Source organism: Lepisma saccharinum, chromosome 10, assembly GCF_977018435.1.
Source record: "Lepisma saccharinum chromosome 10, izLepSacc3.1, whole genome shotgun sequence".
NCBI classification, from domain to species: Eukaryota; Metazoa; Arthropoda; class Insecta; order Zygentoma; family Lepismatidae; genus Lepisma; species Lepisma saccharinum.
Window position 1 is genome coordinate 69,756,120 of NC_139238.1, and position 228,205 is coordinate 69,984,324.

Consider the following 228,205-nt stretch of genomic DNA (forward strand, 5'->3'; position numbering starts at 1 on the left):
ATTCACAAATTGTGCGTAGAAGTCAGGTTGGTGATAGGTGGAGGCAAACCAAGCGTAATGCCCCAGTAACCACTGTACAGTGTTCGGTTTCATTGTTTGGTAATAATTTAAGTTGGGAAGCAGAAGATGATCAACTGTTATATTCCTCTCTTTTGTGCGATAGCGAGTTATGAGACATATTTCCAGGACGTAGTAGTTAGTTGGCATTCACTGAGCTTATGCACCAAGGTTTCAGGAACGTGATATATTGAACATAGCTAGGTGTCTGCTATGTGTATGACATGGAGTTTCACTCTGGTCAGCAGTATTTGATGCACTATAACGTACCACGCCGATCGTATCCGTGATGGGAGATGTCTCGTGTGAATATTTTTCACACCGCAGGCCAACGAACTTCCGGGTGTCTTGCAACTATTTTACATGCATGTTGAGACGCTCTGCTCTATGCATTCCTCTGTACATTTGCAACTCCACTGGAACAGGCAGGGTAGAAGTTTGTATCAAGCCGTAGCAGATCTCCACTAAAGTATCTCGGAGGTACCTAAGGTTGTGGGGGAGGGTAGTAAAGTTTATGGGGGAATCCAAATATATGTGAGCCAAGCAGTCTCGAAGGATGTGACTAGTAAGGCTATCAGGGTGCTGAATCATCGTCCCTATGTCCACTTGAATGCGGAGAGCCTGGCTCTTGTGTTGCACGTAAACGAGGTTCAAGCCTCCACCTGCAGTAGGCAAACACAAGGTCTCGTGATTAACACGTAGAAGCTGTCGATTCCACTTCACTACACTTTTCATCTTTGCTACATCAAGTATTTTTGCTACAAACCACACTTTCGAAAGAGCATACAAGTTAACAAACGTGACTCGTGATTGCAAACTGAGGGTTTGAAACATATGAATTTGCAGCATTGCTTTTACACCTCCAATAGCTCGATTATAATTTATTTGTATCATTCTTTACAGAGAATGCGTAAATATTAATCTAAATATTTTTAAGGTGGTAACAACAGGGAAGTATCATACGGGTGTGTGTGTGGTGGGTCGGTACTTAATTGTACCAGACAAGATTTCAACACATTAATGTGGATGCCTGAATGCAGACCAAATTCCGTCATTAATTTATGAACCGTGTCAACATCTGCATGGGACTTAAGTAGAATGCTGAAGTCATTGGCGTAGGCTAACACGTTTAGAGACTTCGACAGAATAGTGATGCCTTTTAACCGAGCTTCAAGTGAGGCAAGCAAGGAACATAGCGAAATACAAAATGCTAACATTGATAATAATTGATAGCCCTGTCGTACACCTGTAGTAATACGAAGCGATTTTGTCAGGAAACCATTAATCTGTATTTTCGATTCGGTGTTGTCATAAAGCCCTTGCAGAGCTGAGAGAAATGTCCCTGTATTCCAAATTTTTGGAAAACGTGAAACATGTAGTTATGGTTCAGAGAGTCAAACACACGTTCGAAATCCAGAGCTAGAATCGCTTGATCACGTGAACTTCTCTTATTTTGATTTTTGATTACTGGTAACCACCTCACGCAGCGTTAGGATGGCATTTTTCCGCAATATACATATTGTGTGTCACCCACCAAGTTGACAAGAGTGCGGCATTCGTCGTGCAAGCATACAGTGTGAGAAAATGTTATAGTCTACGCACAGTAGTGTAATGGGACGATAATGAGTGATGTCTGTCCAGTGGCCCAGGAACGTTTTTCATTTGGGGGGAGGGGTACAAAATTCAGCCTCCCATAAGTATGAATGTATGTATATACGTGTGTGTGTGTGCATGTATATACAGTGCGTTTCCGGGCTGATGATACAAATTTTCAGGGATGATGGAGAAGGGCACATGTATCAATTTGAGATAAGGAACTCTTGCCCGGAAATGAGTTAGTCGAAAGTTATAAGCGAAAATCGGTGTATCAAGATGTAATACTGTTATTACCTGCACAAGTTTTGTAAGCTGCTACATTCACAAAAGTTGTTCAAAGTGGCGTCCCCGCTTGATTTCTTCTTGTGGAGTCGTGTGAAAAGTCTTGTGTACGAGACACCTGTCGAGACTGAAGAGGATCTCCTGGCAAGAATTCTCACTGCCTGTGACATTGTTCGAACGGCCACGGGATTGTTCCAATGGGTACACCAGGACTTTGTGGGACGATGATGTCATGCCTACAGCGAAGCTGGGGGATGCCACTTTGAACAACTGTTGTGAGTGTAGCAGCTTGTGAAACTTGTGCAGGTAATTAAAGTATTACATCTTTTACACCGATTTTCGCTTATAACTTTCGACTAAGTTGTTTCCGGACCAGGGTTCCTTTATTTATTTATTTTATTTTATTTATTCCTTGTTTTGGATGGCGAAGTTAAGGCCCAAGCCTTTTCTTCCACTCAACCATCTCTACATTACATTTTATAAATTGATTTTTATAGCTAACTGTATGATAAATATATAAAAAACTAAATATTTAAGATACCAAGAAATGAAATCTATAAAAAACTAAGAACATTGAGATACCAAAAAAAAGAAAAACACAAGAAAAAATAAAAGAGAAAGACGCAAAAAACATAAAAAATAAAGACAAAAATACATACACACTAAGTAAAAAAAAATACACGTAAAACATAAACACACACGCAACAAACATAGTCAAATTACAGAAAAAGTCGGTGGGTGTTGGTCCTACCAGTTTACACGAAGGTTTAATTTTATTTCCCTGTTTTCAGTTCTGGTAAGTTGACTCCAGAAGATGATTTGTTAATTTTGATTTGAATTGGAGAAGAGAAGAAGAGTTTCTTATGTCGTTGGGGAGGTCGTTCCACGCTCTGGTAGCAGTGACTGTTAAGGAATTTCCATAAAACGTTGTCTTGTGGGAGGGAATGGCCAGCAGAGAGTTGTCTCTCGAACGGGTGGCAAAGGTGTGTGCTGAACTTAGGGGTTGAAATCGAGAAAGTAGGTAGGACGGCTCTCGTGAGTTTACTATTTTGTAGAGCGCTGTAAGAGCGTGAAAGCGGCGGCGAGTGGATACATTTGCCCTTTCACCATCATCCCTGAAAGATTGTATCATCAGCCCGGAAACACCCTGTATTATATATATATATATATATATATATATATATATATATATATATATATATATATATATACACACACACATACATACATACATACATACATACATACATACATACATACTACTTCACAGGTACCTATACCTAGGTATAATGTGAAGGCATGGGAAATATTCTATTTTAGAACAGTGCACACGAATTTCATGTTTTTTAATGCAAAAATTTGCATGGCTATTTTAAAAACAGATTTTAAGGCCAGACAACAATTCCCAAACATACCAAGCTCCGGACCTTGCTCTGGGCTCATTTTGAATTTAACGGAACGGAAATCAGGAGTTCGAAATGTGAAAATTGTGAATAAAGATACATCTATTCATTTTAATGCAGGGTGAGATTAAAGGGGGTGAGTAGAATTCCTCACTCCTCAATCTTGAGCCATCCAAACCAGGAATAATCATCTCCCACCCACTCGATATAGATTGATTGAATTGGTGTTTTAAGTCCACTTTATGCATAGTAAGGCTAATCGGAACTGGACCTACAGTTTAAAGTGGGATCCGAACCACTATGTGCCTCCACCGGGAATCGAACCCGGGACCCCTTGATTACAAGGCCACAACCCTACCACTGCACCATCGGAGAGTCCCATTCGATATAGAAACGTCATTATTGAATATTTATCATACTTGCAGAGTTCTACTTCAGTTCAGTTCATTCTAATTTTAAAGTCCCATAGCTATGTATAAAAATATCTTTAAACAATTTATGGCAGATGTGTACCACATACAATACCTTTTGGAAGTCATGTATTCGTTATTTCCTGAGACATCTACAGGCCGATGTGTTAAAGAAAAAAAATACATAAATAAATAACGCTGAGTTGAGATGCTTCCCAATCAACTCTTAAGAGGTCTAACTTTGAAATACTTGGAAAAAGATTTGAGAAAAGCATTTATTTGCAATATAATTATCTGTACTTAATGACACTCTTCAAGCACTGAAGGTACTATCTTTACATGTAAAAAACCGAAACCCTTCAGATCTCAGAGCAAACAAGAAAAGCCAAACGCTTGAAAGTTTTTTTCTCCTTTTCCATCTTTGGTGGACAATATGAAGATCCGGCCAATGTTTCTTTTCGTATGTAGTGGTATTAAATGTAAGTACATGCGTGTGTTTTAGGGTGACTTGTCAATTCCTCGTTTAAGTGAAAAGGTGAACTTTAATGTAAGCAAAAGCATGTGCGCGTCACAGTTAAAGATTTTCGCATACAAACAAAATTCGTAACGCATTCCAACCTCGCCGGCGGAGTGGTTAGCATAGCGCTCAATGATGCCAGAGGTCTCGGGTTCAAATCCCGGCCTGGGCATAGGTGTTATTTGTGAGTGAGTATCCATCAATTTCATCACATGATCACTCATCATAATCTTAGCGATTAACCAAAAGTGGCAGAAATGCGAAGTAAAATAAACCAAATCAATCAATCAAACATTCCTACCTCACTCCCAAAGACCTTGTGAATCCAATCCAAAATCTACCAATCTCTACAGCTCAATGCGAAATATATTGGGTTGGTGCGAATGAAATGTCCGGCCCAGGTGCGTCATTGCCAAAGTTCAAAAAAATCAAAACTACAATACCTGGTTAATCAAAATAGCCGCCGTCTGCAGCCACACACTTTTGTCATCGCTCAGCCAACAATTGGATTCCATGGCGAAAGAAGTCTGGAGTCTGCGACGCAAAAAACTCCTGAACGGCATGTTGCACCTCCCGATCATCAGCGAAGGTCTTCCCTGTCAGGAAGTGATCAAGATGCCGGAAGTGATGGTAGTCAGTGCGAGAGAGGTCGGGAGAATATGCTGGATGAGGAAGGGTTTCATATTGCAACTCATGGAGAGCCTGCACCGTCTTTTGCGCGACATGTGGGCGAGCATTGTCGTGCAACATGAGGACACCATGTCTGTGGACCATTGCTGGATGCTTGCGGAGAAGTTTGCGGTGCATTTCATGGAGTTCAGCACTGTAGCGATCTGCATTGATGGTTTCACCGCGCCTGAGAAAGACATGATGGATCACACCCACCATAGACCACCATACCAGCAACAACACCTTCCGTGGGTGGAGAGGTGGTTTCGTAAACCGCCCTGGACGTTGATCACGATCCAACCATTCTCCTGATCGTTTACGATTGTCATGGCAGATCCATTTTTCATCTGAAATGACAATCCGATGCAGGAAACCATCCCGGTTATTCCTTACACTCAAAGAACTGCACACCTCCAGACGGCGAGTCTTGTTGACCGGTGTCAAATCATGTGGTGCCCATGAGTCCAACTTTTTCACTTTACCGATCACACGGAGCCGCCGAACGACAGTGGTATGGTGTATGCCTAACTCGTCTGCAATGGCACGAACACTTTTCCGAGGGTCCGCTTCAACGGCGTTCCTGAGGAGCTCATCCGAACATGATGTTGGTCGATGGCCAAGGGGGTCATTTTGCAATGCTGTGTCACCGGAACGAAATTTGACAAACCAGCGGCGAATGGTGCGTTCATTTACCATTCCTGGCCCAAATGCACTGTTATAGTTTTTGGTGGCTTGCTGATCAGAATGTCCCAGTTTGAATTCGTAAAGACAAATCACTCGCAATTGTGTGTTCTCCATGGTGCACTTTCAGATGACCCTGTTCAGCAACACACTGCCTCCTGATTGTCTGCGTGCTCCAGCCTGTTTGCTGGACATATACAGAGTTTATGACGTTAGGCCTGTGACCTCAGTCAATCCCTGTGTTGTGTTGTTGAGGTAAGTTTCCCACCAGACGCCAAAGCGGACATTTCATTCGCACCAACCCAATACCTAATCTTAAACGATTAGAGAAATCATTTCGAAGTTCCTACTTCTCCTTTCCTTAGAAATTGTATCAAGTCACAGTGCCCTCGAGTCATCTGGAAAGCCATAGAACCTGCAGTAAGCCTCATTTATCTCGTACATTCATCTGACTAATGTAATTTTCTTACAGTTTGACTTTAGGGTTTAACTTAAAATGGCGCTGTGTTTATGTTGGATTCGATATCAAAATTAGATTTAAGCAATTAATGTCCAATTCTAAGTATACCTAAGACATATGTTAAAATAAATCCACCCTCTGATAAAATCACGAACTGCACTGTTTTAATATCTAGGAAACATTTCATTTCACCTAGGAATGATATCACGATGAGAGGAGCCGAGAATTGTCACAGCCTCATATAGTCTCCTGTGTGGTGAGAGTCCTCGCATTCTTGTTTGTCCTTATTTTTGTTTCGGTTTCCAATCACAAGTTATAAAAACGTATTCTAGATTCACTTCATGCTCAGGTAGGCTAAACGGGACTGGATCTACAGTTTCTAATGGAATCCAAAGCACTATGCATGTGAAACCCCTTAATTACAAGGCGAGGTATCTCATCCTGACCCATGTTTAGTATAAGCAACACGTACATTGTGTCACAACTCCATGTTTCATAACGTACAATGTGTCACTAACGCAAAACTTTTCATAATAACCATTTTTTGCTTTACATCTTGTTTCGACGCTGCGAACCGTCGAAATACGGAATTTTACAAAATATACAATTTATTTGAAATATCAAATATGATATCCGAGTTTCAAACGAGATCGTCTCGGGCATCAAGTATCGTCTCGCTTTGATTTTGAAGAGATTTATTTCAGTCTCGTTTCAAGATATGAGAGGAAACACAGACTTTTCTTGTCTTAGTACCGTCTTTGTTTTAAAAAATATCTCAATATATAGGTTGAAGTATAGTTTTCCGAACACCCTATACCAAAGTTATGAAAATTATGGGTGAGGTACAGAAGTACAATGTAATCCCCCCCCCCCCAAAAAAAAAGTTGTTCTGTTGTGTCTCGTCTCGTTTGTGTATTTCGTTTCGGAAAATTCCATTTGAAATATTCAAAAGAAAGGACGCCAGTCATATACTCTTCTGATGAAGAAGAACGAGATTTGTATCTTAACTTCGACTCGATGCGACACTTCTTTAGAAAAGTGTACCCTCCTTACGCAAAGGAGCATTCTCTGCAGTGTGATTTTCTGATTCCATCGTCCACACACATTTTAAACCTCCTTAAAAAGGTTTCCAAGAACACAGTCAATGAAACTAACTAGTAGCAAGCACAATGCTGTAGAATAAGTTTGCAATGGTTTGAATTTACTATATGTTTCACGTTTTTCAAAAAATTGGAATACGGGGACATTTCTCTCAGCCCTGCAAGGGCTTTATGACAACACCGAATCAAAAATACAATTTATTGATTTCCTGACAAAACCGCTTCGTATTACTACAGGTGTACGACAGGGCTATCAATTATTATCAATGTTAGCATTTTGTATTTCGCTATGTTCCTTGCTTGCCTCACTGGAAGCTCGGTTAAAAGGCATCACTATTCTGTCGAAGTCTCTAAACGTGTTAGCCTACGCCGATGACTTCAGCATTCTACTTAAGTCCCATGCAGATGTTGACACGGTTCATAAATTAATGACGGAATTTGGTCTGCATTCAGGCATCCACATTAATGTGTTGAAATCTTGTCTGATGCAATTAAGTACCGACCCACCACACGGGGGGGGGGGGGGGGGGAGGCCACACACTTAAAAATTTTCAGAAACTTCCAAGCAGTCAGTTGCAACAATACAGTGCTACACTTTAGTGTGAATATTCACATTAATGTGACACTTATTAAGTCGATAAGTGATCATCTGAAATGGGCTCATTTCATTGACAATTTTATATCTAGCGATTCGAGAATAAAAGAACTATTGAAGCATTTTCCCGTAAAGTGCCAAAATCTAGTAACAGTTTCAGTTCGGATCCAGGTCTGAGAACAGCAGAGAAACTCTCGGAGCCACAGTGCAGTGTTTGTTTGGATCCAGGGCTGAAGACAGCAGAGTAACTCCCGGAGCCACAGTGCAGTGTTAGTTTGGATCCAGGGCTAAAGACAGCAGAGAAACTACCGGAGCCACAGTGCAGTGTTAGCTTGGATCCAAGGCTGAAGACAGCAGAGAAACTCGCGGAGCCACAGTGCAGTGTTAGTTTGGATCCAAGGCTTAAGATAGCAGAGAAACTCTTGGAGCCACAGTGCAATGTTAGTTTGGATCCGGGGCTTAAGACAGCAGAGAAACTCCCAGAGCCACAGTGCAGTGTTCGTTAAGATCCAGGGCTGAAAACAGCAGAGAAGCTCGCAGAGCCACAGTGCAGTGTTTAGTTTGGATCCAGAGCTGAAGACAGGATCCAGAGCTGAAGACAGCAAAACTCTCGGAGCCACAGTGCAATGTTAGTTTGGATCCAGGGCTGAAGACAACAGAGATACTCCGGGGAACACAGTGCAGTGTTAGTTTGGATCCAGCGCTGAAGAGAGCAGAGAAACTCCCGGAGCCACAGTGCAGTGTTTGTTTGGATCCAGGGCTGAAGACAGCAGAAGTACTCCGGGGACCACAATGCAGTGTTAGTTTGGATCCAGCGCTGAAGACAGCAGAGAAACTACCGGAGCCACAGTGCATTGTTCGTTTGGACCCAGGGTTGAAGATAGCAGAGAAACTACCGGAGCCACACTGCAGTGTTCGTTTGGATCCAGGACTGAAGACAGCAGAGAAACTCCCGTAGCCACAGTGCAGTGTTAGTTCAGATCCAAGGCTGAAGACAGCAGAGAAAATACCGGAACCACAGTGTGGTGTTAGTTTGAATCCAGGGCTGAAGACAGCAGAGAAACTCTTGGAGCCGCAGTGCAGTGTTAGTTTGGATCCAGAGCTGAAGACAGCAGAGAAACTCCGGGGAACACAGTGCAGTGTTAGTTTGGATCCAGGGCTAAAGACAGCAGAGAAACTCCCAGAGCCACAGTGCAGTCTTAGTTTAGATACTCCGGGGAACACAGTGCAGTGTTAGTTTGGATCCAGCGCTGAAGAGAGCAGAGAAACTCCCAGAGCCACAGTGCAGTGTTAGTTTGGATCCAGGGCTGAACACAGCAGAGAAACTCTCGGAGCCACAGTGCAGTGTTAGTTTGGATCCAGGGCTGAAGACAGCAGAAGTACTCCGGGGACCACAATGCGGAGTTAGTTTGGATCCAGCGCTGAAGACAGCAGAGAAACTACCGGAGCCACAGTGCAGTGTTCGTTTGGATCCAGGACTGAAGACAGCAGAGAAAATACCGGAGCCACAGTGCAGTGTTAGTTTGGATCCAGGACTGAAGACAGCAGAGAAACTCCCGTAGCCACAGTGCAGTGTTAGTTCATATCCAAGGCTCAGCAGAGAAAATACCGGAGCCACAGTGTGGTGTTAGTTTGGATCCAGGGCAGAAGACAGCAGAGAAACTCTTGGAGCCGCAGTGCAATGTTAGTTTGGATCCAGGGCTGAAGACAGCAGAGAAACTATCGGAGCCACAGTGCAGTGTTAGTTTGGATCCAGGGCTGAAGACAACAGAGATACTCCGGGGAACACAGTGCAGTGTTAGTTTGGATCCAGGGTTAAACACTGCAGAGAATCTCCCGTAGCCACAGTGCAGTGTTAGTTTGGATTCAGGGCTGAAGACAGCAGAAGTACTCCGGGGACCACAGTGCAGTGTTAGTTTGGATCCAACGCTGAAGACAGCAGAGAAACTACCGGAGCCACAGTGCAGTGTTCGTTTGGATCCGGGACTGAAGACAGCAGAGAAACTCCCGTAGCCACAGTGCAATGTTAGTTCAGATCAAAGGCTGAAGACAGCAGAGAAAATACCGGAGCCACAGTGTGGTGTTAGTTTGGATCCAGGGCTGAAGACAGCAGAGAAACTCTTGGAGCCGCAGTGCAGTGTTAGTTTGGATCCAGAGCTGAAGACAGCAGAGAAACTCCCAGAGCCACAGTGCAGTGTTAGTTTTAATCCAGGGCTGAACACAGCAGAGAAACTCCCGTAGCCACAGTGCAGTGTTACTTTGGATGCAGGACTGAAGACAGCAGAGAAACTGCCGGAGCTACAGTGCAGTGTTAGTTTGGATCCAGGGCTGAAGACAGTAGAGGCATTCCCGGAACCACAGTGCAGTGTTAGTTTGGATCCAGGGCTGAAGACAGCAGAGAAACTCCCGGAGCCACAGTGCAGTGTTAGTTTGGATCCAGGGCTGAGGAGAGCAGAGAAACTCTTGGAGCCACAGCGCAGTGTTAGTTTGGATCCAAGGCTGAACACAGCAGAGAAACTCCCGTAGTCACAGTGCAGTCTTAGTTTGGATCCAGGGTTAAACACTGCAGAGAATCTCCCGTAGCCACAGTGCAGTGTTATTTTGGATCCAGGGCTGAAGACAGCAGAGATACTCCGGGGACCACACTGCAGTGTTAGTTTGGATCCAGGGCTGAAGCAGCAGATAAACTACCGGAGCCACAGTGCAGTGTGAGTTTGGATCCAGGACTGAAGACAGCAGAGAAACTCCAAGAACTACAGTGCAGTGTTAGTTTTGGATCCAGGGCTGAAGACAGTAGAGACACTCCCGGAGCCACAGTGCAGTGTTTGTTTGGATCCAAGGCTGAAGACGGCAGAAAAACTCCCGGAGCCACAGTGCAGTGTTAGTTTGGATCCAGTTCTGAGGACAGCAGAGAATCTCCTGGAGCCACAGTTCAGTGTTAGTTTGGATCCAGGGCTGAAGACAGCAGAGAAATTCTTGGAGCCACAGTTCAGTGTTAGTTTGGATCCAGGGCTGAAGACATCAGAGAAACTACCGGAGTCACAATGCAGTGTTAGTTTGGATCCAGGGCTGAAGTCAGCAGAGAAACTCCCAAAGCCACAGTGCAGTGTTAATTTGGATCCAGGGCTGAAGACAGCAGAGAAACTCCCAGAGTCACAGTGTAGTGTTTGTTTGGATCCAGGGCTGAAGATAGCAGACAAACTCCCAGAGCCACAGTGCAGTGTTAGTTTGGATCCTTGGCTGAACACAGCAGAGAAATTCTTGGAGCCACAGTTCAGTGTTAGTTTGGATCCAGGGCTGAAGACAGCAGAGAAACTACCGGAGTCACAATGCAGTGTTAGTTTGGATCCAGTGCTGAAGTCAGCAGAGAAACTTCCAAAGCCACAGTGCAGTGTTAGTTTGGATCCTTGGCTGAACACAGCAGAGAAATTCTTGGAGCCACAGTTCAGTGTTAGTTTGGATCCAGGGCTGAAGACAGCAGAGAAACTACCGGAGCCACAGTGCAGTGTTAGTTTGGATCCAGGGCTGAAGACAGTAGAGAAACTCTCTGATCCACAGTGCAGTGTTAGTTTGGATCCAGGGCTGAAGACAGCAGAGAAACTCCCGGAGCCAGAGTGCAGTGTTAGTTTGGATCCAGGGCTGAGGAGAGCAGAGAAACTCTTGGAGCCACAGCGCAGTGTTAGTTTGGATCCAGGGCTGAACACAGCAGAGAAACTCCCGTAGTCACAGTGCAGTCTTAGTTTGGATCCAGGGTTAAACACTGCAGAGAATCTCCCGTAGCCACAGTGCAGTGTTAGTTTGGATCCAGGGCTGAAGACAGCAGAGATACTCCGGGGACCACACTGCAGTGTTAGTTTGGATCCAGGGCTGAAGCAGCAGAGAAACTACCGGAGCCACAGTGCAGTGTGAGTTTGGATCCAGGACTGAAGACAGCAGAGAAACTCCAAGAACTACAGTGCAGTGTTAGTTTTGGATCCAGGGCTGAAGACAGTAGAGACACTCCCGGAGCCACAGTGCAGTGTTTGTTTGGATCCAAGGCTGAAGACGGCAGAAAAACTCCCGGAGCCACAGTGCAGTGTTAGTTTGGATCCAGTTCTGAGGACAGCAGAGAATCTCCTGGAGCCCCAGTTCAGTGTTAGTTTGGATCCAGGGCTGAAGACAGCAGAGAAATTCTCGAAGCCACAGTGCCGTGTTAGTTTGGTTCCAGAGCTAATGATAGCAGAGAAAATACTGGAGCGACAGTGCAGTGTTACTTTTGGATTCAGGGCTGAAGGTAGTAGAGAAACTTCCGTATCCACAGTGCAGTGTTAGTTTGGATCCAGGGCTGAACACAGCAGAGAAACTTCCGTTGCCACAGTGCAGTCTTAGTTTGGATCCAGGGTTAAACACTGCAGAGAATATCCCGTAGCCACAGTGCAGTGTTAGTTTGGATCCAGGGCTGAGGACAGCAGAGAAACTACCGGAGCCACAGTGCCGTGTTATTTTGGATCCAGGGCTGAAGACAGCAGAGAAACTCTCGGAGCCACAGTGCAGTGTTAGTTTGGATCCAGGGCTGAACACAGCAGAGAAATTCTTGGAGCCACAGTTCAGTGTTAGTTTGGATCCAGGGCTGAAGACATCAGAGAAACTACCGGAGTCACAATGCAGTGTTAGTTTGGATCCAGGGCTGAAGTCAGCAGAGAAACTCCCAAGGCCACAGTGCAGTGTTAGTTTGGATCCAGGGCTGAAGACAGCAGAGAAACTCCCAGAGCCACAGTGTAGTGTTTGTTTGGATCCAGGGCTGAAGATAGCAGACAAACTCCCACAGGCACAGTGCAGTGTTAGTTTGGATCCTTGGCTGAACACAGCAGAGAAATTCTCGGAGCCACAGTTCAGTGTTAGTTTGGATACAGGGCTGAAGACAGCAGAGAAACTCTTGGAGCCGCAGTGCAGTGTTAGTTTGGATCCAGGGCTGAAGACAGCAGAGAAACTCTCGGAGCCACAGTGCAGTGTTAGTTTGGATCCAGGGCTGAACACAGCAGAGAAATTCTTGGAGCCACAGTTCAGTGTTAGTTTGGATCCAGGGCTGAAGACATCAGAGAAACTACCGGAGTCACAATGCAGTGTTAGTTTGGATCCAGGGCTGAAGTCAGCAGAGAAACTCCCAAGGCCACAGTGCAGTGTTAGTTTGGATCCTGGGCTGAAGACAGCAGAGAAACTCCCAGAGCCACAGTGTAGTGTTTGGATCCAGGGCTGAAGATAGCAGACAAACTCCCAGAGCCACAGTGCAGTGTTAGTTTGGATCCTTGGCTGAACACAGCAGAGAAATTCTCGGAGCCACAGTTCAGTGTTAGTTTGGATACAGGGCTGAAGACAGCAGAGAAACTACCGGAGTCAAAATGCAGTGTTAGTTTGGATCCAGTGCTGAAGTCAGCAGAGAAACTTCAAAAGCCACAGTGCAGTGATAGTTTGGATCCTTGGCTGAACACTGCAGAGAAATTCTTGGAGTCACAGTTCAGTGTTAGTTTGGATCCAGGACTGAAGACAGCAGAGAAACTACCGGAGTCAAAATGCAGTGTTAGTTTGGATCCAGGGCTGAAGTCAGCGGAGAAACCCCCAAAGCCACAGTGCAGTGGTAGTTTGGATCCAGGGCTGAAGACAGCAGAGAAACTCCCAGAGCCACAGTGTAGTGTTTGTTTGGATCCAGGGCTGAAGACAGCAGAGAAACTACCGGAGCCACAGTGCAGTGTTAGTTTGGATCCAGGGCTGAACACAGCAGATAAACTCCCGTAGTCACAGTGCAGTCTTAGTTTGGATCCAGGGTTAAACACTGCAGAGAAACTCTCGGAGCCACAGTGCAGTGTTAGTTTGGATCCAGGGCTGAACACAGCAGAGAAATTCTTGGAGCCACAGTTCAGTGTTAGTTTGGATCCAGGGCTGAAGACATCAGAGAAACTACCGGAGTCACAATGCAGTGTTAGTTTGGATCCAGGGCTGAAGTCAGCAGAGAAACTCCCAAGGCCACAGTGCAGTGTTAGTTTGGATCCAGGGCTGAAGACAGCAGAGAAACTCCCAGAGCCACAGTGTAGTGTTTGTTTGGATCCAGGGCTGAAGATAGCAGACAAACTCCCACAGGCACAGTGCAGTGTTAGTTTGGATCCTTGGCTGAACACAGCAGAGAAATTCTCGGAGCCACAGTTCAGTGTTAGTTTGGATACAGGGCTGAAGACAGCAGAGAAACTCTTGGAGCCGCAGTGCAGTGTTAGTTTGGATCCAGGGCTGAAGACAGCAGAGAAACTCTCGGAGCCACAGTGCAGTGTTAGTTTGGATCCAGGGCTGAACACAGCAGAGAAATTCTTGGAGCCACAGTTCAGTGTTAGTTTGGATCCAGGGCTGAAGACATCAGAGAAACTACCGGAGTCACAATGCAGTGTTAGTTTGGATCCAGGGCTGAAGTCAGCAGAGAAACTCCCAAGGCCACAGTGCAGTGTTAGTTTGGATCCAGGGCTGAAGACAGCAGAGAAACTCCCGGAGCCAGAGTGCAGTGTTAGTTTGGATCCAGGGCTGAGGAGAGCAGAGAAACTCTTGGAGCCACAGCGCAGTGTTAGTTTGGATCCTTGGCTGAACACAGCAGAGAAATTCTCGGAGCCACAGTTCAGTGTTAGTTTGGATACAGGGCTGAAGACAGCAGAGAAACTACCGAAGTCAAAATGCAGTGTTAGTTTTGATCCAGTGCTGAAGTCAGCAGAGAAACTTCCAAAGCCACAGTGCAGTGATAGTTTGGATCCTTGGCTGAACACTGCAGAGAAATTCTTGGAGTCACAGTTCAGTGTTAGTTTTGATCCAGGACTGAAGACAGCAGAGAAACTACCAGAGTCAAAATGCAGTGTTAGTTTGGATCCAGGGCTGAAGTCAGCGGAGAAACCCCCAAAGCCACAGTGCAGTGGTAGTTTGGATCCAGGGCTGAAGACAGCAGAGAAACTCCCAGAGCCACAGTGTAGTGTTTGTTTGGATCCAGGGCTGAAGACAGCAGAGAAACTACCGGAGCCACAGTGCAGTGTTAGTTTGGATCCAGGGCTGAAGACAGTAGAGAAACTCTCGGAGCCACAGTGCAGTGTTAGTTTGGATCCAGGGCTGAACACAGCAGATAAACTCCCGTAGTCACAGTGCAGTCTTAGTTTGGATCCAGGGTTAAACACTGCAGAGAAACTCTCGGAGCCACAGTGCAGTGTTAGTTTGGATCCAGGGCTGAAGACAGCAGAGATACTCCGGGGACCACAGTGCAGTGCTAGTTTTGATCCAGCGCTGAAGACAGCAGAGAAACTCCCTGAGCCACATTGCAGTATTAGTTTGGATCCAGCGCTGAAGAGAGCAGAGAAACTCCCGGAGCCACATTGCATTGCTAGTTCGGGTCCATGGCCAGAGAGATTGAAGATCTGCGAAGTGGATGTTCTAGCAGTGGCGGATATAGGAGCGTTTGCACAAGGTTTGTTAATAAATGAAATAACCTGCACAGTTGAACTGAAAGCCAAAGTGTTGAGTGATGTTTTATTTGTGCCCGGACAAAGCTTCTTGTATCCAGTACGTGTCATTCACGGGATGAAAAGATCTTTTCAAGTTAATCGGCTGAGGAATTGGAACTGGCTTGCATATTCAATGATGTAGCTTACTGTATGTTTTGTGTTCTGTTTGCTGCTGAACTATCCGGCAAGGGCAATCACCAGAGACTGGGACAGTTGGTAACCTTTCCTTTTATTAAATGAAAAGATGGCGTGGAGAAATTCGATACACACTGAAAGACTAATTACCACACAGGCATCAATTAAGGCCGAAAATGTTATGAATATTGAGAAGAAACAGCAAGAAGATATTGCTGGTTTAATCGACAAGCATAGAATAAAGTAGAAAGAAGAAAATCGAGCGGCACTCCGACCGGTTGTCGAGACAATCATCTTCTGTGGTCAACACGAGCTGCCGCTTCGAGGTGACATGACAGTGGTCCATTAAGTCTGGAAGATCCGAATAACAAGGATGGGAAATTTAGGGCCTTGTTAAGGTTTTGTGCGAAGGCAGGGGACAACGTTCTAAAGAATCACATCCAAACTTGCACATCTTACTTCAGTACAGTCATCCAAGACGAAGTGTTAGAAACTTGTGATGAGCTGATTCAAAGAAAAATGGTTTCCGAGATAAATCAGTCTCAGTATTTTATCATATTGGGGGACGAAACTTTAGATGTATCGGGAATGGAACAGTTTTCACTGTGCATTAGATTTGTTTCATCATCTAACTGCGTTCGAGAAGACTTCCTTTGTTTCGTGCCAATATATGATATGACTGGTGAAGTCGTGACAGAGACAATTTTAAACACTTGTGAGTGCTTGGGACTCAATGTGAACAATTTGGTGGGTCTTGGCTTTGATGGAGCTGCAAATATGGGAGGACACATCAGTGGTGTCAGGCTAGAATCAGACACAAGTATCCGAGAGCTGTCTACGTCCACTGTGCCTCTCACCGTTTGAATCTTGCGTTGTCGAGTGGATTGTCCATTCCGTGCGTGCGTAACAGCTTCGAAATAATGAGAGACACTTGTTCATTGTTTCAAAATAACTCCCTAGCTGTAAAAATGCTCAGGGACACCATAGATGCTTTGATGCCTGAAGAGAAGAAACGACGCCTAGTGAGTTTGTGTGATACGAGATTTATCGAGAGACACGACGCAGTCATTGTGTTCCTTCAGCTCCTGGAACCTATTGTAGCCTGTTTGCATGATCTTTCTGATAGAAACAGGGCTGTTTCTTCAACAGCGGCGCAATTATTGTCTGCAATTGAAAAAAGCCAATTCATCGTGTCCCTGCTAGTGTGCGAAGAAATTTCCAGTCACACGCTGCCTTTGTCAATGTACTTGCAGAACCCATCCCATGACCTTGCAGCAGCAGTAGAATATGCAGAAAATGTGATTCAAGTCCTGAAAGAGCTGAGAGAAATTCGGAAAATTCGGAGAATTGTTCACCGCTGCTAATAACTCCATGAAAAACTTGTTTGGCACTTTGGTCGAAGTGCCTCGGATTTGCAGCAAACAGACCAAAAGGAGTAATTATTTCCATGAGTCGGCCGAGGTATATTTTAGGCACTCTGTCTGGATCCCCTGTTTGGATGGTATGATATGAGCTTTGGATGAAAAATTTTCCAACAACAAGGAAGTTCTGTCTAACATTTCTGTCATCCTTCCCAAAAATGCTAGTCTGCAGAAGATGGACCAGTTAAAGAACATAGTGCAGTACGTGGGCGAAGGAACGACTTTTTCTGAACTGAAAGGCGAATATGCTTTGTGGTGTCAGAAGTGGTCTGGAAAGGAGCAGCCATTGGACTTAATAAGCATACTGGACGCCTGTGACCCCGCTTTCTTCTGAGGTATTCATCCTCTTCTCTGAGTGCTGGCGACAATCCCTATCTCGACAGCTTCTGTGGAGAGCTCATTTTCCACAATGAAAAGAATAAAAACATTCTTGAAACCGAATGGGAAGTAACAGACTGACAGGTCTGGCATTGGATGTCAGTTCCTACTACTGACGAAGTGCTCGACGCTATGGCTAGGCAAGGACCTAGAAAGATGTTACTTTAAGTGAACCTGACAGGTCCAATTGTTTGCGTTTGTTTATAGGAATTGTATGTTCAGATATTTTACATGTAAGTGAATGTTGCATAGGAGGGTGCATAAATTTAATATTCATTCATTTATTCTTTTTATTTATTCCTTGTCAAAAATGATTGTATCCAGAGGTCGGTACTCCAAGAGTAACTACACTTTTCTCTCATCCAACAAACTAAGGCCACCCTTAGCAGCACAGTGGACAGCCGTTTGTTTTTTTCAATTCATGTACCGAACGACTTATTTCTGACTGCAGTGTGAACGTGAAATGTTGATATTTTTTGTTTAAGGCTTTATCTTTTTCGTTCTAGTGTATATGCATAACGGACGCGCGCACACACATATATTATTTTCTAAATATTATTTATTGTGCTCCTGAAAATTGAACGTCAACACTATAAGCTCCAACTTTTACTCTATGCTGCTGCCTTTGTTGGTGACCGACTGTGACGTTAATTGTTGCCTGCTTGAAAAAAATAAGACTCAATGGTCTGTAAACAATAACCAACACTAACATATTCAACCATCTTGTGTTGGGTATATTGTAGTTTCTATTCTTTCAATCATGTGAGTGATATTTTGCATGTCATCAGTTAATAATAACAGTAATAACTTTAGTTTATTTTGGATACAGGAGGCTGAAGCCAATCTCGTTCTTTCTTATCTTTCTGTTTTTGATTTGCATGGCATGTATGTGTGTGTGTGTGTGTGTGTGTATGTGTGTATGTGTGTGTGTATGTGTGTGTGTATATATATATAGGGGAAGAGGGACAAATATGAAATAGGGGTACAAATATGGAATACCATTATATCTCGCCTGGTAAGTGCTGCACTCTAGCAAGAACTACGTGAAAAGCTGAGCAGTGTCCCTCACCACCACAGGAAGCAGTTAGTTTGCATCTCGAAGTTGAACATTGCGCGTTAGAACGATTGTTGTGGTTCCCGCCCAAAGTGAAAAGTTTGGAGGTAAGTACCTTTTTGCCTTGTGCTTCTTATTAGTACACAGAATGAAAATACATGGTATACAGTTTTGTAGCATATCAATCAGGCTTTATTCTGGTATTTTGCAAATATTGTTGAGGTGAGTTTGAATACACTTTTGCCCCTCGATACTCGAAGGTAACAGTGGCTCAAATATGGAATAGTAGTATTCCATATTTATACCCCATTCCACCAGACAGAAACTTCGATGTTGATGAGACTGGCCTGAGTGTAGTGCAGAGTAAGGTAGCTCATGGCCTTGCTTTGAAAAGGAAATGACAAGTAGGAGCGATCAGTTCTGCAGAGCGGGGATCACTTGTTACAATTGTAACATGCATGAGTGCAAGTGGGATCTTTGTACACCCAACGGCGAAAGAAACAGTAGGCGAATTGTCCACCACCATTTTCATTCGGTCTATATTACACAATGTGATAACAATGAATTGAAATAATGATGTCAATAAGCACAGAACAATGCTTGCTTCGAACCAACTTAGTTTCACTCCTTAAAACAACACAGGATGTAGAATAAAGAAGTAATGAAAATAGTGGTGGATAATTTGCCTACCATTATTTTTGCCGTTGACTGTACCTCCAATGATAATTTTCCCTCGAAAAAAACATGAACAGCCAGCTAATGAGGGGAGCTCTACCAGGATCCGTTGCTGCTTGCCATACCTTAGGGTGGATATAGAGTAATCTGTTTAGTATGTGGTTCCATAGGCGTAGCTAGAACTTTATATTTGGGTGTGCACAAAGAGAAAAAAATGAGATCTTGTACCTTTTTAATAGCATATTTTGCAACACAATCTCTTGGCTCTTTAACTGCACTGATGTTTGTAAAGGAATATAAATTCACTAAATGACAGTGTTGAAAATTTCTGAATATATGTAGTAGAAAAAAATTAAATTGCATAGAAATTACACACACACAAAATGTTCATAAATGTTACAAACAAATACATCAAAATACACGCCATCTATAACAAGAGACGTCTGTCAAAAGGTACAATGTTCTTAAACTCATCAATAACTTAATTTACATCAATAGACTATGATTTTTCCTGTTCCACAAATAGCAAGAGCAGGGTTTCCAATCTATCCTGCTTCTGAGTTGCTCTTAATTTAGTTTTAACTTGGGTAAGCTTGGAGAAAGCTCTCTCACACGTGCAGCTTGTGACAGGTATAGAAGAAAGCTGCTGCCAGGGACGTCGTTAAGGGGGGGGCCTGGGGGGCTCTGGCCCCGGCAGTTGTAGCTCTGGCCCCCGCAAACAAAATTTTGATCTCTTAAAAATTATCCTATATTAATACTACGTATTATTTTCTGGTAAATTTGTAGCAGAGTTGGAAACACTGAGCGGGAACAAACCTGCTATTCTGAAGAAAATCTTCGGAAGCAAATGTAGGACAGCAAAATTCCACCCTTTCGTTGCTTACCAGTTTATAACCAAAGGCATAAAATCTGCCTGCTTTGAGGTTATTACCCTTGCCCTACCCTATTTATAAGTTTGTGAAAACCTTTTGCCTTTTGTTGCAAATGACCCTTCCGTTACAGATGGAATCAAAGACTCCGCCGAGGCCGAGCAGTCAACAGTAGGGGGTCGAGCGACATATGGAGAGAGTTCTCCAGTACTGACATTGTTCTGAGATTTAAAATTTCTCCTTGCTTCAGCTTCAGAGCCACAGATTAGCTTTGTGTTCTTGCTTGCGAGCAAGGTCTGCTATCGGGTTGCTACGGTCACTGTGTTTTTATTCGTGTGTGGGAAGAGTTCTAGCTTTGTTGTGCATTTCCATTTTGAATGGATAAATTTATCAAAACTGGATATTTTAAAACTATCTCAAAACATGTGGAACGTGACGACAATGAAGATGATGTTGATCCAAGTTCTGACGTTCCAAAGTTAGGCAAAACAAGGGAATGTACTAATGTGAAAATAATTACTGATCTTGGGGTAGATAATCCTAGGCAACCACTTTTGCAAAACTATCCAAATACTACGTTCGGAAAGCGAAAGCGATTATTTCAAAAATACTGGTTTGCATCTGCGCCGTAGCTAGAATATAGTGTGGAACTTGACGCATGCTTTTGTTTTCAATGCCGTAAATTTGGCACAGATTCAGGATATGCAGAATCAAGTTTCAGGAAAATATGGATTCGCAACTGGAAGAAACCATGTGAAAAAATTAAGGAAAACGGAGGAACGTCCTATCATCTAAAATGCATGGAACTGTGGGCGAATTACAAAGTGAGTACCAATCAGTTTTGTAAAACAATTATATGTGTGTGTGTGTGTGTGTGTGTTCGTATTTTAACTTAAATAATGAAATATGTATATGTCTGTATATCGAGTGTTCAAATTGAAAAAAATGCTGAGGAGAAAAGTCATATCAGCTTCCCTTTTCAAATTTTGAGATTTGTACCTAAAACATACGGACTGATGGTTCAAAGTAAATAACACAAATTTTCCAATTAATGTACAAGAGTTCAGTAATCACTGATTTCGTCTCAGTGGACTTTTATTTCATATCAGAATTATTTTTCTTAGAGGAAGGCAAATTAATCAGGAAATATTTTCTCATCAAATACATATTGTAATTTGCAAACCAACAACAGTATTAATTTTAATGTAAAATTCAGTACAGAAACTGACAATTTATATGCTGATATTAATGTAATATTTACTTGAAGTTGAAAGAAATGATTGCGTCAAATTCTTAGCAATAGCAAAATATGATCGAGAATATTTAAGAGGAAAATTCTTTACCTGGTCAGGAGTTAAATAAAAAATGTCAATTTGAACACTGGATGTACTTTGATTTTCGTTTCCTGATTTTACATTACTTTACTGACACTTCTGGCTAATGTCAAAGATATGCAACGGTGATACAATAAATTAATGCATGGACAGTAACAAAAAAAGCGCCTGCCTCTCCAGGCGAGGACATCGCGTAGCGGTAATGTCGTCACCATATAATTAAGAGGTCTTGGCCTGGGTTCGATATCTAGTGGACGCACATAGTGGTTTGGATCCAACTTTAAACTGTACGTCCAGTCCCGATTGGCCTATCTGTGCATGAAGAGGACTTAATACAAAAACTCACGGACTCGAACTTAGATCAATTTGGGACAAAATCGTAATTCGGTAGCTAACGTGCTCAGCCACTGAGGTGGCTAGAATTCAATAGGTTTTCATTTTGGCTATTTTACCTTTTTTCCTACATCGTAGGTTAATTTTTACAAGTCGATGTGGATGGATGAATGATGGACGGATGGAAAGGTGATGGGAGCATAGACAAGCAGAATGAGTCACCAATGGCTGGTGGAGGTTTGAACATGGGATCTCTGATTCCGTAGCCCTTTACGCTTACCACTCCGCCACGAACACTGGAATAAATGAAATAAGTAATGCCATTGTTTAGAATGGATGTCGGGGAGAGTGGAAGCCTAGCTAATAACAATGTACACTAATGCATTGTTGGCATTGCTAGCAGATGTTAACGGTCTACCGATACCTCACACAACGGAAAAATAATCTTTACCTATATTTGCATTGTTTTAAAAAATATATATAGCACTGACGAACGAAGGAACAAAGCTAATCTCTATGGTCTAGAGCAGGAATTTCCAAACTTTTTCGTTTCGCCGCGCCATTAGTGTTTCAAGATTTTTCCACGGCGTCCAAATCAGAATGTAGGCCTATCTAATACTTGCTTTGATTGATTGATTGATTGAATTGATGTTTTAGGTCCATTTCATGCACAATATGGCTAATCGGAACTGGACCTACAGTTTAAAATGAGATCCGAACCACTATGTGCCTGCACCGGGTAACGAACCCGTGACCCCTTTATTACAAGGTGGCGACTCTAACACTACGCCACTGGGGAGGCCCTATCTAACACTTGTTACGCTCTGTTAGTGTGCATAGGTTGCTTTCCTTAAGTTAAAAAATAAACATATATTTCAAATTCAGAAACATTTTTTTAAGTAAAATGTTCTAAATAAGAACATGTATTTGGAACAATCATATCAATGACTGAATTTCAGTGAAAATATTGGAACATCTCGCGGCGACCCCGTACGCCTACCAGGGCGCCGCGACGCACACTTTGGGAACCACTGGTCTAGAGATTACAATTTCTGTAAAACTGAGTCCGAGGTTTGAATCCTGAAGGAGATATTATTTTCTTTCACTATTACAATAACTGATCCCATTGTCGTCGTAATCAAAAATAGTTTAAAGTCCATTTTATGCTCAAATAGATTAATTGGAACTGGATTTATAATTTAAATTTGACTCCGACCCATTGTGCAATGTGTCTCCATCGGGACTTGAACTTGGCACTCTTTGGTTACAAGGCAACGTGGTAAACCACACCGAGGAGGTCCGCCGTGGTAAACATGACGTTATAATAAATATGCAATATAAAGCAAAAACACGAATTTATTCTTGAGAATATTAAAAAACAACAACAAGAAACAGAACATTTGAGTCGCCAAAAATATTCTGCATATTACATATCATAATTGTGATGGTGATTTGTGAGTTTTCCTTCATTAATTGCCATTCATGATCGTCAACATTGCGATTAACTAAAAGTAACAGAAAAGCGGCACAACATTTAAAAAAATATAATATACGTAGAATAAAAAAAATAGGTGTGAAACTGAAAAAGAAAGGTAATAACAAGTTGATATTTGCTACCTATTTTTTGTGCTTTTTGAAGTTGTCAAATTTTGTCATTTTTGGCGCCATTTTACCTGTCTATTTAGCATGCTTTGTGGCTATTATAAACCCGCTCCCTACTGATAACACGAACTCAAGACAGAAATAAACAAAGTGTGAAAACACCTACTTCAGTGTCTTTGTGCATGATACTTGCACAAACCATCAACGTCGTTTTGCGAGAATGCAGGGTGCAAGTTAAGAGGTGCACAATTTTCGAAATTGCCGCAAAAAAAAGTGGCACGCATCTATTTTTCCTACTACATCTCGAGGCACTGGTGTACACATGGGGGAGCTGATGAGGCTATAACGCTCCCGAAATTTCTGTCTTTGAACAACTTCCAAAAGGAAGCTTAAAAGTAGTTAATTATGAAATATGTTATACTGTCTCTCCCCCTCCCCTCTGAAAAAAAACCTGCACACGTTAGTGTCTAGAGGAGAGTTACAAATCACTCGTATAATTTAAAGTGCTGTTTGCGCTGGAATACTACTAAATGTGCTAGAATTTAAATTTGACAATAATTTCAATGTTAAAAGCGTCATTATTATTATTATTATTATTATTATTGTTGTTGTTTTTATAACGTCCTATTATTGGTTATAATTACGTCCCTGCCTAAATTCACAGCCAGAAATAAGATTGATTGAGTTGTTTTAAGTCCACTTTGTGCACAGTAAGGTTAATCGGGACTGGACCTACAGTTTCAAGTGGGATCCGAACCACTATGTGCCTCCACCGGGTATCGAACCCGGGACCCCTTAATTACAAGGGAACGACGGAACCACTGCGCCATCGGGAAGGCCCAGAAATTAGAATAAAACGCGATCTTCTTTCTTCAGGAAAGCAACATCTTGACAGGCGGCCCTAAGACCAGCACAAAGCTTGAATGGAGACAATACAACAAGCTTGTTCAACAAATGTTGGCGAGATGGTTGCGGACAACCAAAGGCGGCACTGCGTCCCAAATACTCTGAACTGCCCGTCATAAAATGTTCCTGCGAGACCTATTTCTAATCTGTGGTCGTCACTGTACGACTAGACCCCTTTGTGTCGAACCTGACAATGCAGGGAGCGGTCTTTCTTGCTTTAAGGGATTAAGGGAAGGAAATGGCATTCAAATGGCAGGGAAGACTTATCTCTGGGTTGAGTTATTGTACCCCTGCTGTTTCAGTGCACCGTTTCTGTAAGGCAATACGCAAATACGGTTAAATTTTCCCTTCCCCAGTAAACATTTCTTTTCGATTAATTTTGTTCATTCTGCTAGATTTTGCTTCTATCCAGGGTGCCAAGTACCAGAACAGTCCAATGACCTCGCTGCCTTCGAGCAAGCAATAACTTTAGTGAGGAGGTAGGAGGGCTTGGGGAGGGAGAAGGGGCAGATGCAAGAGGACGAAGAAAATGTAGCAATTTACTTACATGATGACTCGTGAAAGTATTTGTTATTGCCTGTTTGAAAGAATGAAAGGTATGAAATTAGTAATATTTTTCTTGTTCGCTTCGCTTTCAATATAAGCGTTTCTAATAAGTAACAAGTTATAATGGTTACCCCAAAAAACTGTGTATATGTGTGCGTGTATGTAATATGATTTGTTAATGATGACGTACTGGATACCAAATAATGAAAAAGTAAAGTAATGTGCTTCCCTGTGCTTTTCGCTATGCCATGAAAGCGTATAGGGGTGTATAGTTAGGGCTCCACACTTTCTTGATCACGGCCGAAGGTGGAGGTGATGTGATCAATCAGCACCACGTCCCTGGCCTCGTTTACCTGCCAGAGTTTCCTCCATGTACCCACTTTATACGTACGACGCTGGGTGGGCACCGGAGCCGCTCGAACAGGTGAAAAAAATCCCGGTATCCTCCAGAATGAATAGGAAAGATCCTACACAGAATAATTTATCAGTTTAGCACTTCCACAGAGGATATAGTTTCGATAAAAAAGAAGAGGTTGTCATTGAGACAAGCAGAAAGTAAAATACATTAAGGAAAACTGTAAAGTAATAGTTTAATAGTAATTACATAAATTGATTTGCTTCCTGAAAATTGTTGAACTCTATTTTTTATTTGACCTCCAGTATTCACATATACGTATATTATATACACTTCTTAGTAGTTTAATATACCAATGCACTATATATGTAGCAATATTATAATATAATATTATACAGGGTGGCTCAATAAGTCACTTAACACCCCCAGTACAAGGCCACTGCAGCGCGCAACATGGAAATGGTGATGACCAATCGTTATCAGGCCAAGGGGGAACCACATTGACGCCACCCACACGGTCGGCGGCCATCTTGATGTCCGCCATCTTGAATTCAACTTCAGAATTTTAAATGGGAAGGGGGTCGTGTGACATATCAAAATGGGCTAGAATTTCACGAGAAATGAAATGGTGAAGGTGTTTTCGACGTATCTTTAACCGGTAAAAAGTTATGACTGAATTCTTGTACCAATTAGCTCCTTTTCGAGGTGTTAGAAAAATGCCTTAAAATTTGTTTAGCGCATCGGTAATGCATCGAGATCAAAGTGACGTCTAGGGAGAGACGTTCACATGCCATTACACACGGTTTTAATCGGATACATCCATGAATAGCTGTGCATTATGAATGGTTGTCGCGAACAATTTACAGTGTGACGCTTCCATTGAATTAAAAGTCCTTCACAGTGACAAGGCTAATGTTTATGTTCATGTGTGTATATATATATATATATATATATATATATATATATATGTGTGTGTGTGTGTGTGTGTGTGTGTGTGTGTGTGTGTGTGTGTGTGTGTGTGTGTATGTGTGTGTACATTACACACACAGAGTTATTCACCTTTACTGTCTGGAAATATTTACATAGAAACAAATTTCAGATTTGGCCCACCCGAACTGATAAACCTAGCTACGTCCCTGGCTGCTGCAGTGCAGAATAGAATGCAGTAAATATCTTCTTTCTCCAATGACATCGAAAATCTATAGACATCCATTTCATCAGCGATAATGCACACGTTTGTACCAAGTAATGACATTTTCAACTTCTTACAAACTGTTGCTTATTTTCTCTCTTATTGAAATATCTGTCTTTACTTCTCTTTGATAAAGCAGCCCATGGCTACGCCTATGTGTGGTTCCATCATTTCATAGAGAAGGTACAACCATCAGCCGAGTCGCCAGTCCTCCACATTTTAGATGGACATTACACCCATTCGATAAATTTGGATGTCATAAATTTGGCTCATGACAACAACATGTGCATGTTATGTTTACCTCCGCACTCCACTCACAAGATGCAGCCCTTGGACAGGACATTCATGAGTCCTTTGAAAGCGTACTACAGCGAGGAAGTGCGTATTTGGATGAGGCTGAATGCTCGGCCACTGACAAACATGGACATCACCGAACTCTTTGGTAAGGCATACCTCAAATGCCAGACCGGTGAGATTGCTATGAATTGGTTTCGTGTGACAGGACTGTACCCAATGAATCCCAATGTTTTAACAGATGCAGATTTCCTTGCATGTAGTCAAGGAGACCACAACAAGAACACAACTGATTCCACGCCACATGACGTCACCCTAGAGACAGTAGCTGTCAATGGACTTGCATCTGGATCCAAACCCGAAGATGGAGCAGGACCTTCTCCTAGAAGTGAAGTGGCCATCCCATGAGACATCTCACCTGTTCCTGCAATTAAGAAGGGGAAGGAAAGCAGGAACCTCTCATATCCTGACTTCATCACCATATAAGACTTCCATTGAAATGTCCACTGCTGTTAAGAAAAAGCCTGTTAAAAAGAATGGAAAAAAGGGGAAATCGCCATTACCAAAGGACTGTGAATCATCAGACTCGGACAGCGACGGCGTATTCAGCGTGCGAGATGACTCTTCTGATCTCAGTATGTCAGATGCCAAAACACCAAGTAGAGATGATGCTGAATGTCTCTTCTGTTCTGGACAATTTTCTGATGATGAGAGTGGAGAAGAATGGGTTAAGTGCGAAATGTGTGATATGTGAGCTCATACTGAATGTGCAGGATATGATAATGGACTTTACATTTGCGATTTTTGTAAATAGGTAAATAGTAACCTCATAATCATAGTGATACAAACATGTACAGTTCAGAAACTTTCTCATATTTGTGACTTTACAGTGTTTATTTATTTCATGTTTTCACTACAATTTTGTTTATTGCATTTATATGTTCATTTTCTGCACAATGTTGCCAGTATTCCATATTTGTACCCCATTTTCTTTTGGAGCAATCATGTCAACTTTTAGGAAAATGTTATTTGCAAATACTTACTATCATGTTACGTAGTCTAAACCTTACATTCTATTAAATAACTAATTAAGGAAGAAGAGAGTAGTTTCTCACATACATTCTTCAAAAAATGTGCCATTGAATGGTCAAAAACAAAATGGTATTCCATATTTGTCCCCCTTCCTCTCTCTCTCTCTCTATATATATATATGGGCCTCCCCCATGGCGCAGTGGTAGCGTCATTGCCTTGTAATCAAGGGGTCCCGGGTTCGATACCCGGTGGAGGTACAAGTGGTTCGGATCCCACTTTAAACTGTAGGTCCAGTCCCGATTAGCCTTACTGTGCACAAAGTGGACTTAAACACCAACTCAACCCAACTCTCTCTCTCTCTATATATATATGGTATAATCATATACACTAGTGAAGTACTATCGACACCTATAAAGATGTTCTTTAATTGTAATTGTCTTTTAATTTTAGTCCTTTGTTAGTTTCTTTTACCTTCCTAACAGCATATTCTAAGGCAAAATTAAAGAGCAATGGAGATAATGCATCTCCTTGTTTTAACCCATCATGAATTGTGAATTTGTCAGACACATTAATACCCACATGAATTTGAATTTCTGTTTCACTGGTGCATACTTTTATCATACTAACAAGCTTCTTAGGTATTCCAAACTCTACTAATATATTATATAATTTATCTCTTTTGACCGAATCATATGCTTTTTTGAGATCAATGAATAGCTGATGGACATTTTGATTATATTCCCACTTTTTTTCAAGTGTCTGTCCAATGTGAAAAATTTGATCTGTAGTTGATCTGTTACGTTTTAATTCCACATTGATAATCACCTATAATTTCATTAGCATATGGGGTTAGTGTTGTTAAAAGAATGTTAGATAATATTTTATATGTTGTTGAGAGTAGAGAAATTCCACGGTAATTATTGCAGTTCATTTTATCACCTTTTTTAAACACAGGAACAATTATGGATTATTTCCACTGTTGAGGGATTTCTTCTTTATTCCATATGAAACAAATTAATTTATGAATTTGACACATTAACGAATTTCCACCATATGTATTTAACTCAGCTGGTATTAAATCAATGCCAGGTGCTTTGTTATTCTTTAGCCTTTTAATAGCATCTTTAACTTCAGTCAAGTTAGGTTCTGGAACTAAAGGTTCTGCTGTGTGGACTTCATTTACTTCTGATTTATCTCCTACATGGACATTTAAAAGGTCATTAAAAAAAAGCTAAACCCTAGTAAAAATCAAATTACTTCGTGTTACATTTTACAACTGCCAGTTTAGTTCAGTAGCAGTAAAGATATATTGCATGCATTTGAGGCATTTTGTTTCATTTTGCTCTACTGAAACTCTGCCAGCTTTGTATAGGGTTTTCCAATACGAGCGATATGATTTTACAATGAAATAAAATAAAAACTATTTCAGATAGAGCCAAACTTTTTATATTATTTTGAAGCATAGTTTATTACATTATGTTTTGAATAACACATCATTTAAGTGTCCACCTTGACTTCTTGCACACCAGTGAAATCGATGAACCCAATTTTTGGTGACATTGTGCAATAACTCGGGCCTAATGTCACGAATGCACCGTTCGATGTTCAGTCTTAATGCATCAAGAGTCCGTGGTCTGTTTGCATAGACTGTAGAGTTAAATCACAACTTCATGGAGGCCAACTAACAGTTGCATTTCTTGAAATTATCCTTTCACCAAACTGTTTTTGCAATACGTCGATTGTGGCTTTAGCAGTGTGACATGTGGCACTGTCTTGTTGGAACCACGTGTCCTCCAAATCAATTTCATCTAAATTTTGGCTACAAAAACATCTGTTAAACATCAATCGGTACCGCTCACCAGTCACTGTAACTACATCTCCTACCTCGTTTTGGAAAAAAAATTGTCTGATGATGCGACCATGCCATAAACCACACCATACAGTGACCTTTTGCGGATGCAAGGGCTTCTCGTGAATCTCTTGTGGATTGTTTTCACACCAAAAACCAAGGTTATTAGAAGCCAAAAACGACAATTTTGTTTGTTAACATATCCATTTATCTAGAAATGAGCTTTATCTGAGAAGATAATTTTTTGCCCAACATTATGATCCCTTTCAAGTTTCAAAAGAACGTCTATTTTCATAAAATTATTGAATAAGAACCAACCCTTCTTGAAGCATGATGAATTGTCACAGTATACTAAACACAAATAACAACTAGTGACAGTTATAAAACATTTGAAGCATAGTTGCCAATTCATTTCAAAAGCATATCATTCTTATTGGAAAACCCTTTACTTCTAACATCTTTTATTCACCCACATCTGGTAGTCATTCTTCACATGTACTAATTAATTAATTAAAATAAATGTTTTCTTTCCTCGTTTTTTTAAATCTCTCAAAACTGTAGATATGTGTTGCTTGTTCTCGAGTGAAGGTCAGAGTGAAGTGATGAGTAGCAGTATTATTAGCTAAGCAAAGGAATCATCTAGATTGAAAGATTTAGAGTAAGGTGATTAAAAAACCCACTTTTTTCGAAATTAGCTTACGGCTAGTGCTAATTTTTGGCCAAATTGGCTCAATAATACGTGTGCAAAATTTCAGCTCGATCGGTGCATGTCTTCAGGTGCCGCATCGTACCTAAATTTGAAAATAAATTAAAGAAAAGTAAGTTTTGGCGAAAAATTTTAAAGATATTTTTTCCCCTAGTGATGGTATTTTTTGCATGTAGATCAACTCTAAATGATGTAAACAACGCTAGAAATAATAATAATAATGGGCATTGTCGGGCCTCTTTAGACGTACTTAAGGCCTAATCTTAACCAAAATTTGCGAAAAACCGACTTAATAGACTTTCATTTTACGTGATTTGAATTGGATACAAGAGCTTTTTTGTAAGGATATAGTAGGTTTTTATAATTTTTTACTAAACAAATATTTTTTAAAGATATATTTTGGGTTTGAAATGTGCGAAACAATTTTTTTTTTTACATTGATCACGCCCGAGTTTAGCTCACTACACACCGGCTAAATAAATTATCTGAACACCTTTTCTTTTCACGCCTAGCACAATATTCCTTAATAACTACGTCACCATGTTATTGCTAAGAAAGTGCTATCAGAAAGAAAAACAAAAGGCTAGTCTACTTTGCTGCGAAATCTGAGCTACGGGCGAAGTGGGTGAATAAATCCAACTCCCTCGCTATAATGCATAATGGACTTGCCCAAGTTGCAAACGTCAACAACTGATTAATATCGGTCTCAGTGCTGCCAGAGTGATTGCGTGGTCTGGTTGTGTTTTTTTTCCTTTTATTCGGAAGCGCATTGTTTGTTTTCAGTGTTAACATCAATCGTTCTTATACTCTAGTGAAACTAATTTAAATGGAAGTATTAGTTATTGGTATTGTGTTTCATTTACTACTAAACGTGACTTGATTTCGTTAAGTGATATTGACTGTAGTGTTTGGACGTGAAACGTGTGTCAGTGGCTCATTATCGTGGAGCATAGGCCAAGAAGACAATTCTGAGATCCACTGATTTTTTTCACGACATAATTGGAGTACCACAGGAACTTTATGAAGCACAGTTGTCGACTGTGGCTTATGTCCTTAAACATTTTTTGTGGGAGAGAGAGAAGATTAAAAGAGAGCTTTATTCTAAGGAGGATCCATCTGTCAAAGAAGGCCCGTAAAGTAATCCAGATTTGGAATAAAGCTTCGATTAGCGGAGAAGCTGTCTTAAGTGAACAGAGAATCATAGTCCGAATATTGGAGTATCATTCACAAATCCGTCAGCTTCAGAAGTCGTTAAAGAGTCCATGTTGAGTTTTTTTATATACATGTTAGTTTCATGGTTAGTTTTAGTTATCTCATCATCATCCTTTGCCGTTTCCTGCCTCTGGCTGAGTCGTCATAGAAGTGAAGCCTGTCCATGTTTTCCTGGTCTTCCACCACTCCTCTCTTTCCACTGTGTTCCAATCTTGTCCTCTTCTCCTAAAACTCTCCAGTATCTGCTCTCTCCACCGACAAATTGGTCTCCCCCTTGGCCTCATTCCTACTCCTTGTGCATTGTAAGCTCTTACTGGTAGTCTTACTGCATCCATCCTCTTCATGTGTGTGAACCATCTCATCTGTGCCTAATCTATCCTGTCCTCAAGCTTCACCACTCCCACTGTTTGTCGGATCTACTCCTTCGTTATTCTATCCCTTCTAGTTTTCCCCAATATACTCCTTATAAATTTCATCTCCACTACCTGCATATTTCTTTTGTCTCTCTCTGTCATTGTCCAAGTCTCTGCTCCATACGTAATTATTGGCACATAGTATGTGTTATATATCACCTTCTTGCATTTCATAGGTACATCCCTGTTCCATATTAATCTTCGAACACTTTGATATAGTCCACCACACATTTGACATCTTCTGTTTACCTCCTCATCTATTCTTCCTTTCTCTCAATTATGCTTCCTGGATATTTGAAGCTCTCCACTACCCTCACCTCTTCTGTGTCCATTTCTGGCTCTGTTTGTTGTTGTTATTAGCACGTGGCTCTTTTCTGCACTGAATTTCATTCCTGTTCTTCTGATTTCCTCATTCGAACTATCAAGCTGTCTCTGTACTTCTTCTTCCCTGTTCCCCCATATTACTAACTCATCAGCGAACAACAGGCCCTTCATCTCTTCCTCTCCTATCTTCTTCCCCACCTCTTTGCATCCATAGTTATCTAACTGTTGTTATTTTGAAAATGTTATAAATAGGTATGACAACCATTCTGAAATGCAGAACAGTTAATGGTTTGAGTGGTTAAAAGTTAAAAATGAAAGGGTCCTGTACCCGGTGGAGACACACAGTGGTTCGGATCCAACTTTAATAGTGTTACTAATGATTCCAGGTTCGGAATCTGGGTACATCATAAATTTTGTCTGTACCATCATCTATACCTCGTCCATCCATCCGTTATCGTTGCAGTTAATAAAAGCGACAGAGAAACTTTGTAAATACAATCTCATGATACTTAGCTGCTCCAGCTTGAGCACTCCTGTGAGGATGCCGCCATCTTGTGTAACTGTTACCCAGTGTCCCGTGCGCGAGGCAGGCGTGCCAGCCCCAGCTATGAATAGCTTACAGATGCCTTCACAAAATAACAAACATATAACAGTCACGGTCGTATTTTAGATTTTATATACTACTTTTCCAGTTATTTATTGAATGTACCTTGTATATCCACGCAGAAAGTGAGAAGAAAGGAAAGTAAGATAAATTTTTAAATGTAAATACTTGCATATAATTATCTGAAGGGCATACAAGGTAAACTATAATTCGTATTATTTCATATTATAGCCCGACGCTGTGGCCGAGTTGTTAGCACATCGCGCTGCGACGCCAAGGGTCCCGGGTTCGAATCCCGGTAGTGTTGCCCACGAGACGAGACTTGGCCTGTCTCGTCTCGTGGAAATGCTGTGAAATGCTGTCTCGTCTCGAAAATATTCGTTTGTCAAAGGGACACATGATCAATCTCGTCTCGAATTTTTAAAAGCCTGTCCCGTCTCGTCCCGTGGGCAACACTAAATCCCGGTCGGGCTTGGTTGTTTGTGAATTCCCATTCATCAATTTCATCATTTCGTCACTCATCCCCATCTTCGCAAATTAGCCAAGAGGCACAAAACTAAATCAAATCAAAAAATCAAATTTCATATTATGACCAGATAGACTTACTCCCGCTTTAGACAGAAGCATTCCCTTCAACATAATGCTTCCAAAAATCTTTATAGCAGACAGTACTTCACACGGAAGCATTTCAGTAACGTTACGGTTAGTATTTGCGATTGGAATGCGAAGCATGTAGAGCACTGTAGGTAATACAGGGTGGCGCGCGGGAGTGGGAGATTTTGATAATGCCGTAATGCACAGTAATAATATATATATTGTTACATAATTCAGGACATAAAAAGGTACATGTATGCCATTTGCAAAAATGTGTCCACCATTATGGTTCACAACCTCTTGCAAGCGAACCTTTACATTTGTCACAACCCTCCGCCACAAGTCCTCCGAAAATTCACGGCACAACTGCACAATAAAGGCCTTGAGATGCACTACATCTGCAGGCTTCCTTGCGAAAACTTTATCTTTCAAGAAACCCCACAAAAAAAAGTCACAAGGATTAATATCCGGGCTATGCGGGGGCCACAATCTCCCACCTTCGTGACGTTCAGGAAACCGATTAGACATTACACGCACATTAAACATCTCATACAGGAAATCCAGAACAATGTTTGCAGTATGTGGGCGGGCTCCATCTTGCATGAACCACTGAGTGTGTAAATGGAGACCTGTTGCCAAGAGCTGCGGAATAAATGAGTTCTCCAACATTTCCTTGTATCGTTCTTTGTTTACTGTGTCGTCAAAGAAAAACGGTCCAATGATTCCATGAGTTGAACTTGCTGCCCACACACTCACTTTTTCTCCATAATTCTCACGTTCATGCAGTTTGTGAGGCTGTTCACTTGCCCAGAATCGAACATTTTGCTTATTTACCACACCATTTAAATGAAAGTACGCCTCATCTGTAAACCAAGTGTTGTGCAGAACATGATCTTCTTCCACTAACCACGAAGCAAATTGATGCCTTCGTTCATTGTCCACTGCCGTTAGTTTCTGGACAACCAGTGGCGCAGGAACGTTTTTCATTTGGAGGGGGTACAAAAATTCAGGCTTCCATATATATAAACACACATACTACTGAACCTCGAAACCATTTTTCATTTTCATTTCAAACTTCTTGGTCACTTTGTATTGATCCTGGATTGATTACTTTGTATTTATGTTCTTTTGGATACTTGATCGACCAATTTGTACTGTTCCTTGAGTAATAAAGTTGTATGACTCATTTCCGTGTTTCATTTTCTTCTTCTGTATACACCAATGTCACAGCTTGAATATCGGACAATTATTATGGGACAACAAACAAAGGTGTACCGGACAATAATTATGGGACAGAGGGAGTATCAAACAAGGAGTTAGATCCAAAGGAAAAGATTGCGTTGAGATGGTTTCCGATCAAGTCGTAAGAAGTCTAACTTTGAAATATTTGTGAAAGATTTGGCGCGGTGGCTCAGTGGGTAGTCTCGCGCGAACCGCGAAAGGAGGAAGTTGGATCGGTGCTCTCTCCCGTAGCGTGTAGTTGAGACAGCGTGCGTGTATTACGTAATCGTCTAGTCGAACAAAACTGAAGTCTTGAAAATGGCCATTAAGCGAGTGAACACGTTGAAATTGAACTTTAGAGAAGTGAGATATAAGCCAACGTCAAATGAACTACATCGCTGGATAAGTACGAAATTGAAACTGAAACCAGAACAGGTTGTAAGTATAGAAGTAGACTATTATAGAAAATGTGTTTTTGTGAAATTATTGTCTAAAGTAACGGGTGAACAGTTATTACGCGAGTCGAAAGGAGTGTATATGTATAATGACGATGACGGCGAACATGAAGTGATAATGACGTGGGCAGATGAAAATCATGTGATAGTGCGGCTGCACGTCGTGCCGAGTGAAATGTCAGATGAAGCAATTTATTCTGTACTAACTAACTATGGACAGGTGATATTCCTTGATGACGAAACGTATTCGAAAGACCACATATACCCAGTGAGAACCGGAAGAAAATTAGTAAAGATGAACTTGTCCCGTGCGATACCTTCATATGTTACGATCAGTGGCGGCCGATATTGGGTCACGTACAATGGTCAAGAGCGTACGTGTTCCTACTGTGACGCGGTCGATCATTTCTTTAACCAATGCCCTAGTCGCCAGAGGCCAACAGCACGCACAAGTGATAACTCGTACGCAGGGAGAGTGCGACCCGCCCCATTCAACCTCAACAGCGCTGAAGAAGTGATACACAATGATCGGACAGTACTTCCAGCTCCAACAACCAAGACGCAAACTGAATCAACTGTAGATGCCAGTTCCGATATAATACAGGATGTCCCTTTAACGCCGACCGAAGAAAACAGCACCCTGCCTAGTGTCGATTCCATGGAGGTTCCAGTATCTGCCAATGACGAGACTACAATCATGCCGCTAAGTATCCATACTACGCAGATGACTCCTGAGGAAACCATCGAGAACTCAAGAACCAGTAGATGCAGATTCTTCGCAGACGACAAACATGGACCTGACTCTAGAACCCCCATCATTGCCGACCCCAGCTTCACCCATACTGGGAAAGAAGAAGAGGAAGAAGCAACGTAGCACAGACCAGAATCACACCCACCCGGCGAAGAAAACGAACGAACAGCGTTCACCATCGCCAGTGAAGTATACCCTGACCCCAATTGTGCCCAACCCTTTGGAAACACCCCCCAACCCCACGATGACGACCACTCTAAATACCGATTCTTCAGGAAACCTGTAAGTACATGCAATGTTTTGGTTGTTTATATCATTAGTGTGTTATATGACGGCTCCCGTGTATCATTTTGCCACACTAAATCTGAACAAACTATCCTCTACAGTCAAACACCATGCCTTGACCGATTATATAAAGCAAAGTGCTCTCGATCTTCTTTTCCTTCAAGAGGTCGGTACAGACGATTTTACATGTGGCCACGACTACACTATATATAATAATTTCACATACAACGCCACAGGTACTGCCATTTTGGTACGACAAGGTATACCTGTTAACAAAACTTTCCTGCATCCCTCTGGGCGAATTACGTGCGTCGAAATAGGTAAAATCTGGTTTTGTAATATCTATGCGCCTTCAGGATCAGTGGCCCGCGAGGCACGAAACACTTTCTATGCAACAGAAGTGGCGACAGCTTTAGGGGGCAACCACCAACATATTGTCCTTGCTGGGGATTTTAACTGTGTGTTACGACGACAAGATCAATATCCAGGGTTTAACTCATCCCTTAGTCTCTCTACCCTGGTCGAGGCCTTTCACCTAAAAGATGTCTGGGAAACCAAGCACTCACAACTGGAAGGATTCACCTTCATACGTCCAGACTCGGCCAGTCGATTAGACCGTTTCTATGTAAGTGCGAACTTATTACCCAAAGTGTCATCTATAAAGATTTTTCCCACTTGCTTCACCGACCACCTCAGTGTGCAACTAGACATGGCAATCGACGCCAAAACTGCAGTTCGGGGACGGGGATACTGGAAACTTAATAGTCGGGTTCTCCAAGATGAACAATTTCGAACAGCCTTCAAACAAAAGTGGAAGGAATGGGAAAATATGAGCAGGCGCCAAACTGATATCATCACATGGTGGGACACATTCCTGAAGCCGTCAATCAAGCATTTTTGTATAGCATACACACGTATGATGCATACGGATTTCCATAAGAAATACAACTTCTATTATCGCGTACTCCACGAGTTGACGAAACAACTAATACGGGGCGACCCAGTCCTGCAGGAACTGAAACGTATACAATCGGTCCTACTGAGGATGCACCACGAGCGAATGGCAGGTTTCGTGGTGAGAAGTCGTCTCCCAACAATTGACCCTCAAGAACAAGCCAGTATTGCCCATGTAAGCGCAGAACAGCGAAGTGGGAAAAGGAAACTCATAACGAGATTGCAACAAGGGAACGAATGCCTCACACAACCCTCAGACATTCGTGCATGCCTATATGAACACTATGCAGCACAATTTAAGGCACCCCAGGCGGAAGAAGAACACGTGACATACCCCGATATCCCCACGCTATCAGGGGAAGATGAAGCCATCTTAAACCAACCGTTCACTAAGGAAGAAGTGGAAGCGGCCATCCAACAAGCCCAAAAAGGAAAAACCCCGGGCATAGACGGACTACCGATTGAATTATTTCAAACATTTTGGCCTACCATGGCAGACCTGCTTATGCGGTGGCTCAATGCCTGTTTTGAGCAGAAGAAGTTAGGTCGTACAAGCTCGACAGGGGTCATGGTCTTAATCCCGAAAGTGATACATCCCTTAACACCTGAACATTATCGCCCCATCACTTTGTTATGTGCCGATTATAAAATATTGGCACGAATATTAACGCGCCGACTACAACACTATGCAGCTACCCTACTAGGCCCTCATCAATTTGTGCACGGAACTAATGGGAATATAACAACCGTTCTCACTAGCATACGAGACATCGTTACTGTAATGAATGAAGCCCCTGACTCGGAAGCAGCTCTAGTAGCCCTGGACTTCAAAGGAGCATTTGACTCATTGTATCATCATTATCTATTTCGGCATTTAACCCAGGTTGGATGCGGAGAATCCTTCGTAGAAGCGATAAAGAGCCTATACACCCAGGTTCGGGTACATTTGTGTGTAAATGGAACATTATCCTCGCCGTTTGTTCTTCAGCGCTCTGTTAGGCAAGGTTGCCCCTTTTCACTCCTCGCCTTCTGTACAGCTCTTAGTCCCTTCCTACACCAAATAAATCAACGACTACAAGGAATACAAGCGTATGGCATGACCTACCGAGTTTTTGCATACGCCGACGATGTCACAGTGGTGGTGCGTGATCATCAGGATTATGTTAACCTAATGGAAATCTTGGAACAATTACGAGTAAATACAGGCTTGTGTCTCAACCTGAGAAAATCAAAAATACTACCCTTGGGGACAATGGCAAGGAACTGGACAGAATCTGTCCCAATGAACGTGACGGACGTATTGAAAGTACTCGGGATCTATTTCTCGAGAAACCTGGTCGAGACTTCCAACCACACATTTCAAACCATAGTGCCCAAAATACAAGCAGTATTACATTTCAACCGACTCCGCCAACTGTCACTAAGCGCTAGAATCAAATATGTCAACACTTATGCACTCTCGAAACTATGGTATGTGGCGCAAATACTACCCGTGCCTACCCAAACGGCTGCGAGAATCCGGAGAATGATCACACGCTTTCTCTGGCACGGTCACCTGTTCCATGTAGCTCATAACACACTATGCCTACCAACTCGCCTTGGAGGACTAAACCTGCTGAGTATCGACCGACAAGCGCAAGCCTTATTTTTGCACCGCCATATCACCATGATAGTCCAGAATCAAGATAGCATTACGGCTCGTGTGCTACGCTCCATGCTGGATGAAGTGGAACTATGTGCCCCAATTTACCCAGGTGTTATACCCACTAATTTTCTCTATTTACGAACAACCAAAGTGGAAATTTGTTACATGTTGATGCCCCTTCCAAGTGTGGATCCTTCTGATATAACAGTTAAATCTCTATCAAAAATGCTGCAAAACCGGATGGAACATATTCCGCGTATTGTCCCATTATTCCCCAGTGTGCGCTGGAACATCGTGTGGAGAAACATATCGGCGACCCACCTCCCCACTCGAGTGCGCTCCATATGGTACTTAACTGTACACGATGCTATCGTCACTAGAGTACGATTGCAGAGATACCTTATGGCAGACAACTCCCATTGTACCAAATGTGCACAGGACGACACCTTAGTGCATCGACTGACGACATGTGTGACAGTCGTGGAACATTGGAAACACCTTAAGAAGTTACTTGGAATCATATGCCGCCGCTCTCCGAATGACTTCACGGTGAACCATATATTAACTCCAGAGTTTCAGTATTTTCCTCTCACAAGAACACGTGCAATGCAATTTCTCATAGGACATTATGTCTATTATGTGCTTGGCAACCAACCTCATGTACAAAAACTGTCATTCAAATTCTATGCCAGTGAACAATATTATCACAATGATCAGATAACCTGTAAAGCCTTGTATGCAAATTTCCTACATGTGATCCTTTGAAATTGACGTCCAAATGTAAAATCTGTGTAATAAGTAGCTAATTTCAATAAAGAAAATTAAAAAAAAAAAAAAAGTCGGTAACGCGTCTGACAACCATGCTAAAGGTCCCGGGTTCGATCCCCAGCCGGTTCAAATCCGGGAACTTTTCTAACGATGGAAGCGGCCCCGGCGCCCACCCAGCGTCGAATAACATGAGTACCTGGGGGAAACCCTGGCGGGTAAAGGCGGTCAGAGGCGTGATGCTGATCACATCACCCTCACTCACGACCGGATCAAAAAAGTGTGGGGCGTTACCCCCACACCCCCTATACGCCTTCATGGCGTTGTGCTAAGCACAGGGGAGCACTTTTTGGCAAAGCATTTATTTGTTATATAATTAACTGTAACTATACGACGTACGCTTTTAGAAGGAACATAAGTTCGGCCAATACCCAGCCAGTGCTACTGCGCTGTTGCCAAACTAACTGCTAGCGCAAGGGAAGGACAGAAGATTCGCGATGTGTCCATTATTTTGATAATGTATGCACAGTATATATGAGTACAGTGAAATAATATAGTGAATATTTCTACACAGGATTATAATATCATATCACTGTAGCATATACGAGAAACCCATACCTGAAAGAAGCTTGAAGGTATTTATTTATTCATCACCGCTCTCGTCGTCTTCCTCGGTCTCCGTGTCACTGACTTCACTCATTTCCGAATCACTCTCCTGGAGGTTAATGATTAGATTTTGCACCCTTCGTGCCTGCACTACTGGTGCTAGGTTTCGAGAGTGATTTTATTTAAAATAAAAAGAACACACGGAACACACACTATTGCACGAAAGGGCTGTATTTAATCTTTTCACAAACCGTTCTTCGTGGCGCACGAGTGAACGATAAGCGAGTAATTTTACACCAGCCTTGATACGAAAACGCTGAACTCAAACTGGCCCAGACTTTCAATGTTCGAGAACGCCCAGAACAATGAAGGGTCATTGTTTATATCGAGACGAATTTAACACCCACAGTTTTCCCTAGACACAACAACTCAGCTGCGTCAACACGGTGGCAACGAAAAAAAACAGGCGGAAGGAAATGAAAGGTGATGTTTCCCTTGTTTCTTCAAGGAACGATAACTCCGGCTGTAGGCGACGGAAATTAATGGGACTTGGACAGTCAGGTTCAAAATGTCTTTCTCCATCTTATGATGAACCTTAAAGTGGCGAGTTTTATGAAAACTTCTTGCGCGCAATACAGAACACGGCTTTTAACTTCCGCGCCGCAGTCTCTTAACTGTACAACGTTGCACTCCTGCCATTGGCTGATTGCCACGCACACCCTCTGCGTGGCCCCGCCCGAAATCGCTTCTAAAAGCGTGCGTCGTATAATGACACTCTTCAAGCCAGTGGCGCAGGAACGTTTTTCATTTGGGGGGTACAAAATTCAGGCTCCCATATATATAAACACGCATACTACTGCACCTAGAAATATATTTCGGAAGGGGGGTCCAACCAAGTGTTGCAATAATAATAATAAATATAAATATATATTTAATTAAATTAAAATATTAATTAAATATGTAAATTAATTAATATTGTATTGTTGTTATTACATGAATAGGTAAAATTGATTGATTTGCTTTATTTTACTTCGCTTTTTGTGCCACTTTTGGCTAATTTGCGAATATGGGGATGAGTGATGGTATGAGGAAATTGATGAATAGACAGTCACAAACATCCTTCCCATGCCGGGATTCGAACCCGGGATTCCTGGCGTCGTAGGGCGATGTGCTAACCACTCCATCTCGAGGCCAGCTGATGAATAGGTAAAATATAGTAAAAGAATAGAGATATAACAGCACCTATTCATTACCTAGCTTACGTGTAGTTAAGATCGCAAAGACTTGCATAAAAGCAACTGCCCTGGCAAGGAATTTAATGCCAAATAGAAAAAGCACTGAATATTTATTGAATATTTATTGAATATCAAACAAGGAGTTAGATCCAAAGGAAAAGATTGCGTTGAGATGGTTTCCGATCAAGTCGTAAGAAGTCTAACTTTGAAATATTTGTGAAAGATTTGGCGCGGTGGCTCAGTCGGTAACGCGTCTGACTACCATGCTAAAGGTCCCGGGTTCGATCCCCAGCCGGTTCAAATCCGGGAACTTTTCTAACGATGGAAGCGGCCCCGGCGCCCACCCAGCGTCGAATAACATGAGTACCTGGGGGAAACCCTGGCGGGTAAAGGCGGTCAGAGGCGTGATGCTGATCACATCACCCTCACTCACGACCGGATCAAAAAAGTGTGGGGCGTTACCCCCACACCCCCTATACGCCTTCATGGCGTTGTGCTAAGCACAGGGGAGCACTTTTTGGCAAAGCATTTATTTGTTATATAATTAACTGTAACTATACGACGTACGCTTTTAGAAGGAACATAAGTTCGGCCAATACCCAGCCAGTGCTACTGCGCTGTTGCCAAACTAACTGCTAGCGCAAGGGAAGGACAGAAGATTCGCGATGTGTCCATTATTTTGATAATGTATGCACAGTATATATGAGTACAGTGAAATAATATAGTGAATATTTCTACACAGGATTATAATATCATATCACTGTAGCATATACGAGAAACCCATACCTGAAAGAAGCTTGAAGGTATTTATTTATTCATCACCGCTCTCGTCGTCTTCCTCGGTCTCCGTGTCACTGACTTCACTCATTTCCGAATCACTCTCCTGGAGGTTAATGATTAGATTTTGCACCCTTCGTGCCTGCACTACTGGTGCTAGGTTTCGAGAGTGATTTTATTTAAAATAAAAAGAACACACGGAACACACACTATTGCACGAAAGGGCTGTATTTAATCTTTTCACAAACCGTTCTTCGTGGCGCACGAGTGAACGATAAGCGAGTAATTTTACACCAGCCTTGATACGAAAACGCTGAACTCAAACTGGCCCAGACTTTCAATGTTCGAGAACGCCCAGAACAATGAAGGGTCATTGTTTATATCGAGACGAATTTAACACCCACAGTTTTCCCTAGACACAACAACTCAGCTGCGTCAACACGGTGGCAACGAAAAAAAACAGGCGGAAGGAAATGAAAGGTGATGTTTCCCTTGTTTCTTCAAGGAACGATAACTCCGGCTGTAGGCGACGGAAATTAATGGGACTTGGACAGTCAGGTTCAAAATGTCTTTCTCCATCTTATGATGAACCTTAAAGTGGCGAGTTTTATGAAAACTTCTTGCGCGCAATACAGAACACGGCTTTTAACTTCCGCGCCGCAGTCTCTTAACTGTACAACGTTGCACTCCTGCCATTGGCTGATTGCCACGCACACCCTCTGCGTGGCCCCGCCCGAAATCGCTTCTAAAAGCGTGCGTCGTATAATGACACTCTTCAAGCCAGTGGCGCAGGAACGTTTTTCATTTGGGGGGTACAAAATTCAGGCTCCCATATATATAAACACGCATACTACTGCACCTAGAAATATATTTCGGAAGGGGGGTCCAACCAAGTGTTGCAATAATAATAATAAATATAAATATATATTTAATTAAATTAAAATATTAATTAAATATGTAAATTAATTAATATTGTATTGTTGTTATTACATGAATAGGTAAAATTGATTGATTTGCTTTATTTTACTTCGCTTTTTGTGCCACTTTTGGCTAATTTGCGAATATGGGGATGAGTGATGGTATGAGGAAATTGATGAATAGACAGTCACAAACATCCTTCCCATGCCGGGATTCGAACCCGGGATTCCTGGCGTCGTAGGGCGATGTGCTAACCACTCCATCTCGAGGCCAGCTGATGAATAGGTAAAATATAGTAAAAGAATAGAGATATAACAGCACCTATTCATTACCTAGCTTACGTGTAGTTAAGATCGCAAAGACTTGCATAAAAGCAACTGCCCTGGCAAGGAATTTAATGCCAAATAGAAAAAGCACTGAATATTTATTGAATATTTATTGAATATCAAACAAGGAGTTAGATCCAAAGGAAAAGATTGCGTTGAGATGGTTTCCGATCAAGTCGTAAGAAGTCTAACTTTGAAATATTTGTGAAAGATTTGGCGCGGTGGCTCAGTCGGTAACGCGTCTGACTACCATGCTAAAGGTCCCGGGTTCGATCCCCAGCCGGTTCAAATCCGGGAACTTTTCTAACGATGGAAGCGGCCCCGGCGCCCACCCAGCGTCGAATAACATGAGTACCTGGGGGAAACCCTGGCGGGTAAAGGCGGTCAGAGGCGTGATGCTGATCACATCACCCTCACTCACGACCGGATCAAAAAAGTGTGGGGCGTTACCCCCACACCCCCTATACGCCTTCATGGCGTTGTGCTAAGCACAGGGGAGCACTTTTTGGCAAAGCATTTATTTGTTATATAATTAACTGTAACTATACGACGTACGCTTTTAGAAGGAACATAAGTTCGGCCAATACCCAGCCAGTGCTACTGCGCTGTTGCCAAACAACTGCTAGCGCAAGGGAAGGACAGAAGATTCGCGATGTGTCCATTATTTTGATAATGTATGCACAGTATATATGAGTACAGTGAAATAATATAGTGAATATTTCTACACAGGATTATAATATCATATCACTGTAGCATATACGAGAAACCCATACCTGAAAGAAGCTTGAAGGTATTTATTTATTCATCACCGCTCTCGTCGTCTTCCTCGGTCTCCGTGTCACTGACTTCACTCATTTCCGAATCACTCTCCTGGAGGTTAATGATTAGATTTTGCACCCTTCGTGCCTGCACTACTGGTGCTAGGTTTCGAGAGTGATTTTATTTAAAATAAAAAGAACACACGGAACACACACTATTGCACGAAAGGGCTGTATTTAATCTTTTCACAAACCGTTCTTCGTGGCGCACGAGTGAACGATAAGCGAGTAATTTTACACCAGCCTTGATACGAAAACGCTGAACTCAAACTGGCCCAGACTTTCAATGTTCGAGAACGCCCAGAACAATGAAGGGTCATTGTTTATATCGAGACGAATTTAACACCCACAGTTTTCCCTAGACACAACAACTCAGCTGCGTCAACACGGTGGCAACGAAAAAAAACAGGCGGAAGGAAATGAAAGGTGATGTTTCCCTTGTTTCTTCAAGGAACGATAACTCCGGCTGTAGGCGACGGAAATTAATGGGACTTGGACAGTCAGGTTCAAAATGTCTTTCTCCATCTTATGATGAACCTTAAAGTGGCGAGTTTTATGAAAACTTCTTGCGCGCAATACAGAACACGGCTTTTAACTTCCGCGCCGCAGTCTCTTAACTGTACAACGTTGCACTCCTGCCATTGGCTGATTGCCACGCACACCCTCTGCGTGGCCCCGCCCGAAATCGCTTCTAAAAGCGTGCGTCGTATAATGACACTCTTCAAGCCAGTGGCGCAGGAACGTTTTTCATTTGGGGGGTACAAAATTCAGGCTCCCATATATATAAACACGCATACTACTGCACCTAGAAATATATTTCGGAAGGGGGGTCCAACCAAGTGTTGCAATAATAATAATAAATATAAATATATATTTAATTAAATTAAAATATTAATTAAATATGTAAATTAATTAATATTGTATTGTTGTTATTACATGAATAGGTAAAATTGATTGATTTGCTTTATTTTACTTCGCTTTTTGTGCCACTTTTGGCTAATTTGCGAATATGGGGATGAGTGATGGTATGAGGAAATTGATGAATAGACAGTCACAAACATCCTTCCCATGCCGGGATTCGAACCCGGGATTCCTGGCGTCGTAGGGCGATGTGCTAACCACTCCATCTCGAGGCCAGCTGATGAATAGGTAAAATATAGTAAAAGAATAGAGATATAACAGCACCTATTCATTACCTAGCTTACGTGTAGTTAAGATCGCAAAGACTTGCATAAAAACAACTGCCCTGGCAAGGAATTTAATGCCAAAAAGAAAAAGAACTGAATATTTATTAAATAGCAAACAAGGAGTTAGATCCAATTAACGAAAAGGCAAGTTCCTGATTAATATTTTATGGATATTATCATTAGTTGTGTGCATAAATCTTTGGAACCCTTCAAAGTCGCATGAGCTAAATTCCTTGCCTTCCAATAAGTTCAGCGGAAATTACCATCGATTGTCACTATAGCAAATGCTAACCAATTATGTTTTGATTATTTACTTTTACTACTTAATAAGTGTTTCGAGGGGTGGGAGTCCGAACCCCCTGGATCCCCCTAAATACGTCCTTGATACCTAGGTATAATGTGAAGCCATGGAAAATAGAGTAAGGTGGGGTAAGACTGCGCGGCGGGTAAGACTGCGCACCGGTTTTTCGAGGTGAAAATCACACACAGTTGGCACCACTGCGCCACCGTTACTTCGTCCAAGATGGTAGCTAGCTGTGGACAGTGGTGAAGATACGTTTGAAATTCGTTGTGCTGAGAGAGGTAAGTGAAAAGATTTTGAGGGTGTTTGCTATTTATTTTGGTACTTCGTGTTTTGAGTACTACGTCACTGTGAATGTATACAATATTACGATTTTCATGGATAGAAGAAGCTGTGTTAATGCCGAGCCCACCTGTGTATTAGTTTCCATTGCTTTGTGCAATGGCTGGGCAGCATCACGTGATTTGTTCAGGAAAGCAGCACGGGGCAAGACTGCGCACGTGCACAATTTTACCCCACAAGTGTGTGGCTTGCAGGTGCAAGTGTGTGGCTTGCAGGTGCAAGTGTGTGGCTTGCAAGGCCCAGCCATTAGATCATTTTTTGGTCCACTGAAGTCGTTTTATTCATCTGAGTGTGATAAGTGGATGAGTAACCATCCGGGTCGCCCAATCACAGTTTTCCAAGTGGCATCCATTTTTACAAAGGAATATGGGAAGGCAGCTACAGTTGGGAATGCCATGAAGGGCTTTGAAGTGACTGAATTATGCCCATTCAATCAATACATCTTCACTGAGGACGAGTTTCTTCCCTCTACTGTGACAAATGTATCAGCTCCAACTCCATTTGAGCAGACTTCAACAAGTGGGGTTAACAATACTGGATCATACGGGCACATTTCCGTTAACCAGATATCACCACTTCCACGTGCAGAGCATATTCAGCACCGCCGACGAAAGAGAAGGCAGTCTCAGGTGTTAACTGGATCTACATTCAAAGTCAACTTGGAAGCCTCCTTGGCTGAGAAGAGTAAGAAGAAAGTTCAGGGGAAACAAAAACGGAACATCATTGTTGAAGCAATGTAGCAAGCAGAAAACACCAGAAGAAAGAGTACAATTGCCCAGGTTGTAATGAGAAGTACAGCGATCCTCCAGTAGAGGAATGGATCCAGCGTTCCACATGTGACGAGTGGTGGCATGGAAATTGCACCTCGTATGAAACAGGAACCTTTATTTGTGATTTGTGTTAGCGATTCCTAACCCAAGTGAAGGACGGAATTCACTGTGCCTACTGTGAGAATGCCACGAGAAATGTATCCCATATGATAGAAGAACTTTTTTAGGTGATTTGTGTTTCTTTTTATACAAATGTGACTCTGTGTAGAAAGTGCGCATTCTTACCCCAACTTGATCGCAGTCTTACCCCGCGGTGCGGGTAAGACTGCGCATTTGCATGGTCACGGTTTTGTAATTGTTTCATGCAGAAATATTGTTCATTCAGCTTTCGGAAATTTACTGTGAGTCAGCAAAGGATAGTGCAATGTGTATTGCATTTTTCATGTGTGTCTGTAGTTTAATAGCTTGAATATAAAATTATGAACTCAAACTGCGAAGTCTTGCCCCACCTTACTCTATTCTATTTTAGAACAGCACACACGAATGTCCTGTTATTTAATGCAAAATTTGCATAAATATTTTACTTTGTTTTTCTTAGAATTTGTTTTTCTTGAAAAGCAGATTTTAAAACCAGATAACAATTCTGAAACATATAAATATAAAGCTCTGGATTTCGTTCTGGGCTTATTTGGATTTAACGGAAATGTGGAGTTCGAAATTTGAAAATTACGAACAAAGATACATCTATTCATTTTAATGCAGGTTGAGATTAAAGGGGGTGAGGAGGATCTTGAGCCACCCAACCAGGAATAATCATCCACCCCCCGAATATAGAGGCCACATTATTGAATATATCATACTTATAGCGTTCCACTTCAGTTCAGTATTCTAATTTTAAAGTCCCATAGCTACGCATAAAAAACCTTTAAACAATTTATGGCAGATGTGTACCACATCCAATGTCTTTTAGAAGCCATGTATTTGGTACTCAGACATCTGTAAGGCGTTGCATTAAGAAAGGAAATACTGCGTTGAGATGGTTTCGTCCAACTTTGAAATATTTGTGAAACATTTGGCAAAGCATTTATTTGTTATATAATTAACTGTAACTAATGACACTTTTCAAGCACTGAAAGTGCTATCATCGCATATAAGTAGTATGATTGACTGTATTATAAGCACCACTTACAAGTGTAGAAAAGAAGAGGCTATTTGATTGAACAATCCGATTTGCCCATACTTAAAACAATGGCAAGAGGGGCTTATACCCCAATTATTCAGGTGTGATATGCTCTGAATTTTTAAGAATTTTGAATTCAAGTATAGAAAAGATGAACCCCCTCAGACAGATTTGCTTACACTTAAAATTATGCCAAGTTCCTATATTATCTTATTGTTTATAGTATGTTTTTCTGTCAAAATCCCAGGAATCTTGATTTCTAGTGTAGAAAAGATGAGCCCCCTCTCAGATTGATTCTAGAGGGGGCCGACTCAAACCTAGAAGCCTCTAGATTACTAAAGCAAAAATACTTATATAAAGCTCATACCTCCTGGGTTCTGAGACCCAGTAGAGTGTGGTGCATAGCTCCATGGTTTTTATTGTCTTGTAAACAAGAGGCTCGGGTTTGAGTCCTCATAAAATGTGAAGTCTCCCCTCATTGCAAAATTTTAATATTGTTGCTTTGTAAGCAAGAGGCTCGGGTTTGAGTCCTCATAAAATGTGTAAGATTGAAATACATGTGGCAAAATAATATCTCCGCACGTGAGATTTTGAGAATAATTACTGCTAGTTGATATACAACTGATAGCTCCCAGATCTGAAACCCCCCCTCCTCTTCTCAGACAGATTCGGCCATGTGTGTAAAAGCTATATCTGTGTGATTGTTGTTCATAAACTTGTCAAAAATATGGCTTTTTTGTTATTGTTTTTGGCCATATTTCTATGCTCTACAACTTACAGATCTAATTCAATACAAAATGCAAGCAAAAATTTGAGCTGTTGCCTGCTTTTTTTCTAATTTCTGATCAATTCCATTGCTCGGGGTAAGCAATTATTTAGCTCGGAAATGCATGAATTGATATTAATCTATCAAAAGACTAATGTTTTGCTTACATGCCTTGCCGGCACGCAAGAGATATAATCTACACAGCTAGAAGGGGCCATTAATAATATTTCTGTGTGATTCACTGAAGGGGCCATTAATCTTTCTGTGCAACAGGGGAAAAAATTCCTAGTCATGCAAGACAACATGTAAAAGTGTAACAAAGATCATTGAGATAAAGATACATTTTCTGACACAGTGGCAATGAACTGTTTTTCATGCTGAAACCAATTCTTATTCTGATAATACGAGCATAGGCAAGGCTTAGAGAATATTATGACAGTTCAAAATCCAATTTTGTCTGTATTAGGGTCTCAGAACCCAGTAAAATATGGATATATTCCATATGGAGAAGTGTTAATATTGTTAGGGGCTCTGGGTTTGAGTCCTGATAAAATATGTAAGATTGAAATACATACAACAAAATAATATGCCCACACATGAGATATTCACTGCTAGCTGATATACAGTTGAGGTTTCAAAGCTGGTAGAGTGTCTGGGCCTCTCTGACAGCAAAGTGTTGGTATTATTGCTTTGTAATCAAGGGGCTTCTGTGTTTGAATCGGCCCTCTAGAATTGCTCCGTGGCTCTCTCATTTCTTACATCATAAACATATGATTTTTCACCTATGAGAATAACACTACATATGGTGTCATCAGGTAATGCCTCATGGAATTCACAGATTATTTTAATGTTTGTCCTGTCATTAACCACAACTTGTTTCCTTTTTGAAGTGTTGATTACAAACATGGGTCTCTGTGCTTTGAATTCATCTGGTGTGTAATACATGTCAGTATTGCCAGTAGTGACCCTTTTGAATGCCGAAAATGCTTCATATAATTTGAGGAAATCATCCTTGGACATGTCTAAATTATAATTTTCTCTAGGAAATACCTCATTTCTGCCATTTTTAAGATAAATGTTTTTGATGTTGCAGGTATCAAATTTACTTGAATTTTTTTCCTGATTATTGTGTCTTCCAGTCTGAAACAGTACCACCACAAAATCTGGCATGTCGTATTGTATACTGGAGAATGAATTTGTAGCATCAAACTCATAATAAGTACCAGTTGCGGGCTTCTGTACACATTGATATGTATAAAATTGTAAAAAAACCTGTGGATTTTTTAGAATATCAGCTTTGTATTTAAGAGCATAACAGGCTTCATATTCAACAACTGGGATTCTTAGCTCCATAGTCTGAATAATGCATTTGCCTGCATCTGGTAGGGTATTAGGCAGAGCTTCCCCTGTAGAGTTTAATGCACTGTACCTCATCAAAGCATTATTATCATTGGCAGCTCTTCTAAATGTGATTCTTAAACCACCCTTCCACATAATATCTTTGTAATCTGAGAAGAATCCTGGCAACAGGCGCATGGGGAACAGCACTGTGTGGTTCTTAGATAATATCTTATCACCAGCCTCAAATCCACCTATTTTGTAGTAAGAAGCCTCGGTTTTGGATAATTTTAGTGTGGCCAAAGCTGTGGAGGTAATGCCGGGATAATCTACTCTGTTTATTACAACACCATGCTTTCTGATCTCAATTTCAGAGAATAGATGAGGCACAAAATTATCTACCAATCTTATATTTGAATTTGCCGGATAATCGGTACCATCGAGCTTTACAACATCAAATTTGATGTATAGATCTGCTCTGTGGGGGTGTATAAAGCCATCCCCTACATCAAGATCAACCTCAATCTCTGTGTTGGGTTGATTTAAATTTGCAAAGGTCCTCCTGTTTGGGGGGAATGATTGTAGCTCATAACTCTCAATATTTTCCATTTTCTTCTTGTATGTATTTTTATTTAAATATTAATCTCTATGATAGGAGTTGTTGTGGCTCCAGCAAAATCAACTAATTCTTCTTTTTCATTAGTGACCATCAATTCAATATTATCTATTCTATTATGGCACACAGGAAAATATAATGTTGGGGATGGATTGTAGATGATGGGCTCCATAAGTTCAGAATTAGGTTTGAATGTTGCAATGATGCCAGTTTGTTTGTGAGTGCCTATGCCATTTGATTTGGTAATCATACCCTCAGCCACATTACAGTGAATATTCAGAGTCTCTATGGCTAAGAATTTGGGTATATTCATAGCAGTGTGTTTGATGGCCGCTTCAAGTTTTGTGTTGTTCTCAAATCCTAACAGCTCTCCTATAGTACCCAGATCCACTGTTTCTGTAGCAGATACAATCTCTACTCTGTGAGTGACAGAATTTTGACTTAACACTATACCTCTGGGTAATTGAGCATTTAGAGTGGATAGATTATATTGCCCTGGAGTGATGACAATTTTTTGATCCCCTACTGCAATTGTGTTGTTGTGGTGTGTAATATTAGGGATTAAGTACATGCCATAAAATGCTCTGAGAGCTATTGTTTTGGGATACACTATGTCATCATGTAATTTGAGTTTCAATATTGAATTTTGGCTGGTGAGATGGAATACCCCCATGATGTTTTAAATACCACAAGGTTTTTTGAAAATCTTCAATTGATGGTTTATTTATTTGAGACATATATCTAAGAACAGATAAACACAAATGTCCGCAATTAATATCTTTGAAGTTTTGAACACGGGCATTATTGTAATAAAGATTAGCTGAATTTAGATATTTTATTAAATTTTCAGGTGGAACACCTCCAAATGAATCAAACACAAATGCCTCATCTTTTAAATATTTAAGATAACAGATCCAGTGAGTGCCTTGATTTTTGTACTTATCCAAATTAACAATACCACACTCTTTGTTGAGTGGTTGTTCTGGTAAGGAATCAGACATGTACACACCTCTAAAATTTTTGATGCCCAGTGGCTTGATTAAAGCTTCAATATCTTGGTTTGTAAGCGGCTCCTGTTTTTTTTAAACTTATTCATGGCTCTCTTAACACCTTTGCCTTGTTTCTCCATGGCCTGGTTATGGCGCTTCAATTCATCTAATTCTGCCCTATTCTTCTTGGCATCTATTACTGTTTTTGCTATGGCGGCTGATGCCCCGGCCAAGCTCCCCACAGCCCCGAGAGCAGCTAAGATGGCAGGGATGGTAAATATAAATCCCCCCACATGTGATTTTTTTCTTGATTGCTGTAATTTTTTTAATTGGGGGGTACTAAGCAACAATTTCATACCATGCCCCTTTGCAAGACAAGAATTTTTTTTCTTGCGCTGCTTTTTGGTCAAAAGGCTATCAATAGTTTTAAGAGATTTGAGACCTGCATAAGGTATTTGATACATAACACCCTTGGCCTTCATTGTAGGTTTATTATATACATATTTACAACCCCCACCCCAATTTTTGTTTGGTGTTCATAGCTATGGTGGTCCCCAATGATGCTATTTTTTCACTCAAAGAAGCATCTTTGCTTACAAATCTACCAAATGCAGCCTCTTCTAATTTCTTGTCTGCAACATGTCTCTTGTCAAGATCAGAATGTGTGTTGTATGCTATGTCATGGTCTCTACAAGCAGCATCTAGGGGATTAACACCAGGATCACCTCTGTTTAATCTATGGTCCAATTTTGTACCGGGACCACAATACTGATAGCCTGGAAGGTGTAGTTCAAATGGCAGCTTGTTTATAATGTCATTAACAAGCCCCCGACCCTCAGAAATATTCTAAAATTTAGGTGGTAGAGTATTAATAATTTTTATAAGATATCCAATCCCCTTAGTGTCATTCACTATAAAATTAGACAATTTTGTGCTTATCATGTCCATAATTCCAACCTTTTCATTGTAAAAATTGTGGTTCCCAGCATTTTCCTCCCCAGCTATCACCAATAACCTATCTACAAGTTTCCTGACATCATCAACCCACACAAATTCTTTAGGCAGGGTGTTGTATTGTTTGATTCCACTGCCAGTCTTGATCTGTGACCATATGGGCTTGATTAAATTATTGTATTTTGCCCCACTGCTAGACTTGACTCTTTTTTGTGTGGGATCATTGTTCTGGTATAGAGCATCTGATTTTATTAATATTTCTTTGTAATATTCATAATCTTGATCTGTATAGCTGCCAGGTCTCTTCCTAGTCATCAGTTCCCACAATCCAGGTGTTCCGGGGTACTTAACAAAAGCACCTTTTTCTCCAAGACGAGATTCTGAATATACAATCAGATCATCTCCCATAAATGTTACTCTGAAATTGCCAATTCTATGTATGATGCTACCATCACGCTCTGTGTCAGCATATAAGCCAAAAACCTCATCTTTGTTGTCTTTAGATGTGCTTAAATATTTTTGAGCAAGAAGACCCAATTCAATAGGATCCTGAGTAGCTTCAATTCTTCTAGGAGCAATAGGACTAGGTGTATGAATACTGGAAAGTGGGGTGAATGGATAATCTAATATGTTTCTTGCAGCTACAGGTACAAGCTCTGTGATCAAATTTTGATTTTGCTCTGTAACAGTTTTGATATTCTTACCTAATTCACCAATAGCATCAATTATAGGCTGTTCTGTTTGTTTGTGTTTTTCATAAATTCCACGGTTCTCTGATTTCCATCCCTTAAATCTTTTTACAAGATAATCTTTTAATTTAAGATCGTCAATAATTGGCCTTTTCATGGTTATTTATTTATGTTTCAATGTCTAGAAAATTGTTGATTTTATTTCTGTATTTGCCACTATTGGGTGTTCTTGTCATATCAATTGTGACAAACCCATAACTGTCCTGGTTCCAGCACCTGCTGCAAATCTTGGAAAAATCATTGTAGCTCAAGTCCCCACCTACATATTCATCATGTATGTGTTTGAGGTTGGTATGATCCTGATGGAACACACATATAAAATTGCTGTTGTCTCGGATCAGTTGCTTCGGTATTTTTGAAAAAGTCTGTGCCAGGTAGAAACAATCTATGTTTTTGTGTCGGCCCTGTGTAAAGAAATTTCTAACCTTGTTTTGATTATCCAGTATAATGTCATCAAACACAACAACAGAATTATCGAGACATTCATGGAGTGGCTTAACATCTGATTCAAAAGTGGCTATATCCAATCCATCATATAGCTTCATCAGCTGCTGATATTTTAATTGTTCCAAGCTCTTAGAGAAGATATACAAGTGCCTGTTTTTCCAGTCTAACCAGTTGGGTGCCAATAAAAAAATATCAACCATTAGTGTAGTTTTACCACAAGCAGATGGCCCAACAATAAGACACCTAATATTATCAGGCAGCAATTTTCCATTTCTCTTATTCTGCTGTTCAGGTTCTGGCAGCCTCTTTATAACATCCCAGGTGCTCATATTATCACTTTGTTTGCATCGATCCAGCTGTGTTCTGGAAGTCCTAGCCATTTGACAAGTAACTTGTTGCCTTTTCTGCGGATGATTTTTTCTATGAGATATGTGTCAGGCTGTTTAGTTTTGCTGAGCTCTTCTTCATAGAACCTGCCTTTGAGAATTTCTCCTCGGTGATCCTTTATTATATATGTGTTAAGGGTCCCAGGTTTAACTTTAACCACTGTAAATAATTCAGTGCTCCAGTTTCTTGTAAAGCCTCTTTTGAATAAGTGCTTATATTTGCTGATTCTTACTTGTTCACCCACCCTGTATTTGGCTTTTCTTGTTGTTGGCTGATATTTAGGATAATAAACAGTGCTGATCAATTTTTGCTCATCAGATTGATATGATCCTCCCGAACCATATCAAGGATTCGGTCATATTTAATATTATTCTTAATTATTTTACTTTTTATATATTCACTATAAAAACGTTATGAAAGATGAGTTATTTAATATTTGAACTAATGACTTAATTCTATCATTCGAGAAGTTTAGAATTTGTTATTTGCAAGCTTCTTGAAAGCAAAAGCTTTCATTGTTGACAATTAGTCAAAAGTATGTGTTCTCAGTTTTAGAATCAAACTACTTGTATTATGAAAGCCATAAGAGCTAAATTTCTGTTGGAGTTATTAGTAATATAAGCCTTATGGACATTGGAAAGAAGTTTTTAAGAATGTGACAACTTTATAGTAGAGAATATTATAGAAACGTTAAGGATCATAACTGTTGTTTTAGACATAGAAAAATGAACCTTATGGAACATACTGTTTAATCTTTAGAATATTTCCATTATACACAAATTAGTTCTGCATATCACAGCTGTAGCTATGTTTATCTTTTGTGTCACGGGAGGCGCTCTGCTTGACATGCGGGGGTATAAATACAGGTTCGGAACCTAATTCGGGGGCATTTTCATCACCGACTCCGATGGATTAACATCTTAAATACTCAGCTCCCTTTATGGGAGGGTTCAAGAACTCAGTCTTCGTTCCCAAATTAGCTTAGAGACATAGTTATTCTGTCGTATGGGTAGGTTCGCCCTGTGGACATGCTAACATGTCACCATACGAAAGAATAAGTTAATTTAAACTTTATTTTGAAGTTTTCTGAAATTTTTAAATAAAATCTTAGCAAAATAATGTTAAATTTCGACTCAGAACTTACTGTTATTCTGATGCATGGTTAGGTTCGCCCTGTGGACATGCTAACATGTCACCATGCGTGAGAATAAGTTAATTTACGATTGCTCACAACTTTGTGATAATTCAGTTTGATTTCTTCGAAACTTATACGTAATATATTTTCAATTTTTGCATAAAGCAACAGGACTTAATGTTATTCTGCCGTATGAGTAGGTTCGCCCTGTGGGCATGCTAACATGCCATCATACGGAAGAATAAGTTAAGATTATTTCGTCTCCATGATTATTATTTATTGATCAGGTTATTCATTATTGATATCTGGCATGGTTAGGTTTCGCCCTGTGAACATGCTAACATGTTGCCATACCCGATATCAAGTCGATGTCTCTAATATTTTACGAATTATAGCCGTTTGTATTTCTGCATATATCTTGAAGCCAGACCATAATGTCCAATTTATATTAAGATCGGAGTCAATACTTAAAACCTTCGCCAGTCACGTCAAAGTTATGCTTCATTATGTCAAGGAGCGTTCATAAAGTTCCAAGCAAGCGCCTGGTCGTCTTTATATAACTGATATGACAGCTTGATCCATATTATGTAAATAAACCGCAAAAGTCGTGTAGATTTAATTATAAGAAGGAAATCTGTTCTGTCCTTTATTTATGGAGATCTGTAACTAAGATGTAAATTTATAAAATTATCTTGAAAATAAACCATCTTCAGGAAAATAATTGCCCATAAAGAAGCCTACTGAAGACGCAGACCTTTCTTCGGAAACAGATGTTATTCATTTATAAAATCTCCCTTTTCCATAGCCTGTCAAATGATTTAGTACATAACAGTCGAAGCTTCATATCCCACGTATTTCTACTACTATACCCTTACCTGAGAGGGGTCAGAGTATCCCATTAGCCCACTGAGTTTTAGCCGAGGTGAAGAAATAGATGACATAGGATATTGAAAGGTGATTGAGGAAACAGGAAGGTAAAGATGAGGATGGACGCTTTGTCTTCGTGATTTTTTTAATGTAATAGCTGCGATTGTATAGTTTTTCGAAGGCGATTTATGCTCGAGGACGCTGACGACAGAGGGTGGCCTAAAGGTTCGAGAGAGGAACCGCCACAAAGCCTAGTTCAGTATGAGAGCAGCCTAAAGTGTCGCGATGGATGTTTCCGCTCACTTTCTTCGTCTCCTTCGAAGTTTAGAGCTGGCGATCGAGCGCAGGTCTCTCCCCAGCCATGCAGCTAAGCAATGATGATTTTAAAAATATATTATTTGTTTTATTTTGATTTTGAGCGTTTCCCCTCATCAGTTGTTATGTTTTCCTTCCCAATTTTGCGTAACGCTATGCGTCGCTCTTCATAGTCATTCACCTGTTGATATGTGCTGATAGGAATTTTGGCAGCCCTGAGAGAAGAACTCCCCTTGGAATTGAAGGATGAAGGAAATGAAGGGAGAGTGATCACGAGGGCACCTTACAAATGGCATCCACAACGTGGGGCTCGATATCAATAGTGGTATCCTAAACGTGTTGGCTCGATTGTGAAGTGTACAAGGGCAAGAAAATTGTTTAAAGTTGAGATTCATTGGGCAAGACCATTGAACTTTCATAGTAGTAGAAAAGCACAGAACTATTTCATTTCGAAATGGAAATGAAGCATTTGAGTAGCACAAGTAAAAATCTTACTTCGAGTTCAGAACTTAATGTTCCCGATTGTTGTCGAGACATTGATATAGAAAGAACTTCATTTGTGTACAAGATCACGAAATTCCAGAGCTTCTACTTTATTTATAAAGATGCTAAACAACAATGTATTAAACTTCAGCGCAAGGCATGGGAGAAGGATCATTTGGAAAAATATGTATAAGGGCAAATTTGGTTTATTTAGTGAGCATATGGAACGAAAAAGAGGAAGATCGGATTCAAAGTATATTTGATAAAAATAAATCTATTAAGCTTCTACTGTATTAAGCCGCGACGCATCCCATTGTTGTCATTCTTTCTTTGAAAGTGGGACAAGTTGGTCACGATCCTCTTTAACTCTTATTAAGTGCTTGTCTAAACGATATGGATCTAGGCAGTTCCCGTGTTTATCATGCTGCACAAGTGTATAACACCGACCCTTTGAATTTAAAGTCGGCTGTCATTGACCAGAAGTATAAAGAACATAACGAGAGACAGGCATTGAGAATGAAGCGAGAATTAGATAACATCAACTCCCAGAAGTATAGAGACTGGCAACAACAATTCGAGCAAGCTGAAAGGGAGCTATATCGAGAGATTAAATTGGAAACATCCATGTCAACTGTGGTTGAAGAGCAAATTCACAAGATGGAAGATAGACTAAAAGGTCACGTCAGCCACGAAATTTCTCGTGCCACCGAGACTTTGTCACAACAGCTAACTTCCCAGTTTGACAACCTTAAATCCTGGATGCAAGATCAGCTGAACGCAGCCAAGGATATGCGAAGATCCAGAGAGTGCGTGGAAAGGTCAACCCAGACTAGAAACCCGGAAATGAAGGAGGCTGGAGTCGATCCATTGGAACTGGAAGGAAATCCTGAACCTCAATTTCCAGACGTTGCTGTAGCTACAGAGAATCCAAGTGCTTGGACTAATGCCCCAAGAATAACATCCGAGGAAATAACCACCTTTGACGTTGCAACTGCAGGAAATGTGTACCCTGTGGATAGTGACGATATGGTCAGTTTGTGTTTGTCGCCTGATCTGGACATAGAATTTGACCAGATATTAAGTACCTTGACGAATGATACTATAGAGGACAAGTTTCTAGAAGAAGAAGATGGAGTGCCGCTCGGATGCGACAATGGTGCAAGTGAGACGATTCAGATTGGTGGTCGTACCGTAAACCAGATGGAACCCAATAAAGACTTTAAGTGTGTTATTGAAAGCATATTGGGGGAAAGGCAGTTAAAATTCGATGACTTAGTGCACGAAGTCATGCAGAAATTTTGCACCGTTTATAGTAAGTCCGCTGCTAAGAGGCGAATTCTACGCTATGTCAATGTAAGAAATGGATTCGCAAGCCTCAGACGCAAAAACATTTGAAAGCACTAACTGTGGGCCATAAACAGCAGGCACTTATGTAAATAGGTATATACGTTTGTGAATAGATGTAAATAAATAGATGTAAGTAAATGGGTGTGCGTGTATGAGTGAATACAGATCTGTATCTTTGTCTATGATTATTCTATGTGTATCTTAATCTAAGTGTATATTAATCTATATGCGTACTGGTTTATATGTGTGTTAGTCTTTGTGTAGGTTAAGTTGAGAGTATTGTAAATATCTGACGTCTATACAAGTGCATCTCTCATTATATATGTATATAAGTACTTATAGTTTGAAAATTGAAAAACTCATTATCTAAATGTTATGTGAAAACTGTTCATATATAGATTTATGAGCTGAAATAATTTCTCCTTCTTCGTTAACTACGCCGAAGAAATTATTTTTTGACCAGGGGGGATATTGATATGATCCTCCCGAACCATATCAAGGATTCGGTCATATTTAATATTATTCTTAATTATTTTACTTTTTATATATTCACTATAAAAACGTTATGAAAGATGAGTTATTTAATATTTGAACTAATGACTTAATTCTATCATTCGAGAAGTTTAGAATTTGTTATTTGCAAGCTTCTTGAAAGCAAAAGCTTTCATTGTTGACAATTAGTCAAAAGTATGTGTTCTCAGTTTTAGAATCAAACTACTTGTATTATGAAAGCCATAAGAGCTAAATTTCTGTTGGAGTTATTAGTAATATAAGCCTTATGGACATTGGAAAGAAGTTTTTAAGAATGTGACAACTTTATAGTAGAGAATATTATAGAAACGTTAAGGATCATAACTGTTGTTTTAGACATAGAAAAATGAACCTTATGGAACATACTGTTTAATCTTTAGAATATTTCCATTATACACAAATTAGTTCTGCATATCACAGCTGTAGCTATGTTTATCTTTTGTGTCACGGGAGGCGCTCTGCTTGACATGCGGGGGTATAAATACAGGTTCGGAACCTAATTCGGGGGCATTTTCATCACCGACTCCGATGGATTAACATCTTAAATACTCAGCTCCCTTTATGGGAGGGTTCAAGAACTCAGTCTTCGTTCCCAAATTAGCTTAGAGACATAGTTATTCTGTCGTATGGGTAGGTTCGCCCTGTGGACATGCTAACATGTCACCATACGAAAGAATAAGTTAATTTAAACTTTATTTTGAAGTTTTCTGAAATTTTTAAATAAAATCTTAGCAAAATAATGTTAAATTTCGACTCAGAACTTACTGTTATTCTGATGCATGGTTAGGTTCGCCCTGTGGACATGCTAACATGTCACCATGCGTGAGAATAAGTTAATTTACGATTGCTCACAACTTTGTGATAATTCAGTTTGATTTCTTCGAAACTTATACGTAATATATTTTCAATTTTTGCATAAAGCAACAGGACTTAATGTTATTCTGCCGTATGAGTAGGTTCGCCCTGTGGGCATGCTAACATGCCATCATACGGAAGAATAAGTTAAGATTATTTCGTCTCCATGATTATTATTTATTGATCAGGTTATTCATTATTGATATCTGGCATGGTTAGGTTTCGCCCTGTGAACATGCTAACATGTTGCCATACCCGATATCAAGTCGATGTCTCTAATATTTTACGAATTATAGCCGTTTGTATTTCTGCATATATCTTGAAGCCAGACCATAATGTCCAATTTATATTAAGATCGGAGTCAATACTTAAAACCTTCGCCAGTCACGTCAAAGTTATGCTTCATTATGTCAAGGAGCGTTCATAAAGTTCCAAGCAAGCGCCTGGTCGTCTTTATATAACTGATATGACAGCTTGATCCATATTATGTAAATAAACCGCAAAAGTCGTGTAGATTTAATTATAAGAAGGAAATCTGTTCTGTCCTTTATTTATGGAGATCTGTAACTAAGATGTAAATTTATAAAATTATCTTGAAAATAAACCATCTTCAGGAAAATAATTGCCCATAAAGAAGCCTACTGAAGACGCAGACCTTTCTTCGGAAACAGATGTTATTCATTTATAAAATCTCCCTTTTCCATAGCCTGTCAAATGATTTAGTACATAACAGTCGAAGCTTCATATCCCACGTATTTCTACTACTATACCCTTACCTGAGAGGGGTCAGAGTATCCCATTAGCCCACTGAGTTTTAGCCGAGGTGAAGAAATAGATGACATAGGATATTGAAAGGTGATTGAGGAAACAGGAAGGTAAAGATGAGGATGGACGCTTTGTCTTCGTGATTTTTTTAATGTAATAGCTGCGATTGTATAGTTTTTCGAAGGCGATTTATGCTCGAGGACGCTGACGACAGAGGGTGGCCTAAAGGTTCGAGAGAGGAACCGCCACAAAGCCTAGTTCAGTATGAGAGCAGCCTAAAGTGTCGCGATGGATGTTTCCGCTCACTTTCTTCGTCTCCTTCGAAGTTTAGAGCTGGCGATCGAGCGCAGGTCTCTCCCCAGCCATGCAGCTAAGCAATGATGATTTTAAAAATATATTATTTGTTTTATTTTGATTTTGAGCGTTTCCCCTCATCAGTTGTTATGTTTTCCTTCCCAATTTTGCGTAACGCTATGCGTCGCTCTTCATAGTCATTCACCTGTTGATATGTGCTGATAGGAATTTTGGCAGCCCTGAGAGAAGAACTCCCCTTGGAATTGAAGGATGAAGGAAATGAAGGGAGAGTGATCACGAGGGCACCTTTCAAGATGAAGTTACTTCAGAGGGTTTCATGTTGATTGTGGAATGGACCGAGTTGTTATATTTATGTAGAAGTTCTGGAAGAATATTAATCCATTTATAATTACCTTGAAGTGTAAATTGTTTATACATAAGATTTTTTAAGGTTCTGTTGAATCTCTCTACAATTGAGGCCTTGAGGTCACTGTAACTCGAATAATGTTGTATTGCCTGGCTTTTAATAAATTGTTGAAACACTGAATTATAAAATTCTTTGCCATTATCTGTTTGCAAATAGCGCGGTGATCTTCCACTCTGATTCATGATTGTTCTGATGGCTTCTGTAACACATTTTCCAGTCTTGGATTTGAGTGGCACAGCCCAGGCAAATTTTGAAAATGTGTCTATTACAGTGAGTAGATACTTGTAGCCCTTGTTGATTTTGTCTAAGTTTTTCAGCTGTCCACTTGCCATTTCAATCAAGTCGCTCTGCCATAAATCATCTATGCCCTTTGTGACTACTGGCAGTCTCTTAAAATTATGTCGGGCTTGTCTGTGTAATTCATCAACAATAATTTGTCTAGACATAATATGTAAACAAGAATATTGCAACTATGGGGTGTTCAGCAGCTGATACTACAGGATTTTCTAAATATAATTTGTCCCCTATTTGTATTTTAAATTCCAGAGAGCCATCATCTTCAACATATGCTGTTTCTAATGTATTGGGGTCTGTAAAATCCTCTAATTCTACACTGGTGATTTTTGCTTTGTTATCAGCATTTGTTATTGATAAGGTAGGGTAGTGGTGTGCCTGTGGTTGAAGCCAATATTTGATCTTGATTGGTCTCAATGTGCCCCCAACAAAAAACTGGTAATAAAATTGTGCAGGGGACAGCATACATATTTTGCCACCTGGTGTAAATGGTGAATCATATTCTTTGTTGGGGATGCTGTACAATTCAAGAATTACTGTATGTTTAGGATTCTCGATTATGCCTGTTATTTCTTTTTCTGCTGTGAGCAATCTGCTTGTTACAGATTCAAGGTGCTCATTGATGGTCCTAACAATCTCATCGTGCCCCGGCTTGATTCTTATGTCCACAGCAAGTTTCTTGTATTGTTGCACAATTTCTTGTAGCTGGGTGGCAAAAACAGACAGAGCATTTGCTTGATTGGATTCCATGGTCCCTAGCTGTTGCTTGATATTGGCTACAATTTGCTGTAAATTTTCAACAACTGCCAATTTTGAATTTTGAGCAGTAAGATCATGGACTTGTCTTCTGATATCCTCAAACGGGGCATGCAATTCATTAATATGTTGATTAGTTGGTAGAGTGGCCACTGTCTGAGTGAGATGTTTGATCTCTGCCTGGATATTCTTGATATCTTCTGATTTCAATATGCGATTCACTGCTCTCTTAATATTTTTAAGTTCCTGTGATGTAGGCAGATTTGATACTGTATTTTGCAAAGATTCAAGTGCCAATTTTACATTGTTTAATTCAGAAGCATCAGCCACATTTTGCATAGCATTTTGGAGCAGGGCTATATCTGCCTGAGAGGGTGTTGATTGTTGTAAAATTTCAAGTTTTGTTTGGATATCATCGATCAAGTGATGAAAATGAGATAGCTCAGATTCAGTGGTGAGGTTTTCAAGCTTTGTGAATTGTTGCTGGACACTGACAAGGGTATCTACAATACCGGGCAGGCGGGATTCTTGTACATTTGCCAAATCACTTTGCACTGCTGCTATTGTACCTTCAAGATGGGTTATGGTACTTTGAATTTTTCCAAAATCTTCATATGTTTCAAGTTGCAGCTTAATATTTGCTACACTCCGAGTTATTGCACTCAAAGCATCAGAAGATGGCAAGTTGTTCATAAAATTTTCAAGTGTCTCAATTTTTTCTTTAACCTCGGCTATGGCATTGTTCAAGGGGTCCAGATTAGGTATCTGTAATGATTGAATCTGTTCTTTTAGAGTGGAAATCACTAGATCAAAATCTTCTTGTGATTTTATGCTTTTGACAATTGTTTGGAGCTGTGCCTGGACATTATTTATTTGCTCTTCCAATTGTTGTTTCAATTGCTCAGAGTTGGTGGCCTGGGTCTTAAATTTGGCTTGAAGAGCTGCTACAGCTTCTTCTAAACTTTGAAAATTATCCAATGTGGCCAAATCAGTATATTTCTGAAGCAATAATTTGAGTTCAGAATCAATTTTAAGAAGAGGGTCCATGCATTGTGATTGCAAATTTGTAATTTCTAATTGAAGACTGACATTGAGTGTAGTTTGTAAAGCTTGTAAATCACTTCTTAATTTCTTGACTCTGACATCAAGCATCAAAATCTCATCACTGTGATCTTCATGCCTTGTATGGCCAAATATATCATTAGGCATTTTTGTTTTAGTGGTTATTTATTATTGAATATCTGATTCTTAATTCTATAAAAAAGGGTATAAGCTTGTCATAGGATCCAGGGACCTCAATATATAAGCAGTCACCAGCAGAAACAGTATATACAGTGCCAGAAACCATGTTTGAGTGCTTAATTCTGTAAATATTTCTCCCTACTGAAATTTTAACATCACCCTAAGGAGTTGTAATAAATTGCAATTGCCCACCTACAGGTAATTGGTAATGATTTAAATTATTGTTAAATATGTACAATATTTTGCCTGTTTTATCATCAATATCTGTAAGTATGCTGTTCAGATGAATAATTAATAAACCACTTAGTTTAGATATTATATCAGAAGAGGGTTGTGGTGTTGGCAGGTCCATAATAGCCTGTTTTTTGAACCCAAATAAGTTCATAGGCATGTATATTTATTTCAAATCATGCTCTGTGTTTGGGCATTGATTGCCATTTTTCAAATCACAATGACCCCATGGTAGAGTATGTATGCCACATGACAAAATACATCTCTTATCATCATGTGGGTCCAGAGCCACTTTTCTTACAATATTGCTAGTCAATAAGTGATCCACACTCTGAATTCTGGATTCTGATGTTTTTATTGTGCTACATGATTTGAGGCAATTTTTGTAATCCTCAAATTCAAGCTCTTTGTCAACAGTCACTCTGCCAATGCCCTTGGCCTTTTTGGCAACAGCACCACTACATGTTTCAAAGCTGTACATCTTGGCCCTTAACCCAGCAAATGCCACAATAACATCACCAAGTGTCTCATCTTTTAACTTGCCAGGCACCTTTTTGTTGTGGGGTTGAATTCTTGTATGTTCACTGGTATCAAAATATTCAAGCAATGCAGGCTGTGACATATCTTTATAAACATCTTCTGTTTTAATATCAAGAACAAAACTATCAGTGTCCATGTACATCAATTTTACACAATCACCATAAAAAGGCTTCAACACATCATAATACAATTTTAACATGTGTAATTTGGCCAATTCCAATATCACAGCCCCTACATAAATAGGTTTATCAAACTTAATCTTTGTTTTTTTCATGTTGAAAAGTGCCATATTTTCATCATAAATTCTTCTATAATTGAAATTAGGCTTTGCAACCAATTTTTTGCTCCGGCTGGGGTCAGTAATTATTTTAACATCGGTATGTTTTCTGACATTTTCAATAGTTTTGCCATACACAGAATTGACCATCAGTTTAAACAAGGCCTTATCAAATTGGCTTTTTGCAGATGTTCGAAGCTCTGTGTTTGTATTAATATATGGCTTCAACCATTTTAAGTGCCTGAACCTCAAAACTTTGCCAATTTTGGTCACTTGAACACCATGATGCATCAGGAACTGGAGGTTTTTGTAATATATGACATAGCCCTGTTTTGGCTCCAGTGTCATCATCAATTTCTTCTGTTTAGAGCCAGGTGAGCACTTAACCTCGGGAATTGGGGGCAGATCAGAAAATATGTTGTGTAAATCATCAGGAATTGTCAGATCAACCTCTAAGAAGAGGCCATAGTTACTGTCATCAAAATCCTTAAGATCTTCAATATTGAAATCTTCAACCCATTCAAGCCCTGCATGTGGCAATTTTTTCATCATGGCATAACCATACAGGCTGTTTGCATCCACATACAATATATAATTTGATTGCAGTGCTGGATTATAATCAGGAATATATTTATTATTTGCTCTGCCATATCTCTGAGAGCATTGCACCATGCCCCCTCTTATACATTGCTCCATAAACAGATACATGTCTTGATCCTGGATCAGATCCAATTGCATTTTAGTGTTCAAAAACATTGCAGACCATGCTAGGCCTGGCGCACTGTAAAAATATAATGGATCCAGCTTATAATTTTGCATGGAAGATTTTCTGAATGCCTGCAATATATCAGCTAAGAGGGTCACATCAAGTTTTAAATATGCCATGTGATAATCACCAAATGTCTGGCATTTTAAATTGTTCCACATCAACTGGGCATGGTGATAATCATCATCACTGATTCCAGATCCTCTGATTTTGCTGTAAAACTCTTGTTGTGGTGGCAGAGCAGACTCATCAAATTTAGAAAAATCTGTAACATAATCATATGGATATACACCCTTCCGCCTAATTAATTTCGGGTCCTGATTTGGAAACAAAGCACATGTGATTTTGAATTGATCATCAGATAATTGAGTGGCCAGTGTAGCCAGGCTAGCCGATAAAGTTCTGTATGAATCAAGAAATCTTATGTGAATAGGAACACCATTAACTTTAATTATTTTGCTAATAGCAATATATTTCTCATCATTTTCAGCTAAAATATTTAAATTCTGCTTGTCAAACCCCTCGTACCTGATCAAATGATGAAAATCATAATTGGATGCTCCATGGCAAAATATAGGGATAAATTTTGGTCTCTGGATCTTAATATTACAGCTATTACACAGGGCCATTTTGAATTTACCATCTGTATGAGAATGGTGTTTCACCTTGATTTTTGTATCTGAAAATTCAGAATCACATACCGGGCATTTTTCTGCATTGTTGAAATCTTCAATCTGTTTCTCTGTTAAAGGCAACATGGGTTTTGATTTTAATAAGACATTAGATGCTATGTCACGGCACTCATTTTCTATTCTATGTGCAAATTTTTTGATGGCATCTGCTCCCATGTATGAATCTTTTTTACTAACTACACCATCCTGTACAATCACATAATAAAAGCTGGAAGGTTCATGTAGCTGGTATGGTGTAATTGAAGATTCTTCAGGATCTGGGCTACAGAATGCAAGAGGTTTGAGGTTTGATTCAAAATCACAGACTATATATGCTGGGTGTTCCAACAAGGCTTCAAACTTATTGAATTTTGCATTTTCACTTGGCATTGGCATCACCATATGAACAGGTTTATAGTTGCCACAGTATTTCAGATGCTCAATTAACTTGTTTTTAGCAATTTCTGCATTCTCTTCACGAATTTTTTTTACCATTTTTTGACCATCAAATACAGTTAAACATCTTCTGCACAACTTGAATATTGTATTGGATTTGTCTAGTTGTGTTCTCACTAAAGCTTCAAGATTATGTATCAGAGTGTAATGATATGTGCCATCCCCTTCAATTAAGAGCAGATCAATCGGAACAGCAGAATCATCATCAAATGTACTGATTCTGAGAGGTGCTATCAAGCAATTGCCACGGCCAGTGGAACAAATAAATACATTAATAGATAATTGTTTACCATTAATATCCCGGGCCTTTTTTTCAAATTTATCAATATTCTGAACAGACATTGGATATTCTAAACCCTCCATTGCTTCATCAAAAATATGTTCATGTTGTTTGTAATAATTTATTCTCTGAGGATTCCTTGAAACTGGAAACAAAGCAGCTAAAATACACCACAAAAAGCATTTATCATCATTATTTTCAATATTAACCACGGCTCTTTTGTTTTTAATATTGGCAGGTAATGGCAAATATGTAGATCCTTGTAATGGGCTGAATTCAGAAATATTAACATATAACTTGTGTGGAGATCCGCATAGGCTCCATCCAGACTCTTTTCCAGCAAATTCAGAGTGTTTAATATTCAATTGATCTATCAAACTGCTTATTATTTTGTCTGAATTTGCATTTGAATATACAGGTACAGTTTCTGTTATGTGGGGCTGTGTAAATTTTGTGCCATTTGGCTTCTTATATTGTGTAAACAATTTGAGGGACAGCTTATAAGAGCCATTTTGTGCATTTAGAATTGCCTGCACATCAGGATTTATACTGTTCAAAAAATTCTTAATGTCACATCTTGGCTCTGATACAAACCGGTAATCTCTTAATTGGCTATTAAAACTGCTATGGATGGGTTCATAGCGTGGCTGCTTTGCAGTTCCAGCATTAACAGGTGCTTCATGCTTCCTTTTCAGACCAGATGTAGATGGTTGTGAGGGCAATATTGATGACTGTACATAAGAATTACACTTATGCCATTTGTAATATGCCTTGCTTAATATTTTATGGCATCTTGGACACAATTTAGTAGCTTTTCTGCATTTCTTACGGTCACAAATACGGCAATGCCTAGCCCAATTAGAACTAGATATATTTTTATTACACTGATTGCAATATTTTTGTTTTGGCATTTTTGTTGTTTATTTATATAAAATTTCTTGGTCCAAAAAAACAGAGCTATGCCAAAACAATTATAACAGCAATAACTATTCTCTGGTGATTCCCAATATAAAATAATTTTGCTTTTTTATGCTGTTGTACAACACTTTTTACCAGGTTTCAGATCTGGGAGCTATCAGTTGTATATCAACTAGCAGTAATTATTCTCAAAATCTCACGTATGGAGATATTATTTTGCCACATGTATTTCAATCTTACATATTTTATCAGGACTCAAACCCGAGCCTCTTGCTTACAAAGCAACAATATTAAAATTTTGCAATGAGGGGAGGCTTCACATTTTATGAGGACTCAAACCCGAGCCTCTTGTTTACAAGACAATAAAAACCATGGAGCTATGCACCACACTCTACTGGGTCTCAGAACCCAGGAGGTATGAGCTTTATATAAGTATTTTTGCTTTAGTAATCTAGAGGCTTCTAGGTTTGAGTCGGCCCCCTCTAGAATCAATCTGAGAGGGGGCTCATCTTTTCTACACTAGAAATCAAGATTCCTGGGATTTTGACAGAAAAACATACTATAAACAATAAGATAATATAGGAACTTGGCATAATTTTAAGTGTAAGCAAATCTGTCTGAGGGGGTTCATCTTTTCTATACTTGAATTCAAAATTCTTAAAAATTCAGAGCATATCACACCTGAATAATTGGGGTATAAGCCCCTCTTGCCATTGTTTTAAGTATGGGCAAATCGGATTGTTCAATCAAATAGCCTCTTCTTTTCTACACTTGTAAGTGGTGCTTATAATACAGTCAATCATACTACTCATATACAAAACCGAAATCCTTCAGATGTCAGAGGAAGCAAGGAAAGGCATACGCTCAAAAGTTGTTTTTTTCTCCTTTTCAATCTTTGGTGGACAATATGAAGAGCAGCTCAACGTTTCTTTTCGCATTTAGTAGTAGTTAATACGTATTAAGGAGTACTTAAGGGTGACGTCAATTTCTCGTTGATGTGAAAAAGTTTAACTTTAATGTAAGCAAAAGCATGTGCGCGTCACAGTTAAAGATTTTCGCATCTACAAAGAAAATCCAAAACACATTCCCACCTCGCCGGCCTCCGTGGCGGAGGGGTTATTAGCATTGCGCGGTATGACACTAGATGTCCCAGGTAGGGCATGTGAGTGTTCATCAATTTCATCATATCATCACCCATCCTCATCTTCACGATTAGCCAAAAGTGGCAGAAATGCGAAGTAAAATAAACCAAATAAATCAAGCATTCCCATCTCACTCCAAAGACCTTGTGAATTCAATCCAAAATCTATACCAATAGAACCTGCAGTAAGTTTCATTTATCTCGTGCATTCTCTGACTAATGTAATTTTCTTACAGATTGACTTTAGGGTATATTTAACTTAAAATGGTGTTGTGCATGTGTTGCATTCGATACCAAAATTAGATTTTAAGTAATTAATGTCCAATTATAAGTATATCTAATATATAGGTAAAAATAATTACCTCCTCCTCTGATATTATCGCAAATGACACCCTGTTCAAATGTCTAGGAAAAATGTAATTTCACCTAGGAATGATATCGCGATGCGATGAGTCGAAAATTGTCACAGCCTCATCTCGTCTCCTGTGTGGCGAGGTCCTTTTCGTTCTTGTTTGTGTTTATTTTTTGTTCGGTTTCCACTCTGAAGTTATGAAAACTTATTCTAGATTCACTTCATGCTCAGATAGGCTAATCGGGACTCTGTTTTCAAAATCTCTTAATATATGTATAGGTTTAAGTATAGCTTTCCGAACAGCCTCTTACAAAGTCATGAAATATATGGGTGAGCTACAGGAGTACATTGTACCCCCCCCCCCCCCAGTTAGTCTGTAGTGTCTCGTCTCGTTCGTGTAAGTATTTCGTTTTGGAAAATTCATTTTTAAATATTCAAAAGAAAATTAAGTCAGTCATATACTCTTGTAATGAAGATTTGTATCTTATCTTAGAATTGACGCGACCACTTCTTTACAAAAGCAGCATTCCTCTGCAGCGTGATTTTCTGATGGCAAATCTGATTCAATCGTTCCACACACATTTTAAACAATTTTCATCTCCTTAGAGAGGTTTCCAAACCTCGAACACAGGTCAATAAACTAATTGGTAGCAACCACAATGTAGTAGAATAAGTTTGGAATGGTTTGACTTTCGGTGGTAAAGAAGATAATGTTTATAAGTTATAAACAATATACACTTTTTTATTGGGCGAACTGAAAATAGGTTCTTTTAACAGTAGCACCTTGAGTCCCTGCTGTCAAATTACCAAGGGGGGTACAAGGGGTACAACTCGATTTACGGATTTAGAGGGGTACAGTACCCCCCTTCAAAAATTTTGGGGGGTACAATGTACCCCTGTACCCCCCGTTCCTGCGCCACTGTGGGACAACTGTCATTTTGTAAGGGAACAAGTGAAGATCAGAGTGGAGAATTCTTTGGATTGACCTACGAGATATTCGTAACTCAGCAGCCGCCCTTCTTGTTGATTTGCTTGGACTTCGTGCCAAAGCCACGCGAACTGCTTCAATGTTCTCAGGTGTTCGGACACTTGACGGGCGCCGTCGATTATTCTCCAACACAGAGCCAGTGGTGTCTAATTGTTGGCACAATCTGCGAATGGTCTGTTTACAGGGAGCCCATCTTGTACCAAAGTGTGCACGAAAATGCCTTTGTGTCGCTACCAAACTCTTTGTTTCTGCAAAAAACATTACAACTTTCACCTTCTGTTCGACACTCAACCGGCCGTTATCCGCCATCTTGCAAACTGCTGTTTCGCAACAAAATAGAGTCCGATACTGACTTCTCCTGACATCTACCTGATTTTCCATGAACCAACTCACCCGCATACGTGTTTTGAACATTCAATATATGATATTAAAAATTTTATGAGGTGATTGAATGGTATGACATTTCGTGCGCCACCCTGTATATGGATACGGCGGAAGAGAAGGAAAATTCTGAAGTACGATTACGAAGCAGAGCAGTGTGAACTTAGTGAGTACTGTTATTTGCTTTAACATTTATTGTTCTCTTGATTTCGCTTGATTTGCTTGTTTTGATCAGTCTGTCATTAGAAATATACAAGAGATAGATAGATTACAACTGATTTTCTCCATGTGGAAGTTGGATCGGCTTATTTGGTGTACGCCAATGTTATTATTCTCCTTGTTCAATGTTACAAGAGGATCGCCAATGCAATGGAAGAGCGGGGAAATACTTAAGAGGCAAGTGTGCTACGGGATTATTCATATGCCTGTTTAGGGGCCCACTTGCCGGTCCTGCCTACCGGATCAGCAAGTTTTGTCACATTCGATTTCAAGAAAAGAGCTAAATCCCGCCTAAAACGGGGATACTATTTCTCTGAAGCAACTAGAGCTACACTGCAAAGCCAAGGCTGGATTTAACTACAACTGAGACCATTGACGTAATAGACGAAAATATAAGTACTTGATGCGATTCGTGATTTGGACAAATCTTGCTCCAAAAAACTAAGTTGGCAAAAGTAGTACGTACATCTGGACTTCCCTTCCACCGCTGGAGAAGGCGAATTCTGTCGTCTGATCAACGCAGAAACGTCAAATGACCCAAATTTGTGGTTCTTCTTTCCCTTTCCACCTCTTTGCAAAGAGGCTCGACTACTATTCACTGGATTTTCGCGGTAACTCTCTTCAAGTAAGTTCTTTCTAGGAGTGATTGAAAAAAGAAAAGAAGGAAATGAACAAAAATCTAGATCAAAGTCATATTTTTTTTTGGGAGGGGGTAACGTCTGATGGCTGGTAACACTTTTGAAAAAGTCACGCCACGCTACTGCGTGTCAGAATGCACCTGTCTTCAATTTACAACATGGAAGGTGTAGAAAAATTGTGTAAATGAAAAGAACACATAATTTAATAAGAAAAAACATTTATTATAAAGTAGGAATGTAACATTAACTTCACTTGCACCATCAGACACCAAGATTCACACACTAATGTACACAAGAGTAGGAACTTGATACGAAAATGAAAAAAAAAACATTGCCACAAAGAGATATCATTAAAATAGCAACTACTCTGAAATTTTAATTCAGACTTTATGTTACTATATGGACACTAAATGTTTTCTTTTGTGTTACATTTCTTTATGTTCAACTTGTTTTGATTGATATCTTAGCATCATGCACTTTCATATGGCACGGTTTATTTTCTTGTACACTTTTATCTCTTAATTTGAAAATTATGTGTATATTAATGCAATGTTATGAATAAATGACCGGAGTGTGTTCATACATCATCAGAACCTCCTCCTCAGAGGACAAACTGTATGTACCTATAAGTTGTGTATAATTAAACATAGAGAACAATGTAATAGGAATATGGTAATGCAACTCATATCACTACTTAGTCTTTTCCCAAGTGAATTATATGGAAATACTATGGTAACAGTTCGTTATATCGGAGACACATTTCTTCATTTTTACAGAAGTGTTTCCAACCCCTTTCTTTTTTAATTATGCTTGCCTAACCTAACCTAACCTATCCTTAACGGAAATGGTTCGTGGGGCTATCTGTGAATGGTTCGTGGGGCTATCCGTCAGCTACCCGTGCATAATGTACAATTTGCACACGTGACGAACACGATAGTAGGTATTTTTCGGTGAGGAAGGTTGGAAACACTGCATACCTACAACGGTAGTCAACCTCTGCCCGCCATATTGTGTGTTACGGAAGCGAAAAAGGAATAACAAAAACTACTCTCTATGTGAAAAATTGTGTTTGTTTTCGTCTAAAAAGCATAATGGCACCTTGAACTATGTTCCGCAATAAACAATTGGTAAGTACGAACCATGCGAAACACAAAATATCCGATTTTAATGTGTCTCCGATATAACGAACTGTTACCAATACTATACTTGTATTTACTTCAAGAAAAATGCACACACTTGTGAAGGATTAATACCAACATTTTGTTAACCAATGATTTTAGATGCTGCTGCCATCTATAGTTGGATTTTTTTACTATTCACTCGAAAATGCATATTACAGTTATTTCTTATATATTTGTTGCCGTGAAACTTGAATGGTATACACACAATGAGAATGAGATTCGTAAACAACTGTCTCTGCAACAATGTCGTGGTTCAACATCGTTAACGATTGTTAGGCGTGTGGATTAGAGAGAGGTTAGCGCGGGGACCCTGACTCTTGAGGTGTTCCTAGCGAATGGGATGCCGTGGCTTCTCGCTATGCTAGAGTCCCTTCTGAGGCTGTCGACACCATTGGCTACAGGTTGGGCACCCGACAGAGGCCGGCTTTGCAGGGGCTCTATTTCGGTCAGCCCCCCCTCTTTGTCCTCGTCTGAATACAGCGTGGACCGTCTTCTGGACTTCTTCAGCACGAAGTAACAGCAGGCCAGAAGCTGCATGAAGAGAAGAGAAAGTAATGTGCTTACAAAACCATTTGAAAAACTTATGAAAGGTAATGCAACCTTCACTCCCTAACAAGAGTATGATTTATTGCACCAAAGTCAAACACCTTTGCTTTATTTCGTCTTCTGACGTAAACGCTGAATGCTTTCGTTGTTGGGCTTGAATTCTTTAGAATAAATCCATTACATTTAGCCTAACAATGAAAGGAATTAGCTTGACGTCAGCGAACGAAAGCGAGTCCTCTGCGCAACTCGAAAGGGATCGACCAATGAACGCGTGAGGGGAGAAACTAGGGAAACGTGGCGACAGCTAGCAGACGTTTGCAGCAGCGCGCACTGCCCGCCTTGGAAAACAAATGGTGAATATTTTTATTTAAGGCCACGTGGAACAGTTTGTGTGAAGCCATCTGGAAAGACCCCACAAAGCGCTCCTTTCCCACCCACCTGGAACAGGAGAAAGAGGGGTCTGTGCGCTGAATGGTTGTAGGAGGGGGATAAGACTTAGCATTACGTTTATGGGAGTATTATTTTTACTTGTTCTCTTGAGAATATCAAACTTCTGATGTGGTAGATAAACTCATCAACGGAAAGAGGATACGCTGAAGATTTTTCTTGTCGTTGGAAAGTTCGAAACTCACACTTGATAGCCGTAACTTGAAGTTGCTGCGTTTTTTCCCTCCACAATGAATTCATGAGATTCTTCATATTTTTCAAACATCGTGTCTAGCGTAATTAACTTGAAAAACCACTTCCCAACATGGGGAGAAATTCATACTCTCCTGTACCTCTGTTATTTTTTAGTGTTTACATTTCGACGATAATGAAATAAATGTTCGCCTGGTGGGAAATTGCCACCCTTCACCTTAATGCAACGATGCTTTTCCGTGGAAAATAAAATAAATCCCTTTGCAAGTAATTCAAGTAACACAAATCGTATGATTATATTCCTTGCTCATAGTGGAGGTGATATGATCAGCACCACGCTCCGCTCGCCTTTAGCAGCACGGTCGCGAGAAGCTGAGTATGCCCCAGAACCGCTTATGCAGGGGCAACTATGGGAAACTTTTACCTACGATCACTCATCCTAGTATTGGAACCCGAGACTAACATGGCACTCAGGCATTTAAAGAAGTAACTGCATTTGCTTGAAGATGAAGGTATGCAAATTAAGTGACTCAACTTGCTGAGACCTATCCCTGTGGCGGAGTGGTCAGCACATCGCGCTACGACGCCAGGGATCCCGGGTTCGAATCCCGGCCTGGGCATGGATGTTTGTGAGTGTCCATTCATCAATTCCATCATTATCTACACCAGTGGCGGCGATTAGGGGGCAGTTGCCCCCACTTTTCGCCACTTTTGCCCCTGCACTATGCTAAACCTTATGTACCAAGGGAAAGTAAACTGAACTTGCCCCACTCCCAATTTTTGCACCTCCTAGATTTGGAACCCAATCGCCACCACTGATCATCACTCATCCCCATCTTCGCAAATTAGCCACAAGTGGCACAAAAAACGAAGTCAAATAGAGCGAATCAATCAATCAAATTGCTGAGAAGTTGAAAGACTTGATTAATTCTACATGAAAAGTTGAGAAAGTATTTTCAATTTCTTTGGGAACATTAATTGGACCTCCACGATGGCGTAGTGGTAACGTCGTCGCCTTGTAAATCAAGGAGTCCTGACAGTTCTGAAGTCCCAAAATTTCCATAGGGTATACGCTAAGTTTCGTGAAATGTTAAATGGAGCCATGTTTCTATTAAATATACGGATGAAATTATTTAACTTCTATAAAAATGCCACTGATGTTACAATACTGATGCTACAATAGTATTTTGTAGGCTAGTCTACAGTATGGTATTGTAATTTTCTTGTAGAGTTTTGTGAGCTATCAGTGCTGTAATATACTAGTTACGGGTAATAAGGATCTGGTACTATTGTGTATTCGATTGTCCTTTGTTTTTGATCGCGTGATGTTCTCTGCTCGGGGAGAGAAGGCTCCGCCTGTTAAGGAGTTCTTCCTTCCTGAGCAACCGCAGAGTACACACATACTAGGTTGGTTCGTCTATTAGTATTAGTTTGTAAGAGACAAGAAATAGTTGCAATGTTCCAGAGTACACACATACTAGGTTGGTTCGTCTATTAGTATTAGTTTGTAAGAGACAAGAAATAGTTGCAATGTTATATCATAATAATTATACTTTGGTTGTCCTTTGTTAAATAAGGACCATGCTATGTATTTGCATTATAATGAATGTTAATGAAATAGATTCAAGAATTCTTTGAACAATTATGTAATAAATTAGCTTATTGTCAGTAGTTCAAAACATGTTTTAATTATTGAAACAACAATGACCTCTGGTCGAATGTATTCATGGGAACTCTGCTATACTCTGCTATATTTAGTGTAGTTACCATTTGTAACTATCTTACACTTCAAAGGTGGTTACAGTGCGTATACTGTTAACAACTTTAATAATATTGTTAATTACAGCAACAATGCAAACCTTGGAACAATCGTTACATAAAAAATCGAAGGAAAAAAATATCTCGCTCTTTCTGTAGTAAACAAAGCAGAAGTATTTGACCAAAATAAGTTCACTAGAGTAATGGCTAAATTACATGAATAAATATAAACGAAATGAAAGCACAAGGTATACGCTAATTAAGTAAGGTTAACCAGCACCGACGTATACCGTATACCCTCGACTACAGCCCTGGGTTCCGGGTTCGATACCCACTGGAGGCACATAATGCACCATTGTGGTTCGGATCGCCCTTTAAACTAAAGGTCCAGTACCAATTAGCCCTTATGCATAAAGTGGATTTAAAAACAAGCTCAGGTAAACAAACATTAAATATACTCACCGCCAGGAACTGCGTGGACATGATCACAAGGGTCCCCATCCTGAATCCTATGGCATCGAAGAGGATTCCTCCGATAGAGGGACCCACGAAGGCCCCCAGAGCGAAGGTGGAGGCCCAGAGACCGGACACCAGGCCATATGTCGACAGATCATCCGGAAAACCTCCTTCACTGGAAAAGCAACAATTTATATGATACTGATCTCATTCATTAGTGCTAGACGCAGAGCTCGAAATTGAAAATTCGGAGTTTCCCCAGTTTGGATTTTTTTTTACAAAGCATCTACCCAGCTAGCACAATTTACATAAGCATACCCCCACCTACTACATTGTCTCCATGTTGATCCACACAAGCATCTCCAACCTATCTCCAAACTCGATAACTTACCCCCCCCCCCAACTTCGAGCACTGGCTAGAGGTACAGTCCAGAATATAAATATTATTTCAAAAAATTGATCTGTATAGATTTATATACTCAGTTAATTTCCACTGTATAGTAGCAGATATATACATTATACAGGGTGTTCGGGCTAGAGGTATACAAAAATACACACATATACAGCGTGTTCCGTTCAAACCTCCCACATTTCAATTCATCATTGCTAAAAGGTTATGAAACATAATGGAATGCGAGTGGTACTAGACGAAAGAGAAACTCAAAGAATTTCATTGCAAGACCTCGAAGTTCACCGTTCTCTCACTATGCAGCGCCACAATCGCATAAAGCACAATGGCGACTCCGTAGCAGCGCGCGCAATTTGTATTCTGGTGTGCAGAGACCAAATCAATCATTACAGTGCAAAGAAATTACCGGAGAGAATATGGAGGTGAAGCACCTGATGGGAAAACCATTAAGGCACGGTGTGCGAAGTTTTTGGCGACTGGAAGTGTTAATAAACAATCCGGAGGTTCTCAGGTTGGATATTATTCGTGCTACAAACGGTGCACACATAGAGGTGTATTAGAGTTCAGTGTAGAGGTGTATTGGTGTTTAGTGCTTCATGCAATAAGATTCTTTGAGTTTGTCTTTAGTCGAGTACCACTTGCATTCCATTATGTTTCATAACCTTTTAGCAATGATGAATTGAAATGTAGGAGGTTTGAACGGAACACCCTGTATTTTAGCAATTGTCAGGTTTATAAACTTCCTTGTCCCGGTTTTGTACAGTGTCTCTCAAAAGTTTTAGGACAACGACATTTTAAACTAGGCAACCCAATTTACACGAGGCGTTGGTGGGTTGCGTGTAGAGTTAGGCTCAATTTCAGGGCTGCCACATGCACAATAGATATTTATAAAATACGCGAAAGGAATAAAAACAAGTAATATTGTATAAAATTATTAAAAATATCACTAATTTATCGTAAGTGACAAAATTCTTTCTGAAAGAAAAAAAAATAGGTTTTCTAGTATTTCATCGCTGATGAGTCTACAGAAAGGAAAAGGGAGAGAAAACGAAAGGTAACAAAGGAGAGGAGAAAGAGAAAGCGAAAGGAGAAGAGGAAAAGTAGAGGAGAGAAGAAAGAGAGGATAGACGAGGAGAGGAGATGTAGTAAGGAGAATGGATAAAGATTCTAGGAGAGATGAGGAAAATGGAGCAAAGAAGAGAGAAGAGGAGACGAGAAGAGGGGAGTGGAAAGTAAAGTAAAGGAGAAAAAAAGAGAAGAACGAAAAGAAGAGGAGAAGAGTGCAGTGGAGTCGGAAATCTAAGACAGGAGAGGAGATACGAGGAGTGGAGATGAGTGGGATGGAGATAAGATGCGAGAAAAGTAGGGAAGGCGATATGAGATAAAAGCAGAGCGAGCAGAAGGAGGGGATAGGAGAAGGAGAAGAGAAGAACAGAAGGGACTGAAGAGAAGAGGTAGTTGCAGAAAACATCGTCTCAGCGTCAAGAATTGATGCATTGGTCAAATTATCGACATGAAACATTCAATAACATTTTGAAATGTATTGGAGAATGTATTAGATCGGTTCGAAATGCATTTTAGTTTAGTTCAGAGCAAGGTAAAATCTTCCATGTAAGATATTTGATTTTACCTGCGATTATACCACTAAAAACATGAATGTAATTTGAATATTTATAAGAATTATCCAATTTTTGTCCACTTCTCGGTTCGTTGAAATGGAGATTTTGGAATTTAATATTCCCCCCCCCCCCATCGTTAATTCCAAACTGAATCATTCCGTTTCACACGGCCTGGACAATGAGCACAATGGGATAGGTCTAAAACTTACGAAAAGTTTCTGCCACCGGAAGGGTTTGAACCTACGACCATCAGATTAACAGCCCTGAACGCTAAACACTACCCTACAAGCTTTAGCTCTTGAAAGTAAGTAGAAGGAGCTGACCAATGTGAAATGTAGATGCAACTCTCCTCCTACATGTAATGTGCAAACAATACTTGTTTGTAACAAAGAAAACGAAGGTAGCACGACTCGGCGAAAACATTTAATGGAGAATTGCACATGATGTAAACTTCTCATTCGATATTTGCGGAGGTATCCTTGCATTGAACTCGAGTGGGAAAAGGGGTAAAATTAGTATGTCCTGAATTGCCACAAATATAAATAGTTATTTCATTAATATTTGTCAATGTCTTTGAAGCAGTACACAATTATCGTTAGAGTATCATAATTCACGATCTTATACATGAAAATATCCCTTTGAATGTGTGTCAATTCATTTATTTTGTTTATTTTTTTATAAATTCCATATGCAGAACAATGTAGCCACTATACACTGCTATTACAGATAATATTACCATGCTCTTGTTTATAATAAAAGGAGAATAAATAAAGAACGCCTAGTATGGAGGATCGAACCTGGGACAGTAATCAATGCTTTCAAGAACTCTAACCAATACACTACGTCCTTTGTTTCTCTTGGAGCAACAGTTCATAATTATTCTGTCGCGTGAATATTGTAAACGTTATCCTACAAAAAGAAGTTCAATACTCTGATATAGCTCTGTACTTCTAGAATTACTCTATACACATGCATTTGAAATTTAACTCTGAATTTATTTCTTCGTTGTTAGTATATCTAAGCTTGAGAATATATTTCATTTGTAATTTTATAACGGTTACATGAACATCTACGAAATAGTTCCTTATAATAAACTCCGGTTGACCAATTTGCCAATATAAACAAATGGAATACAGATTGTCTTCGAGCTTACATTGTTAAAAAGGAGCGGATACACGTATTACTATCCAAATAATTATTCAATAAGATTTCTTGTTTGCATAGGCGCCGACTCCATGGGGCTTGGGGGTGCTCGAGACCCCAAATGTTAACAATGTGGGGGCAGAAACCCCCAAATAATTTTGCTTAAGAGGATCTAATGTATTATTTTGCATCTCTTGTAAAGTTCACTCTGAATTGTGCCACATGAACTAACTTTAAATACACATTTGAAATGTTCTATACCATCAACTTTGGGGGTCTGAGACCGCTAAACTATCAACTTTGGGGGCCTATGACCGGAGACAGCAAAACACATGACTTATTACTATATACTAAGTATATAATTATTATTTAATATTATACATATATTAATCACAGACATAATGAATTTAGCCAACGACTTGTTAAAGACTGTTTGGAATCCCCTAAAAGAATGCAAATATTTAGGAATATTATTGATGTAAATTAGAAGGCTGGCCATACTGGACTGCGACCACTTTGCCCTCGTCGGTGGACGTTGAGAGCCTTCAGTATGCAACAGATCTTAACGAACTATGAAAACCTTCTCAATTTTTTGGAGAAATTTTCTGAAGAAGATTCTACTGACGCAGCATCAAAATGTGCTGGATATAGTACCTGGAGACAATGCTTCACTTCAAGACATTTTTCTTTCTCTCCCTCTACTGCCATGTGATGGGTCCAATAGAAGAGGTAAACTGTAAGATTCAGTCTCCACGCATTGGTGCTACAAAAGTGAAATCAAAACTAAAATACTTGACTGACACATTTCAAGAAAAGCGAATGGATTTTGAGCAGTTTCGGCAGAAATACACAGAGGTCAAACCCAGCCTCGTTGATGAGCCAGAATTGCCCCGGCAACGTCACGCCCCTAAGAGACTTGAAAATCCTGATGCTGCCAAAACTCAAGTTCTACACTCCAAAATAACATTATAAATCAATATACACTGACGTCTGTGACACAGCAAAATCATGTGTTAAACAAGGACATGAATCTACAGGACTACAAAAAGTAACAGCAGAAAGATGCATCTCAGCTGTGAACAGTTGCACAACAAACTTTGAGCAAACGCGAGAATTCTTTCGCCAAGATTTGGATGCCGATAGGCTCTCCTTACACCTGTCCATGCTTGGTGATATCGCCAAACAGAAGAAAGTGGTTCTAACTACCATGCGTGACATAAGGAAGTTTTTTTGGAAGACAGCACCCTCCAGGAGCTTCTGCCTGAAGTTGCCAAATTCATGATGGCCCTCCGCACAGTGCCAGTGACGACAGCCACAGCCGAAAGGTCATTCAGTGCTATTCGCCGACTGAAGACATATTTGAGATCTACTATGGGGCGGAAGAGACTAAGCAGCTTAGCGGTACTCCGCATACATCAAACTGTGCTTGATAATTTGGACCTGAGACCGTTCGTTAATGAGTTCATAAAAAAATTACCCAGTGCGTAGAAAAACTTTAGCTTTATTTTTAAATCATGTTCATATGTTTTTGTTGTGTATGTCACTTTATATCTTAGTGTACATGCTATTTTTTTCTATTATTGCAAAATTAAATTTAAAAAGTAAAATACTGTAGCAAGAACAAAAAAGTAAATCTATTTTCCTGCGATTTGTGTTAGCATTTATGTAAATAATTAAATAAAACTGTTAAATATTCGTTATTTTATGAGTACGTCAACACTAAGGTTATTTTCAACCCGTCACATGTCTGTTGCGGACATTAAAACACACCCATGCCCTCGCCGGGACTCGAACCCGAGACCTCTGGATCAAAGCGAGTTGAGTCGGCCACCCAACACGCTCGGCTACCGAAGCCGGCATGAAACTGTTAGGTTGGCCTCGTAATGTAAATACATACTTTTCAATAAAAATGTTAATTATCTAAAAAACAAATGAGCAGACACAAAAGACATAAAGAGACTTTGAAACATTTTCTAAACTTTTTTCATGTTACATTTCATTTGCATGAGGAATATAATAGCTGCTTAAAAACTCCTATACGAAGACGTAATTTTCATTTTTAAAAAAGAGAGAGAGAGAGAGTCATTCATTCATTTATTTCAGTGATCAGAGCCCCCCCCCAATAATTTTGACAAGTCGGCGCCCCTGCTTGTTTGTCATAAATTATGACTTAAACTATTTCATGTTGAGCTAGTGCCCACCTAGCCGCCTCCGATGAAATCTATCATTCTTCAGATTCTCTTTCAAATTCGACTCTGGTCACTTGTAACTTGCTGGGTGCAGACACTGTGCATCGACGCAGTGTTTTGCGATAAGAAGCGGCCTTGATTAGCTGATTAGCGTGAGTGAGTCACTTTGAACGCGAGCAAGCTACGCTACCAAGCTTGTCTGCCTTTGCAAACCAAGTCATTTTTTTCACCGTTTCCGAACGCGATTGCTATTGTAGAAGTATACATTCTCTCAAAAGAGCACGAAAGGAAATTTGACCAATATTCTCCTGTCGTTTAAAACCAAATATTATCTATTAAACGAAAAGTTCACGATTGTCAATAAACCTATCTGAGCATAAGGTGGATGTAAATAATAAATTTAATAGAAAGATTCTCCAAAATTTCTCTCCCACTGTCTACGTCAGGCCAGCACCCAGGGTGGGGGGGGGCATGGGGGCCATGCCCCCCTCGAACCTTGAAAAAATATTTAAATGTGAACCTATCAATAACTACGAAAACTACCAGACGTCCGATTCAGCGATTTAGTCAGGACAGTGCGTTACTTTCAATCCCAGTACTGACTTTTTCGAACTGCAATCGTGATGCGAGAATATCTCTTTATTATTGCTTTTTATTAAATCACAGTTAGACATGTTCTTTATTGTAATAATAATTCCTAGTACGCAACATTTAATTTATAAATATATTATTTTCTAAACATTGAATTACAACATAGAATTACCATGACTTTTCAATGGCGCTCGCACTATTTGAACTATTTTGTAATATCTGTCTCTCTCTCTTATATAATAATAATAATCCTTTGCGCAATAGCCCCTCTCTCTTATATATATATATATTAAAAGAAATAAGAAAGAGCAGAACGACTGTTACTCTACTTTAAAAATTGTTGTTCTTCGAGGAAGAAAAATAAGAAGTATTTACTCCAGCACCTTAACACAGTATCCCACGAGTCTCTCTTGACTAATACTGTCAAATGTGAAGTGAATATATGAATAAAATTTTCCGCCTGTTTACGTCTAACGTTGCGCAGATTTGGTAATTCGCAAACGGTGTAATTATTTCGTGTTACCTTACGCAACAGCAAATACATTTCATAAGACTGTTCTGAACACGACACTTGTGTCAGTAAACAAGCATTTCGTCCGTTGCAGTATCAGAGGAAAAGAATATCGTCCTGCAATGTTCAAGCCTCTAGATATTTTCCATTAATAAAGTCTAATCACAATAATAAGTTAGAAGAAAAAACTCACATTTTCGCAACTACCAATATTCTCGTTTTTCTTCATCACTTCGAAAATTATTTCTCGAAGATATCTGCTATACTACAAGAAAGCAATTCAAAATTAAAGTAAAAGTTCAACTACATGAACCCAACGACATTTACAATATTGGAGGGACAGAATACTTAAAAATTGTTGTTTCAATCGAAGGTAAGGGCGTGGTGTAGTGGTTAGAGTTCTCCATTGGGCTGCTAGCGGTCCCAGGTTTGATCCTCCATACTAGGTGTGGAGAGCATGGTAACATTATTTGTAATAGCAGTGTATAGTGGCTACATTGTTCTGCATATGGAATTTATAAAAAAATAAACAAATAAATGAATTGACACACATTCAAAGGGATATTTTCATGTATAAGATCGTGAATTATGATACTCTAACGATAATTGTGTACTGCTTCAAAGACATTGACAAATATTAATGAAATAACTATTTATATTTGTGGCAATTCAGGACATACTAATTTTACCCCTTTTCCCACTCGAGTTCAATGCAAGGATGCCTCCGCAAATATCGAATGAGAAGTTTACATCATGTGCAATTCTCCATTAAATGTTTTCGCCGAGTCGTGCTACCTTCGTTTTCTTTGTTACAAACAAGTATTGTTTGCACATTACATGTAGGAGGAGAGTTGCATCTATATTTCACATTGGTCAGCTCCTTCTACTTACTTTCAGGAGCGAAAGCTTGTAGTGTAGTGTTTAGCGTTCAGGACTGTCAATCTGATGGTCGTAGGTCAGGCGCGGTTGGCCCTATAGCGCACAGGATCAGTGAACCCCCAGTAATATACGATAATCACCTCGAGAATGAACAATAAACAATGTCTTTACATTTTCACATTATTTCGCTAAAATTTCTACACAATAAGTCATGTATTTGTGTCCGTAACACAGCGAACTCTTTTGCTGAGAAGAAGAAACCGCGAATCGGCCGCCCTGATACAGACCCTCAGTTGAACCCCCACAGGACAGCTCGTGCCATTGTGAAAGCTTCGTGCGGGAGCAGAAGCGCGAGGAGGGTATAGGACAAAATACATGGAAGATGAGATTGCAGAACCTATGTCTCCACCCAACGGTCATGCGCAGTTCGTTCTCTCGCAGAAGCCGCGGGACAAGGCTGCGTTCTCGCTGCTTCCTCCCTTCCAGTGTTGCTGTGTGCGGTTCAAGTTTGAAGCGCACACGTTACATATTCAATCTTCTCTTGTATCATTTTTGCACCGAAATTCTTGGAATAAATGCAAGATTGTGGCAGAGATGGATGAATGGAAAGAAATAAAATCTGGAATTAGATGCGATGAATTAAAATAAAGGAGATACATTACCAAAATACCTTGTGCATGCATTCAGGGGTTTTCCCTTAAAGGTGGAAACACTTCGGGTTCGCGAAAGAGAAAGAATGGAGCGAAGACGTGACTCGTTGTCGCTCGGTGTCAATCGTCTCAAGTTTGTTAGTTTTTGAAATGCTTGGATACTTGTTGGAAAGTATTAAATGATGCTGCGAGTGAAGCGAGGGATGGACTTTACCTAGGTTATGTCATTTGATGCAGTGTAGGCGTTGCTGTCCGCGCAGGTAAGAAATGACCGATAGAAATGCACATAATTAACGTAAACAAACTTCCTTGTCCACTGAAAAAAAGCGTGTGCTGGTCGACCAGCCCCAAATTTGAACAAAGCTGTCGCGTATCAATGAAAGGGTCTCAGGTTCGGTTTCTAGTATGCACATGCCATTAGTTGCTATTTCCCTCTGATAAGTGTAGGACTAGTTCTGATTAGTCGGCATGGACGTCCGGAAGGGGAAAAGGGGGCCGCCCCCCATGGAAATTGAATGTCAACCAAAAATTATATATTACACGCATATAATTTACTTTCAGTCACAGTAATTTTTGGTAATTATTATAAAAGCGTTGCAGTAACTTCAGACTGAAGGAGTGTTTTTTTGCCCCTCCTGAGAAAAAATATATTCCTTGCCCTTACTTGAGAACGTCCATGATTTTCCAACAAAACCCCACTTTTTTTTTCGTAAAGGCACAATTTATTGTAGTTTCAGCCCTAAATTTATTCGCACAGCCCTACTACAAAACCTTATACTCCCAGATGAAAAAAATTCTGGACAAATCTTTTAAGCCCTCCCCCCATCCTTTTGTTAGGCGAAGGAAGTCTAATTGCGGAAACTGAATATGTGTTACATGACCAGTGAACCCCCGGGTACATAATGCACGAGCCGCGCCTGTCGTAGGTTCAAACCCTTCCGGTGGGAGAAAATTTTCGTAAGTTTTAGACCTATGCCATTGTGCTCATTGTCCACGCCGTGTGAAACGGAATGATTCAGTTTGGAATTAACGATGGGGGGGGGGGGGATATTAAATTCCAAAATCTCCATTTCAACGAACCGAGAAGTGGACAAAAATTGGATAATTCTTATAAATATTCAAATTACATTCATGTTTTTAGTGGTATAATCGCAGGTAAAATCAAATATCTTACATGGAAGTTTTTACCTTGCTCTGAACGAAACTAAAATGCATTTCGAACCGATCTAATACATTCTCCAATACATTTCAAAATATTGTTGAATGTTTCATGTCGATAATTTGACCAATGCATCAATTCTTGACGCTGAGACGATGTTTTCTGCAACTACCTCTTCTCTTCAGTCCCTTCTGTTCTTCTCTTCTCCTTCTCCTATCCCCTCCTTCTGCTCGCTCTGCTTTTATCTCATATCGCCTTCCCTACTTTTCTCGCATCTTATCTCCATCCCACTCATCTCCACTCCTCGTATCTCCTCTCCTGTCTTAGATTTCCGACTCCACTGCACTCTTCTCCTCTTCTTTTCGTTCTTCTCTTTTTCTCTCCTTTACTTTACTCTCCACTCCCCTCTTCTCGTCTCCTCTTCTCTCTTCTTTGCTCCATTTTCCTCATCTCTCCTAGAATCTTTTTCCATTCTCCTCACTTCATCTCCTCTCCTCGTCTATCCTCTCTTTCTTCTCTCCTCTACTTTTCCTCTTCTCCTTTCGCTTTCTCTTTCTCCTCTCCTGTGTTACCTTTCGTTTTCTCTCCCTTCTTTTCCTTTCTGTAGACTCATCAGCGATGAAATACTAGAAAACCTATTTTTTTTTCTTTCAGAAAGAATTTTGTCACTTACGATAAAATAGTGATATTTTTAATAATTTTATACAATATTACTTGTTTTTATTCCTTTCGCCTATTTTATAAATATCTATTGTGCATGTGGCAACCCTGAAATTGAGCCTAACTCTACACGCAATCCACCAACGCCTCGTGTAAATTGGGTTGCCTAGTTTAAAATGTTGTTGTCCTAAAACGTTTGAGAGACACTGTACAAAGTAACTCAGAAAGTTTTTATGTACGGTGGTAAACCTCAAAGAGGCACCACTTGTAGCTCGACAGATATCCAAACGATGCTCAATCTCATGCTAAGTGTTGACCAGCATTTCAGGTGTTATTAGCGCAACGATACGCTGTCTCAAATCACACAAATCGTGAACTTTTCTCTTGTACACACTATCTTAAATGGAGCCCCATACAAAAAGTTCTAATGGTGTCAAATCTGGGGATCTCTGTGGCCAAGCATTTTGTGCGCATGCTTGACTCAGCAGCACTATTAATCGTACAAGTGGACTACTGAAATCTGGGATCGATAATCTATCGACTGAGCTTCACTAAGGAGTTGTTTTCACATTACAAGCAGTTATTTTTGTACACCTCTAGCCCGGACACCCTGTATATGAAAAAAGTAAAGGTTTACAAGGAATCAAAAGCTTAAGGGCACGGGGAACAGTTTCCACGTCCAACCAGACGCGAGGTCTCTAAACTGCTTCTCCCCCATCCACCTTTCCCAGCGGCTAGTTGAAGAAAGAGAGGTCTGTGCGCTGGATGGTTGTAGGAGGAAGGGGGGACTAAGCATTGGACTAATGGGATTATTATTTTACTTGTTATCTTGGAAATATCAAACTTCTGATGGTGTAGAAAAATATATGAACGAGAACAGGACAGGTTGAAGATTTTGTTTGAGTTAGGAAAAGTCGAAACTTGAATTTGATTAGCCGTAACTTGAAGTTGTTTCTACAGGAATATATAGAAGTGTATAAATAATTATTCATCATATTTATTACAGATTACAGATTAGCTTAAAAATCAAATTAAAAAAACAGCTTTCACTTGCAACATGGAGAGAAATTCATACTCTCTTGTGCTGTTTTTTTTTTCAGTAGCATTGCCCATTCCGACGATACTGAAATAAATGCACAGCTGGTGCGAATTGTTACTATTCGCCTTAAACCCCATAATTATTAGGCTTCCTTCCTTTATAGCAAAACAACAAAACATTGCACTGTATGAAATATGAGCAAATGAAGAGTAAAGCAAAGTACTAGTGAAATCTTAAGAAATGAAGAAGATAAGAAGAATGTACGAGGGGAGAGTGAAAAGTCTTGAGTCTCACAGGGAAGGGGTGTTTGAGCTACAGTTCCACATTATGATATCTCTACATAATCACATAATCACTATAATCACCCCCCAGATGAATGCACTTATGCATTCTGTGCTGCAATTTGTTTACAGTCATCTGGTAGAATGATTTGTCCTGAGTCTCACACCACTGAATGACCGCCTTCGTCCGTGTGGAAGTGACGTCCTCGAAGTGAATTCTTTATAACAGGGAAAAGAGGAAAATCTGACGTGGCAGGTCGGGGGAATAAGGTGGATGGGGAAGTGTGGTGAAGCCACACTCCATCAAAGCATGTCTGTGCAGTGAGGCCTTGCAGACAGAGGTACCGAATTACGGCCACTCTCTGACACTTCATTCATTTTCAACCTGACAAAAAATAGAAGAAAACATGTGAATTTCATAAAAGTTCGCACAGTGTGTCCTAAAACTCAAACCTTACATTCTCCAAAATTTTTACTACCTAGCATCCATCACTCCTTCCATGTGAGGCTCAAAACGTTTCTTTAGCTAGCTAAAGGTGGTATCTATTATGGTATTATTACTTGGTAATAACATTTCCTTCCCAAAGTAAATAATCAAAATTTGGCTTAATCTACCCATTATTAAAGCCTTGTACACAGTAGACCGTAGACCAGTGGTTCTCAAACATTTTTCTCATTGTCCCCTTTAGTCGTAAGTAAACGTTTAATGTACCCCAACCATAGGTTTTTTCCGAATGATTTTGGGCATTTTTTTTGGCTGCCTGATTGGTAGGACGTTTTTTATATATTGGAGGCGTGTGTCTGAAATAGAGCATAATGGCATTCGGAAACAAACATTAGAATCGTACGTTTTTTATTTTATTATGTGTTCCTATGATTAGTTACAAAAATAAAAATGTGAAACACATGTATGCTAAGAAGTTTATAAAAAACTTTAATTTTCATTTATTTTTTTCCAGAGTTATTGAAAAACGTGAAGAACAAACTGCCAAGCATAATTTTGGAGTTTTTATTGTAAATCCTCAGAGTTTCTAGTAAGAAGGATGTGCCTGCATAGCCTGACACAGTTTCTTGATGTCTGGTTGTGCACTTGAAACTTTCAAGCGGAGATTCGGCTCCAAATTTAGTTCATTATAGATTTTGAACGAGTATTTTGTTTCAAAACATATGAAACAATCATAAGAGTGTCAGTGACAAAATCAGCTTCATTTTCCGCTTGACTGTTAAAGCTCTGCGCTACACACCTGCAGCATAAATGTTGTCTTGTTGCCATTCTCGACATTTCTCTTCCGAGCTGATCGCGTACCACTTTCAAGTCATTCGTGTACCCCTGGGGGTACACGTATCACAGTTTGAGAACCACTGCCGTTGACTAAGGTGACCAGTCGTTCCATATTAGCGGTGACAGTACATTTTTTTGAGTTCATGTCCCGATTTGACGTAAAACGGGCCGCCAAAATGTCCCTTTCTTGGGACAATAACTTACCAGCATAGAATTACAACAACACCTTTTTTTACTATTACTACGAACTGTGGCATAGTAACATCACAGATATGAATCGCAGGGGGCCGTTTTCCGGGAAATGGGGAGGTGAGAGTCTGGTGACGTCAGTTTTTTACCTCGACATCGGTGAAATTCAGCAGCGCCATCTCTTATTCTGTTTGGCAGAAGAAGCGGAAGCAAGAGTGCGAGTGGTGCCCTCAGCGCCTCTTAGTGGATTATTACAAAACTTCTTGCGAATGGCGATTCCCAGTGGAAGGTCCGTGCACCGGTTTTCCTGCCTCAGTTAGACATCTGCTTATATACCCTTATCGGTGGCAACAATCAGTCATTCACATCTGACTACACCGTGGTTTGTAAGATCTGCACCGGTGCAGTTATGTGCGAGCATAAAAAGCGATTGATGTGCTGATTGATTGAGTTTATTTCACTTCGCCTTTCTGCCACTTTTGGCTAATCGCGAAAATTAGGATGAGCGATGATATGGAAGTGATGACGGGACACTCGCAAAGAACATCCAAGCACAGGCTGAGATTCTATTTGATATTAAAATATGTACGTCTTGCCATTCCGTTTTCTTGTTTTAAAAATGAGGCCACGTTACCGTAGACGCCAAGTATAAGGAACATTTAAATCAATACATGTAAATACAAATATACGAGGATAGTTTTTTTAAAGAAAAAGTGATTTTATGCTCATAACTGTCTAGTTACACTATTGTGCAGGACGAGGTTACTGCATTCCTAAGTAATAGTCTCCGGCCGAGTGTAGCACATGTTGAGAAATTTCTGGCAATTTTCTCACACCGTCCACGGAACCTATTTAACGTATATCAGAAAGGGACCGCCCAAGGGCCTGCATTATATCATCGATGCTCTTGCAGCGACGTACCCGCTGTGTATCTTTTAGCTTCTGAAAGAATTATTCATGTCCGGACTATAGGGATGGTGCTCTAGCACTTCCCAAACCCATCGCTCAAGCAGTTGTCCCACTGAATTTGCAGAAGGGACCTTGCGTTGTCATGCAGCAGAATCGGATGTCTCGCCAGATGTGTTGGCTGTTCCAGAAGTATCACGAAGGTGATTGCACAATAAGTAATACTCACTCCCGGAAACTCCTTTCGGCACTATATGACAAGGATAATATCCTCGTAGTCATAGGCCCTTAATATCTTAATGCCTCTGGGTGATTGTCAGAATTTGCGCAATTTCAACAAAATGAAGGTACACTTTGGGGCATTCCGCTTTACGTTTAAGAAAGTGGCGACAGAGACCTTTATAAAGTGACTGTCCCAGCTAATTCGGGATTCTTGTCACCTCAACCATGTACACTCATGAACATGTAAAGTTGCCAGTTAAGGTTAACTTCCTTACACGGAGCACCCACTCTCTATACTTACACAGCAGACCTCATGGCGTCAATGAATGTTGACACGAGGATGAAGGCCAGGCCTGTTCCATGGATGATTAGTCCAACAATACACAGCCAAAGCTCGCTTAAAAGAAACAGAAAGGAAGCTGTTTTTCACGTATGTTTCAAACACAAAAAAATATTAACGAACATTTTCTTATCCCAATGTACACTCCTGTTCATATAACATGCCCATACTTCAACTGTCCAAACTTATAAAGTGTACCACTTTATGTGAACAGGAGTGTACAGTCAAGGGCAAAGATAATGGTAGGTAAATTGTCTACCACGAGTTTCATTACTTTTTTATTCAACATCCTGTGTTGTTTTAAGAAATGAAACTATGGTTCGAAGCAGACATTGTTGTCTGCTTATTGAAGTCATTATTTCAATTCATTGTCATCAGATTGTGTAACACAGACAGAATGAAAACGGTGGTGGACAATTCGCCTACTATTTCTTTCGCCGTTGGGTGTACACTCATCTGCAATAAATGTGGGATACATATGAGGGTTGCAAAGCACAATTGGCGTAACTCCATTCAATACAGTTTTGACAAAAAGGCACATTTCAATAACTTAGTAGTTAGCTGTTGGAGCAGAAACAAATTTTTTTGCCTCTATGAGCAAGAATTTGAAACTTGAGAAGATACTTGCTTCTAGCAATAAATATTGATACTTCACAGTTCAAAGTTATATACGAAAAGTGTACAATTTTCACGAATAGTGGAGTTACGCCACTAGTGCTCTAAACCCCTCATATATCATGAACAGGGCTCGGAAGCTGATGAAAAATCTCATTTTTTTTTCTGAACCTTGAAAACAATGATATACCTGATATTAGTCCGTTTCCCATAAGTCACAACCAGAAAACAGTTTTTTTTTGTTTCTTGCATTTTTTGATTTTTGTTCATTTTTCAGAATGTTTTGCCGTTTTTATTGCATTTTTCTTCATTTTGAGTTTATTTTTCTTCTCCCGTTTTCCCGACAGGTATTTGTTGAATCTTCTGAACTTGAACACCGCTTTCCGTCTAGTTGGTTGCACGTCATTTCCTTGCACCACTCTGACACCGGGATGCCTATAGCTCTTGTCTACTCTTACGACGAACGGCCTGCATGCTGGCAAGGGAAGACAACAGGCGGTGGCGCCTAGAGTTACGAGTCGCGGGAGGAGGTGCTCCGCGCACCTCGTTCTAAAAGCTGCTGTGCTTCTCATCGCGCTGGATTGGTCGCTTCCCCCACTTCCCTTGTCAGCATGCAGACCGCCCGCCTTAAGACCAGACAGGAGCTGTAGTGTATACGAGTGCAACGAACAAGACGGAGCTACTGCTTATGGTTTAACCAGACCAGAGAATTATATGCAAAATGTACTTTCTAGGTTTATGTATAGGAAAAAGTTGGCATATAGTTGTAATGCATTTGGGATCAGAGGCGTAGCTACTAGATCTTTCTGAGAATCCAGAGTTTGACTACCCAGCAGGGTTGGCATGTTTAAAACAAAAGTGTTTTAAAAAACTTGTTTTAAACGTGTAAAACACATGGCTTTGTTTTTTTCACAAATGTTTAAAACGTATAAAACAAAGTGTTTTAAAAATGTTTTTTTCAGACTTTTTTAAAACACATTTTGATACTTGATATTTGATAGTTTGTGGTTATTTGAGAGTTTTGTAAATTTGCCTTTTTATTCAATCGGTGTCATTATGTTTATTGTACATAGAAATCTGTTCAGTGACTAAAAATGTACATCAATTAACAAAGAAACATATCGTGATGAATATACTTGGGCCACGTTTTAAACACATGTTTTTTTTTTACAAGTGTTTAAAACATTTTTAAAATTGAATACTATGTGGATGAAACAGTTTTGTTTGTCGCTTATCATACTGCACATACTTGTTAATGTCAATATTTAGTTGCATTCATGATAAAATATATTTTTTAGAAAACAGAGTAACTACGAGGGTCACTATTTATATTTTGAGCCTTGGCAACACTGATTGAAGTTAGGCGCGATTTGACGTTTGCACGGAATCGTCTGGCATTATTGACCATAACGTACTTCAAATGTTTTGTCAATAGCTTCATTTGTGTTGTTTATGTTGCCTTGGAGATTGCGCGACAACAATAAAATGGAATTAACTCGTGAACATTTTCGTGCGATGATTTTTTACGATTTTCGACGTGGATTATCAAGACAAGAGTGCATCGATCAACTTACTTCCACATTTGGCGATGAAGCCCCATCCTTTGCCACTGTGAAACGCTGGTATAACGAATTTAATCGTGGCCGCCATTCGCTCACCGACGAGATTCGCGAAGGTCGTCCAAAATCAGTTGTTGTTCAAGAAAACATTGATGCTGCGCAAAACCTAATACTGCAAGATCGTCATGTGACATACTGTGAGATTGAGGCAACCATAGGCATTAGTTCCACCAGCATATATAAAATATTACATGATCATTTAGCTGTGAGAAAGGTATGTTCTCGTTGGATCCCACACAATTTGACAAAAACTCAAAAAGACGCTCACGTCAATTGGTGCAAACAAATGCTCAATAAATACAATCGTGGTGCTTCAAAAGACGTATATAAGATTGTAACAAGTGACGAATCATGGATATATGCATATGAGCCGGAACGTAAACAGCAGTCGACTGTATGGGTGTTTCAAGATGAACCCAATCCAACAAAAGTTGTTCGCGCTCGAAGCACATCGAAACAAATGGTCGCCTGATTTGGTACACAATGACTTCTTCTTGTTCCCGAATGTCAAGAATAAATTGCGTGGACAACGATTTTCGTCGGCGGAAGACGCCGTTGATGCGTTCAAAAACCATATTATGGAGGTGTCTCAAGAAGATTGGAAAAACTGCTTTGACAAATGGTTCGAACGAATGCAAAAGTGTATTGACCATAAAGGAGAATACTTCGAAAAACAATAAAGCAGTTTTCAATGCCAAATTCCTGTTTTTTTTCATTGTTAGGCTCAAATAAAAATTGTGACCCTCGTACCACGTGGACTGAGTGGGGCCTGGCAACTGTGGATTAGTTGACGCTTCTCGAACAGCCAACATGTGAGATTTAAAACTAACATATTATGTATTTTAGGAAGTTAATAAAGCGTTTAATTTATAATATGAACACAATGTATCCTTGGATGATTAAGAGATTCTTTTTAATATCATTCTTAGAAAATAAGACTACTTGGCATTATGTTTTAAACGTTTTATTTGTTTAAAACATGTTTTATCGGTTCCTGTTTGAAACGTTTAAATAAAAAACTGTTTGTTTTGTTTCTTTTATAAAAAACACAAATTTTGCCAACCCTGCTACCCAGGCACCTAATCCACCAGAGAGGTCATTTCTAAACAGTTAACGAAAGAGTACAAATTACACGGTATAAATTACATGAGTCGACTTACTATCGGATTAAACATTATAGATACTGGAGTTTGGACTCCAATTTTAAAAAAATAGCTAGTTATTTAGAAGCAGTGTAAAAACGACTTACATCAATATTTAGCTATTGAATTCTGCGTTAAGCTATGCTAATAAATTTTTTTCCGAATATGCCTTCTATTTTTGATCTTCGTGAGAACATTAAAAGACCTATTTTTGTGGAGTTTTGCAAACGATCGCTCTCATTGAAATTCTATAAATCAAAAACGGATTTTTAAATTTTTGGAGGTTGCAGACAGAAAGGTTTTAAACACAAATGTTAATTTTCAGGTTTTCAAAATTTGTAAAAAACAACAACTTTCTTTTTAATTTTGCGAAACAACCTTTTCTTAGTATTGGTTAGTCCTACAAATACAATATTGGTCTTCTTTCGAAGCTCTTTGCATCTGTTTTTAAAACTAATTATCATTGTCAGTTCACGTTGAGAAACCGATTTTATACATATTTTTATTCAGCGGAGTAAAGCTGAACGCGGAAAGTGGCAACACTGCACACAGCGATGTCCGTTGATCCATTGAAACTGCAGGCTGGCGCTGCGAGTCAATGCTTGCAGTGTTGCCACGTTAATTTCTAATTAGAGTCCAAACTCGAGTATGTATAATTTTTTATCCGACAGTAGTTATCTCTACGTACGTGTCAAATGGGAAGAATGGTGCGGGTCCAACCAGGGTGAAACCAACGAGCACGCAGACATTGCCAATGACCGCCGCCTTCTTTGGCTCCAGGATCTTGTCGCACAGTCGACCCACGACAGGAGACATCACGGCATATGTCCCTCCACTGATGATGAAGATCGAACCCATGGACACTGGAGACAGGTTGAACTGGAAGAGAATGAAGGGTGGTAGAAATTATTTCAACCACTTGGAAAGCTTAACACTTAATATGTGTCTAAGCCCCGCGACAGGTTAAGTTTGCAGCAGGTTATATGTATTAATTCGCGCGAGAAAGGCGCTCAGAATCTCCTGTGCTAGTCTCGTCTCAACCACCGAGCTGTTGATATCGCAGACAATGAAACAATCGGCAGTATTGCAGCGGAACTATATTCTGCGCGTAAGTTTGGGTCTACATATGCGAAACGTTGCTGCAAACTTAACCTGTCGCGGGGCTTAGAGCAATTGTGGCAGTCAGGCCCGTACCCAGGGGAGAGTCCATGGGGGCCATGCCCCCCCGTCGAAGTCTGAAATTTTTGACTGTGAACCTATAAAGAGCTAGGAAAATAACATCTATGATTTTTCAAATTTGAAAAATTTCAATTTTGTCCTTGCATAAATGAAGGTGTTTGGCAGGCTACAGAACTCTGCAGTCTGCAATATTGGGAGTTTTTTTCATAACTATTGATGCGAGGCTATACCAGACGTCCCTATTTAATGAAGACAGTACATTCTTTTTAATGCCTGTCCCGACTTTTTTAAAATTGTAGTCGCGTTGCAAAAATGTTTACAGCGCATTGTTCAAAGGTATCTAAAGGATACATCGACATAAATTGGAGATAGCATAGACGAATTTATTCCAAATTTTAATAGGAATAAGTCCGGCAAATGCGTAGTTAGTTAACTATCTATATTGCATATTTTGATATTGTTATTTTGCGTCGCATTTCTGCAACTTTTGGCTAATCGCGGCGATGAGGATGAGTGATGAAATTGATGAAGGTCCACTCACAAAGGACACCCATCCCCAGCCCGGGATTCAAACCCGCAACCTCTGTCGTTTGTAGGGTGCAGTGACAGCCACTCCGCTGCAGAGGTTTGCTATGTTGTATATCTATGACAATCGCCAAAGATGTTCAAATAGATATCGACAATATCTTCCAAACCGCAAGCTTACTGGATTTGTAGAACTTTTTTTAATGTAATAATTATTACTAACTTAAATACAAACATGTTGTTACCAAATATACTGAAGAAATCCCTTACTACTTAATTAATGGACAAGAAAATTCAAGGTGCCTCCCTGATGACGCAGTGGTGATGTCATCGCTTTGTAATCAAAGAGTCTTTGGTTCAATACCCGGTGGAGCCACATAGTGGTTAGGATCGCGCTTTAAACTGTAGGCACAGTCTCGATTAGCCATTCTGTGCATAAACTGGACTTAACAAACTCAAACAAACAAACAAAAATCAAGATTTTTCACCGAAATTATTTATTGACCTGGGAAGTTTTGTATGTGCATTAATGAGTTTGTTTAAGGTCATTTTGTGTACAGAAAGGCAAATCGGGACTGGACATGCAGCTGGAAAGTAGGATCCAAACCATTACGTGCCTTCATCGGGTATCGAACGCGTGACCTCTTAATTACAAGGCGACGACGTTACCACTACGTCATCAAGGAGGCCAAATTTTATTGGGTTAATTACTAACGAGTTGGAGCTCTGTTTAGTACTTCAAATCTTGGCGCAGTGATGGAGGCAGGGCTAGAAATGGAAATTTTCACGAAACAGAACGTTTTAACTTTGTATTAGGATCCTATTTTAACATGGTGGTTTTCTTTACCTTATTCCCTTGTCCATTTACTAGAGCGACGAGATTGACGACTAGTGGAATGACGCAATGAATTACAATTAATAATAGTTTTAGTTAATAATAAAACATTTATATTAACATAAAATAATATCAAATCTTTGGAATATTATTTTTTTTTTTTAAAAAAAATAACATCTACATCGTGATTGGTAGTCAGCTTGATGAAAACGTAAAAAAAAAAAAAAGAATTAATAATACTTATTAAGAATCAATTTTTCTAAGTGAGAGATTTTCCATGTAGGTGGGTTTCATGTGACGTCAGGATACGCACAGCCGCCATGTATGCGGACAATTGTATTTGTCGTTTGCATCGAAATATCCACTACGTTAGCGTTCGTTACATCTGCACCAACTGCACGTTTGTTTTAAGTCACGAATGTCTGTGTTAGTATCTACCGCCCGCCTGCTTGAATTCCGTATGCTCACAAGAAATTACCTCAAACATGGCTGCTCGATCCCACAATGCAACAGTTTGTGACGGAGGTGAAACACACCTATTGTTATTTTGAGTTTTTCTTCCGAATGTCAACAATATGACTGCTCAGCTTAGTATAAAAAGCGTACCAGAAGAAAGTTTTCAAAGTTGATGCATAAGTTTGTAGCCTTGGTATGGCTCGCAACATTGCGGTGTTAGAAGTTTTCTTATCATTTAACGTTCATCAATTGTTGTGCTTGTGAATACGCATTGAATTATGCAGATTTGAATGAAGACACGTTGTTTCTGGGCTAACGAACACTTCCGACATATTCTGAGTTTAACAGAGTAGCAAAGGCACGGAGCATAGGCGGCTCGAAACATTGTACGGGGAGAATACCAATGGGGAAAGCAGGGCAAGAAAATCGTTATGTCATTTTAAAGAGGGCAATTTTGACTTGATTGTACAGTGTCTCTGAAACGTTTTAGGACAACGACATTTTAAACTAGGCAACCCAATTTACACAAGGCGTTGGTGGGTTGCGTGCAGAGTTTGGCTCAATTTCAGGGTTGCCATATGCACAATAGATATTTATGAAATACGCGAAAGGAATAAAATCAAGTATTGTTGGATCAAACTCTAAATAAATATCAGTATTACATTTGTCGCAAATGAGAAATACTTTCTGAAAGAAAGAAAATTGATTTTCTAGTATTTCATCGCTGATGAGTCTAAACAAAGGAAAAGAGGAGAGAGGAAACGAAAGGGGACAACAAATGAGAAGAGAAAGGAGAGAGCGAAAGGGGTAGAAGGAAAAGTAAAGGAGGGAAGAAAAGATAGAACAGATGTGGATAGGAGAAGTAATGAGGAGAAAGCGAAGAGGTGCGAAGGGAGATGAGGAAAATGGAGCAAAGAGGAGAAGAGAGGAGGGAAACGAAATGAGACGAGAGGAGAAGAGGAGGTTTGAGAGGAGACGAGAAGAGTGGAGTTGAGAGTAGAGTAAATGAGAGAAAATAAGAAGAACGAAAAGAAGAGGAGAAGAGTGCAGTGGAGTCGGAAATATAAGACAGGAGAGGAGATAATAGGAGTGGAGAAGATTGGGATTGAGACAAGAGGCGAGAACACGAGGGAAAGCGATATGACATATAAGCAGAGCAGAATAAGGGGAGGCAAGAAGGAGACGGAGAGGAGAAGGAGAGAAGAGGTATTTGTAGAAAATATCGTCTCGGCGTCAAGAATTGATGCATTAATCAAATTATCGATATTCAATAATATTTTAAAATGTATTGCAGAATGTATTAGTTCGGTGCGAAATGCCTTTTGGCTGAGTTCAGAGCAAGATAAAATCTTTGATTTTACCATTAAAAACATGAATGTTATTTTCATATTTATAAGAATTATCAGATTTGTCTCCACTCCTCAGTTCGTTGAAATGAATATTTTGTTATTTAACATTTCTACTCCCCCCATGGTTAATTCCAAACAGAATTATTCCGATTCAAATTGCGTGGACAATGAACACAATGGGATGTTTCTAAAACTTACGAAAATGTTCTGCCACCGGAGGGGTTTTAACCCACGACCATCAGGTTGACAATCGTTAACGGTAACCACTACTCTACCATCTATCGTTCTTGGGAGTAGCTAGGAGGAGCTAAACAATGTGATGCAACTCTCCTCCTACAAGTAATGTGCAAAGATTACTTGTTTGTAACAAAGAAAACAAAGGTAGTACGAATTGGCGCAAATATTTAATGGAGAATTCCACATGATGAAAACTTTTCATTCGATATTTGCGGAGGTATCCTTGCACTGAACTCGAGTGGGAAATTAGGTAAAATTAGTATGTCCTGAATTACCACAAATATAAATAGTTAATTCATTAATATTTGTCAATGTCTTTGAAGCAGTACACAATTATCGTTAGAGTATCATAATTCAGGATCTTATACGTGAAAATATCCCTTTGAACATGTGTCAATTCATTTATATGTTTAATTTATTTTTAGTAAATTCCAGATGCAGAACAATGTAGCCACTTTACACTGCTATTACAAATAATGTTACAATGCCATTATTTAATAAAAGGAGAATTTAAAGAAAAGAACACCTCGTAAAGAGACTCGAACCTCGGGACCTCTAGATGTTCAGTCGAGAACTCTAACCACCACCCCACGCCTATACCTTCTGTTGAAACAACATTTTTTATATACAGTATTCAGTCACTCCAATATTGTAAATTTCATTGGATATTGATGTAGTTGAACTTTTCTCTTCAAACTTGACTCGACTACCTCTGTAACCCCAAATTAGCTTATTTCTTCAGGGGTGGAATCGAAAAACTGGCCCAGCGTTGGTAGACAGACAGAATATTAAGCAAAATATTCTGATTAATTTCTTTCATTTGTCGATCTCAAATGAGTACCAAATAAAAGAAAGAAAAAACTTTTGCGACGCTGAAAAAACACTACGAATCCAATAAAAGACGAAAGTGTGAAAAGAAAAATGACCATAAGAAGAGAATCCAAATTTGTGTAAAGATCTTGTGAAGGAGCATACTTCTGGCAGAATATTGAATCGACAACACAAGACAAAATTAATAAAAATTAACAAATAAGTTAAAACGAGAACCACAATGAACGAAAAGGTAAAGGCCCCTAGTTCGGACCAGCTTCCATGAATCATGAATGCTATAAAATATATATATATATATATATATATATATATATATATATATATATATATATATATATATATATTAAACGAGCCGGAACGGTTTGTTGCCACTTCTGACAAGACGGAACGGGAAGGTCCCTGATATTTACGAACTGGAACGCTGTTCCGGTCCATTTCAGTCTCTAGATGGAGGCTCACATTACCAGTCTCAAAATCAGGGTACAACTGCATTTATAATATTTATATAACAATGATTGTTCATCAGGTAAAGATAAAGACACTTCAATCAGCACCTTTATATAAATAAATAGACAACCATGAAATTACTGAAATGTCCTAGGATGGAAAACCTTCTAACTGTGAAATTTCATTTAAACACTGCTTAGAGTTGAAATATCTGGTAACACTTACTCTCCTAAGATGTGGTTCCAGCGTAGCTGCATAGTATCCTACACTGATGGAAGTTGCTACAATTGTGAACGAGGCCAGGAATACAGATGGCACTCGTAGCGCTTGCATTATTCCTGTCGAGAAATAACAACAATTTTAGTTATATTAGTACAATACGTTATCACTTTATAATATTTAAATATAATGCTGTCATATTTATAAATTGTTAACCATTTAGTGATTACTAAAACTCTATACTTATCAATCATACACTGAAAGGTGATGAATAAATATATTATTTTAAAAGTAAGGAAACATTGTACTTGGGTATAAATAATTAAGTAGATAGTAAATTTGAGTCGTTTTGATGTTCGTGTAGAATTTATGTCAGAAGAAATACATTAAAACATAACTTGTCTGGAACTTTGCATGTAAGGCACGTGAGAAAAAATGAATTGAAAAGATAAATCATAAATGCTCTTTAAGTATTAATACTATGATTATGGTAACATCTTCTAAATATGCAAACCCAGAAGTTTGAGATAGGGTAATCGGGAGTGGACCTACAGTTTAAAGTGGGATCTGCTGAACCACTATGTGCTTCTACCGGGTATCAAACTCAATCCAACAGGTAAAAAAAGAAAATCTCTAGTGGGGAACATTTTAGTGGACAGATTCCAAGCACCTAACCTATTGATATAAATATGTTGTTAAGTGAATCCACACCAGTGGCGTATTCTCAATATTACAACGTAGGACACCTCCAGTAAACCAACTTTTATCATGTATTTTTATTAGCTTTAATATGTGGGTAATTGCTCATTATACAGGGTGGCTCAATAAGTAACTTAACACCCCCAGTACAAGGCCACTGTAGCGCGCAACATGGAAATGGTGATGACCAATCGTTATCAGGCCAAGGGGGAACCACATTGACGCCACCCACACGGTCGGTAGCCATCTTGATGTCCGCCATCTTGAATTCAACTTCAGAATTTTAAGTTGGAAGGGGGTCGTGCCACATATCAAAATGGGCTAGAATTTCACGAGAAATGCAATGGTGAAGGTTTTTTCGACGTATCTTCAACCAGTAAAACTTTATGACTTTATTCTTGTACCAATTTGCTCCTTTTCGAGGTGTTAGAAAAATGCCTTAAAATTTGTTTAGCGCTTCGGTAATGCATCGAGATCAAAGTGACGTCTATGGAGAGACGTTCGCATGCCATTGCACATTATTTTAATCGGATACATCCATGAAGAGCTGTGCATTATGAATGGTTGTCGCGAACAATTTACAGTGTGGCGCTTCCATTGAATTAAAAGTCCTTCACAGTGACAAGGATAATGTTTATGTTCATAAGGAAGTTCATAAACAGAATATTCGTTGATTTTTATCTGATAACCCATTTTCGACAGATCAAAGCTGAATGGTTAGTGTTGGTAAGTTAATGGTGTGGCGTGCTGTGTGGAACACGATTGGTTAGTCAATTTTCCATCAACGGAACCTTAAATGCTTATGGCTACTTGGATTTGTTAAATAAACAGTTTTTTCATCCTTGCTTATGCAAGAAGGTACTTTTTACAGATATTTTCAATAGGGAAGAACACCAGAACACTTATGGGAACGTTATGAACCAGTTTTTGTCCGAAGTTAGTTATCAGATGACAAGGGTCACATATTCTGTTTATAAACTTCCTTATGAACATAAACATTAGCCTTGTCACTGTGAAGGACTTTTAATTCAATGGAAGCGTCACACTGTAAATTGTTCGCGACAACCATTCATAATGCACAGCTCTTCATGGATGTATCCGATTAAAATAATGTGCAATGTCATGCGAACGTCTCTCCATAGACGTCACTTTGATGTCGATGCATTACCGAAGCGCTAAACAAATGTTAAGGCATTTTTCTAACACCTCGAAAAGGAGCAAATTGGTACAAGAATTCAGTCATAACTTTTTAATGGTTAAAGATACGTCGAAAAAACCTTCACCATTGCATTTCTCGTGAAATTCTAGCCCATTTTGATATGTCGCACGACCCCCTTCCCATTTAAAATTCTGAAGTTGAATTCAAGATGGAGGACATCAAGATGGCCGCCGACCGTGTGGGTGGCGTCAATGTGGTTCCTCCTTGGCCAGATAACGATTGGTCATCGCCAATTTCAAATTCCATGCCGCAGTGGCCTTGTACTGAGGGTGTTGGGTGTTAAGTGACTTATTGAGCCACCCTGTATATTACGCAAACTATTAAAATCAGCTTCCTGCTTTCTGTTCCGCGCTTGTAAGATGCAGTGTTGCTACATGAATGGAAATTTCCCTTTGGGCAGAGAAATCTATTTCTGATTTAAGGTAAAATGGGAGATATAGATATTATCGGAAAATTTGAAGTTGTTAGGCTTCCGTTTCTATTTTTATTTCATGTATGCATTGGTATTTTATTGCCTTCCATGCTCTATATAGGGAATATAATAAATATATGCAATAAATAAGAATTATTCCGGTAAACCAGGTCTAATGTTCAGAATACGCAACTTATCCACACTGATTACGAGGAATTCGTATTTTTTGTTACACGAATTAAAAAAAAAACAAGAAGTTTTTAAAGTTCTTACAATATGCTCGCTTATTGTGCCAAAAAGAATAATTTAATAATGTAATGTTAGGTTGTCTCACTATTACCTAGGTTTACAACTTCCATGTATCATATTCCTACATTTCTCCTTTTTTTAGTCTTCCTTAGCGATAAGACTACTGTGAGACCACCTGTGACGTGGGGCGTAATTTTGGGCTAATTTGGGGGTGTGGGATAGAACTTGGACTTCATGTCCCATAAGGTTAATTTAATAAACCTGAAAATTTTGGGTGGGCGAGTGCCCTCCTTGCCCCTCCCAGGTTACGCATATGGGACAGCCGGTCTCCGTGGTGGAGTGGTTAGCACAGAGCGCTACGGTGTCAGGGGTTCTGGGTTCGAATACCGGTTTGGGCATGGGTGTTCTTTGTGAGTGTGTCGTCACCAATATCATCATATCATCACTCATCCTCATCTTCGCGATTAGCCCAAAGTGCAATAAACCAAATGTATCAATCAATCAATCGGAGATAGGCGCATACACTTACTCCTGCAGACTAACTACTTTAAAGCACCATTAATTCTCATGACAGTTTCCTCTAAAAACAATTGTGTCACACTTTCACATACAGGTATTAAACTGCCGTGTACAGAGTGTTCCAGAAGATGAGGCTGATGTTAGGTCTGGCGGCGATTAGCGGGGCAGGAGGGGCAATTGCCCGCCCCAACGTTTTGCAACTTTTGCTCCCACGCTATGCTAAACCTTATCTACCAAGGGAAAGTAAACTGTCCTTGCGCCCTCAGTTTTGGAACCCAATCGCCGCCACTGCCACAACGACATTCTTATCACGGTCAAGCTGTATATTTATTTATTTATTTATTTATTTATTTATCGAACTCAACAGGTACATACCTAATTACAGAGCCCATGTGAAGGATACATAGTGAATACAATTACATATATTTCTGTAATATGTGTATATATATATATATATATACACACACACACACACCTACATAAAATACATTAAAATTATTTCCTACATATATATATACACACACACACTTGATCACATATTATTTCATTAGGAAATTATGTGTTTAAGCTTAGGTTATTGTGTTAATAGTGGCTTTACTGAGGTCCCTTAGGCTCATAGAAAAGATGTCAATGGTGTTATTCTTGATTAGCAATTTATTGTAACTGGTGCACATTCTCCACAATGGAGATTTCTTTTTAATTTCCGATCTAGCCTTCTTTATAAGAAAAACTTCGTTCTTGAGTCTAGTTTTCGACGACGGGATTCGAACATTTATCTGGCAGAGTAGATGTTCAGCATCTACCTCGTTATTTAACAACTTCCACAAGAATACTATTTCCTGTAACGTTCTTCTATGACACAGCTTTGTAAACCGACTTTCATATATTAGGTTGTCGTAGTGTTCAAATGTGGGGTAAACTTTCTGAAATTTGTATTTTAAAAATCTTAGAAATCGTGATTGGACTCTTTCAATTGCTTCGCTGTACTTTGCTGTGTCTGTATTCCATATAACAGATGCATATTCGAGTTTTGGTCTTACATACGAATAATACAAAACTTTTAGTGTCTCTATATTCTTGAAATCCCTCCCCATTCTAAGAATGAACCCAAGGCTCTTGAACGCTTCACTAATTATTTGTTCTACGTGTTTATTAAAAGTAAGATTTGAATCAAAAATAACCCCTAAATCCTTGACTAAAAAATTTCTTGCTAGAGTATGGTTGTATATTTGATACTGAAATTCAACTGGGTTTTTCTTTCGAGTATATGATACAAAATGGCATTTATTGATATTTAGTGTTAAATCATTGTTTATTGTCCACGTTTCTAAATTTGTAATATCATTTTGAAGTTGAACACTATCATCTTGTTTGCTTATTTTCCTGTAGAATTTCAGGTCATCTGCGAAAAGCAATTTGTGTGAATTTTCAAATGAATCAGGCAAATCGTTAATAAGTAACGTGAAAAGAAGTGGCCCAAGGTTAGACCCCTGGGGTACTCCAGAGGTGACTCTTATCTTTGAAGATGTGTGGCCTTTATACGTCACGTACTGCTTACGGTTCTGCAAATAGGAAGCGAACAATTGGCGCAGTGGTTCAGAAATATTGAAGCATGCTAATTTACTTAATAAGATATCGTGGTTAACCAAGTCGAATGCTTTGCAGAAGTCTGTATATATTGCGTCAACTTGACCTCCTTCTTCCAAGGTTGAACTTATAAAATTGGTAATATCGGAGAGATTGGTCAACACTGATCTACGTGGTACAAAGCCATGCTGAAACGATGATATTACAGGTTTTACGTGAGTAAATATGTAACAGTGCATGATTTTTTCGAATATTTTTGCTGGGGCTGATAGTATACTTATTGGTCGGTAGTCTTGTACGTCATTAGTGTTATTGGTTTTGGGAAGTGGACAAATTGCCGTGGCTTTCCATTTTTCAGGGAATTTGTGCTTTGCAAGAATTAAATTGAAAATTAGATACAATGGGTATTTCAACACATCACTGCAACCTTTGACTACATAGGGAGGTATCTTGTCCGGTCCGGCTGATTTCTTAGGTTTTAAATTTTTAATGGCTTTTTCTATGTCTTCAATTGCTATCTCTGTAATATTAAGATTATCCAAAGTTTCATATTGTTTATGGTTAGGCAATACTTTCATGTCGTATCTAGGGGGATCTTTTTTATACACCGACTGAAAATGCTGTGCAAAAGCTTCGACTACTGAACGTTGGTCTGACAACACTTTATCCTTGAACAGTACAGGATCTTTGTTGCTTTTCTTACGTTTATTTGCAACAAACGACCAAAACTGGGTGCTATCTTTTGCAATATTTATTTCCGAATTGGCAACATAACTATTGTATGCATCAATAATTTCCTTACTAACTATTGTTCGAAATTCGCTAAATTTATTGTAGTGGTATCGAAAGTCTCCCGCCTGTTTTTTCCACTTCTTGTGGTGGTAATGTTTCCTACTTATACTTTTAATAATGCTGCTCGTAAACCAACACGGGTACTGTCTTTTGCGGCTTTTCTTTAAGGGGACACATTCATCGAATATTTTATATATAATTTCATAAAACACGTCTGTAGCCTGATCAACGTCATTATTTGTTTTCAATACATCGCAGTTCGTGTTAAGCAATTTGTGATAGATAGATGGAAAGTCGGCCTTACTGAAATTGTACTGTAGATTACGACAAGTTTTATAGCGGGTTTCTTTGACATGATTAATATCTACTAGCAGCGAGGGATGGTGTGTGTCTTCAGGAACTAGTGGCTGTCTGCTCCGTGTCACTGTTATTCCCTGTCCATTTGTCAAAATCAAATCGAGTGTCTTTCCGTTATTATTCCTTACGTCATTTAGGCTTATTAAGTCAGAGAAGTTTATGAAATTGTGCAATTCTAAATAAGGTCCAGTCGAAGTCGTTAAGTCATAATTGGAATCAGTTATGTCAGGGAGATTAAAGTCGCCGGCCAAGAGGAGTTTAACTTTACCAGGTTGACAGTGCATTTCTATGAACCTAAAGAATTCGCAGTAAGTATTGCAGTTGCTACCTGGTGCTATGTACACTACACAAATATACAACATCCCAATGCCTTGAATTAACACTTTAACGAGGATGCAGTCTATGTTTGGATCCAAACGCGGAGAGTCGACTAACACACTCTTAAATTTACATTTTATCGCTACAGCTACCCCTCCCCCTTTTTCTTTTCCTGTTGTTATTGCGTTTCGATCGGACCTATAAACCACATAACGATCATCAAAAAGTTCACTGTCCATGTGCGATTCGGTTAACCAACTTTCTGTTATCAATATTGCACTATAGTTGTTCGAAAGCAAGCTCTTGTAAAATTCATTTGTTTTAGTTCTAAGTCCGCGAACGTTCTGGTAGCAGATTTGAAATACCGAGAAATCATAACCGGTTACTGTGCTATTTGTCACATCATACCCAAGTACTGCTTATGTTCTAATCTAAGGAGATCACATTGTTGCGTACCTTGCGTGCCGAGTCCTTCTCCTGGCGACTGGCTCTGAGCAGGGAGGATCAAGTAGGTGAGAACTCCAACGAAGATAAGAGATCCGCCCATGACCATGAAGGGAACCATGTAGCCACCTACCTAGAAAGAAAGATGAATCTTTAGATATTCACAATAACAATACCTCTACCGCACAATAATCGCAGAACGTGTTATCAAGTATGTTTGTAATTATTACTATTAACTTTCCTAAACTGTTCATGCATGTACTGCTTGACCAAAGAGTGTCCTGTCATTTGGATTTGATTCTTAAGATAGTTTTCTTTGAAAGCAAGTGTGTTATACTTTGATATACAGGTACTGCCACTTTAAGTAATCGCGACGATGAGTGTGATTGATGATATGATGAATTGATGACGGGACACTCACAAAGAATAACCATGCACAGGTCGGGATTCGAACTCAGGACCTCTGGCGTCGTAGCGCGCTGTGCTAAGCACTCCGCCGTGGAAATCGATTGGAGTCTTCTGTAAACCCATCATTATCTCTGCACACAGTCCTACCAAAAAGAGAAACACTGCAGCCAACTCTCGATCTAAAGTGGGCAGTCATTTCTTCAATCCTCCCCTTCTCTTGTGCCAGTGTTTTGCCAGATATATAACTTTCCTATCTTGCTTCGTCAACAACGTTAAAGATTGCGTCTCTGCTTTCACTATGTACAGATTTTCTTTTCATGATTATACACACACTTGGCAGAGACTCAATTGATTGCACACGGTTATTCAATTTCTTCTCTGTAGGCTTTGGGTTCGAGCTTGGGGACATGCACTACTAGGGGGAAGCCTAACAAATTTCGGCCTGTGTGTAGGACCGGTAGCCACCCACCATCGTGAGGAAATTGGGGAGCTACGAATGTGTAGTAACCCGGTCATGGAATACCTACAACTGCTGGGGGTTCGTCGTGCTGACACACGTCACCCAGTAGCTGGTTGGATGATCATCTACCTCTGCTGAGGCATATGGGGTGAGGCTTGTCCCTTGGTTATCATCATTTTAATTTAATTCACTGTGCGAGGTACTAGTGACTCTTCAACAAGTCGAGTGGGTTTGCAACGCTGAGGATATGTGACGTAAGCGTAGTTTAGATTTTCACCACACTCCTGGGCTGCCATTCCCAGAGTATATAAGCAGCGAGATCACGACAAGGAGCGCAGAAAGACACAACAAACGTACAATCAAGAGAGAAACCTAAGGAAACCTCAACCAATATTCATATACAGAATTACTGAAAGATACAACTTCGTTAAATCAATAGGAAGAACGCTGAAAGATAAACCGCAAGTTTTCCAAACCAAAGAATATTTGAGATTACAAACGAACAGCAATGAAGATCTAGAAAAAATAAGAGCATTTTGTGACCAAACTGGGTACGAATATGCACTTGGATTGCAAAGAAACAACAGACCTTTAAAAGTTGTTATACGATTTCTACCAATCGACGCAATAAAAGACGACATTGTGGAAGCCTTACAGGACAAGGGTTTTACCGTAGAAGCAGTAAATCAAATGTACAGGAAAAACAAACAAACGCAAGAAAAAATATACCATCCATTATTCCAAGTATGGTTAAAAAGAACAGAAAATGTGGCAAAAATATACGAGGTCAGAAACATTTATGAATTCCCATGCAAAATAGAACAATACCGATCAATTGGAGCAATGCAATGTAGGAACTGCCAAAGGATTGGGCACAATCAGGACAACTGCAACGCATCAACTAGATGTGTAAAATGCGGAGACTACCATATTGCCGCAAACTGCCAGCTAAAAGTAGATGAATCTCCAAAATGTGCCAATTGTAATGAAAAACACCCAGCCAACTACAGGGGATGTGTATACTTCCAAAACTATCAAAAGAAAGAAAATCAGAAGAGAGATGCCCGAAACATTACAAATAAAGTACAGGACAGATTATCAAATACCGTCTCCACCACAGGAAGTAGCAGTTGTACTAGTGAAGAAGAAGAGGAATTTGAAGAAAATCTTGCAAACAAAAATAAACCCTTTATAAAAAACAAGCAAACAAAAGAGATAGTGGAAAAACAAAAAGGAACGAGACCTTCATACGCCAACAAAATCAAGATACTAAATCACCTGAAGAGAGGAATGAAAAAACTTAAAGATAAAAAAGACAATATTTCTAAAATAACTGCAGCAATAGAAGTAATTTCTGAAATGATAGATGATGGGTGCTTCTGAAAAAGTAATCAATAGACAACTGAAGATAATTGCATGGAACGCAGACGGAATTAAGGAGCAAAAATGAATTTTCACCAAATTCTTAACAGAAAACAAGATAGACATTGCATTAGTCAACGAATCCCACCTAAAACCCAAAATATCTTTTAGTATAAGGAACTACGTAATTTTCAGAGATGACAGAATAAGTAGTGCAAAAGGAGGCACAATGATATTAATTAAGAAAGAACTAAAGGCTACAAAAATAGACCTCCCTACTTTCCAAACCTTAGAAGCTACAGCAATAATTTTAAAAACAAAAGACAGAGAAATTATCCTTATAGCTGGTTATAGATCGCCAAGCAGAACGATGGAAGAAGGAGACATCAAAAAGATCTTCGATTTGGGGAAAAATATAATTTTAGCAGGAGACATTAATGCAAAACACAAACATTGGAATTCTAAGAACCCCAACGAAGCAGGCAGAAAGCTTTATAATACCATATCTGAATTACCGGTCATAGCAATTGCACCAAAAACCTACTCTATATCCAAAATGTGGCGGAGAACCGGACGTGATAGACATAATAGTATCCAAAAACGAATATCTATGCAACGAACCACGAGTACTGCACGAACTAGATTCTGACCACCTACCAATCATATTTCAAATACCAGCTAGCCTAAAAAAAATTACTACAAATCGCCCAAAAATAATCCATACGGATTGGAAACAATATCAAAAAAGAATCCATGAAAGAACAGATCTAAAGAAAAAGCTAGAAACACAAGAAGATATTGAAAATGCTGTAGAATCTTTAACAAATGAAATGAATACAGCTTTCAAACTTAGTTCCAGAGAAGAAAAAAGTCAAAAATCCACAGAAAACGAGGACAAAGTCCTAAGCATGCTGATTAAAATAAAAAAATGGTACAGGAAGAAATGGAATAACTCCAGAAATAAAAAGTACAAAACCTTATGGAATATTCTCAAGAAGAAAGTGAAAGATAGAATAATCAAAACAAATGAAAAGCAATGGGATGAGAAATTCAAAGGAGTTGCACCACTAGACAGCAATTTCTGGGTAATCCTAAAAGAATACCAGAATACGGATGAACTGAATTCCGCAATTAAAGACAAGAATGGCCAAATCATGGAAGAAGACGAAATTGCTGAAAAATTCGCGAAAAAACTAGAAGAACAATTTAAAATAAATGAAGATTTGGATAATACGGAAACAACTAGGGAAGCAGAAGAAAATTTAAGGACAATAAAAACGGAAAAGTATAAGGAAAAACCATCTCTTACAACCCCACAAGAAGTCGCAAGAATCTTAAAAAAATTAAAAAGTAACAAAGCAGCAGGACAAGACAAAATCAAACCAGACATGCTGAAGAATTTACCAAGAAGAGCAATAGTACTTCTAACAAAAATCTTTAACGCAATCATGCTCTTAAGCTACTTCCCAAAAAAGCTGGAAAAAGGCAAGAGTAACTATGATCCCAAAAGGAAAGAAAAATTCCACAAACCTGGAAAACTATAGACCGATAAGCCTTCTATCCCAGATCAGCAAAACTTTCGAGAGAATTTTAATGAAAAGACTGCAAGACCACTGCAATGAACAGAAGATTATACCTAACACCCAATTTGGATTTAGGGAAAAACACAGTACGGAAGATCTTTTACTGAAAACCACAGATATCATCACGACCAACTTTAATCGAAGACATTATACCCTAGGAATATTCTTGGACATCGAAAAAGCATTCGATAGGGTTTGGCACCAAGGACTCCTCCTTAAGATGAAGTATTTTAAATTTAATGACGCCTACATAAAACTTGTAGCAGACTACCTGGACGAGAGAACTTTTCAAGTTCATTATAAGAAAGTTTTATCATCCACTATGACAATTAAGGCAGGAGTTCCGCAAGTTGCAGTAATCTCACCTCTTTTATACTCCATCTACACCAGCGATATTCCTTCTTCGGAACACTGCACAATCGTATTTTATGCAGATGACACGGCATTATTTGCTTCAAGTAGAAACCAAAAATTCACCTATAAATATATGGAAAGACTGCTCTTAAAATATGATGAATGGACAAACAAGTGGAAAATTAGAGTCAATGCAAATAAAAGCAGTGCAATTCCATTCACCAAAGACTCCCATAGAAAAGAAGAAACCCTAACAATCCAAGGAAAAAAGATCGAAAGGAAAAATGAAGCCAAATATTTAGGTCTTATTTTGGATCACAAACTAACTTTTGGGAGGCAAATAGCTGACGCTGCAATTAGATCAAAGACCAAACTGCATGCAATGTTCAGGCTACTTAAGACGAATGCGATATCGCAAGAAACTAAACTACATTGATACAAAATGATAATCCGACCCACAATGACATATGGATGTACATCCTGGAAACACGCAGCCAAAGACCACATAAATAAACTACAGAAAGTACAAAATAAAGAAACAAGAATTATCACTGGGATGAGCAGGAAAACAAGAATAAAGACCTTGCATACCCAACTAGGTCTCGAAATGTTCGAAGAATATATAGACAGAATTGGGAAAAAGAGATGGGAGAGAAATAAAGAGCATGAGAATGAAATAATAAGAAACATAGGAAAAACAGTGACACATAAGACGATGTATAATAGGACCAGACCTAAAAAAAAAAAAAAAAAAAAAAACCGTAATCTACGCTTTCAAAAAATAATGCAATACAACATTGAAAAAAAAATGGAATTTCATTATATAAAAAGAGACAAAGGCCAGACCCGACACTCACCTATAACCAGAGTTAACGCAACGCAAGGAGCGCACACGAGGCTTCCTTCCTGTCTGGGAAGGACGTGCGATTCCTTGCTGCTAGTTCGGGAAGAACGAAATGTCACGTCTACCGACGGGGCTCCTCGCAAAAAGAGGCCTCCAGCGAATGCAGCCAACAGCAGCAGCAAGAAGCCTAGAGATACGAGACAGCGCTCATTAAATGCTGAAGAATTCTCGGACTCCTCTGCCGATGACATCGGGGAGGAAACTCAACTCATTCGACTCCGGCTAACCTGAGGACGGAAACACACACCACTTCGACCCGCAAGCCACCTTGCATAACTATTTTCGGTGAGACCGGCCAATCCATCGCCATCCAGATTTCGCATTTTCTCAAAGAGAAAGTCAGTTTTAAGTACAGCAGAGGTTGCTGTCGCATTTATACGTCCGACCAGGCAGTCCGGAATTACCTCACGCATCAAAAGATCGACCATGCCTACGGCTCATCGGCCGGAGAGAAGTTGAAGGTGATACTTCGTTATCTGCCAATCGACATTAGACTTGATCAAATACATCAATCGCTGACGTCGCTAGACTTTCAAGTGTACTCCGTCAGCCGCTTAACTACAAGAACACGACGTCAGCAACAAGCTGACAGTATGGAGCAGGACAACTCCACTTCGACTCGCCGATCTTTACCGCTGGTACTGGTCACCTTGAAGAAAAACCAAGACAGCTACCGCATATTTAATCTCAAGATGCTGGGAATACTCCCACACTAGGGTTGAAAAGTACAGGGCCCAGCAGATACTCCAATGGCACGCCTGCCAACGTATCGGGCACGGACAGAGGCACTGCTTCACTCGACCGCGCTGTGTTAAATGCTCGGAAAATCATCGGTTCGAGGATTGCCCTAATAGGGATCAGTCAATTCCACCTACTTGTGCTAATTGCAGAGGGTGCCACTATGCCAGTTATAGGGGTTGTCCCCTATTCCAGGCAGTCATGAAGGAACGACGTGCTCCATTGGACCACAGAAGAGGTGTTCCAGATCGACCCATTCAATTGAAGAAGTCCACAACCCCATCCGACCAGGGAACCCCATCGGAACCCAGATGCCATGAACCTGTTCGACGGATCAATCCACTGCCTGCACCTAGGCCGCAGAGACCTGCCCGTGCTCTGCCAAATCGACGGGACCGACGTCCAAGCCCTACTCCCACGTCATCCACACCGAAACTACTCGACGTGCTACAACAACTGAACGAACCCGACGTATTACCTGCACTAATCACATTATTGGAGGGATTGCAGCAGATTAAGAATACTACTTCATCCAACCAACGGCTGCAAGCTATTGCTCGCCTTGTCGACAGAATATAAGTGTTTTATATTGTTATGTCTTGTATTGTATTGGGAATCTTATAGGGAACATGGTCCAATAACTCTTCTTGCGACAGTTGCAGAAGAGCATTGTAAATTATTCGATGTAATGAAATAATTGAATAATTGTTGTAAAATATTGTAGTTTATGACGCCTGTCAATGCACTAATAAAGTAAAGATGCAGGTCCCAAAATTATGACGTCCTGACCGAATATGGTCAATAAAAAACAAACAAAAAAACAAGAGCGCGGAGGCTCTTCTCTTCAGGCCATTAAGAAGTACAGCAACACGACTCCCCTGAACTCCAAATCAGCCACAGAGGAGTCCGACATGATTGTAGAGGTATCACACAAGACAGATACTACGGAGATATCGGCTACAACCGCATCATCAACAGACACCGAGTTCCACTCCGATATTCAGTCTATCCTCGCTTTCCTCAGAGGCGACTTTTTTCAAAAATACCTACCTGCCATCATAAACGGCCTTCCGCGAATAGCTCCTGCACCGGAGGAGCCAGGGAAGGTCACCATACTCATCGAGGTATTCATGGAAATGCTTCTCCATGGCGGAACTTAGACAAACAAGATTGCAACACCAGATCTCCATAATTGCATGGGATGAAGATGGCAACAAAGATTCTTAACACGACAGTTTATCATAGAGCAAAATCCGGACGTCATATTAATTAACGGAATGCATCTCAACAGTCAGCAGCAATACAAAATCGCCAACTACGCAGTCTACAGACTAGACAGAACTACCGGACCCAGGGACGGACTACTAATAGGCTACTAGTCAAATCCAGTATTCCGGCTAGACAAACACAACTGTCAAATTTCATCCATCTTGAAGCCCTCCCTGTGGAAATTTATGCACAACAGGCGAGATACATCATACTTTCGGCTTACGCACGACCACCAGCAAGAATAGAAGAAGCAGACTTCAGATCAATCTTCAATCTAGGCCAAAAAGTACTTCTGGCGGGAGACCTCAATGCCAAGCACGCACAATGGCACTCCAGACACCAACAACGCAGGACTGGCACTGCATCGTCAACTACGATAGGTTTCGTAGTCCAAGCTCAACGGGACCCTACTCTCTTTCCTAAAAACGGAGGCCAGCCAGACGTCATAGATGTTGTCCAAACGAAAGGAATGCAACTTCAAGCTGAACCATCTGTAATTACAGCTGTAAACTCAGACCACGAGCCAATCTGCTTCACTCTCTTTCACGAACTACTCACGAGAGAGCGACCTCAACGTAACAGTCACAGGCTGAACCTCGCCCTTTAATAAAGAAAATTTGAATTGAATATTGGAATGCATACCGCCAAGAAGTTAACGCTCGTATCAACCTACACGACAACATTCATTCGCCAGAAGATATAGAAATCGCCATACACTGGTTAACGGCAGCAATCTTAGAAGCGAAACGAGCAGAAACTACACTCCAACCTCCGACTATTCAACTCACCCAAGACGACCCACAACTTCATCTACTGATAAAAGTCAAAAGATGGGCCAGGCATAAATAGAAGTCTGCAGAACAAAATGCAAAGAAGACTCCACCGCCATATCATCGTAACAATGGCAACGAAGTGGGACCGAATCTTAGAAGAAACACGAAGCCAACCTGCAGCCCTCTGGCAAATCACTCGCAACCTGCAGGGAAAAAGGAAAAGGCAGACCACACCAGTCTTACACACAACCAGAGGGATGGTCTTTCATCCTAAACAACAGGCAGAGGAACTCGTAGTTCACTATCAGGAACAACTTTAGCCGAATCCATGGCCGTACGATGACCAAGTGATAGACGACATAGAAGAGTGGGCAGACAACTTTCCACAACGAGACCGAAGAGAACCTGCCCCGCAGCTCATTAACCCTAGACAAGTGGCAAGGGTCATATCTCATCTCAGCTTTCATCGTGCTCCGGGAGTAGATCAGATCGTCCCGGATGACTTGCGTAAGGGAACCAGAAAACTACTCGTCTACATGACACGCATTTTCAACGCCATGTTACTACAAGCCTATTTCCCACAGCAGTGGAAGATGGCCATCATAGTTCCAATATTAAAAAGTGGGAAAACATGCACTTTTTCTAGCTCACTATAGACCAATCAGCCTACTCAGCCACGTCTCCAAGGTCTTCGAGCGACTACTGGCAGACAGACTCCGAGACTTTACGCTGCAAGAATATCTACTCCCGGACTACCAACATGGATTCCAGCCAAAACACAGCACGACAACACAGCTGATGCGCGTGGTATACATGACCAACCACCTTGAACTTCAATAGAGAAGCTACCACTCTGGGAGTGTTCCTAGACGTGAAAAATGCGTTCGACAAAGTATGGCATGAGGGCCTGCTTTTCAAGCTGCATCGATCGGGCTTCCCTGTCCACCAGCTGCAACTACTGAGAACATTTCTTACCAACAGAGAATTCAAGAGAAGCATCATTCAAGAAAGCTAGAAGGCAAAGCTAACCAGCTGGAACTTCACAACTAAAATGAAAAACCGCCAAGATCCGATACACGGATCTCAGTCGGGCGTCGATGGACTGGTGGCTCCAAGCGCCGACGCTGGACATGCTCTCTATCAAAATTTGGGAAGAAACCTTTGGCACGGCAAGAGTGAGAGCTTGCCTAGAGAACATGACTGAGTCCAGAATCAGACAGCAGGCAGGATAGGAGCCGGCGGGTGTGAGTCGCCGGCGAGCATCGTGGGACTTCGGCGGCCACTTCGATCCTCACATCGAACTTAGGAGGTGGGGGAGCGCGTGCGTGGATACCTAACGGTGACAACCAAGCGCACAGCTTGACACACGACTAACGTACCAGGACGTACGATCGTCTGTCGTGTCATCCTAGGATGATAATTACCCCGACTCGGAAAAGGACGTAAGGGGTATAGGCAGGCACATGGACATCAAGCATGGTTCCCCCGGGTAGGAGTGCATCGCCGTATCCCTGTTGTGCACAGATCGAGGGTCCTAACCTGGGGACCCCTTAGCGATCCAGGGTCCGGCACGAGTCGGTCTCTGGCGAGAAGTCGCCTTCCCCTAGGCTAAGAGAAGCCAATGCTGCCCAACGCCCGGACCCGAAACTGAAGCGCCGATGCCCGGAGAAGCATACGAGATGTCTCCCAACGGACTTCACCTGACAACGACTTCTCCTTCTTTTACACAGACGTCTTTTTAAATCTTCGATCCGGCTAATTTCGACCTGTTAATCAAAATTAATCTTCGATTCGGCTTTTTGTCCAAAATTACGGTTCTCAGTCGGAATGTTGTAGGTCCTACTAACATTTAAAAATTCCTGATGGCCTTCGGGCTTAACCTGCACCCCTTTTCCTAAAATCCCGATATCATCCTCTCTCCTAGGATTGAACCAATAGGGTGTGCGAATCTCCCCCTTCTAACGTGGGGGTTCCTAGCACACTAGAATCTAGATGAAACTCATGCTAATTCAAGAAGCGGTCGAGGTTTTTCCCAGCTTGTTGGGTTTTTACTCGGGAGTTTCCCTTCACTCTTTTGTAGTTTTTTCAACTCTTTCTAATTTCGACACCTGGTAAAAGTCTTCTTTATCAAGACTATAAACCAGGAAGCATGATACCAGATATCCTGTAAGTGTAGTTCGATACTAGAGTAGTTTTCACGTTCAGAAGACACAATGGGCTCTTATGGGCAATGCTTTTCTTATGGGAAATACGAGCGCGCTGTTGTGAAATTTCTGGATTTACAAATTTAGTTTAAGTAAAATCGGTACCTGCAGTTTTGCAGGAAATTTTGTAGAGAATACGATGGTGAACACAAAAAACTGGTAACTTTCTTACATAATTTTAGATAAATTAAAAACGCAAATTTTCTGTGAAAACACAATTTTTATATTGTTTTCATTCCTAACGTTGAAACATGCCGTAAAATTGAAGCATTCATTATTAAAAAAATTGACACTGTTTTTTAATTGTCATAGGTGATGGTGGTACTCAGAATTTATCAATATTTTAAAGCATATTTGCATTAAAAAATATTCAAATAAAGTATGTGGAGATTTTTTATATTCGTGCAGTAGAAAATGTCGTCGCTGGTCATTTTTTGTTCTGTAATTCCAAGTAAAAACTTCCAGCGACAAAGTTGTGGAGAAAATAATGAAACTATTTTTTTAACCACTCAAAGGTTCCCAGAAATATTACTTCCATGCATTTGGAGTTTCTTTTTAACCCGAACCGCGCGCGAAGTAAGGAGACGTTGTCTGGCCATCTTGAGCTGGCTCACCGCAGCATTCCGGCTAATCACCACCAAGTTTTCGAGTTGTTATTTTATTTCCATTCAGTAAAAATATGAACTTCATGCAGTTTGTTATAATAGAACTCAAATTACTTAAATTTAATAATTGACAATTATTTCCAATGCTGCTGTTGTGAGCAACATTAGTGCTGTCGCAAATACACGTTGTTTTTGTTTACATTACTGTCGACATTAATACTGAAATGAAGACCACCTTTCAGTTTCCAACTTACACATAAATTCATAGACATCATATTAACCTTTGAAAGGCTTTCCAACACGTGACAAAATATGGGGCTTCAAGATAGAAATATGACATACCTTGCTTGAGTCATTCACGTCTTATCAGTTCACGTGGGCCATAACTCTTTGTTTGGGTTGCAACTTGAATGTAACCCAAGTGCCAGGTTCCCCTTACTTGAGTGAGTGAGTGCTTCGGTCTGTTTAGACTTTTTCCCTCTCTCGAAAAAGTGTTTTCAGTTGTGTGAGCGCTCAGTGATTTTTACTTTTTTAAGTGATTTCTGAAGTGTCATATTCGTGCATTACACTCGCGTGTGTAGTGATCGCAATGGATCATTGTAAAAAGGGTAACTGTAACGTTCACAGTATAATAATATTAATAATTACTTATAATTATCATTATATATACAAAATATGTAACACCTTCATTGTGAAGGAAGGTCATCATTTCCCGGCGACATGAGCTAGCGCTGTATTGGCAACACTGTGCGGTTTCTCCATAAGCGCCGTTGTGTCTTCTGAACGTGAAAACGACTTTAGAGCATGCCTGCATGAAATAAAGGCTTCCCCAAGAGAGAAATCCGGCTTGACTGGACCTATTCTGAGGGGAAGATTACGCCTAGGCAAGAGACCGGACATGGGACTATAATGTGCTTGGGGAGTGCATAAGTGTCTCAGGCGAGGTCTGAGCCTTGTGGCGTGGTTGCCGGTTGACTTAGGTCGGGCGCCACTCACCCCCGCGAGCTCCTTTGGGGAGGGTTTTTCTATCTTTCTTTCTTTCTTTTTTTTTCTTTCACGAATCTCAGTCGGCTCTCTGATGTCGACTGGCAAACATCCTGGATAACTAGGCCTGCACCCCAGAGGAGAGAAGAGCCCAACAGGAACCTTGCTGCTGGGTCGCCTGGAGCACAGACTGGTCACCGTGAGCTTCCAGTTAAATTTCGGAAGCTCAACGAGCTCTCACCCTCCACCTTCGAAGAAACACGTGACGTCGATGAAGGAGGGCGATTACCTGAAAAAAATATAAATTAGGTTCATTTACTATCCCTGGCGTCTAACTGCAAGTAATTAATTGGATGGTCCCCACCCCTCACCCCTTTTCGTCAAGACCTAGAGTTCAGTGATATGATGATCACAGGTACACATAGCACGGTGTAAGTAAAAAAGTGCGTGCAAGTGTGGTAACTGTTATTTACATACGGTGTAAATAAACTTACATATACAAAACCCTTTGTATATACCTTATCTAACCCAGCAAGCTTTGAGATATTTAGAGTGCCTACGGCTGGTAAAGTTAGCACACATTTGTAAACTTTGCCACTCACCTAAGGGAAGTGTATAGCGGCAGGACGTTGCAAGGTAATGACAAGTTTTAAAGCAGAAGCAGAACACTTGTAAACACATATTATTAAACATTTCCTTCATTCTACTATTAATGAACAAGGGATTTCCTCGAGTGATCTACGATATGAGTTCGGGATGTGTTAACATCTTTTCTAGGGAAATAATCACTTTCGCCTTCAGTGAACGAAGATGATAGTGATTTTAATCTTTTAAAGCTTAGAAAATTTCTTGAACTCACCTGATAACTTCTTTATCACACATATAGTTACACTTTTATTGCAAACTGTACTCACCTCATATAGAACACCTCCGATAGTTGGTCCAGCAATGTATCCCAAACCATAAAATGTCTCTAAAGATGCCTGTAATTGAAAAATAAATTAATTCAAACAATTGTATAAGATATAAATCAGAGACTTGCTGCAATACGATTCAAATGTCCCCGAAATCTGATTTCAAAATTGTCTTTCATGAAAATAGTGAAGGACAATTTAATTCAAATCCTTTTAGACTGTGACCGATAACTTTATTTAAATTCGTGCTTACCAATAATCATACAATATTTACAGAAGATGCTGGAAATGCACTCCATTTTCTCGAACACACAAATTCACGTGACGACACATGTTCGCGGCCTCCCCGATGGCGCAGTGGTAGCGTCGTCGCCTTGAAATGAAGGGGTCCCGGGTTCAATACCCGGTGGAGGCATTTGGAACTTGGATCCAACTTTAAACTGTAGGTCCAGTCCCGATTAGCCTTACTGTGCATAAAGTGGACTTAAAACACCAAATCAATAACAATAACAATAACACATGTTGGACCCTACATTTTTCAATATGTTGCTTTACTTGCGATGTCCCTCGCGGCTCTGATTATCAATGATAGGGCCTAGAGGAGATGTGTATGAGCCATATTTTTATAAGTAAGGCTTGAGGAGCAACTCGCATTCACTTGTGGAGCGCTCCGTGCACTACGAGTTTCCCACTTGCACGTTGAACCTCAAGGCCATTAAGCAAGAGTGGTGGAGCCACTTGTGTTGAGAGTTTAAAAATAGTACGGGGGAAGGCACGCTCTTTTTACGGAACCACCTCCTGTTTCTTCTGCCATCATTACTATGCTGTTGTTCACGGATCGGGTGACGAGAGGTTTCCTACTACGAGAACGCGACCGACGAAGCCCCATGTCTGGCTCACTCTCTCCTTTCCTCCCCTCTTACAACGCTACAGTACCTCTTGTTCCTCTGTAGACCACACGTGCATAAGAGAAGTTTACTCCTGCATGCACGCGACCGACGAAGCCTCCTGCAATTCTCCCTCCATTCCGCCCCTCTTACAACTCTACAGCACCGCTGCTCGATCTGCAGCCCACACGTGCATACGAGAGCGCTCTTCCACAAGAAGACGAGTTACCAAGGCCTGCCTTAAGGTGTTGCAAATACAGGAATACCAGGCACCATTTTTGTGTCTCAGTTCGGAAATTTTACTTTGCATGGTCGCAATATTGCAATTTGCGATATCGCCATTACGAATCTAAAATTTAGGTATCAACTATAAATGTCAAAATGATCAGTTTGCAATTTCGAATGTTACAACACAAATGATATAAATCAGCAAGTCTGAGTTTGTCGCTGCTTCACGAAAATGCGAGAAATTGTTCATATTTATTCTATTTTTTGGACAATTGTTACAACACCCAGAACAAAGTGTACAAGAATATAGTTGTACAGTATGATATATTACTAAGACAAACATTTCTATGTACTAATAAATAACATAATTTGAAGAAATTATATCGGACAGAAACAAACGTTTTACTACTACTTTAAATGTAGAATAAATAGTAACATACGTAAGGGATCCCTCTAGGAATAAATTGTGGAAACAGTGTTAAGAAAATATTTCTATTTTAAGGGTCATAAACCTATGACCATTTCAAATCAATATTGACATAGTAATGTTACACCACAAGTTTTAAGGATACTTAATTACATAATATCCGGTCACACACTGGTCACGTGTAGAGGAGACAGAACGTGACAAGCAAGTGACTCATAGAGATTGATATAATCTATACATGTAGATTCTGAATGAGAAATGGTTTCGTGTACTTGCATTGGCACAAATACAGGAAACATGCTTATCTGACACTGAGGTTCATGGACCTCATTTGTTAAAGTTCCGTAATGTTCATTTAAATCCTTTTTATGCTCAGAAAAAACTAATCTGAACTGGACCTACAATTTAAAGTGGGCTCCGAACCACTAGTGTCTCTCCACTGGGTATCAAACCAGGGACCCCTTGATTACAAGGCAATTGCGTTGACATTACACCATCTGGGACGCCCTAACTATAATTTGAACACAATTTGAATACAATTCACAACGTATAGTGCGAAAACCCTTGTCTAAAACAAATACGCATGCGTATGTCCAGAATTTTGTATTTCGAGGGTGTAAGCTAGAATTTAGGGGATGTAATGGCTAATTTACAGCTTCTGTGAAAACGTTTTGAGGGTTTGGTTGATTTAGTTGGTTTAATTTACGTCGTTTTTTTGCCTCTTTTGGCTAATGACGAAGATGAGGATGTGTGATGATGTGGTAAAATTGATGAAGGTACAATCGCAAGGAACACCTGTGCCCAGATCGGAATTCAAACCGGGAACCTCTGGCGTATTAGCGCACTGTGCTAACCACTTCGCCATGGAAGTAGGCAATTTTATAGGGATTTGAGGAAATTTTGGTGGTGTTAAGGTATGGATAAATCACTGCGAACACGCATAGGGAAACGCAAATCAAACATACCGACACATGGAATAGGGAAGTGAAACTTGTTAGGATATGTTACCAATATGGCAACCACCTCGAAATCCGCCATCTTGGAGTCAACGTAGATCCGAACAGAAATGTGAGCATGTTGAATGTCAAAATGGGTTGGAATTTTACTGGGAATACTCTACTATGTATAATTTCTACGCAACTTTAACACCTATGTTGCTGTCGAAGCATGGGCGTATATATAGTTCACGTAAGGGGGGGGGGGTCAACTTTTCGTATGATTAGGGTTGCTATATTTCATAACTGAAAATCCGGCACACAGCTGACCTGAAGCTTGTTGGGGAGCTTGCTGGACCCGATAAAGTTGTGTGTTTGTACATATGCATTATTACATTCTTTACACTTCTTGAAAAGAAACAGAAATCTATTTCGAAGTATATCATTGACATAGTCGTGCGCAGACCCTCTGATTAGGGGGGGACAAAAGCCTTGATGAAAGGTCAGTCTGGAAATAGAAATTTCATTTTATCTCACTCTTTTAGTTTTGTTTGCGTTGAGGGTCGGTGCATGCGTGTGTTTGGTTTGGTTTGAGTTGGTGTTTTAAGTCCACTTTATGCACAGTAAGGCTAATCGGGACTGGACCTACAGTTTAAAGTGGGATCCGAACCACTTGTGCCTCCACCGGGTATCGAACCCGGGACCCCTTGATTACAAGGCAATGACGCTACCACTGCGCCATAGGGGAGGCCCTGCATGCGTGCGTGCGTGTGTGTGTGTGTGTGTGTATGTATATATACAGGGTGTAACAAATATATGTCAATACTTGGGGAAAATATTCCTCACATGGAGACGATGAAATAATGTTATATGAACATGGGTCCGGAAATGCGTCATTGACGCGTTAGAGCGCATTTTCGAAAACGCTGCACACTGTGTATGAGACAAAAGTGGTGTAGTGTGGAATCTCGAAAAAGCTGTCAGATGCCACATACCTCACATCTGAACTGGCGGGAAACATGGCGGGAGACATTGGCGTTGACCCCGGTTTGATTGATTGAGTTGTTTTAAGTCCACTTTGTGCACAGTAAGGCTAATCGGGACTGGACCTACAGTTTCAAGTGGGATCCGAACCACTATGTGCCTCCACCGGGTACAAGGGAACGACGGTACCACTGCGACATCGGGAAGGCCCTCGCGTTGACCCCGGGTGACATGGGGGGTTCGAGAAACACACCGTAGTCAGGAAACGCTTGATTGATACATTACAGTTCGTATGCTACTACATGCCCGACCCTGTGGCCAAGTGGTTAGCACATCGCGCTGCGACGCCAAGGGTCCCGGGTTCGAATCCCGGTCGGGCTTGGTTGTTTGTGAATGTCCGTTCATCCATTTCATCACTCATCCCCATCTTCGCAAATTAGCCAAGAGGCACAAAACGCGAAGTAAAATAAACTAAATCAATCAATCAATCAATGTATGCTACTACATCATACAACACCCCATACCAGAACACGCAGCCCGCATGTAATGAAGCAGACGTTCTGTTGAACCACCCCGAATGAACGTACGGAGGAGGGGAAGGTTCAACGCGTCAGTTCGACGGTTTATCACAAGTGGCGTCCCGTGCGTACAGGAAGACGTAGTGAGCTTGCCATGCAAATTACGTCAATGATTTCCGGACCAGGATCGAGGAAGTACTGTCAGTTGTTGTGTGTTCATCACGGACGTGGGTGCAGGTACAGTCAAATGTACAGGTATTCAAATGCAGAATTGGCCGATGCCCATTTCATGTATGGGTTAGCAGACGGCAATAGTAGTCGCGCTCAGCGTTTGTACCGCGTGAGATATCCAGAACGACAGTGCCAAGACAGGAGAATGTTGCAGGCAATACATCGTCGTCTGAGGGAACAAGGAACATTCACGCCTGCCACACGTGGCAGGAGGACGCCGAGAAGGACGAGGACACTACAACTGGAGGAGGTGATTCTGCATGTCGTTGAAGGTGAACCGAGTGTCAGCACAAGACAATTAGCAGCCAGACGTAATGTTGATCACATGACTATCTGGAGAGTGTTGCGTGACAACCGGTTGTGCCCGTACTGTTTACAACGCGTGCAGGCACTGTCAGCATCCGATTTCCCCGCACGAGTAGTGTTCTGTGAATGGTTTCGCCAGCAATGTGCAAACCCTGACTTTAGTGCAACTGTGCTGTTTTCCGATGAGGCCTCCTTCCAACGTGACCAGATTCTGAATTTCCACAATCAGCACGTATGGGCCGAAGATATTGTGCAATCACGTCATCAACACCGGATCGCCGTCAATGTGTGGGCTGGCATTGTGGATGATTGCTTGGTTCGACCCTATGTGCTAGCCCCGGCTTAACAGACAGACATACAAAGCGTTCTTACGGGACACCTTATCTGTGTGAATGTTCGTCGTTTTCTGCATTGACATTTCCGTGGTAAGTGGATCGGTAGAGGTGGATCCATTACGTGGCCTCCACGCGCTCCAGACCTCAACCCACTAGACTTTTATTTGTGGGGACATTTGAAGGCCCTTGTGTATGCAATATCGGTGCACGATACTGAGAGTTTTCGTGTCCGTATCATGGACGGATGCGATACGAAACGGAATTCTCCAGGGATTCACAAGAGCATCCAGGAGTGCATGCAACGGCGGGTTGCTGCATGTCTCTGTGCACATGGCGGACATTTTGAACCTGTTTGTCTGTTACCTATAGGTCTGGTGTGCATTGTTCTGCTATGGGGTGTTGTGTGATGTACTAGCATACGAATTGTAACGTGTCAATAAAGCGTTTCCTGACTACGACGTGTCTCTCGAACTCCCCCCCCCCCAATGTCACCCGGGGTCAACGCCAATATCTCCCACCATGTTTTCCGCCAGTTCAGATGTGGGGTATGTAGCATCTGACAGCTTTTTCGACATTCCACACTACATCGCTTTCGCCTCATACACAGTGTGCAGCGTTTTCGAAAATGCGCATTTAAAATAATTTTTAACAATGATGGAGGGATCATTCCGAAACGTCTCGATTAGGGAAATTATAAGCTGTCTAGAATCGTTAGTTCCATGTATCTGAAGCCTTGGTAATCAATGAAGGTCTATAGTAGAACTAATTAAATGATTGATTTGCTTTCTTTTACTTCGCTTTTTGTGCCACTTTTGGCTCATTTGCGAAGATGGGGATGAGTGATGATATGATGAACTTGATGAATGGACACTCGCAAATATCCATGCCCATTCGGGATTCGAACCCGGGACGGGAACCCTGGCTTCGTAGCGCGATGTGCTAACCACTTCGCCACGGGGACCAGCAAGTAGTAGTAGTAGTAGTAATAATAATAATAACAAAAGTAAAAGCAGTAATAATAAAATAACAATAATATCAAAAGTACTAGCATTAATAATAATAATAACAGTTTCTATGACTCTGCCCCCACTGAGAAAATTCCTGCGGCCGCGCTTGTGGTGTCGTATTTGCACGAACATCAACTTGTTGCAAATGAGTAACTTACGTGTACAGATCTCTCTATAAAGCCAAAACAACATTCTGGTATTAACATCATGCCTTTAAACTTGGAAAAAGATCGATATGACAACCCTGTATTTCATACTATTTAAATTTCCCTGTTCGGCTGTATACAAACACCATTCCGATTTTCGACATTATATTTTCATAAAATTAAACCAAATGTGGCAAACCCTACATTTTTTTGTTTTGCCGATTTTCAACTTTCTAGTTTCAGGATTTTAAAAAGTTAGATATGACAACTCTGTATTTCAAATTAAAACTTTTCTGTTTGGCCGTTTTTACGGTAACATTAATAAGCAGGATTCCGATTTTGAACTTCATACATTCATACATTCGAAAAGTTGAAATTAGCAACCTGAATTTCCAATTACTTTAAACTTTCCCCTTTCGCTACATTCAAAGTATCATACATAACCATCGTAAAAAAAAAAGTTAGATATGGCAATCATGCACCAGCGAGTGTTTTCCCTGAACACCTGTCTATCTTCCTTTGCACACGTTGCTTCGTCTTTCCTCTGCACGGTCCTGGCCTTGGGAAGGTCGAATGAATTCTCTGCAGTAGTTTGACCAATGTTACTCGAACCGATATTCCGGAATAACTCACTTCTCCCACGGTGTGGACTGTAACCTTGGGCCAATATGCCGAAGTACACTGGTTAAAACAATTAGGGGAGCAAGCAAGAAATCCCAAAACCAAAGTTGGAAAGTCAAAAGTAGCAATGTATGTTGATGAAGTGAGTGTGTCCTCAACCAGTACAATTCATCTGTCATGAATCATCAGCATGAAGAGCTCTCTAGTGACACCATAAGACACGTGGCAGAATTTGTGATATGAGGAGCAATCACGAGGTCACTTGGGAACACCGGTTGTTTGGTGCTGGCAGACCGTAAGTGCAGGTGGGATTCAGTTGAGTAGTGTTGAATAGGAACGATGGCAGAACAACACGATTTAGGGGAATCTAGCGCATGGAGAGCCATTGGGAGGATGGAAGCAGGGCAAACACAACGTGAGGTGACTGCAGCCCTTGGTGTGTCACGCAGTGTCATTTCCAGGTTGTGGACACGATTTCAACAGACAGGTACAGTACGAAGGAGGCCTGGGCAAGGTCGCCCACGGTCAACAACAGTTAGGGAAGACCGGTACTTAGCATTGTCGGCTCGCAGGAATAGGCAGCAAACTGCAACTGACTTGCAACGCGGCCTTGTGTTGGCAACAGGACGAAGAGTCTCGGGCCAAACTGTACAAAATCGCCTGCGGGAAAGGGGTCTTTATGCAAGAATACCAATGGTGTGTGTCCCTCTGAATGCCCAACACCGTAGGGCCCGCAGACAGTGGGCTGTGGAACATCGTGTGTGGGGACATGGAGAGTGGAGTTCAGTTCTCTTCTCGGATGAGTCGCGTTTCAGTCTCCAGTCAGATAATCGACGCATTCTCATCTGGAGGGAACGTGGGACTCGCAATTATCCCGCACATGTGCGCGAAGTGTCTCAGTATGGTGGCGGTGGCTTAATGGTATGGGCAGGGATCAGTGTTGGTCGACGTACCCCCTTGCACATTATCCGGAACGGTACTTTGACAGCCTTACGGTACCGGGATGAGATCCTCAGGCCTCATGTTGTCCCAATGGCTGCAGATATCGGTGATCGTTTCATTTTTGTGGACGATAATGCCCGACCTCACAGAGCACGTCTGGTTGACACCATGCTTCGGGATGAGGGTATCGAACGAATGGTATGGCCAGCGTCCTCCCCAGACTTGAATCCCATTGAACATGTGTGGGACACACTCGGAACACGCATTGCTGCTGGGCCAGCGCCGCCTACAACTCCGCAACAGTTGGAAATGGCCCTTCTGGAGGAATGGGTGAATATCCCGCAGGCTGTCGTTGATAACCTTATTGGTTCCATGCAAAACAGATGTGCATCTGTCATAGCAGTTCATGGCGACCACACGCCTTATTAGAGGTATGGATCTGTTGCGTATCTGTCCATTTCTGTTGTCTTATCACCGTGCTGTTCTCCTGATTTTGTGCAGTACCTTGCAGAATTCACCCGCAGAACTCTGTTGTGCTAATGACTCAATAGACATGTATTGTACTGGTTGAGGACACACTCACCTAATCAAAATACATTGCTACTTTTGACTTACCAACTTTGGTTTTGGGATTTCTGGCTTGCTCCCCTAATTTTTTTTGACCAGTGTAGTTATCCCGAACCAGAAGTCGAACCGAAATGAGTTTCAGTCGCGATCCTGGTGGCAGAAAATGAGAGATTGGTTCCATTCTCTCCGCTCATAAAACCACATGCGGGACACTTGCTATTGAAATATATTGTCCCCAGAAGTAGTAGTAGAGTAGTAAAAGTGATAATTTAAAGTAATAATAATATGGATAATATTATCGCTCCCTTCACGAAAACAGTCCAGTGAAGATCGGAGTTTCCCCTTGCCTCCTCCACACCGCTGGCCCTCCAGGTTTGACACACTGCTAAGCTTCACAGTTGACACATTGCTCGTTGTACGTATACGGTTGATTTCGTCTTCCCTAGTGTATTGTGTAAGGATTATTCCTTGCTTATTGGCAACACTGTAGGTGGGTGACGTGATCTTTACTGGACTGTTTTCGCGGCGTTAGCTTTAGTAATAATCAGTTTTATAACAACAATAACGGGCGATGTTCAAATGCCGTACAAATTCCACAAACAAAATTACTAATGCACTCGACACCTTTGATCGTTAGTTTTCTGTACACACTTGTATTATCCGAGCTCGGAGCGCTCCGGAGCGACTCCGGAGCGGAGTGGGCAAGTTCTTAGGCCGCGTCCGAATCGGCAGCAGATGTCACCTAGAGCACCGTTCCATCCGGGGACTCAGCCAACCTCCGTTGTCCGAATTCGCGGCAGACGTGGAGTTGGAGGGCAGAGCAGAGAGGCGTGACAGAGGCCGTGTCCGGATTGGCAAGCGCTCCGTCCCGTTCTCTCCCGTTGCTCTCGCGTGCCGTCGAAGTCACGTCCAAGTCGTCCGAATCTACATGTTCCCTTGTTGTACGGTTGTCACTTTTCCCGCCAGGTGTCAGTCCGAACTTCACCTACCACGCTCTGGGGCGCAGGCTCACGGTACGGAAGCAGAAGGCAGATGCCAAGCAAACATCACAATGATTTCCACCTATTTACTACTCATATTAAAAATGTAACATCATTTACAAATTTTCTACATTCAGTATTAGATTAGACGATGTAAAACTCAGTGATACTTTAACAGTTTATCGATAATACTGAATGTAGAAAAATTGTAAATGATGAAATAGCACGTTAGATTTTTAATATGAGTAGTAAATAGGTGGAAATCATTGTGATGTTTGTTTGGCGTTTGCCTTCTGCTTCCGTGCGGTGCGCCTGCGCCCCAGAGCGCTGTGGGTGAAGTTCGAGCTGACACCTGGCGGGAAAAGTGACAACCGTACTATAGTGGAACCACAAGGAAAGAAACCTGCGCAGACCCCATCGCGCTGGCGGGTGGGGGAAAAAGACAGGAGGAAGGAGCCTTCAGAGCGGCCAACGTCAGTGTTGCCAGCCCTATTGATTTCTCGGTAGGATTCCATAATAAACTATTGCTATGGAACCTCCAACGGCCAGCTTAAAAACACGTTTCCTGCTCATCTTACTTGAACATGGAGGGGAGATGTGGAGTGGAACTTCACTCAGCCGTGAAAAGTGCTGTTTGAACTGTGAAATTATGTCAAACGCTACTCACGGGCCTCCCCGATGGCGCAGTGGTATCGTCGTCGCCTTGTAATCAAGGGGTCCCGGGTTCGATACCCGGTGGAGGCACAAGTGGTTCGGATCCCACTTTAAACTGTAGGTCCAGTCCCGATTAGCCTTACTGTGCATAAAGTGGACTTAAAACACCAAATCAAAATCAAATCAAACGCTACTCAATTGTGCTAGGACATTATTTTATTACTTTTACTACATTACTATTTTTAGATGGCTGTATTTTATCCCACCCCAAAACTCTATTTCTATTTTAGTTATTTTACGTCGCTTTTGTGCCTCTACGGGTAAGTACGACAATATGGATGAAAGAAATACTATGAAATGGATGAAGTGACACAAACACAGTGAAATGTACTTGCCTTACGAGGTAGAAACACTGACTTCGTAGCGTGGGCAAATTATGTTATACATGTATGTGTTTGTGGGTGTGTGTGTGTATTTCTAGCAGATGGGGAGGATGGGTGGCACCCTAGCATAAGCGTTGCTATCTTGAATTATTGAGGAAGACATGCTGTCTAATTCACCAAATATATTTCACATACGTAATGCATTTTCTCATTATGGTGCAGAACGCGTGCCCACCCCTATCGATAGCTGTACACCGAACACCAGCAGAAGACAAATTGATTTGTTATTGTTAGCATTCGACTTGAAAGATTGTGGAAAATCGCCGACAACGAAAGGCGGCACGTTAGCTTCATCTGTGAACACAACTTTCTACCATTTCCTGTCATAAAAATTCTTCGCGATAATAGAGGCATCACAAACCCCTTGTGTCGGTGCTGAGAAAGGGCAAATTTGAGGGTGTTTTCCACGCACACTCTAACCGGAAAATGCAGAAGAGATGAAAGATGTTGGTCGGTTCCCTCGGGCGGTTTACTTTCTTTTGTTTGAAACATGTCCACTCCTGAAATGGAGATCTTCGGTTTATGTTCGCCAAGCACAGAGTTCTGGGTTTAGCACCATTGTTACAAAAGTATCTGTGACGTTTACACCGTAAACAATGCGCGCCACTCCCCTTGCCCCCCCCCCCAGTGCGCACGCCTATGCCGCCCTTTCGCCCCCAAGAACGTCGTTCATCCGCGGATTTTGTAGCAGATCTTCTGGTTTCCCAAGGAACAATCTCCCGAATTTTTCAAATCTGACCTGGCAACACTGCCCCGAACACCGATAACGGCAGGGAAGTTGCGCGAACGCTTTGGACGGAAGGTTTTTTTCCTTGTGGTCGAGCTATACAAGGGGACATGTAGATTCGGACGACTTGGACGAGACTTCGACGGCACGCGAGAGCAGCGGGAGAGAACGGGACGGAGCGCTTGCCAATCCGGACACGGCCTTAGAATATCGCTCCGGAGCGGGAGCGAGAAATTTTTCAACTTCCTCTGCCCCGATCCGGAATGGAACATATCGAGGTATCGCTCCGCTCCGGAGCGGAATGAACCGTTCCCTAAAATTTCGCTCCTCGCTCCGCGGAGCGAGAAGTTTTCCGATTCCCGCTGCTCCGCTCCAGAGCGGAGTGGCCTAAGACATCGCTCCGCTCCGGAGCGGGTCGAACCGTTTCTTAGAATCTCACTCCTCGCTCCGAAGCGTGGGCAGCAGCAGGAGCGTTGATCCGCTCCACTCCAAGTGACACTCCACACTCCAATGAACAAGCGGATACAAGAGGTAATCTGGTAATTTTATTGAACCTTAAAGGGGGGATTTGGATCTGTTGACCCCCCCCACCCTTAAATACGCCCATGTGTCGGAGTCACATACAATATCTTAGCATTTTATTCAGTAATGAAACTTCGTACTTACGAACGTAGTAGCAACGGACTCGGGAAACTCCGCCGCTATGATAGCAAAAGACGCTGTGAGTGACGCCGACGCTCCCAGCGCCTCCACCGCCCGAACTGCGAAGGAAAGGCCAATGAAAGCATTGTGTCCTTCTACTTGATCGAGCAACCTGAAAATATAAATTATTAAGATTATACACAGACACACACACACACACACACAGAGAGAGAAAGTAACAAAGAAAATAAGAATAAGGAATCGTAAAGGAGGCAGGAATATATATTGAGAAGCGAAAAGGAGAGAATGAGAGGGAGAATGAGACAGAAACAAGAGAGGGGAAAAAATAGACAAGCTGGAAACTAAAAGAGATCGCTGATTGATTGAATTTGTGTTTTAAGTCCACTTTATGCACAGTAAGGCTAATTGGGACTGGACCTACAGTTTAAAGTGGGATCTGAACCACTATGTGCCTCCACCGGGTATTGAACCCGGGACCCCTTGATTACAAGGCGACGACGCTACCACTGCGCCATCGGGAAGGTCCCCTTCCAAATAAGATTTCGCCTTCATAGCGTAAAGTGAATTTTGATTGACGATTTTAAGAAGGGTCTGTGGAAATTGGCCAAGAGCTTGCTGTAAAGCACCACTGAAGTTTCAATATGGCGTGGTATTTCAAAATGCGGACAGGTAATTCGGACACAGGGCTACCCTTAGGTGAGGTCTGGACCGCAAAATATACGCGGGGCCTACAACCAAAATATTTCGGAGGTCTGAAAAATTAGAGATTTTTGTTCATTATTATGAAGTAAGGTGTCCTGTACACTCATAATATAAATATCATTACAATTAATAAACAATTAATTTATATATTTCGTATAATTACACAAGAGCTGTACCTTTTTTTAAAAAGTAAAACAGGACGCCAAAATGTCCCTTTTTTGTGACAATGATTATCGGCATAGAATTACTGAAACAATACACCTTCTCTACTATTACTATGAAGTATGACATATACACGTCAGAAATATTAGAAAAATGAAAAAAATCATCACATAGCAATTGTTGGGTATAAATTATTTCGTACTTCAGTGTCAAAAATGTGCCATATTCCAATTTTCTTAAAACATTGAGTTTCTTCTCTGTAATTGCAACTAAGGCCCCCACTGAAAGAGTGTTTTCGTACATGAATGGTGACAAGAATTAATAATTAATAAGGTGAACACACACGTGTGCAAACTTGTTACAAAATATTATTTGAAAAGAAGGATGTACTGATGAAGATTCATTCATTGGCAAAATATCAACTTCCAATTCTAAAGAACTGTTTGGTTAGAGTGTAGTGCAGATCACCACATTATGTAAGTTTTTTTTACACTACTTATTTAAATAGTTTGAATCATAAATATTTTTTGAGAAAAAGTTTCTATACTAAAATTTTACATTTATCCGTCACCTGTCCTGTTTTCTCTACATGAAAAATGTCCCGTTTTGCTGTTTTAAAACCCTGGCCACCTTATGTTGAAGGTTAAAACTAAGATTTCTGGGAAGCTAATAAAAGTTTCTAAACCATTGTTTCTTTTCATTTCCGTTGTGTTCATTATACAGAGTGATCACAAAGTCCCATTACCCCCTATGTATTACATAGATGTTAATGAATTGTTGTTTCTTATTGTTGCAGGATCTAACATCTAAATCATGGCTGATGAGTCCACTTACACCATGGAGGAACGGATCGTCATGAGCACGTGGGCTCACGAACGACCCCATACAGGAAAATCAATAAGAGATATTCAGCATGATTTCACTGTAAGGTTTCAGAAACCTTCCCCACCAAAACCAACAATTTTACGGTGGGAGAAAAAGCTCTTTGCAACTGGTTGCATAAAAGATAAGCCCCGCCCAGGACGACCATCAACACGACTGGAAACGTGTGTGGAGGCTGCAACGTCTGTCGAACGTTCGCCAAAAAAAGTCCATTCGTAAGCGGTCACAGGAATTGGGAGTTCCATACTCGACATTACAAAAACATATGAAGAAGGATTTGAAGTTAAAGGCATTTAAACCTTCGTTTGTAAACGAATTGAGTGATAATGACATGCAAAAACGTCGTCATGCTTGTGGGCGAATTCTCGATGTCTTTACAACTCTTCCTTCAAGGGGTAAAGTGTTTTTCTCGGACGAGTGTGCGATATATCGCAGTGCAAAAGCGAGAAACATTTTTTCTGGAGTAAAGAAAACCCACATTTTTATGAAGAACAATGCGTTCGTTTTGGCTACTGGCCGTGATAGTGCACAACTGCAGAACGGCAAGGCACTTCCCGCTTATTTTCACGCACATATCTTTAGCACAGTTATCTCCCGTTTCGTCGAATACCCAGAGACAAATATCTCACGCAAGCAAAATGTTCGGCGAAATGGGAATTCCCTCTGCCTGGAGATTTCAGAAACTGAAGTGAAAAAAAAAAAAAAACCTCCGTCGATTCGGTCAGTTACCAGCTTCCAACATGATGATCAATCCTTCATTCTCGCTTTGCAGCTCTTTCAAAAGAGTGATGAATTCGTAGGTGTGTCTGCATGGGCGTCCGGAAGGGAATGGGGCAAGGGGGGCCAGTGTCAATTCCCCCCTGGAAAATGAAAGTCAATTAAAAATGATATATTTCACACAAATAATTTCATTTCAGCGACAATTATATGTTAATTATTGCATAAATATGATAAATTCAAATTTATGCAAAGTTTTTTGAGGGAAAAACACTATCATTGGGGGAAATGTGCCTTCTTTGCCCCCCCCTGAAAAAAATACCTTAATTGCCCCTCACTGCAAAAAATCCTGCGGACGTCCATGTGTTATCGAGGGTTATTCATTTCCACCGAACTTGCTGGAAGGCAAGGATTATATTGTGATCATGCGACTTTGAATGCCAGTATCAAAGGAGATTTATGCAAGATTTATTACTACTAATACTTATAACGTAACAATCATAAAATATCAGCAGGAACTTTACTTTTCGTCAACTGGATCTAACAACCTTTTATGATATTCAATTCTTTTTCTATTTGACATTAATTTCCTTGCTATAGATCGACCACAATGAAAAAAACCTTGGGAGAAAAGGCCCCGCGCAGCTTTCCCTTCTTCCCTCCACCTCGGCCCATAAGGAAGCATGGTCCACTCTCCTCCTCCCCTACTCGCGGAGGTACGGTGCACAGGAGTCGCGGGTCTGCGCAGGTTGTTTTGCTCGTGGTTCCACTATAGGGCACAGGTGCTTTTTTTTTTTTTACAAATTTTGCCGACCTAAACTACACTTAAGCTAGATAATGAATACGTGCTATTATATCACTATTCTTCTGCCGTTCCTTTACATATTCATGTAATAAAAATGTGATATTAATTAATTTGAATATTTTTATTAATACTATTTTAATATAATAGCTATAATTATAGTTATTTTAGTTTAAATATTATTATTATTTCGAGACACTTGGTTCATACCGCCGACCCCCCCCCCCCCCCCGAAAAAAATGTCGATAAGTGCCTGCTGTTGAGCTGCAATTCTCGCTACTTCCGGTTCGTGTGAACGTGTTGCAGCTTTAGACAAAAACATCTTCATTATGAAGAACATCTGATGCCTTACAACCACTCCTACACTTCCAATAAGATCTGCCCTCCACTCGTTTACAAATGCGATACACGAATCCTTCGTATACCACAAGTTTGCCGTCATTTTTACAGCTTATGAAGTACCTGAAATTTCCCCTTGGACTGTAGGGTGACCATACGTCCCATTTTGAACGGGACAGTCCCGTTTAGGAGACGTGTCCCGGTCGTCCCGTTCATATTTTTTAAAAAAATCTTTAATGTGTTCAGTTTTATAAAAATCTAGAAGTTAGCTCGAAAATTAAATCTAAATTTGAAACATTTCATGCTAAAAGAAAGTCGATGGAATTTTAAAACTTATGTCGTGCAAACACTGTTTCCAGTTACTCATAGAAAATTGTTATTTTTTTATATCCGTGACAAAAATATTGAACCCTCTGTTTCCGTGCTTGTAAAAATGTACTCCGTTGGTGGAAAAAAGTCAAATATACCTCATTGGAAAGCTTCCAGTATCTATTTATTAATAAGCGTCATCTAAAAATTATTCTTCGTTGCATTCTCGTATTATAATGAAAAATTCACTAAAAAATGTAATTTTTTCTTCCAGTTTGCAAGAACGGGGAACTTAACATCATAACATACAGTTCATAATCCACAATTGATATAATATTGAGATTTTTTGTACGTGAAGACGAATTGTTTTTGCATCTCTGTGGAAGATGTTAAATGCAGATCTTCACTAGATGCTTCAAAAATTGAAATTTTAGGCAAACGTGCAATCTTGAAATGCGTAATTGAAAATTCAATTAAATTGTAAAAAGCCGTTTATATGACACATTTGATCCAAATCCAGAAGTTTAACGTGTGTATCTCAAGTATGACTACAGATATAAATTATTATAGACCACTCCTAATATGGTAAACGCGCGGATGACGTATGGCGAGATGCGGCCAATCTCAGACTCCGCGGGCTGCAGGTGACTTGCACAGTGTTGCCGCTTCGCTGCACCTACACGGTCTACGCTGCTGGAATACTGGAAGTTCGTTCCGTTGGTCCGATCCAAAACATTGTGGCAGTGTAAAACAATGAATAAACAATTTATCATATTATGAATGAAATACATTTTCTTTGTATACTTCAGTTATTGTTATATTTTCTAGCTTTTATCCAATCTTTATACGAACGTCATTTTCTCCGTATCATTTTATGTCGCTCATTTCAAAAGAGTAAGTGCAACAATGAGCTTGATTTGATGAAGGCAATGAAATATCTTACCAAATATTCGAACCTGTGACTGTTGGCTTCGCAGTCTCCTCTGTATAAAAAAAACAACGTGCCTGCGATGTACAGCAACAGCAACTTCATAACTGTGAAAGTCGTCGCCCCCCCTATCCCTCGTTTCTATCCGGCCCTCTGGATTACTTCCTACTTTCATCCCTCAATCTCTCCTTTCACCTCACCCTGGGTGCCAAGCGAGCAGATTATATTTGCGCCGGAATTACAAAAGGGGGGGTTTCACATAACAATTTATATTTGTATGTCCCTGGTTCGTTTACACATATACAGCAAGTGAATATACAACTGGTTAAATGGACAGTACCGTAGTTCTTGAAATTATTACATTCTCGTAGGATATATTGGTTTATTATACGTAGTTATATATATACATATTTTACAGAGCGTTTCCATGAGTGTCTTGCATAGACCAAATTACCAAATCTCTAAATCAATATATTTGCGCACCTATGGCATAACCATCGGCACTTCCCTTACCACCGAGTTAGCAAAACTATCTCGGTGGGCCTATCCTCAGCTTAAATGATATTCCGTTACAAATGCGTTTCCTTACGCCTTCTCTCTTTCTTTTGGGCATCAATTAATCAAATACGGAAATATCCACATAATCAAAGCTTTTTCTAAAAGGGGACTTGGGACAGCAACAGGGGCTGGCATAACCAGATGCTACATTGTTATATCCAGTTTAGCCACCATAAGTGGACTAAACTTGAGGAGACGTTCCTCTTTCGTCGATCAATGGGGAAACACTGTTTTTCTGCTAAAGCCCACTGGCTCTTTTTATAGTCGGGGTAAACGTCCGTGGACGTGGACCCCGTAGCTTTGGAAAATTCCACTGCCAACGGTCTCTTGAAAGACTGCTAGCTCCCCCAACCGGGGAGGTAAGAAACAGGGGAATCTAACATCCAGCAAAGCACAATCCAATAATATACACTTACATGCAATAATAACATAAAAGTACACTTATGGAAACATATTACTAAACCCTACACCTTGTAGCTGGCCAGCAATTAATTATTACAATATACCAAAACCAGTAATGGTCAATCCGACCGTTACATAGTTCCCCCCTTCAAGAGGAACAAGAAAAAAACAATACACTCACATATTTACAAAACATCCAACACAATTACACAATACCCACTAAAGTATTCAACTGTTCTCAGAGTATCTGAAAAATGAAATAGTCACTAGTTCATTCATTTTATCACATTGTCCACAATGTTCACAGATTCACCAAGCTTCCTCTTCCTTGTGAAGTCCGCCACTGAAGTATCCTCTCTAGGATGAAGTCTTCCTGACAGCATCTTTCTTGAAGTTGGTTTTCTCTGGTTCCTGGTTTGACTCCCCAACGAGTTCCTGGTTCGACTCCCAACTGAGTCCCTTGTTTGACTCCCAACTGAGTTCCTGGTTCGACTCCTGACCGAGTCCTTGGCTTCGACTCCTGACCGAGTCCTTGGCTTCGACTCCTGACCGAGTCCTTGGCTTCGACTCCTGACCGAGTCCTTGGTTCGACTCCCAACCAAGTCCTTGTTCGACTCTCAACAGAGTCGTGGTTCGATTCTCAACCGAGTCCTGGTTCGACTCTCGAACCTAAATCTGCAATGTGTCTTTCTGTTTACAACTAGGAGACACGCAAATAAATAAACAGTGTTGTGTGAATGAAGAAAATGGGAGTAAGTTATATACAAATGAAAACTAAATAAAAAAAATTAACAATTAAAAGAAGATCGGCGGTCGGCTATTATGACAACTGGGATTGCTGTCTAGGCGGCCAGACGGTAGTCTTCCTAACCCTCATTAGGAGTTGTCGCGTGGCTCCCCTTGGCTGTTTTCTGTCCCTCCACCTCACAGCAAAAGCTGGTGGTTTATGGTTGGACAACTGGCCTGGTTCACATTCCACAATCGGACAATCCTTCCCATTCTTTGCCCTGAAAGTATCTTCTTCAATCCTTCCAGGCATTAAACATGGACCTGAGTGTTCCGTTTCAAGTTCACCATTAACGCCACGCAATCTGCCAGATATAGTGTGCTCTTTCAGCCACACCTTGTCTCCAATGCGAAATTTACATGGCTTACGTTTGATCTCGTTCTCTTCATCCTGGAACACCTGAAATAAGGCTGGGCTCGTTTTCTTGTATTTCAGTCTCACTTCTTCTGTCTTCCTTTTGCTGGAAACAGTACAGGGAACGCAACTTCTGACGTAGCGAGAGATATCTCGTGTCATTCCAAGCCACGAATATTTCTCCTTGATTTTCGACAAAGTTTTCTGCTTCCCATTGTGTCCTGCAAATTCAGAATCGTGATGTGACGTCAATATTTGAGATTTCAAACTCAACGGGACCCATATCTTGGCTGTTCCCTTAGAATCTTGCTTGCAGTCTATCCTCCTGCACAAAACTCCCTCCTCATCCAAAAACGACTGATTGGCCAACTTAGCAACTTTCTCCTTATACTTCCTACTCCCAGAGAAATGCTTTCCCTTCAGTTGTTTCATTATATGAGATAACAAACTGTCTCTCATTTGCTCTGAAACAATCGATGAAGTTTTTTGTAGCCTCTCAGAAATCAGTAATTCATCCTTTTCATTGTCCTCTAAAGCAAAAGGCAACAATGATAATGAATGGTTCTTCTCGTCCGAAGAAATGGAATTTTTTCGAGGAAATTTGCATTCCCTTTTTATTCCCTTCCTCAGTTTTCTCTTTACCTCTTTCGAGATTTTCAGAGAGCATAATGCACCAGCGTTTGCAGCCTTCTGAACTTCGAGTCCTTGGGAATCCACTAATTGGCCCGTATCCTCATTCGTAGACTTCCCGCTATTGTCATGTGCATGTGTGTTGCATCCATCCAGGCTCGAGGGATCTGACGAGTTATTCCTTTCCTGTACCACGTTATTTCTCTGCATAACTGTAACAGCGAATTCTCGTTTACATGCACGCTTCGAGAACGTGTAAATCACGTCGCTATCCTTGAACGACCATCCGTTCTGCTCAATGTGCAAAATTATCCCACTCTGCCTCAAAAAATCCCTTCCAACGATTATGTCACGGAAACAATTCTCAAGGATGATAAATTTATGCCTAAATTTCATGTTATTAATACAAACAGTAGCATTCATCTCGCCAACTGATGTAACGCTGCCCACAGCTAATGAAATGTTCCATTTTCTCGTCTTCATGAATTTATTCCCATCCCTCTCTAACAACTTGCCTGTTTCCAAACTTAGCGTAGAAGCTGAAGCTCCCGTATCTGCAAATAATACAAAGCGTTTCTTGTTAATCTTACATTGAATGAGAGGTTCGAGGTCTTGCTGAAAACAGCTTTCTCCATTCAAAAAACGGCCTTTGTTTCTGCGTTTTCTCCCGGCGGGTGACAGAATGTTTATTTGGGGGCGCTGCTGACCTCCCTTTCCAGGGGGTTGGTTCCTTTTATTGGTCTGTTGACATTCCTGAAGTTTATGGCCCTCACAACGGCAGCCCCAACAAATTATCTTTGCAGAATTTTTATTGGCCCCCGCTTGCCCAAAAGTTGCATCAAAAGAGGGTCTCTTTTGCCCTACGGTCTTGTCACCGCCAATACCCCTTCTTAGAAACGCGGTTGTTTCACAGCCCTTGATCCTTTTTCCTAAACCTGGATTGAGAGAGCATAAGGGTAGCTGGTCACTCTCGGTTCCCCCCTCGCTTGTCCTCGCGGACAAAGCCAAATGTTTTCCTCCTGTTCTTCGTGAGGTGTCCTCTTCAGTGTTGCAAACTTCAGAAAATGATAATTCCGTCTCACCGGCGAGCGGTGAAAAATAAAGCCTTTCTGAATACAACCTTCTCTGAACAATGGCTGCTTCAGATTCCAATTCCTTCAAAGTCTGAAATTGCATTCCATACAAATGCCTTCGGAAACTAGGGTGTGCATGAGATAGAATATGTTCTATTACTTCACATTCGTCTGTCTCTTTTTGCCTCATAGCAAACAGTTTTCTCATTCGACGAATAAACAATACAAGAGATTCTTCGCTCATTTGGAAGCGATTCAGAATCAAACGGTCAATTTCATTCTTATAATCTACAGAATAATATTCTTCTAAGAAAGCATTTTCAAAGCTCTTGAAATCTTCAAACGGGCGTGAAAATCTAAACCAATCCCCTGCAGCCCTCCTTAGAGAAAACGGAAGAATCTTCTCAAACAATGACCTCTCCGAAATGTCCATGACATCCTTATAATTCCGCAACTCTTGCAAATAATCATGCGGCGAAATCTTGTCATCGCTCCCCGTGAAGACTGGAATCGGTAAATTTGACTTATCGAGAATTTTCTGAACTTTTTTCTCCTCTTCCTTAGCACTCTGCTGTTCAGTGCACGATAAAGCAAGATTATTTAATTCCCTAATAATTTCCTCCTGAGATTTATCGCTTATATCCTGATTACCCAATAGCTGTCCAAGCAAATCTCTATCAATTTGTACTGCCATTTTTTCTACTTTACTTTTTCCACTGCGTAATAACATTCACTTCTGTACGATCTTCGTTGTAAAAATTTAAAAAATCTATCCGTCCGTCAGTCCGTCTATCTTTCAAACCTATAGACCTGACGACAATTTATACAACAAGATATATCCCGGACGAGCCCCCATATGTGAAAGTCGTCGCCCCCCCTATCCCTCGTTTCTATCCGGCCCTCTGGATTACTTCCTACTTTCATCCCTCAATCTCTCCTTTCACCTCACCCTGGGTGCCAAGCGAGCAGATTATATTTGCGCCGGAATTACAAAAGGGGGGGTTTCACATAACAATTTATATTTGTATGTCCCTGGTTCGTTTACACATATACAGCAAGTGAATATACAAATGGTTAAATGGACAGTACCGTAGTTCTTGAAATTATTACATTCTCGTAGGATATATTGGTTTATTATACGTAGTTATATATATACATATTTTACAGAGCGTTTCCATGAGTGTCTTGCATAGACCAAATTACCAAATCTCTAAATCAATATATTTGCGCACCTATGGCATAACCATCGGCACTTCCCTTACCACCGAGTTAGCAAAACTATCTCGGTGGGCCTATCCTCAGCTTAAATGATATTCCGTTACAAATGCGTTTCCTTACGCCTTCTCTCTTTCTTTTGGGCATCAATTAATCAAATACGGAAATATCCACATAATCAAAGCTTTTTCTAAAAGGGGACTTGGGACAGCAACAGGGGCTGGCATAACCAGATGCTACATTGTTATATCCAGTTTAGCCACCATAAGTGGACTAAACTTGAGGAGACGTTCCTCTTTCGTCGATCAATGGGGAAACACTGTTTTTCTGCTAAAGCCCACTGGCTCTTTTTATAGTCGGGGTAAACGTCCGTGGACGTGGACCCCGTAGCTTTGGAAAATTCCACTGCCAACGGTCTCTTGAAAGACTGCTAGCTCCCCCAACCGGGGAGGTAAGAAACAGGGGAATCTAACATCCAGCAAAGCACAATCCAATAATATACACTTACATGCAATAATAACATAAAAGTACACTTATGGAAACATATTACTAAACCCTACACCTTGTAGCTGGCCAGCAATTAATTATTACAATATACCAAAACCAGTAATGGTCAATCCGACCGTTACATAACAAAGGAAAACAGCAAGAAAAAGTGCATGTAAGGGATCTTATGTAAGTGTGTGAGTTCAAGCTATACGGTAGGAACACAAGAGTGATAAAAGAAAATTTGCATTCGTCTATTACAGCATCTGAACAATGCTTCTCTGTGCACAACAATTCGCTTTGTAACCAAAACTTTCGGCTTACTTTCCGTGTCAAAGCTGCTGGCTGAACGCAAAGTTTAAAGGGCTGCCGGCGGCGTGTGGCAACAAAGTGCACTTCGTCGTAGAAACGAGACGAAAAACGCGCGAGCCGGTTGCCAAGAGAAACAATTCTGTCTGTAGTTTTCAATTCGCAGAATATGAAAAGATAAGCCAAGAAAATTTGATTTTCATTCCATGCTCATTATTTAGATATGCTTTGCATCGCCATTGGGCTAACCATTACCGAGATTGCAACACTGTTATTAAACATTAATATTGGCTGTTCCACAAACGATAGGAACATCATATATGGACGAGATATTTACAAATAAACAAGCTTCAATCACAAGATATTTTATATTTTTACGACTGGTTTTCAAGAAGCTACACACGATTGAATTCGACTTACATCAAACACACACGAAAAAACTACACTTTTACGAACATTTTTGTTTGAATAGAGAATAGACATAGCTAAAATCAATTTGTATTGCTTTTTTCTAAAAGTAGACACTTGTAGCTTTCCAATGAGGTATATTTGACTTTTTCCCTTTCTCGGAGTACAATTTTACAAGCACGTAAACAGAGGGCTCAATATTTTTGTCACGGATAGTAGCTTCGCTTTTCTGCCACTTTTAGCTAATGGCGCAGAACAATCCAATTCCTACAATTATATTGTCGATAAGATTCGAGCAGGTAGCAGTTTCCTGTTTAAGTTAGCTCGCATTGCGGTATTTATTGTTTTGCGTTGTTCCATTATTTCTAGAGCAGTGAATATGTATGACCAAGAAGCGTACACGTAGTTTGAATGCGGGCCTGAACGATGAATTTCCGCAAGTTATGAGCTGGGAGCTCCGGCAAACTGCTGTGTCTATATGGCTAAATTTCTGCGTCTCGACACAAACTCAAAAGGACAATTCTTAATGAATTGGTGAATGTTAATACATTTTCTAGTTCTTGTTTCAAAAACTGTTAATCAGTGGCAATTTGCAAGAGGAATCGTAACACAACTTTAAAATGACGGGAAAGCAAATATAAATAAGATTTGTTTGTCCGATAAATGAGTACAGATTTTTTGTTAAGTTAGAAGTGGACCACGTAAACTATGACGTCCTCTTGAAAGCTGTGGAAATTGTCTTACGCTTGCCTCGTACATCCACTCCCGCTGGGCGTGTTTGTTCAATCCTGAACAATATGTGGACACAGTGGTGGCTCGGCAATTAGGAAGGGCGAGGGGGAGGGCAGTTCCACCCCAGTTTTGGCACTTTGCCCCTCCAGTTTTGGAACCCAATCGCCGCCACTGTGTGAACAAGTGAAAAATCTTGCTTACGTGTTTCAACCATGGAATCTATACGAGTTAACTTTACCGAGAGTTGGGGGTGGGGGTTGGGGAGGGAAGAGATTATGAACAGTTCTGGCGTTCTTCAACTTTAGCTTAGACTTAACGTCAAAGATCAAGAGAGAGAAGAAACACCATGTAAGTCATACTGAGCTTACAATTATCCTTTTGAAAATGGGACATCATATTTTATTTGTTGTTTATAATGTATCACCCATACTTTAACTAATAATAATAATAATAGTTTTATGATTTTCGATTTTTCAGAAGGGGATAAACTGACTTTTCTTTAGACGTCCAGTTTTTGGGGTCAAAATATTATGGTCACCCTACTTTGGAGGGAAAATTTAAAATTTCCTTCATTCAGAATATTAGGGGAAAGGGTATTCCGCAAAACGGGAATTCAACTTTCGCCGAAAATTTTACTTAGGTGTAATTCTGAAATAATGTACCTCTGTACCATTCGGCGAAATGGGAAGACACGCTTTAGAATGCAGGAACTTGTATTTAATTGCATAACGAGTACTAACCTGTGTAATAACTAATAATACTTCTTCAAAGTTTTGGCCAACTGCATTCACACATTCCCGGAATATTTTGATGAAATTTTGATTGACATAGATATTTGTTCTGTTTGCAAGGTGTTTTCTTGCCGTTGGGTAAATAGTACCCAGAAGAAAATTGCTTCTTAAGTCCGAATTTTAATTGTTTCAAAGCATGTAAATAATAATATCTTCAATGAATAACCTAATTTTATTAAGTTTGAACACTTTTATTTCATTACGCAAAGATAAAGTTAAGAAACAATTGACATGCAAAAGTTGTATGTTAGGCGCCGGGAGAGCGCACACGCTGTGTCTGAAGTTTACGTTGCAGGCGAAATTGTTGCTCGCTTATCAGTACAGTTCTGATCGTTTTAGCATGGAGGTGTAATTTTTCTGTTTAATTTAAGGGCATGTGTTCATGTTTATCCAGTCTCATAAATCACATCAGCGTTAGTTTCTTTCTGTGTAATCCCAGTTTGTGTTTAATAGGATTGTGAGACCATTGAAATGCCAGCCGAAAAATCCACCTTAAAACAAAGAATTTTATTTCTGACACTTAAGTGAAAACTGAATCATGTCGAGACGTTTGTAGGGAATTTCTTATTTGTGGGGACCCCGTAAAAATAGTCTATAGAAACAATCCCCACACTATAGACGAACTGAAATATAATATAAGAACAGAACTTACAGGAATTACGGAAGAGGAACTTTTGCTTGGCAATCAAAATTTAATCAAAATATGCCGGAAATGTGTGAATGTAGTTGCCTATCAGTTTGAACAACTCTTATATAACACAGGATGCAATAACAGACTCTACAATAATACCCTTTCTCATTTAGTATTGATGCTGCAGAGAACTTACATTGCTTTACATAAAATATTATTTTCATTCAGATGTTCTATAATTAAACAGGAAGTGCACGTTATTTATTTTAATTGAAGTATTTGAACACGATTTTCGTGTAATACTTTGTTTACAATATGGTGTCAGTAATTTTAAGCATTTTAAGTGTGTCAGAACAATCGATGAAGTCAACATAAACGATATTAGTTGCTTAATTGGTAGCAGCAGCTTCCTATTAACTGGTAATAAACCGTACACAATCAATTATTTTTATCTGGTGGGGGAAGGGTCTAAAGCCCGAATTGCTTCTTCCTAGGGCTGACTCTCTCGGACACTTCGTAACAGATACCATTATTAAGAGTAGGCATAGTGTAAGTCTATCTATTCAAAGTTCCATGCTTTCAACATTCGTATAAATATGATCCGTTACCGACTCCGCTTAGTAGTATCCATAGGCGGATCCAGAATTGTTTTTCTGCGAGGGGCAGACCATTTGCTGGGGTGTACCCTTCCACGTAGTACGCCCAATTGTTAACCTCAATTCCACGTAGTACACTAAATTGTAAACATCACTTCCGCGTAGTACATCCAATTGTCAACCTCAATTCCACGTAGTACATCCAATTGTCAACCTCAATTCCACGTAGTACATCCAATTGTCAACCTCACTTCCAAGTAGTACATCCAAATGTCAACCTCACTTTCACGTAGTACACCCAATTGTCAACCTCACTTCCACCTAGTACACCCAATTGTCAAACTCACTTCCATGTAGTACATCCAATTGTCAACCTCACTTCCACCACGTCGTACATCCAATTGTCAACCTCACTTCCACGTAGTACACTGAATTGTCAACCTCACTTCCTGCAAATTTCACTTCCTGTCAACATCACTTCCACGTAGTACATACAATTGTCAACCTCACTTCCACGTAGTACATCCAATTGTCAACCTCATTTCCATGTTGTACATCCAATTGTCAACCTCACTTCCACGTAGTACACCCAATTGTCAACCTCACTTCCACGTAGTACACACAATTGTCAACCTCACTTCCATTTAGTACAACGAATTGTCAACCTCACTTCCACGTAGTACATCCAATTGTAAACCTCACTTCCATGTAGTACATCCAATTGTCAAACTTTCTTCCACGTAGTACATCCAATTGTCAACATCACTTCAACGTAGTACATCCAATTGTCAACCTCACTTCCACGTAGTACATCCAATTGTCAACCTCACTTCCACGTAGTACATCCAATTGACAACCTCACTTCCAAATAGTACATCCAAATGTCAACCTCACTTCAACGTAGTACACCCAATTGTCAACCTCACTTCCACGTAGTACACCCAATTGTCAACTTCACTTCCATGTAGTACAATGATTTGTCAACCTCACTTCCATGTAGTACATACAATTGTCAACCTCACTTGCATGTAGTACATACAATTGTCAACCCCACTTCCATGTAGTACATCCAATTGTCAACCTCACTTCCACGTAGTACATCCAATTGACAACCTCACTTCCAAGAAGTACATCCATATGTCAACCTCACTTCAACGTAGTATACCCAGTTGTAAACCTCACTTCCACGTAGTACACCCAATTGTCAACCTCACTTTCAAGTTGTACAACGAATTGTCAATCTTACTTCCACCACGTAGTACATCCAATTGTCAACCTCACTTCCACGTAGTACATCCAATTGACAACCTCACTTCCAAGTAGTACATCCAAATGTCAACCTCACTTCCACGTAGTACACCCAATTGTGAACCTCACTCCCACGTAGTACACCCAGGTATAAGGGTAGCGCATCCTGCATCTACCAATTTGAGTTGACAACTCTGCCAGAATGCATGTGCGCATGCGCGGCATACCTACATCCGTGGAGAGGGAGTCGGGCAATTAGTATACGGGTCTGCCTTGTTTCACTTCACTTCTGCAAACTTGTGTTCTGACGTCGGACGAGAAATGCCTACGAGGTTAGGTTAGGGCTGTTAGGTTACGTTCCATTAGCATAAATACAATGAAAAATTATTATTTAGGCTAAGAGAACTAAACATAGCTAGCCTAACCTACAATTTAGGTATATATCCTAAAATTAAAATTAAGGAGCTTTCTCCCGTGACGTCAGAACACAAGGTTTCGCAAGTGTTGTGCGATAAGTGAGACCCATTAGTATACCATGGTGCAGACGCGAATTGCGGCGGTGGAAGCTTTCGTTCAAACAGGCACCCAGCACTGCAGCGGAACAATTAAGATCTTGTTGCACCTGTTCCACAGACACACAGCTTTCTGAGATGGGTTAGACAGTGGAGAGCCACGGGTAATGTTGTGAACCGTCAGTAGCCGTGATATACGCGCTATTCCACAGGACATGTTGGGACGCACGTCTTGAAAGCCTTTCCGCATCGCCTCGAACAGAGGATCAAGCAGAAGGAGGACATTTAGAGGACGTTATTTTCAAGGTGCAGTAATGTCTGTATTGTCCATATTGTACACTGTACTAAATGCCGATATGTATATTTTTATTTCATAACCATACAAAGTTACTTCAAGCTCTCACCGTCTTCCCGTTGTCATTTGAAGTTGGTAGTTACAATATGCGCCACCTTGTAGAAATATGTGTGCGCGTGCCTGCGTGTAACTATACGAATGCATGTTCATTCATGAACATGCATATTACAATATATTCAGTAGTTCTTACATGGGGCCCCGCATAAAGTTTCCATTATGTGTATGTTTTAAGGGTGATGGAAAAAATGAAATTATAGAAGCGGTAGAAAATGAGAGAATCAAAGAAGCCACAGAGAGAGAGAGAGAGAGAGAGAGAGAGAGAGAGGGAGAGGGAGAGAGAGACAGATAGAGAAAGTAACAAAGAAAGAATAAGGAATCGTAAAGGAGGGAGGAATATATATTGAGAAGCGAAAAGGAGAGAGAGAGAGAGAGAGAATGAAACAGAAACGAGAGAGGGAAAGAAATAGACAAGCTGGAAACAGAAAGAAAGCGATGAGAGAGACAAGTAAACTAGAAAAGGGGAAGAGGGAGAGAAAGAATAGAAGATATAGGGGGAGAGAGAGACATAGAGGAGGAAGCAGAAGAAGAAAAAATAACACATACGTACATGTGCGTGTTCAGAGAGTAGAGAAATAGTGAAGCGAGAGAGAGAGAGAGAGAGAGAGAGAGAGAGAGAGAGAGAGAGAGAGAGAGAGAGAGAGAGAGAGAGAGAGGGAGAAGGAAAGAAATCGAATAAATCATTCATTACTGAAATACTAAATGTCCTTCTTTATCATCAGCAATTATTTTGAAGCAATAATACAATTCTAACAATGCAAAATGATCTACATAACCGGTACAACGTCCGGAGCCAACGGTCTCCGTACAATGTCTATAGTAGTAGAAGATCATAGAATGTATATATAACTGGAACCCTCGCTGCAACCAGGGTTGTTAAAGGTGCAGGAACCCATAACCCTAATGGGTTCCGCTTCAGGACCGGAACCTTATTTCTCACACAATTTAAATTCGATCCAAGTTGCGTATTGTTACATTGAAAAAAGGTTCCTGGACCGTATTTTAATTGATCCTGAAAAAAGGTTCCTGGACCGTATTTAAATTTATGCGGGGAAAAAGGTTCCTGGACCGAATTGAAATTCTTCCGGAAAAAAGTTCCTGGACCGTATTTAACCTTCATCCGCTCACGCACCCGGCAGATTGAAGTTTTTTTTCGAACGGAAGTTTGAACTTTTCTTCGATCACTTGATATAATATGTAAGTAAATATTTCAGTTTTTCGCATGTATTTTTCACACATTTGCTTACATTTCTCTCTCTCTCTCTCTCTCTCTCTCACAATTTCCCCCTCCCCTCTCTCCATCTCCCCCTCCCCATCACTCTCTCATTCTTTTGAATTATTTTTGTGGTATACCTATGATGTTGTCATTTCATTATAGCTCTCGTATTCTGATACCTACCTATTTCGTACCATTTTTTTATTTTTATGACAAATTGCTTTTTATGACAATCACAATGGATTTCCTATTCTTTTGTTCAGGGAGTGTGGAAAATATGTTTGCAAATATCACTGTTCTATTACGTACGTGCAACACATGTACGGAGTGTTCAGATCCTAATGAAGAGTATACAGATACGGAATAGATCTCAATTATGATCTCAATCCTCTCATGAGATCTCAATTATCTCAAGTACTTTTCCTTCCAAAATGCATTTCTTTAGTAGTGCCAAGTGAAGTGATTTTTCCTAGTCATCTTTTGAAGTTTTTTTCTAATTTTCTTTGTGCCAAAGTGGATTTGTATACTTCATCTACTTTAAACTGTTTTGGAGATTATATAATCAATTTTTTATTAAAAAATGTCCTTTTGAAATTACTTTCGAAATCACCAAATCTAACTGCAGGCATAAAACAATTCCAATGTGCGAGAAACCCATAAAAATAAATACAGTGAGTGTAAAAAGTGTTTGGACACCATTGATGATACGTAAACAGGGGATCCGCTCAGGGTTGTTTGTGCAGGTAGGCGAGTGGAATGAAAACCACATCATTCTACCTCTTATACTTATTTATATGATACAACAGGAAAATACAAAATATAAAAAAGAAACCATCTATAAACAATAATAACGAAAATATCACATATTTTTAACACAAAAAGTCTTTGGACACTTGCCTTTCTTGTCCATATTTTCTGCAAGAAACACAACCATTTAATATTTTGTTGGGTTTCCTTTGGCACGAATCACTGCCCGGAGCCTGTCTGGTACAGATTTAACCAGATCTGCAGTAATCTGAGGTGAAATGGCGTTCCATTCTTCCTGCAATACTAATTTTAGGTCGGATTTGTTGGATATGTTTCTTTTTCTTATCTGTTTCTCTAATACACTACATAAATTTTCTATGGGGTTCAGATCTGGGGATTGAGGGGGGTGTGAAGTTGTTTTGGGGTGTTATATAACAGCCACAATTTTATATTAAGGGCTGTATGCTTAGGATGGTTGTCCTGTTGAAACAAGTAATCACTACCCAAGTCTATTTGATCCGCACTAGCGCTCAAATTATTCTTCAATATGTCAATTTACATGTACTGATCCATCGTCCCCTCTATGAAATGCAACTTGCCGACCCCGGCAGCACTCATACAACCCCATACTAAGAGTGAACCGCCACAGCGTTTGACAGTTGGGATTAAGTTTCGAGACTCCAACTCTGTATTTCTTTGCCGCCATACCATATGCCTACCATCCGACCCAAATAAGTTGAATTTGCTTTCGTCCGAAAAAAATGACCTTGTTCCAGAAGTCTGCATCGTAATTGCGGTGATATAGAGCAAATTCGAGGTGTTTCTTTGTGTTTATTGCACTAACCCAAAATTTCTTCTTTGCCACTCGTCTACGGTAGGCATTTCGTCAGCATACATTAGGAACTGTACTGGAGGAAACTTGCTTACCTCGGTCTTGAAGGCTTGCTGCCAACGTCGGAGCACTAGTTTGGGGTCCTTTTTGATAGTTCGCAAAATAAACCGTTCGTCTTGCGCAGAAAGCACTCTTGGTCGTCAACACCTAGGCTTATTTTCTAGTGTTTTTCTTTCGCCAAAGCGATATATGATCGCGTGCACTGTTGATTTAGGAATTCCGGACAAGCGTGATATTTCCCTTAACGATTTGCACTGGTTCTGTAGCCGGATAACTTGCCGACGTTCACAAACGGTGAACTCTCTCCTTCCGGGACCCATGTTGCACTATCGTGTTCAATAAGGCGAAGCTACTGTCAGTACTGAGACTTCCGAACTGACAGCTGTGAGCCCAGAGGTTGAATGGGTCAGTGGTACGTATATGGCAGTCCAGGTTTATTGATCGTGTTTCACAGAGGTCCTTTTTAATGTTTTTTTACAAAGTGTCCAAAGACTTTCTGTGCCCATAATTTGAGGCATTTTTGTTATAATTGTTCATGGATTGTTTATGTTTTGATATTTTTATTTCGTTGTTGTGCGAAGAAAGAAAGAATTTGAGGTAGAACCATTGCACTTTTATCCCTCTCACCTACCATCATCCACAACGCCAAGAGGATCCATTATTAACGTAACTACAGCAGTGTCCAAACACTTTTTACACTCACTGTAAGTGACGAACGGCAGATAGCCGCAGCGCGATCTCAAGTGAAACGGCAAACAGCGCAAGCGGATGAAGGTTAAATTGACCCGGAAAAAGGTTCCTGGACTGAATTGAAATGCTTTAAATATGAAAAGGTTATTATACACTGTCTAGAACTCATTTACGTTTGCTGATTTTCTCCCTCAGTCCGGGATTGAATTTATTTACAATTCCTGAACCAGGCTTGACCGATCAAAAGTTGCTTTCTAGAAATGTCCGCGTGTACGTTTTACATTGGAATGTCACACTGCGGTTGTAGAAAACGTAGCGCACTGAATAAATCAAAACGCTGTTGTTTTCTCGTGGGCCAGGCTTAAAACTCCCTTGTCGAAGAGTTACTGTGCATAACGCAATGCATTATATTAGTGTGGCGTCACATTGAGTTTAAACAAACCGGTCACGTGTTGCTCTGGCATCCGACCCAGGTACCGCAGCCAATAGGAGCCGTCGATGAGGTAACGTGAGGCTGCTGTGTTCCCGTCACAGACGGGCAATGCTGCTACAACCAAGTGAAGGAAGCGCGCGAGAGAATGGGACTACATGGAGAGAGGCAACGTGACTGCAGCGTTTGCGTTTCGCCCATTTCTACCTTGTACCTTAGATTCTCGAGACAGCCAGCACCTGGATTAGTCTTTCATGCTCACAAGTGGATAATTGTTTATCGTCAGATCCGTATTCGATCCAAGTTGCGTATTGTTTCATTTCAATACGGAACTTGCACCCTATTTAAACTGATTCGGAAAAAAGGTTCCTGGACCGTATTTAAATTCGTTCAGAAAAAAAGGTTCTTGGACAGTATTTGAATAGATCGGGAGAAAATTTCCTGGACCGAATTGAAATATTTTACAGATAAAAAGGTTCTTTACGGTCCAGAACCCATTTACGCTTGCTGATTTTCACTCCTGGACCGGAATTGAATTTATTTAAAATTCCTGGACCTTTAACAACCCTGGCTGCAACGCTAATCGACCACGAAAATTGAAGCCACTTTAGCGCTTAGTTCCTCCAGGGAAGATTGGAAGAAAACCAGGTGATCCCATAAGCTAACCTGTATTTACTCTCCTGTTTCCTTTCGTATAGGACAAAAAGAAACATAATTTAACCATAATTATGCATTCAGCGCTATAAATGAATGTCTTTTTAAGTGTTTCTTCGCTATTAATAGTTGGCATGTGTTGTTTCGACCAATTTATCCAGTCTTGAGTGGGTTGAACATGGTATGGTCGTGTTTGGCATTTGGATGTACAAATCATGTAGATAATTGCCTGGGTATCCACTTATTTCGGTAAGTATCATTCTTAAAGTACGTATATACTATTCCTAAATGTATTTATTTAAAGTTCATGACGGTAATTAAATGTTATAGCGAAAGCTTTCGAACGTGTTTACAGCCACGTTTAATACACTGTCGCAAGTCATTAAACTTTGTAATAATCAATTGGAACTTTTTATAACTTATAAATATATGTTAAACCTAATAAACTTTAATCAATGATGGTATTATTATTGCATGCTATCAAAAATTATAATTCGGATTTGCGACCAGAGCACATACTCACGTCCTAGCAGAAAAACCGTGTCCTGTCAGGTTAATGTGTATATTTCGTTTTGCGTTTTGCTAGATGTAGCTTCCTTCACCTTTTCTCATTTTATGAAATTTAATCAAGTTATTGTGTTAAATTTATATATAGGCTAATTGCCTAACGAGGTCGTACAGTAAAAGGAAGAATTAACGTGTCCAAAATATATGCCTTTATAACGAACCCAAACTTTAGTCTCACTCAATACAGAGTAAAATCAAAGTTTCTCTGCATAAACGTTTACCATTCCATATTTTTAATTATTATTATCTTTTCGTGCATTTGCACAGTTCTCGTTAGTTTGATGGTGTGAGCTGGAAGACACGATGAGCGAACATTTGCATGTAGTGTTGCATTTATTAATAAATAAATGTGGATCCCTTCATTAAAACTACATTTCTTTTCTTCCGAATATCCATCGATGGTTTAAACCCAATCGTGTTCAGAGTGTCGCCTTGATATAAAAAAATAATATTGTTCCAAGTTATAACACGCTGCGGAATTCTCAATATTAATCAACTTTTACCAAGAAAAATACATTGATATCGTTGTTTTAATCTTAAATATAGGTGACGAACTCATTCTAATGTTTTCTCATCAATTATGGCTTTTATTTCGAAGTAATCAGTTGTAAAAATCCATTTTCCGCCGTAGAAAAAATCGTCTCCTTCAGCTTTTCTTCCACACCTCCCTGGCGTAACTAAGCGAGATAATGGCTTCACTTTTACGCCGCAAATAAGTCCTTCCAGTTATATTATAGTATTTAGTTCAATGTACATACAAGGCTGTCCTTTTCTAATAAATAAAGTCGGAGGTAGGCTCTGAGATCCATGTTTTAGCAAAGTACAAAACAATTCGACAGTATCTACTTAAAACGTTTAAATATTTATTTCATTTATTCGATTCTTCTTGAGTATAAAGGCGTTGTTGAATTTTAAACTGGCAGATTAACGGATTGTTTAGGTGTAAAAATTCTTCATTCATTTCTGCAAGGCGAGGGGAAGGGGGTGGGCACGAAAGCGGTGCCACTGACTTTTAAGCTGGTGTGTATTAACATTATTCGTATATTAACATCATCAACCTGCAAACAAGATGCCCCAAATTCGTTTTCATTGGCGAAGATTTCCAATGTAAAATAGGTTCAGTAGCAATTAGCGTTTCTTATATTCTTTGGTAGTTTGGAAGGATATTATTGAAGGGTTTTATTTCATGTTGCTCGAACTTTTTGTGTTCGCTGGGGGATATAAGAATGTTATCCCTTGGAATAATACATAGGCATAGCTTGTTTTTTTGCGAAGGTGCCCCTCTGGCCCCCGCTAAAATTTCCAATGTTTGCCTAACGGATTGTACGTTTGATTACTGTGGATATTCATGTTAAGAAAATGTGGAGCTCAAAATTTGATCTTTTACTGGACTGCATTGAATTACAATTACTGAATCTGAATTATTTTATTTAGCGTCACTCTTTGCCGCTTTTGGATAATCGCATCGATGAGGATGACATTGACGAAAGGGAACTCACAGAAAACAAACACTTACGCCCAGGCCGGAATTCGAACCTAGGAGCCCTGGTGTCGTAGAATTGTGTGATAGCCACTCCGTCACGGAGGTAGGTTTAAAATTATTGAACTGAGCTACACACACAGCTGTAACTCCGTTACTTACTAACTAAATACCACGTTTTGTACCTTATGTTAAAACCTAAAGGATATAGTACTCTTTAAAAGTTATTGAACACATTTTCTGATAAAACGACACAATTTTAAGTAAATGCAATTAATATTTGTATTTTTATTTTTTAGATTTATAAAAAACAATACCTCGGGTTGTATTAAATATAATGGATTTACAGATAAATTTGCTCTTTTAGCTTCACTTCAAATCCAAAACCATTACAATCATTCCATTGGTTCAAGAGATATTGAACTATAAATAGGATCGATGGGAAGAATTAAAAAAATGGCGTCGAATTTCAAGATGGTGACGAATCGGTTGTGGCAGCTGCACTTCGGTAGCGTAGATTTAGTGTGACGATGTGTTAGTATGCTAACAAACCCCACTACGACGAAAGTTTCAGCTTTTCTCCCCATGAATTGCAGTACTTCAGTAATGTTGATATTGGATCGATGCGAGTCCTTATCAAAACAAATATTTCACATCGAAGAAATAAGCAGTCAGAATACAAGGAAATATCATGTAAGACAAGAAAATTCTGCTAAAACTTCAGACGTAATGTAAATAAAATTTTAAAAAACATAATTTTGGAGCACTCACTGCTTACCCGAATAAAATAGAGCAACTTGCATTCAAGAATATTCCAGAGTTGTACATGAATTTCGCACCAATGGCATCTATCTGAAACAAAATATATAACGTTAAAAATAGTACTTTATCCTGGAGAAATACTTCTTTATATACTGTCTGGAAATGAATCAGTATAAACCGCATCAGACAAAAGGTATGTCATTAAGTTGTGAGTAGTAATATTGTGATTGAAAATTGATATTTCTGATACATTTCTTATGCTATTTTTTGCCAGAAAGATACTACTTCATACACTTTTTTGAAAAGATGTTCGTCTCCCGACTCAAATAATAGAAACAGTATCAGATAAAAATTGTCATTGAGTTGAAATGAGTAATATTGTTTTTCATTATTCCATGTACATTCTAAATTCATAGTACCATATTCATAATACTACAAGCATAAGCGCCGTTTTTAGGGGAGCAAGACACTTTCTGCCCCACCCACTCAATAAAATTATAAAGTTTACACTATTGACTACAATGTAAAACGTTGATGGATGAAATTACGGTGTAAGACTATCCTTAAAAATGACCATGCACGTTTTAAAAGTAGTAGTAACGGCCAATGCGGTTATGTAGGCTTATTGTTCTTTTTTTAGTAGTCAGTCCTGATTTTACCATATATTCCTACCATTAACGTTTTTTTTTTTTTAAAGAAAGGCTTGGCCAAAGTGGGGAAACAACCTCTACCAACCCCCTTGGGCACGCCATTGCTTCTAGCAATGTGTAAAATGGACATAAATATCAGTTTGGTACTTACGTATTTTCCAAGTATAGGACTGCTTATGAACGACATCAACTCAAATATTCCGAACACCAATCCATATTCTGTAGCTGTCGATCCCTTCTTTTCGGCCTAGAATCAGATAAAATGAAAATCGTTTGAAGTGCCCCTGTATTAACAAAATATAAATCATTGTATATTAAGCTAGCAGTCTGCTTATATTTTTGCCGACAGGTGGCAGTATTATCTACCTCTAAGAAAACTAGCAGGACCTGCTAGTAATGAATCATTAGGGACCGAATAAACTTGTATGTATATAGATATTTCTAAATCCCAAAACAGGTACTAGAATTATAACATATAATACATCATTTAACAAGCGTTTCTGTATTAATTTCTTGAAACATATTGCTTAAGTTAGACAAACTAACAACATTATTGCTACGCAATTTCAGTAAGAGTACGGCGTAAGAAATATTTCAAATGTTCAAATATTACACTTCTCTTATCATGTAAAAGGCCGTTGTATTGCCTAAAAGATCTTTCCACTTCGAACGAAGTAATTGGTGCATATTTAAACTTTCACAAATTATTTGCTGTGCATGGGCGTAACTTTAGGAAGTAACTTTGGGGGGAGGTGGGGGGTCAGAATCGAACTTCGGGCTTAGCTTTTTCGAGGGAGGAATATAATAATAAAAAAAATATTCCATAAAAAAAATAGCGTCCACATGCGAAATCATAAAAATTACTCCTTACTATGCTCCTCAGGTCCTAACAGGTTCTTTGGGGGCAAGTGCTCCCCTTGACCCCGTCAAGTTACGCCTATGCCTGGGGTTCCCAAACTTTTTTCGTTTCACGGCGCCCTTAGTTGCAACGCTCAGTTAGTGTGGTGTTTGCCTTAAGTTAAAAAAAAATAAACACACATTTCAAATTGAGAAACATTTGACACACAAAAATACTAAATAAGCACATACATTGGAATAAGTGTTATTTCAGTGAAAATATTAGAGCATTTCGCGGCGCCCCCTCTAAGCCATCCACGACGCACACTTTGGAAAGCACTGGCCTATGTTACTGCGTTCTCATTGTTCGGAGTTATTGCCAGGGATGGACGACATCGGGAATTATGTGTCGCTTTTTATCGCCAAGAAAATATCGTTCTCCTATATGGTCAGCGTCTAAAATATTTCTAGAACACTACTTGGCCTTTGTACGTGGTTTGAATGCTAAATGCTAAGAGCGCTACAGGTGTTTCTTCTATAGGTCTTCTCAGTTCTTACGGCGGGCGCTCTACAAGCTGGAGAGGGAAGTGTGGAGCGGGGAATTCGCTGCAGATCAACCAGACAACAGCGGTGGCGCCGAGAGATACGACGTGGCGGAAATAAGTACTACGTGAACCTTGTTCAACAGGTTACTGCGTTTCTTATCGTGCTGGATTGGTCGCTTCCCCGCTCCTCACTTCCTTGCCAGCATGAGGATCGGCCGCCGTAAGAGTAGAAAAACCTATAGACCCAAACGGAACTGTAGGTTAGGAATTGTTAGGTTAGGATGGCTATTTAATTAGTTTTAGTTTTTTGGTGGAAGCTTGGTGGTGCCCCGCAACATACTCGGCTGCAAGCATCTCTTCTGAACGGAAAACTAGGGCAGTCGAGAAGCCTTTGATAATGTTAGTCACCGTCTTCTGATTCACAAATTATGCAATAGATTCAACATTCATGGCAAATTTCTAATCCTTCTCACAGATTATCTTAGCGATCGCCAATAACGTGTCGTTCTTCCAGGAAGCGTACCTAACTTTCTTCCTGTCCTCTCTGGAGTCACACAAGGTCGTGTTCTAGGACCTCTCTTATTCATATTATTCGTCGACGACCTTGCCGACCATCTCACAGCTCCCTCAAGCAATTACCTTCTTTTCGCAGATGACTGTAACATTTTCAGAGACATCTCCATTTCCGAATGCCATAACAACATTTACTTCCTGGTGCCTGACATGGGACCTTACATTACATCCTGAAAAATGTACTACTCTCACCATCTCTCTCAAAAAGAACCTCAATAACATCCAAGCAGTATCCCCTCACAAAGACCTAGGCATTGTTTTTGACCAAAAACTCACATTTGAAGAACATATAACAGGCACAACAAAAAAGGCCATGCGTCTCTTAGGTTTACTGTATCGTTTCACTGAAATTACTGACATCTCAGCCCTCACCATGTACTTCAAATCATTCATTTCCCCAATAATAGAATACTGCTCTCCTGCCTGGTCCATGGCGTGTTTCACTCAACTTTCTAGAATCGATTCAGTTTTTCACTTCTTCCTAGCTATAGTTCGATACAGGATTCCCTCATTACGCAATTTTTCATCTCCGCATTTCTTGTCTTTTCTTAACTTACAAACTGCTTATCAGCGACGTTTGCAGAATGATTTCAGTTATTTATACAAAGTTGTGAATGGCAAAATCCGCCGCAACACACTCCTTGAGGAATTCCACTTTCGAGTACCTATGCGCACAACACGCAACACAAGATTATTTTATACAAAGAAACCTGGACTAGAAATTCAAAAGAGATCCCTCTTTTACAGACTTGGCACACAATACAACGACCTCCCATCAAGAATCGATATATTTTCTTCCGAGTTTGCCTTTCGGTCTTCTATTAGAAGAAATGTTTGTAAATAATATCAAATAGTGCCATTTTTACTTATTTTTTTGTCAATTTGCTATTCTCTTTGTGTTATTTTGTTACTTTCAATTATTATTTTTTAATATCTTTTTGCTTATTATTATTATTATTGTTATGTTTTCATTGTTGACAATTTCAGTGTACAATGGCCACCTGTGCTGTATCTGAAATTTTCTCAATAAATAAATAAGAACGAAGACATTGTTAAGTGAAGGGAAAAAGCTGTTCAAGATTTTGAGAACACTCTATTCCTTCGCACAACATGCAGAAAGCAACAAATACACGAAATAGCCTTTGAAAACTTCTGAAAAATCATGTAACTTATTTATAGTTATATTTCAGTAATACGGCATTGGCTGTAATCACAATGCCAGTGTTTTTGTAAGTGAACATCCGCAGAACGAACCACCTCTTATGGCACATGCTAATACAATCTTCCGTCCAGAGACGAGAAACAGCAGTTTCTTTATTTGTACAACTCGAGGTACGGGGATCGAAATAAACAACTGAACCATTAGCCACTGTACAGAGAAGAACACGATGCACTAATGTTGTTCAAAAAGTAATGCCCCGCATTTTTTTAAAAAAAAATTAGAGCTATTTATTCAACTTAAATAAAATTCACACTCAGCAAAGTTGCATGTTCTAGTTACACATGTTATTTTTCTACAAATTCTGTCCCGGGCTCGAAAGGGTGTTTGTTTGTGTCCATTCATAAATTTCATCATGTCATCACTCATCCCCATCTTCGCAATTAGCCGAAAGTTGCAGAAAGGCGAAGTAAAATGAAGCAAATCAATGAATCGATCTACATATAATATGGCCTTGCGCCACCGTAGAACAAGAGCACGTTTTCGATACCTGTCCGAGGTTTTAACTCGTTTCTATATCGGGGCGGTTGACTAACTGCGATAGGGATTAAGCGCGAAGGACCACAACCGCGAAAAGTAACACAGGATTAAACGTGAAGGAACAGCGAAAATTTCACTTTCCCTTTCGCGGTTGTTCTCGGTACCCCCATATCTTGACAACTCCAACAACGCTTTCGTCGTCTTTAACTTTGTTCCGCGCATTGAATCCTTCATTTGTCCCAAATAGACAGAGAGCTGATGTTGCCAGATCAGGGTTATAAGATGGATGGTTGGGCACAGTCGAAGGAAATTTAGCGATTGCTTCCGTTGCCGTAAGGCTTGTGCGCGGGCAGGCATCTTCACGGAGGAGCAAGATGTCTCCGGGATAGTTAGACCGCACTCGTCAGAGTTGCTTCCTAAGGTTGTGGAGGGTGATGATGTGAGAGTCTTGGGGGAGCGCATATACAAGAAGAACTTCATAATTCCAAAAGATGGTTGCCCGATCATGACAAATTATTCAGCTCCGCTTGTCCCAGCTTTAACACATCCCAATCGCTAGTGAAGTTTTAACACATGCTCGTTTTCCGTCACTAAAAATCAATGAATACTCGGTGTTTGGGACGGATGTCTCTCACGTCATTTTAACTTACTTCTACAATGGTACTATCGGGCAACCATGAAATTACGCATATAAATGAGAAAGATGTCCAACTATCTGGAGACAAATTCCTGCGTTGATATCTTGCTTTTGGAAAAACCTCTGTACCATAGTTTAAGAGTGCTGTACTGCAACTAAGTCAATATGAAGTGCTAAGACACTTACTGCTACACGACTCATTTTACAAGCAAGTTGTGAATGAACCACAGTCATGACTCAACAGTAGAACAATACATATCTTAATTATAAATAAATTACCTCATGCATGTAAGGGGTCCCGAGTTCGATAACCGGTGGAGGCACATAGTGGTTCGGTCCCACTTTAAACTGTAGGTCCCGTCTCAATTACCCTTACTGTACATAAAGTGGACTTAAAACACCAAATCAATAAAAATATTACCTCATGCACTGGAGTTCCATCTAATTTAATTTTGATATTCGTTATTTAGCGTTGCTACATGCCCAGGCAACCAACCAGAGACTCCTGGCTTCATAGCGCACTGGTGCTAAGCACTCCACTCTACATATTTTTTGAGAGATAATATTTATACCATTTTACGTCAATTACTTGGATTTGTAACCTATAGTTAAAATAACTGCATGAGTTTAATTAGAAACAAAATTCCTCCTTTTTACACTGTGCGAATTATTGCTTGTAACTCTTGTAGGGGGTGCCACTCAGTGGCGTATTTGTAATTTCACTTCGAGGGGTAGATCTTTTGGGGGTTTGCAAATTAAAGTTACCAGGCAGTAAATAAACTTAGGGGATAAAATATCCCTGGCAATGATAGAAGTCTTTGTGAGGGAAAATTCCCGGGTATCCACCCCCACCCCGTTAATTCACACACTGCCTTTTTAATAGAGCAATGAGAAAGGATGGCCGGCCCATAACGTCATCCCGTAGAACCATTCCCTCACGAAAATTTTGGACCATTCATGTATTAACATTAAAATTTTCTTCAAGTATTTCTTGATTGTCACAAGCTTGTACCAATTTAATTTATTCCTCATTTCAAGCATAGAGCATTGAAACAGAAAAAAATATTATAATAGGAATTTCAATCTATCTATTTTAAATTTTAATGATGGCTTAGAATGAAGCTTTCGTATATGGCCAACAAAATAGGAAGCAATTTTATTTTTGCTTGTCGTAATTACAACACTCTCAGAATATTTTTAAATGTATTTAACCAACTCAGTATGAAGATACGAACAGTTACCTTTTTGAAAAGAAGTTTGCTTTAATCTATTAAAATCAAATCTTTCCAACACAATAGTTGCGATGTCTTTTGTTTATGCTCCGAATATTAGCCGCTATACACATTTTGTAAATAAATTTCTTGCAAGATCACCCTAAATACACAGCTATATGTCTATTAAGTAAAGAGTATAAAATTCCATGACCTGCCATCTATGAACAAGGGCGCGAACTATTTAAATACATTGAGTGGGTTCAAACAACACTTGAGTTATATACGTTTTTCAGGAGGTCTGGAATTACAAAAGTGAATAACACACAGCTGCGTTCTAGTTACACAATAAGATTATTTCGTATATTTAGAACTTCGCACCCTCAAAAATGATAATAGGAGTTCATTTTAAGATGGGTTGCACCGTTGTTCCCCCCCCCCCCCCGAGTTCCTTTAATGCTTTCATTTTAAAACGTTCATTTTCTCAAAATTTCGGAGGAGCCTGTGGCCTCATCATTCCTCCTTTTGCGTACGTAAGTACTTCCAAGTATCACGATATTAATGCACACCAACAACGCATCCTTAAAGTAAAGTAAAGTGCTCCCCTGTGCTGCGCACCACGCGGCATATAGGGGGTGTGGGGGTAACGCCCCACACTTTCTTGATCCGGTCGTGAGTGGGGGTGATGTGATCAGCCACATTTCCTTTCCAATAGCATATTTATGTATTAAGTGTGTTTGTCTAAAGTAATACATTTTTCTTCTCAAATATTTACAGCAAAATTAATTAATATTTTTGATTTGATAACAAAGATCGGCGAAACAAATGGAGTTTCATCTCTGTGGGTATTCTATGACCCAGATAAAATGCACTACAATTGTGGCATTTTAAAGGTAAATTTTCCAAAATTCAAGGCAAAAATTTATAATTGTTATAATAGTTTAGGAATAGACGTTCAAAAGTAACAATTAAAATAATTCCAAGACCTCTATGATGGTTTAGTTGTAACGTCCTCGCCTTGAAATCAATCGGTCTCGGGTTCGATTCCCGGTGAATGCTCATAACACGATACTTCGGATCACACTTTGAACTGTAGCTATATTGTCGATTAGTGGACTTCGAATAAATTTTGAGAAATAATAATTATGATTTCGAGACGATTTTTTTCCCCTTTGTGACTCAGAGGAGAACCTTAACAAAATTTAAATACCGAGACAAGACCGAGAACGAGACAAAGCGAGACTGTGACAATTCTAGTCTCAATAGTATCCTTAGAAATCTTAAATCTGCATCTCCAAAGTTTCCAAGGACGTATTGAAGTCCACTATATACCCAGGAAAACTAATCTGGGCTGGACTTCATTGTAAAGTAGGATTGGAACCGTTATGCACCTCAACCGGGGATCGAACCGGGAACACCTTTACTACAAGGCGACAGCTATGTCATTACGCTCATGTATACGTGTATCTTAAAATATAGATACAGTAAAACTTCTCAATAACGGACAGGCCTGGGGGAAAAAAATGTTCGTTATTAAGAAGTGTCCGCTATTCAGAGAAAAGGGTAGGATAAGCATACACAGTACGTACATTACGAACATAATGATGATGACTTCAACTTTTTCCTTAAAGTCAGTCGTTTGCGTTTCTGCGACATGGTAGCAGACGTGACACACACTTCAGTAGTGTAATGTAATCAGGAAGGTTCAAAGTAATACTTGGTACGAGGCCTATTATTTTTATTAATTTAAGCACAATGGAAAACCTATTTTGACGATGTCTTTGTCGATTTTATACTATTGCAACTCTGTGAGTTTTCATCTCGTACTTGGTACGAGTGTCATAATTTCTTTCGAGTTAAAGTACGTAACGCACACCCACGCACACCCATGCACACCTACGCACACCTATTACAACTTTGTGATTTTTACCTCATACATGGTACGAGGCCTATTGTTTTTATTAATTTAACCAGTAGTATAATTGGGTTTCTTCAAACCAATACTTGGTACGAGACCTATTATTTTTATTAATTTAAGCACAATGGTAAACCTATTTTGATGATGTTTTTGTTGATTTTATACTATTGCAACTCTCTGATTTTTTCATCTCGTACTTGATACGAGTGTCATAATTTCTTACGAGTTAAATTACGTAACATTACATAATATTGTGATGCTCTCAGATTAAGATTCCTTTTATTGTATTTTAATGAGGGTAAACTATGACATCATGCTTATGCAACATAATATTGCATAACATTACGCAACATTACAATGGTACAGAAGGTAACTTGTTGCATCATGTTTATGCAAACAGGTTATTACGTAATATTATAATGACTTGTATCTGACGTGGTGTTTTATGTTTTTCAACATGGGTTTGCGCTTATCCTATTTAAAGGGTTTTCGCATTACAGATTAGTCAGTATCGTGAGAGTGTTTGAAGAGTACGGAGGTGTTGTTGCAGTGCTCGTCACTTTTTGATAAAAGCTAAGTATTTAATTTATTTTAAAGCTACATACTATTTATTATTTTAAGTTTAAAAAAAGTGTATCAAGTGATTTTTTTTTCATAGTAATTTCGATCAGATTCAGTTTTGATGTGATCAGATGTTACTTGTTGTCTCCGGAAATTCTGTATAAGTAACATAGCTGAAAATTTTATCGTAATAGCTACAATTATTTTATTTTGAAGGTGGTTCAATTCGTTTTTCACACAGATTGAATTTGTATGAATTTGTATTTGTATTGAATTTTGTATTTTTTCCCGAGAAAATTTATATATAAATACCGAGAAACTTCTATTTAAATAACACCTTGTAAAAATGACAACTCGTATAACCGACTTACCACTCGAACTGCTGCACAAGATTTTTGCGTACACATTCGATGGAGGTGTGGATGTTGCGAGACTCGTCGACTTAAGCAAAATAGCGCCTGAATTTCGTCCACCGTGCGAGATGATTTTTATAGACAATCTTCGCAAAATAAGCGGCATGAAAAACTTGCAGAATCCCGATTCTTTTTTTCGGGCTGCAGGCAAGAAATTGGCTGATAGGATGGACGAGCTTCATGAGGCGAGGGAAGGAAGGAGACGATATACGTACGATTGGTATGAGTCAAACGGGGAAACAGACAGCATTATCAAAGAACTCATCGCATTGGTTGAGGCGCGAACTTTCTTCCTAACCTCGCATGATATATAAATAAAATACCATCACTATGAAACCCAAAGGTGTCATTTATCAGGTACCATAGGCGGACCTCAAATCTCTCGGAGATTCGAATCCTGTTAGGTTAAACAGCATAGAAATTTCACAGCAAGAATTCTCATATGGACTGACGATTTTTTTAACAGACTTAATAATGAGTTATAACCTGTGTTGTGATATAACTATAAACTGTATACAAAATATGCAGTCCCTGGAATGAGATGGACGAGGCTTATGAACCTCGACCTATACAGTTGTACAATCTGGCAATGAATGGATGTTTCTTTTTATTAAGCATAGTAGTGTGTTTTTGCTTATCTTAATATCAGCCAACAAAGTTAGAAAGTGTGTGCATGGCCCCCAAGAAGAATACAATTTAAAATCACTAATGTGATATGAACTCCCTTCACTTGTGTGTATTTGAATATGAAAGTGAGGTACTTTGAATAATTGAGGAGAACAATCACAAATAAGCTTGCAACGGTATTGGGAGGGGTCACGAGTTCAAACTTCAGACGATTTCTGTTAATCTGCTAAGGCCGAGGGTGTACGGATATCAGTACGAAAATTTGTAAAAAAGAAGAGGCAATTTTGGCTAATGGCAACGATGAGGGTGAATAATGATAATTATGATGAAATTGATGTGTTGCATTTAGAAAACAAAACTTCAAAGTGTATATTCTTATATAAACGTTTCAACAGTTTATAGTTGTATCACAACACAGGTTATAACTCATTATTAAGTCTGTTAAAAAAATCGTCAGTCCATAAGAGAATTCTTGCTGTGAAATTTCTATGCTGATTAACCTAACAGGATTCGAATCTCCGAGAGATTTGAGGTCCGCCTATGGTACCTGATAAACGACACCTTTGGGTTTCATAGTGATGGTATTTTATTTATATATCATGCGAGGTTAGGAAGAAAGTTCGCGCCTCAACCAATGCGATGAGTTGTGTGATAATGCTGTCTGTTTCCGCGTTTGACTCATACCAATCGTACGTATATCGTCTCCTTCCTTCCCTCGCCTCATGAAGCTCGTCCATCCTATCAGCCAACTTCTTGCCTGCAGCCCGAAAAAGAGAATCAGGATTCTGCAAGTTTTTCATACCGCTTATTTTGCGAAGATTGTCCATAAAAATCATCCCGCACGGTGGACGAAATTCAGGCGCTATTTTGCTTAAGTCGACGAGTCTCGCAACATCCACACCTCAATCGAATGTGTACGCAAAATTCTTGAGCAGCAGTTCTAGTGGTAAGTCGGTTATACGAGTTGTTATTTTTACAAGGTGTTATTTAAATAGAAGTTTATCGGTATTTATATATAAATTTTCTCGGGAAAAAATACAAAATTCAATACAAATACAAATTCATACAAATTCAATCTGTGTGAAAAACGAATTTAAACACCTTCAAAATAAAATAATTGTAGCTATTACGATAAAATTTTCAGCTATGTTACTTATACAGAATTTCGATCGAAATTACTATGAAAAAAAATTCACTTGATACACTTTTTTTAAACTTTAAATAATAAATAGTATGTAGCTTTAAAATAAATTAAATACTTAGCTTTTATCAAAAATGACGAGCACTGCAACAACACCTTCGTACTCTTCAAACACTCTCACGATACTGACTAATCTGTAATGCGAAAACCCTTTAAATAGGATAAGCGCAAACCCATGTTGAAAAACATAAAACACCACGTCAGATACAAGTCATTATAATATTACGTAATAACCTGTTTGCATAAACATGATGCAACAAGTTACCTTCTGTACCATTGTAATGTTGCGTAATGTTATGCAATATTATGTTGCATAAGCATGATGCGATAGTTTACCCTTATTATAATACAATAAAAGGAATCTTAATCTGAGAGCATCACAATATTATGTAATGTTACGTAATTTAACTCGTAAGAAATTATGACACTCGTATCAAGTACGAGATGAAAAAATCAGAGAGTTGCAATAGTATAAAATCAACAAAAACATCATCAAAATAGGTTTACCATTGTGCTTAAATTAATAAAAATAATAGGTCTCGTACCAAGTATTGGTTTGAAGAAACCCAATTATACTACTGGTTAAATTAATAAAAACAATAGGCCTCGTACCATGTATGAGGTAAAAATCACAAAGTTGCAATAGGTGTGCGTGGGTGTGTGTGGTTGGGCTTGGGTGGGCGTGGGTAAGCGCGGGTGTGCGTGGGTGGGTGTGGGTGTAGTTGTGGGTGTGCGTTACGTACTTTAACTCGAAACAAATTATGACTCTCGTACCAAGTACGAGATGAAAAATCACAGAGTTGCAATAGTATAAAATCGACAAAGACATCGTCAAAATAGGTTTTACATTGTGATTAAATTAATAAAAATAATAGGCATCGTACCAAGTATTACTTTGAACCCGCCTGATTACACTACTTACTTCTCAAAATAACCACAAATAATACTGTCTACTGTCTGCACTTTTAAAAAGAAATACGTTCGTTGTAACAGGAAACAATGTGCGCTAGTTCGAAATACTGGCCATTGTTGTGCCGAATTCCAGGAATTACGACCGTTTTCTTTCAGGCTGTCCGTTATTAAGAAGTTTTTTTTGCGTTGGGGAGGTAGTTTTCAGTGTCCGCGTCCGTTATTAAGAATGTCCGTTATTGAGAAGTAATATTGACATTAAACCCCATGTATTTCTGCCGGAGAATTTAAAAATGTAATTTGGAGGTGTCCGCCATTCAGAGGTCTCCGTTAGGAGAAGTTTTACTGTATAACGTTCTGTAGCTATCGTATGTGGTGGAGTGGCTAGCACAACACGCCACGACGACAGGAGTCTCTGGTTCGAATTGCAACCAAGGCATGAGTGTTTTTTGTGAGAGTTCCTTCATGAAATGCATCATATCGTCGCTATTATCCAAGATTTGCACAAAAACGACGCTGAGTAACAAAACTCAAATCAAATGTTAGGTGTGAGTGGTTCAGAGCGTAGGTGGCTTAATTCCATTGAAGACAGTTTTTAGGAAAATGCGCATTTTAACAACTTAATATGGTACTATGTTTAGCTGTTGGAGCAGAAATGAGTCTCTATGAGCAAGAATTTGAAACTTACGAGAGCGCTACATATAACACTGAAATGTTGATACCTCACAGGTCTAAGTTATACATACAACTCCATTTCCACGAAAATTGGAGTTACGCCACTTGTCCTCTGAAGCCCTCATATGTTGGCTGACGGATAGCCAGAGAAGCCGATCAAGGAATTCAATGCCGCATTTAATTATATCCTGTTTTGTTTACCGTGTTGTTTTCCATTACTGGAAATTCTCATGAAGTTAATGTGCTTTTAGATTTAATACAGATCTTTGACCTCCAATTTCTATAGCGATAACTTTAAAATCAGAAACATGCTTTTGACTATTTTAACCTTTGGTGTTAATTTAACTAAGGTTTATTTAATTTTTAATAGCAGTTTCGTACGATAGCATGCGTTGTTTACATACAATATAGAAATAAGAAGGTGCAATAATTTGGACGTCCATAATTAATCTTCACATTAAAATTGGCTCTCTGGGTTCGTACTTATCACAAAGGTCGACTCGGAGAATATGTTAAGAAGCAAATATGGTTTTACAAACATGATCACAAGTCTTCGTAGTGCTGGTATTTCGCTAGTACAGCCTATCCTGGATGTAGTTAACTTAGTTGTAGTAAACAGTCTGTTGTAGTTCTGGCCGTCCAGAACGGGGTTCATCGAAGACATGTACACGCCCTGCGTTGAACTTTGCACACAAGTTACAGACATTTGTGAATGTCATGCATGCGTCACCGTACACTGCACACAACTCACGATAGATTTCAGGAGGTTTCTGTCCCTTTGACCACAGAAACCGAATGACACTCCGCAGCTCAACTGTATCGAACGTCTCAAGCGTAGCTGCCATTTTGAAACAACTGCCTCTCGACGTGCGCGAGGTACACACACCTGCCATCTCGTGGAAAGGTGGCGAAATACATGCACTTCTATTGCCAAGCTCAAACTTTATGCTCATCTAACATACAGGCCATTCGGTTTAGCTTGAGCTCTGGCCTTCAGCTGCGTAGAAGGCTGCCGTCAGCGCGTTAGCAGAGTTGCTAACCACCTTAACAATTACCTATATCCATAATCTGACTTCAGAGCTTATTGGTAGGTGTGTTCGGTACATACTGCATTTATATATGTATATATTTTTAAAAAGCAACAGTTTGAGAAGGTGATAGTTTAAAGAAAAGAATGACAGAGGATTATTTTTGTCAGTGATTAAACCCCTCGGCGAAAAAGGCATCCTCCTTCTCCTCCTCTTCCTCTGGGGGGGGGGAGGCAGATCGTGTTACCACGACCAAGGTGATTGTTGACCTGTGTTGCTTAGGGTGTTTTATTCAACGGAAGCTGAGGTGAAAACTGGAATGAATATTGGAGAAAGGAAAGTGATTCATAGTCAGAGTAGAGTAATTATCTCAACGTGCATAAGTTTATGAAGAAATAAGCTGACAGTAGTCTTGCGTTGAACGTGAAACAAGTGCAAAAGCGTGTTTCCGCAGCTACTGATATGTCAGTGAGTACTTTGAAACGAAAATGATCGCTACAAAGTAACTGGGAAGGGATTAGTAACGCCTAACAAAACACGCAGAAGAAAGAAATTTAAAAGTGATGTGGACGAATTTGACAAGTATGTTATTCGTAGATCAATTGACGAATTTCACGATCGTAAAGGACAGCGTGCTACTTTAGATTCGTAAGTATTTTTTTTTTTTTAATGAGACGACAGCATATATCTTTGCCAGTTTTTTGTCTAGTAGAATTGTAACTTCCGCGTATTGCAACACTGCTCCTATGCGTCACGTGACGTCTTCTGCAGACGACAAACCTTTCCCGCTTTGCGCAAGCCAGAGCTCAGGCTAAACCGAATGCGCTTTGCAAAATATCACCACTATGCCAAGTGGAAAACAGCTTACTTTTGTCTCGGCTCGGTGAGTCGGTCCAGTTGCAAAATGATGTCCTTTGTTAATCCACAAGGCTGCATACTTTTCGGCAGAGAAATCTGTGATGACTGGACCATTAATGGACACGAATGATTTTTCAATTGTGATTGTTGCGTAGTTAACATTTTCTTTGAGGGGGTAAAATATCCCTAGCAGAGATAAAAATAATTTTCTTTTGCGAGGGATTTTTTTTTTATGTGGGGGAAATACCTGAGATCGACCGACCCCTTTAACTCGCACACTGCTTACATGTTATATGCCTGCAAAACAGTCCAAGAAAAAAGTTCTAAACCTGCATACAGTGGCGACGATTAGGAGGGGCGAGAGGGGCAGTTGCCCTCTACTTTTGGCAATTTTAGCCTCGCACTATGCTAAACCTTATGTACCAAGAGAAAGTAAACTGCCCTTGTCCCCCCCCCCCCCTAGTTTTGCACCTTGTCCCCCTAGTATTTTGGAATCCAATCGCCGCCACTGCATGTATATGACAATGGGGGATAGAGTTGTGACGTATGGTCTGATTCAGCCAGGAAAAGAACTGTGAAGTATTAGTACTAAAAACAAAAGAAGCAAATTTCTTGTCCAAGTTACTTTTTACATTCCCTTTGCGTGTCTTGCCAAACTATCATTTTATACCAACAGATGGACTACTTCACAGAAGCAGTTCGTTACATGTACTGTATTCATACGTGCAAGGTATCTACTCCGCTACAATTCAAAAAACAACAGTTTTTTTTAGGAAAAAATAGTTCCTTTTCTGTGTATTACTTCTGGTGTTATTTTGCTCATTGTTCGTAGCTGCACAGCTCATAACAATGTCCCACAACCTCAATACATCATATATAATGAATGGTATGGCACACGCACTATATTCTTACGCGCAAGATTCATACACAGCTGCCATTGGAACAACCAATAAGACTTATCAGAAGCCACGTGTATTTGTATTTCCACTGACTTCACACTTACGGCGGACATAGAGTAGCTCTCAAGTAAAGTAAAAGTTAATTTGATTTGGCACTTGAATGAAAGGGAAAATGTTAGCACGCTTTTCAAGTTACACACTAAGAGAGTGTAGGATCCCGAAATGATAGTACTGGGATCGGGAATTCGATTTCGGGACATCGTTTTTCCGATGAGGAACGGTCGATTTATTGATAGATTTTACGTCACTTTTCTGTCCCTTTGGCTAATCGCGACGACGAGGATGAGTGATATGATGAAATGAAGGGACACTCACGAAGATCCCCCATCCCCAGGCCGGATAGGTTGCTGTGCTAACCACTCTGCCGCGGAGGTCAGCAGTCGCGATATTTCGAATGGTTCTTACCAAAAGTGTTAAATGTATAGGCGACCTACATACAGGGTGATTCTAAAGGTATAGTAGCCCGACCCTGTGGCCGAGTGGTTAGCACATCGCGCTGCGACGCCAAGGGTCCCGGGTTCGAATCCCGGTCGGGTATGGTTGTTTGTGAATGTCCATTTTCATCCATTTCATCATTTCATCACTCATCCCCATCTTCGCAAATTAGCCAAGAGGCACAAAACGCGAAGTAAAATAAACTAAATCAATCAATCAATCTAAAGGTATAGTACAAAAGAAAACCACAGATACCTCCCATGAAATAGAGACGAAAGTTCCCCTTCCACTTTGCCGAGAGATGCCTCCGTGAGGAGCTAGACAACGCCGAAAACGTGTGAAAATGAACTTCACACCTCTGTACAGCCAGTACCAGTGAAGATAGAAAGGCGGAACAAACGAAGTCAAAAGGAACACCAAAGTCGCCCATCCGAAAAACACTAGGCGGCAGCTGCGCAACGCATGCGCATGGGGTTCCACAAAGGAAATAGGAGTGTCCCGCAAGACAAGTGAAGGGAAAGGGTAGCGATCGACAACGGTAGGGACAAAAGAAGCTATAAAGCATGAAGTAACAATTGCACAGCGGGAAACAAACACCATGACTGAAGCAGTGCAGTCGAGAAAAGTAGTGCAGGGTTGCAGAACCACGGGAGGACGACGTATGATGTAAAAACACACCGAGAATGCAAGCAAAGTGGTCCGTGACACTCGACAGGCAACAGACGCGTACATGGTTCGGGGCAGAAATGGCGGCGCTGGCGGTGCAGCGCAAGGGGAGTCCCCAAAACACAGTGGAGAGACACCGCAGCAAGAACAAAGCACGGTGCAACAAAAGAGAAAGAGGACCGGACGGGGAATGGTACCTGCCAAGGAGACAACAAATGCGGGACGAGGGATTCCCCGTAGCAGCACCGAGGGGATGTCACACAGAGGTCGTGCGCCAGCAGGACAAACACAGCAACTACGGGCACAGGAGGTGCTAATGAAAGGTGCACGTACAGATAGGACCACGCGCCCCGTATTGACGTTGTAACAAACGTCGTGATGGGGCCCAATCAGCCTCTTAGAAATGAAGCCGGAGGCACATCGCTGGGTGGGAGCGGGCGAAAGGCTGCTGGAGTGTCGTACGGACCCCACCACTCCGTACGGTGGACGACACTAATGGACGAGGTCGGAATGTTTCCATCCCGATCATCAGGTCCATCGTTCCCAGACCTGACGCGGCTGCTTGCTTCCGAGCGCAACCCCAGCCGAACAACTCGAGTCCCTCCTCGGTCGCAGCCTTCCGCTCCGAAACCAAGCGTGGCCTCACACCACCGCAGCCGCACACTGCCGCCTGGGTGTGAGACCGGGCCGAGCAAGGCTGGACAGATAAACTGCGTGGGACAATCGTGTAATGAAGCTACGTGGGGGTATGCACGTCTGTTCAACTGCTGGGTTACCCCACATTGGTGTACACAAACACCACACGATCGTACGTAGTGCTCCCCGTCGGCTCGAGCAAAACGGACGAAGTACGTGTTGTGGGTGAATGGGGCACGAATGAAGGACGCTACATGTGTTCCACGATGACAAGGCCCCAGAGTACATGGCCCCACCTGACGGCAGTGGTCAGGTAGTGAAGAGCACAGGCACGGGTGGCTCAGGAACGTCAGCTGATTGTACCACAGCGCCGTGCGGACGTGTGGGCTGATTGGAAGTGCAGCGTCAGGGAGCGTGTCAGTGAAAGAGCCGGTGCGGTGGCGGTGTGCTTGACGTACGACAATTGAGTACGTTGTTTCGAAGCCGTTGTGACCAGTGTGTGTGTGTGTGCCACCTGTGCACTGCAGTACAGTATTCCATAATTGGCACTATCCTCACCGTACCATGGAACGCTACACATTTGTAGAACTGAGGGACATGCATTTTGTCTACGGCCTTGCAGATGGCAATGGCCGAGCAGCTGCACGCCTTTATCGCGGACGGTATCCGGAGAGGCGACAACCCGACAGCAGGTTGTTTTCGAACGTGCACCGTACCCTTGGTGAATCGGGTGTGTTACGTGCAGGCCATCATGTCGGTCACCCAAGACATGTGCGCACCGCGGCGGTCGAAGAGGATGTACTTGCTCGCGTGGACGACACACCGTCCACTAGCACCCGTAGCATTGCACGTGCAGTGGGAGTATCACAGTCGACAGTGTGGCGTGTCCTTCATGATGATCTGCTGTATCCCTATCATCCACAGCGAGTCCACGCGTTGCAGGCTGGGGATTACCCACGACGTGTGGAATTCTGTCAACGACTGTTGCAGTTTTGTACCGACGATCCCCGTTTTTTGCGCCATGTGCTTTTCACGGACGAGGCAACATTCACCCGTGAGGACATCTTCAATTGCCGAAACAGCCATGTGTGGGATTTTGAAAATCCACATGCAGCAGTCGAGGTGCACCATCAGACCCAGTTTGCAGTGAATATCTGGGCAGGTATCATCGATGAACAGATTATCGGTCCATACCTTCTGCCACCACGTTTAAATGGCCGCCTCTATCGCACCTTTCTTGCATCAGTCCTTCCAGAGCTGCTAGAAGATGTACCCTCAACGTGCGACATCGTATGTGGTTTCAATTGGATGGAGCGCCTGCACATGTTGATGGCACAGTGCGAACCCTTTTGCACCGTACCTACCCACAGCGCTGGATCGGCAGAGAGGGCCCCGTCCCCTGGCCCGCCCGTTCGCCTGACCCCACACCAATGGATTTCTTCTTGTGGGGCCATGTGAAAACACTCGTCTACGAGACCCCGGTGCCTGACAAGGAAACATTGGTAGCGCGGATACTTGCAGCATCGGCCGAGGTGTGTACCATGCCAGGGATTTTTGATAGGGTTCGCCAGAATTTCCTGCGACCCTGCAATGCCTGCATTGAATGTGGTGGTCGTCAATTTGAGCAACTTTTGTAACAACGTCAGTCCGGGGTACGACTACGTACTACGTACTATTCCTATCTGTAAGTGCACCTTTGCGTGGCAATAAACCTCCTGTGCCCGTAGTTGCTGTGTTTGTCCTGCTGGCGCACGACCTCTGTGTGACATCCCCTCGGTGCTGCTACGGGGAATCCCTCGTCCCGCATTTGTTGTCTCCTTGACAGGTACCATTCCCCGTCCGGTCCTCTTTCTCTTTTGTTGAACCGTGCTTTGTTCTTGCTGCGGTGTCTCCCCACTGTGTTTGGGGACTCCCCACGCGCTGCATGTGTTTGTTTCCCGCTGTGCAATTGTTACTTCATGCTTCATTGCTTCTTTTGTCCCTACCGTTGTCGATCGTTACCCTTTCCCTTCACTTGTCTTGCGGGACACTCCTATTTCCTTTGTGGAACCCCATGCGCATGCGTTGCGCAGCTGCCGCCTAGTGTTTTTCGGATGGGCGACTTTGGTGTTCCTTTTGACTTCGTTTGTTCCGCCTTTCTATCTTCACTGGTACTGGCTGTACAGAGGTGTCAAGTTCATTTTTACATGTTTTCGGCGTTGTCTAGCTCCTCACGGAGGCATCTCTCGGCAAAGTGGAAGGGGAACTTTCGTCTCTATTTCATGGGAGGTATCTGTGGTTTTCGTTTGTACTATACCTTTAGAATCACCCTGTATAAGTAAATTTGTTACGAGTTGTTGGTATTGAAATAGTGCAATAACTAAACATCGGATTTTAAGTTTTTAACCTATTTTTTTTTTCCTTTGCAGGTACATGAGAAATAAAAAGCTACCTCAGTGCTTTATTAAAAAAAATGCAACAACTGATTAAGTTTTATAGTGCCTAAAATAACCTATTTTGCTTGTTAGAACCTATTTTAGGTTCTTATGCCAAAATCAAACCTTTCTTTATGTTTTTATATACATTTTTAAGGTTTTATATTATTTTACATTACACAGAGGTATTTGTTCTGTTTGTCAATTAAAAAAAATATCCAATGACTAACTTGTTTGAAACATACCCTCTGCCGATTTCCCTCTCTCTAAGTCCATAATGTTTTCTGAAGCTCTAAACAAAACAAAATTTCTGGCGCCACTGTTGACTTCTGATCCACTTACGTTTGGTGCTCTCTAGCGTTCAATTTGCACCATTGACTAAGCATCTGTTTAAAGATCATTTTCAGCATATAAGGTGATCCTTACAGATAAAAGGCGGGATTTTGTCTGAGGATAATGTGAAAAATATTATGTATTGTGCAGGAAATTATACATAATTAATGTATCATATCGATAAGTAGAGTTGCAAAAATTCCGGCTTTTTTGAATGGACGTTTTTTTTGGATAAAAGAAACCGGAAATTTTTGGCGTTTTTGGCTTTTTACCAATTACAGCTAACCTATTTCACTTGAAGTTACTGTTACGAGTTTACAGGTTTGTAGTGACATATTTTACAATTAGGGAAAAAAGAATACATTATGTAGCTGCTAAGAGACAGATATTGGCCAATCCCAGTGAACACACATTTCATAGTGGTTCAGATACAATTTTAACCCTAGCTTACCGAGGTGAAGAGGGGAGCTTGCAGGCCCACCATATGTATATTTCTTTAGATTTTTCAACTGTTCGAAAATAAATTACATTGTTCTCTAGGATGTTCCCAATATTTCTATATTACTTTTCCTCACAAAAACTTAAATCTAATGTAAATAGGAGGCAAAATGCACTTGGTGGGCTTATCAGGCGCCATCTTTGAATACATCTCATTCGAGACACTCATGCCAGTGACAGTGCACAATTGGTTGGTAATGATGGTAATTATTGTAATTATTATATTTAATAAACAACTGCACTTCTGCAAACGAAAAGCATTAATAAAAATGTATTACGGATTTTATGAGTTTTAGTGAAAAATAAAATATATGTAAGACACTTATGCAATAATTGGTTATTATTTCTTATTAATGATAGTACTTTTTGTAATTATTATAATTAATAAATAACTGCACATATATAATCAGCAAAGGAATCAGTGATTCAATAATAAAATGATTTTTTGAATTTTAGTGAAAAAAATAAAGTGTGGGTCTGCGAGTTGTTCCCCGGTATGTAATTTTCTTGTACGGCTAGGGTTAATACTAAACGTGTAGTCCTGATGAACACATCTGACCATGAAATGGACTTAAAACAACCTTTTACATGTTTGTGCCTCAATTTAAATGTTGATGTCATAAAATATGAACCAAATGTTAATATCAAAATATTTGATGTTTCGGAACAATTAAAAATCTTCACTGTTCACAAAACACATGCAGAAATATACATATTACGTAGGGCTACCATATTTTGAAATGCTAAAAGGAGGACATTTTCTTCGAAAGCCACACACACCATCAATTTATTCACAAACACGAAAACATTACATGAGGACCTAGCACAGAGTTTACAATTGCTTCTGTTTTCGTTCTTGCAGTTGAGAACTTTCTAGCTACATTGGAATCAGGAAATAATGATTTTATCAAGCTTGATGTGCAGTCCATCACTTTATAACTGTTGTGATGCTTAACATTATGAAATGCGGAAGAACCTTCTGCAGCACTTACTTTATTTTCATGTTCACTGCCAGGTTCACATCACCCCAACTCACGACCGGATCAAGAAAGTGTGGGGCGTTACCCCCACACCCCCTATACGCCTTCATGGCGTGGTGCTAAGCACAGGGGAGAGCTTTACCTTTTTTTTTTACTGCCAGGTTTCGTGAAAAACTGTGTCAGTTTTGTAGATGAAGCTTCACCTCTGACGGCTGTTTTGTGCTTTTCGCACTCCACGTGTGCTTGCAAGTCTAGCCCTCCTTTGTTTGCCACAGACACATATGTACCGGGTTTACAAACCATACACTCGCCTTCAAAATCGTCTCTACCACGTCTAAAACATTAATACTTTTCTTGTAACTCATTAGTAAACTTGCACTTTCTTTTAGGCATATTAGTAGCTTACACCGTGTTCGCAAACTCTACCACTTCCAAACACGAACAAACGAATGACGCGGAAATCACATCGACCGGAACTTAAAACTGTAACAACAAACGACTAACGCTTAGTGCATCGTCCAGTACTGCCAACATCAGACGTTTAATGATTCGAAAAGTTGTAACTTCGTGATCTCTGACCTATGATAATTGGATAAAAGTAAAAACCCGGACATTTTAACAGAAAGTAAAAACCCGCCCGGACGCAAATTTCAGGGTCCGAAAAGAGGACATGTCCGGGAAAACCAGGACGTATGGTAGCCCTATATAACGTGAATGTGTGTACATATCCTGTTTAACGGAGCTTTCAGACGAAAGCGACACATGGCACTTCTTCCTTAGAAGTAAATGCAACCTTTCGAACCGAAGCAACATAAGCTGCAAGTGTCACTTTTCCTGTACCGTTTTCTCAGGGAACTTTCAGACGGAAGCAACAAGTGACATGTGTTACTTGAAAGCAGACCCTCAGTAATTATTCAACCTTTTGAACTGAAATGCGACAGCCAGCTAAACATGTCACTTGCATATTGCTCGGACTACACTGTTTTTTTTTTCAGTGGCGTGCACCGTGCAGCTTCGGTCGTTTGTTGTTACATGCAATGTTCAAATGTTACCTCAGTCTGAATGTTCTCTATACTTAAGAAGATTGTTAGCTACCGGTACTTCATCGAACATTAAGATTTAATTTAGCCTGTAAATCACAGAGAACAATTGCAAGTACTGTTGATGAAAAAGACCGGCTTTTTGATAGAAGGTTCCTTTTTATAATCATGGATGAGCCCCTGGAGACGAATAAAGTAATGCTGTTGCCTTGTAATAAGAAGGGGTCTGAGGTTCAATCCTCAATGGAGTCAGGGTGCTTCGGATCTAATTTCAAACTGTAGGTCCAGTCCAGATTTCTTAAATAGTATTTTTTCTTTTTTTCTTCTCCTGCCATTTGCGGCCAGGCCAGTCTTATTTGCTTCTGCTTCAGTTTTAGTGCCAGTGTTTTCAACCGCTGGGTCGCAAAAGGTTCATTGCACCCAACATAACTATGGTTATGTTATAGTTGATATATGAATATTAATGAAGGGTGCATATTAATTTCCATATGAACTTTAAAGATCAGAAATGTATTTATGAGTGAAATCGTTGGGATCAGGGCATCGACTTGTAAGAACTAAATTTTCTGGGCTGTGGTTTCACAAAAGTTGAGAACCACTGCAAGGTCCGTGACCAGCTTTAGTGGCCATTTAACCAATTTATACATGATGTACTGGAAAGCCAGAATACAAATATATTTTTCTGAACACAAAATTTAATGTAAAGAGCATTTTCTTTTTTGCTTCATGCACGTGTTCGTATAACAAATTCAAACATTGAAAATCATATCATACTAATCATACTATTATGTTCTATTAAAACACACACACAAAACTACTCTAGTTATGTGAATATGTTTATAGTACATAAATATATTTAGTAAGCCTATCGAAATATATAGATAACACTTGGAAAGAATCTCACATAAAAAAGGTCAGCTTTTTTTTAAAGGACTGTTCATGTCTAGCTATGAATTTCACATTGTAAATTGTATTTTATATTTATAAATGAGCATTTTTACAGTAGCGAGATAAACTAAAACCATAGAACAGGAAAAATACTGCCAACTCACGTATTTTCATTGATTTGAGACACTTTTGTGAAAAAAGCCAAAAAAAAAAAACAACCAAAAAAGCAGCGGAACAAAAAAAAATTCTTTTTTCCCCAAAAAAGCCATTTTTTCCAACCACTTTCATTTGATTTGGTGTTTAAGTCCACTTTGTGCACAGTAAGACTAATCGGGACTGGACCTACAGTTTAAAGTGGGATCCGAACCACTATGTGTATCGAAGCTGGGACCCTTTGATAACAAGGTAACGACGCTACTACCACTGCGCCATCGGGGAGGCCCATTTTCAGACCACTTCCAACTCTGTCGACAAGTAACTTTTGCTAACAGTACAAGTATTAGTATTACAATAATTAGTGGCTCATTTTGAAAATGATGCATAGATATGAAAATTTGGTTAGAAAATTAATATTTTTGATGAGTTATATATCTATTAAAATTTCTCACGGTTCCTTTGAAATTTTGTTTTTAACAATTGTACCTAATTAGTATTCTTGACGATCTTTGAACCGTTTTAAGTTTTTTGGAACGTACTTATTTTTTTAAGTCAAAGTTAATATTTTTAGAATTATTAGAATCTATTTTAGGATTTTTGGACCTATTTTAGGATTTTTAGAACCTATTTTAGGAACCAAAAAGTACATTTTTTAGAACCTAAAAATCAGAGGTCTAGCAATAACAATGGTAGGCATACAGTGGAGTAAATAACACCCCGGCAACCCCTGCGGTGCGGGGGGTGGGGGCACGAGCTTCGGGGGCGGAGGTTTCCATTCGGCGTTAAAACATATATTTTAAACCATGCATATTATATTTTTGTGCCCCTACAACTGCAAAATGAAAATGTTAATCAATCACTAGAAAAGTAGAAAGTTGATTTCCAGATTAGAAGAAAACGTTCATTAGCTGAATAGTTCAATATATATCTCTGGAGAAAACGAACGGAAACAAGCCTACGCAAGTATAGTGACGCGAGACGACTCCACCAATGAACACGTGAAAGGGAACGGAATTGCGTGGAGGGGAGGAAAGCGACCGCAGTTCCCAGGCTTCGAGCAGCGTGTACTGCTTCGCTCTGCCCACTCGATTTCACCCCTTCTCTTCCGCTATGGGCGGCCTTGATCCAGAGATAGATGGGACAGGGTACAGGTCGCCGAAGGGTAGACGACAGGCAAGAAAATAAGCTGCCAATGCTGACTTTTGCCCCTACTTAACCCCCGCGTTTCAGCAAGGTTTGGTGAAACTGTGCTGCTCCCGTACGTTGCTTGAAATTCATAAAGTGATATCAGATGGTGCGTGGTGTTGTATACTATGAAAAGTGAAATTATGGTAAAATATAGGATTCTTTGGAATTTTCATCCACTTCACGTCGATCAAGGTTTTCACCGTGGTGGAAATATACTGAAATTACCATGCTGTACAGACGGGATCAAATGAAATGTACTTCCGTTTTCCTACCAACTCAGAAGCGAGTTGGAAACTCTTCATTGCTCCTGTATAGATAAGAAAGTGGGGGAGGGCAGTAGCAGACAAGGCCAGCACTAGAGGGCTGCATAGTGTGCCTTTTACCTACCCACTGCCCGCTTGCCCGCGAGGACAGGTATACCTGCTTGCCTGCCCACGGCAACGAGTCGACTTGCGTCTTTACCCGGGTTCTTGGTCTTCAAGGCGCTCTGCGCTTACAAGGTAACTGGGCATTTAACAAGACCCGGGCGCCTGCAAAACCTGCTGGAAGGAAAGAGCCCTCCGGCAGCGTGTCGCTCCAGGTGTTTCATCACCACGTGGACAGCTACAGCCAGTGTTGCCTACTTACGTAGCTCCTAAATCCTACGAAGTCCTAGGAGGAGCTCTCTCCTCCAAGGAGAATTTATATACTTAGCAATTTCAGTTCAGCGTAAGCAGTTTTTATCTTATTGCCAGGAAATGCACGCAGTATTACAGCTTCATTTATCTAAATGAATGATCGAGCAAACAAAAATCTCCTCACTGAAAACTAATTGTTTTTCATTGCATGGTGCCTTAACCAGGCACGCAGTGGCGCAATCAGAGGGGGCAGGGTGCATTGCTCACAACCTTGGACGGAAATTAAGTCTAGCGGAGGGGTCAGGGTGGGGGTCAAACATTAAAGTACAAGAAAAAACAGGCTAGTAGAATTTAAGAGTAGCAGGGCTAAAGGGTACTCAAGATGGAATTAATTTTCATATTTTTCTTGCATTTTCATTCCAGACGGCCAAAGGCACCTGCAAAGGGGGGGGGGGGGGAATGGAGGGGTAATTGCAACCCCTTGATTTCAAATTTTACGAAAGTAGAAATATGTTATAAAATATTATACAGTCTCATCAAGTTCAATGCCGTAGCAAAGGGGTAGCGGGAGTCGGCCCTGAGCGCCGAACGATCTAAGTGAGAAAAGTTTTAAAACAGAGAATGCTATGGCGGCCCGTGATATTATTTGCTATTAATGTTGGTTTGTTACGAGTTGGATGAATTGATTATGTAATACGTCGCTCCATGTGAAAAGAAAATATTGTAGATGGAAATTTTACATGCCATATGTATGTACGTTCGGAATGCATTTATCATGCACTTTCTTTCTTTCAAAAACAGTTTGTGTGCTTGTTTTCCATTATTAGCTAATGTGAAATTGACGTGTTGAAAAAAAATATTTCTAATCCTCTGTTTCAACACAAATACGTGAGAACGGACTTCTACCCTCTCTTTGCGTGATTTATGAGGATAATAATGCCTTTCATGCTACTTTATTCCTATTATTGTGATTGTTGTTGTTGGCACGTTTATCCAAGTACTTGAAATCCCCCTCCCCAAACGAGGGTAACGGCAATGCCCCTGGCTGGCTACGGCCCTGGTGTTCGCAGTAGAAAAGTGTGTTGTTCGACTCGCGACCTCGGCGTCGAACGTGACATGTTTCAGTCCTGCCCTATATCACTATATATACAGTGATGGACAAAAGTAATCATACAGTGGAACTGAAAGGAAGAAAGGATGAATTGCATGAGCTAGGAAAACAATAAGGAAGTCAAAACTGTTAATGCTTGACCATGTATGCACCAAACGATATATTGACAACAACAATTAATATCAGATGCTGCTTGTAGAAAAATAAAATACAATACATTCTCAATACCCGCTTCTTTGGCTGGACAAAAGTATTCATACACCAACATAAAAGTTCACTTTGAAGACAAGAAAGAAACAAATACCATGTCGTCAGAATTTAGTATGCATTCCTCTGTTATGGAGAACAGCTGTCAGTCTCGTTTGCATAGAATGAACAAGAGGCGTGGTTATTTCAGATGTAATATTGTGCCACTCATGCAAAATGACCTCTTTCAGTCTATTCTTGCTTGTTATGTCATATTTTCGGAGTCTGGTTTCCAAATGGCTCCAAAGATGTTCAATCGGATTAAGGTCTGGGGACTGAGGTGGAGTTTTGAGTGTGTGATGAGTATTATATAATAACAAAAGGCGGACAATCTCAGCTGTATGTTTAGGGTCGTTGTCCTGCTGGAAGTAAAAATCATTCCCAAGACCCAAATGATTGATACTCTGCTGCAAATTGTTCTTCAGAATATCCAAATAGACAAACCTATCAATAGTTCCCTCAATAAAGATGAGTTCTCCAGCATCTGAGGCTGACATACAGCCCCAGACCATAACGCCACCACCTCCATGTTTAACTGTGCCCAAGAGATTTCGAGGCTCAAGCTCAGTATTGGGCTTTCTCCACACCAAAATTCTACCATCACTATGGATAATATTAAATTTACTCTCGTCCGTAAACAACACTTTATCTCAGAAGTCCAAACTTTTACTCACATACTCCTTTGCTAATGTTAATCTGGCCTTCTTGTTCTTCTTACTGATGTACGGCTTCCTTCTAGGTACCCTAGCTCTGTACCCTGCTCGGTTGAAAAGCCTTCTAATACTTCTTGAGGACATTTGTTTGCCCAGGTGTTCGTGAACATCTGTTGACACTGCTGACGATGTTAATTTTGGGTTTTTCTTGATCATTCTCAACAGTCCTTGTTTCTCTCTCGAAGTAAGTTTCTGAGGACGCCCAACCCTTTCCCTATTTATCAGCACTTTTGTGTCTTTATATCGTTTGATGACACTTTGCACAGTCGCACGGCTTCTCCCAACTATGTCTGCGATTTCAGAATATGATTTCTTATTGAGGTATAATGATATTATAATTCTCCTCTCTTCAATCTTCGTTTCCTTCCCTTTGAGGCCCATTTGACTTCCTGCAGCACGCCAACATCAAACCAACCACTTCCTTACACAGGTGCAACTGCAGTAAACAAATATCTGGCACTGAATGTTGGCAACGGTTGTTTCATGAACTTTTTTTGGGTTTATAACTTGTCGTATGAATACTTATGACCATCCAGAAAGCAGTTTATCTAAGGATTACCCACATTTCTCATGACAATTTCAATTGTATGCACACAATTGCTTTGCGTTTCTATTCTTGCCATTCCAATGGAGCATATGTGCTACAGACTTGACTTGCCTTTACGGTCTTCTTTGTATAATAACATGTTTCATTCAGACAATGTCTTTGTATGAATACTTATGTCCATGACTGTACGTATATTGGTTGTTTACGACATATACTTATGGATCCTGTGCCACGGAAAACCTATTTCAATGTGTGTGTGTGTGGGGGGGGGGGGGGGGGTAGCAACATTCGTAAATCTCATTTCATTGGTGATGTGGCTTACGAAGCTTTGAGTTCCCTTTTTTAAGTAGTGAAAATCTATTGCAGTTGGCAACACTGCAGAACGGTGTGGGCCAGGTGCAGTTTCTACTCGAAGCAACTACGTCATGCAGAGGGAGGGGTCTCCAGTTGATGGAAAGAACGAACTGAGACCTACTAGGTATCGTAAGACTGCGGGTACCCGGCGGGTCTACAATGCCTGCCAGGAACGATCTTGGCAGGTGGTCAGACAAGCTGCTCAAGCGAGGGTGTTGTGCAGGTTGCATGGCATTTCAGGAGCGATGTCTCGCGAACGGGTCTGCTCCAGGTCTTGTGCAGGCCTCTGGCCAGCACGCAAACTTGTTTCCGGCAAGCTTTCTGTTGGAGCCTTGGCAGTTTGTGGAAGGATTTTGTGTTCCTATCCCTCCTCACCTCTCTTTGGATTGAAAAACAGGGTGCGACGATTATGCAATGAAATACGGGTAATATATAACGATAGAGCTTTATTTGAAGATGGTAATAATAATAATATCAACCCGTTGCGCAACAGTCGGTGAGGGACAGGTCCTACATACCGAAAGCCGGCCTCACTTCCACCTGCCGAGGTGGGAATTATGGGGTGACGTGTGGTCAGCAAGACAAGCCTTCAGTCGTTGTAGGTTTCCGTGACCGCGTACTCATTTGTAGTATACGGTACTCATTTGTAGCTAGCTCCCCAATTTCCTCACAACGGTGGATGACCACCGGTCCCATACACAAGACCAGGTGTCCCGGGTTTGAATCCCGGCCTGGGCATGGATGTTTCTGAGTGTCCATTCATCAATTTCATTATATCATCACTCTTCCTTATCTTCGTTAGGGCAGAACCATATATCACGCAATACAGGTGACATTGTTGTTGGTTGACGTGAATTGTTAATATGCCTAAACTCTTAAAATACTCTAATATCAGGTTTTCTCTTGAAATTATTATTTCGGTCCCGGGTTCTATACCCAGTGGAGGCACATAGTGGTTCGGATCTCACTTTAAACTGTAGGTCCAGTCCCGATTAGCCTTACTGTGCACAAAGTGGACTTAAAACACCAAATCAATGCAATGCAATGCAATTATTATTTCAATTTTGAAGGCCTCCACGACCGAGTGCTTTGCGTACTGCTCTATGAAACCGGAGACCCTATGTTCTATTGATTGATTGATTTGCTTTATTTTAATTCGCTTCTTGTGCCATTTTTGGCTAAACGCGACGATGAGGATGGTCGATGAAATGATGCAATTATTGAAGGGACACTCACAATGAACACCGAATGAACACAATGCCAAGGCCGGTGTTTAAGCAAGCTGTGCTAACCACTCTAACACGGAGGCCGGAATCCTCTTTAATGTATAGGAGAAATCGTTCTTTCACATCCAACTAAGAACAGTTAATATGCGTCACCTCGGAGTTATTATATTTTAAATTTCGAACAATCAATTGAAATTTATTCTTAACGATTCTTTTGCCTACATCAAAACTTCCACACAATAAGATGAATTACACTAAGGGCAACAACGTTAGAGTCTATGCTTTAAGGAATGATTAAGCACACGATGATGACGAAAAATAATTCACATGATTATAGTGATGCATTACACCAGTGAAACATAAATTTTCGGTCATGAAGAAAAATTGAAAAACGCAGGGACACAATAACCGATTGATTGATTTATTTTATTTCGCTTTTCTTCCACTTTTGGGTAATCACAAAGATAAGGATGAAAGGTGTGTTAAGATGAAATTTGTGAAAGGACAACTACAAAGGTAAATGGATAGGACACAGTGCAAACCCCACAGACCATTATAATGACCTTATGTCTAGACGCCAGATCCTCGTTAGTGTGCAAAATACACTCCATGGTCACAATGACGTAAGCATTCGTAGAATTGATTTGTATATCATTCTTAATCTTTTTCTTTTCTTCTTTTCGTTTTCTTTTTTTTTTTTTCCAAAAACGCGAGCTAAACAATTGCGCATTATGTGATATGCTCATTACTTCTCAGGAACACTCGCGGCCTTCAACCTGTTTCATCCTTAAACAAAATTGCGAGTTAGGATGTTAACAGATACTTCCAAAACAATATCCAAAGAATACTGTCACATACGCAGAATGTAAAACATGTTTATTTTCTCGTTTCTACTACATCACTGGGGAGTAAGGACGGCTGGAGCGTGGTGCTGATTATATGACCTCCAAAATGGCCGAACTCGAGAATATGAGGCGCCCTACTACCACATCCCCTAAATGTGCCTTCACGGCACGGTGCTATAAGCACGAGGAACTTTACCTAACCTTTACTACTACTAACTACTCATGCCAGGAATTTTTGTATTTTTGATCCTTCATTATGTCTCCATTGATAACCTGGTTCATTCCCAGTCATGACAGCAATTAGTCCATGCAATAAAAATACGTCAAACTTAAAATGAAACAGTGTCGGCGTGCCCACGCGCGCACACACACACGCACACAAGGAGAGAGAGAGAGGCGGCGGGGGGGGGGGGGGGTAGGAACACAAAATCCTTCCACAAACTGCCAAGGCTCCAACAGAAAGCTTGCCGAAAACAAGTTTGCGTAATGGCCTTGTCTGCTACTGCCCTCCCCCACTTTCTTATCTATACAGGAGTAATGAAGAGTTTCCAGCTCGCTTCCGAGTTGGTAGGAAAAGGGAAGTACATTTCATTTGATCCCGTCTGTACCTTGTGTTCGGCACTAGGATTTCTGACATCGTGCCATGAAGGCTAATTCGTAAAATATTATTTAAAATAAAATAAAGTTACACGAACCTTAAGCTTAATAAATTAGTGAAGCTATTTGATGCGTTTTCTCAAAATTAATATGCTCATATCAAAATGTAGTACAGTAAAACCTCGTTAAAGCGGACCCCGATAAGCCGGACTTCGCTTAATCCCAACAGGCAAAAAAAAAAGTCAGAATGCAAGGTTTAAAATGTTGCTAGAAGTCAACAATCCCATTCTTCATATTGCTCCGTAATTACTGTACTGTATAGTGTTTTTAGGTCTATGCCCTTTAAATACACCATAATAAACGTGTTTTGTTGCTATAAACTGAGTATTAATGCACTTTCTACTGTTCTTTTTGGTTATTTCAGTTAATTCGGACTTTCGTTAAACCGGTCAACTTATCCCCCCATTTGTCCGGATTAACGAGGTTTTACTGTATTTATATCTTGTGCATATTCGAATTATGTATATACGAAACATACCAACACACACATTCACTTAACTCTTATAAATATTGCCCGTTATTCCTTAAGGGTCATAATATGGTAGAGCATATAGTCCTTCTGAAATATTGTCTTCTTAAAGCACGAGCCGGCTCCTGTGGCGGAGTGGTTAGCATCAAGCTACGAAGGCAGAGTTCCCGGGTTCGAATCCTGGCCTGGGCATGGATGTTTGTGAGTGTCCATTCATCAATTTCATCATATCATCACTCATCCCCATCTTCGCAAATTAACCAAAAATGACACAAAAGGCGAGGTAAAATAAATCAAATAAAGAAAATGCACGTTCTTCAACACTGAATTCTATGATAACGAAAACAACACACGATAGTGGAACATTCGGAACTGGGTCCCGGGTACAAATTCCGGCGTGGGTGTTCTTCGTGAGTGTCCTTTCCACAATTTCATATCATCACTCATTCTAATCTTTGCGATTAGCCAGAAGTAGCAGAAAACCGAAGTAAAATGAATGAGATCTATCAACCATAAAACACCTAGGGTCGAAACTAGTTTCTTCACGTCGAAACACCTCATCTCTAATATTTACTAATATTTACCTCTTGTGGATAAAATGGTGCCTGCAAGGATATGCAAATCGCACTCGCAAAATTCGCAACACAAATCACAAACACAGTAAGCCACTGTCGTCTTGAAAACTCAAACATTTTTCACTTTTTCTTCAGCAAAAACAAACACAAGAAGCACGCCTTTTCACCACGAAATCACTTCGCTCTGAATGTCGATTGGCCTGCCACTGTACGGCGTTCTCCGAAGCTCAATACTCTGACCTCGGCCGATAACTCGGACCATACCAGAACTGTGATATATCACGTGACCCAGTGTATTATATACGTATCTCCTTTCCACAAGAGACTGTCAATGTACGAATTATTCTGGTTTGGAGGAGAAAGACTTGTCGTCATGCATTAGACATATAGTTGCGACAAATTTCAGTGATCTTTGGCCCTGAAAATCTTCTTGTGTGTTGCTCTTCTGATAAGTGTAGAGACTTTCTTCAGCATTGTCTTGTTTTGTCCAGTTTATAGTAACTTCTAAGATAAGTGTCTTGAACAAACCGATATTGCGTACGAAAATAGCTACTCCTGTAGGACTGAAATGGGGTCTTGTTCTACAAGGTCTGTCCCAACCGTAGCGAGCTGGATTGTTTGATTCATTTATTTTATTTTACGTCACATTTCTGCTTCTTAAGGCTAATCGCGAAGTTGAAGGTGAACGGCAGTGACATATTATTAAAATTTGGCATAGTTTACAGTACCAATTCTTATTTATTGTATAGATTAACTAAATGCACGGCCATGAAATTTGGCGGCTGGGCAGAATTACGCTGTTGCCACATATGGGAAAAGCAAAGCGAGAACGGGACAAAAGTCGCTGGTTCCAGCGCACTGTGTGGCAACGTCGACCGGGCTGCGTTGCCTACTTCGAGCGTCAGATCGACTTCTCTCCGTGACACTTTTGACCTTTCGACCAAATACTGTCAGTTTGTATTACATGGATTACAAAGACCAACACTACAACGAGATCTTCCATTCTCCGAAAACACTGGGTTGTGTTCCGACGTGGCAACAGCGCCAACTTCTGCCACCCGCCTAATTTCATGGCAGTGCGTTTAGATATAGTAGAAATAAAACACCAGTCCAAGTGTGCAAGCAAAGCAAAAGCAGGAGTTCGACAACTTTAATTTTTTCGGCAATTTCTATATTTTTCATAAAATCTTCCTTTTTACCTAAAATTGGACCTAGATTTCCGTGCACCATTTCCTTCCGTGTAGCAACACTGCCTCTACCAAGCGCGGCACAGAGCAGGAAGGAACAAGCAGTATTCTCCCGCCAACGTTGTTTCCAGCGGTGGAACTCACGCACGCAGGTCACGTGTTTTTAAATAGCCACTTGCTTCGTCTCCCTCGTCCTCCCCGCTTAACAATCAGGGAGAAAACCCGGTCGTGAGAAGGCTGCGTTATACAGCGATCAGTGGCGTACGTAAACCAGTCTTTAAGTTCATTAAATAATTTACTTAAATTCTGGTTTAGAGCTTGTTTTAATAGTTTGCATAATATATAATGAGGAATTACCCATATATAAAATTAAATGTATAAAAATCCATGAAAAAAGTAGGTTACCTGTTGTAAACGCTGTAACATGGAGAAAACATTATGACAAGATGAAATGACAATCACAAACACAAAAGGACGGCATAACACAAGTCCCATAGAAGATATCACTGCAGCTAATCCAGGCGCCAGAGCTTCATTAGCCTGCAAAATTCAACCCAGGGTGCACTTAAAGAGAAGCTGAAAGTTCACCCTAACATCCAACCAATGCATGTGCTGTCAAGGTTGAGTATAGATGGCTCTGTAGCTTAAGACAATAATATATGCGGCTTCTATAACTAAGAATTATCTAGGTGATTTCAAGAGACATGAAAAATATGGAAAGGTTTGTTCTCATTCTCAAGAATTGGCGGCGCACTAGTTTTAGAGACATACGATAAAAAGTTGAAAATATTTAGAAATTCTTACAATTATTAATAATTAATTAATACTCAATCGAGTACAGGATGATATTTTTTTGTTTGTGTCAAATACTTTTTTGGTAAAGGGTCAGTTCAGGCTTTAACACAAATCAATTCTAGAATTTAGCGGTCAAAAAGAATTAATTAAAATTAGATCGGTCGGAATTGATAATTGGCTTTTTATGAATTCAGAACAAATTCAAATCAGATACTCTTGGTTCAATGAAATCTGTTTAGATCACAACTTAAATTATTAGTAGTGCTCGAATTGTGTGTTTGTTTTACTTTTCATCTAATGAACATCATTCCTATTGTTATTCAATAAATATTCAACTTTTACTTTTCTGACATTAATTTCCTTACCAGCACAGTTGCTTTTACACAAATTTTATCGGTCTTAACTACACGTAAGCTAGATTATGAATATTTGCCTTTATATCTCTGATATATAGCGTCTGTTTACTATTTATGTAATAACAATATTTTTTAGTCAAAATAGAAAGAACAAAATAGTATTACGTTGTCTTTCCTCCGTTTCTTAGTCTGTGGTTACATACAACAATACTCCATACGCAGCGAATAAATTAGGTACTAATTAATTAATTTACATATTATTGCAAATAATTATATTAACGTATTAAATAGAAACACTTTTATTATTATATTTCTGAGACACTTGGCTCGGACTGGCTCCCCAAGTTATATATTTCTAAATACGTGTCTAGTGATGTGACGAGTTAGTATGACTCGGTAACTAGCCTTTGTTATTTTGTACTGGAATTATTCAAGTATCTGTATCCTCATCGGTGGGTATCGGCAATGGTATCGGTATCAGCAAATGGCGGTATCGGGTCAGCTCTAATTCAAATATAAATAAAATCCGTTTGTATACAGTTTTATGGACCGGTGGACACCCAGCATCGTGAAGAAAGGGGAGCTACGAATGAGTAGCGTAATCCGGTCATTGAAAATCTACAACAACGACTGGGGGTTTCGTCGTGCTGACCACACGTCACTTCCTAACTGGTTAGATGATCGCCCACCTCTGGTGTGAGTGAGGCTGACTTTCGATAGGTAGGCCTCAGGGGCACTTGCGCTGCTATGGTTTACACTAACTTCAATATTAATGCGGTAAAAATTTAAGGTTCGAAATAGTAAAACATAAAGCCAGTCATCAAACATATACGAGTAGACCTTTACATGCAAGAATTTGGCAAAAACTCAACAAATAAAACAGATGACAAAAATTGTTTTGAAAACCTATGAATTATACCAGGTCACTGCCACTCTTAATAGCTTCCTCAAGTGCAGGACATATTGCTTAGAGTTTCGCATCAGTTGTACTTGAAAAAAAAGAATAAACATAAAATGAATTTCTGTAATGGGCATCATGACCTTTCTAGCGACAGCAGATAATCTTCGTCTGACCTTTGCACGAAACCTTGGTAGCTTCAAGGTTTTTCCTTCTTTTAACAAGATTTTTTCTGTCCCCCTTCCTTTGCAAGTCCTGATGATCGTCAAAAACATGTCTGATAAGTGAAATTTTGTGACAACATCAGCTATATTTGCTAAAATGTAGGCGGCGTTGCATGTCAGTCTCCTAAAAAATGCATCATATTGATATTGTACTTATAGACAGCTTGTAAAGTGGAACGCATAAGTTTTACCAATCAAGTCGTCAATCACCATATTTATATTCCTTGTTTTACCTAATCATAGCTTCAAATATTGAAACAAGTCGCAAAACAAGCTGCTGCCAGTCTCTGAACAAGCATACTTAACCATTCCTGAAAATCACGTACGATGTACGAGATAAATTAATAAAAATAATCATGGACAATTTGACGACCAATACTTTTGCGTCCCACTGTATCGACAAGCTTTGTTTGCATTTTTGTGCGCAACCACCAAATGCCCAATGGGTATAAATTAACTGCCTGACGACTGAGTTATTCGAGCCCTTCGCGGCGCACTTAATAACTAGACGTCGGATTTTAGTTTTTTTAAATATTTTTTTCCTTTGCAGGTAAATAAGAGAAAACAAGTTATATCGGCGTTTCATAGAAAAACGAAATAACTGACTAAGTTTGATAGTGCCCAAAATAACCTATTTTGCTTGTTAGAACCTATTTTAGGATTATGTGCTTAAATTTAACCTTTTTTTCAGGTTTTTATATTTTTTTTAGGTTTTGCAGGATTTTTATATCTCACAGAGATATTTACTAGGTTTGGTGGCGAAATAATTCAATGACTGGCGTGTTTGAAACATGTTTTCTGTCGATTTGCCTCCTTCCAAGTATATGATGTTCATCAAAGCTTTAAACAAAACAAAAATCTCTGACGTCACTGTTACCTGCAGACAGTGGCGGCGAAAGGGGACAGATCCCCCTACTTTTTACCCCTGCTCTATAGACTCTTAATTCTAAGCCTTGCATACTAAGATAAAATAAACTGTCCTTGCGCCCCCCCTCCTCCCCATTCTCAGTTTTGGCACCCAATCGTCTCTTCTGCCTCCACAGTCCCAAGTGCAAAACTTCTGATCTGTGTGGCCTTGCTCACTTTCGCGTCAGTTTGGTCCTTTTTGGCATTCACGCCTTGCGAAGTAATATTTCAGTATTCAATTTAGCACTACTGACTATGTCTCTGTTGAAAGATAATTTTCAGCACATGAAATGATCCTCACAGACAAAAGGTGTAGTTTGAGTGTGGATAACGCAAAAGGATTCATGGTGGTTACTAGGACCATGATAAAATTCAAGTATAATTCCTGGTTTTCAAGGTGAACTTTCCAAAAATTCAAGGATACAAAGAGATGTTTTCTCTATTCCAACCTTACGTATTACAGACTCTCACCCTCCCTTCCATACACAACAATATTGACAACATAAAGGGTTTGTATGATCCCAATGTAACAAAAAATTTACCTAATCAACTTGAAGATATATTATTTTGTATTAATCTTCCGTTTGTTATAGCTTGTTCTGTAAAATACACTAACAAAGTAAACGGATTGAGAAAATTTTGTTATATTTTCTGTGTAGCTTCCTTTTTCATCCTCAAAAAAATGAATATAATTAAAGCTAAACTGAGAGAAACTTGCCTCAGGGCATTTATAAACATGTATAAATGTAATGGGATATGGATTAATAAAAGTTGCAATTTCTCACGTCTACGGAGAAAAAAATGGAATAGAGAAAACATCCGTTTTTACCTTATTTCATGTCTTGCCAAAATTCATGAATAATTTACAGAGCCAATAATTCACGTGTAATTCCAGGAATTCAAGGAATTCCAAGTGAGTAGCCACCATAATATTGTGCAGCAAATTACACATACGTAATTCATTTTTCATATCAACAAGTAACTTTTTCTAACAGCATAAGTACAGTATTATAATAATTTGTAGATAATTTTGAAAATTATAAAGAAATGAAAACTTGTTTAGAAAAATAATATTTGGTTATTACGGTTCTTGAGAAATTTTGTTTTTAACGATTGTATCTGATCAGTATTTTTCAGGAATTTTGTACCAAATTGAGTCTTTTTGCTACCTATTTCAGGATTTTCGAGTCCAATTTTAGATTTTAGAACCTAGTTTAAGGTTTTTGGAACCTATTTTACGATATTTAGAACCTAGTTTAAGGTTTTTGGAACCTATTTTACGATATTTAGAACCTATTTTCGAATTATTAGAGCCTATTTTAGGAATGTAAAAGCACATTTTTTAGAACCTAAAAATCCGAGCTCTATTAATAACACACACATACGCACACACGCACGCACACACACACACACACACACACACACACACACACACGCACACACACTACATACATACATATCTACATTTACCTATTATTGTTATTATTTCAGTACTGGAAATTCCTAACATACTGAATGTTCCAGTGGCGCAACCACAGATGGCGCAGGGGGCAAACATTGAAATAAAGAAAAACAAGGCTAGCAGAATCTAAGAGTAGAAGGACATAACGATACTCAAGATGGAATTAGTTTTCATATATTTCTTGCATTTTTCTTCCAGACGGCCAAGAGCAGCTGCAGGGAGGCACAGAGGGGCAATTGCCCCCTCTTGCTTTCAAATTTTATGCAAATAAAAATACGTTTCGTAATATTATCAAGCGGTGGGGGCGATTGGGTTCGCCAGAAGTTTTTCTTTAGGTGGGCTCAAGGGTGCATAAAATACGTATCTTTAGGTGGGCTCTGGTTCGGTGGTCATGGTTAGGACCCGCCCTAGGAAATTTTTCAAGGTGGAGTGAACGTTGTACTGTACTGGAGCATTCTTGTTCGTGGTTCAAATTCATACTCATAATGCAATTATTACAAATATTTTGTATGTAATTTTTATTAGTTTTAAAAATTCGGCATATAAAGTTCCTGTATTTTGTAAAAAAAAAAATAATATTATAAAAATAATGCAAAATAAGCTTTCATCGGTTAAAGAAAGCTCCTCTATGCTTTTACAAGACAAACGAAGCTTGTCAACGTAACAATGTGAAAATTATATTAAACTGATAACATTAAAAAGAAATATTTAATTTACCAAAGCTCATTTAGTTACAGTTATCGGAATAGTAAAAAGAATTCTAGAACAACCATTTTGATCAAATATATTCAATCAATGTTTCCTATTTTTGTAGGTTTACTCCCTGTTTTTACATGAGTTTAAAGATTAATTTGATCATTTTGGCGCACGTAATCATTTTTCGCGCGTTAATGAAAGGCAACCAACCTAGTGGAGAACCTAGAAACGTTCTTCGCTTTTGAAGTGAAACTGAGTTATGTTAGTCAATTGTTAACGCCTCTTTGTATGCTTCATACTATAATCATTTTCCAGATTGTTACTTTGCGTTATCTAAATAATATCATGTATTCATTCTATTTGGGTGGGCAGACGAGTGGTCTGAGACTATTTTAAGCTGGGGTAGAGCCCTCCCTCACCCACCCAGTGGCGACGTCCCTGTCATTAGACAGATTAGGTTTGGTGCTGTTTGCATTTCAAGCTGTTACAACTATAGCTAATCGCTTGTCTTCTCTTGTTGAGAACTGTCCGCTAGATGGCAGATCAATTGATTAAATTAGTCATAATAGTTACGTAATATTAGTGGTCAGTAATGATTTAAGCATAATTTACAAAATTTGTTTCTGTATCGAATTAGGAACATATTTAAGGTCCTTACACATAATATCTTTCTTAGAGAAAAAACAGTAGTTTTTCTTGAAAAGGTTAAAGGTGATTGTTTTGGGAATTTTATCCTAAGAAGAAGATATGCATTGTGAATACAAACGATTAACACTTCATCAATAATTTCCACGTTATCTTAGACAAGGCTTTTGTAATTTAGTAATAAAGAAAATTTGGATTTATAGGAGTTAAACTATAGACAATTGTCATTATTTTTAATGAGAGAATGATTTCAAGATAATGGTTGCTGTTCTAATTTCGTGGTGAATGAAGAGGTCAATAGAACACTGTCGAGTTGATCCATTGGCGGATTTAGCGGGAGGGGCACGTCAAGGTACAAAAATGTTAGAGCAATATTTTTCCATATACATTAAACGGGACTAGGTTCACTAGACACTTGAGTAATTCGACACCGGAAATAAAAACCGGGACCTGTTGGTTACAAGGCAATAGCGTTAACTGATGGACTCAAAGCGAAAGCATTGTAGGTCAGATACGAGGACAAGTAACAAATTATCCGCACTTTCGCCATAACTTTCTTTAGGTTGGCCACACTGCCTTCGTGAAAATGTGGTGCTCTTGTGATTACGCGGCCGAGGTTTCATATCATTCCCTCCATTTCTCTTTCTCCTATAACAGAGTAAACATGACCGCTCTGCTGGCAGTGTGCACCAAGGTACACAGGGAATCGAATGAAACGCCCCCCCCCACTTACGGTTATGCAACCTGGAATTTTATATCATCTAGTTTCGCCTGGTGGAGTAGTTCCCGAGAGGAGCAGTGTTTACAAACCTATAACCGTAGTGTTTCCAACCCCGTATTGGTTGGTTGGTTGTTGATTTGGTGTTTTAAGTCCACAATGCACAGTATGACTAATCGGGACTGGACCTACAGTTTAAAGGGGGATCCGAACCACTTTGTGCCTCCACCGGGACCCCTTGATTACAAGGCGACGACGCTACCACTGCGCCATCCAAGCCTGTATTGCTTCGTAGAAGACGAAACCTTCACGTAAACTTCTTCATTCGTGAGTTACATTTGATTTACAGACTCACATTACAGGACACTCATTTCCTGTATTGCATGTTTTCTGGAGCATTTATTTTTCCTTCTGTGGAGAAAATTCTGTTATTATTTTACATCTTATTTTTCGCAGCTTCTCTACCATTTATTGGCTAATCGCAACAATGAGGATGAATGATGACTCGATGAAATTGATAAAAGGACAGTCATAAAGAAACCATGGGGAGCTAGATTCATATTTTTATTATTACTAATATCTTTCTCTTTTTTACTTTACTTTTGGCTAGTCGCAACGATGAGGATTAGTGTATGATAAAATTCATGAAGGAACACTCATAAACAATCATACCCAGGCCGGGACTCGAACCCGGGAATTTCGGCAGCGAGATCAAAAGCCGACGGCTTACCACGCTCGGGCACAGCGGCGACCAATTATTATTAGTGATATTGTCTCAAGTAGTGTATTTTTCCACCATATTCTTTCACACAATCATGAAACGGATGAAAATTAAAATGTTAAAATACCTGCCTACGTTGTTTTTTTTAGCTTGCAATATAAAGCCCTACTGCACGAAGCTAAATTGTGGGAATACGAAACAGAACCAAGTTAACATATCTTGGCCGTGGAAAGTGTTAATAGAAAATCTAGAAAAGAGCCATTTAACAGTTGCCTGATTGCTTTTCCATTTGTTGTATGGGAAGAATTGTCTGAAATGTGTGTGTAGTGGCAGGCAAAAGAGAATACAAAGATCGAATAGAGAGGCAACACTGTCATTGTTCTGCACTGCACAGACCTCGCGTCTCGTCGAGTGGGCGGGGCACTGTGGGTGCGAGCGAGCTGCTGTTGCTTCTGCAAAAAGAACACTCACAAGCAACTGAATGACGCTCCGCTTAAAATCTAGTCAATCGAGAAAGGATTTGTTGAGGAAGTGAATTGAAATATAAACGCCAGAATTCGGACTAAGCCTATAATGGTTACTAGCTATAAGAGCTGATCAATTTTTACATGTGGAATTCCGTAATGAACGAGGCAACAGGCCGCACTCCACATCTTTAGCCTGGTAACACTAATAAATCATCTCATTATATGCGTTCGGTTATGCTGTTAGTCATGTTTAATATATTACCTTCAAACATAAACAATATCATGGACTGCCCGACCCTGTGGCCGAGTGGTTAGCACATCGCGCTGCGACGCCAAGGGTCCCGGGTTCGAATCCCGGTCGGGCTTGGTTGTTTGTGAATGTCCATTCATCAATTTCATCATTTCATCACTCATCCCCATCTTCGCAAATTAGCCAAGAGGCACAAAACGCGAAGTAAAATAAACTAAATCAAATTTAAAAAAAATATCATGGACTCACTCAGAGGCAGAATTCAATTTTACGCTTTACTTTCCTGAAGATATTGTAGCAATATAATCATTCCGCTCTATTTTCGTATTCTCAATTGAACTCGCACTATTTTCCCCCCTCCCTTCTCCCACCTTAAAAATTTTTGGGTGAGAGGCTACAAACTATACTAAAACTGAATTACAGACAATACTTTATGACTCAAAGTGACGTGACCTAGAACGTAGTGAAAAATCACTGGTGCAAAATTCAACGTAATGATGATAAAATGAAGGTAGGAAAATGGATGTGCTAGAAAGTTTTACATACATACACACAGTTAGCTCCGTGTAGAAGATATTTCTTCACATTTTTTTCTCACCTTGGCTTCCTTGAATTCACGAAACTGTAAAGCCATGAACGCGTTAACCCCCTATAATCACGGAGTCCCAGGTTCGATTCCTGGTGGAGACACAACTGCCTAGTGGTTCGGATCCAACTTTCAACTGTAGGTCCCACTTCGGGTAGCCTTTTTGAGCATGAAATGGAATTAAAACAAAATTGGAACACGGTAACCCATCACAACACACGTGCAGAGAGCGTTGAACTTAATGACTGACAACTACATCGAACTTTCAGCGAAGCTGGAATAAGGTCTATTTGCCATGCCAAATAGTGTGAATTTTCAGTCTCGTGGTGCCTTCTATACGAAGTGCAAGCAAGTTATCTAAAAAAATTCAAATGTGAGGGTAAGTCGAGCTATGTTTCATTCAATAAGACTCTTCACTTCAAACATATTTTGCTCTATAGCTGTCGATTTCGAATGGGCATCTAAGACTGGTTGCTTAGCGGACCGGATTTGGAAAAAATCACGGACTGTCATAGTTCCAATCACACTACAGACATAGCAAAAATTGTTCGCCTGAAGATGAGAGAAGAGGTGATCTCTTGATATGTCTCCAAATATATAGATAGAATATATAGTCAATCAAAAAGAAAAACAATGGATAATGTCCAATTAAGTCGAAACGCTGTTAGAACCTGTGTTCATTCACAGAGCAGAAGAGTTATTTCGACAAAATCCTGTTTCCCTGCTGGCTGCTTCGGGGAGAAGGGCTTTGTAAAGTTGCCGCTTCTTGCCCAAGCGGTAGACCTAATTCGTTGTTTGGCCACGAGTTCCTTCGTAGGCAAACGCGGCAACAGAGGATCACTGCCATAAAGGTGGTTCCCGCGCCGGCTGAAAGAGCGACGGGAAATTAAAGAACTATTGTGCAGGTGTGTGAAAAAGTAACCATGAGCACCAAGGTATCAATAAGAAAGAATTGGAAACATAAGTTGCATATTGAGATGTGTGTAATTAGTTTTGTTCTGGGATGTAGCAAAGAACATCGGTTAAACCGTGCGGGGTTTCAATACTGTGTCCACCCCCGTTGGATTCAAGCACTGCATCTAGTCGACGAGGCAAGGATTCCACGAGCAGATGTTTGGTCTTCTCCTTAAACTCTCCCAAACATCAAACACGTGAGCCAGTAGAGCTTTCATTGTTCTCAGCTGTCTAGGTTCCCACTCTCTCCATCAACGCCCAAATGGTTTCGATTGGGAGACTTCGCTGGCCAATCTACTCTTGAAATTCCTGGGTGCTGATTAAACCAGGTGGTGTTCGCTTTCGATGTATGGACGCTGCTGTTGTCTTGATCGAAAGTCACGTGCGAAATCTCATCTTCAAGGTGTCTCTCTCGCACGCTGGGAAGCATGTGGTTTTCCAGCACTGTGACGTATTCCTGCGAATTCATTCTCGAGGACACTTCCACCAATCCACCTACTCCAGGCGAACTGATCCATCTCCACTCCGCCACGGATATCCTGCCACTCCTAGCATGGGTAGAAATGTTCTCGGGGCCGTAGCGAGTGTTGTCGTGCCTCCAAACATAAACCTGACCATTTTCGTCAGACGAAAATACTTTCTCGTCGCTCAAAATTACGTTCTGCCAAAATTCTTGAGGAGCTGGTAAATATTGTAAAGCAAAACTGATCCGTGCTTCGTGATGGAAATGCATCATTGCTTCTTTCTTTGCCGCTCGACGGTGCCGAACTGTTGCAGCATGGCACTCCAGTTTCAACTCTTGGCGAATCTTCGTTGTAGCCATGAAGGGATTGTCTTCGCTCATCTCAATGATGCCTGCATCTTCTTCCCTGGTTGTCTTCCTCGGCCGGCCTTTGTTGGGTCTTGACTTCATTCCTTGGTCCCCTTCTTCCTCGTAACACCGAATCCAACGCCTGACGCATGAATCGTCCACACCAAGGGTCGTATCAGTAGTGCAGATCCGCCGCACAAGAACATACGGACTATCTTCTCTCTTGGAAATTCCGAAGTGTAAGACATGATGAAATTATATCGTAAAGGAACATTCGGACCGAAGGGACACGCTGCACGTGGCAGATGCTTCTTGAAAACACCTTATCATTGGTGCATGTAGAGTTTCACGCCCATTCCGGTGCAGAAAGTTTCATTTTATTGGTTCCGTTGCAAGTGGCATGCTCAAGGCATAGATACGAGTAAAACTGCTGCAGGATCTCGAACGAAGCACCCACCGGGGCTCGAATTAAAGCCAAAGCGTGGTGGCAAAGGCAACCGTGAAGTTACTGGATCTGAGATTTACGTCAAGCAGGGCCTGCGTGGTGTGTGCAAAGAAACTCACGTTTGCTTTAGGAAATAAGGATACTATTGAATCAATGCAATATAAAAGAGTATATACCGTAAAATATACATTATTATTGACTCATGCATTCCCTGAAAAAAATGCATTGTTATCTCGCACATTTCTGCCCGCAATGAATATAAATGTATAATCTATTAAATTAAGCAGGTGCATGCAGATTTAAAAATATTGATAAGATGATTCAATTGAATTGAATTGAATTGTTGTTTTTTAAGTCCACTTTGTGCACAGAAAGGCTAATTGGGACTGGACCTACAGTTTATAGTGGGTTCCGAACCACTATGTTCCTCCACCGGGTATCGAACCCGAGACCCCTTGATTAAAGATGACGACTCTACGATTGCGCCATAGGGGAGGCCCTAGTCCTCTTACGGAGATAATTCGTTCGGAGCAATAGAAATGCCCTATCAAAACAATTGGGGAATATTATTTTCAATGTGGATATTTTTCGGAAAATATGTTTCTAACAACAGTTTACCTGATTAGTGGGGACGTGGGGTGAGAGAGAGGGACGAAGTTGGAAGAGAGAGCGAGAGAGAGAGAGAGGAAAAGCACACAATTTTCTGTTCAGTGCGAACCTTTGGGATTGCTTTTTCATAGCGCACCAAAAACACAATACGTATAAGCCAAATACAACACAAACCTTCAATGGCAAAATTGTGAGTCAATCACTCAACTGGAATAAAAAGTACGGATTTAAATGTAGGAGGCCAGAAGATAGTTATTGCGCTACCATGTGACAAAAAAATCCTCTTTGTCCGCGAGAATTGTCATGCCTGAGTGACATGTAGTTTACGTTAGTTGTGAGAGTTGCTTCAATTCCATTGCCTGCCAAGAATAATGATAGCGCTGAAAGCATAAGATACAGAAATGTGCATGTTTGGCGAGCTATGAGAAAAGCATATCCTTGTGTTTTATTTTCAAAACTTACTAATTTTATGTCAACTTTTACATATAGCCAGCCAATGGCGACAGAGGATGAATGATGCTTCAGGGAAATTGATGAAGATTGAAGAAACAACAAAAAAGAAAAACTCATTATCAGAGGCTAGGACCAAGAACCCTGGCTACGCAGCATGTTATGATATTTAAGTATATCACGGATTGCTGCTAAATCCTTTCCTAGATATTTGTAATGAATGAACCCCCGCCCCCGCTACGAGAAAAAGAAAGACTATAGGATGTGAAACATTCACAATGTAATTGCATTGCTTTACATCGCTCTTGGCTGTATTCCAAATGTAGTAAGAGATCAACGATAAGTTGAATTTTTTTTTGTGCCAAGGTATAAGTGTATTTGAGCGCAAGGGCTACCTATTTCATCATTTATAAAGAGTTAACTTCGTCGTTACACTAGCACCAGGCACAAATGCATCAATTTCTATTTCGGTTATTTTACATCACTCTTCTGCCTCTTGAGTTAATCGCGATAATACGGATGAATTATCAATTTATAAAATTGTGACGGGACAAACTCAGTGATACATTCATGCCTGACCAGAGTTCGAATCTGGAACATATGACCTCGCTTCCCTAGAAAGGCTGGCAGAAATGTATCGGAAAAGTGTAGGAGCACCAAGAACCGGTTTCACCCAGCACAGACGATGAAATCATTTACAGCGACTCGCTGTGGCAGTGTTGCTCGTCACCCCCTCCCCCTCACTCGCAGATAGCATAGCCTTCTCAGCAGCCCACCTGCTGATGGAAGAGTGGAACCACAAGCAAAACAACCTGCGCAGACCCTGGACTCCTGTGCACCGTACTCCCTCGAGGAGGGGCGGGGGAGAGTGGACCATGCTTCCTTATGGCCCGAGCTGAAGGGAAGAAGGGAGATCTGCGCGGGTACTTTTCGTCCCAAGGATTTTTTTCGTTGTGGTCGATCTATACTTTTCGTTTCAGGCATACTCCGACTGGAAGGTTTCTGGCACCCCTCCGCCCCCCCCCTTCCCACCATGGTTAATAAATGAGACCCTTGCACTTTCAAAACCCTTATCGCAAGAAAAAGCTGGCATCAATTTTACACCACCATACAATAAGATTTACACGGGAAACATTTCCTAACATATTTTCTTGATTCGGACTAAGGGCAAATTAAAAATAGTCAAAGAATTAAATTACTGAAAATATGGAAAAGCGCGATACCGAAATCTGTAGTGAGTGCGAAGGGAAAATCGAGAAAAGGAAAAAAAAATTAAGTATAAAAGTATTCGAATAACCAGATTAAGAGAGAAAGTTATCACGGCTCGAACAATGCAAATGAAAAAAAAACGGGAATACGAATTAAAATATACGACAATCGGAAGTAGGCTGAAGGAAGCAAATTTTAATAAACGTGGAAAGAAAACATAATGAAAGGAGCGCTGGTTCGATTCGCGACGGAATATGTTGTTCGAATCCCACTCTACACTGTATGTCCAGATGCATTTACACTTAAAACAAACTTCGTGGAACTTTTTCCAAATCAGATGTCGCCAAAAATTTAAAAACAAAAGGAATAACTCTGAAGGAAAAATGCCGAAAGCGTTATTGCAAAATGAAAAAAAAAAATCTTCACATATTCGTTCGGAAGTGGTAAAAGAATAATAAAAAACTCAAGCATAAATGTTAATAACACTTGTTATTATAACCAGAGACATTCTCAAAATAAACTTCTTGTCCGTTAAAATCAAATCAAGAGGAAAGCAAGATCTCCACCCGGTCGCGTGAATATGTGGCTAGATTCAAGAGTTGGAAACACTACGCTTCTCGCGAGCTGCTATTCCTGGCGAAACTAGATGATATAAAATTCCGGGTTGCATAACCGTAAGGGGGGGCGTTTCATTCGATTTCGAGTGTACAACAGAAATCAATGATCCGTTTATCTGCTTCGAAGGTGTGTCAGAGGCTGAAATTCACCGCAGGCTTTCAGTACAATACGAGGACAGTCCTCTATCGCGTACAAGTGTGTATGAGTGGATCGAGTGGTTTAAAAATGACCGTAAAGCGTGAAGCACGAAGGGAACAGGACGCCCATCAACCTCCGCCACTGACGGAAGATTCAACAATCGTAAGAGAACAGAAGGGTCACAGGACGGCAGTCCATGAGGACTGCTCTCTGCAAATTAGTCATCAGTGGCGTGTCCAAGGAGGTGGGGTGTTGATGAGGGTTATACCCCTCTTTGGTCGAGTATTCCTAAACAAAAAGAACGTCGAAGGCAGGAATAGATGGCAAAATGAGGGCCGAGTACTAAAAAATAGTGTACATAACACCCTCCCCTTTCGAAAATTCTGAGCACGCCATTGTTAGTCATGGTTCTGTTTGCAAAATCATCCACGACAAGCTTCAGATCAGTGATCTCTGTTTTCCCTTGGTGCACACTGCCACGACAATGTTTACTCTTTTACAAAATAAACAAAAGGGGAGCGATTAATATGAAACCTCGGACGCGTAACCACAAGAGTATACCACCTTTCAGCACGCGAGCGCTGAAGGCAGTGTGGCCCACCTAATGAAAGTTATGGCGAAAGTGCGGATAATTTTTGTCTCGCCCTAGTAAAATCTTGCAATCAGCTTGTTGAATAAATTAATTCACACTTCAAAAATTCCTTGCTTAGTTGTTCAGTATTACTTGTCTTTTATAACCTGTCCCAAACGAGTAAATCCACACATCTAGACACATACAGTTCAGGTGTGCTAGTGTTGGTGTACATGAAAAAAATCGTATGAGTTTGAGTTTTTGTTGATTTTGTACAGAAAGGCTAATCGGGACTGGACCTATAGTTTAAAGTTGAATCGGAACCACTGTTTCCCCACTGGGTATCGAACCAAGGACTCCTTGATTACAAGGCAGTGACGTTACCGCATGCAATCGGATTCGTGTTTCACAGGCAGGTATAGCCGCCCCCCGTGGCGGAGTGGTTAGCACATCGCGCTACGACGCCAAGGCTTCCGGGTTCGAATCCCGGCCTGGGCATGGATGTTTGTGAGTGTCCGTCCATTCATCAATTTCATTATATCATCACTCATCCCCATCTTCGCAAATTAGTCAAAGTGGCACAAAAAGCGAAGTAAAATAAATCAAATCAATAATAATAACACAGGAATGTATAACTGGAATGAATGGGGTACCGAATATTTCTTATTGAAACAACATTAATGAACTTGATGCTTTCCAAGATTCCGTAAATTGCATATAACTACCCCTAATTTTTTTAAATGAAAATTTTAGTTTTCTTAATGCATTTGAAATGGTTCTAGCCCCATCAGCTTCTTCCTTCAGTACACCCTTGTGCACTGCATGTAGCAAGTAGGCCTAAATGTGTACAATGAAAGCAAATGGAAACAGGGAGAACAACTTTTCTTTGGACACTACCGTACAGTAAAAAAACATGTTCATTATGTGTGGCTGAGAAGAAATATATGTATTTTTACTACATCCTACGTAACAAAGAAAGGAGAATGCTTAATATTGACAATACAATGATTATTGTTGCTATAGCTCCTACTAAGGCGTTGCAGAAAATTTACAAGGAGGTTAGTTTGATAAAGAGAGTGAGTGAAAGAGAGAGAATGGAAAATGGAAAAAAAGTTCTTGATAGAAATACAATGTATTTTACAGATATCTTTTGTTCATTTAATGTTACGTTTCTTCACTTTTGGATAATTGTGACGAGGGGGGACGAATGTGGATGACGGGTGAAGGGACAATTACAAACACATATGGAAGACATAACACGAGATTAACAGAAGATTCTGCTGACCGTGAGTCCACACGCCAGAGCCTCGTTAGTCTGCAAAGTGCGGTATAGTGCATATTATGTGGAAGGGAAGTTGACATTTGGGTGTCCTCGCAAATAGTCACACCTTACACCCGAGAAATACATGTTTACGGCGGTGTCATGAGCAGTGATATGCCGTACACTATAAGTTTACGTATACGTGCGTTGTCTACACGTAATCTACGCGTAGATTACATTGGGTTGTAGTTTACGTAGACAATCTAAAGTGCATTAAAATTAATTTTCAAGGTATTCATGAAAGGAAGGTGACATTTTCAACTATATTGGTTCCTTACAAACTGAAAATAATCCTATATGGAACAAAATTTCTCTTCTCTTCGATCATCAACTATGGAAGAAGATAAATAGTATGCAAAGAAAACAACAGATGGCAGTCGTGAGGTAAAATTAGTCTTTCCCCCATAAAACACTACAATATTTCCTGTTAGGTTTCTTTCCTAGGCGAAAAATTGTTTGAATTTGGAAGGGAGCGTACGAAAAGTTTTTCTCACACATCAGCAATTAATACGCAGTATAATTTTGTTTTACTTCCACAGCGCCCTTTGCTAAGTTATCACCTTTCGCCATGTTATCCACATAGATTACGTCATCTACGTGCCTCATGTCACCCCACGAGAAGTGTATGCAACGACTCGTCTGCTGAAATCCCGCTCGGCCCCAGGCATTGATCGTGTTCCTGCAGAAGCGCTCAAACACCTGACAAGAAAAGGCTACGTGTTATTAGTCAAACTTTTCACACACATGCTTCGCCTTGGTTACTTCCCACGAGACTGGAAACTAGCAAAGGTAATCGCTATTCCTAAACCGGGTAAAAACCCGCAAGAACTCAACAACTATAGACCAATCAGCCTCCTGACCCATGTGGGGAAGACGTTCGAACGAGTACTTCGAACCAGACTGGCACACTTTTGTGACCTTCATCACTTGATACCTGACAACCAATTTGGCTTCCGGTTACATCACGGTACAACGGAACAATTGTTACGTGTGGTAGATACAGTGGCGGTCAAACTCGACCGCGTACAGAAAGTATTAGGCCTCTTCATGGACGTGCAAAAGGCCTTTGACAGTGTGTGGCTCCACGGGCTTTTGTACAAACTCCACCGAATGCACATTCCGACCACTTATTGTCAGATGTGGTCCAGTTTCCTCTTCGGGAGAAGTTTTGTTACCACTATCAACGACCACCAGTCGTCTTCACGCCCCATTCTGGCCGGCGTTTCGCAAGGTGCAGTGCTTTCCCCTCTTCTGTTTGCACTCTATGCAGCTGACATTCCAACACCTGAAACAGGCATGCTCGCCACGTATGCCGATGATACGGCAGTATTTGTCTGGGACAAACGTCTCGACAAACTGAAGAAGTACACCACCCGTTTTGAGAAATGGGCCACAAAATGGAAGATCAGGATAAACCCGGAGAAGAGTTTTGTTACGGTCTTCGGCCTGGGCCCCGTACCAGAACGAGCTCGAGTCACCCTCTTCAGACGCCGAGTGCCTCATCGTGATCAAGTTAAATATCTGGGTGTCCTCCTGGACAGACGACTGAAATTTGGACCTCACACAGATGCGGCCTGCAAGCGCGCACGCATGCGTCTTGGCTACCTATCTCCATTGCTACGTGCGCACACTCTTCCTTTTGCCACGCGCCTCCATGTGTTCACTTCGATGGTTCGTCCTATTCTACTCTATGCCAGTCCGGTATGGACCCAGATGGCACAGACCCACCACAAAAAGATCCAGATTGTGCAGAACAGAGCGCTACGCATGATTGGGTCCTACCCCATGGACACCCGTATCACCCAGATTCATAATGATCTGCAATATCCAATGATAGAGGAGACGCTCCAAATCGCCAAACAACGCATATGGGCCAAGGTTCGAGCCCACACCAATCCACTGATCAACTCCATCGGGACACTCCGTCCCCGACGGCGTAAGGTACCTCTACCACGACCATGACAAAGTGAATCACACTCAGATTCTAGGTAACCTAAGTAATCTCTTCATATGGTTTTTAACAAATGTATAATATGTGCACCTGTGCTTGTATTCAAATTTCGTGTAAAACATCATGATAAATCCTTGTATATCTTGTATGTATTGTTTGTAGTTAGTTGTATATGTTGGGCACATACCCACGACCTGTCTCCTGCGACAGTAGCAGGAAACACTAATGTAATTGTAATTATCAATGTTCCTGTACACATTTACTATGTAAACAACCCACATCCCAGTTCAATAAACAATATGCTGGACATATAAAGTCCTGACTTCGAAAAAAAAAGTCATCTACGTGTATAAAATAGTCTATGTGTAGAATATAGACTATCGTTGTTTACACGTAAACGCACATCAGTGGTCATGAGCTGCGACTAGGAAACGAAAGGAATAAGAACCTAGAATTACTTTGAAAACAGGGGCGAATCCAGGGGATGCGAAGGGATGCTTGAACAGCCCTTAATGTTAAAATTACACCTTGTATAATACGTATTTTACAGTTTGTCTTTTGTATTAACCGTTCTAACCAGTTTTTACATTGATTCAAATTACATGTAGATTATGTATTTTCATGGTTGTATATTCCTAATATAAATGTAGGCTGTAGAAAGGAAAGCTTTTTTTTTTTAAAAAAAAAAACGACTAGGGGCGCTCAACTGAAAGTTGCATGGGGACGCAGAGCGTGTTAGTTACGCCACTGACTTTAAGGATCACTATTCACGACGATAACAAGATATTTGAAGTATTTAATATGTAAGTAAGACAGTGGGGTATGGATACTACTCATTTAGGACGTGCTGTAACTGGTAAATATAACGTAGACTACTCCAAGATTTCTGTGCATTTAAAGAAAATATAACAGACAACAGAAATATTAGGGTATTAACACAGATAACGATATATATTTATCAGTGGTATTAGCTATTGTTCATTTATAATTTAATTTAACCAATCCCTGCAAGTTTAAATTTATTTTAAAATGTGAGGTAAACATTTCAGTTTTCTCTTTTATAAAAACATAGTGTAAATACTGAATTAATATCTGAAACATGTTAGTAAGCTTTTTATCTCTTTTTAAATTTAAAAGTAAACGAAAGCATTAAATCTGAAAATATAACTTACCTGTTGAATGCAACGTGAACCATTGACGACAAATAGAATTAGACGATCATTCGAATTGGAGATATTATAGTTTAATTCTACCCTTTCTCTACAAAATGAAAATTTTCAGAATTTTAAACCATTATTTTACTTTTCCTGTTTGGAATAACATAAAACTAAGGCAGATGCTGATAAATATGTCACATTAAGAGTTTCCGATTTTTTAACCTTACTTTTATGGCAGATGAAAAAAATAACAGCAACAACAGTAATCACTTGATTGCTTAAAAATATATTGCATTATTGTGGGTTATCTCATTGTTTTACACGAGTGAAGGGAAAAATATGTTCAAGGTGACGTATTTACAAGCACCTACAAATAAATACACCAATCTCAGACGAGTTTTGAGAATTGGTTGTAAACACTTAAAATATGATGAGAATATTTTCATTCAATTATGTGGGAAAGGTAAGAAATGGAATTGAAATGTGGAAATTATGTAATAGAAGTTGCTATAAAACAAGATTTAGAAATTTAAAACGCAGAAGAGGGAAATTACAAAAAAATGAAGACAACAATAATACAATGTCATTAATTTAAGAAAATTAGGACAATCGAAGATTAATCTTTTAAAATAACATTCTGTAGTTGAAAACCTTTTTTTTTTTTTTTTAATTTTTTGTATTTAATATAGCTATATCAATACAGGAAGTTACACCATACTTGACTTATATTCCTGCACTGCACTCTTCATATCTTTAGAAGTTTCATTTTTTAAATAAATTATATACAATATACATTACAGAAACTCGTAGAAATATATCTACTACGAAAATATATTTCAGTTTAATTCTATTTCAATAAAATACATAAAGATTATTATAATTAGATTATTTTTCCATTATACATTTTTCATAATCACTCAGTTCTAAGAACAGTGGTATTTGAAAGGGGGGAATATGTTTCTTGCATCCCCTCCAGTTGTTAATATTGTTGGTAGTAACTAACCAAGAACCAACCGATACTGCAAGGGTAATCACTTGAATCCCCACAACTGATAATCCTTCAAATACCACAATGATATTAAGCAGTGCCTTTTATCTGGGTAAAAAGATACCGGTACCCTTCAACTTCGTTCGTGATTGTTATTTCGTTCATCATTTGAACTACTCAAAAATATTTTCGTATGTTCATAAATGATCGTTTTATTCTCACCTGTAAAAAGGTGCAGGTATGGTGGGTGTACCTTTGCTTTTCGCCAGAAACAAAGCACTGGTTTTAAGTCAATTACCAGATGCAGACTCTCTCTCATGTGCTTTGTAATTTGAAGCTGTCACAAAGTGTATTCTTTGCTTGTTTATTGTTAGTTGTTAATTTATATCTTGGAGTATGATTTATTTCTATTGACTATTGATGTTGTTTTCAACTCTACTTTACGCACAGATAGGCTAATCGGGACTGGAACTACAGCTTAAAGTAGGATCCGAACCAATATGTGCCTCCACCGGGTATTAAACCCGAGACCCTTGATTACAAGGTGACTTCTTATCACTATGCCACGAGAGGAGGTAATAATGTAACAGCCATCTCTCTCGGCGAGAGGAGAGGGGAAGCTTTCTTGTGTTGTTAACTGTTACACACATGTTAATTGAATATTTTTGTTAATTTTGTAAGTCTCTAGGAGGGGGGGGGGGCAACTTCTTGATTTTATACTTCAAGCTGTTGGTGTTCGAGATGTGCGGCCCGGAGAGTTTTAACGTTATTGTTATGCGGCCCGACTTGCGAATTGAGTTTGGCATGGCTGGAATGCCATGCATAGAGGGCGCCATTCAAACATTTTCTTCTTTTTTTTTGAGACAACAAAGAATATGCGACGGAGAAATTTACACTTGTCAGAGGTAAGGGGAGAAGAAAAACGTACAAGGTGGTTTTGTTGATCCCATTGAAGATGAAGTTACCTTACCCCTCCGCAGAATTTTTCCAGGGAGGGGCAAGCCAGATATTTTTTTCCAGGGGATGGGGCAAACGAGACACATTTTCCCCCATAATAGTGTTGTCCCCTCAAAAAAACATTGCTGCAATTTGAATATATCATGTCCATGCAATAATCAACATTCGAGGGGCGATCAGGTTGCTCTGACCCTAACATAGAAAGAGCGTCAATGGAGTTTCAATTATTTTTATTCTTCAACTTACTCCCCAGTAACTCCAATGCACTTCTCCCATCGGAGCTCCAACGCCTGGATACCTTGCAAAGAAATTCTTCCGACTACTCCTCTAACCATGAGTCCACAGCTCTTATCACCTCAGAATCATCAGAAAATTTTTGCCCACGAATGTCATTCTTCAAATGTTTGAACAAATGGAAATCGCTGGGGGCCAAATCTGGGAGATAGGGTGGGTGGGGCAGCAATTCGAACGATGTATCTGCATCTGCGATGCCCTCGCAATGGGTGAGGTGTGGACAGGTGCATTGTCCTGGTGAAGGAGCACACCACGGGTCAACATCCCACGCCTCTTTTTCTTGATGGAATCACGTAATTTCTTGATTAGGTCACTGTAGTATGTGCCAGTGATAGTTTGGCCTCTTTGTAGAGAGTCCACAAGAAGGACACCCTTGCAGTCCCAGAAAATTGAGGATATCACCTTCTTGGCTGACGTTTACACCTTGAACGTCTTCGTTGGTGGAGAATGTGGGTGTTTCCACTCCATGCCTCGTGATTTTGTTTCTGGGTCGAAGTGATGGACCCATGTTTCATCCATAGTTACAAATCGGGCTAGGAAATGGTCTATATCAGCACGAAACTTGTCAAGAAGTTCTTGACTGATGAGCACTCGGGTGCGCTTCTGCTCTGGGGTGAGGTTTCGAGGGACCCATCTTGCAGCATTTTTTTTTTTTCATTTGCAATTCGTGGGTAATTATGTTTTGCACAGTGCCATATGACAGGCCACACATCTAAGCAACATGACGGATAGTGACTCGCCGATCCTTCAGCACGATATCGATATCGTTAATGTTTTCGGTCGTCATGACAGTTTTTGGAGCTCCACCTGCATGTTCATCCTCGCACGACTCTCTCCCACATTTAAACTCATGACACCATCTCTTCACCATACTGTATGAAGGAGCAGTGTTCCCTAGTGTATCCACCAAGTCGTCATGAATTTTGTATACCGTCCACTTCTTCTTCATAAAATATTTGATTACCGCTCTCACCTCAGCTTTCCCCATTCTGGCACATTGACACAACTTCACTCAGTTAAACTCCTGTAAAATGAAAACTGTACGCTACTCAGACTTGCAATTCAGAATGAAAGCATGTAAAGGATCACTAAACAATAACAAAATAAAAAATCAATCGTAACGTCATTCCTTATATGTTAGGGTCGGAGCAACCTGATCGCCCCTCGTATATGATTGTGGGTGAAATGAAATTATATGATTGGAAAATATAATTTTCATTTTCCAGGTGGGCGTTCTCCCCCGCCCACCCGCCCCCTTCCGGACGTCCGTGCTACCCCTAGATACTTCCAACATACAACGTGATAATACTTGTAGATGTCACCTTTCAACTCGTTACATGACCATCCTTGTTCGACCACAAATCACTTTCGATTATGAGGTTTTGATTATGAGGTCACGCCAGGGGTTCCAGGTTCGAATCCTGGCCTGGGCATGGATATTTGTGAGTGTCTATTCATCAATTTCATCATATCATCACTCATCCCCATCTTCGCAAATTAGCCAAAAGTGGCACAAGCGAAGTAAAATAAAGCAAATCAATCAATCAATCAATCGATTAGAGGTTGATTCTATGGTTTTCTCACTTACTGACATTCTCAACTTGCCCCGAAATGTTTTCCTCTGTGATTCCTTTCCGAAAAATAAAATCCTAGCTTTTCCGCGCCGCTGTTATTGTTAGTTTTATGAAATTGTTGCCATTCGCCTATTTTTACGAATCTTTAAATATAACACATATACATATTTCTTTGATTTGATGTAATTTTTGTTATTAATGTCGCTTATCTTCTACTTTTGGTTAAACGCAACGATGGGGATAAGTGATGATATGATGAAGGGACACTCACGAAGGACACCTACGACCAGGCAGGGATTCGAACCCGGGACCCCTCGGCATCGTAGCACGCTGCGTTAACCACTCCGCCACGTGGTCGGGTATATTATTGTTTTTATAATGAGTTATTCTTTGTTTCTTCATTTCCAAATTTGAACGATGTAGCTAATTATCATAAACCATGCCATGTGAAGAAAATATCGAATGACGCACATAAAATTTCGATGCTTGGTAGTGCGATGAAGGGGAAGGGGTGAGGGCAGTAGTAGGTATAACACTTAAGATCGGACGGGTGTTTAATGTATAGAACTAAATTATAATAATTAGAACTAATTTCTAGTATTTGGAACTAATTTATAATATCTAGAACTAAATTAACTAAGTCTTTACATGAATAATTTACATGTTTTTGTACATTATTCATAAATTAATATTCATATATTCATAAAACATATAAATTATTCATATATAAAGGGTTAACTTAGTTCTTAATATTATAGATTAGTTCTAAATATTACAAATTAGTTCTAATTATTATAATTTAGTTCTAAACACGAAACACCCGCCCAAGCTTAAGTGTTATCCCTACTATTGAGGGCGGCAAACCACAATCCTGTACAGGGTACTAAAATACCTATACTCTGTTCCGGTTACCTCTGGAGCAAGGCCGTATTTAGCGGCAGAGGAAGGGGAGGGGGGTCGAGTGGCCTGAGCGAAGCAGTACACGCTGCAGTAACTGCAGTCGCTTTCCCTCCTCCACGCAATCCAACTCCCTCTCACGTGTTTATTGGTTGAGCCGTTTATTGTCACTAGTTGAGCTTGAGCAGAGACTTGTTTTTGTTCGTTGCTCCAGAGATAAGTGAGACATAGTATAGTTGAGTTGGTGTTTTAAGTGCACTTTATGCACATAAAGGCTATTCGGGACTGGACCTACAGTTTAAAGTGGGATCCGAACCACTATGTGCCTCCAACGGGTATCGAACCAGGGAACCCTTGATTACAAGGCGCTGACGTTACCACTACGGCATCGGGGAGGCCAAAAGACATAGTATAGCTACGGTACTGAGGACCTTAGAAACGTTGACATCAAATTAACCTTGCTGATAACCCGAGAACACTTGTTCGAATCCCGTCGCCAGGAAAGCTAGAAAGGATACTTTTTAATACGTGGAAAAATCTGCACAGTATGTTTCCTATGTTACATCTCATCATATGCTCATAGAACATTCCGTGTTCCTCCTACAAAAACATCCTAGACCCACTTTATCACTTCTACGAAACGTAGCCTGATAAGCTAATCATAGTTTGGTTTTTGGAATTTCTATTTCACAAACACGCAATCGAAGTTGATATACGCAGAACGGAGCATCAGGACAAAGATAAAAAATGACAAAAGATGCTTTCAAATGACGATAACATGTTAATTTGTTGCGTCATATGATAGCTAAGTCCAAGAAGGAAGAAATGCTCGCTTTGATGTTGGAAGTGATAAGCGGCTGACAGTAGAAACGCCAGGTTTTGCATCATTCTGGACCCTTGACGCCATTGCATACGTCACATCATTCTGCGACGATCTCGTATCTACGCACGCGTGTATGTTCTGCCGGCCAGGTTAAAGAGGTCATACACAAATTGGAACAGGAACTACAGAATTAGTTCGCGATTAGTTTTACTGTAATTCAAGCACGTGGCACCAGAATTGGAAATCTGGTGGTGCAATGGTACGCGCACATTGCTATGAAGGGTATGATGTTGATCTAAATACAAAAAGCACTTAGATTTACATACTATAGGTATTTTCCACTCTTACGGCGGCCGGTCCTAGTTCCGGCAAGGGAAGTGGGGAGCGGGAATTACGCCGCAGACCAAACCAGACAACAGCAGTGGCGCCGAGAGACGCGACGCGGCGGGAAGAAGTACTACGTAAACCTCGTTCTACTGGCTGCTGCGTTTCTTATCGTGCTAGATTGGTAGCTTCCCGATCCTTACTTCCCTTGCCAGGATTAGGATCGGCCACCGTAATAGTAGAAAAGATCTTTAGTCAGTGGTTCCCAAAGTGTGCGCCGTGGGTACCTAACAGGGGCGCCGCGACATGTTCCAACATTTTCACTGAAATAACACTTATTCCAAATATGTGCTTATTTAGTACTTTTTACACATAAAATGTTTCTGAATTTGAAGTATGTGTTTATTTTTTAACTTAATCACAAAATACCATCTTTTTGTAACAATGCACAGCAAAATTGAAATTGCCTGTCTCTATCTTGGGGATATAACTTTTGCATTAACTGAATTCTATACGGTTTCATGCTCAAATTTCGACGTAAAATCTCCCATACAGTCATTGTTGGCATATCCAGCTCAGATGACGCTCTGCGTGTAGATTTCGTGGGACTTCTCGTAAATTCTTCTCTCACTCGGTCAATGTCACCTTCACTCACGCCTGGCACACAAAAGGCATTCTCAGGTTGAGAAAGCGCCATGATGAATCTGGCACTCTCTAGCGACAGAAAATATAACTACTAGAAACACCTACAATACAAAGAAAAAAATAAAATCAACTTTACTCTTTAAAATAATCTACTTTGTTAGTCGGTAGTGCTAACATTTTGTCTACGATAAATTTTTCAAAGTGGATCCGGAGTTTATGTACACACTGTATTTACGTATTGTTTTGTTTAGGATATGATTTCAGTAATATTGGATATTTGTGAATCAAAACAATGAAGGCAGGAAAATTCAGAATAGTTGCTTAATTGGAAATACCAGCGTAAACTAACGATTACACAAACAATTACATTTATCTGCCGCGGAGCCGCGATGTCCGTTGAACCGTGGAAACTGCTGGATGTCAGTGCGAGCGACGTTGACTTGTTTCACAATCGTTTTTACTTCGTTGAATAAAAAACTGTATAAAATGGTTTCGTAATATGAATTGGCAATGATAAAAATGGATTTTAAAAACAGATGCAAAGAACTTCAAAACAAGACCAATATTGTATTTGTAGGACTATCCAATACTAAGAAAAAGGTGTTTCGCAAAATTGACAACATCGTTTTTTTTGAGAAATTTTAAAAATGTGAAAATTTCATCACGATCGGACAACCCGGTTTTTACTTATAGAATTTCAAAGAAAGCGATCGTTTGTAAAACTAAAAAAAGGGGCACTTTTTATTTGTTCTCATGACGATTAAAATAGAAACCATACACGAAAAAAAATAAGTTACCATAGATTAACGCAGAATTGAATACGTTAAAGTTTGATGTAACTCGTGTTTATGTAGGTCTATTGACTAAGTTTTAATAAGAGTCCAAACTCTAGTGTCTATAATTTTTACCCCGACAGTAAGTTCCAATTTCACTGCATCTTTCTGTTTATGATCCATATGTGAGGTCCACTACCACAGGCAAATTACGGTTCGAGCGTTTGCCGCTCGTTCTGCCTGTTCGAGCTCTCAATTCCGTACGCTATCTAGCGTTATCTGTGTGAACTACGTATTTCGCACTCGAGAGAAACGCTCTTCCTGCAGCACTCAAAAATGGACTTCATTTCTGTTAATGACAATAAAAACAACAAACTTTCTGCTTTCTCGGAACTTGAAATGAACGATGTAAATTTCCAGGGTGGGCCTTATATTTAGAGACGTACGGCCCTGGAACTAACACTTAAGGAAAATAAGTATTTTTCAGAAGTCACAAAGGCTTTCGTTTACATTGTAACATTGGATGAGGATAGTTGGATGATACCAGTGAAAGACGCGTTGCAAGTTTCTTTCAGCACAAACCGGCATAAACTTACTCTGGTTGGCTACTGTGTACTTTGAGACAACTTTACACTAGAGTCAACATCATGGTCAGCAACCACCCGGCCAAAAGTAAATCAACGAAAGCAAACTGAGGATTAGTTCCAAGACACGCGAATGCCCTTACATCATTCCCTTGTAAACCAAATGAGAGCTTATTCATAATATGGCCACTACTTCAACACGTCATAAATCATATACAGGGTGTTATTTTAATGGCGCCCACGGACCACAGAAACGTGTAGAAAATATCAAAACAAACAACTTTTCTCGTTGGTGCGTCGTTTCGGCGCTACAGCCGTTCAAAGATGGCCGTGTTTCCGCCTGAATGCTGGCAACCCAACACAACATTTGATTGTATTTGATACGTCATTTCTTGGGTTGCCAGGAACACACATATTGTGTGAAAAATGACATAAATACAACCAGCCACATTGTGTACAGTAAAAGAAAGCGAGAAAACGCGTTCTGTAAGCCAACAGGAAGTGAACAAACGATACGAAAAAAAGTAGAATAACAACGTATTCGCAAGGAAGTGGTAATATCGAATTCTATCAGCCTACATGTCAAATATTTGCAAATCTTGTTGCCAAGTTGGCATCTACAATTTAGTCTATCCACTTCGTCCATCTGATACTGGTTGTCTGTGACACACTGGAATGAACGGTTGACTAAATATAAATAAAAGAACTCAAGATTCCGAAAGTAAGTAACAGGCAATGTAATGAATATTCACGCCATTATGCGGCAAGGGACAAAAATGGGTTGATAATAAAGGGATACTACTACTGTTGTACGTGTTTTAGCCATAATGTAACAATGTGAACCTCAGTCACTTCCGTTATCAGTACCACATTATCACATGCATCAGGACAAATGGATATACAAACCTTGCAACGAGATTTGCAAATATTTGACATGTATCTGGGCGTAAACAGCCAGATGTATACTGTAAGTCCAATAAAATTTGTTGTTGATGATGATTATATTTGACTTGTAAGCTAGGAGACAAAATCCCATATAGCCACTTCATTTTGAATACGTTGTTTTCCAACCATTCTTCGTATCGTTGGTTCACTTACCCTTCCCTTGGATTAACTGCTGACCATCTGGCTGGTAGGCCGTGTTACCCTAGATGTTCGGTCTACTGGACGCGTTCATATCTTTGTTTTACAGCTCACAATGTGGTTAATTGTCTGTCAATTTTACAAAATTTGTGTGCTCCTTGCAACACTGCCGTGCACCGCGGGAAACAGTCATAGTCATAACATTTGATAGTTATGGTTGCGTCTTCAATCTGGCACTCATACCGTAACATAGAAAGTATTTTATGGCGATGAAAACTGGAATACACAGTACAGGGTGTTTCAAAAAGAATCACCCGATTTCAAATGGCTATATATTTTTTATTTATCATACCAGGAACTTAAAATTGCTTTTAAAATACACAGCTATACATAAATTTTTACATAAAAAGTGTTATGTGGTAAAAGCCAGTTCTCAAGCATTTCCAAGTAGGCCATTCCTGTGACAGTGTCAGCCAAAAAAGAAGTACAGGCCATACACCTTTCTTTGAGAAACGGCGCGAGAAACATTAAGTTTAGGAGAGTCTCTCTCATGCTGGACAACTTCATGTGGCTGCACTAAACCCCACATTCTCACATTGTGACTGTTCACCTTCCCGCTTAGATGAAAAGTTGCTCACTTAACACCAGTGATGAACTTCAAAACGCAGTGCACAGAACGCTTTTTGTTGCGACATCGCCATCTTGCTTGAATCTGATGCGAGCGCGGGGGGAGCGCATTACTGCTACCTGCCGGCAATCATGTGAAACTCACGAATATCCCCTTCCTAACAGTACGTTGTTCGATGTGTTTTAGCGAACGGTTACTGAGTTAAATGACTTCGAAATCGGATGATTCTTTTTGAAACACTGTGTATAACGAAACTAGTACAAAACTAATAACAATTCAATAATTTCCCATGATTCGCTATTAATTCTTTCACATTCAACATGAGTGCAATTTATTATTTGGTAAAATACAAAATAAAGTATAGCTTCTCAACCGCAGGGCCGCGAGAGGTTCTCCTGAATTTGGCGACTTGCAGCCCGAGCTGGCAACTACCTGGAAATATGGCCTTTCGTTCGGTGTTGACCAGCGATAAGAAGAAACCATTTCTTGCCAGTGCTAGTGAGAAATCAAAAGTTGTTGAGAGGGAACTGGCCCTGTGTAGCCTCGAAATTTCAATTACAACCGTGTCGTTCTTAAGTTAGGGGTGGAAGGATGAAATAACTTGCAGCCTAGCACAGAAATTTTCATTAACAAATCCATTATAATTTCCGTGTGTTCGGAATGGAATATGCCATCGAAAATCAGCACTTAACAGAATATTCTTATGATATTGGCCAGAGGATATTAAAACATTCAATAAGATTCAAGCCTTTGTCAACAATTTATACCAAATTTAATATGTGTCGACATAATTAACCCTTTACTGGAAGTATGTGTCTGACAGACACGCATGTTTTTTTTCGTTGTGCTGGCAACCCTGTATGTTTCTGTGAAGCGAGCTCCTCAATACCTTCTTAAAAAAAATATTCTTAGTTTGGTGGTGTGATGCATTGTTGTCGGTCGCGCTTGTGTGTTAGCTGATAATAGCTTTTTTGTAACCTACCGCGTCTGAGAGGCACATAACGTTACTTCCAATAACGTAAGTTTTTTTGCGTGACCCTTGGACACATACTTCCAGTAGTGCAGTTTTCTTGCACACAAGTATTATTGATGTTGATGATTAGAACTTAGTTATAATGGAGGAAGGACCTTCTACATCTAGGAAAAGGAAACTAAGCGATGTAGCGAAAGTGGGTGAACCCAATTTTTGCGCCAAGGTTTCAAAAATGTGGGAAGAAGTGGAAGAAGAAGACAGGCTAGAAGAGGAGATGGAAGATATATTTTCTGATGATGATTCCGATGTGGACCCCACGTTCATTCCTGTGACATATGGTTCTTCCACTGATGATGAAGATTATCGTAATTTCGAAGCTAGTATTTCGTCTGTAAGTTGCAGGACAAATAAAGAGAATGACGTTCCAGCTTTCTTTCAAGGTAAGGAAGGATATTCTTGGGAATCTAAAGAACCAACAAAGACTAGACGTGTTCCTCGTCAAAATATAATACGAGGAATTCCAGGCTTGACAAAGATTGTTAGAAATTTAGGTGAAAATCCTCAAATGGAAGATATTTGGTCTCCAATTTTTGATGACGACATTATTGATCATATTGTGTTGTGGACAAATGTAAAATTAGAGAAAACAAGAATTAAAGTCAAAGAGCATCAAAAGAGCAATTACAATCCCATAAAAAAAGAAAAGTTTTTCTCAATAATAGTTATTTTTTCTTACGTAGCACTTGCGTTGTGTATGTATTTTGAAATAAATTTTATAATATTAGATTATAAGAATAAATCTATGTAATACTTTGCCAAGGAAACAAAAGTTTCGGCGTTCCGTGTCTGTCAGACACATACTTCCAATTATGTAATAAAAAATCATTCTTCCTGTTAAGGGTTAAACTAATAATCTATATGATTATTCCATTATTTATTTATTAATATCAAAATCTGAGAGCCATTTCCGAATGGAATTGTTGGGATAAGGCATTGATTTTAAAACACGTACATACCACGTTGAACACGTAACCACCAAAGTTGGGAAACAACGGCGACCGTATATGAGTCTGATTGCAAATACTTCTATTAAGAACTTCTAGCAATGCATGAACAATTAGTGTTATTTGTAAGTGTGACGTGGCGAATATGTTTCATATATTATATAGGATCGATAGCACTTCACTTTGTCTACTTTAGAATCCTTTTCTGCAAAACTAAGAGTTTGAAGCATTGAGCAGTTCGAAAGAGAATGTAAGTGGTGCCATCTATTGACTGAGAAGTAATGTAAAGTTTTACGCATTTAACTCTGCAATAATCAATGAAAAGTGTTATTTGGATCTTCTAGATACATCTCTGATATTTCGCTTCTACACAGTGACGGCGATTAGGGAGGGCGTTGGGGGCAGTTGCCACCCACTTTTGTCACCACATCTTATCTATAAAGGGAAAGTACTGTAAACTATCCTTGTTCCCCAGTTTTGGAACCCAAACAACGCCACTGCTTCTACATATAATTATGTTCGTCGGCCTCGTCCGGATTCATTATATAATCGTTCTCGGGGGGGGGGAGGGGTGCGGAATGAAATTTAAGGGGTGCGAAGTTGAAAATAAAGAAAACATGCATGCATGCATTAGCCATTGCATGAAATGCCCCCCCCCCACCCAACTTCTATGAGCTTTGAAAAGATATCAACAAACAGCAATGGCGATTGGGTGCCAAAACGGTGTGTGTGGGGGGGGGGGGGGGGAGAACAGTTAGTTTTCTCTTGGTAGACAAGGCTTAGCATTAAGAGGTACAGTGCAGGATCAGAATAACTAGCGCCACTGGCGTACGAAGAAGGGATCGAATGGGCTGCAGGCCCATTCCAAAATTTTGGGACAACAGAACATTTTCAAATAAATGAAGTAAAGAACTCGGTGAGAAAGCAGAGTGGTAAATGCAAAGCCCCCTTAATTTTGAGAGAGGAAAACACAAAAAAAATGAAATATCGTATTGTTATGTAACCCCATCAAAAAGCATCTATGCACTATCCGCCTTTACAATTCCAGCCCCTCCAGAAAAAAAAATTCTGCGTACGTCTGTGACTTGCCCTCTCCCTCTCGCCTCCTTCCCTTAATCGCCGTCACTGAAAATAAAACTGCTAATAACTTGCTCCATTTTCGCTTGCTTTAATCACAACCGCTGCATGTTTTGTAATTTGAAGAGAACACTGCTTGTTCGATGCAGTTCAACACACTGCTTTTTGCTTTTGTGACTTCGTTTCGAGAGATAGTTTTCATTTGGGTGGAGAGGTTGCGAATGTTACCGGTCAGGAAACTAAACCATTACCTTGCTGTTCTAAGTACTTTAGAAATTTCTTAAAGTTCTAACCTATTTTAAATTAAATTAAAATAAATTTAGAATAATTTAGAAACAGTATATTTGCATTATAAGAAAACCCAATAGAATAGATGAAAATCCTTTTAGTATGTTGTGAGTCAATGGTTCAGAACATGTTGTGCAAAATTTGAGACAGACGCTGCAAATAATACTCTTGCATTACAAGTTTAAAGTGACCATGACAACACAGAGTGTGCAGTTTTCCAAATTGGAGAACAGAGCTGTCATCAAGTACCTCTTTCCAAAGAACATGGAAACCAAGAAAATATACGACGAATTGACACAAACAATGCTCAATGACTCTGCTTCATACAGCACAGTGGAATCGTGGGTGGCGGATTTCATGAGGGAAAGAACAAGCACAGATGAGGAAACGCCAGGAAGACCCAGAACAATAGTGACCGAGGAAATTGTGGATAGTGTCAACGACCTGATCCTCGCAGACAGGAGAATTGGTCTGCAAAGTATAGCAGACACCCTAGGCATCAGTTTACAGAGGGTGCATTACATTGTGCATGAAGAATTGGAGATGAAAATACTTTCTACCCAGTGGGTGGCCAAACTCTTGACAGCTGAATAGAAGCGGAAAAGAAGGGACAGTGCTAAGGCAATTTTGAACTGTTTTTCACATAGTGCAGCCAGTGTTATTGAACGAATTGTGACAGTGGATGAAACTCCATTGCACGTATGATCCTCAGACAATATATCAATCCATGCAATGATGCCAGAGTGGATCACCACGGCCCAAAAAGTATCGCCGACAGAAAGCTGCATACGGGTGTGATTTTTGGGATTGTGAAGGGATAATATTCAGTGTAGGCTATATCAGAAATACGGCACCACTTTGAATGCTGAACGTTATTTGGTCCCGTTGCATCAATTACGTTCAGCTTTGAAGTAAAAGAAGTGGAAGAAACTGTTAAAAGGCTTCATCCTCTTCCTCCAAGACAATGCTCTTTGCCTCAAGGCAGGCATCATAGTGAAGAAACTTCGTGATTTATGGTATGAACTCGTTGACCATCTCCCTTGTCCCTCCGACCTGGCCCCCTCAGACTATTATCTTTTCCCCAAACTAAAAATGTACTGACTAAAGTAGACTTAAAACACCAAATGAAAATAAAAATTATCGTAACTCTCTACAAAGCCAGAGGATCCAGGTTCGAAACCTGTTGAGGCTTAGATGTAGCATTGCATTCGCATCATTACCCATCATCTTCAATGTCGCAATTATGGCAAGAGGTAAGAATGCGACACAAAATAACCGAAACAGAAGTTTGGAATCAATCTGAATATTGGTTACGTTGGATACGTGGTAGAATTGTCTTAAACATCACTTCCTGTGATGTAATAGGTTTTTTTGATATCTGATAAATAATTCTTCTGCGATGTATAACTGTAATAACTGTAATATATATATTATTGTTGCGAACAATAAGTAGTTTCACGTTCACTACTCTCTTCGGTTGTTTAGAAGTCGTAAGGAAGAAGGATCTCTAAATTTCCGCTTTCACATGTCAATGAAACTTTAACATAAGTTCAGTGTAGGTTAAAAACGAGATTTACATATTGTTATGTTATCTTTTAAACGTCACGAAATCTAATTGCAACGGCATACGATACCACTCCTTACGTTTCTGCAAATGTTCATCATTAGTCTGGCGAAAGAAACTGACGAAGATTTCCGTGTTTCCTTGATCAGGGATAAGGCGCCTGTTTGCTACAAGCACCCACCACTTCGTTCAGTGACCTTCACTGGCAGAGTGACTCTCAGCAGGCCTGCGCTCGTTCCAGAGTGCGTAAAAAGAAATATTATTTTTTTTCGTTTGCTGATGGTATTGTTCCAATGCAGAGTAATATCAAGCTAACATTCTAATATTTTCGTAAAATATGTAGTGAACAAGTTGTATACATTATGGTTCTTTCTCCAGAGTGATGTTGCTGGCTATTTACACGCGGGAAATGGTGGTGTTGTAAACATTTCTGAACCCAAAGGTCGAGCACGAAGAAAAAGTCGTGTAAGCATTGGAGGTATGACGCTCTTCCTCGGCTTAATGAATGTCACGGTCACACATTTTTTAAAAAGGAATCTAAAATTGTTTTTATATTTCAAATCATATGTAGCCCAAAAGTTCAATCCAAATTTTTCATATATCAACTTAACCTTACAAATAACTGTGTTAACTTTTGCAGAAATAAAGAAAATTACCACATAGTAAGTATTAATGAAGAGTGTATTATAAACAAATTTCACAAGTACGAAGTATCCGTTCATACACCGTATTCAGCATACATTCATATAATCAACTAAGATTTTACATTTCGATATCACATTTTCATATTTCAACTTCTTTTACATATCAGTCACGATCTCAAGTCAACTTATAAGCATATGGAAAATTGTTCCAAGTATCCAAGATTTTTTACGAGACGATTTTCACTAAGCGCTCGATTATAACGAAGAACTATCCAAGACAAATTATGTGTCTTTGTGTGTTCTATAGACTTTCCACATTCAGAGTAGCTAATTTTTCGTATTTTCAAACTAGGCCTTTGATTTATGTAGCTACATGCATGTATAATACTTATCTGAAAATTCAGTTTCAAGCGAAGATGGCTGCCATTTTACGTGATTCCATCGGGTCACTATTTTAATGTCCTTTGGACCTTTAATGCACTTTGCGACGCAATTTCGAGTATTGAATGCAAATATTATACTTATCTGCACTGCTGTATCACATTTGATCGACAAATCTTCATGTTATACTTAAATAGTTCCAATATAAGTTTCCGAAAATTTTAGCGACTCCATCCTCGTCGTCGTTGATCTTTTAGATGCGGCAGTGTATCCAAACTCACACTGTTACAACTTTATGCACAGAATACAAACTTGTTATTACTTTTCAAGTGACAATTTTAGAATTGTACAGTTATTATACATTAAAATGTTTGTAAAATAAATTAGATACAATAAAATAGTTATTACAATATTTTACTACATGTTTACGTATTTTCTTTTTACCTTTCACAGTTATTTTAAGTTTTACAATTTTGGTGGGAAAAAGGTTATTTACGCACAAGTTAGATTTTTCCCTTCATGTGAGTTGGCTATGTTTCACAAGTTTATGACTTTAGGATTACTCTTCAATGCGCTCATTTTATCAAATCTTAATTTTATCGACGAAATTCTACCAAAACTTATTTTACATGGTTTGTACATGCTAGTAACACATATTAAATACATGTTCGTACCCATATATTCATGAATGAGCAAGCAAAAGCTGTTGAAACCAAACATATGTGCGATTTTGCATAAATTGACAATCTACGGTAAGCACTTTTTTGATCCTTCACAAACCAAATTACATCGCTGAGATATTAAAATATTGTAAATACGTGAAGTTTGGATATGTACTTCAATAAGAACAAAGCCAAAGTGATGCAAATTAATTTTTTACTAATATAAACCACCAAATACGACCTCAAATCGCAAAATTCAAGTAATGAAATTATTTTATTTTTCACATTATGATGGTACTCATTATGATACCGTCATACTGGCGCCCAATGGGCTTAGCCACGCCAAACTATTATTTACAATTTTATAAACTTGCAACCTCACATGAGATCACAATATGATCTATTATTTCAAAGAAACCAAGATATTGGTAAACGAAAAAAGTACCAATACAATACCAACATTATATGGCAACATGCTTATAACCTAAATATTAATAAATTTTAACATGTTTCTGAGCTGAAGTATTATTATATTATTAAAGACCATGGTATAATGTTATATTAAAATACATGAAAAATGAAGTTCAAACTTCGAAGTTATGGTGAAGTTCAAAAGCATATCAAATATTATATGTCAAATGACAAGCAAAAGCAAAGATTAATACGTTAACACATTTGTAGCTACATCATTACTAGTAGAGTGAGCTACAAAAAATTATACTACAACACTTTAGTTAAGCGAATACAAAGGAAAAAATTATTATAAGCTATCGTTTATACGACAGAATACTCACAAACTTCACCATTCATAATATGGCTACTGCTCAATTATTTTATTGACAATCTTCACCATTTACAACATGGTTACTGCTCAAAATTATTTTTTGTCAATCTTCACCACTTTAAAATAAGATGGTTACTGCTAAATTTGTTGTCAATCTTCACCATTCAAGATACATGGTTACTGCTCATTACATATTGACAAACAAAAAATAAGTATCAGTTCTATACTAATCTGAACGAAAACTATGTTGAGAGGAAATTCACACTGCTGTGGACGTGAGAAAACTTTTAATTGAAATTTAAATCAATATTTTAGAGCTTACTTAATGACAAATCTGTATGCACTGCGATTTCAAGGAGCATGACCATTTACCAGATGTGAATGATGCTAATTTAAACAATCAACACACCAAAAGGCCAGGTACTATTAAGTATGCGAAACATTTCATGGAGTCAATCTTAACGTTCCATTACTACTCATCTGCCCAGTACAAGTAATGTTTTATTCACCCAACCAAACTATACAAAAATAAATTGTTTTAGTAAGGTTTCAAATTGTGAAGAAAATGTACCATCCAATATCCTATGCTAATAAAATATAATCACATTCTTAAAATAATTCACATTATCACACTTTTTCATATTAAGATCGTTGAGTGGCACTATAGGACTTACTTATTGCCTTTACGTGAACCTACTCACACAATAGAACACTTTTCACATTCAGTTTTTTGAGTGGCACTATAGGACTTACTTATTGCCTTTACGTGAACCAACTCACATATTACAACACTTTTCACATTCAGGTTTTTTTTTGTGGCACTATAGGACTTACTTATTGCCTTTACGTGGACCAACTCAAAGTTTTCATGCTCTATGGCATGTCAGCATGTACAACAAGCTCGGATCAACTCATGGATCACTTTGCTTACCTTTTGCAACATACTGTGAGTATTTGATTCAGCTTATGGAATCAAATAACTCAAAATAATTCACATTAAAATTAGCATTTGGATTTATGGTACTATTCCCTAGGTGTTATTAACTAAAACTTGAGTAGCTTGTTCTTTGGACAAATAAGTGTCAGATTATGTGTTAATACAGTTCAACAAACAACTATTGCTAAAGTGTGACATTGATGCACTGAATTGTTTTACATTTATTATTAAGTATCTCACAGTCCATGAGGTAAATCCTAACAACTAAATCTAAATTATTACTCTAATAAAAATGTATTTAAAGTACGACCATTTATAGGCCAACCAAAGAAAAATATTGAATAACTATAAGAGTTACTTAACACATTAATATTTTTATACGAGGTGTACTACCAATTTTAGGCCAACCTCATTAACACTGGACAACCACAAGAGTCATCAACCTTAAAATATTTTTTATTTCATGCTTACTTACGGGCCAACCTTTAAAAGCATGGAATAACTACGAGAGTTTTTTAAGCACATTATAAATTATTGTACGAGGTATACTACCAACTTAGGCTAACCTCACTAATGGTAAGTCTGTTTCAAGAACAAACTGTACACTCATCTGCTTTGACAGATGTAGAAACATCATCCTTTTCTTGCATTGATGCTTCAAGGAGATTTTGCACCACATCTTTATGTATGCTACTTGCTTTTTGCAAAATGTTCAACCAAGAAATTTTCTTGTCTTTGGAACATTTCCATAATTTAACATGTTCAATAGCAATGTTTTCAATCAGAATACCATCACTACAACGTAAGACAGATATACGAGAGTCACCAAAGTTTTTTATACATAAGTATGGACCTTCATATAAAAAACAATATTTTTTAATTGGATTATCCTCAATATCCCTTTGTCTATTTCTTATAAAAACTAGATCCCCAGAAGAAATCGATATTTTATCTTGATGTTTACTATTCAATTTGTTTAACTTATTGGATCTAGCTGCATGACTTTTAATTTGAGCCATAAGCAGTTTATCATTCCATGACTGATGTGTACTATTATCATAAATCACATCTCCTATTTGTAGATTAGGTTCTTTATTTAATCTTAATTCTATTGGAGCGAAACCAGTTTGTGAGGAGATTGTATTGTTTAACCAATGCAAAGCCATGGTTACTTGCTGGGGCCATTTTGCATGGTTATCTATGCACAATACTCTCATTAAACGGTTAAGTTCCGAATGATACCGTTCAACCATGTTGGATGAAGGGTGGTAAGGTGGAGTAAACATAAGTTTGACACCATATTCTTTCATTTTGGTATTAAAAAGACATGAACGAAACTGTGGTCCATTATCCGAAATTATTTTTTCTGGAATACCAAGATGTACAAAATATATCTGATACAATTTATTCAGTACCGTAACAGCATTGCTGTTCGTCACTGGATATGCCACCAAGTACCTGGAAGCTGCATCCAATATAGTGAATAAAAAGCGTTCGCGTTTAGGACCCATGGTGAATGGACCTTGTAAATCAATGAACAATATTTTCCCAGGCTTGTCGGTAATGTGTACTTTGGCTAAATGTTTAGACGGATGCTTGTTCGGTTTAGTACGAATGCATATATCACAGTCTGCTACATATTGTTGTACATCTTTCTTCATACCTTTCCATTGGAAGTATCTGTATATTTGAGAAAGTGTACGACTAGCACCAAAGTGTCCCGATAAGTCATGAAATTTATTCAATACTGAACTTACTAATGTAATTGGAACACAAATTCTGATCTTTTGCACGTTATGAAAGTCTCTAACACACAAAATATTGTCTCTTAACAGATAACGTTCATTCCAAGTCCTACTTCTTGGATTATCCTTAAGAATAGAAGGATGCAAAATATATTGCTTAATTTCCTTCAATCCTAATCAACAAGACTCATCTCACGTTATAAAATCATGTCAATGTCATTACAACTATATAATATTATCATCTTAGGAGTATGAGGTATACTACCAACAATAGGCTAACCTCAAATGCATGTATGATAAAAAGAATTATCAAAAAATGCATATATTTTTTTCATGTGCATGAGGTATACTACCCATTACAGGCCAACCTTCTAAGCACTGAAAATTAAGGAAACTGATAATATTTTTCAATTTTACAGTTTGCATTTGTGAGTGAATTACATCAGCATTTAACTGTATTGCATTCATGACTAAACATGTCAAACTATAACTAATAGCTATACCATCTACAATTTATCAAGCTAAAACTTATACCGATACTGTCATATTGAAAGTATTCTAGTTAACTATCAGTATCTGACATTACATGTACGCAATAAAGCTCTTTTGCCAAACTGCATGTTTCAAATTCACATACTAACCAAATTATGTATGTTTCATAACATACCTTTATCCAATATGTACAACCCATAAGAGTGTACAACACTTTCCGTTCATCATACTGAAATTCTGAACTTAATCCTAAATGATAAACAGCATGCATGTTAAACTGTTTACCCCTCAAAAATTTATGTCACAATCAGGTAAAATGTCATAAGACATGTTTGCGCTTTGCAACAATGCCTTCGTAAAGATACTTGAAAGGTAAGTTATCAAATGATTAAAATGTAAGTCTACGACATTACAAGTGTGAAGTTAACTTTAACTTCATGACACAATTGTGATATCTTTTGCGTACATGTGTACGATGCATGATCAAGCATGACTTGACAGCCAATGCACAAGAATGAGAGGAGAACGCAAAGAATGCATCAAGACAAATTTGTCTCCTCCACAATTTCAAACATTTAGGACTAAACCTTCTTTTTCTTACATGTTTAGGATGAGTTACTATTTTTCGTTTTGCACCTTTGCGGTTAGACAAAACATTCTTAGTCATAAATTTCAGTTTAACCTTAATACACTTTGAAAATCTATGTCTCAATTTTAACCTAGTACTCCTCGAAAATCTATGCCTCAACTGGACTTTCGATAATTTACGAAGAAATAATACCCTGTTCATCCTCTTACAAGATCTATCATGCAAGCAATTCTTAAGATATTTCGAAGCACCATTCATTTCTAGACGAGTACTTGTGTTACGGCACATGGTTCTAGTGTCGCCTGGTACTAAGTCAGTATTCAAACTAGTGCTGTGACTAAACACATTTTGTTTGAGATTACTACAATCTACACTATGTTCATTCATAACTACAAGAGTGTTGTTCGTAAGTTTTTCATCATTAGAGTGAAAGCTCAATGTGTGCATGACACCTCTCTGTGAGTTAACCGCAGAATTTACTAAGACAAGATTTGTGCACATCAAATCAGGAGTACAAGTTCTATTTACTGTAGTTATACTACTCACATCTAAATCTAATAACGCATTACTGATAAGCTGTATGGAGATATCACTACCATCATTCATATGTGCATCATGTGATCTGAGTAATCTTACCATACCATCATGCACATAATTGTGTTTTACATTAAAATTCCTTAAACGATCACTTACTGAACTGTTACGAGTAACACCGTACACTAACATGCATGTGAAACCTAAGCGCCTTGCACTATTACTATACTTGAAGTTAGATGCATTTTGCTGAACACTTTCAGTTCTCAGATTCACAAGTGACCTTGTTACGTTACCATGTTTAAACTTAAATTCTAATTTATTTGCTACATATCCAATACATGCACAATCCGTAAGTAGGTTAGGTACATTATTCAAATATTCACTCTCGTGAACATTGTAAACATCACCAATGCGTGCATCATCATTATCATAATCGATATCGCAAACAGTTTCTGAATTAGTACTTACATCTGAACAGACTCTGTTATTACTGTAGTTAGGTGGAACATGAGTAACACTAAGTTGACTTTCGCTTTCATAGTTTCCGACACCAACATTTACATGGCTAGTGCCAAGATCATAAAGAACACCCTGCTTTAAATTTGCATTATCATTGATCGATGTTATGTTCCGACCAATCTCAACAGAAGTCAACACTTTATTAGCCATTGTTGTTAAACTAGAACCCATAGGTGACAAAGGCCTGTTAACGTTAACATCCAGGTGAGAAACTGTATGATCATTTAATATTTCACTATCATGTACAGCCTTAGTGTCTACTATGCGAACATTGTCTTCACTATTATTATTAAGATTAGGTGGAGATTTGGATGACATGACAACGTGACCCACATCATCGGATTCATCATCAACATCACTTTTATCCAGCTGATCACCAAGATTGACTTTACAGTCAAGTGCATGTGAATCTTTTACTACCTTTTCAAACCTAACCATACATTCATTTCTAATCTGACTTACTTCCATTTTAAGATCTTTGAGCTCCTTTGTGTGAGCTTTACTTGCATCTGCTTGCACCTGCAGAGCAGCCTCTATTTTGTTATTATGCTCTGCTTGTACTTGCAAAAAAGTATCTATTTTGGTATTGTGCTCTGCTTGTGTCTGCAAAGCAGTCTTAATATCACCTTTGAATGAATTTAGCATATCGACAATGTCCGAAAGTGTGAAATTTCCTTAACAGTTTCCGGCATTGTTAAAATATTGGAACAGACTATCAAGTTAAACACAAAATTATACAAATTAAATATCTCACTCCCTATATTTTAATATCATCATCTCACAGATGGAAAATGAGTCGACATAATCTTATATGTATGACGCTCTTCCTAGGCTTACTGAATGTCACGGTCATACATTTTTTAAAAAGGAATCTAAAATTGTTTTTATATTTCAAATCATATGTAGCCCAAAAGTTCAATCCAAATTTTTCATATATCAACTTAACCTTACAAATAACTGTGTTAACTTTTGCAGAAATAAAGAAAATTACCACATAGTAAGTATTAATGAAGAGTGTATTATAAACAAATTTCACAAGTACGAAGTATCCGTTCATACACCGTATT

General features: G+C 39.9%; 2 protein-coding genes across 2 annotated transcripts; one reads left to right on the plus strand and one right to left on the minus strand.

Annotated features, from left to right (window-relative positions):
- Window positions 1-71,258: 71,258 nt before the first annotated feature.
- On the minus strand, window positions 71,259-185,529 carry LOC145993940 (MFS-type transporter SLC18B1-like). Its single transcript, XM_083129903.1, has 11 exons — window positions 185,237-185,529; window positions 154,134-154,229; window positions 153,349-153,422; window positions 129,913-130,060; window positions 118,309-118,377; window positions 105,763-105,883; window positions 99,161-99,273; window positions 93,765-93,955; window positions 89,662-89,757; window positions 75,638-75,806; window positions 71,259-72,763 (listed from the first exon to the last, which is right to left on the minus strand). The coding sequence occupies exons 1-11, from the start codon at window positions 185,342-185,344 to the stop codon at window positions 72,518-72,520; spliced, it is 1,431 nt and encodes a 476-aa protein (XP_082986029.1). The 5' UTR covers window positions 185,345-185,529; the 3' UTR covers window positions 71,259-72,517.
- A 32,947-nt stretch (window positions 185,530-218,476) lies between these two features.
- On the plus strand, window positions 218,477-218,878 carry LOC145994141 (protein GVQW3-like). Its single transcript, XM_083130232.1, has one exon. The coding sequence runs from the start codon at window positions 218,477-218,479 to the stop codon at window positions 218,876-218,878; it is 402 nt and encodes a 133-aa protein (XP_082986358.1).
- Window positions 218,879-228,205: the final 9,327 nt, after the last annotated feature.

Coding starts and splice junctions, on each gene's coding strand:
- LOC145993940 (XM_083129903.1), bottom strand. CDS start 185,344: ATGTTTGAGTTTTCAAGACGACAGTGGCTTACTGTGTTTGTGATTTGT. Junction 99,274..105,762: donor AGAAGGACTCGGCACGCAAG/GTACGCAACAAT, acceptor ATTTCTCGACAG/GAATAATGCAAGCGCTACGA. Junction 93,956..99,160: donor TGGAACCACATCTTAGGAGA/GTAAGTGTTACC, acceptor ATTCTCTTCCAG/TTCAACCTGTCTCCAGTGTC.
- LOC145994141 (XM_083130232.1), top strand. CDS start 218,477: ATGACAACACAGAGTGTGCAGTTTTCCAAATTGGAGAACAGAGCTGTC.